The sequence below is a fragment of the Vanacampus margaritifer genome, chromosome 1, assembly GCF_051991255.1.
Source record: "Vanacampus margaritifer isolate UIUO_Vmar chromosome 1, RoL_Vmar_1.0, whole genome shotgun sequence".
Lineage (NCBI taxonomy): Eukaryota > Metazoa > Chordata > Actinopteri > Syngnathiformes > Syngnathidae > Vanacampus > Vanacampus margaritifer.
The window spans coordinates 22,429,740-22,679,546 of record NC_135432.1 but is presented as its reverse complement, the minus strand read 5'-3'; the positions used below and the strand labels follow the sequence as shown (position 1 = coordinate 22,679,546).

General features: G+C 40.1%; 24 protein-coding genes and 1 long non-coding RNA gene across 49 annotated transcripts in view; 11 read left to right on the top strand and 14 right to left on the bottom strand.

The window, feature by feature from the left end:
• The window catches only part of LOC144057960 (target of Nesh-SH3-like), an 11,613-nt gene extending 10,996 nt beyond the window's left edge, over positions 1 to 617 (top strand). The window contains exon 19 of the mRNA XM_077576007.1: positions 1 to 617. This exon is cut by the window's left edge and continues 147 nt beyond it. The gene's annotated coding sequence lies outside the window, so the exon portion shown is untranslated.
• Positions 618 to 9,416: 8,799 nt separating this feature from the next.
• Positions 9,417 to 32,196, top strand: LOC144062632 (uncharacterized). Of its 2 annotated transcripts, XM_077584212.1 has the most exons (13): positions 9,417 to 9,705; positions 13,560 to 13,739; positions 17,426 to 20,173; positions 21,380 to 21,551; positions 22,322 to 22,636; positions 22,734 to 22,829; positions 24,142 to 24,413; positions 26,395 to 26,532; positions 26,672 to 26,838; positions 27,163 to 27,308; positions 28,043 to 28,120; positions 30,077 to 30,254; positions 30,845 to 32,196. In XM_077584212.1, exons 1-13 carry the CDS (start codon positions 9,565 to 9,567, stop codon positions 31,785 to 31,787), a joined length of 5,574 nt encoding a protein of 1,857 aa, XP_077440338.1. In that variant the 5' UTR covers positions 9,417 to 9,564; the 3' UTR covers positions 31,788 to 32,196. The 2 variants fall into 2 exon arrangements, with proteins under 2 accessions (XP_077440338.1, XP_077440348.1); XM_077584222.1 differs by lacking the exon at positions 9,417 to 9,705 and having other exon boundaries at positions 12,393 to 13,739.
• On the top strand, positions 9,710 to 10,711 carry LOC144056526 (sulfotransferase 1 family member D1-like; the record flags this gene model as incomplete). The annotated part of the gene is made up of 1 exon (XM_077573439.1): positions 9,710 to 10,711. A coding segment is annotated over one exon (369 nt), but the record flags the coding sequence as incomplete, so codon positions are not given.
• Positions 32,197 to 34,319: 2,123 nt separating the features above from the next.
• Positions 34,320 to 46,629, top strand: cdk15 (cyclin-dependent kinase 15). Its single transcript, XM_077549432.1, has 14 exons — positions 34,320 to 34,337; positions 38,805 to 39,040; positions 39,677 to 39,805; positions 39,910 to 40,004; positions 41,097 to 41,176; positions 42,562 to 42,656; positions 42,755 to 42,817; positions 42,969 to 43,092; positions 43,166 to 43,286; positions 43,551 to 43,644; positions 43,795 to 43,858; positions 45,781 to 45,829; positions 46,067 to 46,209; positions 46,287 to 46,629. Exons 2-14 carry the CDS (start codon positions 38,855 to 38,857, stop codon positions 46,397 to 46,399), a joined length of 1,356 nt encoding a protein of 451 aa, XP_077405558.1. The 5' UTR covers positions 34,320 to 34,337; positions 38,805 to 38,854; the 3' UTR covers positions 46,400 to 46,629.
• LOC144037721 (uncharacterized) lies at positions 45,586 to 47,652 on the bottom strand. The gene is made up of 3 exons (XR_013289025.1): positions 47,485 to 47,652; positions 46,235 to 46,349; positions 45,586 to 45,816 (listed from the first exon to the last, which is right to left on the bottom strand). It is a non-coding gene; the product is annotated as an uncharacterized LOC144037721 (long non-coding RNA).
• A 3,053-nt stretch (positions 47,653 to 50,705) lies between these two features.
• LOC144063137 (frizzled-7-like) lies at positions 50,706 to 52,349 on the top strand. Its single transcript, XM_077585135.1, has one exon. It carries the CDS (start codon positions 50,706 to 50,708, stop codon positions 52,347 to 52,349), a length of 1,644 nt encoding a protein of 547 aa, XP_077441261.1.
• A 3,179-nt stretch (positions 52,350 to 55,528) lies between these two features.
• Positions 55,529 to 56,524, bottom strand: LOC144062627 (claudin-24-like). The gene has a single exon (XM_077584198.1). It carries the CDS (start codon positions 56,465 to 56,467, stop codon positions 55,814 to 55,816), a length of 654 nt encoding a protein of 217 aa, XP_077440324.1. The 5' UTR covers positions 56,468 to 56,524; the 3' UTR covers positions 55,529 to 55,813.
• A 637-nt stretch (positions 56,525 to 57,161) lies between these two features.
• dph3 (diphthamide biosynthesis 3) lies at positions 57,162 to 59,352 on the top strand. Its single transcript, XM_077578535.1, has 3 exons — positions 57,162 to 57,367; positions 58,737 to 58,811; positions 59,139 to 59,352. Exons 1-3 carry the CDS (start codon positions 57,260 to 57,262, stop codon positions 59,205 to 59,207), a joined length of 252 nt encoding a protein of 83 aa, XP_077434661.1. The 5' UTR covers positions 57,162 to 57,259; the 3' UTR covers positions 59,208 to 59,352.
• Positions 59,353 to 64,024: 4,672 nt separating this feature from the next.
• LOC144063103 (pinopsin-like) lies at positions 64,025 to 68,791 on the top strand. The gene is made up of 4 exons (XM_077585084.1): positions 64,025 to 64,561; positions 67,091 to 67,416; positions 67,477 to 67,704; positions 68,549 to 68,791. Exons 1-4 carry the CDS (start codon positions 64,177 to 64,179, stop codon positions 68,789 to 68,791), a joined length of 1,182 nt encoding a protein of 393 aa, XP_077441210.1. The 5' UTR covers positions 64,025 to 64,176.
• lrrfip1b (leucine rich repeat (in FLII) interacting protein 1b) lies at positions 64,916 to 87,667 on the bottom strand. Of its 10 annotated transcripts, XM_077584178.1 has the most exons (18): positions 87,158 to 87,667; positions 83,835 to 83,921; positions 82,755 to 82,802; positions 82,208 to 82,252; positions 82,004 to 82,054; positions 81,756 to 81,833; positions 81,578 to 81,613; positions 80,313 to 80,438; positions 78,862 to 79,032; positions 78,491 to 78,583; positions 78,185 to 78,277; positions 77,883 to 77,975; positions 77,583 to 77,718; positions 73,702 to 73,751; positions 73,460 to 73,577; positions 73,289 to 73,368; positions 72,189 to 72,293; positions 64,916 to 72,065 (listed from the first exon to the last, which is right to left on the bottom strand). In XM_077584178.1, the coding sequence occupies exons 1-18, from the start codon at positions 87,245 to 87,247 to the stop codon at positions 71,955 to 71,957; spliced, it is 1,611 nt and encodes a 536-aa protein (XP_077440304.1). In that variant the 5' UTR covers positions 87,248 to 87,667; the 3' UTR covers positions 64,916 to 71,954. The 10 variants fall into 10 exon arrangements, with proteins under 10 accessions (XP_077440304.1, XP_077440313.1, XP_077440260.1 ...); XM_077584187.1 differs by lacking the exons at positions 77,883 to 77,975; positions 78,185 to 78,277; XM_077584107.1 differs by lacking the exons at positions 64,916 to 72,065; positions 72,189 to 72,293; positions 73,289 to 73,368; positions 73,460 to 73,577; positions 73,702 to 73,751 and adding an exon at positions 73,864 to 75,491 and having other exon boundaries at positions 77,583 to 77,721.
• Positions 87,668 to 88,331: 664 nt separating this feature from the next.
• On the bottom strand, positions 88,332 to 100,411 carry mlpha (melanophilin a). 2 transcript variants are annotated; one of them, XM_077584010.1, is made up of 16 exons: positions 99,529 to 100,411; positions 99,002 to 99,122; positions 97,869 to 98,090; positions 97,684 to 97,796; positions 96,806 to 96,850; positions 95,352 to 95,410; positions 95,181 to 95,267; positions 93,801 to 93,900; positions 93,519 to 93,709; positions 92,637 to 92,717; positions 91,862 to 92,086; positions 90,892 to 91,062; positions 89,611 to 89,772; positions 89,453 to 89,509; positions 89,321 to 89,366; positions 88,332 to 89,042 (listed from the first exon to the last, which is right to left on the bottom strand). In XM_077584010.1, the coding sequence occupies exons 2-16, from the start codon at positions 99,109 to 99,111 to the stop codon at positions 88,999 to 89,001; spliced, it is 1,713 nt and encodes a 570-aa protein (XP_077440136.1). In that variant the 5' UTR covers positions 99,112 to 99,122; positions 99,529 to 100,411; the 3' UTR covers positions 88,332 to 88,998. The 2 variants fall into 2 exon arrangements, with proteins under 2 accessions (XP_077440136.1, XP_077440146.1); XM_077584020.1 differs by lacking the exon at positions 90,892 to 91,062 and having other exon boundaries at positions 99,002 to 100,411.
• A 253-nt stretch (positions 100,412 to 100,664) lies between these two features.
• On the bottom strand, positions 100,665 to 103,944 carry LOC144062567 (CD59 glycoprotein-like). The gene is made up of 5 exons (XM_077584072.1): positions 103,842 to 103,944; positions 103,672 to 103,750; positions 103,382 to 103,483; positions 101,817 to 101,890; positions 100,665 to 101,743 (listed from the first exon to the last, which is right to left on the bottom strand). Exons 2-5 carry the CDS (start codon positions 103,724 to 103,726, stop codon positions 101,621 to 101,623), a joined length of 354 nt encoding a protein of 117 aa, XP_077440198.1. The 5' UTR covers positions 103,727 to 103,750; positions 103,842 to 103,944; the 3' UTR covers positions 100,665 to 101,620.
• Positions 103,945 to 104,768: 824 nt separating this feature from the next.
• Positions 104,769 to 111,911, top strand: dytn (dystrotelin). Its single transcript, XM_077583998.1, has 14 exons — positions 104,769 to 104,921; positions 106,419 to 106,505; positions 106,594 to 106,798; positions 106,867 to 106,952; positions 107,032 to 107,111; positions 107,177 to 107,248; positions 107,588 to 107,751; positions 108,131 to 108,242; positions 108,355 to 108,485; positions 108,730 to 108,871; positions 109,197 to 109,249; positions 109,341 to 109,482; positions 109,817 to 110,237; positions 111,491 to 111,911. Exons 1-14 carry the CDS (start codon positions 104,903 to 104,905, stop codon positions 111,583 to 111,585), a joined length of 1,809 nt encoding a protein of 602 aa, XP_077440124.1. The 5' UTR covers positions 104,769 to 104,902; the 3' UTR covers positions 111,586 to 111,911.
• On the bottom strand, positions 111,706 to 119,681 carry zdbf2 (zinc finger, DBF-type containing 2). Of its 3 annotated transcripts, none has more exons than XM_077583988.1 (8): positions 119,523 to 119,681; positions 118,298 to 118,394; positions 117,179 to 117,336; positions 116,184 to 116,694; positions 114,487 to 114,609; positions 114,017 to 114,327; positions 113,625 to 113,757; positions 111,706 to 112,590 (listed from the first exon to the last, which is right to left on the bottom strand). In XM_077583988.1, exons 2-8 carry the CDS (start codon positions 118,391 to 118,393, stop codon positions 111,790 to 111,792), a joined length of 2,133 nt encoding a protein of 710 aa, XP_077440114.1. In that variant the 5' UTR covers position 118,394; positions 119,523 to 119,681; the 3' UTR covers positions 111,706 to 111,789. The 3 variants fall into 3 exon arrangements, with proteins under 3 accessions (XP_077440114.1, XP_077440107.1, XP_077440097.1); XM_077583981.1 differs by lacking the exon at positions 119,523 to 119,681 and adding an exon at positions 118,999 to 119,283 and having other exon boundaries at positions 111,707 to 112,590; positions 113,625 to 113,763; XM_077583971.1 differs by having other exon boundaries at positions 111,708 to 112,590; positions 113,625 to 113,763.
• A 236-nt stretch (positions 119,682 to 119,917) lies between these two features.
• Positions 119,918 to 123,592, bottom strand: eef1b2 (eukaryotic translation elongation factor 1 beta 2). Its single transcript, XM_077584045.1, has 7 exons — positions 123,425 to 123,592; positions 121,633 to 121,755; positions 121,414 to 121,555; positions 121,200 to 121,266; positions 120,859 to 120,984; positions 120,584 to 120,651; positions 119,918 to 120,036 (listed from the first exon to the last, which is right to left on the bottom strand). The coding sequence occupies exons 1-7, from the start codon at positions 123,502 to 123,504 to the stop codon at positions 119,950 to 119,952; spliced, it is 693 nt and encodes a 230-aa protein (XP_077440171.1). The 5' UTR covers positions 123,505 to 123,592; the 3' UTR covers positions 119,918 to 119,949.
• Positions 123,593 to 124,267: 675 nt separating this feature from the next.
• Positions 124,268 to 126,636, top strand: arl11 (ADP-ribosylation factor-like 11). The gene is made up of 5 exons (XM_077584059.1): positions 124,268 to 124,782; positions 125,361 to 125,426; positions 125,498 to 125,613; positions 125,681 to 125,858; positions 126,348 to 126,636. The coding sequence occupies exons 1-5, from the start codon at positions 124,750 to 124,752 to the stop codon at positions 126,474 to 126,476; spliced, it is 522 nt and encodes a 173-aa protein (XP_077440185.1). The 5' UTR covers positions 124,268 to 124,749; the 3' UTR covers positions 126,477 to 126,636.
• Positions 126,635 to 131,869, bottom strand: cavin2b (caveolae associated protein 2b). The gene is made up of 6 exons (XM_077584033.1): positions 131,491 to 131,869; positions 130,658 to 130,798; positions 130,467 to 130,568; positions 127,849 to 128,106; positions 127,547 to 127,699; positions 126,635 to 127,478 (listed from the first exon to the last, which is right to left on the bottom strand). Exons 1-6 carry the CDS (start codon positions 131,764 to 131,766, stop codon positions 127,188 to 127,190), a joined length of 1,221 nt encoding a protein of 406 aa, XP_077440159.1. The 5' UTR covers positions 131,767 to 131,869; the 3' UTR covers positions 126,635 to 127,187.
• Positions 131,870 to 134,168: 2,299 nt separating this feature from the next.
• Positions 134,169 to 144,650, top strand: vps16 (VPS16 core subunit of CORVET and HOPS complexes). Its single transcript, XM_077583956.1, has 24 exons — positions 134,169 to 134,374; positions 134,726 to 134,814; positions 134,877 to 134,968; positions 135,046 to 135,174; positions 136,408 to 136,552; positions 136,629 to 136,744; positions 136,828 to 136,950; positions 137,040 to 137,095; positions 138,297 to 138,386; positions 138,480 to 138,651; positions 138,747 to 138,878; positions 139,320 to 139,447; positions 140,841 to 140,876; positions 140,944 to 141,052; positions 141,146 to 141,280; positions 141,357 to 141,465; positions 142,623 to 142,720; positions 142,812 to 142,916; positions 142,999 to 143,076; positions 143,201 to 143,287; positions 143,369 to 143,451; positions 143,546 to 143,642; positions 143,714 to 143,817; positions 143,908 to 144,650. The coding sequence occupies exons 1-24, from the start codon at positions 134,325 to 134,327 to the stop codon at positions 144,047 to 144,049; spliced, it is 2,505 nt and encodes an 834-aa protein (XP_077440082.1). The 5' UTR covers positions 134,169 to 134,324; the 3' UTR covers positions 144,050 to 144,650.
• A 1,422-nt stretch (positions 144,651 to 146,072) lies between these two features.
• fmnl2b (formin-like 2b) lies at positions 146,073 to 159,513 on the bottom strand. Of its 2 annotated transcripts, none has more exons than XM_077583933.1 (28): positions 158,862 to 159,513; positions 158,594 to 158,677; positions 158,435 to 158,515; positions 157,717 to 157,793; positions 157,564 to 157,647; positions 157,294 to 157,434; positions 157,101 to 157,230; positions 156,935 to 157,011; positions 156,748 to 156,841; positions 156,598 to 156,672; positions 156,413 to 156,523; positions 156,128 to 156,277; positions 155,956 to 156,057; positions 155,607 to 155,827; positions 155,409 to 155,512; positions 154,114 to 154,302; positions 153,935 to 153,955; positions 153,571 to 153,695; positions 153,298 to 153,500; positions 151,591 to 151,825; positions 151,446 to 151,514; positions 151,298 to 151,378; positions 150,972 to 151,101; positions 149,720 to 149,880; positions 148,298 to 148,399; positions 148,142 to 148,237; positions 147,883 to 148,006; positions 146,073 to 147,259 (listed from the first exon to the last, which is right to left on the bottom strand). In XM_077583933.1, exons 1-28 carry the CDS (start codon positions 158,976 to 158,978, stop codon positions 147,171 to 147,173), a joined length of 3,273 nt encoding a protein of 1,090 aa, XP_077440059.1. In that variant the 5' UTR covers positions 158,979 to 159,513; the 3' UTR covers positions 146,073 to 147,170. The 2 variants fall into 2 exon arrangements, with proteins under 2 accessions (XP_077440059.1, XP_077440069.1); XM_077583943.1 differs by having other exon boundaries at positions 157,101 to 157,227.
• Positions 159,514 to 162,400: 2,887 nt separating this feature from the next.
• On the bottom strand, positions 162,401 to 188,170 carry LOC144034628 (ATP-binding cassette sub-family C member 4-like). Of its 5 annotated transcripts, none has more exons than XM_077543545.1 (31): positions 187,828 to 188,170; positions 185,433 to 185,543; positions 185,189 to 185,309; positions 183,153 to 183,377; positions 182,050 to 182,139; positions 181,436 to 181,599; positions 181,200 to 181,325; positions 178,255 to 178,504; positions 177,965 to 178,066; positions 174,753 to 174,842; positions 174,415 to 174,606; positions 173,664 to 173,758; positions 173,504 to 173,590; positions 172,670 to 172,766; positions 172,021 to 172,233; positions 170,940 to 171,077; positions 170,542 to 170,579; positions 170,343 to 170,455; positions 169,283 to 169,429; positions 169,017 to 169,096; positions 168,036 to 168,186; positions 167,841 to 167,960; positions 167,654 to 167,764; positions 166,626 to 166,726; positions 166,350 to 166,541; positions 166,116 to 166,271; positions 164,809 to 164,898; positions 164,548 to 164,720; positions 164,254 to 164,359; positions 163,338 to 163,472; positions 162,401 to 163,260 (listed from the first exon to the last, which is right to left on the bottom strand). In XM_077543545.1, the coding sequence occupies exons 1-31, from the start codon at positions 187,902 to 187,904 to the stop codon at positions 163,243 to 163,245; spliced, it is 3,909 nt and encodes a 1,302-aa protein (XP_077399671.1). In that variant the 5' UTR covers positions 187,905 to 188,170; the 3' UTR covers positions 162,401 to 163,242. The 5 variants fall into 5 exon arrangements, with proteins under 5 accessions (XP_077399671.1, XP_077399680.1, XP_077399662.1 ...); XM_077543554.1 differs by lacking the exon at positions 187,828 to 188,170 and adding an exon at positions 187,243 to 187,357 and having other exon boundaries at positions 184,777 to 185,309; XM_077543536.1 differs by lacking the exon at positions 187,828 to 188,170 and adding an exon at positions 187,243 to 187,357.
• Positions 188,171 to 190,500: 2,330 nt separating this feature from the next.
• timmdc1 (translocase of inner mitochondrial membrane domain containing 1) lies at positions 190,501 to 199,446 on the bottom strand. 3 transcript variants are annotated; one of them, XM_077583920.1, is made up of 9 exons: positions 199,284 to 199,446; positions 197,527 to 197,864; positions 197,052 to 197,217; positions 196,249 to 196,337; positions 195,902 to 195,969; positions 194,472 to 194,550; positions 192,848 to 192,958; positions 192,628 to 192,777; positions 190,501 to 190,965 (listed from the first exon to the last, which is right to left on the bottom strand). In XM_077583920.1, the coding sequence occupies exons 2-8, from the start codon at positions 197,841 to 197,843 to the stop codon at positions 192,630 to 192,632; spliced, it is 978 nt and encodes a 325-aa protein (XP_077440046.1). In that variant the 5' UTR covers positions 197,844 to 197,864; positions 199,284 to 199,446; the 3' UTR covers positions 190,501 to 190,965; positions 192,628 to 192,629. The 3 variants fall into 3 exon arrangements, with proteins under 3 accessions (XP_077440046.1, XP_077440036.1, XP_077440026.1); XM_077583910.1 differs by having other exon boundaries at positions 190,502 to 190,959; XM_077583900.1 differs by lacking the exon at positions 190,501 to 190,965 and having other exon boundaries at positions 191,015 to 192,777.
• A 1,063-nt stretch (positions 199,447 to 200,509) lies between these two features.
• Positions 200,510 to 204,941, bottom strand: poglut1 (protein O-glucosyltransferase 1). Its single transcript, XM_077574780.1, has 11 exons — positions 204,806 to 204,941; positions 203,806 to 203,890; positions 203,534 to 203,677; positions 203,301 to 203,436; positions 202,939 to 203,060; positions 202,802 to 202,861; positions 201,976 to 202,075; positions 201,807 to 201,865; positions 201,451 to 201,618; positions 201,097 to 201,153; positions 200,510 to 201,013 (listed from the first exon to the last, which is right to left on the bottom strand). The coding sequence occupies exons 1-11, from the start codon at positions 204,876 to 204,878 to the stop codon at positions 200,857 to 200,859; spliced, it is 1,161 nt and encodes a 386-aa protein (XP_077430906.1). The 5' UTR covers positions 204,879 to 204,941; the 3' UTR covers positions 200,510 to 200,856.
• A 442-nt stretch (positions 204,942 to 205,383) lies between these two features.
• Positions 205,384 to 208,481, top strand: LOC144062479 (calsequestrin-2-like). Its single transcript, XM_077583890.1, has 11 exons — positions 205,384 to 205,791; positions 206,013 to 206,097; positions 206,173 to 206,273; positions 206,352 to 206,460; positions 206,779 to 206,852; positions 206,927 to 207,057; positions 207,121 to 207,166; positions 207,249 to 207,303; positions 207,379 to 207,479; positions 207,780 to 207,854; positions 207,925 to 208,481. Exons 1-11 carry the CDS (start codon positions 205,543 to 205,545, stop codon positions 208,126 to 208,128), a joined length of 1,230 nt encoding a protein of 409 aa, XP_077440016.1. The 5' UTR covers positions 205,384 to 205,542; the 3' UTR covers positions 208,129 to 208,481.
• Positions 208,482 to 209,273: 792 nt separating this feature from the next.
• On the bottom strand, positions 209,274 to 236,849 carry LOC144035027 (vang-like protein 1). Of its 5 annotated transcripts, XM_077544329.1 has the most exons (10): positions 236,674 to 236,849; positions 227,641 to 227,831; positions 222,031 to 222,157; positions 214,320 to 214,751; positions 213,626 to 213,801; positions 212,218 to 212,378; positions 212,098 to 212,133; positions 211,077 to 211,224; positions 210,569 to 210,803; positions 209,274 to 210,501 (listed from the first exon to the last, which is right to left on the bottom strand). In XM_077544329.1, the coding sequence occupies exons 2-10, from the start codon at positions 227,709 to 227,711 to the stop codon at positions 210,241 to 210,243; spliced, it is 1,647 nt and encodes a 548-aa protein (XP_077400455.1). In that variant the 5' UTR covers positions 227,712 to 227,831; positions 236,674 to 236,849; the 3' UTR covers positions 209,274 to 210,240. The 5 variants fall into 5 exon arrangements, with proteins under 5 accessions (XP_077400455.1, XP_077400470.1, XP_077400489.1 ...); XM_077544344.1 differs by lacking the exon at positions 212,098 to 212,133 and having other exon boundaries at positions 236,674 to 236,847; XM_077544363.1 differs by lacking the exons at positions 222,031 to 222,157; positions 227,641 to 227,831; positions 236,674 to 236,849 and adding an exon at positions 221,527 to 221,787.
• An 8,837-nt stretch (positions 236,850 to 245,686) lies between these two features.
• nhlh2 (nescient helix loop helix 2) lies at positions 245,687 to 248,078 on the bottom strand. The gene is made up of 2 exons (XM_077578814.1): positions 247,635 to 248,078; positions 245,687 to 247,002 (listed from the first exon to the last, which is right to left on the bottom strand). The coding sequence occupies exon 2, from the start codon at positions 246,965 to 246,967 to the stop codon at positions 246,593 to 246,595; it is 375 nt and encodes a 124-aa protein (XP_077434940.1). The 5' UTR covers positions 246,968 to 247,002; positions 247,635 to 248,078; the 3' UTR covers positions 245,687 to 246,592.
• Between the last annotated feature and the right edge of the window lie 1,729 nt (positions 248,079 to 249,807).

The window sequence follows — 249,807 nt, the reverse complement described above, 5'->3', positions numbered from 1 at the left end:
ACAGGACATTATTTTGCCGTGGTGATCAGTGAAGCTTTCTATCAGTCTGCCGGGTAGTGGAACGCTATCAAAAATAACAAACCCGGTAGCACGTTACCTCATCAGTGTGGAAATGACCAGACTTCTATATTTGCAATTTGCACATCATTCCTGTAAATGTTCTTTGCTTAAAGCAGCAGTCAAACAAAACTGGTCTTTTCTGTTTTGCTGTTTTAACTCGCTGTCAACTACAAATAAACAACATGCATTTACATGTAAATATCTGAATGTTAAATGAACTCCATTGGGTCATCTTCTCTTGTGGGGAGTGGTTCAGGTTCATCGACATTACAGTTTAATGTACATTAACTGGTTTAAAACGTGTACATTAACATTGTGTAAATTTAAAAAGCGGAACAACAGGGTGTGTTTTTTCTGTATACAGGTATGTTTTGTCAAAGAAAATATGTTACTTTTAAGTGTTCAAAATGTACTTGTTGTACGTATTTAGCGCCAAAAGCTGTTAATGTTATTTTGTTGGCGTGACAACAGATAAAAGTTTTCCCCTGTTTTCTACAGTGTGAGAATATGGTTGTTTTTGTATTTGAACAAATAAAGATTTCAACTATTTTTTAAAACGCTGAGAATATTCTTGAGTCTTTTACTGCAACCATCAGTGAGCATTGAGAAAAAGTTTTATGCCCGTTGATTTGCTAAAACAGAAGCAATAACTCCTATCATCAATATTTGTATATTTGATATCTTAATAAACATACTGTAGAGAGTGCATAAAGCAGGACAGCTTTATTTCTATAGCACATTTCATACACAAGGCAACTCAATGTGCTTCACTCAAGCAAAGACAAAACACCTAAAAGCATTGACAGACAAGTGTAAATGTACATTGACAACATTTAAACACATTACCAGAAGACATACACATTTAACAGGAAATAAATAAAAGGTTTCTAAAATTACTAAGACTGAATAAAAAAAAAAGATTTAAAAAGACCTAAATGAAAGCTATAAGAAAAATCTAAGTTTCTAACCTGGCATAACAGCTAAATGCTGCTTCACCATGTTTGCTTTGAACTCTGGGCTCCACTGATTAACCCGAGTCTGCAGACCTCATAGCCCAACTGGGTTTACATTCAGTCGGCATTTCTTCAGGACCCAAACGATCCTGTGATTTGTAGCAGAATTTCAAAATCTATTCGACAGCTGACTGGGAGCCAGTGTAAAGCCTTTAAGCCTGGAGTAATATGTCCTGATCTCTTTGTCAGAACCCAAGCTGCAGCGTTCTAAACGAGCTCCACATACATTTGCCTGTATTGGGGACATTTGTTTGAAAGGAAAAATAATGACGGACATTTAGCACAATGGGGGAATTCAGGAGGGGAGGTAAAGAAAACACCAGCAGGAAATCATGTCAGATTGAAAACGTAGGCTTGAATCTGCCACTGTTACGCAACACTGGGCCAACATCCATTTCATCACCGCACAAAAACATGGAAACAGTCTGTTGACATGATCACAATTCATTTCATCAAGTGTGGCACGGCATTGGCGCCTTGTTAGAACTCCCGTCATTCTGCACCACTTCAGTCATCAAATGCAAAAAAACAAACAAAAAAAAGTGTGTGAAAGGTCTGGTTGTTGGAAAAAGGTGCATGGTTGCGACACCCACCAACTACTACAAGGGCCACGAATACAGTGTTTATTTTTATTTTTATAAAGCTGTTTTAAATATGCAAAGAAACTACAATTAAAACTGTGAGAAAATGTATCTAAAAACACCTTTGTGAATAAATATAATTCAGTTTTAAATGCAAAAAAAACAACGTTTTTCTAAACGTTCTTCTATGTGTCAAGGTCTAGTATGGTAACACATCAAATGAACCTGAAGTGATTGGAAGCGGTGTCCTCCTGAGCATCTCTTCCTTGTGGCGTACCTCAAAGGTCAATTCTTGGTCCTTTACGTTTTAATTGTATCTTTTCGGAGAAAACAGTTTAGACACCCCGACTTTACATGAGAATTTGCTGCACAAACAAGCAAAACAAGATTTCCCAATAGTCCCAAAGCTATTGAAGACAGTCTCTGCTTCTTGTTGGGTTATTGACTTCCTTGCATGGCGGTTTTGGACATGTGGTGAGTCTTGACTGCAACCGTACCTTGGGGCGCCATTTAAAGTACGTGCAGCCTTGAGCTGGCAAGCTGTTTCCCATCAAATCCAGTTATGTAATCTGCCATCTTCCCTCATGCTCGTCTAAGCTTGTTGGCCGCGGGTGCGGCAAGCAGCATTCCTGACGACCCTGCGGCAGAACAGACCAATCACAGTGCAGTGCAGATGCGTGTTCCAAAGGCGGTGGTGCATCATGGGCTTTACCTTTTCCGTGATTGGCAATGGCGACCTCTCAGCGAATGGCCAGTGCAGGCCACGGCAAACGTATTCGCACCCAGATACTTGCGTTGAAAAAGACTCATTTTTTAAGTACGTGTTTGATTCCTGTATTTATTAGCCTAAAAAAGTAAAATGTAAACATTTACCATAAATTAGATACAAAACACGTTTTGATAACTTAAAAAATATATATATATTATTTTTCCTAAATTAAGTGCTAGCTAGCATTAGCTCAACTTTTATCAAAATGTGTTACCATAGCTAATGTTGTGAGCTAGCTAGCAATAAATAAATAAATAAAATGTTAATTTAACCAGTAAGTGATCATCTCCACCGGTGTTGACTTGACCTTATTCTGTCTCTTGTTCTTACGTCATGTAGTCAGTCATTTATGGAGGTAAAAAAATAATAATAATTAAATTAAAAAATCAAGAGCCTTTTTTGACAAAGTAATGAGTAAAAAGTGTAGATATTTGTTTTCAAATTTAGGAATTAAAAGCAAAAAAAATGCAGTCATTACATTCATTCATTACAAAAAATAAACACTTGAATACATTGGTGCCTTGAGATACAAGTGTAAGTTTTCAAATTACGAGCCGCCATATAAGCATTGTATGGTGGCAGTGAACTTCAAAAAAAAAATTGTTAACACTCCTCTCAAAAAATAGGCTCCAAACTGTTTATGTAACTCCCAGTGGAAATTTATTTTCAAACTAAACAAAGCTTAGGATTTTTTTTTTAAATTAAAACTGACAAACTTTTCCTCAAGAAAGCCTTTGCGAACATATAATTAAAAAGTTTTTGATAGTCATAATATAACCTTTAACAAAAACGGATTCAATTGGAAAATTGGCTTTGATTTTTTTTTTAAATATACCAGTGCCTCAAATTGAACTGAATCAAAATGTTCCACTTTAAAATATATCAAGACATGTATCAAACTGTCTTTTATTGGACAGCTACGGCTTTGAAGGAAATGCCACATTTACAGTGCTGCCATTCATATGCATGTCAAATGACAACAAGAAACTTATTGCATCAAACTCTCGAACTGAGAGGTATAGAATCAAATTGCAATTCCACAGAATTGAACAGATTTGAATTATTGCACTTAAAAATTGAACCATCCTTGAAGCATCCTTGGAGCAAGACATGTAAACAGACAATATCATAATACTCACAGGCATACATTCTATTATCGCTGCGAAAATTACTTTTCTTCATTTGTCTGTATGACTTTTATGTCGCTACCCACCAGTGGCCAAGGCGGATACACCTTATAATGAATTAAAGCATTAAATCATGATTATGTTATTATGCTATATTTTTGTTTTTCTTACTAAACTAAATTACATGAATTTGCCTTTTTGGGGGAAAAAGCTTGAATGGGAAAAAGCTGTACCTAAGCACCCAAGTACACCAATGATCCACATTTTCCCACCACAGAATTTGTTCTCTGCTTTAACCCATTCTTGAGGAGCAGTGGAGGATGTAGCACCTGGTGATGATAACCAGATCTCGTGTCAGCACCTTGGTCAGGGGAACTGCCTGGAAATGAACCACACAGACATGTTTGGCTGACTCTCGTTTCCTTCTCAGTCGCCATGCGGGGTGCTGGTACTGCACGGCCAGACGCTGATGAGTGAAGCTGCTGGTTTGCTGACACCGGGTTGTTAACGTCTCAGGTCAGGCAGTCGTGGAACCGGACGACACGTTGATTCCACAAGCGAGTGGAGGACTTTTTACGGGCGCGAGAAACGGTCATTACAGTTCTGCACTTACGAGGCCTCACGTGTGTCACTGCGGTAACATTTATTGGCCGGTTAACTGGCTGCAGCTGTGCTTCGTTATGTAACACGAAAGCCTTGAATATCTCACGTGACAGGGGACAACACAAACAGGTTTCAGCTTAAAAAAACAAAACAATGTATTCTTATATAAAATGATATATTATTAGGTGGTTCTTTCACATACTGTTTGTGTACGTTTCAAGCAAAACCCAAATTACTGTGGCATAAACTGAGTTGAGTCCCCACTAAATTATCTTGTCACTTCATTTATTAGGCAAGTCAAATGTAAGTCAAGCTATTTAATCTTGTTCAGTCATGACATAAATTTGCACTTGAGCCACTTGCGCTATAGCTAGCTGTGCTAACTTTCATAATCGCAAAGCCAGTGTCTGTATTGCCTATTACTTACTCGCATTGTAATTCCTCCACAAATGGGTGAAGAGACACTTCAATCACTTTACTGAATGGTAACAAAATAAACATGTAACGGGCACATTCGTTGCGCAAGCCGCATGGGCAACAGTCAACAGACACCCAGAATTAGCACGCAGACTAGCTAACGGTTAGCCAGTTAACAGCTAGCCACTATCCTGAGCCAACAACAGCTAACTAAAGTACACATTCAGTGACTGACACATCCCTCAACAGACCAGGCCTAATAAAAGCACAAATTAACATCACAGATACTACAGTGTAAAATAGGAGATTGGTGACTGTAAGTGGGCAAAAATAATTCCGGCACTTCACATGTATTCTTCAAAAATGACTTAAGCTTGAAACTTTACGGAATATCAACTATTATGGGGGGTTCTGTAACGTGTCCCCTGCAATAATAGAGGGACTACTGTACTCAATAAATTAATTTCAGTAAGTCAGTCATAAAATGGGTGACTAAACTTTGACCGGAGTATGATTATTAGCTGAAATGAATCCTTTTGAAGTTCTGTGGCTTCTTTCTTGTAATTGTGGTGTGTAAACTGGGTGGCACGTACTGTATATTGCATGTGTGGTGTGTGTTGCTGTGTCCACAGAGCTAAAACGTCTTTCAGACGCCAATCGCCATTTTCTCATTAAACTTATTTCCTCTCTGCCTGAGTCTTTTGTGACAACAAGATGGAGATGGATTTTCCCGCGCTCTCGCAACAGAGGCTCCACCGCCATGATGGATGCCATCTGGTGACTGGTGGAGAGAAGGACTGACTGTTAATACTGTAAAGCAAAAAGCAGAAGCTTTTTTATTTTTTTTAAAATTGTTTTATTTTTTTGACGGCTCCTGGAAAAGCTGTCAAGAACTTTGTGGAGGCGCCGGAAGAATCTTTCATTTGTCTCGTGTGGTTTTGTGTGCAGGAGCAAGATCGTTTTGTTCAAGTCTGTAAAGGAACTTGCGACCGCTTTGTCGTCACAACTAGTCTGAGATTATTGTGGTCGAGTTGAAGAGGGGACATAGTGAAATAAGGGGGTCGAATTGTTTTTGTCATGTAACTCATGTTATGACATCTAATTGTTTACAAATTTTAAACCTTACATACTGTTGGGTTCAATTTGACAGCGATAAAAATAACCTAAACGGCATTCTTTCATCCTAAAATTTGGTGACACACAAAATGAAAATACAAGAATTTTAAATTGCTATTCCTTTTTTATATGTGCTAAAAAGTTCATGTACACTGAAGTCAATGTGAATCAAATGTAACCATTGTCTACTAGTGTAAACTGAAGCTATGAAACTGTACATGCCATAATTTGTATTTTTTATGGGACAGTGTTAACGGTGTCTGAGAACTGTCTGTGTTTCCACCACATTTGCACAGGTTTCCTCAGATGCATGCTACTGTTGATGCTTGAAGGGTCTGGGGGAATATTGAAACAGTAAAAGAGTCAACGTTATGATTCTGTATATTTTTATGGTACAGGGGGCCCTAGTGTTCTCTGGGGAGTTTGAAACAGTCTCAAGAACGGTTTCAACCACATTTTCATAGGTTCCCTCAGAAACAGCTGCTGGGCTTTGACAGGTCATGGGAGAATTTTTTAACAGTGAATAACAGCATAACAATGATCATACATATGAAACATAAGTAACAAAAGGTGCCTTGACACAGGCATGAAATCTGCACCTGTAAAAACAAGTACCTACAATGTTTTGTCTGAAATACTGATTAAGGACTAATCATCCGTTTAATACGTTTGGAAATAGCTGTGCCTTTTGCGGTTCATATTTTAAATATAGATAATTATTATGAGGATATTCTTGGCCCGAACATGGTATGTGAGAATGGAAAATGAACACTACCATTAGAAATTATGCAAGAACACAGACTAAGTGGCAGCCACCTTCAGATCCAGCCCTAAATTTGAATCAGCAACTTGTTCAATGGAATGGTTGATTGAACCTTTGGGTAACCATGTGCCACACTTGTACCTTACATCAAGATGATAAAACGTTCACATTAGCATTATTAATGTAATATAGAGGCTGTCGCAAAACAAAACAAAAATTCTCAATGTACGTCGATACCATCAGTAAGCATGAATTGTGTAACACTCTTCATTGTTGATTTGACTTTGAGCTTGGCCCAACATGCACTAGTTACTCTTTACAAAACCAGTTCATTTATTTTCACTCTCTTTTTAGTTTTTTTGTAGAAGCCTGTTGGAGGTACCTACATGTGATGTCACAGAAGCAACTATGTTATATTTACACACATGTACAGTACACACACCCACACACACATGCTCACACAATTAAGCAATTCAATAAAGTAAACGAGCAGAGGAGGAAAATCCCCCAAGTTGTCATGAAGTCATCAAACTCAACATCTGCTTTTAGTCAGCAAACTCCTTTCAGACCCTGGAGGAGGACACCGCCGCCTCAGAACCTGTACTCAAGACCCCACTGTACCTCCGCCCAGCCCGGCTGACCCCTATAGCTACTTCGCTTTGACGCATCAGTCAACACCCCCCTTGGACCTCCGTGCAGGCCAACTGACCACCTCAGCAGAAATAACAAATAATTCCAGCATTTATGGACCTTCCAAACAGATGAACACGTGTTGGTTCTCTCGTAACCGCGTGTTCATTTACAGCCTGTTTCAGCCAGTCACGTGACTCTCACATTGTGCAGTCAAAAGGTGGAATGCAGATTTACACCATCCGCCTCAGAAAGAGGAGGGAATGTTGGAGAGAGAAAAAACATCAGATGGTGGATGTGCTATGTATTGACTGTTCCCTTCTTTACTTACAATCAAATAAAATAAAGTGCCATTTCATTTAAATACTAATTTAATTTTATTATTACTCTAATTACAATAACTGAGGTAAAGTTGAATTCTAATATTCTATTCTTAGAATCTTTGGTCAAAAGTAAATGCTAGCTACATTAGCTGCTAAGCTACCTAGCTAAACTGGCTAACTAAACTTATCAATATCAATACAATGAAGACGGTTGTTTGAGTGACACGTCATTACAGTTAAAACGCATTTTAAAAAGCATATCGACCCATTAACAGCAAAAACTGGATTTATTTATATATTCATATATTTAGGCTACTATTAATTTGGTATGGAGGGAGAGAAGGGGGGGGGGGGGGAACTGTTACAGGGTTCTCAAAAGCTATTTGGTGTTTTAAATAACATTTAGGAAACATCTTTACTACAGCTACAGTTACATTTTGTCTCAGGACAATTATAATTTACAAAGAAAGTACAAGTTTGTATTTAGTGCATGGATTATTTGAAACTTCATGGCAAATTGGCACCAGTCCAGGTTGTCTTTCGCTTCTCGCCAATCAGCTAGGATATGATGCAGCTCACCAAAATGGAAATTTCACCAAAAATGTGTATTAAAAATAATGTGATCTAGACTTGGCAGCCAATAAGCATTGAGTGCAAAAGCAAGCAAAGGCATCATGCTAAAAAAAATATCTACTTCTTGATATGAATTTGTGACAAGTGCCGCTTGTAAATCTGCTTGACTCCATATGTAGGTACTGATGTCACGTATTGTATAGCTATCCTACCATATAGTACATGTGAAGGTAATTAGAAAAAAACAGACTCATTATTTTTGTATATTTTTTGTTTTTGTTTGTTTGTTTCCAACTAAAACAGACCATTATATGATTTGATTTGTCCTGGTCAATCATCAATGTTACACTTTTAATTGCATATTTAATTTGTCATCAAGCCCATATTGCAATGAGGGGCAAAAGCTAGCAAATGTTGATTTCTCGTCAGGGTTCGTTCAAGGTCGCAACGTTTGCTAAAAGTTTGCCGAGAGTATTATTTGCAACTTCTGCAGCAATGTCAGTAGTATGGGGAGAGATTTGCCTAAAAATTATTTACACCAAGAAATTTGGGATTTTCACATGTTTTTGAGATTCACAAACATTTTCTTGATTTTTATGTGTTTTTCAGATCCACAAATATCTCCGCGATTTTTACATCTTTTTTAATTTTGTGTGTGCATTTTCCATGACTTGTGGTTTGTGTGTTGTCAAAAGTGTGTTTGTAGATCTTTGGGTACGCGCATTTAGTTTTTTATACAAAATTGCGGATATTTGTGGATCTGACAAACACGTGAAAATTGCGAAAATGTTTGTGGATCTGAAAAACGTGAAAATCACGAATTTATTTGTGTGAATATTTTGGGGTAATTTTGTGAGCATTTTACCACCAGAAAGACTCAGCAACGCACCACGAGTCTGGTGAGCATAAAAAAGCTGTAACTATAAGCAAATGGCGAGCGTAATGAGTCGGCGGCCGACTGAGACCAGTTGCCGGTGGAGTAGACAGACTCCTTTTTGATGGGCATGAGGAAAAACTACAAACTATGGGAGATGAAATTTAGAAGGGCTCAAAGAAAATGAAGCAGATGATGACAGTGATGCGAGAGGCGGCAGATGATGGAGGAAAGGCAGTGCAAATATTGAGGAACTATTATGCGGGCGCCGCAATTAAGCCACGCATTATCAAGCATGCGCATGCGCGACGATCCAAACGTACTTTCTACTTTCGACAACTCGCAAGCAAAAGTCATGGAAAAAGGCACACACGAAATTTAAAAAGACGTGAAAATTGTGGATTTATTTGTGTGAATATTTTTGAGACAAATCTCTCCCCATAGTTTCAGGATCAACAAATTGGTAATATATTGCTCACAATATATTACCAATTTGACAGTGTGGGAGAAGTGTGAACTTTGATCCAAAGGAACAAAGAATTAAAAGAAAAACAGTTAGATAGCAAGTGTAGCAACTTAAATCTTTGAGAGCACATATCTTAACACACTGGTAGTTCAAAAGTAACATTTTTAATTGTTTTACTGTATAGTTGAGCTCCCATAAAAGCACCCTAAATTCCTGTGAACGTCTCAGCGAACTCTTCGTCGAAACACAATGTCTATAGACGGGTTTTATTTTACGCACCGTGGACTTGTGCTGACAAAGGAAACCCACTCTCAAGAAAGCGTGAGATTTTTTGTACAGGAATTTACTTTAAAGATGATGACACCATTGCCGTCACGTATCCAAAATCAGGTCAGTGTTGTTGATTCAGCATACCCTGCCCCAGTGTTGCCTGCGGTCTGGTGTGAAAAGATTTCAAACACTTGTGGATCAGTTGGCTTCTCCAAGAGCGCTGGTCACACATTTGCCTTACCAATTTATGCCACCGTCCTTCTTCTCCTCGAAAGACAAGGTTAGTCGTGTTGGAAAATGGAGTGCCGTGTCTCTCATTAGCAACTGCAATGACTCATTTGACCTCCTTGGTCAGGTGATCTATGTGATGAGAAACCCCAAGGATGTCATTGTGTCTTCCTATTACTTCTACCAGATGGCCAAGTTCCTTGAGGATCCTGGAACCTGGGATGAGTTTATTGACAAATTTTTGGAAGGCAGAGGTTTACTTTGAAAATATTTTTTTTAGGGGATTGACAAGTCAAATGCTTATGGTCTTGGTTTTTGTAAAACAAAATTCCCCTTAAAAAAAAACAACAACTCATTTTTTGACTGGTCTGGCTTGGAAAGAAGAAAAATAGCAAGAAAATGACCTAACCTGCAAAATATAGAGTTAAAACTACAATAGATTAAGTTATGATCACAAATGAACTGTGAAGTAGCGAGGGAACACTATGACTATTGAATAAAAAACCTGAATATTATCTTTATAAAGGCTTTTTATGCATTCAATGTTTTAGTCGCATCCATTGACCATATTGAACATACATAAGGTATATGCAAGTGAACACTGATTAAAAATGACATTTCATACTATTTTGACACAAAATGAAAGTGTTCTGTGCGGTGTGCTTACAGTGATGTTTGGCAAAATGGACCGATCATGTCAATTGCTGGATGCACACACAGCTGGGAGACAGAATTATGTATATCACATATGAGCAAATGATTCAGTTAAAAAAAAAATATATATTTTTAAGTCTTTTGAGTTTTTGGATAATATGCTTAGAGACTTCATTGAGAAACGCTCTTAACTTGCAGGACCTTCCTGCAGCTGTACGTCGTATTTCCGAATTCCTGGGCAAGAACCTGAGTGACGACGTCATAGAGAAAATAGCCAGCCATTGTTCTTTCAAGTCCTTTCAGCTCAACGTCATGTCCAACTTCAGTTTGGTCTCCGAGAAATACATGAATTGTAGTAAGTCTCAGTTCCTTAGGAAAGGTGAGACAGCGGTTATTTTTTCTCTGATTTCATCTACTCCTTTATTTTGTAAGCTACAGTACCTGCATTGGGCAGGATTTCTTCATGGAGACTTACTGTTTTGTGCCTGCATCAGGTGTTGCTGGAGACTGGATTTTTTTTTTTTTTAGCTCAAAGCAATTGACCCGCATCTTGTCGGTCATTTACAAGGAGCTGGAGGGGGGAGAGCGTCACTCTGCCATGGAGCCTGGATAGCACAGCAGATGTAACAAATGTGGATGCATAAATTGAAATGTCAAGCTGCATGTTCCGAATTAAGTTAGGCTCTCTAATCGTCAAATACTATGCACACAAGAGTAATAAATAAGTTTTTTTTAAACTCATTTTACACTTACTCTTGAGAGTATGTGAAAGAATAAAATATTTTTTTAGCTTTTTTGCTGATGGATTTATTGCTGGTAAATGTTTTATGGTCCCATCTCCAATGTTTTACATCTCTGTCATGGTTTAGAAAATATTGTTGAAATATTGTTTTAGTTTTTATTCAGCTCCACAATCATATCCGCTCAAGTGAAAGTATAAATCAACTTAAATTGAATGGATAAACAAGTCATTGTGGAAGTATTTAATGCAAGGCTTTTATGGATACTGTAACCCAAAGTAAGATGTTGCAATCCGGAGGATTGGTAAAAGGCGGGTTACAAATACATTCAAATTTCTGATGTTTTTTGGCGTCCTGCCTGCTAAATTAACCAGACACGCCAGGACAGGATTTCAAACTCGTCTCTTTTTATTGAACTCTACTCTTGAACAAGGCTCGCTCGGTTACACATCTCTCTCTTTAGCACTCATGACATGCGCAGTACAAAAACACTTAAGAATGTAAAACTGAAATACAAAACCAAACGTATATCACAAAACAAATATTAGTCAATTGCAAGTTTAAAAAAATACACATTGGCAAACAATGTGTTACAAATACTGTATGCATTCATCTGTTTACATCTAGCAGTCAAGGTCAGACATGCAGAAATAAACTTGGCATATCAGCATAAAAATAATATCTTTGTTTTTTGTTATGTGTTTTTTTTTTTTTTTGCTTGTAGAAAGATCCATTCAGCATTTGACCTTCGTTTGTTTGTTTTACTGGTGAAATTTAACGGAGGACCAAAACTGCCCAAATTAAAAAATGACAAAATAAATAAATGAACAAAAGTGAGAAAAAAAATACATAAAAAAATAAAATTATATATATATAATTTTTGAATTTTATTTTATATATATATATAATTTTTGAATTTTATTTTATATATTATATAAATTATTATATATATATATATATATATATATATATATATATATATATATATATATATATATATATATATATATATATATATATATATATATATATATATATATGTGTGTGTGTGTGTGTGTATATATATATATATATATATATATATATATATATATATATGAAATAAATGTGAGAGCAGAGCGTTTTTATTTAGTGATTGATATTTAATTCTTTTTCTTTTTATATATTTCTTTTTGTATTTATTTCGACATTTATTTAGATAAAATTGTTTTATTCTCATTTAATTTTGTATTTTTTTAATGTATATTTATATATATTTTTGTTGTTTTCATTTCCATTTCCATTTATTTTTTGTATTTAATTTTCAATTATATTTTTAATATTCGTTGTTATTTTCACTTTTATTTATGTATTTATTTACCGTAGTCATTTATTAATTAATTAATTTTGGTCCTCCATAAAAATGTGCTTCCACGGATAACCGATAGATGGCAGCAGATGAACAGGTTTTACTAGTTCTCAATCTAGTGTACACCAAATTTAATCTATAATGCTATGCACATATGACAATTTAAGCAATCACAATTTAATTCTGACAAGGTCCCCAATATTTTTTTATTTGCAGCAATGATGTGAAGGGGCCAAAAGTGAGTTCTTATTCTTTCTTTTTTTCCACGAAACGCCCTAAAACTCTGGCAGCGCTAGTTGAGTGATGACCAGTCCAAGAGTGTACCAATCATCTGGGATAATCTATATCTTCCATGGAAACATCCTGAACAGGAAAATGGTTGAAAACGAATCAATCATGAGTAATCCTCAATTTTTCATGCATTACCCCGATTTAAAGCTTCGTGGTCGAATACAACAATTGGCCGTAAAGAATGCAGAGCGATTCATTGTTCATGAAGTTGTGTAACAACTTGAACATCGCAATACAACTACAAATGAAAAGTTATGTATGTGGTTAAGTTATAATATGTTTGTGATTATGTTTAGTTAGTACCGCTTTACAGAGTCGTTCTGTACTTCTACTTTTATCAGTCATTTTGATAAACGTATGTATTGAAAAAATAGTTCTTGTTTTACCAAAGTGTTTTTTTTTCTGCGTACTTGTTCCAAAATACAGAGTACTTTTGCTATCTTTGCTTGCCATATCCTGTTTATTTTGAAAGAGGGGCCGGAAACATGGCGTAGAACGAATGATTTGACGCGAGAATCAAGCAAAGCGAGGGTGAAGTGAAGTGAGGGGGAAGAAGAGCTGACCGGCGAACGCGCACACACACGCGCACGCAGACATGACGTGACAGTCATTTCTTCGATAGTCTTCTTCGATAGTCTTTGCAAGATGTCCCATTTTATGTTTTAAACATTCCTTTCGTATTTATTCTTTAAAAAATATATATATATTTTCAGGTTGTAATATTTTTTTTTGCGGCGGAACACTCACACGATCGCGTTGGATTGGACGCTTCCTTTTTTGGACTCAAGAGCGCGTGCCCCTCTGCGTGTGCGCGAGCCACAGCGATGACGACAGACGTGTTTACTTTGGCACGTGAGGAGACAAATGCCACGACCCCGACAGAAGACAAAAAGGTGAGTTGAACATTTGACATTCAATGTGTCAAGTTAACGTTGAACTTTTCAGTGTCGTTGTTGGAAGAACTTCAGTTTGCTCGTCAAGTAGGGACGGATCTAAACCCGGTTGATGATGGGGGTGGGGGGGGGGGGTCAGGCTGGGTGACACGTTCAAATAGTAGGCACATAGCAAAGGAGTAAAAGTCTTGTTGAAGTGGCAGACAAAAAAAATCTAACTTTAAATGTGATATTCTTGCTGCAGGTGTTTTTACTCTAATAATCCTGACATCTTAAATTTCAACTTCAGTCAAGGTCGATTGTGATTGTTCATGTGGAAAAGTGGTATGATACGATGGTCGTCATTGATGACATCATGATTCTTGGTGGGGGTGGTGGTCGGGGGCTAGTTTGTCAGAGAGAAGAGACGATTTGTCTCAAACCTTCTTCCACTTCTTTTTCTTTCGGCTTTTCCCTTCAGGGGTTGCCAAAGCGAATCAGTTGCCTCCATCTAACCCTGTCCTCTGCATCCTCTGTTCTCATACCAACTACCTTCATGTCCCGTCTCAAACCAATATTGAGCTGATTAAGGCACTTTTTTTTCATTACTAAAATCTTGCGCCACACTGGCCAAAAAAAAGGCACAAAAAGTATTCAGTTTCACAAAAGTAAGCACATTTTATTATATGAACTAGTTTCATGGCACAACGCCAAACATGTCCATGTTTTGGGATCATTTCTCGATTAATAAAAGGAGCTAAAATGCAGTTTCCTACTACACAGTACAACTGACTAGTTAACACAACTGCACATCTAAACATTGCTTGGTAATTGAATATAGCGCAATGCCGCTGATTTGAATGAATTGTAATCCCTGCACAAGACAAGTGCCACTGCACTTTCAATCACAATAATGATAAAATGGTAACAAAAGACCTAGTAAATACCTTGTGAATGGCTTCAACTGACGCCGTTACTCAACATGGATTTTAGAGGTGTTTGGGGTTATCGTGTTGGAAATTAGCCTATTCATTCATCTCAGTCAAAAAATGGAATTGCTCTCACTTTTCCAAGACTTTTGAAAGTCAGTATATTTGAAATTCTGTTGAGTGTGAGGGGGAAAAAAAAGAAAATATTGATTTATGATCAGTGAGTTTAAACTACAGACTAGGCAACAAATATAGGTTGTGAATACGTTGACGGACCAGCTAGACGTTTTCGTTGGGTCTGCACTGTTCTCCGTTGTTCTGCGCTACTTAGTTGAGAAATGATAAATGTCCCAGCAGCCCGACTTCTGCTTCCCTTAATTATGTTTAATTGCCCGGTTGAGGATCATTAAATTGCTCGGAGGACAGAGTGTTAATTAGACAATTGAAATGAAAAGACAACAAGATTTTTCTCCACACACAGACTATAAAGCAGGTGAAAACCTTTTTGCGCTGATGGCTGCATACATAGAAATCAATGGATGAAGAGCGTACTTTGATATGTCTCAACTTTAGTTTGTTAAACATGTTAAAACCAATTAATCAGTATGGACAAAAATATGCAGAGAAATTTTATTTTATTTATACACACATTGTATATTAACATTTTCTTCTAAATACAGTGCTGAACGAATATTCAAAGTATTAGACCACCACCCAATGTAAAGGTTTACGTCATCACTAGTACTTCCTTTTTATTTATTTACTTATATATTTATGTAAATGGTTGCTACTTCAGTATGTAGAAGCAATATACTACTGAATTGTGACTTTCAGAAGTAAGGTTTACATTTCACGGCGATTGTTTTTTCTTGTGTGCTTTGTTTTCATTTTATTGTTGATGTTTCTGATAACTGATTCTGATGAGACCAATCTTTGAGTAGCACTCTGAAAAATACCTCATGGGAGAACATTGATATTCACATTCTTATTGGTGAAATCTGCATTTAGAGCTTCTTCCACACTTACTTTATACTTATTGGTACACCCCTACGCCACACACTGTGGTATTTTCGTTGTGGAGGAAGAAAATACGGTGAAAAGTACGCAACGGAAAAGGCAATTTGTTCAACTTACTGTAGGTGTGGCAACCAAGGTTATTTTAGTTAACTAAAACTAATGGGATTTTTTTTCTTCCAAAAACACTTTCGTTAACGAAATAAAATAAAAACGAAAATGCTTTTAAAAAAACAAAAACTAACTGACTAACTATAATTATAAATTGTCCTTCGTTTTAGTCTTTGGTAATCAATTTAATGCATGAGCCTTTGGGGATGATTTATTTTGATATTAACCGGAATAAGGACATTTGAAAGTGTGTCACACAAAAGTGACGTCATCTAGCAACAGCCAATAGAAAAGCACCAGCAGCAGTCATACACACTTAAAAAAAAAAAAAACTAAAACTAAGCGTTTATGAAATAACTAAAACTAATAAAAATTAACCGAACCACGCTGAAAATTAATTAAAACTAACTAGATTTAAAAAACTAAACTCAAAAAAAAATAAAAACTAACTAAAATGAAAAATTCCAAAACTATAATAACCCTGGTGGCAATGCAAGATGGCCGCCACCGGCTTCACTTCTCGCTACAGCATGAGCAGCCCAGGTTATTTTTACAGCCGTGCTGTATCATCCTGCGAATCCTCCTCAGAGTCTGACTGTGGTCTTTTTTTAGGCTTTGAGGCAGGACAGCATGGTAGCGTTTTCATTTCATTTTCTTAACTCAAGAGCTATGGTTGTACACGCGTTCGGGCGACTTGAATGACGTATGCGCGCTTCTCTCGCAAAGCACAGATCTATAGGCGTTCTGAATTAAGCGTGCACATGGTGATGTGATGAGCGCTAGGTATGTAACGATATCCAAACATCACGATACGATATTATCACGATATGAAGGTCACAATGTGATAATATCACAATATTGTGGGGAGGATGGCGATACCAAAAAAGTTCACAATATTGTAAAACAAATGAGCTCATACTAAAAAACACACACAACATTGCGCCCACTTGAGTTTCCACCTAAAACAGAAATTAAAAAAATAAGTTAGGTCTCAGTAGAGTCAGTAATTTTCACGGCCTTCAACAGTTTGGAGATAAGAGCTGTTATGGAACAATTAATGTGTCCTTTGTGTGTGAGTTGATGTATCTGTAGTCTGATCTGTCAAGTCAGTAATGAAATGCAAAATGAACCCACTTGCCTAATTCTTGTAAAAAGGCTTTGATCTGCGAGCGGGTTCTCTGCTGGACCTAAAAAAAAAAAATCCAAGATTTGAAAATCAAAATTATAGGCCTAATAATAATTTTAAACAGGATTGTGAGTGCCAAGAAGAACGCCATAAAATGTCCCCATTGCCTCAAAAGCCATGTCGGGGACTTACAAGTGAAGATGAGCATGCTATGGCCAGATCAGACCAAAACTGAAGTTTTGACTTGACTAAACTGTCGCTAAATTGCTTGTTCACGCTAAGAGATTGTGCTCTCTGTTGGTGGCTGTGTGATGCGCAATATACTAAGATTGCAGCAACAGTTGTAAAAGCAGTGAAGGCCAACATATTTAAAAGCGACTTTTGCATTTATGGTAGCTCTGATGGTATTCGTCATGGAAAATGTGGGAGAGCGCCATAAGCACAAAATGAAGTGGTGGGATTTTAAATAATGTGACCACGAAGGTCATGAATGCGTATTTTTTACTGGACTCTCATGCATGTTCCAGGTGGATGCTCACGCTGCTTTCTGGATGGACCCGCTTACCTCCCTCAGTATAGACTTCAAGTCTCTGATAGGAAAAAACCTCCTTAGCGAAAGTGTTCTCCCTTCAGGTATACATCCTGTCCCTGCAGACCAGGCCCGACCTGGCACATCACTTGCACCAGCTTCTGGATATTGCAAGAACCCCTCGCCAGAGCTGCAAAAAGTACTGGTTGTCCCTACAGCTAGAGGCAAAGTCACATCCAATGACAAGCCTCTGGATTCGGAACTGAATCGTCTCAGCAGCTTCCTGAATCTCCCTTGGATCAGTCCTTACACTGATGCAACCATGTACCCCTTTCTTGACATGGCGTACAAGGCCTCATTACTGGCCCAGTCATCTCCATTCATATACCAGCAGCTAGCATACCAGTCTCTGTGCCATATGGCAGAAAGCGGATCACCCGAAGACAGACTCTTTTACTTCCCCCAGTACATTCCGACACATGTTTCTTCCCAATCAGAGCCTGACTTCAGAATATATTCATCCACCCCAGCTGCCCTCTCATTCATGCGCACATTGCAGGGACCTCTGGCCGTCAACACCACTATCCACCAGGATACTCCATCTTCTGCTTTTCACTTTGATGAGTGCCATCTTAACAATGATCGTGCAAAGTCCTATTTCCCTGCTTCCACCAAGACTGGTTCTACAAGCAACAGTAGCTCTGCTTGTGCCCCAGTTAACAATTCAGTTCCTGCTTCTGCCTCAGTGTTGCCACCAGTATCAACAACTGTTGAGTCTTGGAGGAATCCAAAAAGGAGCACTGCATCGTCAACCGAACTTTCCGGGTTTTCTCCTTTCTACATTGACAAAAGCTCTGAACTAGACTCCTTGAACCAAACCAGCATCAGCCGACGAAACGTCTCTAGCCCAGATCACTGCAGAGCTGAGAGGTCCATGTCACCTGCAAGGGCATCAGTAGACAGAAAAGTGCATCAAATACCTTTAGACCTTTCTGCCAAGAAGATGAAAGGCTCGTCAAACGGGTTCCAGTCTAAATTAGACATCTTAACCCAGCTGAATTATGGACTACAGGCTGGTGACGAGCAACGCCTAAAAGAAGGCGTTTTTCCTCCTGCTCCTATGTTAGCAAAGAGCCCAGAATTTCCAAAAGCAATTAATTCTCTGCCCTCCACTTTGAATTTGGATAAGGATGCACATCTTTTACAAAATCAAAGCTTACCTGGCACAAGAACATTTCAGGTTGGCAGCCCGTCCTCACAAGGATTTCCTAAATCATTCCACTCCACAAAGTTGGGCCGGCAAACAGTGTGTGTGGCAAACAGTAAACAGGCACACACATTCTCTGGAAAACAAAAGCTTTCCAAGGTCGAAGGTCAAGACAACCGACTAAATTTCCCCAAGCAACAACAGACACGTGTGGAACTGGGATCCACTTCCAGACAAAGTCAAACTGACTCTTTTATTCCACTGGGTTTAGGTTACAGCAATGGCTACCTTCCGTACTCGATTACAGACAATGTGTCCTTGCAGCACATGTCCATACCAAGCAAAGGACTTGGCCACCGCCACCCCGTCCTCCTTAGCCACAGCAGTGGTCCAACTCACACGTCTACGAAACAGAATCTTCCACGCAGATTTGATTCACAGGGTGTTTTATCTCCTGTCTCAACTCACAGAGATCTCAAAGAACTCTCAAACAGGTCTCTGTCAAAAACCTACAATGTAGACCAAAACAGAAGCCAAGAAAGCCAGCAAAAGCCAAGCCAGACCAAGAAACCAGATTCCGAGCACAGCAATACTAGCAGCAAACAGGCTTCAAATCAAACCTTAAAATCTTTTTGCAAACAGTTCAACATGGTTAGCGACAACATAGTTTGTGTTGACGTGCCTTTTGAAGGAGTTGATGAGTTATCCTCCAATCACGACAAAGATTTCCTGGCCAGCCAGACCGCAGGGCAACAGGGCTTACAAGCCCCCACATCCCAGCCACATCCTCGTTTTCACACATATTCGTCACCTCCTCCATCTCCCAGTGAGGAGATCTCAATGCGAGATTCTCAAAGTCCATCTCAAGACCTCCCAGACGAGGAGACGATGCATTGTGCCCGAACGTGTCCTGAACAGTTTTCAAAAAAGAGGCAAATTGGAGCCCCATGTGGTTCTAACAGCTTTCCGGGAGTAGAACACGGTCCTGATGGACTTGATGAAAGTGATGACGAGGACCAAGTCAATCGGAACCCCTCAAGTATCTGTGCAAGTAAAGAATGTTCTCATGCCTTCTCCAGTACCACCCAATTCCTGGATAGTCCACTTGTTGGATGCAGCTCTCGTTCAGATGCTTCAGTTTGTACTAGTAAGACAACAACATGTGGGGATACCCCGCTGCAGGTCCCAGCTGATGGAGTCAACACCAAAACTGAGTCATGTGTCTCCATCAACCAAAGTGAACAAAACCCGGCAAATGACGACCAAATCATTGTTCTAAGGCCTCCTGCATGTGGACGCGATGTCAGTGACTGCTTGGGTCAAGATCTTTTGCTGGAAAATGATCACAGAATCAGCATCTTTAGCGAAGCTGTGAAGAACACCGAGGAGATCATGGATGTCCAGGTTGGTGAGGGGAAGGATATCGGCACCAGCATCTCCATAGAACCTGTTTCTAGCTCTTTGGACGGTCAACCAAAATGTGAGACCGAGGAACCTTGTGTTTCCCTGTCCAGCGCGCTTCATCAAGAGCAGTGTAAGGTATGATACATTTTAAAGTAAAGCTTTTGTCTTTGTCCACCCATTTACTTAACCATGGCCTTTTGCCAATAATTAATTTCGGTTTCAAGAGGCAGAGGTTGGAGTAAGACACGTGTGCGAGTCATAAGAAAGTCTCATGTCTTAAAAAGAACCCCGACTGTCATAACAAGTTTGCCCTATATAATTTTTTGAGTTTCATCTTTCAAAAATTATGAACGCTACGGCGGCTTATCTTGCTTTCTTTATGGCGTTTCACATTGCTCGGCAGAGAGCAAGCCGTCATTCTACGTCACTATGCACTGAATGCGTTGTGACGTAAATAACAATGGCGGCGTACGTCCAAATAAAGTTTCTACACAATGTATTAAACTGGAAATGATTTTTATGAAAAATAAATCTCATAGTTATGTCAGTAACAATCAAATAAATAATATAGAGCAAACTTGTCATGACAGTCGGGGTTCCTTTTAACCTTTCAGTCTCAACTCTCAAGCCCTAAAATTGGCAACTTAAGTCTGACTCCAGTCAAGTCATGTAACTGGAGTCTCCCACCTCTGTCAAAAGGGTCTTCTGAAGAGGCCACTGCTCTGGTTGCAACTTGTTAGCCTGAAAAACAGACTTATTGCTGTACCAGCAAATGAGCAACCAAGCACATTTCTGACGTAGGACAAACCTAACCAAACACAAAGTGGAAAGAACCAATCATCCAAGAGCGGATGTAGCGTTAGAAGCAATTCCTACAAATTTTGACAGTGTAGTTGCCGTAGCTGCCTAACCAATATGGCCGACCTCAGATCATGTAATCGCATTCTTACCCATGAAATGTGCATGTACCGCTTCTCCCAGTCTTATTAGTACCACTGTGTGCCATACAATTTGTCATTTTTGCCGTAGAGACAGTGGAGAAATCAATGTATTCAAGTGAAGCGGCCTTAGCGACTGGCAACGTAAGATGGCCGCTTGCGACGTGGAGTACTCACAACGTTACTCACCAAGAATATGTCACTGCAAATAGACAAATTTGATTGCATGGTTCGTTTTGAACCGGGCCGAACAGCGGTCAGTCAAGGAAGTGGGTGTGGCTTGCCAGGCGGGCAACTTGTCACCACTGTGAACCACATTTTTAGCAGAAAACCATGCATGAAAAGAGTGTTTCATTTGATTGTTTGGATATTCAGCAAGCTTAAGATGCTGCCTTCTTTTCAGCTGAAGGAAAACCAGGATGACGAGACGACGGTGGCAGCAGGGGAGGCTGAGCTGGCAGACGGCCAGTGTTGCGACGCGGGTGGGGGCGAAGGGGGATGGATGGAGCTCTGCCAGCAGAATGAGGGGAGGGGAGCAGCCCCCACTCCTTCAGCCCATGTTGAAGCACAGAAAGGTAACAGGAATTGCTGAGAGTTGTGCAGCAAAATGTTCATTCTCACGCACACTTTTCTCCTTGATCTCACTTGACATGGCGGTAAAAACGGACACACTTCAAGTGTCAAATCAAGAAAAAGGCTGCGATGGTTTTCACCAGAAAACCACAATCAGTGTTTGTTGTTTGAGAAAAGAAAGTATCAAACAATCATGTCGTAGAGAAATTGCTTTTGACACTCAACTGCTTATTTAACCCTTATAACGCGCATGTACTATGTTTTGCGTCAGTTTTGACCGGGCCAGTGCAGATCTCATATCTGTGTCAAGGCACCCTCTGACCTCTGTATGACTTATGCTCCCTATGTTTAGAATTCTTATGCTGTTTTACTCTTTACCTGTTTTGACTTATTCAAGACCATCAGGTGCATATTTCGTTAGGAACCTGTGAAAATGTGGTTGAAACAGTTTCAAGTTTCCCCTTCACCGCCATTCCAGTGTCCCATAAAAATACACATATGCACGATTTGAACTCTTTTACTGTTTCGAGATTCCCCCCAGAACCAGGGCAAATGTGGCGGAACCACAGACACTTTTAGGACTATATATCCACACATTTATGGTCTGTATATTTTCACAGTTTCCCACCATGACCACCATTTTGTTTGATTTATGTAATCCATTTAAATAGGTCAAAGTTTGTGTTTACCGAGACGCTTCTGGGTCAGATTTGACCCCAACAGTACTGCAAGTGTTAGTAAAGTGGCTTTATATTTATTTTTAATGATGCAGGTACACAACCATCAAACCTTCCTGTCACACCTGTGTACCACCATGCCAACAACTTTGTAGACAAGGATGGGTCCTCAACAGAGGACCAAAATGAAGAAAGTTGCAAAGAAGAAAGGCAAGGAGCTCTTTCCACAAACAATACTCGCAGGAACAAACCATCCTCTGTGATGGGCCTCAAAAGTTTGGATGTTAACATGGCGACAAATCGCAAGCACATGTTCAGCCTGGAGCCATTTCACCAGAGCAGTATCAGTGGTCGCTGGATGAAGCGAAGAAGAACGGAAGACATCGGGATAAAAAAGACCTTTAACAATGGTACTGTTTTTGTCATCCGCCATTTTGTTATTTTTAATATACAGTGGAAACTCAACATACTACTGTAGTACCAACTTAACACTGGTTTTCACAATAGATGCGACTCTTGAAGACATGAACGGGCAAAAAGGTTGCATGGAGCTGAATGGCCCCTCCTTCAAAAAGCCCCGCCTACCCAATGATGACGTTAAAGGTAATGAACTTTTTTCCATTTAATCTCCTTCAGCAAATGATGTCTCACCTCATCGTTTCGTAATACGATAATAGCATAAAAAAAAGTTTTGCAGGATTCATAAGTGTGTGAAATCTCATTCCATTTGACAAAATGTTGACATTCACAGGCAAATGCGTAGGAATATTTTGAGGAAACAAGTTAAACGTTAAAAAGGATTCACCCGTGAAAGCGCTAATGCCTGAGGGCAGGAAATGCATCCAACTGATAAATAATTCATCTGTGGGAACACAACCTCAGGCTGCATTTACACGTTTCTGGTTTCTTTTTCCTGCCGTGACCTGCTGACTTGGACAATCAAACTCAGCATTCGTGTGAAGTCACAGGTTTGTTAGCGAGGTAGCAAGTCATCGTGAATTTGAGATTAGAAAAGGTGCATTTGTAAATTATTGACTTGGATTTGAACCACCAAATGATGTCAGCAGAGTTGTTAAAATAGAAGGAACAATTGGATTTTTTTCCCCTCCCTTTGCTCTAGGGCTCCCCCTACAGTAGTGGAGGTTTATAGTATATAGTGGTACCTTGACTCAAGAGTATTCAAACTTATTGTAGTTCTTTAGGTTAGCAATGCTAGCTTGGAAATTGTGCACCATTGCTAAATTAAGGAGATTTACAGTCATCAATTAGCATTTAGCCCTTTATTGAACAGGACAGTCAAATCCAAAATGAAAGCAAGCACTCACAAGGAGCATGGAGTACATGCTAATACTGAACAGAGAGCATTGTGGGAAAGGGCCAACACGAGCCGGAGTCAAATCACCTGATGTCACTCACGAGGCCATGCCCGTTGAAGGCACACGTCCAATATTATAATTTAATTGTGTTTATAAAATGCGTAAAGTAAAAAGACTGCACACAAATCAAACAGTAATGTTAGCACTAATGCTATTGCTAATCAATACAGCTTTACCTGCTGATAGGGGGCTGCTTGCGAATGTCACATGACAAAACCTAGAAAACGGGTGAGCCGTGATAGGTCGTTACATGAGTCCTTATAGGCACTGTGGTGTCATTTTTAGTCAACAACAAGTGGCAAAATGGCCGCCTCCTGAGATGGACAAAAATGAGTGGATTTTGCTGCTTAATTCATGTTCCACATTTACTTGACTAGTTTTAAATGAAATAAATTTTTAGCTGTTGTTTTGGGGTAAAAATACCAAGAATTGTAATACTAAGTGGGGGAAATGTGTTCATTCGGCTTTCTATTGATTAAGGCATTTTTATCATGTCAATCTGATTGATGTAAACCTGCATGTATTTTTTTCTCCATCAGTCCCCATGGCCTCGTCTTTGGGGTTACCTCGTTCCCCAAGACAGATTGGCAGTCCTGGCCTCAGGCAGCCCTCCCACGTGACCTCCTCCCGCCTCCAGGAGAAGCATCAGAAGCTGAGGGCGAACCGCAGAGTCTCGTCACTCCCCCCGTTCTCATCAGATGACGACTCGAATAAGCCCACGGGGAAACATCCATGCAAGACCAAGCACACAAGTGAGGCAGTGGAGGAGGCAAATGAGGAAGGAGGTGATGTAGAGGACAGGATGGTGCAGGTGAGTAGTGAAAGTAAAGGTTCAAGTTCTTCAGAATTCATTGCAGGAAAATAATTGTAGAGAGCTCTTTTTATTTTTTATTAGCTCTATTTACATTGGCGCAAGTTGTTTTATGTGTGCGATCAGCTGGTGTTCAGATGTAAGTTGTTGACTCGCTCTGTGTGCTGGCCTAAGCTGCAATTTATAGTAATAGTTAGATATTATATTTATATCATAATTATATCTAATTATTATATAACAACATTTATTTTAAATATTAGCTGTTTAAAGGTTTATACTTGCAGCTGATATTTTTGCTAGTTTCGTTATCCTGTCTAACGCATTTGTGTGTTAGCATTAAGCTAGCGGACTTTTGTAAGATAATGTGGTCTGCTTCAAGGCACAACTTGTAATTCTCTTTTAAAGTTAAATTTTACGGTAAATTTCAACTGGCAGTGGCGATAAATAGCCTGAAGCAAGCACACTTGGTGTCTTTCTTTTTTTGGAAGAATTGTTCGCTATCTGCCAATAGTGCACATGGCACACTCAGGAGGGCAGTAAGGGCATCATGTGCAGCACTCAGCTTTCTTAGGTCTCGTGGTGAGAAAAAGGTCACCTGTAAATCAAATTTTTGCTCACAACACAAAGCAAAAAAAGACACAAATGAGCGTCAGCTCATAACTTGGAAAACTTGTAGGCTGCTTGTAAGTCAAGGTACCACCATACAAAAGATTGTACAAGCAATTTCGTCTTTTTTTTCTTGTTGTTTATCATTGTGTGTGTTTGTGTGTGTGTTCTGTCGTCGGCTTGTGCTTTTTGACAGCAGCCGCAGAAGACATTTCCTCTGGCAGAGTGAACACACACACGCACACACACTTTTCTGTCACTCCACTCTCCGTCGTTGCCGGGTAGCGCATACACATACACACGCACCCCCCCAGGGCAAAGCTTGTATCCTGTCTGCTGATGCGTGACGGCGAGCGGCGCCTGCACATGGCCGTCACGCACACACTCCGACACACACGCCGCTCGGCTGCTGAGCAGCACCGGCGGTTGCCGGTGTCAGCAGCTCTGCGATGAAGATTTTCATCAACAGACAGAACACGCACAGCGCATGTACGCATAAAAAGCGATGCACGTCCTCACAGCGCTCTGCGTGACGTCACATGTTCACAAGTTTTGCTTGTCTGTTTAACTTAATGCTAACAAGGAATGCAAAACGTCCTTGGTGAGCTAATGAATAGCTTCGTCTTGCGCTGTTTCAACCCTTAAAGCAATGGGTATTTGTTCACAAACGGGAACAACTCACGCAGACAGATACTATTACGGTACTCGCATGCATATATTGTTTAACTTTTGTGACAAATGTCTGTCCAAGATGTGCACACCAGAAGGAGCAGCGTAATTGCCATTGAGCTGAAGCCAAAAAAAAGAAGAAGAAAAAAGACCAAAACATGGAACCTTCTAAAAGAAAGATTCAAGTCGCTTCTTTCATCACCATTTTGTAGCAATAGGCATTAGAATATAGCTAAGGTTAATCATTATTCACAAATCTGTTTAAAACACTGGGGAAAAAGAGTTTTTTTGCAAAATGGCCCTGGTTGATATTTTATACTCTGCTGGCTGTTGTTTTATTTGTTTGTTTTTTATAACTACCATTGCTTTAAGCGTCCTCTTCAGATCAGAGGCTGCATCAAAGACTTCTGTATTCTGTAGCATAAAAAAACATCAAAACCATGTAAATACATTTTTGTGACCATGGCAATATTTGAAATAGAACGTTTTTATACGTTTTTGGGAGCAAATTAGGTTTTTTTTGTTTTTGTTTTTTTAATGAAAAAAAGCGCACCAATGAGCAGTGGACCTTGCCTTTACAATATCTAGTATGACTTATATCAACAAATCCATGTCGAATTTCACTATTTTTCTCATCTCTGCCAGCCTTTTTAGCAAAAATAATACATAAATGATTCTAATTATGTTTGTTTTTGGCTTCTTGCAGGTTTCATCCGACACAAGCTCGCCACCTCCGCAGCCAAACCTTGCAGTTGAACCTTTGCCCTCAGAATTGCGTCGTCTAATTGTGAATAAACAAGCAGGAGAAACGCCGCTGCAGCACGCTGCCCGACTAGGAGACGAGGTAATTGACACCGTGACACATTATTGATCGCTTATAAAAATCTGCGATGTAGCAGTTGCGAAAATTATGAATCATTTTTTGATTGAACAATGTTGACGATTCTTTCTTCTCGTTGGCTGCTGGTCTTTCCTGTGACCAGGAGGCGGTGCTCTCCTGTCTGCAGCTGAGGCTCTGCAACATCAACAACAGAGACAATGCTGGCTATTGCGCCTTGCACGAGGCCTGCACTCGAGGCTGGCTCGCGATTGTGCGCCACCTGGTGGAACATGGGGCAGACGTCAACTGCAGCGCTCAGGATGGAACCAGGTATGATTCTTCTGTCAATTGTGTAGCTTTAGCCCCGGCCTCAATCTCTATCTCACAGTTTCTAACGAGGGTGTGCTCGATTTGCTTACCCAACTTTCGAATGTGGAGCCGCAGATACCCACTAATTATTTTTTTCCTAATCCGTGGTCCAAAAAATGTTTACCCCGTGTCATGTCTGGAGCTCCATACACATTGAACATAGAAGCCATTGGAGATCAAATGGTTTCTTGTCGAGGAATATAAAATCGACACGGCCTAGCAGTTTCGGATCAAAATAAATATGTTTGTCCCACGACAAGCTGTGTCTCTTGTCTCTGTTGTCAGGCCGCTACATGACGCTATTGAGAACAACCACCTGGAGGTGGTACGTTTCCTGCTGGCCTGTGGCGCCGACCCTACCCTGACCTCTTTCTCCGGACGAGGACCAATAAACATGACCAAGAGTGTTGCCATGGAAACCTTCTTAGAAGGTAGGACGTTTGGGGTGTTAGGACGGGTTCGCATTAGTCAGGTTTGTTTCGGTTTTATTACTGAAATTGTGAACGTCAACATCAAATGAGGAGAAGCGGCAGTACAACAGGCCAAAATCCTGATTTCAGTGGGTGAGGCAGGGTGAAAAACTTGTTGCATTTGTTGCATTCTAGGCGTGGTTTAACCTCAAAGTGGCTAAATGTCCGAGAGTATTAATTGGTCAGAAATATATTGAATATTGAAACAAAGTTAAATCCACCATAATATATCAGGCGTGTGAGCTTAAAGTAATGCTAACTGCGTGAGAGAGATACAAAGACATGATGACCAGGTGAGTTAGTCAACTGTACACTTAAAATCCCTTATATTATAGACGACAACATACCAAACAAGCATCATTCGGACGTGCACGGGAGAACAAGAGAAAAGTGCTGCAGCGTGTGTGCGCCCGCCAGCCTGATTACAATTCACCGCTTGTGTTTGTTCTCTCCCTCCAGAGGGTTTTAATGAGGCTTGGCTGCTGAATCTCAGAGCAGCTTACCGCCGCGCAAACATACACGCACGCACACACACACGCACACACACACACCTGCCGGCATCCGTCTTCTAACAGCGATCAGCCGCCCCTGTCTGAGCTCGCACGTCTCTCGCTGTTGGCGCGGCTCCTTTTGTTGTCTTTCTGGCGCCGTCGTCTCGGGTCGCTAATGGCCCGTCTCTCTCGCTCTCTCCGCAGAATATCTCGCTGATCTCCAGGGAAGGCCGGAAGGTGATTCGGGAATCTGCTGGGATTTTTATGGCAGTTCCGTGTGCGGTTAGTTTCACACAATCACATAAACTTGCATAAAGGACTGCTGCAAGAACCAAAAAGGACTGAAAGTATCAGGCATACATGAGCTTTTGAGGCAAAGTTAGACTGAGAAATTTGTATCAACTTGAAGTTGTAGTCAACTCAAAAATTTTCTTTGCAAATACAGGCAGTCCTCGTGTTACGAACGAGTTCCGTTCCTACGCAGGCGACATAGCCCGGATTTCCGCGCAAGTCGGATTTCACCGTTAAAGTTGAAATTTACGTCAAAATTATTTGTGCAGTAATTTTAAAAAACATATTTGCTGCACGCGTAAGTTGCCGGAACCAATATTTCGTGTGTCCGCACGGACATTTATTGCTGACGGTTTGGTGCCTGTTAAAGCCACACAGTAGCTAACTTAGCATTAGCGTGCTGTCTGTGTGTCATCGCTAAGTGCTGAGCAATGACTATGAGTCTAAAATGGCGTGATTACTGTAGGAAATGTTAACGAAAAAAAAGGTGCTGGGGACGAGGCACGGGCGTCGTAAAGTTGAAACGTCGTAGGTCGCGTAACTCGAGGACTCCCTGTAATATGTTCTATGTGTCCCTGGGCACAAATTATGGTTACTTGAATTAGCCATTGAAAACAAACGCTGAATCAAAATTTTGGTTATAGCAAATTTTTGCCAGAAAGGAATATTTGGAACGCATGTGCCGTCTCCCGTCCATGTGGTGATAGCACATGCGTGGAAATTAGCTCACAGACACCCACAGTAGCTTTAGCTATAATCTCTAAATGCATCACATCAGCTGCAAGTTTGTAACTATGTTTGACTGCATTGTCCCTGTCAAATAAAGATTTGAATTTAATTCAATTGAATAAATAGTTGTGTGCGGGGGGGAATATTTGCCTGGCTAACGCCTTACTAGCAATGAGAATATTTAGCTGGTTAACGCCTCATTATTATTTATACGGCAAACGCCTCACGGTGAGCCTCTCACGCCATCCTAGCAACAAACAAAAAGGAGTTTGCAAACTTTGACGCTGGCTGGTCTGGACTTGAGAGACAAACTAGCTTAGCGCTAGCTAGGACGAGGCTAATACAACACAACGGGATGGATTTAAAATAGGATCAAAGAGGAAACAACATCCTGGTTTCTGCCGTTGGCCAGGGTTAAAGTGTGAGGTTAGGTTTGGTAGAGGTTTAAGTAAATTATTTTCAACTGTAAAGGAAAACCTTTCCGTGAGCTAATATGCTGCGTCAATGGGCCAGTGTAGGCGCCCACACTGCTATATATTTGAATGAGAAAAGTGAATACTTTTTGTAAGCATTTGATGATGATAAAGCGCTATATAAGCGCCATTGCCATTTATTATTTTCATGAAATTAGATTTTTCATTTGTTGGACTATGAAGTGTTTTTCGAGAAAAGTACAATAACGAACCGATTTTAGTTGATTCATTCGTTAACGTGAAGATGAATAGTGAATGCAGATTTTGGGTGCGCGTTCAAGTACAAAAAAACAGTAATCTGATTAATATTGTATTAAGAATGAAGCCGATTTTATCCATCAAAGGCTGCAGACATTCTACCACCCTCGGTGGTCTAGTAAGTGATGTCAGGAGCTGCACTCTGTCCGTTTACTGTTAGAGTCACCTCCATGTTTCTTCTGAGTGTTTTCATTTTGTATCGGTGTGTTTGACTGCTTGTTCTGTGCAATAAATGGCTGAAAATGAATGTCAGTCGCCTTTTCCACTTCTCTCAAGTGGTGGTGTAGCTGAAGCTCACTCTTAATTCATATTTCGGCTCACAACACAAAGCGAAAAAATCGACCAAGAAATGGCTTGTAACTTGGAAAAACTCAAATGTGCGAGACTGATTATATTATAGACTCGGTAAAGCCACTTATGAAAAATGTATACAGTCCATTCTGACAACATTTTTCTTCTTTGTTGGCGATTCTGATGGATTTGTTAGAACCATCCGATGAGGGTGGACTTTACAACATCCTGGCCGACCCGCCTGGACCTGAGGAGGAAGAGGAGGAGGAGGAAGGAGAGACAGCACAGCGGGTCAGAAGGGAGGAGTTTGAATTTGAGCTGTCAGACCGACCGCTGCTGCCGTGCTACACCCTGCAGGTGTCGCCGTCAATGGGGCAAGTGTGGCTGTGTCGCTGTCTGACGACCTTCAGCCGACGTCTGAGGTTCTGTTCGTGTGTCGCCTGCTTGCAAAGTGGAATAGTGATGAAGGGCAAAAGGAGGAATAACAGGGATCACATACTGACATTTTAGCAACCGCAATATAAAAACATGTTCCGTTCTTATTTGGGAGTCCCAAATCAAAACAACGTAAAATCTTTCAAATTGATTTTATTTTACTCATTATAATCCCTCAAGGGGAGATTCAACTCACACTGCTGCATATTGTGTGTGGCAGACCTCAAAGAGAACCAGATCGCACACTTGCAGGCTAGCAAGGAGGGACGTCTGAGTGAAAAGGGCGCGTGAACAGCGCCACACTTCTTGAGCTGGGGGGAGGGGCTTGCTCAAGGGCACCTCTACAGTAGCCAGGAAGCAAAGATTTATTTATTTTTTGAAAAAATGAAAGTTGGCCCACTCTCAAGACACAAGTCATTGCTCTTGCTTGTACCACCCACACACATATGCCATCAAATAAAAGCACCGTTTATAGTGTCAAATGCGTTAATTTTCCTCACTTGTGTTCTTCTTCATGTCCTCTTTCCAGTCCTCGGAACTGGCTCCTTCTTGCCGATGTCTTGGCTCGTCTTCGAATGACACCTCGCGCCTTCAACCACCTCTTCCCACATCTCGAAGTTTGCACCATCCCGGAGGCCGAGTTCTACTGCCAGACTTCCCTGTCGCAGCTTCGGACCCATCCTGCTCAACAGGCCTCTTTCAGACCAGATGCCAAGAACTTCCTTGAGTTGGTGGAGGCTACCCCCGAAATGGCCGCCGCGCTTGGCTCCTCCCTCGAATTTGTGGGCAACCGGCAGCGACCGGAAACGGTCCCATCTCCAAGCCTAGCCCCATCACCATCATCATCACCGACCGTCCCAGTTCTGCCAGAACATGCAACCATAGACGAAGCCTTGCAAGGCCAAAGCCAGCGATGTTCTTCAGTCGCTGCGGTGGAAATGAAGACAGATGCAAGCAAATGGGTCACACACAACCAAGTTGCCCCGAGTCACACTCATCCCAAAGAGGCCGTCAATATGTTGGAAGCTAAAAATAAAGATTGCGCAAGTCCAGTTTCAAAAACAGACTTTGGTGTTTGGGAAGTGCAGCACTTGCAAAATAGAGTTCCAGTGGGCATAAATTGTGGTAGCAAGGAGAAATTGCAATGTGGAGAAATCTCTGAGAACACGGAGAGGAATCACCATTCTCAAAATGAGGACAGTGAGGGGGTTCCCACAGTAGTTGGCGAAGGGTTTAAGAAAGTTAGTGCAACTGAACAGAAGTGTCCAACCTTGCGTGTCTGCAATGGTCTGACTGTGAAGATGGACGCCGCGTGGAGAAGGAACTTATCAAATGTCAGAGTTCACATCAGGGATTTGGGGATCAAATTTACAAAGGGCCTGACCCCAAGCAATGTGGTGGATTACAGGAAAGTTGTTGACGAGGTCACTGAGACCAAAGTGACTCAATTTAAAAATCAGACAGGCAGATGAAAAGGTACAAATGACCTGTGACCTTTTCACAACCAGGACAAGATTCTTTTTTTGGACCTTGGCATGAACCAAACATCATTAGGGTGATTTGGGCGAGAAGCAGCGCACAATTTTGACTGGTTTCCAGCCAATCACAGACTAACCATCCAACCCACCCGTATTATGTTATTACATTGTACATTATGTACAGTAAACAGTAAATATTTGAGTGTGTACACAAAAGATTTTTATTCTCTGTAAATTCTATTGGTTGTCAGATTGATGCGGTTTTAGTGGTAAATTTGTTCCCGTTCTGGAATGTTGTTTGCTATATTTATATATGGTTTTGTATTCTACTTCATGTGGACATTTTGTGCTATCATCCACCTTCATGCCTCATCAAATAAACACGAAGGAGTAGAAGAGGAAATTGATTGCATCTGACTTCAAGTCTCTACAAAAGATTTGTATGCCAATCATTTGTTATTAGTTATCACCTGTATACATATAGAAATTGTCTCTCTAATTCAGCACACCGAGCTACCTCATCTTTCATATTGTTTTACAGTGTACAGTGATAGATAGATAGATAGATAGATAGATAGATAGATAGATAGATAGATAGATAGATAGATAGATAGATAGATAGATAGATAGATAGATAGATAGATAGATAGATAGATAGATATTGATAAAGGCCATCATTTATTGATTGTGGTGGAAGGAAATCTGAATAGATGCGTGTGTGTGCATGGCATTTGACACATCCGTAGCTTAAAGTGTTGAAACAACTTCCACAGAAGCAATTTTTCTACAGTATATTATAGCAACTTCAAAGGTGGACACGGTGGGAACCAAACCTCCTTTATTGCGTTAATGGAAGGCATTTTCTTGCAGGTTTGTAAAATGCTTGGTTGGGTTGTCATTGCGTAATCTAGCAGAACTTAATGGCTAGCCTGTTAGCTCACGTCAGTTCTACAGTTGGCTGTCCATTTCAGTGTCACAGGAGCACCCCACTAAATGTTAGGCTAATTTTAAGGCTAAACTAATTAAAAGGCTAGAACTAATTTACAAATTATGCGAGTATGCTAGCTTGCAGGCTACATTTACAATGGTCAAGGTTGTTAAGGCTTTTCATTTTTATTGCTCTCTTCTTAATTAATTAGCCAACCCATCAAATTTGAATGTTAACCATATTTGAATTTTTACATCTATATTGAATCAATTTGCCTGTTGAAATGTAAATTACGACCACCGTTGGGTCTCCGTTTCAAGCAATTTACTTGCATCTGTCACATCTTGTTGAATCAGTTTACATTATTTAAAAAAACAGCTAAAATTTCATCCAAGGGATACTTTAATATATACTTAATACTTAATACTTACTTAATATATATATATATATATATATATATATATATAGATACTTAATCAATTAATTATGTGTTTTTTTTATTGTTGTTTTTCAATTAAAGTGAATACCATTGGCACTAAAAAGGCTAACCATTATGTTTCAAAAACCACCCAACCAAATATTTTATTCATACATTCATTAAATGCCTTTGACTATCTTCTGCACAACTTAATCAATTTTAATTGTTTTGAAGAACATTTTTAAAAACAAACAACAACAAACACGTTTACAAACATTATGAAATAGGTTTATCACATACCATGTCTTTGGACACCATAAAATAATAAAAAACTAAACAAGTTGACCTTGACCATGGCATTACCATCTCTGCGTTAACGAGAATGTCACAAGGCCGCTTGCTTCGGCTCTTAAAGGTCATCTTAGGTGTTAACACAACAAGAAGCCAGCAAAACAAGCACTGAGTGGAAAATTGTGAGGGAGAGCGAGGATGTTTTTAAATGAGAAAGAGAGAGAGCAACATGGAGGAGGGAAGCAAGACGGTTTCAAGGATCCCTTTCCCCCCCTTTTCGCTCACACACCCACATTCACACACTCTTACGCACGCATTGTCACACGCGTTCTACCAAGACAAGGTCACTCACGCGCACGCCGACATGCACACCCACGCACACACACATCCTCATGCTTCACTGGCAAAGCTTTTAACGCTACGTTCTCTCTCCCTCTCAGCCGGTTGCTCTATCGCTCACTCCTGCTCTTATCTGACCTGCTCGCTCTTTCATGAGGAAAATTAGGAAATCAATTAAACCCCCTCCCATCCTCCCCCCACTTCCTCCTCTTCCTCCTCACGTCTGTGGTGGGACGTGACGTGGAACAGACGTGACATTAAAGAAAAACTAGATAAATTCCTTAAGATCCTTATGGAGGATTGTTATCTAACAAGTGAATCCTTTCAAAGCTTTTGAAGTGATAAGAATCTAATATAATTTATCATTTTGACTGCTAATACTTAACGTCATGTCACGTTCTCAACTGTATCCGCCTCGACTGACACTGACAACGTTTAACGCAGTCAATACTCCGGTTTAGGTCAAAATTCCGGTTTCTGAAACAATCGGGATAACTCGTTTATATGCATGAGCGGGCTCAATTAGAATACGCCATTTGAAAGCGTGGTGCGCGGACGTCATCATAACGTAGGTAGATGTCATTTACAACTTTCTACGTTCAATACTGTAAAACACATTATTTTTATGTCTCTCATCACGCTGTTGGTTTCCAAAAATGTTGTTCTTTGCTGCGTCGTCAGGTTTGTCCACGTCTGCTGGAGTATTTCCCGGTTGCACCGTGCAACTTGAATGCCAGAAAGAAGCACGGATTTATATAGGCTACACAATGTAAACATATGTATGTGTGTATAGATCTTCCTAATAGTTACTTGTCAGAAAGAGCATCAGCCTTAGCTTTTGAATACAGTAATGAATTTTCTCTTAAAATTCCGGGTTATGTGAAAAACGAAATTGAAAAAAACTAAGAGAAAAAATTATGCTACAGGAACAGAAACAGAAACATACATTTGTGAAAATAACATCAATCAGCAACCAGCCTCCTTTCACATCCTCCACAACATGTACACAAAAAAACTGTCATGGCTGTTTGAACATTTTAGCTTAGCATTTAAATGAGGTATAACCAACAATGGCAAGCAAGAAACCCGGACACTCAATAGTCATCCTAGCTGCCTTGTTTGACTACAATAGTCATGCGCAATTTGTTCCGTAGCAGCCTAAAAACAAAGCGTCTTTGTCCCATTCTGTACTTGTTAGCGGTGTTTGTTTACCTCTGGTTTGCTTTCAGTGTGTCACGTTTTATGCTCTATGCAGGAACGCAGATTTCAAATGTGCTCACCTTTCTCCTCTTTCCTCACAGTAGAAATAGTTTGAGCTGAGAATAATTGTTTTAAATAATAAAAAAACGTTATTAAACTTTTTTTATGAAGCCTGTGGAGGGCCCGTGGAAATCTCTGTTTGCAAGTACACCCTTGCTTCCATGTGCTCTTATGGTGATTTTCAATCTGCCAAACAAAATTAAGAGAGGTCATTCTTCAGTATACAGGCAAACTCAAATCTATACTTACGTGTCAGGCCGGACTGTGTTCTAATGGGTGTAGATGACGTCCAAGTAAGAGGCAGAGAAGGTCCCCAACTAAACTGCAGTAATTCGCAAAGAGCAGAGAAAATATGCCTATACAAATAAGATATTTGAAAATACTGACCATCACTTGTCAAAATATGACTTTATTCTCATATCATAAATATTTTCTTTGGGGAACATTTTTAAGGCCTACTTAGTCTCGGAACATTTTTGCTTTACTCTATTCCTTTTCCATGTGGCCAGAATAGTGTTTCTTTGGTGGCACATGACGTGTGGTGTCACATTTACACGAGCAGTTTGACACAATTTTCAATTGGTGGAAAAGTGTCAGCACACACACGCCCACACGCTCTAATTGCTTGTGTGTGTGTGTGTGTGTGTGCGTGCGTGCGTGCGTGTGTGTGTGTGTGGGTGTGCGTGTGTGTGTGAGCGTGTGTGTGTGTTTGCACCACATTATTTAAATTGGCTGGAGGAGAAACGAGGCAGACAGAAATGTCCCTCGGCCTGTCCCTCCCTCACACCCCACCTCCCCCACCCGTCTACTCGCTCGATCACTCGCCGCCTTTGTCCGCCATCCTCTCGTCCGTCTTCCTCCTTCTGCCCCCACCACCTCCACCTCCTCTTCCTCCTCCACCGCCTCCCGTCGTCCAATTACGTCCCTGCCGCTGCCTCGTTTCTCATCCCGTTGCCAGGGGCTGTCACATTGAACCGTTGAGGACGCTAAACTATTTCCTACCTTGCGTCGCTCTCAGCAAAGCCATGTGCATTAATAAATGTCGACGGAAAATGCTGCGATGTACGGAAAGAAACATTACACAAACTCATAAGCTTTTGTCTCACAAGGAGACAATTCAAACAGGAAACATTTAAAGGGTAGGTAATGCATTATGGTCACATGGATGCAAATCACACTTTTGATTAAGCTGATTTTCATTTCCATTTGGACATTTGGCAATAGTACATAGGAACCAGGCCGGCAAAAAAAAATTGAAAAAAAATTTCCGAATAGGTAAGTCTGCAGCTTGCAGTGAGTTCTGAACTTCGAGTATGCGGGGGTCCGCACAATGTTTTGCTACCAAGCCTTTTCAGCTTTCACAAATAGCTCAATTGTAAATGACAGCCCCCTAAAAATGCCTGTAGACAGATACCACAAGATGGCAGAAAAGTATATGAAGCTCCTCAATTAATTTCAACATGTAGGCTAACTCAGCAAATCCTCTTTCCCCATTGAAATAAATGGAAATGCCATTAATCTGTTCCAACACCTAAAAAATGATGAAAAACAATGTACTGTAATGCTTTTTCTTAAAAAGACTTTGTGTACAGGGAGTCCTCGACTTACGTCGTACGCGACCTACGTCGTTTCAACTATATAACGCCCGTGCCTCGTCTGTAGCACCTTCTTTTTCATTATTTTCCCACGACATTTTAAAGTTATTTTAAGTTGTGTTGTTGTTACTTCCAGCAACGGGCGTCCATCGAGCAGGTCAGCTCGCCATCACATCTTTTGCCTTCATTTTATAACTATACAATTGAGCTACATCTACATGACCAACTGATTCAGTAATTGACTCACGTGATAAGAAGTGATCTCTACACAAGCAATGAGGAGGATCCCAAATCGTCTGTCTTCATGTTCACTCTTTTTATGGCTGCTGTGATCAAATTGGCTACGCATTGGTTCCTCGTTTGGTAGCCTGGAGAATGCTCGGTTCTTTTTGCCTCTTCTCGTCGTGGCAGCTGTCAAACATTGTTAAAGTGTGGCATTTGCTGTTTACTCAAAGTGGCAGACGTGTTTTCTATGCTGCCAAAATGGCTGCGTTAACGCCCATTTTGGGACGCGTGATGTCAACCTCCGGATCTCTATTGGAGTCCGACACTAGCTGCAAGCACTGCCTGAAACTAACTAGTTTTGCCAAATTCTTCTCCTTTCGGTAGCCGTAAGAAAGATGGCGGCAAAACATGACACAAGGCGTTTCGCAAGATATGTAATATAATTAGCGATGACTAGACGTACGATTATACAAAAAAACTGTATATTGATGTGATAGAACTTTTTTTTCTTACATTTTTTTTTAATTAATGGTCGGCTTTTAAGAATTAGTACTAGTTAGTGCTAAGTAATACACACTGTCCCTATAATGAAAAAAATATAGCACTCTATAATACTGTATGAAATAAATAAATAAATACATACATTAATGACATTTTAAAAAAAATGCAATTAAAAATAATCCATTTTTGTCACAATTTCCCAAACAAGGCTAAACTACAGTCTGTGATTGTTTTAAATACACAATGCGGACATAACTCTGTTTTATGTAATTTGGTACAATTTGGAGAAAAAAAATACTGAATGACGGTGTCTATCTTGTAAAAATCCAAAGTCGGGTCACCTGTATAAAGCACCACTGCATTATTATTAACAGCAGTTAACTAATTTCATATTTGTTTAACATTTAAACAAGTAAAATGTTATTTAAAAAGAACAGTTCATTACTGTTAATACAGTTTCAACATGGAACGGGTTAGTCCTCACTGTACTATCTTTGTGGGGACATCTCATTGACTTGATGCATTTCCTAGCCCTTTCTCCTAACCCCAACCATCAAAAATGATTGCCTCCCCCCAATCCTTACCCTAACCTCAACCAAATCTTAACTCTAAAACTAAGTCTTGACCCTCAAAAAGAGGTTTAAACTTGTGGGCCCCAGCAAAATGGCCGCTCAAGGACGGATGGGCCCCACAACTCTGTGAATTCCTGAAATATTGGCCCCACCATGTAACAAAAGGTACACGTACACGCACGCACATTCGTGATAGATTGGCTTTTTAATGCGTGTAGTCATACTGCCCCCTGCTGGACGTCATTAAACATCCACCGGTTGGACCACATAACCATCCATCCATCCATTTTCCTAGCCGCTTGTCCTCACAAGGGTCGCGGGGGTTGCTGGAGCCTATCCCAGCTGGCTTTAGGCAGTAGGCGGGGTACACCCTGAACTGGTTGCCAGCCAATCGCAGGGCACACAGAGTCGAACAACCATACTCACAATCACACCTATGGACAATTTGGCGTGTCCAATCAACCTTCCATGTCTTTGGATTGTGGGAAACCGGAGCACCTTCATTTAAAAAAACAACAACGCACAAACCAGTAATTCACTTGCATGTTAGTATATTGGAAGAGTCTAATTTGTAGATGTCAGTTTTCAAATATAGGGAATATAAAGTAAAAAGTTACCGATACCTTAAAAATGTATACTACTAACTAGTAAAGTACTTAGTAAAATTACTTAGTAAAATAGCTAATACTTCGTTACTGCCCACCACTGGACAAGCAGTATAGAAAATGGCTGCATGGCTGTAATTGACGCAAGTACTTGACTGTGTCCACTGGAGAGCAGCAATATCCCGCATGTTGAATAACACTGTTGTTCTCCTGCCTGGGGGGGATAGAAAGCGGGGAGTGCAGAAGTAGTCATGGGACCATGTTTGCTCTCCTCCAGACAGCACGCCGGTCATATGAGCAGCAGAAGAAGACGAAGACGAAACAGCGATGGACGGCTTGTCCCGCTGCATGAGGAGGTGCTACTGTGGCGAGGTCGAGGACGACGAGATGGCCGAAGGACCAGGGGAGGGGGAGGAAGAGGAGGAGGAGGAGGAGGAACAGGTGGAGGTGTTGAGAATGGATCAAAGTGGCGTCACGAAGAGCAAGAGTTCTTCATCGCTGCCGATTGATGAGGTGTCTGATGAAACTTTTATTGTACATTTTCTTTTAAAGCCAGTGGAACCACACTCTAAAAAAGATTTAAATAAAATGGCACTATGGGTCAAAAATGGACTGATCCTGGGTCAATTTGACCCAACTTTGAGTCAAGAAATGGGTATTTTAGTGTACAACAACTCATAAATATTGGTCAGATCCAAAAAATTGACTCATTTTGTATAAAAACAACCCAGAAAGTTGGGTCAAATCGACCCATAAAGTGGATCGGTCCATTTTTGATCCATAACTGGGTTACTTTTGACCCAACCGTTTTTAGTGCATTTTACGGTGCTCAGCCTGCTTCCAATAACCTTTGAACTATGCCTAATATTTACTAGATTTGTCTGTTAAATTTTTCACGATTGATGATAGAACTCTGTCCCTTTCCTCTGCAAATATTGGTTTGGACCATTTAAAAAAATCCTCCCATCTTAACTTTGCATGGAAATTTACCAGAAACTTTCCAACCCACTCAAAATTTTCCGCTCCTTTGCAACTCTAGCTTGGATCGATACAGAAAATTGATGGCTTTAAATATTGCATTCCTTTTCAGTATCACTTGATTTTTCGGATGTTTCATTTAAGATGTTTCTTTTTTCCTCCCTGGCCTAGCTGGATCCAGAGAGTGGCCCGCAGCCTCACTGGTTCCACACACTGCAAATGCGACGGCTTCGAGTGCAGCGGGGTCGCAGTAACAGTGACCCATGGAGCCAGAAGAACAACCAGAGCCCCCTCATTTTGGTCAGCTGACGCTCATCATCAATGTCAAACCTCAGGTGACGATTAGCGGCACCGCTGAAGTACAAGCCTGTCTTACAACAGTATTTGTGTGTGTGTGATATCAGAAACCAGGACTTCAGTTTGGAACAGCCAACTCATACGTAAGCCTGGAGAAACTTGGTGAAGGCTCATACGCGTCTGTTTATAAAGGCATCAGCAGGTGAGAAATCACATAGCTGGCTGGATGTCAAATTCGAAAGTGCTTGATGTAATTACTGCAGTGGTGGCAAAAGTATGTTTGGGTAGAAATACAGAAAAAAAGACTTGAGAAGTACTTATTCAGCTCTAGTGATTAAATGAAAAGTTGGGTCTCCAAAATTAGCAGAAATAGGAAAAAAAAATTTTTTACTGTCAACTCTACGATTAGTTAAACTATAACTCACGATGCCTTGTGTCGGCCATGTCAGTTCTTGTGACGCATTGGCGACTCACACCAGCACACTGAGAGATTTGATAGGTGGACACCCTGAATCCTGCCTGTATTGTTTTTTAGGCGCCACATATATATATATATATATCATCATATATACTTCCGTATATTGTACTTTACTTCGCAATTTACCGAACAATAAAAAGTAGAGTAAAAGAAGAAGGGTTGCTACAGATAGACGATGTGGGCTAAAATAAAAAGAAGGTGTATATGTCTTTAAATATTCTCATTGATCCAGGTCAGTTCATTCTCAGGGCATTGAATCTCTGAGGTTTTTGTAAGCATTAAGACAACTTTGGTTTTATTAAACAACCAGAAAAGTCCAGTTGCAATTTTCACTGCCATGAAACAGGGAGAGCTCTCATTTAATTTGCATGCAACTGGTGAAGTGCTTACTACTTTAACTCGCCCACGTTGGCTACATTTTGGTGACAATGACAGAAAGATTCACAATTTCACCCTAAGTACATTCTAAATTATGAATTGGTTGTATATGTTGTTGTGAAGCATAACATATACTTGCTCTATTTGTAATGTTTAGCTGTGTTTGACTCACTTAAACTCTGGAAACGTATTTTTATCGTGTTGTGTGAACTTTACTGTCATCATCCACAAAATGTGCCCTAAAACAGCACAATTCTGAATCATGTCAAAATTAAACCGCTCCTTTCAGTGTTCAATGTTAGACATAAAACAACACCCCAAAAAAAAGGATTTTGATGGCATGGGACCATTAAGTACACCTCTGAATAATTGTGGGGATTGGTGTGCAGGAAGCTGATGATGATGATGATGATGATGATGCTTCCTTGGTTTGTGTAGGATCAACGGGCAGCTCGTGGCCCTGAAGGTGATCCAAACAAAGACAGAGGAGGGCATGCCGTTCACTGCCATTAGAGAAGGTGAATAAACAATAGACACACATACACAAAATTGTGCTCACTCTTTGACTAGCCATTACTCATGTATTCCACATTAATTGAGGTAGTTATTAAGTGAAATCAATTAAATTAAAGAAGATAAATTAAGTTTTAAAGGATCTTTGTGCAGTTTGTCACTTTTTTACTCACGACTGCCACTTCTGGCCCAAAGCGTAATTGCAGCATCTGTGTCAGGCCCGTTCATGGTGCGCGTACGTGCACGATCTTAAAGCGACAACCACAGTTGACAAACGAAGACGTGACTTCAAAGAAACTGTGGAGTGTGCAGGGTCCGTACACTCTACTATAAAGGGAAGATAGAAGCGATAGGTGCAGTCTGAGTAACGGTCAGGGCTCTTTGTACTCATCTGTGCATTGGTGGACCATGCATGATGTAGAAAAAGCTTTAAGATTACATTTTTAAACGACACAATGCACCTTTAAGGTTATTTGATGGCATAAAAACACATGAAACTTCTCCACGTGGCCGAGTCAACTCATTTCCGCTTCAACCTTTAATTTGTGGAGACTGAACCCACACTCCCTGCACCAAAGTCAAATCAGTGACTGTCCTCAAAATCACTGAATTAATTTGTGATCATTCAATGACTTGATTTTTTTTACCACTCAAATTAAATAATTGTTAATTGATTAAATGCAAATTGAAAATAAATTTGGTAAAATTAACATTTTACATTTGTTATGGTTAATTCATTTTCCAACAATTAATTAGAAGTTATTAAATTAACTCATTCACTGCCATTGACAGCTATAGATGTCTAAAATTAATTTGAACTATTTCTATTAGTTTAACTTTTTTTTTTTTTACCACTTTTGTTAACAAGAGTATGAAAACTTAGGAAAAAAATATTGTACATTTAGAATAGATATAAAATTTGTGATTAATCGTGAGTTAACTAGTGAAGTCGTGCGATTGATTACGATTAAAAATTTTAATCTCCTGGTATTTTTAATGTACGGTTATTTTTAAAAAAAAATCTAATTTAAATGTGAAAAAATCCTATCAAGAAACAATAATTACTATATATTTATTTAAATACACCCCTACATACTTGACCTTTGAACTTTTCTTGTTGAAACCTCAATAGCGTCTGACCTGATTAAGCACAAGCGTTTTCCCACCCTACATAAAATGATGAATAAGCGATCATTTCTTTGTCTTTTGTTCTCAGAACCTGATGTTTTTAATCGACAGCAAAACTAAAAGAATCGGCCTCACTCATCCCCCCCCCACCTCCGGTCCCCTTTGGCTGATCCATTGTGTGCCAGTGTCAGTGTCCAATTTTGTGATTCATTGACAATGTGACAATAGAACACTTCTTCTATGTGTTTGTGCGTGCGCGTAGCCTCCCTGCTCAAAGGCCTGAAGCACGCCAACATCGTCCTCCTGCATGACATCATCCACGCCAGAGACTCGCTCACCTTCGTCTTCGAATACGTAGTAAGAAGCGCTCGTATGAAGCGGCGGTATGTGGCATGCGCGAGGTTGCGGGCCTCAAGCGCCACCAGACGTTCATTTGCTCATGCGTGTGATTGCAGCAGACGGACCTGGCCCAGTACATGAACCAGCATCCCGGAGGTCTGCACTCTCACAATGTGCGGGTATGAGTCCTCCTACATTCATCCATCAGGTTTTGTTATTTCTTGATAAACATCAGCCAGTTGAATTTCACATTATAATGAGTATGAAAAACATGTTCATCAGGCGGGGTACACCAGTCTAGATGGGATTAAATGGATCTTCTCCTCGTAGATCTTCATGTTCCAGCTGCTACGCGGTCTCACCTTCATCCACGAGCGCCGGATCCTCCACCGAGACCTGAAGCCTCAGAACCTGCTCATCAGCTACTTAGGGGAACTCAAACTGGCCGATTTTGGTTAATTCCTATTGGACTGCTGTACGTCAGGTTGCCGTGACGATACTGACCCACTTTTTGGTTCCATGCACAGGTCTGGCTCGTGCCAAATCGATCCCCTGTCAGAGTTTCTCCTCAGATGTGGTGACGTTGTGGTACCGCCCTCCCGATGTCCTGCTTGGGTCTACGGATTATTCCACAGCTCTGGATATCTGGTGAGTTTTGGCTTTGGGGCAATGCAACCAGATATGGTAGGGGCCCAAGTAATTCAGTACAATTGAGTACTACATAGTTCTCAGTCTTTGCACATGTTGTCAGCAATTATCTCCAAACATGTATAATATATTTGCAAACAAATGACTTATATAGTTTTCTTATCCAAGTAAGGATTTGACTCAATGAAATTTACTGTGGACTCAACTTGCATGATTTTTGACACTGACACTTATAAAGTGGAACTCACTCAAACCTGCGTCCAGGGGCGCCGGTTGCATCTTTGTGGAGATGCTGCAAGGGGCGCCGGCGTTCCCGGGAGTCACTGACGTCTTTGACCAGCTGCAGAAAATCTGGATGGTCGGTACAGCAAACATTTGAATTGAAAGTCTTTTTTTTCCAAAATAAAATTAAGAAATGAATTTTATTTGCATAGCCGCACACAAGCGCCACTGTCACAGATGTAGCTGAGATGGCCTTGACGAAGGCGGCCATTTTGTGTCCCTGCAGGTGCTTGGGATCCCATTAGAGGATAACTGGCCCGGAGTCACCCGGCTGCCCAATTATCAGTCAGGTCAGTCTTCTTTTCTCATTCCCAGTATTGTTTGGATCATAGAGTCAATGTGGTTGTTACTGCGATACAGCAACACGTCCACCATATTGGATGTGGCAGGTTTGCACCTTAACTAGTATAAGTCAATGGACTGACCTTCATAAAGTACCGGTATCAGGTACTGTATTACTTACTTAAAGATATTGTGCAGTACTGTGATTTGAGTTACGACCTTGGTCATAGAACAACTTCAACTCTTAAGTCAAGTACCGTGGTATTGTAGAATTTTTTTCTATGGTGCAGTTCTTCCACATGTATTGAATGTCGTCTCCACTAGAAGGTGCTATCTCACTGAGTGTGGCAGTAAACTGACAACTTGACACATTTTTCCAAGAACTCACTCAGAACCCATTAATACCGTAGGAATTTGAAAGTTGCCTTTTCTTCCTTTCTTTCTTTCTCTTTATTTTAGTCTTAATGTTATATTTTGTCAAAGTAAAAGTTTTAATCTCACGAGAATAAACCAGTCGTATTTACATAAAAGTAAAAGTTTAACAGGAATGAAAGTCATACACTAACAAATGATTTTCAAAAATACAACTTTATTTTTGTAATATTGTGTCTTTTATTCTTGAACAGAAAACTTGTTTTGATCTAAACTAGAACTACACTCTAAAAAATCTAGTAGGTTAAGATCCTATTGGCTTGATTAAACCAATAGATTGGTCAGACATTGACCCTTCTGGGTGGTTACGGGCATACCAATTTTATTGGTTAGCCAAACAAGCAATGAAATTGGTTACAATAGAAAGTAAGTCTAGATAGATCACTTGGAAATATATTTATTGTATCAATTTATTGTATTCTAAATGTATTTATTCATTATTATAAGTGATTACAATATATTATATGAAATATAGTTATTAAAAATGGAAATGTGTGTGTGTGTAAATAGATCACTATGGGTGACCAGCTCAGTGGCTTAGTAGTTGACTGTCTACGAATGGGAGGTTGAGGGTTCCACCCCGGGTCATACCAAAGACTCTATAAATGGGACCCATTTGCCTCCCTGCTTGACACTCAGCATTATGGATTGGAATTGAGGGGTTAGATCACCAAATGATTCCCGCACGTGGCCCCTGCTGCTGCTCACCGCTCCCTCAGGGGATGGGTCAAATGCGGAGAATGACTTTCGCCCCACTTAGATGGGCGTGACAATCAGTGGTACTTTTTTTCGAGCCTCTAACACAGATTAACCAATATCGTGGTCAGAATGACCAATTTGTATCGATTGGCCCAATCACCAATATATATTGGTTGATAACACCTACCATTCTAGAGTGGTTGTTTTAACCAAAGGATCTGTCGGACACATAACTACTACCAGCTAGATTGGTCAAATGTAACCTTTTTTTTTTGGGTCAATTTGACCAATTTGTTTTTAGAGTCTATATTCTAGAACAAATATGCCGTTAGTTTTAATAAAGAAGGATTTTATTCCTGCAGTAATATGCCTTTCATTATAAAAACAACTACTTTATTCCCTTCAAATGTTCAAATTTAATTTTGAAATGTCAATTAAATATATTAATGGAAATTCAACTCACACTCTACTGTGAGTTTTTGTTACACACCACATAGAAATAGTTGTTCTACAAGTGCACCCTACTCATTTTACCAGTCCGCCAGAAAAGTCATACTGTAAAGAAAAGCAGTAGTGAAAAAAGTGCCAGGAGCGAGAATTTTATTTTTATTTTTTTACTAGTGCGCCATTGTCCCGCGCAGAAATGTCACACAGTAAGACATGTCAATAGCAAGAAAAAAACGTCAGCAGTAAGACATAGTCCTTCTACTGGTGTGCTGAGTTGTGTTACTAGTGATGACAATGAGCACACGTGTACATGAACAATTTTTCAAGTCTTCAAGTGTTGTTGTTGTTCCAGACTGGTCCCTTCCCTCCAAGCTGAAGCCAATGCGATCTGTGTGGAAAAGGTAAGAAAGAAAAAGTCCATCCCAAAAAAATGCTTTTAACTTCGACCACAATTAATTGTTCTGCCTGTAATTCGTATCCTTGTTGTTGTGTTAAGGGACCGAAAAAGAAGTTAGAAATAGTCCGTTAATCAATCAGTTATTGGATTTTTTCCCCCTGCTAAATATCTAAATTTGCATCAGCCTAAAAAAAAAAAGCATTCCCGGGTTATCTAATCACATCTGGTTGATCTGGATCAGGTTGAGTCGACTTCCATACAAAACCGAAGACCTGGTTCAAAAGATGCTGATGCTGGCGCCCGCAGACCGGATCCCGGCACCTGATGCCCTGCAGCATGCCTATTTTAACATCTTACCGTCGCCCATCATGCACCTGAGGGACAGTAAGAGCCCGATCCCATCACACACCTGCTCGCCACAATCTTTTGGAATCTCATGTCGCTCTCTTGTCGTTTTCCAGCCGTGTCCATCTTCAAGGTGCCCGGTGTCTATCTGGAGACAGAATTCCGTGACACCTTCAATCCTAGTGGGAGAATTATACCTTCAATTTTGCCTGCCGCCAAGTTTTGGTGACATCTTCGGCCCAAAAAGTTGAGCAATGTGGCGTTTGAAAAAGTTTAACCCTTTCATGGTCAATTTTGATCAAGCCGAGAATATCCTCATAATAAAAATTCTGGATTGTTTTTCTAACCCACTAATTTTGAGTAGATTGGATACAAATCTTTAGATTGCGTCACAAAAGCATCCTGTGTAAAAACCGGGCCAAACACATATATGGAGCGGCATGGCTCACTGGTAGAGTGGTCGGCTCACAACTCAAAGGTTGAGGGTTCCATTTCAGAATGGAACCCTCAACCTTGTAACCATGTTGAAGTGCCTTCTAGCAAGATACTAGACTCTAAATTGTTACCCGTAAATTTGGCAGCACATATGTGATAGGTAGCTTGTCGTGGTTTGAGGTTACTTCCCGCTCCAAAAATTGCGTGGGAAGTCAGTGAGTAAACCGAATCTAATAAAAATTATGAAAAGGACTATATAATCTAATAAATATATTTTTTTAAACAATATAAACATATCCATACTCTTTTTAATACAACAGCTCCTCAACATACGCATCAACAGTAAGCATGTTTCTGGAGTAAACCAGCTCCTCACAGTTTACAATGAGAATTAACAAAAATAGACCTTGGACTTGTTTTGAAACACACAACATGTAAAATATGTTAACAGACATTAACTTAATACAGAATGATTGTTTTTTTATTATTATTATACTTGTCTGTACTATGTTATAAAAAACATACATTACATACACATCAAAAAAAGAAATGTGCTTGGATCTGCAAAATAATACAATGTACAAGTATGTGAATGGGTGAAGTACATACACATAAAAAAAATAAACAAAACAAATTGACTTTAGCACTGTTTGTGTCTGCCTTTTTTCATTTTGTCTTTATACAAACTTCAAAATGGAGCTTTTGTTTGCTGAAAAACGTTCTTATGTCCATGACCTACTCCATGAGGCTAGTTGTTTTTTTTCTGTGCACACACGCATACACCACACACACACGCCACACACGTTATATATAGTAAGCTAGCCACTAGCAGCACAATAGAGACATTATTAACACTTTCACTCAACTAGAGATACATACCCTGTAACTGGACTGAAGAGGACGACGCGCTCAAGCTCTCTGCTTGGAAACAGTGGAGGGGTCGAGGTGGATCAAACCATTTTCAATCCAATGGGGGGGTGTACTGTATTAAATACGGCCTAAATACGCGTCTGGTCACGGAACAAAAACAAACCAAAATCACATCTCAAGGCATCGCTGTGCTTGTTTTTGTCTTGCAGCTGCACATGCCTGTGTCACGGCACCCTGTCTTCTCCATGACTTGCGTTCCTTTGTTTAGTATGTACAAACGTTCTTATGCTGTTTTACCCTTTCACTGTTTCGAGGTTCCCCCAGGACCCTCAGGCAGAGGTGGGCATCGAGGGCCGCAGTCCTGCAGGTTTTGCGTGTTGCCCTTCTCCAACACAGCTGATATATGATCAGCTCATCAGCAAGCTCTGCATAAGCCTGATAACATCCTGTTGATTGGAATCAGCTTGTGTTGGAAGTGAGAAACCTACAAAACCTGCAGGACTCCGGCCCTCGAGGACCGAGATTGCCCACCTCTGCAGCGAAACAGGTACAGTACAAGTATCTGTCACTGTTATGATTCCTCTCATTATCATTCATTGATTTAATACACTGGTGGATCTAAAATCAAATGTTGTGTACGTGGGTCAAATTTAATCCGGAATGGCCTCAGTGTACACAAATATTATTGAATATTTCAAGTTGTGTGTGTTAGGTCACTTTAGTCAACAAATTATGCAATGAAAAAAAAAAAAGATATTTATGATGCTATCAAATATCAAAATTGACCCAAACAGTATGTAAAGGTTGAAGAAGAAATGACTGAGGAAGGTTTTTCAAAAATTTCCCGAACTTAAAGGGGAAAGTTCTGTTGGGTGTGAGAAGCTCCATAAAATAACAACTGCATATTTAATTTTACCACTTGCTCTCTTAGCGTCTGTTAGCATCTCTTAGCAGCTGCTCACTTCTGTCCCCAAGAGTCACTATGAATAATTAATCTCATTTGCGCGGAAAATAAACCCTTTTGAATATTGCCGTGTTTCTTACGACAAAATATGTCAGTAAATTCCAGAAAAACAATTTCAACAAACTGTCAGACAAACAAATGAAGCATTAGCCTGATGATGGCTGCAGTGTAATTCCGGTTTGGTCAAGAAGTAAAAACTTTGAAAAGCAAGCTCTTTTGAGTGTTTTCACAGAACAGAAAGAATACAATTAGGCCTATGTGAGTATTGTTGGATGTTTTATTTGCGTGTTATCAGGGTGTTTATGCTAAAGTAACAGCCCTTTGATAGTTTAAAATGACTGTGATAATGATGCTAATTTCCATCCGCCCTTCCTTGTTTTCTAGTGTACCGTATGTTAGCATGAAGCTACCCAATTTATGCTAAGCTAATCATAATAACAGAGATTGATGTGTTAAAACTACTTTGAATGAACATTAATGCCAATTAAACAATTTGCCTCTCATTTGAACCAGCTATCTGCTGAACTCAAAACTGAAAACAAAAACTGCCAATCTACTGTCGGAAATAAACAAATGGAAGCAGCCAAAAGTAACACAAAGGCAAAAATACAGCTTGTGCCGCAACAAAATACGGACAACAACATGGTATATGGTACTTGCACATCAACCAGTTATGCTAGTGACACATCTTTGTCACGCTACATACAACACACTTTTTCTCCATTTGTTTCTTTTGTTTGTCATCACGTGTAACTTGGCGGCGTTGTCAAACAAAAAGTTGTTTTCCTGGAACAAGTTGATTAATTAATTCATTACTATTTGTTTGATTCTTTTGATTGACATGAAGTAGCGCAAAGTTCGGAAAGATAAAAGAGGAAGAAGCTTTGTGTGAATATTTTACTGCTGTTTGTTTTTTTCGGCGAACCTCTGATCTTATCCGTCGGGCAAAAATTCATTCACGACACTCAAACAATGTCAGCATAAATAAACATTAGCCTTTGATTTCTGTCCTCTGAAGATTGTGACAATTGACAAGTTTGATTACAATAATTTTAATGTCTTATTTTTAGATTCTGTCGGATTTGTCTGCAGTGTTGTAAACAACTGCAATTAAAACTTATTTTTTGCTAGTTGTTTTGGGTTAAAATGTTTGTTTTCATATGTTAGAAAGTCCATTAAAAAGAAGTGCGAATATAATGCAGTGAAGAAGGTTTCGGTGAAAACGCTGTAAAAGATCATGCTCATTTGTTCATTTTAGAGAAAGGAACATCTCCTGTCACTGGGTTCGAAGTGCCTGTGAACGTGTTAGGAGGACTTTTTTCCCCCTTTGGCTTGTTTTCCATATCCGGACCCGACATCTTCCTGCACTGCAGGCTTAACGTCCAAAAGAGGCCCCTGGAACTTTTTCATTCTCCTTTTCACGCCTCTATCCGTCTTTGTCCTCATTCATTTTCTGTTGCCTTGCTTGTATCTCATTTATCTCATTTCACAGTCCTTCTTCTGACCTGTAGCCATAGCTCAATTGTCCCTGCTGTCCCAGAGTTCATTGGGGCCACTTTCCTGCGGCTTGTCATGTTAATGTCTTCAAATGGGATTGTAATAGGTTGGTGATGACTTAACAGAGCTTCAACTGTGCCACAGTGTCCTGTAGGCTTCTGGATGGAAGATGTTTACTGATGTAGTTCTCTGAAGTCTCAGTTTTTTGGTTGGGTTTCTGAGCAGAAATTTACATAAATCTCCTTTTCTCAAGTCTCTTCCCCAATTGTCTGTCTCCTCCATAGCTGTCCAGTTTCTTGTTGTGGTTCTTGGCCACCTTCTGTGTTGGTCTGGAGCGTCTTGGTGATCTTTGCATGGGTCCGACCTGTATTTTTAGAATTAAAAGTCTTTCGTCAGATCATTTCAAAGGTGGCAGCGCTTGTGTTCTGCCTATCACTGCTTGTAGCGCCGCCTCCTAAGCCAATCAGTGACAAGAAATGGGTGAACAAAGCATGCAATTGGTGCATAGCAGACTGAGTCTCAAGGCACCCCCCTCATGCGCCCATGTTGGAGCAGTGGGGGGTGCCTGGAAACAGACCACCAAGCTTGAGACTCATGGAGGATGTAAAAAAAAAAAAAAACAGTATAGAGAGCTTCACATTGAGCAACAAAGACAACTTTGCATCTGAAAGGTGTGTGCAGCGTGTCGGTGGGACTTAGCCAGGAAATGCAGCAGTGACGAGACGCTTAGTGGAACTACTTTTCGCTCCACTGGCGGGATTGGACCAACATGGCGACGTGGGGGACCTTGCTTTGGTGGCTGAGCTACATTTTACCCTCGCTCGTCCCACCAGGCTCAGCTCAAGAACAGAAGGGCTTTTCCATACCGGAACACGGATTTTGCCAGGCCATCTCGATCCCGCTGTGCACCGACATCGCCTACAACCAGACCATCATGCCCAACCTGCTCGGCCATGCCAACCAGGAAGACGCTGGGCTGGAGGTTCACCAGTTCTACCCGCTGGTCAAAGTCCAGTGCTCGCCGGACCTCAAGTTCTTCCTGTGCTCCATGTACGCACCGGTGTGCACAGTTCTGGAGCAGGCGATCCCCCCTTGCAGGACTTTATGTGAACGAGCCCGGCAGGGCTGTGAGGCGCTGATGAATAAATTTGGCTTTCAGTGGCCTGAGAGGCTGCGCTGTGAGAACTTCCCTGTCCACGGTGCAGGAGAGATCTGCGTGGGTCAGAACAATTCTGACAGCGACGGTCCTACGCCGGCCCCGACCCCGGAGCCGTTGAACTTTCCGTCCCACACCTCAAGAAACCCGTCCTTCTCCTGCCCACCACAACTCCAGGTGCCAGCCTACCTGGGCTACCGCTTCCTCGGCGCCAAGGACTGCGGCGCCCCATGCGAGGTCTCCACACCCAACGGGCTGATGTACTTCAGGGAGGAGGAGCTCAAGTTCGGGCGTCTCTTGGTCGCCGTCTGGGCTGTCATCTGCTGCATCAGCACACTCTTCACCGTCCTCACATATGCGGTGGACGCCCAGCGGTTTCGGTACCCGGAGAGGCCGGTCATCTTCCTCTCTGGTTGCTACTTCATGGTGGCGCTGGCGTACGTCAGCGGTTTCCTGCTTGAGGACAAAGTGGTGTGTGTGGACAAGTTCAAGACGGACGGTTACAAGATGGTGATTCAAGGCACCAAGAAAGAGGGCTGCACCATCCTCTTCATGGCCGCCTATTTCTTCGGCATGGCAAGCTCCATCTGGTGGGTCGTCCTGTCACTCACCTGGTTCTTATCAGCGGGGATGAAGTGGGGGCACGAGGCCATCGAGGCCAATTCGCGCTACTTCCATATGGCGGCGTGGACGCTGCCGGCGTTGAAAACCGTCACCATCCTGGCGATGGGACAGGTGGAGGGCGACCTTCTGACCGGCGTGTGCTACGTGGGCGTGTACGAGGTGGACGCCTTGCGGGGTTTCGTGCTGGCGCCGCTCTTTGTCTACCTCCTCGTCGGCACTTCCTTTCTACTGGCCGGCTTTGTGTCACTCTTTCGCATCCGCACCATAATGAAACTCGGCGGTACTGAGACGGACAAGCTGGAGAAGCTGATGGTGCGGATCGGCGTGTTCAGCGTGCTGTACACGCTACCCGCCACCGCCGTGGTGGCCTGCCACTTCTACGAGCAGGCCCTGCGTCCGCGATGGGAGCGCACGTGGCGCATGCAGACCTGCAAACGCTTCGCTGTGCCGTGCCCGTCGGGAAACTTTGAGCCGCTGACGCCGGACTTCACCGTGTTCATGATCAAGTACCTGATGACCATGATCGTTGGGATAACGTCAGGCTTCTGGATCTGGTCCGGAAAGACGCTCCAGTCCTGGCGCCGCTTCTATAAGAGACTGAGCGGCTCTGAACTGGGAGACGCCACACTTTAGCGATGATCAAGTTGAGATCCACTGTTGGCAATTTACTTTCAGTTATTTATTGGACTCTGGTACAAAGAGTGAAACACACAAATGGAAAATATGAACACCGCAAACTGTTACAGTACGCAAAAACTCACAACAGGACGCTGGCACAGAGACTAAGTGGCCATGTTCCTGATACTTCACTTCTACAACATTCCTAGTAAATTACAATATCCATTACTGGTGAGCTATTTTTTTAACAGGCCCTCGGCCACCAAATGTGTGACCCCTAGTATATAACCACTGAGTTTTAGTATTACTTTAAACCAAAGCACATGGTTTTTCAAAAATGTGAATGTGTGGCCCATGTTTGCCCTTATGTAGTTTTTTCAAATAAAAACATGGAAACATTTGTTGAAACTCCAGAGCTGATTTCTTTATGAATTTATGTGAATCTTCAACTACCTGTTAGGTAATGTGAAGATGAAACACTGAAGTCTAGTCATGTGGCGCTATCAGTTTAGGTTGGGGGTTTGAATTTCTGCTCTTGCCCTTCGGTGTGGTGTTTGCATGTTCTCTCTATGCTTGCGTGTTTTTTTTGTCTCGGCTTTCCCCCTCCTGAAATAAAAACAACAACAACAAAAACAGGCAAGTTAGGTAAATTGAAAACCAATCTAAGTTGCCTGTCAGTGTGATTGGGTGTTTGTTTACATGCTAGCTAAAATATATATTTTTAAACAATTACGAATCAAAAAGGGACTGACAACTACTTGGGTCAATTTGATCCAACTTTAAAAAAACAACAACAAAAACAAGCTAAAAATAAAAAACACTACAAAAACTTGATCAGTCCATCCCTTTTTGATCCAGAATTGGATTATTTTTGACCCAAGTCTATTAAGTCAAAAATAATCAAATCATGGGTCAAAAAGGAATTGACTCCTACTTTTTTATTCTTTCTTTCTTTTTTGGGGGGCACTAAACAACACAAAAGTGGAAAACAATCTTTGACCTATAATTGGGTTGTATTTTCAAAAACAACCTAATCAAATCAAAACAAAAATAACCAAATTATCGTTCAAAATAATTTTTGGGGTCAAAATTTAAAATTAAAAAACATCATTGTTTTATACTTCTTTCTTTTTTTTTGAAAATGTTTATTCTTTGGGTTTGAGTCAGTTTCTGCCTATTATTGTTTTAATTGTTCATGTACATTGCTCTATAAATAAAGTTGAGTTAAGTCCAATTTTTTTTATATTTTTTACCAATAATTGTTTTGTTTGTTTTTTTTTTACTGATCTTTAAAACAGTTGGGTCAAAAATATCCCAATTATATGCCAATTTGATTTAGCAAATTTTGGGGGATGTTTTGTCCAGCTTCTCCATCTCACCTTCATGATGGTGTCGATGCGAATCAGCGACACAATAGGCTGGCAGCCAGTCCGGGGTGTACCCCTCCGCTTGCACTGTCACCTAGCTTGGAACAAGCGTGGCCTCCATCCAACTTGAGAGCGCTGGGACCCGGGCACTGCATCCGATGCAATGTTGGCTAATGATGGCTACAAAGTGTTGCTGTTTGGCTGCTGATGAGAGCCAATGAGGTGAACAATGTGAGGTGGATACTTTCCTTCTTGTTTCTAAACTCCATTGTCCCATACAGGAAAAGAGCAATTAAAGCGACGCTTTTATGTTGAGGTGTCGCACTGGGGTGGTCGCTTTGAGCCATCACGATTGACCTGCGACCTCACTGTTCATACATAACGTGACTGCAGGTGGATGGAAAGATAGAGTATAGTTCTGTAGGATCAGAACAATGAGGTCAATTCCTTTATTGGTTGACATCAAAAGGCCAAAATACGCAATGTATTTTTCATCTTGTATGTTTAGATGTTTACATCTGGATTGGATACACAACTGAGAAGATAACATTATTATTTGTAGCGGAATGCCACATTCTTTGGTGAGCAAACATTTTCATAAAACTCAGTTCCAGAATTGTTATTTGCCTCTTGTCATTCTGGAAAATCCCAGCCTGGCCTTCCTGTTCTTTTTGCAAATGATTTGCACAAATATTGTACACTTATTTCATGGTTGTTCAGCTTCCCATCAGATAGCAGCAAAGTAAATGACACTTGACCACCAGAAAGGAGAGTCATGTGTACAGCATATGGCTTAAACACAGAGACACAGCCAGGGATTTGGGGCCTTGTAAACAAACAAAGCAACAGAAGATGTGTTGCTTTCAAAACTTTATTTTACACATAGTTGAGTCCAAAAAAAAAGCCCAAATTCGGTCAAGAAGGACTAATCCACTAATTCTTTCTTTTTTTTTTTACCCAACTGTTTTCAGAGTGTATACAAATCATTCATATTAAATTTATTTTGAGTTTTTTATTTTTTTTTTGTTTTTCAATGTAAAATTGTGTTGATGTAATGCAGTGGTGTCCAAACTATGGCTCAGAGGCTATTTGTGGGCTGCCAACCATTTTTAAGCGGCCTACGGCAAGTACTAAACGACATCTGATACTAATAAATTTGTTGTATATATTGAGAGTATTTCTAAACATGCAAAGTTGCAAACTAACTGTTTACAATTAAGAAATTAACCATATTTGCCTTCAACATTGTGGTGAATGAAGTTTAAAAACAACAAACATAGCAAATCAAGCAACGCTGTTCTTTGTAAAAGATCCAAATTGTGAAAATATCACATGAATGATTCCCAATAACTGCTTTAAAAATTTCATCTTACTACAGATTGCTCCTGTTTTGATACTGAATGTCAACATGGGATTTGGCTGCTGTTCAATGCAGGGGTCCCCTGCATTATGCCAGGTAAGGGGCTGATATTTTCTAGTAGAATTCAGGGTCTTCACCACCCAAAAATCATGTAAAAACTTAAACTATTTGCCTTATAGAAAGCTGTTGGTAACAGGAGGGAAAAAAATAAAACCGTTTTTGACACACGTTCTGCTTTTCCCCCCTTATCTAAAAATGTAAATAAACTATAGAGAATTGTGTCCTGCAACACATTCTAGAATAATACTTCCAAACTCCAATTTCTATTTTATAAATTTCACTTTCATGATTTTTTTTTATTGACTACAATTGTGCGCGTGTGTGTGACTTCCAGCTTAATTACACTCTATAAAACCAGTTTATTTCTTTACATTTTCTTTTATTTTCTGTGTTCATATTTACAATACAGATGTGGTCATTTTCTAAAAACGTGCAACAAAACAAGTAGGTGAAAATAGGCCAGGAGTAATTTAGGTTACGACCTTGACGGAACAAATACCCCTAAATCAGATACAACTTCTCTAAAATGGCCTAATTTCACACGAAGTAAATGAGCAAATTGACGATATAGTGTTGCCTAAACTTGGTGAAACATCTTCGTTGGTTGGTGTGCCGTGAGATTTTCCGACTACAAAATATGTGCCTTTTAATCGTCTCACTAAATGTGGCGACGCACAGTTCAAGTGTTCATTTCAGACGTACTCCGTTCTCGGTCTCTGCTGCATCCGATCCAGTGGTCCGGGTGCGTGACGGTCCTGCAGAGACGCACAGGAGGCAAGCAGCGCTGCGGAGGCCATCAGGTGCAACACGCCCGCCGTCCACCCGCAGTAGAGCGCGTCCCCGAACTCCCATCGCGGTGCCACGTCCGGCACGGACTCGTCGAAGAAGCGCAGCGCCGCGAGGTGGGCGACGTTCGACACCGGGACCAGCACCAGCACCGCGCACGCGATGCTGAGCGCCCCGCCGCACATTTTCATCACTTTCTTGCCTCGCCCGTCCACGCGCACGTTGACCGCATGCAAGCCGGGGATGGCGAGCGCGAGCACGAGCAGCCCCGCGCACAGCGCGGCGCACACGAGCACGCGCGCCAGCTTGATGTCACGCGGCAAGGCCAGCGGGCTGTCGTGGCGTTGACACAGGAGAGCGCCTTGCACGTCCTGCACCACGCACGTCTCCCACAGGCCCAGCTCGTAACTCTCCGTGGGCAGAAGCTCTGTGGACAAAGTGAGCCACGCCGACCTGAGCGTGGCAGCGAGTGTGAATATCCACGCGCACGCAGACAGCGCCACCCCGAGCAGCTCCAGGGCGCGGGTCCGGGGGTCCATGAGCGACCCGATTCTCGCCATGCCCCTTTCTGTTTCTAACTTTGTCACCCGACTGAGAGTCGACAATCTTCCCTCTTGTCTCCCCCTAAACAAAACAAAACGTAACACACGCCCCAGCCACCGAACAAACCCACGTCCCCTTGGTTAACCCTTAAGAAAGTCGGAAACAACAGCAAAACGTATTGAACCTGTTTTGAAATTTCACAGCAACTAAAATGTCATTCTTTCAACCTTAAATTTGACCCAAAACACAGTATCTCCGTCTATTTCTTGACATAGTGTCTAACAGTCCTGAGAACTGTCTTGGTTTCCACTGAAAATGCAAATGTTGCTTTTTGAAAGCTAACGTGGGAAATCTCGAAACAGTGAAAATAAAACAGTTTAAAGAGTAGACAATCAAATATTCAACATAAGGAACAGAAGTCATACAGAGAGGTGGTTTCTTCTGAAATATTGATTAATAATTAATCATCATTCATTGACGGACATGCTATTAATATATTTTTCAAATGTTCATAATGTGATATAGTGTGTGTTTTAACGTGTGTGTTTTAGCGTGACTGACAGGCCACTTGAAGCAGTGTTATCAATTTAGACTTTGTCTCCCTCTAGCGACATTAGCACTGACACATTCGACATGGCGGAAGCATATACGTATGAGAACAACAGATCAGTCGCTCAAGGAGTGGTCTGTGATTCCTCCGTCATATGTCAGGGACAACTACTGTGACGTCACTAAGTGGCGCCCGAGTGGATTTCGTAAAATGTGTTCCTGCTGTTTCAATCTTCATTTCTGTGTGGATTTCCTCGAAAATGTCTGTTTTTCATGACGAAGTTGAGATCGAAGACTTCGAATACGACGAAGACACCGAAACATATTACTTTCCGTGTCCCTGTGGTGATAAATTCGCCATAAGCAAAGTGAGTCACTGTGAGCGAACTCATAACTTTTTGCACATTTGGTTCAACGGTTAAAACCTTCTGAAATTATTTTAAAGTTGTTTCTGCTGTTGATTTATATGATGAACGTCGTGTAGCTGAAAACTTTGTAGATTCGCAGATTTTTGCCGTGACCATGCGACGAGCTGTTTTGTTTCACGTGTATATTGACTAGGCATGAATTTTTCACGTTTAAAGAAGTAGACCCGATTGCTGCATTTGCAAAGACGCAAAATGTGTCCTTCTGCCCGATAAACCTGCTCTGAGGATTATGTTTATGGTTGGGGGGTTTGACCGTTAATGCCGATAACAGCCGACGGGTTATGGTTAGAGTAGGCTTTTAATGCCCATAGATAACAGCCTACTTTTAGTTGAAAACAAAATGAAAACATCGTGAAAAGACACGGAAGGAGATGAAGCCAGGCATGAACCACACACGGTGCATGACTCACGGCAAAATAACAGATTATCAGCAGCCTACACATTACAAATAACCCATTCACGGCCCACCTACTGTTATTACGGTAAAATAGCCGTTCAAGCCTAGCCAATAATATATCGCTCCGGTGATTGACCAGTCATAGCCGGTCACGGCAAAATAACGCTTGCAGGAGAGTAAGTTGAATGTTTGTGTTATGTTACATTTAATGATTCAATTAATCAGTTATTTCATGTAAGAACAATAACATTAAGGTTGAGTTCAATATTACTCTTTCCCCAGACCCAACCCATTCCAAAATGCCAACAAAGTACATAATATCATTGGCGTGAACAGATAAATAAATAGTTAACCAAACATTTGGAATGATCTTCAAAATATTTTGCAATTGAGTAACATCTTGCAGGAGGCAAAAGGAAGAAGAAAGGAAGTCACTAGCATCCTGATAGTCTCGTAAGATTGTAAAGGAATTTGCGTTAGCTACATCTTATTTGGCATCTAATTTAACAGAAAGGCTGTGTGAAAATATTTGTATGTTATATTTTCAATATATATATGAGTACTGTACATTAAATTAGTTTAATGTATTGCCCCATAAGATCATCAAGACTCCTTTCACAAAATTTACAGCCCAAGTGTTTTTCCAGGATTCTAGAAATCGTATGTGCAAGTGGAGGGCATGTTCTCAGTACCGCAATAAGAAATGGGATTTAGGAATAGCATAGATAGTCAACTGTACTTGTGTGATTGCCGCTTTAGTCAGGATTATCTTATATTTTCCTTAACTGTATTCAAATTCCCTATTAAGTTACAACCTTCAAGTATGTAAATTCCTGGTTTCCCGCCTCTGAAAATTCCCGCAACATTTGTATTTATTGGTATTCATTCCTGAATGCTTGTGTGTGTTGACAGGAGGAGCTGGAAGACGGCGAGGACGTGGCCACGTGTCCAAGCTGCTCGCTCATTGTCAAAGTCATTTATGACAAGGTGATTGATTGACAGCTGGTGGGCACCGTTGCTAGGAGGCACTTCCCAGATGTTCCCGTTAGCGACCAAAAGTCGGAAAACAGTTTACATACGTATCTCCTAGAATTTTAATAAATATTTAGGGGATTTGGGAATTCGTGAATAGCAAACTCACTTGAGATCTACTCTATCACTTCCACAATACTTCCTTGACACCAATTACTATGTACACATTCCAAATATCCAGGGCTTTGGTACCAGGTGAATTTTCAAATAGGCGGAGGTTCACTGAAAATGTTGTGGTTATTTTTAGCGGCACTCAATGATCTAGATGTTTTTGTCTTTCAGGAATCTTTCATGTCGGGGGAAATCATCGAGGCCCCATCAGAAAGCAAAGTGGCACTCGTTCCCATCTGACCCAGACTGAGCTTTAAGATTGCTAATTTAATATAATAATAATTATTATTATTATCTGTACATGTTTTACATGTACAGTGTATATATATGCAATATGGTATTGCTTGCATTTTATTTTTTAAAGAAATAAAGTGTGTTCATGGCATCATCGGGCTCATTTGTTGGAATACTTTGTTTGTGACCAATTGGTCAAGGTTTAAGCAGTGTACTAACATACAGACTTTTAACAACCCAGTTTTAAAATGTAAGAGATAATGGGGAAAACACCAGAAATTTAAATCAATGCCACGATGCAGTGCAGCAACACAGAAAATGTGTTTTGTTTGCACAGTGTTGTTTGATTTTGCCAAACAAGACAAATTCAGGAGTTGTGGCACGGAAATGTATTCTGTACTTGAAAAGCAACACATCTCATCATGACATTATTATATACAACATAATTGTGTAAAATACAAATTTATCTTAATATGATATATTTCAGTAAATACAAATGGTTAACTAGCTGACGTTGATCCTGTGCATTGTGAAATAATGGCACGTAAAGTTTTTCATATACAATGTAACATTATAGCAACGATAATCAAAAGTTTCCTCCCCCGAAGCGGATGGTTGGTGTAGTACCAAACCTCAGTTGTGAGAGGTAGTTTCTAACCACAGGGCATTCCGGCTGAGAAAATATGAAAAGAAGTGGAAGAAATAGAGGCTTACTGTAATTAATACCCTACTGATAACTTGGAGAGAAAAAAATGACTTGCAATTCAAGGTTTAAAAAAGATTTTTATTCACACAGGTTTATAGGTGTAAATAAATTATAACAAATGAATAACAAAATGTTAAATACAAGTGAAGTTTAAAAAATAAAACATGAAAAAGGCATTCTCACATTTCACAAGATTGAACACAAAAAAAAACATTCTACAATGAACATAAAAGAGGAGCAATATTGGACTAAAAATGCCTCTTAAGCGCCGTTGGGCTAAGTGAAGCCACTGGCGGCCATCTTACGTTGCCATTCACTAAGGCTGCGTTCACATTACAGCTCAATTCCGATTTTTTTCCCCCTAGTATCTGATTTTTTCATGCAGTGTGAACAGTACAATTCCGATTTTTTTTCCACACCAGACCTTGGCCTCTTTCGTATGTGGCTATAAATCGGATGTATGCGATGCGTCTGCATTGTGAATGCTCATCCGGTTCATACGTCATCAAAAGCCAAATATGCGCTCTGCGCGCAGGCGGCAGAGAGTGCTAAGCTGTTTCGAGTAACCGTGTTAACTTTTTATTTGCCTTTAATTTAATCACACTTGAAACATGAAGCATAAAGTTGACATTTGTGGCGACAGTAGAAACTCAGCCCATGCAGACGGTTCATCACGCACGTCAATGACGCGACGTCATCTTCATTTAAATTAAGATATCGAGGAGTCTCCCCTAATTCCTCCAAAATATTTCTACCTCATCCAACCTCGCTTCTCTGGCGTTATGAGATGAAAAAAATGAGTTGGACGGGTTTCTGCTCTGATTGTAAACACTGCCGCTCGAGGAAGACGACAGCCAAACATGAGGGAGCGTGAAAACAGTCCACCAATCGGGAGTTGGCGTTCGCACAGCTTACTTTGCATAATTTATGCAAGCAAGACACATGAAACCAACTCAAAACAAGGAGTCCACCAGCCAATCAGTAGCGCTAAATTTGCATATGGCACTGAATCAGTGCCACTGATAAAGGTCTCTTGCCTCAGCGGCGTTGCGTTGAGTCGGAGCCATTTTTATTTCCGTAAACTCTGCAACGTGACATCATTTGTTTTGGGAGCACAACTGTTTGATCAGGTTGTCCACTTCATGTTTTCAATATTTCACATTAGAAGTCAAATGAAAGACGACGGCCTGACAGATGCCTGCGGATGTTCACACCTTAAAAAAAGCTGTTTACACGTTCGCCCCGATGCTGCTGCTGCCAATGACGATAATGATGAAGAGGCTGACGAGTACTCAGCTGGCGACCAACCATATCAGCTGAGGCCTGGGGGTTCCCAGGTTGACCTTCACGTTGACATTTTTATTGTGAAAAATATTGGCGTAAACAGATAACGCCTGAGGACAAAGTGGAGTAGCTTCACAAGACCCACTGTTGATGAGCGTCATGCTATACATACATGTATTTAGAGATTCAATTGTATATTTCCTAAGATTCTGGTAAAAGTATTGATTCAACTCCTTTAATTAAGTAAAAAGAAAAGCAGGATTAAAGAGGATTTTACATACAACAATCTTCAGCTAAAACGTGTCTGGGTTTAAAAGTCTGCTGCCATCTAGTGGCACACACTGTAACTAGACCCAAAATAAACAGGAGGTAGAACAACAAAAAAACTATACAAAAAAAGAAAAGCCATGAAATAGCCGGCGCTCATTCTGATTCGCTAATTTAAGGAGGCTTACTGTATATGAAATACTCGCTTGGTGGTGGTGATAAGCCTAAATGGGAATGTTATGTGTTGTTTATGTGTATATTATGTTGCATAGCATTCTTTCTTTGTTTTAAGCGCTAGCTATAGCGTTGGCTCAGGGATTTATTCCATCAAAACAACTGCTTCCCAAAGCTTAAGCTAATGTTGAGCTAATGCTAACAAAAGGTTTTTTTTGTAAAATTAGCGAATGATTACAGAAAAAAAATACTGATCACTTGTATTTTTTTTATTTTTAGATTTAGACTATTTTGACAGGAGTAGAAAGTACCAAAATCAATTTTCAAAAGTAAAAAAAACCCAAACAAAAGTCTTCATGTTGCTGCTGTTTTATCTGATAAGTTACCAAGCTCAACAATCAATCAAGACCTCAACCGCAGCTGACGTTAGCGCTCTCAATTTGCGTTGTTTTCACGTTATGTTGTCATCCTCTCAGGTTGAAAAAGAGTAACAATTCTATTTTTTATAAAGCAAGGAGTACAAAGTACAGAAATCAGTTTTTTATATACAGGGAATAAAAGTCATAAAAAAAAATACTCACGTAAAGTAAAAGGAGTACCTGAAATACTTTGTATAACACAACTGCACATTTGTTGAATTGCGTCAGAAAAATCTGACCTGATCTGCAGGTAATAGATTCTATTTTCTTCTGGGTTAAATAATGCATAGTTACTCAACACTTGCGCTTACCTGACATGCATGTCTCAATGGCGTTATGTCAACAGTCTTTGAGACACCTGCAGGGTCCAGGCCAACGTTCCGCATGACCACAGTCTCACACGCTTTTCACCATGTGAACATGTGCTTTTAATGCTAGATTGGCCACTCACCGAATGTGTATCAATCCATCCACTATTTAAAGCGCTCATCTGTACCTTTAAGTCACGAGCTGGAGCCGATCCCTGGACTGGCTGCCGGCCAATCACAGGGCACATATAGACAATCACTTTTCACACAGGAGCGTCTGGATTCAAACCCCCAACCTCAAAACTGTGCTAAGCACTCAAATTTAGAACTGAAGAAGCCTTTTGAATTCAAGACGAAACGTTTTCAACAAACAAGAACAAGCCAGTTGCCTTGATTCAACTTTGGCGGAAAATCATGAATGGTCACTAATATTGATTCATGGACATTTAAGCATTCTGAGGACTGAATGTGACTTTGTATCTTGACCCTTGCTGTCTCACTGCAGGTGTGAAGCAAAAATAATCAGGTGTGACAAAAGGGGCAATAAAGATGTTGATTTTTGTTTTAACAAGTTGAGCACTGCACTTAGATTATTCATACTGTGTAAAAAATAAAAAACAAAAGAACACAAAACCCCCCACAGCATTTCGTTCCTAAAATGTCTTTGATGTCTCCCATTTGTCATTTCCGTGCCGTCCGGTTTTATTTAATTTCCATTGAATGTGCCGGGGTGACCCTGCAGTCATTTGACAACCTCTGAAACAATGAAGCCATTAAAATTACATTATCTGCCAAACGTCACATTTGTTCCTCAATTTCTTTTATAGGGGAAGTCAACCCCCCGAAAAAATTCTTGACAATATTTTCTATGCAGCCCCACTAGTCTAAATATGGTATTCTGGTTAATATTGCGTTAGTGGAATATGAGTTAGGCAGCAAAACCAAGCAGTTTTTATCCATATCAGAAGGCGGCCATTTTGCCACTTGCTGTTGAGTGAAAATGACACCACAGTTGCTCAGGTCTCAAGTAACAACCAATCACAACTCAGCTTCAGAAAACAGATGCACTGTGATTGGTCATTGCCTGAGCAACTGTGATGTCATCTTCAGTTGACAGCAAGTGGCAAAATGGCCGCCCCCTGAGATGGATAAAAATGGCTGGATTTTGCTTCATAATTCATATTCCACAAATGTAATATTAATCAGAATGTCATGTTTAGACTAGTGAGGTCACATATGACATATTATTGTCAAGAAATGTTTATGGTTGAATTCCACTTTAATTGAATGTGTATCAGCGTTTTTTGTAGCCTTTTTTTGTTTAGTGTCCCCCCTAATCCCCACCCCATTGCATTTCAATGAGCGTCAATTATATGCAGATTTTCAGTTTTGATTTCCCACTTCACTTGGTCATTATTGCCCACTGTACTGCCTTCCACTACTGGACAACTGAGTATAGGCTAGTAGGCTACTATAGGGATCCCAAATAGTTTGGAATCAGACGACAAGGGAAAAGGTTCGTCAACTATTATTCACCTCATATTAAAGAACAAAAATGCTCATGAGATCTCAATTTAAATGTGAATTCAATTTGCAATTTCGGCCAGATTCTAGCAAGAAACGTGAAGTCAATGTAGATGATTTTCCTTGGTCCACCACATTTCTGGCCCCCAGGCCGAGAGTTCGACAAATTAGTGTCTTCCAGTTCCAGCCTTGACAGCATTTAAGGTCGACGTTGGCTCGCGCAGAGACAGTCGAAGCTGTCAGAGGGGGATGTCAAGACAGTCACACCTGCATGCGCTCTGCTCCTCGAGCACATGGCGCACACTCGAGCCGACATCCCCGGCATGTTTTCGGATGGGACGGCCATGAACCGGACCTCCGGCGTGGGCCCCTCCGGGCACGAATGGTGGAGCGACGCGCCACGGGAGCAGTTGACGCGCGGCGGTCACCGCGTGGTGTCGCTCTTCCTGGGCTCCATCATGGTGTTCGGCTTCCTCAACAACCTGCTGGTACTGGTTCTCTTCTGCAGGTTCAAGACGCTGCGGACGCCCGTCAACATGCTACTGCTCAACATCAGCGTCAGCGACATGCTGGTGTGCGCGTGCGGGACCACGCTCAGCTTCGCGTCCAGTCTGCGCTCCCGGTGGTTGTTCGGCCGGCTGGGCTGCTTGTGGTACGGATTCATCAACTCTTGCTTCGGTGAGTGCAGGCGGTGTCAGACGTGGAAAAAGTACGCCACTCAAAGTTATTAGTCAGTAGGCTACTTGAGAAGAATACAGTCGATACTTTAAGCAAAAGTCATTTAGTAGAAAAGGGCAGAAAAGTAAAAAATAAATACAATAAAAATAAATGCCAATACTAGCCATTTTGACAAAAAAAAAAAAGTGAAAGTAAAAAAAAAAAAGATGAAAAGAAAGAAGCAAAAGTAAAATTGCATGGGCTGGAATTTACTCAACTTGGATAATAATAATAATAATAATAATAATAATAATAATAATAATAATAATATATTTAAAATACCTAAAAGATTATTTTTTCAGAAAACACAAAAAATAAAACAAATACTTATTTTATTTATGAATGATTTCATTGCAGGGGGAGCATTGATTTGTTTAAGTTATAGGATGTGGCCGATTTGAACAGAGGCATGAAGAGATGTTTGAGGGGAAAACAATATCAGTTTGTTTTGTTGCTAAAAAATTAATATTATCAGTATTTTAGGAAGCTGACAATATATAATCTGGGAAAACCCTAGCCGTCTCTAACCCTTTTCTTGAGCCTCTAATTTAATTTACAAAAAAACAACACACCCAAGGTAAAACAACCAATCAGGGACATAAGGTATGAATGAAGATGTCAATCATTTGTCACACACACTCGCAGGCACAATCATAATGCAAACGAAAAACAAAACAAAAAAAACAGTGCAAAGGCAAGTTAGAAACATGCCTTTGCACCGTTGTGGGAGTGAACATACCCGACTTGCTTCCCAGCCAATGGAAGTGGCGCCGCTCATTCCCATTAAATCCAGCATAGGAGAGGTGCACGGAAGCAGAAACAGACCGACTGGAGTCCATGCAGGAGATATTTAAAAGGAAATGCAAGAAGATCATCTCCACTTGCGGATAATTTAAAGACCGCCGATACCAGTGAGCGATGCTAATGGCGCCCTTTTGTGGCCGTTCTACTATTTGGCAGGAATGTAAATAGAATGCATGGCTGACAGAATGTTTTTCTCAGTGAACGGCATCCATGTCAATTCTCTCAAATGCCCATTAAGAAGTATTTTATTAGGGTGTTGTCCATATTTTTATTATTTTAAACAGGTAAAAAAAACACTTTTATTAATATCGGCTGATGAAATACTTATTGTGATAAAATTTGTTCAACCATATTTCTCAGCCCTATTTTCCAACTTCATTGTGTTGTTCTCCTTGATGTAATATCTGCTCTTACAAAAATAAATACCTCCAAAAGTACAACCTTTTTAAACAAGATTGAGATAGAGATGAGCATATTGATGGCATGGGTCAAAATTGACTGTTTAAAAAAAAATAATAATAATTACATAATCATAGCAAGTTATAATTTTTGAATGTCAGACGTTGGTCATTTTCGGCTGCCACAAATCACCACACAATTGCATCAGGTGATTCTCGGAGCCGGCAACATCAACAATTCCCTTAAATAAGGCCACAGATTAGGAATAAAAGATTGATTCTCTGAATTTGTTACCATGGCTAATGCTAGCCGGTTCACATTCTTCATTAAGCTGCAGTCCCTGTGTTTTTCCAGACTGCAAGAGCTCAAGGATTCAATCAATCAAAAACGGTGGTTGACTTTCTCTTTCTCTAGTTACATCACTTTTACATCGTGTCATCTTTCATGGAGATTGAGAAAAGTAATGAGCCTATTTTGACAATATAAGGGGGGAAGTGTCTTTCCCCCCAAAAAATAAAAAAAAATCAACGAAAGTACCATACACATGCATGAAAAAAAAATCTACTTAAGGGCAGTAACAAAGTATTTGTGTGGAAATAAAAAATACTAATTTTACTTTTGCACATTGGAAAAAGTGCAAACTAGATCACTGGTAAAGCAATAGCCTCACGTATTTCCATTATACATACTTTTTTTTTATTCATTCATGCCATTGACGGCTATAAATGTCAAAAAATTCATTTTAACTATTTCTATTAGTTAAATTTTTTCCCACTTTTGTTAATTGTATGAAACCTAGATTTTTTTAATTGTACATTTAGAACAGATATTAAATTTGTGATTAATCACGAGTTAACTAGTGAAGTATGCGATTAATTACGATTAAAAACTTTAATCGCCTGACACCCTGAATTTTTAATAATCTTTTTTCTTTTTTTATTCATTCACTGTTATTGACGGCTATAAACGTTAAAAAAATTAATTTGAACTATTTCTATTAGTTTAACATTTTGCTCCCACTTTTGTTAACAAGAGTATGAAAACCTAGATTTTTTTTATTGTACATTTGTGATTTATCGTGAGTTAATTAGTGAAGTCATGCGATTAATTACAATTAAAAATTGTAATCGCCTCTTGCCTTTAATTTTTAATAATCTTTTTTTTTTAAATGAATTTATGGTAGTAAATGAGTTAAATACAGTAGTCATATATCATATATGATACATTTGGAGTTATAGGCTTTTTCCCCACTTCACTCTGAACAATAAGCGATTTTTATGTGCCCAGGTATTGTGTCCCTGGTGTCTCTGGCCTTGCTGTCCTACGAGCGATACAGCACCCTGCTGGTGCACAACAAGCAGGCCCTGGACTACCGGAAGCCTCTGCTGGCAGTGTGCGGGGCTTGGCTCTACTCACTGGCGTGGACCTTGCCCCCCTTGCTGGGATGGAGCAGTTACGGACTGGAGGGCGCGGGAACCAGCTGCTCCGTGACGTGGACCGAGCGAACGTCTCGCTCTCATTCCTACATCATCTGTCTGTTCGTCTTCTGCCTCGGTCTGCCCGTCTTTACCATGACGTACTGTTATGGCCGACTTCTGCACGCCGTTAAGCAGGTGGGTCGCTAGACGTTTACATTCCATGTACTTCAACTTCAGCATGACTTGTGCGGTCAGGTGGGTGGAATTCGACGGACAAGGCGGCGTGAGTTCCACATCCTGTTCATGGTTGTCATCACGGTGGTTTGCTTCCTCCTCTGCTGGATGCCTTACGGCGTCGTCGCCATGATGGCCACGTTTGGTCAGCCGGGCCTCGTCAGCCCCGTGGCTAGCGTGGTGCCGTCCATCCTGGCCAAGAGTAGCACCGTGTTCAACCCTGTCATCTACATCATGATGAACAAGCAGGTGAGGCGGGGTAGCATTTTCAAGGGAATTGCACAATCTTCTATCCATTCATTCTCTATAGATGGTATGAACTGTAAATGGCCCAATATGTGCTCCAATCTTTGCGGTTTCACTTATTGAAGGTGTTTTCTGGAACATAACCCCAGCGATAAATAAGGAATAATTGACACCCATTGAAATCTTTTGGGAAAAGACAATTTTTTCCCCCCTCCATTTTTCATGTATTAAAAACTTAATGTTTTGGGGATATTTTTTCCCCATTGAAATCTATTGGGAAAAAATAATTAAACCACTGATAAATATTCAGAAAACACAAATCCCCCAAAAAGAAAATAATATTTTCCCCCAATGGATTTCAAATAATTGTCAATTACAGTGTTTCCTCATTTATTGCTGGGGTTATGTTGCAAAAATGACCTGCAGTAAGTGAAATCCACAAAGTAGTCAGCTTTATTTATTTTTACATTTATTATAAATGTTTTAAGGCCGTAAAACCCTTTACCATACACTTTTCTCATAGACACATTTACATTTTGTCACATTTCTCTCTTCTACGCTTAATGTTCCACATAAAAATAAATAAATAAATAAATAAATAGGTACACTACTGCAATAAATAAATGATTTAAAAAATGCATGCAAAACTGGAGGGTGGTCGACTGTGCAGTAAAGAAACAAATTGTTTAAATAAATTGGTCTATCTTTTGATCTTATCGGTGGTTGATTATCATTTTCTTGTTTTTTAAACTCGCTGATTGTGTCAAATCTTAAATTTAGCACCTTTTTCTGCCAATGCAATACAAATACTGGCATTTGTTTGACTCCGCCTTCCTCCTCCCAACAGTTCCACCGCTGCTTCCTGATCCTCTTCCACTGTCGGCACCAACTGACAGAGAACAGTCAGTCGGTCCCAACCAGAATCACCATGGTCCATCTTAACCGCTTGACGCGGGGCGTCGGCCCCGATGCCCTTGGCCATGCTACGGAGGCAGCCGCCAAAGCCTGCGACGCAGAGGGCACCAGCGCCACCCTCTCGGAAAAAATGGAAGCGCCTGCGCTGTCGCTGTCTTGCGGGACTCAAAATTGACAGGAACCTTCGAGAAATGTCACTTGGCACCCGAAGCCTCAGAGACAGGCAACAACTGTAGCAGCTTCAAGTGGCCGAGGAGGACTTGCAACTGTTGATTCTGAACAAATGTGAATATTTTTCCTTGTGAAGTCAACCTGATGTGGTTGTTAAAAGTGGAATAAAGCAAAGTCAAGACAAGTGAATATTTTTGTTGCATCCCATGTATTTACAAACAAATAAATCAAGATGCCTCAGAGCTTCTCCAAGAGCGAATGGTGCCTACCTATGACAATCCGTCAGCGTATTTATTTGATAGCCATCTTAAGGTTGATATGCGTAATAGTACGCTTTTTCCTCGTTCCTAGAACAATTCATCGCACTAGTAAAAATGTCTTACTAGTAATGTTTTCCCACTACTGTACTGGACTGTATTGCATTTCTGCCTGAGGTGCATTTGTTGAACTACTTTATGAGCAACTAGTGAAGTGCTGGGTAGAAATCATTCTAAAGGTGCGCCATTGTCATTCTAGTAGTGCAAAGGAATGTCAAGCACTAAGTCAGTGGTTCTTCTGAACCCCACCGGTTTTCTAAGCACATTCACAGAACCCTTTTTTATTGGGAAAATAAAATAAGATTTTTTTTTTTTCAAATTCAAGACGTAGGCATAGGGTTTACAGGTGAACAAAATGAACAGGGAGAGAAGCCTTTTCATCAAATCTGTCTCTCACTATTACTCAACTCAACTATAGATCACTTTAAAACCCACCACTACTTTCCTAAGTTGGATCCCAGGGGAAGCAGATACAATGAAAACAGCAGAGGCCCCAGAATTAAACCCTGTGGAACACCATACGTTCCATTAAACATGGAACTCATATTGCACATATTTGTCTGACCATTTTCTTTTTTTGCTCGACCTAAGAGATTAAAATGATAAAGATATCACATGATGTACCATCACAACAGCCACAATTCAACTAATGAGCGCACCAAATTTCCTGCAGCACAGATAAGCCAAGTAATGTAGCGTGATCACCTGCAGCCAAAGATGGCTGAGCATCATCATGAATCACATGAGTCGGTCGGGTATGATTTTTAAATCAAATCAAACCCCTAGGGTTCGATTGAACCCAGGTTAAGAACCACTGCAATAGAGGGGAAAAAATGTCAATAGTGAGCAGGGTTGGAAGGGTTACTTTTAAAATGTATTCCGTTATAGTTACAAGTTACCTGCTAAAAAAAAATAGTTAGTAATGTAATCCAAGTACCATAATATTAATGTAATATAACTTGATTACTTTGGATTACTTTTGGATTACTCCAATACCGAGTATGCTCATGAAGACAGGATAAAAATAAATATAATCACAATTTATATTCTATACAATGTGCCATTGCTATTTGCGGGGATGATAGGGACCCAGGCAGCCTACTAATAGCAAAAATCTTTGTGTAGTTAAAAAGCATGTAGGCTTGATTGATAGATTGATTGATTTATGTCCATATGCTGTTTTCGAACTGTCACTGAAAGCATAGATAGATAGATAGATAGATATATAGATAGATAGATAGATAGATAGTGAAGATGACGATGTGTGACATCAACTGCAAAATAAACTTTTATCCCAGTCACAAGTTTAGCCGTGTATATATTGTCTATGATGTTTAAATAGTGAATTGGTGGGAGGAAGATTTGTTTGGAAGGTGTAACTCACATTATGGTTGTAGGCTAGCGGGCTAGCTAGCAAGACGCTAAAGCGCGTAGCATGCCGCTGGATCCTTAGCTCAAACTTTCGCTCCGAGTAAATTCCAGCGAATACCGGTCGCCATTTCCTCCTCCCGTCCGTGAAGCTTTTTCAAACTGCCCGCGTGTGGAGGACACGACTAGTCAGTTCGTTCATTCCCACCTCCCCGACATGTAGCAACGGTCCCAATTGTGCGGGAGTGCACGCGCTCTCTCTCTCGCTCTGTCGCTCTCTCTCGCTCTGTCGCTCTCTCTCTCTTGCTCTGTCTCTCTCATCGTAGAAATTGTAATCCTCGAAGTAATCCCCATTTTTAATAAATGTACCTGTAATCTGATTACATGTTTTTTCCTGTAACTATAAGGGCAATTTTTTGGGTAATCTGATTACGTAACGGCGGTTCATGTATTCTGTTACTCTGTTGATAGTGAGACAGTCGTTCTACTCGTGTACCCTAATCATCCGATTAGTGTACCAAAATGTCATATGAAGGAAGAAGCGGAAAAAACACTTATAAGATAAAGTTGCTCTAAAGACCAGCCACTAGAAACACATAGTTGTTCAATTAGTGCACATAAATGTGCAGTGACAGAAAAAAGGTCAATAGTCATTCTACCAGTGAGCAAAAATGTTATCCAGTAGTGAAAAAAACACCACTAAGAGGTCTACTAGGACACCCTACTCATGCTACTAGTGTGCTGAGCTGTCCATATGCTAATACGCTTCTCATCCTCACTTGTGCTCCAGTAAAACAACTATGGGCACGAGTAGAATGACTAGGACACACTAGTAGAAAGATATGTGACTAATGAGGCAAAACTGTACATTAGTTGACATGGGCATGCTACTAGTACTGCCAGTGAAGTACTAGATGTTGTCTAGTATTTCATAACATCACTGGTAATACTAGTAGCACGCAGTTGTCAACTATTGTACAGTTTATGAGTGTGCACTAATGTCAAGAAGAGTGGAAGGCAGTAGCAGAAAACCAGTAAGACATTCATTTCACTAGTGCGCTAAATTGTGCTAAATTTGTGAGGTCAATGAGGTCAAAGCGCACCCTCAATCGAGGACCTTAAACTGATATTGATGAAATCCTCAAACAACTTTTCATACCTGCCAGTGTTGGAGGAGAAGGTTGATGATGCAGCAGTTTTCGTTTTCCCTTTCAGCACCTGTCAGAGCAAGTGGGCGGAGTCTCAGGACAGCATGAGACGTTCCAGAGAGTCCCATAAGACCTGGTCACACAAAGCCCGCCCATAAGCCGCCCACAATAGAGCATCCGTCACCCATCAGAACCAATTGTCAGTCCAGTTGCAGGCGAGAAGATTCCACAAGCTTGCAAACCCAGCGAGTCTTTCAGGAGTCCCGCCTCGGGAAGGTGCGAGTGCATTCAGGGACGAGGATGGACGGGAGTCTCCTCTTGGGGACGTTGGGGGTCACTGCTGGGCCAGCAGGATGCTACGGTTGGCCTTCATCTTCTCCAGACGTTTGGCGAGGAGGCTGTTGGACGCTTCCAGCTCCTGGATCTGATCCAGAGCAGAACGCAACTGCAGACAACAAACACAACAGAATAGATTTCCTCAGATTTGGATAAACAATAAATAAATACATAAATAATAACAACAATTAAATAAAATACTTAAGATTTTGCAATTGTTTGAGGAAAGTACTTCTCTTTGTAGTTTTCTCTTCTCGACCTTCAGCTCATCCTCGACTATCTCTGCGCTCTCCGACGCCGTCCTGTAACGAGTCACCTGACCTTCCAGTCGGATGACCTGGACAATGTGAGACGCACCAGCATAGAAAATGGATTTTAGAAGAGTTGACTAATATTCTCAAACAGCGACAGTATATTGTACTGTATATGGGAAGAAGAAGAAAAGCTTGGCTGCATGATGAGAACTTTGTTTAACTGTTATATACTGTTTGGGTCAAATTTGACCCGTTTTGACATTTGACATGAATACATTAAAAATGTTCTGTCCTCTGATTGGTTCAGCTATGTTTTAGCCCTGTGATTGGATGATCTTAAAACATTGTTTTACAAGGGATGACAAAATCGGACATGATGAAAATTTCATATTCAAGAAAAACTGGACTTAAACCTGGGGTGTTTACAAGTCTAAACTCATAGATGAATATGTAATTTTTTTGGTTATTGCTCCCTCTCAATATATTATGTTTTTATCATTGTAAAAATGAGTGCCACTAATGTTACAAAAACATGCCTAAGGGAGTATTTAAATAGGTTATTTCTTGATAGTGGATTTGACTTATTGCAGGGGTGGTCTGGAACGTAAAGTAACATAATGGTATTCATCCTCAAATATGCAAAATGCCTCTGTCTCTTTTTTAATGTCACACATAGTTGTAGAGGGTTTCTGTACATGATTTTGCAACGTCACCGTGAGCCATTCGCTAATGGCCAGTCCGTCACTACTTAAATAGGACATCACATTGTCTGATGTTTGTTAAGGTTTTTTTTTAATCCAAAAATGAGTGGTGTTATAAAAAAATAAATATTTTATCTTTCATATTTATTCATCCATTTATAATATCAGATGGACAATTACTACATTTTGAAAAGATTTGTAGTTTATAATTTCATATCGACAATTCTAATGAGGAAACTATTGGCTTAAGTCAAAATTGACATGAAACATACTAATTGCGCATATAGAATCTAATTTAATGGAAAAAATATTGCTGAAAATGTTTATGTGAATTGAAAAGAAACTCAACAAGAAGAAGGAAAAGCTGAACGACGTACGTTCTGTTCCAGGGTGGCCACTTCCTGTTCAGACTTCACTAGTTTGAACTTCAGGTCACTGATTTGTCTGTTTGCATCTCCTGAGAAGAAAAATGTGCAATGGCAAAGTCATTTAAAAAGAAGAATAGGAACCTTTCTATGAACCAGAGTGAGAAAAAGAGGAAGGCTCACTCTGAAGATCCACCACATGCGTGTCTGTGCCATTTTTCAGATCGTTTTCGTCAGGATTTTGGCTCCCATCAGGTCCAATTCTTTGCCTCAGAAATAGTTGAGTCTTGAGCATTCTCACCTATAACAGACATACGTCTTCAAAACAGATGACAATTCTGCAGGATGATTGTTTGTCGCCCTCTTGTGGGAAATGTTGATGATCATTGTTGTGAGTTGATGATTAAATGTTGATAAGATCGCACCTGATCCTGGAAACGTTCTCTTTCTTCAAGTAACTTCTTCAGATGCAACTCTGGAATGAGAGGAGGGAACGCATAGTTACTAATAGCCTCTCTACCAATTAATTTGGTAACTCACTACATGATTCATGAAATTTGAATTCAAATCATTTGAATTATACCTTGAAATTATTAGAGGGATTATATCGCGATCATTTCATATTAAATGATTGGTGGTTTGATGCAGAAGATCAATAAGATAAATCTGTAATTGCTAGATTCCAATTAGACATTTTCTCTTCGCTTTTACAATTTCTTACCCCTGCGTGATGCTGTGACATCACTGTTGAGAAAGCCATAAAGTAGAATAGAGGGGGGAAAAAATACTTAGAGCTCCACTCAACAAAAATTTTATTCACATAAAAAAAAACAAAACATGAAATACAATACAAACATTAGTGGCAGGTAATTACGTCCACCTTAGCTTAATAATTTATATCTCTAAACATGACAGTTGAATGATGTCAGTCTATAGAGTAAATAATGATCAGTCACTTGTCCTCATTAGGATGGCGGGTAAACTGGAGCCTATCCCAGCCAACTTTGGAAAAGATCAGAGAATTAGAAAAATTGAAAGGAACATAGGCCACTTTCTAATTCTGCGACTTTAATTTATTAAATACAGTATATTGATCAAGGTATTCCATATTGTTTATACATCATAGATATCAAATAAACTGTTGCATCATAGCATTCTGTTGAAGGTGATGATAAGGTAAATAGTTTAGAATGTTGTGGTGGTCTACAGCATCGTGTACACTACAATAGATCCGCTCCTGCACTGAGCCGACCTCCTCAATGGTCTTATGTTCCTCTTAGCTGATTGCTGCCGTTCACAGCTGCTTACTGCTCCATCTCCTCATGTGCTTCCTCACAACTGTCCATGTCTGCCACAGAAGGCTTGTTTGCAGCCTCCATATTTGTCTCCAGTATCTGACTGGAGCGTTGCTCCTCAAAGAGTTTTCCTTCGGGGACTTTCAGCAGCACCCATTCAGGAGCCGCCATGACCTTGATTTCCTCAACAAAATTTCTGAACTTACAACTCTGACCGACGGCAGCAGAGGTCGGCGAAGATCTTGGCCACACTGCGGGGAGGTCTTCAGGAGAAGTGGCGTCCTCAGCAAAGGAAGAATCCACCAAAACAAAGTCTGCTTCTTCGTGTGGCGTTTCGCATTTCTCAGTGGTATTTTCAATGACTTTTTGCTCATATATTGTAGGAAAATCCTCACAGTTTTTACATATGAGACTTGTTGAGCAAGATGGCTCCACTGTGACATTGTCTCTCATCGCAGTGGGAGACGAGAAAGATTGAGCGAGCTGTTTGTTCATTGTCTGGCCTGTCGAGCGGTTCAAGTCGGAAACAGGCTGACCGGATTTGTGGACTTTCCCAATGGAAGTCCTATAAACATGTGAGATGGATTTTTTACATTTTGCTTGACTTTTGCGCAGTTTTGTGGACAGTCTGGCATCATTCGTTGACTTGATTTTCGGTGTAAAAGTCAACTCACGGTCAGAGTTTGCACTCTGCTTCACCGCTTGTTTTGCTCTGTTCACGGGCACACAATTTGGTTTGAGTCTGGAGGGAAATGTCATCATCTGATCTTTTCTTCTTCCCTTCTGATTCATTTGTTGTCTTGCACAGGCCTCTCGGCACGTGCCCGTAGCTCGCATGTGCTTGTCGGCCGAGCTGAAGCTGAGCGACTGCGGGGGTTTATTTATCTGACAATGGCGGGATGTCATGTCTCCAGTGTTGCCTGAAAGACCACGAAGGACACGTTGGAGCACGAAGCACAGACAAGTAGTCAACGGCGGAGAGCGGAGAATTAACCCAGACACTTGTGGAAAAAGCCAATGAGGGTTTGCCAAAGAACATGAACATCCATTAGGTTGAAAAAATAAAAAATAAATAAACGAGAACATATTCAAATCAACAAGAACTGATCATGCTTTTGGGCAGGGATGTCCAAACATTTTCCTCCACAGGTTTCATACAAACAAAATTGTAAAATTTGAAGTAGAGGTGGCCTGTAGCCTTGCATCCTACACTCTGAAAACAGTTGGGTCAAAAGTAACCCAATTATCGGTCAAAAATGGACCAATCCAGTTCATGGGTCAATTTGACCCAACTTTCTGGGTTGTTTCATAGAAAAAGACCCAATTTTTTGACCCAAGTGAAGGATCTGACCAATATTTATGAGTTGTTTTGCATTCAAAGACCCATTTCTTGACTCGAAGTTGGGTCAACTTGACCCAAGTAGAGGATCGGTCCATTTTTGACCCATAGTTGGGTTATTTTTGACCCAACTGTTTTTTTTTAGAGTGTACTAGAATATAACCACCCCTGCACTGCACTGAGCGCACACAGAACATTCAGAACCAAAACAACAGCAATGTGAGGTTGAGGCTCATTAATGTGATATGTTCATAAATCAGACAGTGACACACAAAAAAAGTGGAACAAACCATTCGAAAACTGTTAAAAAAGAGAAATGTTCCTATTTTAGTTGGGGGGGGGCATCTATCTCGCTACAACAGCTAGCTTAATTGTTTTCTACTTTCTTTAATTTTTCGCGGTGAGTAGGCTATTTTTTCAGGGCTAGAGTCAGGGGTCACCAAATGGCGGACCGCGGTCCAGATCCGGACCCCAAGATCCTTTCATCCGGACCGCCAAGAATATGAAATGGGGGGGAAATATATTCCGTTTTACCCATAGACGATTTTTGAATTGGCGCATGAGAGGGCAGCTATACTTGAGCCGGGGTACTTTGACAGAGCCGGGGTCTGGTAAGCTCACAAAGTTATGGGTTTTTTTTCGGGATAAACACATTCTCACGACAAATGTGATGAAGTATGGCGTCAAAAGTCAGAAAAGTAGACACTGAAAAGTATGCTTTAATTTTACCGTCATCGAGCACTACGATCCCCGTTTATCTGCTTACGAGAGCGGATTTTGGACGCAACACAAAAATCCTTTTACTGACTCCGGAATGGTCGAGGAATGTTTGGAAGCAATGGCAGACATGCTATTTGAAGAGAGCAACTTAAGGTCCATGCACTCGGAGGATAGGATGAGGAATCAATCAACTGATGTAAGTGACAATGCTCAGCTTTTGGTGCATGTCCGATTCTATCACGAGGAGACTAAAACATTTATAGAGGACATTTTGGGTATTACAGCTTTGAAAAGACATACGAGAGGAGAGGACATATATTTGGACATAAAGGAAATGCTGAAAAAGAAAGGAAATAATGTGAAAATTGTTTTCATAACTAGTGAGTTTTAAATATTAAACAATTGAATATTTGAACAAAAAAGAAATTAATGAAAGAAATATTTGAACAATAGACTAAAAATATTTGAGTTATTTAAGAAATTTAAGTTTTTGTCAATTAATTGACATGTTTACAATTGTATAAAAAAGCAGAAAATGAAATTATTGCGGTCGGGTGTTTTTCATCTCCGGATCCCAGTCAATTGGGCTGATCGGGTTAGTGGACCTCTTGCCAATCTAGTTGGGGACCCCTGTAATAGAGGGTTTTAAATAATACAAAAAAAAAAGTATATATATAAATAAAAATTAGGAGCAATTTAGTAACGCATGTGCCATAGGCTTAAACATTAAAACTGACAGCAAGATTCACGCAAGCGTGGCCGCTTTAGAGCGCCTCGTTGTCAAGGTGTGGAAAAGCCTCGGGACAGTCTGCTGGGAATTATTCCAGTTATCACAGGTGAGTGGATATATTTTCACGGCTCAAACGTAGTTATGCGCAGGCTGTAGTTTGGACACCCCTGCTTTAGTGTCATTGAATAAAAAAAGACAGATGATATTCTGTGTTAGCCTTACCCAGCAAGCTCTCTCTGCTCCCAGGAGCTTCCTTCGCCAACCGGGATTCAAAACTGCTGCTGACTTCATCCTCAGCCTCGTCCAATCTAGGCCCCCCATTGGTTGCGACCTCAGGAGAAATGACCTCTCCGTGTTGCTGCTTGGGAGATGATCAATAATCAGTGACCGATCAGTGACTTGTACTCTTTTTCTGATTGGCTGACCTTCCTTAAAAAAAAAAAGGCTGAACCAGGCCAAATTGTTACAAGACGTCGAGTCATGTGACATGGCGACACTATCATGTGACTTCTTTTTCTGTACCTTGAGAACTTCTCGGAGGCTGAGCACCTCAATTCTCAGCTGGTCGCGCTCGATTTGAATGACGTCAGAGATTTCCCTCTGACGCTCTAATGCCTGAGAGGGCCAAGGACGATGAAATGGTGTATGAGAGGTAAGTGGTAAGGCAGGAGAGAGAAGAGAAAGCAGGTTAAGTAAGGTTAATGGATTAATTATATAAGTATGATAATTAGTGGAATTCAAATCCGTTTGGTGTTATTTTGTCTGGATTTACTTTGACCAACATTTTAGCGTTTGTAATGTTAGGACACTTCATCACGTCATACCGCAATCTTCTTTTCCTTCCATTGCAGAGCCTCCTGCAAGTCAGACACCTCCTGAGAGTACGCACGTGTTTGTTCTTGTAACTGTGAGACTTCCTGGGGGTGTGGAAGGAAGCAAGGAAGGAAGGAAAAGGAAAAAGAAGTGTGTTTGTTGTTAAAAGCTCATTAAAAGGTGGTCAGTTTGCCCAAAGAAGATGTCAATCTTGCAACATCACGAGTGGATCTTGCTGAGGTCACACAGAAGAAGAATGTGATGACTCAGCTTTGCACATTTTGTGTGTGTTGGGACTGTTTTGGTGTTGAACTGACCATCAGAAGTTCTTCACTTCGTCTCATAGTCTCTTTCATCTCTTTAAACTGGAACTGAAGGATAATGTGACAGTCACGCTCACGTTCATATGCCTGCAAACACACATGGCATGCCGACATTACAAATCAATGGTGGGGAGTGATAAAGTACTTTGTTACTGTAATAGTTGATTTCTTATGTGCCTGTCCTTGTTTAGTTATTTGTACTTTATTGTATGTATGTATATATATATATATATCTAAGAGTAGGAGATGCTTTTCAGAGATGTTTTAAGTTAATTGTAAATTTAAAAAAAACAACAACTAAATCTTCAAACCGCCGATAACATTCAGGGCTCTATTTTCATCTGACATCCCATCGACCTACTTACTTTTGTGCGCTCGTCAGCGTGCCGTCGCGCCTCCCAAAGCAGCTCCTCCATGTCGCTCAGTTCCTCCCGCAAAGTTTCCACCTGATACATCAAAGTCGACTTGTCGTTGTGCAGCTGAGCGTTTGAAACCATCGCTCGGCGATACTTCTCCTCTGCTTCTGCCACAGAGTCCTGAGACAATGTATCCATCAATCAAGAGTCAGACATTCACTTATACCACGATTCGACAGATAGGAATGAACATCTGAAAGTCTAACTAGCCATTTTCTTTTGGCCAGTTAAATGGCTTGTTAACGATTTCTTTATTTTAATACATCTTAGAACATATGACACATGTGACCATTTTCTAAAACAGTGGTTCTCAACCCCGGTCCTCGAGTACCCCTATCCAGCCTGTTTTCCATGTTTCCTTCAGCCAACACATCTGAGAATCGTTATCAGGCTTAATGCAGAGCTTGCTGATTAGCTGATCATTTGAAACACCTGTGATGGCTATTGGAGACATAGATAGTGGTAGAGATGGGACGTTTGACACTGAGACTCCGGAGCATGTGTCAGCCGAGTGAGACAGACTGCTCGAAACAATGTATCAAAAGCCCCGATGAAACCTCCGTGATCACGTGCTGATGACGTATGCGGCTTTATGCGCGCTAATGAGATACCGGAAATTACGTAACTGATTCAAACCTTTTGGCGCGTTAGTTAGTTATTTGGTATGTTTCCAACAAAAGTACTCCCACAATAATGCATTTAAAGTTTCCAATTATGCATTATTTTTAAATCGTGTGTAGAAGATACAGGCTTGACCCAAGTATTTTCCACCGAGTTGCTATAAGCGCTTCTCCAAGACCCTCAGTCACATCTCCCAAATACTGATGTTGAAATACTTGTCATCTGGCTTCACGGCGCACTTGTATCATATCCAAATCATGTTTATAAAAATCGAATGAGTAGCAGGACATCACATTGAACCATAGTACTGGTACAGTGTCAAAATATTGCAACACTTCCACGTGTACCTGATGATCATTAGACAGACACAAATGTAAGACTGAATGTACTGGTGTTATGTTGGAATAGAAATCAATCAGGCGAATCACTTTGAAGATTATAGCTGCTATGACTCCAGCTGACCACCAGATGTCACCGGTATGATCTATCTTATGGGGCTTTGAAACTTCGACTCTTTTTCCAAATCAATCAGCCGAAAGCCTCAAAAGCTTCACAAGGCTTCATTGTCCCATCTCTAGATAGTGGTACTTGAGGAACGGGGTTGAGAACCGCTGTTCTAAAAGACCACTTGTATCTGACAGTTACATAGCATGACCCAAGAGAAATGGCAGCTTTTGCATAATTTTTTTATCATAATAATAATAATAATATCAATCCATCACTGAATTCATATTGATCAAAATAACAATAAAATTGTCAATCAGTTAGAGTGATGATACCTTCATCTCCCTGATTGACGCCTCCATCTCCACGGAGATTGACGTGTCACAGCTTCCTCTGCGAGATGATGCTCCACCCAGTGACGAGAGAGTCGCAGCAGAAAGGGTCAGCGCTGTCCTGGAGCCCTGAGGAGGAGGACATGTCAATACAATGTAATGGCGGAAGCATCATAAAATAAACTTTCCACGGCTGAGCAATACAGCCAAGAAAGTTACAGTAGTTCTCCATCCCTGCTTCAACTGCCACATCAGATCAGGTTTTCAGTAGGGAAGTAACGATAACGGCAATATTGCGATGTTGCCATATAAAATTGCCATGATAACATTGTAGTCATGTCAAGATATTAAAACATCTGTTAAAATGGTGAGGCTGTATTCCATTTGTGCAATTTTAGTACCCTTTGGTGGTTAGTACAATTTAATTTTGATTAGGAATATTTTGACCACTGCTGTGGTTTTCACTCCCATAAATCAGTCATTCAGCTTAACACAGCATTCTATCGTCAACCTCTCCACAATACCGTGATAATTTGCGTATCATGAGGTTCATATGGTGATATTTATCATATCATGATGTTTGGATATCATCACATACCTAAATTTTCTGTGGAGTGACATTGGAACATGTAACAGGCCATGCCTAAAGCCTGATGTTCATTGTTTAATATGATATAATTATTTTCCTTACCAAAAATATATATGCAACTTTGTTCATATTTTCAGGGGCAAAGTTAATGTGGTAAGGAAGCAGCATCTCTTTTTTTTTTGCATTTTACATTCAGTGACAATTTTTGTTGCTACTAGGGATGCAACAATATCTCTACTTACATTTAAATACCAATAATGCCAAGCACTGATACTCGATAATGCCATTACAGCTTGCAATTGTGGTTATTTTACCAAATACTGTTCAAAAATCAAAACCATAAGATGTCAACATTTTAACCAAATATAACTCTTTTTAGAGCAACAACTTGTCATTTATTGCAATTTTTTAACATCCAGTTGCATGTTTTCTAACAATCTTAAACAGATTTAAATATAGCCTGTAATAATAATAATAACAATAATAATAATAATGTAGTGTATGGTGGATATAAACAAGTCTGACGCCATGTTACCAATATGAGGCAACTTATCAGGTATTGGCATCAGTGAATTCCCAGTTGTTAGATAAAAATTTGTGTTCATTTCTTGCTTGAAATTGCTGACTGGTCATATTGCCCAGCCAGATCAAATGAGCCAAAGACAGAAACTTGACTTACTCTATCCAGGAAGTCTCTGTCTAGTCTCTCCTCCACCTAAGCACACAAACAGTCAAACCATGGAGATGCTATGTTGATGAACAAATTTTGATCCACCGCACCCTGAAATAAAACTGTTTCTATCACTGACTCCCAAGTCAGCTACAACGTCAGGTTAAACAGACCGAGCAAAACTTACCACAGGGCTCGCCCGAGCTGAACTAGCTCTGGAGGATGCCCGGGAGCCAGAACCGAGAAATGAGCTGTAGTCTGAAGGCTGGGAAGGTAGAAAGGAATAGAAAAAGATGGAAGGAGACCATCGGTGGGAAGACGAGGATGTATGCAAGGAAGGAGAAGTGAGAGGATATAAAGTATACCAGACATGAAACCAAAAGAAGAAATAGAAGGGCTATAAAATCCAAAGACAAACTGATGAAGTTACGTCACCTTCAGACTACCTCGACTCCCCACAGACATCCGCTCTTCATCATCTGACAGCTGAAAGCACAAACATGAACACACGTTAACTTCATAGTATGTCAACAACTTACACTGACGATGCGGCCACATTTCCCGAGGTAACCGCATCTCTTTCACTCGTGAAAACTTCTCACAAAGGAAAGACAAGGAAAAGTCAGAGACGATACAGACCGAAGCGATTCTCCGCGAGTGGCGAGAATAACGCTCGCCATCCTCCTGAAGGCCGCGAAGAAGAAGAGAAAAGGAGAAGAGACGGTTATGATAAAGCCAAGAGTCACATCTTTGCTTACACCGAAAAAATGAGATGTGTATGCGTGACACCATGCTTGGCATGCAATAGAAAATAAAACAGCATACAACGGTTACGTAACAAAAGTTGAAATGAAAAACTGGAAAGCGGCAGTAGTGATGCATTATCTCGGAATGCTACATGAACACAACAAAAACAAGCAGCTCACATGCAGCGTAGCCGACCCGTAAAAACCTTCCAACTCCACCCAGGTGACTAAATCTAACATTTTACTTTGGTGACATCCATCTGAAAACGCAAACATGACTACTTTGTTATGTTATTGGGCATGACTTTTTTTTTTCCTTTCAGATTTTACAGTCTCTGCCAGCCAGGTCAATACAATTAGTGCGATGCTCTTTTATTCGTTTTTGACGAGATTAGGTGGTAGGAGGTTTTCATGGGCCAGCGGCAGATGCGTGGTCGTACCATCCACTGCTCAATGTGACCCCATTTATAATCCAGACCATAATACTTCTGTAGAGGAAAAGGAGCACAAATTAGAAACACTCCTCCATTTTGATTGTCCTAAAGTAGAAAGTGGGTGTTGCTTTTCTACCTCATGGTTTACACTACAAGGTTTTGAAACAAAATTGTTTGTTTGATGTCTACATGCTGTGTGCACACCCAAGTTAGAGTGAAAAATTAATTAGACGCTATTGTGAAAACAGTTTAAATAAAGAGGAGACAAAGAGTTAAGGTTGGAGAACGAGAGATGTGACTCACCGCAGGATGAATGTTTCTAATGACTGATGATTGAACAACAGTCACACTGTTACCTCTCCTGCTGTCTGACCTCTGACCACAGGGTGTGTCACATGTTTGCTTATTGTCACTCAATGCAAGTTAGTTGATTAGTGTTGATGAGTGGCAATCTTTTTTTCTTACACAGTTTGGGGCGGAAACGTTTTAGTCAATGTCACTATAAGATTGAGACTTTACAGTTTCCCCCAAAAAGTTGAGATTTTTCTACTGAGCTTTAAGTACATGTTAAGATGTTGGGGATGCATATTGGTGAAGCACCCATGATGTCTGAGTGATTCTGATGATTTGTATTTATATTTCAAACTGTAGTCGCAGTAGTAATAGTAGATGAAGAAATGAAGGAAGCTAAGATAACTGCTAGCTAAGCTTGTTGGTAACTAGAGTGAGGCTAAAATCTTTCAACTTGCCATTTTTTCTGTAGGTGGTCCTGATTGTTTTGAAAGCAGATCAGGAATTTAAAAAATAAATCTTTCCACAACCTCCACAGGATAATAAGTCACGATATATGTAGAGACATCCGATAATTAGATTGAAACAGAGGAAAGATTTTTGATCCGATGATTGGTATGTGTTTGACTCATTTCTATTTATGACCCTAATCAACAATAATGCAGCGGGTATACTGTACATGCTCTACAATGCTGGCCACTTTGTGGTCATTTATAAAAATTCAATTTCACACCATGTGCGCTCATTTGGGACAATCAGACTGGCTGGTGAGGTCGGTAAGTGACAGCATCTCACCTCTTTGTGTTGCTTCTCCAGTTCCTTCATCCGAATCTCTCTGGCTTCCGCCCTTGCAGTTCGTCTCGCCGCCAACCGCGCTTCTGCCTGTCACAGACGTTAACCTTGTCAAAATCTACTCTTCATCAAGAGTTCATTTTTTTTTTTTTTTTTTTTTTACACCTCTACAAACACCATCATAATGGCCAACATTAAACTACAGTAGAGTAGTAAGTCTCAGTGCTCATTGTAAACGAGACGAGTTTTATTCCTAAAAGTATATTGAACATCCAGTGTAACATTATGCACATTAGTTTGAACTTTAACACTACATTAACTTGTACGGTACGTAAATATATTTTCAAAAGCAAACCGTTCCTGAAGATAGAATGCAAATGCATTGAACTTCGAAGTTAAATACAACTTACTTGGCTGTACTTAGCCAGTGACTCTGTATGATACTGCTGTTGGTATCATACTTTGAGAACCACTAAAATGAATAATAAACATCAACAACACAAACAAAATCAATGGTGCGGTTCACTAATGGACAGTTTTATTGATATTTTAAATAGGGAGTATTGGTCTTTATTTGATACATCATAGATAGGGTTCATAATTAATAATTATATTCATAATGAATGATTATTGATACAGACATGGCAACCTGCAAAGTAGGTAAGCATTTTTACATAGCAAGGCTTTGGAGCCTTTATACAATATCCTATAGTGCGCTGACTTGGTCATGTACTAGTATGCTCTCTGTCCACACTAGTACAATTTGGCACACCTATAGTATGATTAGGGGAGACTAGTAGAACGGTCCCTGGACATTTCAGTGCAGTACTAGAACAACAGGTAAACCAAGGGCAATAGTAGAACAACTACTTGTTACTAGTACTACTACTAGTGACAAAATAGATGCTAACTAGCAGAATATTACAATGTCACTACTCACTAGTAGTACTTGTAGCACGAAGTTGTCAAGTAGTGCACTGTTTTGCCTCACTACATGCTTGTAGTTGTACTCTTGCGCTGTAGTTATTGTACTAGTGTGCTGAATTGTCTAGTGAGGACAAAGAACATACAGTACTAGTACAGTACATGCACAAACCAGTGTGCACTAATTAGTTATTAGGTCTGAACAATTGTCTTACAAGCTACAATTTGGAAAGAAAAAACGGCCCAATTTCGGTCTGCCGGTATGCTTTAGTTTTTATACAGTATATGTACAGTACTGTACTTATATTTTTAGTGTCATTTATAGGTTCAGTGTTAAGAACGGCAGTCCACATATTTACATATCATTATTGCATTAAACGTGAAATGTTGAAGTGATAAAGCCACAGATTTGTTGGCATTATTTTTGTAATCTGATTTATGACTTACTTATTTTTACACCACACTTGTTTAGTATATATTTTTTTTTAATTGTTGTAGTGAATGCTTAAAAAACTGCAGGGAAAAATATTTAGAAAGTTAATAAGTGAAGCAGATCAATAAACTGTCTTTCATATTAAATCACGGTTCATTTGCTTTTTGTTAGCAAAAGCCTAAGCTACAAGACCAAAAACATTTATGTACCATAAATCTGGTACTGTATTTTTTATCATAATACAGAGGAATTCATTGTCTAATCACATATCACAATCACAACATTGAGAGAAAAAAATCACAATTCATTATTTTTGTAAATAGTTCACCCCTATTGAATATAAAAAAAAATGTTCAAACGGCTTGCCATAATTTTATCTAAAAAGTTAAAACAATTTGTCACGCAACTAGTGGCAGTTTCTGGTATGCGCGATATGTGTGGCCGCACAGTGCAACATTCCAATGGGGCTGGAAGAATGCTGAAGCAAAAGTTTGTCAACGTCAAAGAAGTATGTTCGTTGTTTGAAGATCTCTGTATATAGGGGAAGAACTAAACATAGTTCGTAGTTGGTAGAACGTGATTGAAAGTGTCATTGCCATATGGAAGAGCCAAAGGAGGAGCTGCAAAGGGTGCCATTTTAAGCTAGGCCCCACTGTTCACAACAATAACAATAATTTTAATAGTCTATTATGTAGCACTAAAGTAAAACAAGCTTGGGGTGACAGAGTGGATCCCTGTGAAAACAAAGAATTTGACCTAATCATGGCATGGAATTTTACTCCCACTTGTCCTAGAAGTTGACTGAATGAATGAGCGAGCATGACTGCACATCTATGTACACGGAACTTGTTGTTCTTCCCCCTGACCCATAACCACAATGGGAGGCTGGTTTGGATGATTTGTTCAACTTTTTTCTAAAGACTGCACATGGAATGCAAACATTTCTAATTATGAATAGTTTTACACCATGAAGTTGTTGAAGATCTATATATCCATTTTATATGACGCTTTTAGAGTTTAAGGGAGCTGGAGTTCATTTGAGCTGACTTCAGGAAAAAGGCAGACTACACCCTGAGCTGGTCGCAAGTCAATCCCAGCATTAATTTACAATAGGACAGACAACTAGTCTAGAACTTAAATTCATCCACACAGCCTGCATAGCAGTCGCTTGTGAACCACCAGTGCACCAATTATAATCACTCCAATGTCTCACACCTGTTCATGTTATATGCCAAGTTATTTGTCCATATTATTTTCAGACGTGTGTCTGCTAACAGATGGGTGGATCAAAATCAGATTTTTCAAAACTAGCATAACCTCTAATATTACGGAGGTGAGAGTGAGTGTGCATCCCTCATACTCTTTGGGCTGGCAACCTGACCATTGGGAAGCTACCCATCCCCACCCCGCAACGGGTGAGAAATGAGCCTAAAGCTGCCATTTGTTTTCTACACTGACCTAGTGTGTGTGCGTGTGTGTGTTGCGCCCGCGACCCCCATTCTTTAAGCTTCTAAACATTAATCTGCATCTCAACAGTCACATGACTCGTCTGACACACATGTTTTGTCTACAGCACATATTTGTAAGACATTTTATTCTGTATATATATATATACTTTTATTAGTAAAATTACATGAATCGTCTGAGCCTAATAAGTATGATAGTAATTTTTATTTTTACTATTATCATTACTACTTCTAGTTGCAGCAGTAGTATAGTAGTATAATTTGTATTGTTTACATTATCATACTCAGAATATATATTTGATGTGTGATACTGATATTTGTATTTTGTTTACATTCTAAGCGGTTTGGAAAATGGATGGATGGCTATTATACAGAGCATATAAGTACGCTGGATAGTGGCTGTATGATAATATAAATAATAATAATAATCGTACATTTTATTATTATTCTTGATTTTCATTTTATTGATCGAAAGAAATTCTTTGGACTTGAGGAAAACTCACCTCCCGGGCGATCTGTTTGAGTGCATCGTCCTCTGCGGTCAGCTTCTCCTGGTTGGGCAGCCTCTTTCTGCCGGGTCCTTGAGTCCCCATCGCCCAGAATTATCCAGCAAAGCAGAGCAATGTACCGTACCGTACCGAACCGAACCTTGGTCCCCGGATTGGCCGGAACACACCAGCCTTGCGTTCACAAGCTTCCCGAATACCAGAGAGCCGCGTTGACCATCAAAGTGACGCTCATTAGAGGCGTGGGCTTCAGCTTCAAGTCCGAACTCTCATTGAATGTTCGGTGTCGTTCGCGGCTAAGCTAACGCTAGCCGCGCTTCAGAACCACAAAACGCTGGAAACCGGCTCCGTCACAATTGTCGTGACTCCTCCGCCCCGAAAACTCGTTAATCCACCTACGTTGCTTCCGGGACGCAAAGAAGCAAAACACACCTCATGGCGGCGACAGGTGACGTGCGGATAAGGACGCCACTGGACCTGAAAGCACCTTACCTTGCGCAGTGTGATGAGGAGGAGGAGGAAGGAGGGGTGGGGATGTATTGGCTGGGTAAAGTAACGACGTACCAATTATTCGTTATCGTTACTGTACTAGAGTAAATTCAGTGACACTTTTGGAAAAGCAAGACATTTCCATCCATTTGATTAAGAGAATTTCTTGGAATTGATCAATGATGTTTGTCTTGTGCCTCCAGCTTGTTTATACAGTATATATATATATATATATGTGTGTGTGTGTGTGTGTGTGTGTGCGTGGGTGTTTTTTGTTGTTGTTTTTTTACACAGAAGATAAAGATATATGCCTGTGAGTATTGTGATTTTGAAACCACTGTGTCAGATGAAAAACAACAGATCAGTGACCTACGGCGTGACCAACCATTCAATCATTTGCTATGCACTCGCAGGACATTAATAGCGTGGCTTTAACATATTGTGCGCACTCTGCACAGCCTCGTGCTGACCTGAGCTTCAAGAGCTTTACCGAAACTATGGCAGAATGTCCACCTATAAATTAAAACACAATGTTTGTAATTAGTTTTATGTTGACCATAATGTTTATTCCAAATGTGATTAATGTGCAAAATGCAGAGAAGAGAGAGGGAAGGCTGTATAATGTATAATCTGAATGAAATTTCGACATGTTTTTTCTACAGTATGAATTTAAAATCACCGATAACACTTTAAGTCAATTTTATTTTTCTAGACCCAATTTACAACTGAAGTTATCTCAAAGCACTTTACACATTGCTTGCATGCCGCACATCTTGTACATGATACAGTATGTATAAGAAAACAAACTGAACTTTACAAAGGCAAGCATTTGGGGAACGGAGGCAAAGAAAAATTCCCTTGAAGGGAAGAAACCTCAAACAGACGATAGAACGATGGGCACAACAACAGCTACATTAACAGCAGTAATAGAATAGACCCTAACCATGTGGACAAGGTCCAGTCCGACCCGCGAGTAGCAAAGACGCCCATTATAACAGCATTGGAGGGAAAAAAAGAAGTGTTTTCCACATTTGTCCCCCCCCCCCCCAAAAAAAATGTTGAAAAACATTTAAATAAAAATCTGCAAATAGGTGAGTTTGGGTACCAAATTGCGAGTATGCAATAAATCACTACAAGTGTTAATATTTTCAAATGACCTTTGATTCTGGAACATATTTTGATATGAACATCCATACAACTTAAAGATTCTAAATGTTGCAAACACTGGATATGCCAAGTATTACATTTGTATCACTTCGTTTCAGTTATTTTCTTGAAAAGACTTTAAGGAGAGAGAAAAAAAGGTTTAAAACCTTTGAGACCTAACTGAGCAGGAGAAACTTTCTGGTTCAAGAGATGTTGGATTTCCGTGCAGCGCCATTTCTTTCAGATTCTGTGGAGAGGGAAAAAACATATTTTGTTAAAATGATATACTGTATATCACTTTCATCGAGCCACACCTCCTATGTCACATTTTTTTCACAACCCACACAAACTGTTGACCAATCTCAAGTGTTGAAAATGTATTTGACAAGGCAATGTTAATGATTGAAAAAACATTTTGTTTTGAGGGGGGAAAGTGATGATTTTGGAGGTTTGTGGATTCCACCCGACACCAGCAAGGACTATACTGTGCACATTAATGAAATTGCAAGAACAATGTAGTCTTACTGGCAACTTGCTCTTGACTAGACTTCTTCCTCTGTGATCCAGAGACCTAAAAAAACCCAATTTTTTTTTTAAACTAAAAACAATAAGATTCTGTGACAATGCAGCAAAACAATTACTTAATTTGTTCATTACCTTCTTCTTCGATCCTACAGCTCGCAGTGCAGCAAGCTTACTTTCAATATCGGATACCTGCAGAGAAAATATAGTGTCATCGTCATGATTTACTTATCATGATAACTACAAAAAACACTGTGATTGCTTGGTTGGTTGACGCATGTGGCCCCGCCTACCTCACTTTCAGCACTCTGCACCCTGGCGGCTGTCAGCGCCACCACGTCCTCCAGCTCGGAAAGCTCAGAATCAGTTGTGCCACCAAAGCGATTTTTGGCACTTTGTTCGAGTCGTTGCAGCTTGGTTTCCAGTTCGTACGACTGCCCGGTGGCAATGTACACCTGTGACACACGCGTGATGTATGAGGTGGGTGCCGCACAGGCCTAAAATTAAATTTTCCTCTCACGCTTAGGCCTATCAAGAAAAACCTCTCACAGGGTCTAAAAAAACCTCTCTCACATGAATATATTTTACACCATTAACCCTCTCATGAAAAAACAAACACACACACGGAGGGGAAAAAAGTAATCTTTTTCCCCCCCTGTGTGATGATTATGTGAGAGAGTCAAAAATGTGAGTGTGCATGGAAGCACAAAATTGATAACAGAAGCATCTAGAATAAACTTGAGGTTTGTTTTTTTTAGTACATGTGCGAGGTTTTTCTGGTGAGTGTGACTTTTTTTGTGTATGTGTGAGAATTTTGAGAGAATGTGAGATTTTTTTGTGCGTATTCAGAATTGTGATAGTTCATTTGTTATGTGTGAGAGTTTTGTTGTGTCTGAGATTTTTGTTTTTTTGGGGAGATTTTCATGTTTATGACGTTTTGGTATGTGAGTTTATTTGGTGAATGTAAGAGTTACTTTGTTACATGTGAGAGGTTTTGTTGTGTGCAAGATTTTGTTGGTGTGTATAATAATTTTTTTGCACAGTTGTATTTAAAACAGCAGTTTATATGCCCCAAATGTGCATTCTCCCCCAGTCGGGAATGTTTGTCACCTTGCAAGAAAGTCGTTATGAAATTAAATCTGTCATTTTTCTTTAAAAGTGCTTATCCTTTCTCATTGCCTATTAAAGGGTAAACATTTTTTTATTGACAGCCTCATGTTAGTTTGAACACCACCAAATTTGAAACATGGACATTCAGTGCTACTTATTGTTTGAATAATCAATGTTATTAACACGCCTGTGTTAGAAAATATACATGTCAGTCACATGTTCCCATACTTCTGCTCACATGAAAAATGCATTTGAAATATATTATTATTATTAAATTGAAAATTCCATTTATTTTTGTTGCTTTTTTCCCCGCATTTAATGGAAGACAGAACATTACATTGACGGAGAGCAAGTAACCACTGAAGTAATATTAAAAACAAAGAAAGCTAGCTGGACCTTCACACACAAAGAGGTTAAGAAGGCGGGGTAGAGGCAAGAAGGCGTGCATTTTGCTGGAGGCTTACATTTTCCTCAAGTTGCCTGAACGCATCATCGGCTTGTTTAGCATCAGTCCCTAACATGTGGGTTCTGTCGACCGGCTCTGACAGGCCAAACTCAACCATCGCATTTTCTGTGGCATTAAGGGTTCTCAGGGCCTCAGTGGTGAGGTCACAGAGGGCGGCGGCGGTCGATCTCTGAAAGTCATGTAGAGGGACAGATGTTAGCAGGACAACACCAAACCTGCCCAGCGCGACCAGCCTGAACGCACCACTAACCCTCCTCCCTTTTATCTGATAAGGATGCCTGCGGAAAACTGGAACTAGATTTAAAGCAGTTTCGGGGCTAATTGAAGCTCCTCAACTCATGTCACCACTTTCTCATTATACAAATCTCATGACCAACGCTTAGAAGTGTTCATTAAACTGAGCTTCACCTTCCAGTAGAGCGACTGCTTCACTACAACATCCGCCTTCTCAGCTCTCATCAAGACCACCAGAAACATGAACTTGACTCAAAAGTAGGGATTTGTGTGCGTGTTTTTTTTTAAGATGTTTTAAAATGTATGTATTTTTACGATATGAAGCATATTGCGAGTTGGACTATTTTTATTTGCATGTGAGGAAACGATCAAAAAGCCATTTAGCCTATTTAAAATGCGTAAGGTATATTTTTTATCGAATGATCATGAACAATCATTTCTTGATTTAATGAACAAAAAGGTGAAAAGCAAAGCTCATGTTCAAAAGCAAACAGAAAGTAATTTAATTGCCATTGATTTAAGAAAACATTGTATTAGGATATAGAGACACTTTGATTCTGTTATGGGAACAAGCAAAAGCAGAATAGAAATGAGCTGACACACAGAAAGCTTGATGTTTGACAAACATGTCCAAATTTCGCCGATTCAATCTCTTCCTTTGACCTTAAAAGCAGCTTCCTATTTCCTGTCTCCTCCCACTTTGCCTTGCGATTGAGGCAGCGTGGTCATCTTACCTTCTGTGCTTCACTTGGCACGTCGTCGCTGGATGAGCTCAGGTTCTTCATAGAGTCCAGAGCGGCCGCCGCTCTGCCACTACCGATGCCTTTTCCTCCCGGAAAGGCCTTCTTGTCCGCCTCGTCATCCGATGACAGGCGTTTGTTGCCTAGGTTCCCTGCCAACTCGCTCAACTTCTTCATCAGCTTCTCTTCCTCGTTCTGTCCTGATGATAATCCGGACGCCTGCCAGACATTGTTCATGAAATTCAGTAAATGAAAATAACTGATGGAGAATTACAAGGGCTGGCAGAGATGCATGCTAGACTGTTATAGAACATGTACAGTATGGGAACAGGACAGTGTTGAAGTTTCAAGGTGGACGTGGGACTGCATCAAGGATCAATGCTGAGCCCCTTCTGGTTTTCAAAATTGATGGACAAATTGATGGGTGAGATCAGACAGCAATCTTCGTGGAATATGATGTTTGGATAGGATCAGGAATGAGCTCATCAGAGGGACAGGACAGACTGGAAGATTTAGCATTCAAGCTAGAAAAGTTTAGATAGAGATGACTTGGACATGTGCAGAGGAGGGACAAAATGTTGGTATAAAGATGGTGGAAATGGAGCTTTTGGATAGGAGGCAAAAAGGAAGACCAAAGAGGAGCTTTATGGATGTGGTGAGGGAGAACTAAACATAAGCTAAACATAAAGTAGAAGATGAAGACTAGGATGTAAATGAAAATAACTTTTACAGACGAGCAACTACTTTGAAGAAAGACTTCCTGTGTCACCTTGTCAGCAGGTGACATCTTTTCCTCCAAACGATTCAGCAGACCCTCAATGGCAGACATGCGCTTGCTCAACTCGTTTATCTGCAGCAGTGCAGACAAACAGGTGACATCAACACGCAGTTGCATCATGGGAAACACAAGGTTTTGGAAACAGATTTCGATCTTTAGGTAATTTGAATGAAACATCAAACAAAGACTGATCTCCAGGGCAATACAGTAGGGTGACCAACACACAGGTGTGTTGTATATCAACTCATACTTTATTTAGGGCTCTATTTTCATAGACAGCTTAAAAAGAAACATTTCTCTCCATACATTGCGGGATTTGCACATCTGACAGCATTATTTGTTATTTTACTATTATGCTGCTAACATAGCAATTGCTACACAGTGTCTTTAGCTAATTAATGTTGCGTAAAAGGCTCTGAACGTGCACTTCTCAGTTGCTATTGACTTAGAATTAAAGGTACACAGCTGAAATAACTAATAATCCTTTTTTAGTTATTATTATTATTATTAACTAGTGCAACTGAGATGTTTGTCTCTGCGCGAGTGAACACTTTGCAAGCTGCACTAAGAACTTTAATGTATGGTTTTATTGGTAGACTGGAAAAGTCTTAAAATGAAATTTTGCTGTCACTCACAAATATTGGATGTAGTGCAATTCGCTACCAGTCAAACATATGAAAACACGGGTATGGCTGTCTTCTTAATGTGTAACTTTATTTTTTTTAATCTTTGTATGTTTTTTTGGTTTGGTTTTGCTTGTTTTGTGTGTTTTTTAGAGTGGACCCTGAATCTGGAATAAACTAAATTTAATTGAATTATTATTATTATTGTTATTATTATTTTCATTTATGAATAGCATGATGATTGTCTTACTGGAGGGTTTTGGCCAAGGTTCTCCTGAGATGAGGCCCGGCTGTTGCGACGGCGGTGGTGGGGTGGCTGGTACATGGGCGGAAATCGCTGACACTCCTCCTCATCAGACGTGTCGATGTACTGCTGACGAGCCATCGAGCTGATCTTGGACAAAGATCGGGTCCGAACCATCCGATTCTCACCATAATCATCTGGAGCAGATAAAAAAAAAAGTCCTATGTGAGTTTAAATAAGTAAATCCTTACATTATGCAAATGTGTTGGTGGAGTTTGTATGCATTGCCTCTCATTGCGAAACGATCCAAACTTCTCCTGCGATTCATTCGCTGTTGGTTCAAGTCGTATTCTGCATCATTCCTGTATGCTCGCTCCTCTTGAATTTGCTGAGATGTACACAGAAACACTTGTTGTGTAAATTATAGTTGCCCTGAACCAAAATATAACTGTAGCTGTAACAAAAGTGATTCCTAAATACAATTGAAAATACCAAAATAGCTCTTGAGCACCCCTAAAATGGTTTATTTTCTCTTATCCTACTATCTTAACTTTAGTCTTTTTAAAAATCTATTTTAACTGTTATTTTGCTGCTAAATCTTCCTTTTAAACAGTAGTAGGCTGATTATGCTACAGGAAAAAAGTAAGCATGACTCAGCAGAAATTACATCAATCATTCAAGCTAGCAAGCTAATTGCTATGACCATAGGTAGACTTAAGGTAAGTGCTCTCTTCAATTGTTGTTGTTTGAAAAAAACAAACATATTTACAATGTTTTCACCAGTGTTGGAGTGTGTCACTCAAACCAACACAACCCAGTTAAACAAATTATCAGTAAAAGACATATTAAAGTAAACAGATTTTTGACCAGTTAGTTGCATTAAAAGCTAACAGCTAAGTATGTACTGCAAAAACGCTTATATCAGCATTGAACCTTGATTGAACCTTACTGTAATTAGAGTAATACTAGTATTCAAATAAAATATTTTATTTCATTGAAAATGATTTATTCAGCAATATTTATATTTCAGCAATATTTATATTTTTAACTGCCTGAGTTTCTGTGATGGCTGTACACACTACACAACATGTGATAAATAAAATTTCTCATTAAAAAAAATGTCTCTTAATGATTGAACTGAACCCAGTGGTGTGCAGGCAAGGCCCACAAAGCCTTCTCTGCTAGCAGAAGCATTAACGACTTAACTTGAATTGTGTTAATTCCCTCCACCCCCAACTGTCCATTATCATCATTTTCTCGTCCATTTCTTTGGCTGCCCAGCTTCCAGTAGTGTGTATTTTGTATTTTTATTTATTTTTTGTCCAATCAGATTTAATTGTTTATGTGTTGCCATGTCAGTGTAGTCTGCCGAGGGCCTTCAATGCCTTAAGTGCCAGCCCTTGACACATACATAACACACTATTAGCAATGGCTGCTTGTTTGAACCAGATTTCAGATTCACCAAACAAGACCTGCTCACTGGCTTACAGTGAAATTGGCATTTTAGCGTCCTCTGATTGGTTGAGCTAATTAGCCATATGATGAGTGCAATGGGTTCCAGGGAGGGACATCATCTGAGTGTGTTTTTTTGTGTGTTACTTGTTGTAACTCTGTCTTTTGTGTGTGTGTGAGTGTGTTTTTGTCAAAGGTACTGAATTTTTGTGTTACCTGCACTGATGAGCGCCTTGAGGGGAAGTAGTCTTCTGAGTCAAAGTCAAACGGATGAACTGACAACAGGCGTTTATTTTTACGCATCTAAAAGACAATTTGTGTTAAAAACAATATAATTTTATTGCTATTGTTTAAAAAAAAAAGAAGTATTGTACTGTTTTGTTTTACCGATTTGTATCGTTGCGCCTCCGTTTCTCCTTGATCATCGTCAATAGCAGCGTAGTGGTCTGCAACACAAAATGATTTACATGTTACTTAGGTTAAGGTTGTGCCAGATTTGTATTAGACAGTTAATGAAATCTAGCCTGGCAAGCCACACCCACTTTCTTGAACAAAAGAAAGTTGGTCTGGTCTCTCGGCCGGTGAAAGCGATTTCAGCCAGGCTAAAAAGTGCAATCCAATTTGTTTATGTACTGTGACGTATTCTTCGTGAGTAACGTCACTCTTCGGCACCGGAAGTCTATCATCACACGAATCCTCACGTTTTTACCGCAACAACGACATAAATCATTCACTACTGTCTCTTCTGTCAGCCATGTTGAATTTACTCCGTATCCACCCACTCCACTGCTACTGTTTACTCACAGACTTAGCCTATATGATATTTTTCATATGTACGTCTGTGTGTTTACTACTCTTCCATACATGGACTCCTCCTGCAGACTGACGTAGCAATAAGTGTGAGCCTGGAGGAAAGTCTGGTAAAACACTGAATGTCCAAAGCATGGGATAATTCCACACTTAGTAAGAGGAGATAATGTGCAATTTGCCCCCTGGAAAGGGTAAGTGAATTAAGTTGCACAACTGCACGCCTACAGTAAAGTAAACAAAGTTAGCTAATTTAATATAGCCTACGACTGCTAGTAGAATGATTTATAAAAATCCGGTGGATAGGATAAGCGGGGGTGGACATAGCCGCTGGTGTTGTCTCAATCGCTTTATTGAACTAACAACAATAAAATATAGTCATCACAAGCACATTCTTTGAGCTGACCTAACGAATGCCTCAGCTGACACCATCGCTCTACACACACAGCGGTTAATGCTTTAGCTAGTTAAGTACCAGTCACCTGGACATTCTTATTCATTCAATTCCATATCACTCAACATACCAGTCACAACTTTTATAGGCATGAAATATTAATAAATAGTCGCTACTTCGCGGATTTAATCTATTTCGTGGATGCTCGGAAAATAACTACCGCGGCAACTGAATTACTGTACTTAATTAACATACTACTTATCAGGGCTGGACTGGCACAAAAAAATCGGCCTTGACATTTTGACTTAGGTCTGCCGGCCCAGCCCAGCTCTTGCCTAATGTAATTCTGCCACTGATGGTTATTGATGATGTTTCAGTTTGCTATCTATGTTGGAAATAGATGAATGGACTGGCTCCTCTAAATTGTGGGCCAGTCTCTTAGGGTAAAACGTAGGAAAATAATAATTTAAAAGCACTGCATCTGCCCCAAAAGAGACCGGCCTACTGGGCATCTGCCCTGTATGCCAGATGGCCAGTCCAGCCCAGCTTCTCGTACTGAAAAAAGGGAAGCCTTTGTGTGTTAGCAACATGGGTATTGAACATATTGTCCGTTCGAATTGTAAGTATTTTAAGGACTCACTGCTGCGGACATCGGGCATGCTCTGAGTGTCATCATCTCGTCCACCTGTAACAAAGAAGCACTTTATTAGCTGTTAGCATACGGTGGTCGATCGCATTCACATTAAGAATGACATTGGAGTATATTGTGCTCTTTTTAAAATGGAAATAACAAAACATTGTCAGCATGATGATTTGATGGTCACTTGTGGGAGGACACATGAGATTCTGCCAATTCAATTAGCCGTATTTGTATGCATGTAAAAGGAAACGACACCAATCCATTTTGTATTCCACTTATTTTCATCAGGGATGTGGGTGAGCCTATCCCAGCTCACTTAGGGACATTTTCAGCATGAACTCATTCACTGCCATTGACGCCTTATAAACGTACAAAATTCATTTGAACTATTTCTATTAGTTTAATATTTTTTTTCACTTTTGTTAACGAGAGTATGAAAACCTAGACATGTTTTTAATAATCTTTTCTTTTTTCTTTTTTTAAGAAAAGAAAATATTGTTGAAAATTAGGGGCGGCAGGCGATTCAAATTTTTTATTGTAATTAATCGCATGACTTTAATAGTTAACTCACAATTAATCGCATGACTTTAATAGTTAACTCACAATTAATCACAAATTTTATATCAGTTGTAAATGTACAATAAACTTTTTTTTCTAGGTTTTCATACTGTTGTTAACAAAAGTGGGGAAAAAAATGTTAAATTAATAGAAATTGTTCAAATAAATTTTTGACGTCTATAGCCGTCAATGGCAGTGAATGAATTAATGTACTACTCCAGAGGGGGTCACACTTACACATAAAGAAAATGTATAGTCATCAATGGACTTAACATGAATGTTGTTGGAATGCATGAGTTAGACAGAGTAGAGCCACTCACCGTCTCCATTCAGTCTCTTGTACAGTGACCTCATCACCTTGGCACTGCCGAAGCGCTTAAAACGGTTACGGATGTTGTCATGGTACCACCCCAGGGTGCCGATCTTCAGAACCCTGCAGGAGTGAACACACCATTGAGTACGGTAGAACTGGGCTGTACTGGAAATACACACACACGTGGCTCACCTGGTCATGCGGCAGTTGTCGCACACCCAACCGTGCTCCTTCTTGTTGTAGCGGCTGCATGACTTGCAGGTGAACATGCGGCAGTCCAGGCACTGCCGCTTGCTGTTCACCAGGAACTTAAAAGGTTGCAGGCAGCGGATGCAAAGCGAGTCGGCCACGTTGTTCTGCCCGCCCAGCAGCTCCCGCTTGGTGTCCTCCTTCTCGATGGAGACCTTCAATTTGCTGTGAAACAATAGGAGCTTATTAGTTCGGTGCAGTGGCGTGCAAAGGTGGGGGGGGGGGGGGCAGACGGGGCGCTGGCATCCGCCCGAGAGGTGGAATTCACAGCTCCACCATCTCGTTTTTTAACATGAACTGATGAAGCCCACTCAGAGATGAAAAATGTCTTCTAGGACAACCAGAGCAGTCCGGTTGCAATCTATACAATGTTCTGAGAAGTTTGTGATAAATTAGAAAACAAATAGCAAAATAATGAGTCACGTTTTAAATTTTTTTTTTAAATTTAATTGCCAATTGATAATGGAAATAACCAATGGTACACGCATTGTTTGTTCTTCACATGACTGAAAAACAACTCAGAATCTGACATACAGTATATCATTCATGAAAAAGCGGATTGTGTTTGTGATAATCGAATTGTGCCCCTTGAAATCCAGATATGCTTGTGATGACAGCAATTGTGAATGTGATAATGAAATTGTAGATGCTATCATCAGAACTAGGATTTTTACATGTCGGTTCACCTACATTTTCTTCCATGGAAATGTTATAATTGTGTTACAATTGAATAATCCTGTGTTTGTGTGTGTGTGTATGCGCCCCAGGTCTGATGAGATTTTAAGTCTGCTGTGGAGACACAAGAGTGTCTTTGTGGCCTCTCCGTGTGACTGTCATGATGTACTGCAGCTTTCACGCTCACATTCCTCGATTGTTTGCATGAAAACATGTCGCATGACTGCAACCCAAAGATCAGCAAGGTTCATTAAAACTCAAAATTGATCATGTCACATTTTTAAACTCAAACTCACCACTACGTAAGTTTATATTTGTGATATAACCCAATTTGGTTGCAAGTGCACCATACAATGACAAAATGAATGTATGTTTCCGTCACTATGAACAATTAGACCCACCCTAGTCGATCTTCCTCGTTTTTCCGCAGGTTGAAGTCACGTTGAATCACCTCCCAGACGTGTTTCGCTTCTTCATCGGACAGGCGAGACAAATCCAGTTTACGCTCCATAATGAGGTCACCTCCCCGATGAAGTAAGAAACAAGTTCAGTCATCTTTTTTTATTATTATTATTAAACATTTAATCATTGCATTGCAGCAACAATACATTTTCCATCAACTCTATTTTTAAAACACTGCTTGGGAAAACACTGAAATCTTAATAGCTACAGAAATTATATGTCCAAGAAGGCAATAACAACAGATAAAATAAAAAATGTAGAAATAACTCATTTAAATTTTTTAAAATAGAAGTCCCTCCAAAACACTTTCAAAAAAGTTTAATGAAATACCAGCAAAAGGCGTCAAAATCCTCCAACTTAAAAACCTGACTAAAATAAAAGGCAATAGAACCAACAAAGTCACAAAGAAGTGAATTTCATGCATTTTGATTTAAAAGAAAAAGAGAAAAGAGAAGAGCAAACTCACCTCCGTGCTGCTGCTGAATCACCCAGCGTTTAACTGAGAAGGTCAGCTGATCACATGCTCACATCCTCCTGACATCATCAGGATCAGGCTCACAATAAATACTTTGTTTGCTCAACGGGACACTGAGGAGTTCAGGTATCTACTAGGGTCCATTAAGAAAAGTATTTTTCTGACAGTATTTATTTGTAATTGACAGTAAAAAATAAATTCCTATTACTGTACTTTTGCACCAGGGCGCATTTAAGAGACAGTGCTTGTACTTTTACTTGAGTAAACTAATCAAATCAGTACTTCTACTGAAGTGTCTGTCTACCAGAGGCTTTTTACAGTAAGGGTAGAATGTGGGTACTTTTACCACCTTTATCTATTGGTATTACTTTTGATTCAAGCAATATCGGTTATAAAGCCACCTACTGACACACAAGACTGAGCGTGACAACCAGACCTTGCCTTGTGGCTGCCTGCTGTTGCCTAACAAATGTTCATGCCACATTTCTTGTATTTGTCGGTTGTGACGAGTTGAATGGCCTCTTGCAGGCAACACCAGCAGCATTAGGAGGGGGCACCGGCAGTACTTTTGTGCTTTCAAACTGATCAATTTGTTTGTTTAAAATGTACCATTTTTGTGTCCAAAGGTGACAGTGCTTGGCCCAATACATTTCTTGGTCCAATTTGAATTGATATTTACACAGCCCTCATTTGCAGGAAGTGGCAACTAAGCTTAGAATGTCATAGTGTCATCACAGATAGACCGAAAGGCAAAAGAGTGTATATCCTTGTAATAATAACTGACACATAATAATAATTTGTAAACAAATCTATTGTGAATTTTGCTGTTCCGGACAGCAAGTTGTACAAGTAGAAGTACTGAAGAATTGAGCATTTAAGGTTCAGCCTGACATTTGTCAAAGCGTGGTAGCATTGACACTATATAATTCATCATTTTCCCCACTAGGTGGTTCAAATACACCGGTGTGGTTGTAGCCAGTTGCATGATGGAATCAATGGGGAAAAAATGCAGATGCCTGTTTGGACACATTGCTATCATCTGCAATAACCAGGGATTTTTTATTTTTTTAAGATAATGGTTCAAATAATATTTTTATCTAAGACTAGAACCCAAGTATAGTGATAAATTATTTACATCTACCATTTATTTTGTTTACAGTAGTTACAAGCAAAATTACAACATTTCAACGTTACATAAACATTTAAGTACAGGTGTCAAACTCAAGGCCCGCAAAAGCTTGCCACAATTTTCAAAACTCACCTTAAAATTATAACCAAATGCAGGGGCAATTATGGAATATGATCAAGCAATTATTCCCACACTGAACATGTTAGGTGAGGGATAAGAAGTAGACACATGACAAGTCCGCAAACAAACACAGTGCAGCTCAGCTTCTGGCTAGCAGACAACATCATGGCTAGCCATAGGTTTTTGTGTGCGTGTGTTTTTTTAAGTAAAGCACAGTGCAAACACAACTTCCAGTGGCATTTAAACAGCCTAATAAGCCAGCATAATTATTCTGACTGTTATTGTACTTGTTTGTGTCATTTCCCAAAATGAAGACCAGCTATTGATATTGCACTTTCCTAAAAAGAAAAGATTCAGGCTGCTGATGTTTTATTTTAAATAGCATTAAATCTGTCTGTTTACACAAGAGATTAGCAGTTTGTTTTGCATTTTGTTCCCTTGCTGCATTGAATGTGAAAAAAAACAATGACCTTCAAACCAAGGTACAGACCAAAATGTGATTTTTGGTGTACAGTCATACTCTCTTACATATTTATGCAGTTTTACCATTACAACCGGTCCCCTGCAATAAGGTGACTTTATGAAATCAACTAGTGAACTATGTTACTATTCTTTGTTCTCATCCTCATGAGACAAGTCTTGAAGTGCTTGTTTTTTTTTGCTCAGTGTTCAACATTAATGAAATTGAGACCAAATTAAAACTCTGCAAACATCAGTGAATTTTTATAAAATAATAATAATAAAAAAAAAAGACACCTGTCCAACCAATAATCAGCTCCCCATGGACATTGATGGCGTGACAGTAAGCTGGGATCAGTCGACAAACTGGTGGCATTAGTGGGTCACCCACCATGTGGCGGCTACGGATGCCAGCAAACCAATCAGAGAACTGGCTTTGATAGAATGGGCGGAGTTACACAGATCCGAGTTGCAGCACTTGAATGTAAAACTGGACACCTAAGAACCAAAAGACAGGGATCAACATTTTCTAAACACTGTGCTTCTTCACGGGATAATTTTGGTTTTCTACCTGTGGGAACATCTGTCCTAGTCGGCTGTACTCGCAGTCTGAATACTTGAGGCACTGGCGGAAGGTCATCCCACCTGGAACACGTGCACAAAAGAACCAGTAGAACCTCTCGTCATCATACATAACGGAACACAGTTTGGATATGCCTAGCATTGAAGAACACCCAAGAACTTCCTATTTGAGAAGCATTGCTTTAGTATACATTGTACGTTATTTTATTTTTTTTTTCAAGGTGACACCTTGTCTCTTTTCACCTTTGTCTCTTATATTGTTAAAAATACATCTGTGATTAGCTGGCAACCAGTTCGGTTGTGTGGGTTAGGCTCCAACTAACCCACAAGCCAAGTAAGGATAAGCAGCACAGAAAATGAATGCAGCCAGCAGAGAGAACTTCGACTTCTTCATCCATCCATTTTCCAAACCGCTTATTCCTCACAATGAATTGAGTTTTAATCAATCCGCTCCAGCCACAAAACAATGTGATAGTTCCCTTCTTTTGATCGTTCTATGATTAAAAGTAAATTCTGTAAAATGTAGAAATACAGTAGGTGAAAACACAATTTATGACGACACACACAAACAAAAAAAGTAGGTTCGCTAGCAAAACCACTTTTCCATTTAAGGTAAAAAACAAAACAAAGGTACTTGAAGTACGCCGCCAATATGATGTTTATACGGCACGAGAAAAAGCAGAAAGTTCTGAGCCTTTGGCAGCCATGTCAAGACTTAGTAAACAAAATAAAAGTGAGTACCTTGTAGAAATGTTTCTTTTAAATTTAAAACCGAAACTAAAAAGTGTTGATTCTCGATAAAGCCCATTTTACCCAAATATATTTTTTAGATTGCAATTTGCTGGACTTTAGAGCCAAAAGGTACAATTTGATGTAAACCGTAATATATTGATATATTTAAACAGCTGAAGTTGGAAACTACAACATCTGAAAATAATACCCATTCTTGGGAAGCTTCATTTGTATCAACACAGCTAAAATGTTTCAGAAAAAGGAAGTGGTGGACACAAATGTCCCGCATGCAACTTGAGAATACAAATTACAACTGCATGCATGTGCAACAATGTGTAAAAGTGAGCATCACAATGGCACAAAATACAACCACAAAGTTCTACTTATATCTTGATACTGTCCTGGGATACAAATGAAATATTTCGTGGCAAGTCTGAATTTTCTGTAGTATATCGCTATCACTAACCTACAATAACACCGTAGTAAAAATATAATTTCAGCAAAATGTATGTTAAACACATACACTTGCAAATACTGTAAAAGGGTAAATTAGGCACTAACTGAACATACCTTATTATGCCACGTGACCACGCATTCTTTTACTGCCCAGCAATTTAGTTTAGTGCGCCCTTTTACCTTAGTAACGCTACATGAATGTGAGTGCCAACATGCACCAGAAAGTCACAGATGCATTTAATCATGCGACAACGGGCATAAACAGTTAGGTATGGTGTAATAGTAATACCCGTAGCAATGGTGATAATGAGCAAAGTAAGAAGTTGGAGCATAATAATAATTGTAAAAAATGAAATTTTTCAGCACCTCTCTCTGTCAGTGTCAGACAGGCATCGTCATAACTGCAGTCTCGTTGTTTGGAGCAACTGGCTGTGTAATCTTTACAACTGTAGCAGCGAATTGCTGAGCCTGAAACACAATTGTCACACATTTCACATCACTTGCTGTTCTTTATGTAGGTTTCACAAAAAGAACATGCAGATTTAGAACAATAGCTTGTGTTTGATTGACAAGGTAGTCGTTGTTTATCAACGACTTACTTGTTATTTAACAGTACAGAGCAACACAATAGGAAAAACCTAAAGAATGAAACATACCAAGTCCCATCAGAGTGAAGCAGGTCAGCAGAAAGATGCTAACTGAGAACTTCATGTTCACCTCAGCCCAGCTCGAATTCTGAGAGGACAAATATATCACGTTGTTCAGTAAGTATAAACTGCAAAATGGTCACATTGACTTTTCATAGTGTGTAGTGGAGAGTCCTCACCCAAATGCAGAACTTGAGTGATGCCAAATCATTCGCCAACTGACCGAAACCGTAAGGGGCTGAAAAATTAGGCTCTGAGACCACACCCCCTGGGAGGAGCCTGTAAGAGCATGTTGGATTGGTTGAAAGAGACAAATGTCAACATAGATATTCTTCGGTGAATGTTAAATAGTTTGGTCATTTCAAATCGACATAAGGTTTTGTTTGAAATTATTATTTTTTTTTTTTTATCACAGTGCTTGATCATGGTGTTGAATGGACCAACACATCTAATAAATATCTTAGTTCAATTAGAATGAGTATTTAAATAGTCCTTGTTGACATCATGAGCCGAAGACCCCACCTAACAATCGCCAGTCAGCTACAGTTCATATGCACTTTTTCCCCACACACTAACATCATGCCACTAGCTGCCATGTCACCGAGTTAGAGAACATGAAGCTGGAGTCTGGATCAGAGTGGCACCACGCTGACCTCGTCCACAAGCTCATTGATCTCAGGAGAAGAAATGTTCGAGTGTGTCATGGTGCCATGGGACAAAGAAAGCATAGAAGACACAAATGGCCAGTGTGAGCCGAGACAACGGTCGCAGCGCCAACACAAACAAACAAAGATGCTACAGAGTGACACAGATTGTTGGCTTCAGCTACAAACCTGACTTTGATCCCCCACTGATGATGTCATCAGTAGTTCTGGCTACTGATTGGTCCGCCACCGACAGGTGAGCAGCAGCTGTGATGACAGATGAAACCAGAATGGCATTAAAGATTTAACACCTTCAGCTCGACTCGGTGCTAGGAAGGCTGCAGGTGAGTTTCTGCTAAACTCAATGTATTACAAAGTCCAAAAAAGGACAATATTATCAGAAAACTTGTTTCTGGACTGTTTCTTGATCATGTTTATTAACTGTCATTATTTATTGTTTCATTTATGGGCTAATATTTCAAAACACAAACCTAATCGATGTCATATTTGTAATTTGATACTGACTGCAACCTTTGCTTTTCTGAGTAATAGAAACATTATTGCGACATTATTTCATTTTCAGACTGTAATCCATCATGGAGGTCAACAGTCTCAGTAAGTTCTTTTTTCTCTCCACATTTTTATTTGTATTTTGCAGAAGAGTAGTTGGTGCTTTAAGATGCGAGTTTAAATAATTCCCCTCAACCCTCATAACTCCAAACAGTCCAACCTCAAAAAAAATTTCTACACTGAAATGTATGGAAGTGTCATTAAGCATGTGGAAATCGACCGAAAACTTGTCTTTTCAATAATATGTTTTATCTGCCTTTACTAGTCTAAACATGGCTTTCTGATTAGTATCGTGTTTGTATAATATGAGTTAAGAAGTAAAGAAATGGTTAAGAAGTCTGTTCTTAACCATTCCAGGTGGCGGTCATTTTGCCACTTGCTGGCGACTGAATATGACATCACAGTTGCTCAGAGCGCAGGCAATCAGTCAATCACGGCTCACCTATTTTTTGAGTTTGGTCATGTGATGTACACAAGCTGAGCCGTGATTGGTCATTTCCTGAGCCCTGAGCAACTGTGATGTCATTATCAGTCCACAGCAAGTGGCAAAATGGCCGTCCCCTGAGATGGATAAAATGCAATATTAACTCATTCACTGCCATAAATTCATAAAAAAAAATAAAAAAAAAGATTATTAAAAATTAGGGAATTAAATTTTTTAATTGTAATTAATCACATGATTTCACTAGTTAACTCATAAATTAATCACACATTTTATATCTGTTCTAAATGTGGAATAAAAAAACTTGTTTTTCATACTCTGAGAAAAATGTGAACCTAATAGAAATAGTTCAAATGAATTTTTGACATTTATAACCGTCAATGAGGGTGAAAAAATATTGTATTTAGGCTAGTTTGTGTTTAATAGTACTGCAAATCAATGTAAAGAAACAATAAACAGGTTTTGCCACATTTTTTTGCATCAGTTCAATGGATATTGTGCTGCTCCTGCTGGTGTGCGGCCTTTGGCCCCCTGTGGGCAGTATCATACAGATAAACAGATATGTCCATGAGACTGTTCTCAGTAAGGCGCTGTTAATAGTAATCGTTGTCAGAGAAAATAAAGAATATATGAATGTGAGTATTTTTATATTGTCTGCTTATGTTGCTGTGACATTTGAGTTCAACATTGTGCCACTGATGCTATTTAGTAGCGCTTGTATGGTCTTTTGCATTGTTTGTTAGCATTAAGCTAAACTTACTGTATGCTTGAAGCTCTTCTTTTTTTTATATAAATAATTTGTCACTAACAGCTGTTTTGTTGTGAAGTGAGTCAAGTTGACGGCTCGTATCTCAAATATATCTCAAGGCACGCTTCACAGTCCAAGCTAAAATTCGCCTGGGTTGCTACATGCTAGTGGAATGATGGACAATTTTCACCACGTCATTCTTTCTCAATCAAATGATCATTAGGACATTTATTTTCACGGGTAATGCAAGTTGAGTTTGAAAGGATTCATGTGTTTTGGGATCATAATTTGCTGTATATTTATGGTTTAAACAAGAAATGTAATGCCTTCCATTACAGTGTTTGTTTTCAAGTTTCAGGGCTAGAGGACTTCAACAAAATCCGCCCCCCTGCTTACAGAGTTGCAATGAAACTTGAAAGTCTACAGAACATCTGTCACAGTCAGTGTGTTTACCGTGGTACTGGCCACTAACTGCTTTTTGACTTGACTTGTTGAGTTGAAAAATGCATTCTTAATTGCACTTTCAGTGGATGTTGTTTTGGTTCGCCACATCGAGGCCGCTCTTGACCTTGGGGGCAGAGCCAAGCGGCAGCGGGAGTCGGTCCTAAGCAAGCATGAAGTAACCCAGCGCCTGGATAGGATGTTCAGGAGTGCGTCACCGGAATTCGCAGATGATTCCACTATGGAGCCGTCCGAGAAATTATGCAGTCTTATATTCAAGATGTTCGATAGGTGAAATCTCATTGACATATTGATAACAGGTTTACAGGATAACATTGTTGCCTTGTGCACTGTTTCAGGAATCAGCTGGGTCAAATAAGGGCTACTTCTCTCCACATTGCTCTCATCTGTTTATCGGCGGAAACTCTCCTGCTGAAATATGGAGGTGAAAAATGTGTTCCTCCGAAAATATTGATGTTCCTTTTGATGAAAAGTGTTTGCTAACACGGGTGACTGTGTCTCAGCCCTGGTGTGTGCAGCGGCAAGTTCTTCTGGGTCCGTCACTAGGTCTTCTCTGAGATCTGTATTGGAGGATGTCAACCAGGTAAACCATAGTAACTACATTTCCAACCCTGCCCTCTTCATCTGACTCCTGTAACGCATGTTCAGATTCCTGCACTCGTCCAGGAGGAAGGGCTTTTCGGTGATGCCCAAGAGGCAGTGAAGTCGTGTTTTCATGGGGTGAGATAACATTTTGTTCAGTTATCTATTTGTGTATTTTTTTTTATTAACATTGCCACTTCAACCACCTTCACATGTTTAACCGTAAGTGTAAATCATGCTGTGGCTCTTAACTGTTCATCTTCCTATTGGTGCAAAGTCACATCCCATTTTATAGGAGTTAAGAACAATAAAGCACTTTTTTTTTTAACAGCCTTTGAAAATACATGTACAGTATGCCAGCTTTGTCTCGTAGAAGGGTCATGCGCTTTAAAGCTTGAAAAACTACTATACTTCTGAAACTTACTTCTGGAAGTTGTGACTGGTCGTCATGATGAGAGTTGCACCAAATGTTCACAGGTGCTGACCTCCACCGTAAGCAGAGAACACGTGTCATCATGGCTGCAGAGTGAGCCTCATCTGTTGCTATGGCTTCCCGTACTATTTCGTCTGTTCATAAGTCAGAAGGTCGTTCACACTGTCCGCTGTCACATCTGCAAGATATTTCCCATCATTGGACTTAGGTGAGTACAGCCATCTTTTGGAGAATTATCCTGCGCTATTCGCTGATAAACTCTGGTTATGTGCTTTATGTAAGGCTCTAAAATGCCACCGAATAACGCCAAAGAAATGTCTAAATAGGAATTGGAGCTAGTTTGGATTGTTGGTGGAAACTATGAAAGCCTTGTGCATGTGCTATTCTAGTTTGTATCTATGGGATCATAATTTGTGGTATGTTTTCAGTTTAAATCAATTTGGGCAACGCTAAACCTTTTGGGGGGCATCATGTACTTTCAGTTTTTCACTATTTTACAGTGTATCCTGCAAAAAGCTTGAGCATCCTCCAATCAGAAGCAGTCGAGATGTTTATAATTTGAGGGCTGTGTGTGTGTGTGTATTCAGGTACCGTTGTGTGAAGTGTTTGAAGGTCCACGTGTGTCAGAGTTGCTTCCTCTCAGAGCAACAGACACGGAAACACAAGAGTCACCACCCAGTGATTGAGTTCTGTACACAGGTGCGTAACAAGTTCAAAGGCAGCGGACATGAAGTGCACTGAGAAAATGTTGAAAGATGTTACAGGAAGTCGGTTGACTGAAGCAACATTTTACAATCCCTCCGTCCGTCAGCCCACCTGGCGTGAGTCTCTCTCTTCAATCGTGCACAGTGCCCGTCATTCCCTGTTGCCGCGACGATATACTCAAAGAGGTGAAAGGACGAAGGGTCTAACGAGGGAAGAGGCAAAGGACAGCCATAAGACGTGAGACAGGTTTCACGACTATCCATCCATTTTCTACACTGATTGTCCTGATCGGTGTCACAGTTGAGTTGGAATCTATCTCAACTGACTTACTACATTCTGGACCTGCCGTCTACCAATTGCAGGGAATGTGCTGTAGAGTGTAGACTACTCTTCACACCTATGGACAATTTGGAGTTTAGAAAATAGATGGATTAAAAGTACAGTGTAAAATGCACCAAACAAATACACATTTGTTCCCCAGTGGTCCACGTCTCCATTCGGCTTCGACTGCTGAAGAATGTGGGAGCACCTCCTCTGCTGTACGCGTTTCCCATGATTCCTCAGCGCAACCACAATCCTCTACAACTAAATCACTACAGACTGATGAGACACTGTTAGAACAGGTGACCTCGCATGACCTCCCACTCGAAAGCCTGTCTACACTATGACGTCACATATTCGTCTGGGTGGCAATAGCTCGGCTGGCATCACGAGTAAACAAACTCTCCTTTGTCACTTGGCCAGCAGAGCAATTGAGAAAATAGAGTAAATGGCTTGAATGATGATTTTAGCCTTATCCTCTACCATTGTTGTATAAATGTGTAAAGTAGCAGTCAAAAAGCAGATGCTGTGTCAGCTAAACTGCTACCAAGTATACCCCGCCACCTATTGTTTAAAAACATTCCAAAAATGTTTACCGTATATGATGGTCGTGTTTTATGTTTTAAGTTGGAGGTGTCTTCTCTGCTCACTGAAGTCAGGGACCTGCACAAAGACAAACGGTAAACAAAAAATATCCCACTTTAAACAGCAAATCAGGACGCAGGATGTGTATTCACCATCAGGTTCTTATTGTTTGTTTCTTTGTTGAAGGCTATTGGAAGAGCAGATGCAGGTGTGGCGCCTTGCTGTCCAATCCGAACAGAGTATGCTGAAGGAACGGTGTGCAGAGATGGAGGTTACCATGGAAACAGTTAGAGACCACAACGTCCGTCTGCAGGCGACGCTCAACCAGGTAAACACACCGACACGGCCTTCTCTCAATTAGAGTCCTACTATTGGATGGTTGTGTTTAAGTACATGAAGTACCTTTTCAATGCAATAGATAGGGCCAAGTCAAGTCAACTCAAGTCTAAGTCAAGTCAGGTCAGGTCAGGTCAGGTCAGGTCAGGTCAGGTCAGGTGAAGCACATGAATACCCAGACAAACAAGTTGAGACCCAAGCGTAAAAATGGGTAATTATGTCTGATTTGAGGCAAGTCACGTGTGCCCCACCTGTGGAGGTCAACTCTCTGTAGTAGTCAATCCTTTCAGTGTTCACCTTTACCTGTGAATATTTCCATTCTTCAGACACTAAACGATCTGGAACTACAACAACATGCCAATGATATGCCACAACATCAGAATGAGATGGAGAACGAAAACACGTCACCAACCTCTGATGTGGAGTCATGCATGGATGGAGATATGAACGCTGGAGAATTGATGTTGAAGACAGACGATGAGTGGAGTGAGAATGAGGAAACGCCACCCCCAACAATAAACCAGGATATTGCTTGGTCACATGACATCCACTACGAGGAAGTGAATTGTGTCGGTAACAGCCTTCTTTGCCAATTGAGTAAACAAGGAGATGTCCTAAAGGAGGAGGACATGGGTATGGCTGATGAACAGGGTCGTGGAACTTGTTGTCCAGAAGAGTTGCTACAGCAGACTGTGGATCGATTAATAAGTGCCTTAGGGACTGACAGGAGAAAAGAGAAACAAGAAGGTAAGACAGACGTTTATTTACCTGGTAAGTTAGCTTAAAGCTATACTTGAGTAAAAGTACAAATAACAGAAAATAACTTTATTTACTTAAAAACAAATTGTATCAAAATATTTGACATTAAATAAACAAACAAATAATTAAATAAATAGCCCTTAATTGTGCAACTTCATTTGAGCAGCTATAACTTTAGCATCCAACATATTACAGTAGGCTCATAGCTGGGAATAAGACAATAAGGACTCGCTAGCTCAGGAAATAGGAGAATTGTATCAAATTCAGACTTTTTAATTGATGAGAAACATTAATAATGAAAATCGTTGGGGGTAAATATTAGTAGGCTAACTTAATCTGTCAGATAATTGTAACTGATTTTAAAACAAGACAAAGTAGCCGAAAATACATCACTCACCTTGTATCAAAATTAAACTTAAGTACAGGGATGTGGGGTCTGTGGTTTTGCTGAGCTTTGGCCCCAAATGACTAGCTATGGACTTGCACCATCCACTTATTTTGAGCCTTGTAACTTTATCTCAAGGCATGAAATAAGTGGATTTGAATCACAGTTTGCGAGTCAGAATTCACATTTTGTGCATCAATGAAACCAATTGAAACTAGAGCTGTGAACGGGCTTTTATGTGGTGACATAAGAGTTGCCAAAGGTTACAGAAATTACCTGAATTGACCGCCGCTATAAGGGCAGACGCCAACGATATAAATCAATACTCACAGACAAATATTTATCCTCTTCAAAGAATGACAAATTTTACTGCTGCTTACTGAGTGACCATTTCCATTCCACGTTCAGTATGTTTGTATTATAGTGCCCCCATGTGGCCAATCCACACCCACACACACACCCACACCCACACCCACACGCACACGCACACAAACCAGAAGGAGCAGCACAATGTATTTTGAACTGAAGCAAAATGTGGCAAAATTGTTAAATTTGTTCTAATTACATCATTGCTGTATGTTTTTTATAAAGCACAATATTAGAGTGACATTTTTCTTTTGGTTTGTGCTCCAGGTATTATAGATATTAGATTTCTTCTGCTTTTATTAATTTTAACGAGTAATGAAGATTTCACCTATAAATAGTGAATTCACAGTGTAAGTTGCCAGAAACAGAGTATGGACATGTGGAAATTGTACTTTACTACAGTAACAATTTAGCATTTTTACTCTAACTTTATAAGAAGACTGTAAATTAGCCTCATGTTAACTTTTTTTTTTTCATTTTCTTTGACCAGGTGATAACAAGGGGTTGGTAATTATTGAGGCTGCAGACCAGGTTGGAGACTCTTTACTCTATCTGGTGGACACTGTGAGACAAATCCCGTTCTAGACGGAGAAGGAAAGGTTTATGCAACCACGTCAACGGCCCTTGTCTCCAGAAGCAATGTCAAGTGGGATTTTCTATCTTTCCATCCATGAACGAGATCTACTCTGTTCTGTTTTGTCATGTAAATGAGCAACCAAAAAGACACTTTTTTTTAAAAATCCTTTATTATTTTTTAAATGGTCCCTAAGTGTTGACGTAACAAATGTGCTACTTTGGAGTCTTTTCACAGACCCTTGCCCTCAATGACCTCCCTCGCCGGAGGGTTGGCACTGTAGTGGACAGGGGTGCAGAGTCCTTTTGTCGGAGTCGACGTCTCACGGGTGGTGGAGGTGTGGTCTGAACTCTCCCTCTCTTCTTGGGGGGTCTTGGCCTTTCATCACCCCCTGTTCGTGCCTCCTCTGACCTACTTTGATGCACCGCAAGAGAGGTGTCGCGTTTATGAGTCTGCACAGAGTCTGTGCTGGGAGTGCTCGACAGCCTCTGACTTTTGACCCTGGTAGAATCCGAACCACCTTCCCCGGAACACCTCTCCGTGTTCAGGTCTGGGCTCAGACTTCGGAATAGCTGACGTACACACGACGGCAAATGGTTGGAGGGGGTGGAGTTTTTACTCGCCTTGAAACCTTTGGGTGGGTTCTTGATGATGCGATTGCTGCGGTGGTCATAAAAGCGCAGGGGAAATTGTTTGTATTTTACCTTCAACCTGTGAAGGTCAGGTGGGCGCTGCTTTTTCCTGCTGCGTTTGGGGGTGGGGCTTGCGGCGGGTGCGTAGGTGGTGGCGGGAAAAGTAGGGGAGCAGAGAAGGTAGACCAGAGACGTGCTTGACTGCAGCGGTGTGACGATGGGCGAGTACGAGGCCGGGAGGCGAGACCATTGCGCCTCCGAAGTCTTTTCCGCTCCATGTCGATTGCCTGTATTGACATTAGTGGGCGTGGTCTCTAGGGCTGGTTGACAGACAGTCGGGATGACCAAGCGGACAGTCTGAGTGGCGTGACTCACTTTGACAACCTGGGGGTGGGGGGACATTTCAGTATGCAAAACTATTTGCTGTAGTGGGAAGTAGGGTTGCAAAATTCCAGGAATTTGTTCAAGTTGGAAACTTGTCAGTATGAGAATTCACAGGAATTCATGTGAATTAAGAGGAATAAACCAGAAAAATAGCACTCCATAATATATTTTTTGAAAACAGAGTGACCAGTATGACAAAATTAAAAAGAATGAAATATTTTTCAAATACATTTAAAAAAGCTAAAAACGAATACTAAAACTAACAAAAACTAAAATGAAACATTTGACTGCATTTAAAAGACAAAAGTCAAAACAAATCTGAAGTACCAACTATAATGGAAAATCCAAAATTATTATAAGCCTCACACGCACTGCACAGTCCTCATCACATCTTGACTATTTTGAAAAAAAGGAGCTCTTTTAATTTTATATTTTGAATGGGACTTTGTTGGTATTTTTGGGTGGATTTCTGTTCATTTTTGAGTGGGTTGGGCTGGAGGAATGAGTAATAGTTAACTCAACATTCATGGTTTTGTTCTTCGATGAAAGAAAGAAGCGATTGTTCAGTAAAATATTTAAAACTTAATCAGGTTCTACTTATAAATGTGTTGAAATGTCATGCTGTTTCACCATATTATTTTGCATGGGTGTCTACTTATGACAAAACAAAATGTTTACAGTATATTTAAGCTTATTAATTCCACAATTCTACAGTTTAACTTCTATCCAATGACATGTAAATTTACCACACATTTTCCACCCGTTTGTACAAATATTGTTACAAATACTTGTTTTAGATTTTTCAGGTTTCAGTACTTGAGCAATTATTTCTTCTTTCTTCCAACAATAACGTGTATATATATATATATGACAGTAAAAAATATTTTTTACTTTTGTGTTTAGTTTGTACTTTCTTGCTTTTATTTAAGGACTTTACTTGTGTGTGTGTTTTACACATGTAATTATACTTCTACAAGGAAGAGGGGTTTCTTTTTCCCCCTGTAACTATTTGCAGATGTTTCTATCTTCCTCACCTGGCACCTGGACGCCATCCTGAAGTCCCTCCTTCTTGGCACTTCTTCCTCATCGTGGTCCAGTAAAGGAAAGACGCCAATGTCTGAATCTGCCACTGTCTGACCTGGTCCGTTCACATTTTTGCTCCTGGTACTGCACCTTGTAGGGAAAAGATGCCATGATATTGAGTAAACCATGCATGCTTAAGGTTACTACAGTAAACATCTATCTAGCCACATACAGAGACAGACAACAATTCACACTCACCCCAATGGTCAATTTTAGAGTCTACAATTAACCTAACATGCATATTTGAAAATATACAGTCGGAAGAAGCTGGAGTCCTCAGCCAAGTTAAATGAACAAATACATTTACTTTAAAATTTGAAAATGAATGCAGAAGTTATTTGACCTGGCGAGGGATTCGCTGTTGAAGTAACAGACAAAGCGACCTTGTCTGAACTGTCGGACCAGGTCATCAACCTTCTTCTCATCTTCCTCTTCGATCTGGGACCATGTCTTCCCCGTGAAGCACTCTGGCAAATGCTTTGGCACTTCTCTCGGCGCAGTCCTCAATACTCTGCGTTTGCCTGCACACTTCTTACTATGGAGGGCGGATTCGAGCTTGTGGGAGTACACCTGGTCCTTCAAGTCCACCTGAACATCAGTCAGATGGCTAAAGTCCCTCACCTGCGTCTGGACCAGCGGGACACATGTGTCCACCTGGGAACACATTCTTTAATATTAGTGGAGAATATGTTGTTTTTTTTCTCCATAATTTAAAAAGTTCTAAGCTGTCTTAATAAAAGGTGTGTGTCAGAATACACAAAGGTTAACATAGAAGGCTGACTGGCACCCCCAAAGCCTCCTTTCTCCGCTCACCTGGCCAGGTGAGTCCCAGTCACTCTGTGTTTGAAGAGAATGAGGCAGACTGATGTGAAAGCTGTCCGTCTCCTCAAGCGGGAAAGATGCCAAACTGTCACCATGACAACATGTTTGGATAACCTGGGTACACGGAAACAAAGGCTGCGTTCAGACTGCCAGTCCAAATCCGATTTTTGGCCCATCCAGATTGAAAGTGGATGGCTCTTTCGTAGTCTAAACAAAGCACATTAAATCCGATTTTTGCGGGATGGGTTGAAACAACATGCGGGAGGTAGTTTCATATCCGATTTGGACAGGATGCGTCTCAGTCTGATCAGCTTGAAACTGTCCGCGACGTCACTTTACGCGTGCAAAAAAACAAATGCGCCCCGCGCTGTCAATATCCAATCGGTCCGCTGCTCGGCAGTCGAATGCCTTGACGGCGCCACTGCCTCATCGGCTAAGCCTATGTTCAACCGGAAATACAGTGACAGTTTACACCACTTGCACTGAAGCCGGTCTCGCTGCCCAATCAGTTCTTCACATGCGCGACCAGAAATAGTGAATTGCCCGGCAGTAGCCATATACGTGTGGTCCTTTAAAAAGAAAAATGTAAAAAAGACGCGCTTTAACACGCTTGCGAGGAATGGGCAGTACGGAGCGGTAAACAGTGTCACATGACGTCCAACACATGACGTTCGTCGTCGTTGCTCCAGCAACCTGTCAGATGGGTCAATAATGTGGCTCAGTCTGAAGCGGACCAGATCGGATTTGCACACATTTGTTGAAAACAGTCTGGAAAGTCAACCGTAAAAATTGGATTTGAGGAGGAATCCGATTGGAGTCAGATATACCTGCAGTTTGAACGCAGCCAAAGCGTTCATACCAATAAGAGATTTGGTAGAAGAGGAAAAACGCGGCAGCTCTAAGAGATAAATGATATAAACTCCATTTCAAGCTGTCAAGAAGGAAGCCCTTTCCACCTGTCTGTCTCTTTTGTTGTAGTTGTAAATTCCATGAAAATTAACGGGAATATTTGGGAATGAATGTGAATAAACAAGGAATTTTTTAAAGAAAAATTTAAAGTTAACACTTAATTGGAGACATACAATTTATATTATAGTTTATATTTTAGCATAATCCTAGTTAGAACAACCAGATTTGTATGCAAATATATTTGTACCTTGACTTAGTACTTGACAAGTTTTTTGAGTTACGAGTCATTGCTAGGTGGATTTTTTTGCTTTGTGTTGTGTGCTAAAATTCATGGTATGGTTGAGCTTCAGATACGATGCTGATGGGAGTGAAGAGAAAAATGGAGCAGTTAAGTAGTGCCCGATACAATATTATAATATTTGAGTAGAATTCCGATAACCAATTGATCAGCCGATTAATACAAAATATATAATGAATAAAATCACTTTTTTAACGCTTGTAACAATAAAAATGATGTGAATTATAGGCAGAACATTTAACTGTTTTACAGTACTTTTGTCCTTTAGTCTTTGTTTAACTTTACAACAGAGTAAAATCATCCATTTTGAGGGGCAAGTATTCGAACGTTTGAATGTCATTATATTTGTCTTATCTTGTTAATATGTAAGACAAAAAATACTGTATTACCTTAATTCCCTATCTTAACATCTGAAAAAATTCTCGAAAAATGTAACATTTTTTGCAACCCTACTACTCAAAGGCAAAACATTTTGACCAACCTCCTCAATAGTTTGGTCCACAAGGTCACCGTGTGGCGCTGAGAAGATCTCCTCTTTGAATGCTGCCCGCCGTTCCTTCTGCCAGCTGTTCCAAGGCTGTGGCACAGAGAGAGGCAAGGAACAAGTCCCTGGATGCGGACCCTCGGGTGAAAGGTCAGAGGTCAGGGACTTTCTGGTTTTCCTCCTATCGGTCTTCCTGTGTGCCTTCCTGTGCATGGTCACAGGGACCTGATGTTTCGGGAGATTTTTATGCCCCGAGTAGATGGTCCTTGCCTCCTCTTGCTCTTTTACATGTGAAGTAGGCCTCTCCTGATCTGCCCCCACTGATAGTCTCTTCTCTAATTGACAAGGGCCACCATCTTCTTCTTGATTAGTCGATACGTTGTTAGAACTAGGCAGGTGTTCACGTGTACCCAATGACAAGTCGTCGTCGCCAGAAAAACAGACTTCATCAAGCTCCTCTCTCGGCAAAAGAGGAGTAGAGACAGATGGGAGGTCTGCGTGAGACGGTCTAGTGACACAAACATACAGAACAATCCATCATCTAAACACGCTGGATGCTTTGGCGGCAGTGGTGAATCAACCCCTAGTACAGAAGATGGACACTTCCTCATTCCTTTTTTGTTTAAGACAGGTGGAGGCACTTAACATTTGACAGATTAGGCTTTTCAGATGTGTAAGCATATTATTCCCTACCCATGCCTCACCAAATGAAAAGGTACTGGTGAAAAGGACAAAGGTAACATACAGTATACAGGTTGAACAAAAGGACTCCATTTCGATCAGATTCAAAACTTCCAATGGTCACAAAATAACTACTCGCCTCCAAGTCGGACCTGAACCATTTTAAGACCGTTTCATTTAATCCCACCAGGGTTAGTAGTTTATAATCAGATGTATGAAACATGTATGGACATGTATCAAATTCATTATAAAGATTTTTAAACAACCTGAAGAATGATGTTTTGCGATACCCCGTATTTAGGATTTGTTACCTGGTGTCATTGTAGCAATGTGGGTGGTGTAACAGAACATCTTGCAGGAATCGCTCCAATAGAGTTCCTTTGGCATGGCTGCTGTCAGCAGAGGAACAACTGGTGGAGGACCTGGAGAACGCTTGAACGCAATCCAAGTGTCTGAGACTGGACAGGTGCTGAGAACAATAATCAGATCATCTTTTCAAATACAGATATACAAATACAAAAAAATGGATAATATTGAGTGATAAATGTAAGTTCGCACATCCCTGGTTTGAATAGAGATGATAACCACTTATTTTTGGATGAACTTAACTCAACTTGCCTACAAATGTATTTCTATTAAAGGTTTCACTTTTTTGTTAGCTTTACTATGAATTTCTCACATGGTTGTTTTTAACCATGATTGAATTTATAAGTCATTTATTTTTTTACCTTTCACTAGAGCTTTATTTTTGAAAACCTTAAGAAAATAAATTCACACATGAGTGTAAATGAGTATACACTGAGCTCCCATAACCTGCTGTGTAGACAGACTCAAGCAAAGCCATTTGGTAACTATTTTAGATTAGCAGCAGGTACAGTGTGTGTAGTGTTACTGTTTACAACATGCTTGCTGTTGATACATCGAGTCGGTTAATGTTAGCTGCTTATTTTGCATTTGAGTGAACGAGGCTCTCAGTCGCCATAAAAAAAATTAAACTAAACTGCGAACGATTCCAGGATAATCAGAATGTTAGTCCCGATTCCAATCGATTATCAACACCACCACCAACAAGATATAAAATAGGGTTGCTACTTTGTCAGTTTGAGGGCCCCCTAGTGGCCAAGGGCCCTAAGCAGCTGCTTAGTCTGTTTATAGGCTGGGCCGGCCCTGCTCGCACATAGCAAATATTGCTTTTTTAGCCCGATTTGCTCAATGTTGCAAATTTTTTTTGAACATGTTCAAAATATCTCTGCGTCAAGAAAAACTGTTTGAGAGCATAAAGAGGGTTTGAGAGAGCGTGTTTTGCAACATTGAACAAAACCGGCCGAAAAAGCGACACTCGCAAGCCTGCGCCACTCAGTGAGATACGGACTTTAAGGGTATTGTAAGTGGTCGTCACGACACGGGCAATAAGAAAAAGATCACGTCACCTGATCTAGGTCGTTGTAGAGGACTCGGCAGTAGGTGCAGTAACCTGGTCTGCATGGAGTGCTTCTGGATGGCCCTGGCTGAGACTCCGCCCACATCCTGCAAAGTACGTTGCATGTATGTTGTCATTATTTGTCACAATTTGCTATTGTCTGCTTTACTTTGTAATATAGTTTCACTGTGACAGACAGCGCACAGCAACATCTCATTGAGAAAGAAAGTTAAAATGTGTGTGACATTTTGTGGTCCAGTTCCGCAATTCTTTAGTACAAAAATGCTCTCAGAAAGTCCTTGGGATACTCGTTCCATTTATTACAAAGTAACATTGAAATTGGAAAAATAAATCCCTTTCAGGGATGGCTAGCCATGAAAACAAAGAAATTGAACTGATTTAATTGCGAGTGGCACTTCCCCCTTTTATTGTTCCATTTACAAAGGGTTTGATGAAGGCAGGTATTAAAAAACTAGAGGGGTTGAGTACCTCCCAACAAGGTTAAGACTCACAGGTATAAAGGAAAGCAAGTAGGCTATCATAAAAACAACGACAAACTTATTGCTTTACTTTCCCTTAAGTTGTTTTTTTTAAATTGTATGTTTCTTTATCCCGACGCCTTTCACACATTCTAAAGAGATTAGGTCCGCGAAAATGGGTTTTTCATTGGTGTGTGACACAAAGTATAAACAGTCGGTTCTTGGATCCTACCCTAAACAAGGGTCCGCAAATTTGTATACTTTTGATTAGCCTTTGTCAAATGACATGCAGTTTTTGGTTACTAAGAAGGCTTTAACTTTTGCCATAGAAAACTGCTGCTTATTTATGTTGAAATGACCAAAGGATTATTCCGACATTTAGGTTGCACATGGCAGGTGGGCTTAATTGGCAGATTTGACACTAGGATTTTGAGGGCGGAGTGTCCTCCTAATGTCCTGCAATAAGGTCCCTTGGACGGAAAAAGTTTGACAAGCCCTGGACAACACAATGACAGTTGTACGGCTGTTGACAGCTCGACATTCAGTAAGGTACAACACTCAGTATCCCTGCCTTTGAGTCTTTCTGTTAACTCTTTTCAAAGGCTTCGGACCCGCGTTAGCCTGGGATAATCACGTGACGCGTTTTCATAGACGTTACGCCTTTTAAAACGGCCCTTTGCCTCGGGGGTACTGTAATAGGCAGTATTCATAAAGGCTTTGGATCGTAACGGATATCATTAAAAGCATTTTATTTACCTGCTTTACTTTCAGACAGAACGAAATCATTTTCCGTCGCGCGCTTTTGGCTTGCGTGTCAGTTTCCGCTGCTGCTTCTTCTTCTGCGGCTTGCCAATCGATTGCGCTCGTCTTTGATGCCACCATAAGGCCGAATAGAGAAATACACCTCTTCGTTCTCAAAACGAAATCAGAACGCCCACATTTTGAATCTGAGGTCAAACTATAGGTAGAGATTTTATCTTGGTGCCATCCCATGAAAGCCACATTTGCCTTGTTGGTCTTTCATTTGGATTCAACTTTTTTAATAGGTGATAAAATCCCACTATGAACCATTCTGACCAGTGTGATTTATCCCAAAACATAAAGCAGCTGGGTCAAGTTGTGCGAACTCCAATAAATAAATAAAAATCAGAGAGTTTTATCCAAGTGCTTTATTTTTTTCTTTTCAGATTTTGTTAAACGCAGCAACGTCCATTGACTGGACAAAATCCTCAAATGCTGAGATATGCTCCTCCAGAATGTCGGTGCCCACCTAAAGCCCAAAAATAAAAATCAGAAATCAGATACATGAATCAAGATTTTGTCACACACAAAATAAATCTTTATAAAGGTATGTGTGCACAACAGCAACAAAAATTGGTTGGATCTACCGGATTAATCTGAAGCTGGTGTCAGCAAAAATGTGATACACTTTAATATAGACATGCATCTGTCCTACCTAACAAGTATGGGGAAAAACTCACTAAATTAAACTACAGTAAAAAAATCTAGAAACAGCAGGTCTCAGTGAAGTATTTCTCAGTTGTATTTAACCCCCCATATAAAAGAAGCACAGTATTCATGTTGAAACAGTGTACATTATTGGCAACAAATAAATGCCTCTACCTCTTTATTTCATTTTTTTAAGTTAAGACAGGTCTATTCCGCTACTGCATTTTAATTAGGGTGGTATTTGGAGAGTCAATTTTTTTTTGAAGGGGCATTTGATACAATAAATTAGGGGACCACTAGCCCATATTAGGGAGGAAACATTTAATATTTTTGTTATTTACTTAAGGTCATCACAGCCTAATACTCACCTTATCATCTTCGACCACACAGTTGATCTGCAGCTTTTTGATACCATATCCCACTGGTACAAGTTTTGCTGTGGGAGAACACCAACGGATTAAAATTACCGTTTCATTTAAAATTTACAGACCAAGTAAATAAACTCCACCAACTGTTTCAGATAATTTAAGTGTCATCACAACTTCAGGCGAAAGATGGTGAGATAATATCATCATCAAGTGGAGAACTGAAATCCAGATCTGCTGCTGCTACATATCACTTCCATCGCCAATCTTACACTTACATTGTCCCCAGACGAGTCCCTCCATCTGAATACTGCGGACGCACTCCTCCAACTTCGCCATGTCGGTCTCGTCGTCCCAAGGTTTGACATCCAAAAGAATAGACGATTTGGCAATGAGGGTAGGTTCTGAGAAGGAGGGGAGGGAAGTTAACGCTACACAAACAACTTAAAAGTTGTACTCGACCATGCTTTGGACTCTGTCAGGTACGTATAGTGTACATCACATGTCAGCCGAAAGATGGTGATAGGTAATCATCATGTAGAATCCAAATTTTATATCATCAGATTCAGCGCTACTGGGCCAGCCTGATGACGTAACAAAAAAACAAGTTATCACTTACTGTTTGCTTTCTTGGCGGCGTACGCTGCTACACGCGCCTCCTTTAGCCTTGCGGCCTCTGCATCCTCCTACAACATTAACAATGGCAGGTGAGCATCAACGCCACCCTGGGAATAGAGTGGTTACCTTGACTGCTTGGCTGAATTTGTCTTTACTTTCGAGCAACACTGTATACTTATCCCCTTTTTATATTTGCATCATATTTGTGTTCTCACCTCTTCATCAGAGCCAAACAGATCAACATCATCGTCGTCGTCATCAGCAGCAGCAGCAGCAGCCTTTTGGGTGACTGCTGCGGTGGAGTCGCCCACAGCTGCTGGGCCGTACTGCCCTAAAGGTTTCTTCACACCTGGAAGACTGACAAAATAGGTGGCTGGTTTCAGTCCGAGAGAGCGAGCGCTTGTGCCTTTGTCACCACAGCAACAGTACTCAACCTGTTCTTCTGGCTCTGATAGGACTTGATATGGTTGAACCAACGGAGGGCATGGCAAAGGTTGGTTGGGGGTGGGGCTGTGATTGCCTCAAAAACAGCAACATCTGCCTGGGAAGGCACATGCCTAAGAATAAAGATGAGGTTAGTCCTGTCAGCAGACCGTAAAAAGCCTGGAAAGCAAAGTATTTATTCCAAATACATTTTCCACAGTAAACATGTAAATTAGTTTCAATTAAGTTTTTGCACAGAGCTTCTTTTTAACACCAATGAGAAAGCACATGTTGTGGAAGCACTTATACATGGTGTTCCTGAAGCCTAGACACAAAGAAATATTAACTACTGGTATATTTTTTCACCTCAAGCGATAACCCCCCCTGGGCTCTATGCTGGTCATTTGCGTCCACAAAATATATCAATTATGGACCGTTTAACTCAAATTGTACCTTCCGGTATTATTGTAGCCACTTACGGCCAGTTGAACCTCATGAAAACAAATGTTATTAATTTTTGGGCAATTTAATGTAATATTCAGATTTTCCATAAGATACATTTGATGGCTTAGCGAACGCCAATGGAGCAAATTGTTTTTTTGTTTTTTTTAAGTGGAGAAACCTTTTGTTGGCTGTACCAGCACTTTAACATACTGAGAAAACATTTAAATTGTAAATATTTTGGGGGTTAACCTTTGTACTGCGCAAGCAAATTTAAATTGGTGAAAATATGCAGTAACAAAAAAAAAAGTGGGGGGTGGGGGGGTTACAAAAAGAGGCATTAAAAAAAAACTACAAACAAGCTTAAAGGATGAAATAAAATGGGCCCGGGGGTTAAATATGTAATAGAAATACTTTACATAAGGTTGTCTCTTTGTTCATAAAACCTTAAACTCCATGACTTATTTTATTGAGGATATGCTATTGATCCGTGATCCTCAAAGTGTAGTACTAGTAACCACTCGTGGTCGGCGGGCTCCCTTTACTTGGCAAAAGGATAAAAAGTGTAGTTTGGTTTTATTTGACTTTAAGTTTCTTTGTAAACATTTGCTTAAGTATGATTTTTATTTAACTTGTTCTGCAATTAACTAGTTATTAAAGTACAGTTTCGTATTATTCTACATTAAAGCACCACATTACAGTTCAAACTGTAGAATGTTACAGTGGCTTACAATAATATTTTTTATTGTAGGAATAATGCTGCTGTCTTGTTTGTAATAAATGCTTACTAGACTAAGATTTAACACTGGTCATGTTGGGCCAATCATCTTGGAGGTGGGGTATTTGTGTTTAAAATAAAGACTAATTTGTATTGTAAAATGCGTGTGTTCAATGACAATCTGAAAAATAACATTGACCTAGCTCATAAAGAATGAATATTCAGCAACAGGGAATTATTCAATCGAATTCACGTGATTATAATTCAAGTCGTTATCAGTCAATATTTCATACTTCAGTTCACACTGGAGTGACACGCTTTACAAATGGCATTCATCACTAGCCGTTAGCCAGCATGTGAGCCATGGCACTAGCGTCGCCATTTTTCCCCAAAGCGCAACGTGTCTTAACTCAACGCACCAGTCGTAACGGTTTATACGATACGTCCGCACATCTAACCAATTACATTAGACTTTCCCGTTAGATTATTAGTCGCACCGGTCCGCATTGAAATGCTAGTTGTTAGCCACGCGTAGTCAAAATGGCGCCGCCGGTAACGAGGAACAACACTGGAATTCTTGTGCCATTCAACCTAGTTCTTAACCGGATTTGTACATATGTATATAATATCGCAGCTGCACTGACCCTTCTATGTAGCTGCGGTCCGAAAGGAAATCATTCAGCACTTTGAGACCAGAGGGTGCTTTTAGGTCACCGAAACCCATGATGACAACGGGCAGCTACTTAGGGAGGAAGAAGGGCCAACGTGGAGGCAAGCCGCCATTTTATAGCCGGGGACTGACTCCGCCTCATCCAACTCCAGCCCCTCCTGCTCCGAGGTTGGAAGCCTGCGCGCCAGCAGTGTAAAATTATTTTCAAATTCTGAGAAAATGTATGCTAAAATCCAACCAAATTTAAAATATTCTACAATTCACCAGTGGTCAGCAGTGGTAAGGAGGTGCAAATACTACTCTGCTTTAGCAGATTGTTTAGGTATCTGAATTTAAGTATGGTAATCTCTCATCCATCGCGTTATGTTATAAAAGCAATGGATAATGTGAAAAAGTTATATAGAAGCAGTCTTAAGCAGAGTAACAACTGAAGCCTAGCACACCACACACATACACACACACGCACACACACACGCACACAAAATCTGCGATATAGCGGGACCGTGACAACATACTCTTCGTCTTACTCCCAATATTTGAAAACGTGTATGTTGTACTCCTTAGTCTTTATTCGGTCAAAATAGGACTAACCTCCATGAATGACAGCACAACATAAAATAATAATAATAATAATTAAAAAAAGATAAATAGACAAAGTCAGGTCTTGAGATCTCAGGAAAGGCAGGAAAAAAACAGGTATACAGCAGCAGGAGCAATGTGAACCAAGGAGCGTTGGATGTTAGAAGTTAAAAGCAAGATATTCACTCCTGTCCAGCCTGAAAAACATCAGCTTCAAACATTTAAAAATAGTCTCTGAAATATAAAGATTTTATTTTTTTGCTTTTTCAGTTTCTGTTTTTTTTTTCCTTAGGAAATTTCCTTTGTTATCGGCGTTTATGTGGAGGAAAGATTCAAATAAAATAAAAAAATGTTCAGGAAAGGTGCCTCAATGCAGCCTTTATCAGCGTATAGTTTTTTCCCGACCAACCTTTTTGAATTGATTTTATGTTACCCCATAACCCTTTACAGCATTAATATTTAGGTACTGTACTGTACTGTAGTGTGAATACTTTTGAAGCCCGGTTTTAATTTTGCTATGATAAATCATCAGGGGTTTTGAGGGTCAGGCACAGGTTGCAGTAAAAATACCATGTTTGTTTTTGTGCTACTTGCTTGCATAAAAATCATGCAGTCAAACCAGTTTGTGATGTCATGTGCTCCTTCCTTGGTTGAGACATTTATTTAGCAAGAAACCGTCTGGATTGTGAAGTTTAAGGGACAAAGATTAGAAGAGGCGTTATGGGTCTAACTCAGTCATCTAAACATCCACAGGTAACACAATTTGATTTGACATGTTGACTTACAGGCTTAACATGTTAAACCAACACCTGGATCCACCCTGAAACAGGTTAAAAATAAATAAATAGGCGCCACTTTCTCGCCGTTTAAATGCATGAATGGAACAAACTTAAACAAAAATGTTAAGTGCTTCGATCTAAAGATTCAAGTCATTCATGCATTGTTAGCTTTTGTAAATGTGTTGTTTATGTTGGAATGTTTAGATTAAATTCAGAGTTTTAAGAAGGCTCGGGTGTCATGTGATGTCAAACTTTAGAGTAAGATTCCATTTTGCCATAGAAAAAAAGTACCTGTAGTCATATATGATTGCATCTGTAGATCTCGTAAACAATAAGCGGCAGGGTACATCTGAGTGGCAGAAAAGTGATTGACCACCACCACCTGATATACCGTACCTCAAATTAATTCAGAGGAACCTGTTGGTAAGGAGGAACAATCCAGTGGCTGTCGTAAATAGCAGTAAGGATTTGTTTACTGCGTGCCATCAGCGGTCACTCTGTCTTTTGTCACAGAGTGATAAGAGATTAAATGCTAAGGTAATATTGGTTTAGGTGATCCTGATGGGTTTGGACTCTGCGGGAAAGACAACTTTGCTGACCCGACTGCTGACTGGACAGGTGAGGCTCTGGCCAACAGGACGTTGTGGTTTGTCTGTGTGCGCGACTTTGATCTGATTGTGACGTGACAGGTGATGGACACATCACCAACCATTGGGTTCAATGTAGGATCGTTCGATGTGGACAAGCGGACGTCATTGACAATTTGGGATGTCGGAGGACAAAAAAGCATGAGGCCTAACTGGAGGTAATCTTGTCCTTTGGTTTTGTTCGCCGCTTTCTCTTCCTGTTCCTTTTTTGACACTTTTTTTCAGGTTCTACCTGGATGAATGCAAGGCACTGGTTTTCATGGTTGACAGCAGCGATCCCAGTCGGATGCCGGAGGCCCAGAAGGCATTGAAGAAGGTTCTGAGTGAAGGAAAGTTACGAGGTATTCCGTTGATGGTTCTCGCCAACAAGGTGGACCAGCCTGGCGCCATGACTGTACAAGAGGTAAAACACACACACAAAAATTCTAGACGTACAGTGGAAACTCTGACCTTGAACGCACAACGTTGGATGTGTTCAAATTTAAGTTTTCTCATGTTAGTATTGCGTGAAGTTGTTTACTGTAAATCATAAAACCTTTATTAAGTGTGAAACGCTGCGGAATTAGAATGAGTAAAAAACAAAAACAAGTATATAAAATAAGTGCTTCAAACTTGTGAAACGCTGATATTCCCACGATTGTGGCCATGTCTGTTGAATACGCTGAACTGATACTGGCTTCTGTCTGTACTGGTAATCAAACTTAATTGTATAGTTGCACTGTATTCTATTTAGCCAAACCAGTTACTTTACATGTACAATGAAGCATGCACAAAAATGATTCTAGAGAGCAACGAAAGCCAGATAGGATGTAGCTGTGTCATTCCTCCTTCTCATCTTTTTTTCTCCATCCTGTCCGCACCTGTTCTTTCATTGACACCCACTCGAAATCAGATCTCGCAGCAGCTGGGACTGTCCAACTACCCACAGCTGCGATGGCAGATTCAAGCATGCAGCGCGCTGAAAGGAATCGGTCTGCGTCAGGCCTTCACGTCCGTCGCCAAACTCATCAAGAAGAACTAACATAAGGGTGTGAAAAGGAAGGGGTGGAGAATACATGCAGAATGTGAAGATGTGTGATAGTAGAAGTAGACAGGTCAAATGTCGGGTTTTTGAATGTATATAAGAAATAAATACAAATCCCAAATCGTTTTAGTTCCTTCATTAAACCTGACACAGGAAACCTTGTGACACACTTTTATTTATCTATATCTGTTAAATACAATTAACAGAGATTATTCTTTGGTTGGAAAAGTTCTTTTTACATCAAAGAAAACAGTGCTATATTGCATTAGTGAAAGCAATTCGAAACAGTTTTCTACTTTTTCAAACTGGTTGATTATAGTGAGCTTAGTTTTGTGTGAGCAGCTAAATAATGTAAGCCATTGAAAGGTTAGCATGATGTGAAGCTATAAAAAAAAAACACTTACATTTGTTGATAAATGATTTCTTGATAGATAAATACGGAATGTGCTCATATTAAGTTGGGGTAAACGTGTGTGTGTGTGTGTGGTGTGTGTGTGTGTGTGTGTGTGTGGGGGGGGTCCTCTCAAATTCTGGGTGAACCTATTTCAGTCAACAGCACATGAATACTTTCAAACAAGGTCCCCTCCAGTGTTTTTTGTACTCAATTCTCCTCTGTTACCCAACTCAAACAGATAGTGTGATTGTGTTTGTGCTTTTCAGTGTAAGAAATGCACAGATAATAAATCATCTCTAAACATGGTCAATCTCTTATTCCTGGAGTGACATTGAAGACTCCTCCTTGTTTTCCTGGTCCTGAGGCAGCGTGGCGGACAGAGCGTAGTCCTCACTAAGCCCTTCAGATATTGCGCTGACCTCCGCACACGATTGCTCTTTCTCCTGCTGCTCCGGCGGGGCCAGCTCGTTGTGGATCTCCGTGAAGGTGACCTCCTGCTCGTCACTGCCCAGCGGGGAGGGCTGGACGTGCTCCTCCGAGACAGGCTGCTCGTCGATCTGGGCAGGGTGTTCTTCAGGAGGCTGCGAGGCCGAGTTGCTGCGATGCTGTAAACGCACACAGGTTAGAGGTCACACAGACGCAAGATAAGTTCTAGATCGCTTAGAGGTCATACCTTCTTAATGCCAAAGGTTACAGGGGGAACCTTGAGGCTGGATGTTTTCTGTTTGATTTTCTCTCGTTGTTCAGCGGAAACTATTTTTGTTCCGATCTTAGTCATCTTTTTCTCAATGTTTTGGCGTGAGAATGCCTTCTTCAGGCTGTCAACCTGCAGAGAGAGATAGAATCAGAATTATCTTTATTGGCTAAGTATGAGTTACCATGGCAATATTTTTTAATACTGATAAAGAACAAATTGTTAGGCTAAAAGCATAATTGCCTAAATGATTTTTTAAACATCTTATTTGTGTGGCTTACCTTCTTCAGACTGGAGAGTTTTAGCTTCTCAGCTTTGGACTTCTCCATGTTCTCAAGGTCTTGAAGCCACATCTCCTCATCCAGATCAGCCTCCAGGCCCACGTCTTCATCAGATGACAGCTCGATGGTGTGAAGTCCACCCTCGGTAGGCTGATTGCCATCGACAGGACCAGATTCATCCCCTTCTTCCAGAATTTCATCCCGAGGGAACGGCGGAGGGTCCTTCACATAGACACTGGAAGGGATCTCATTCTCCTCCTTCGAGGGACAACAGAAACCGCCAGTAAGTCACAAACTGCCCTAAACTGAACATCATGGCATTCCGATCCTACACAGCAAATCGGTCATTGTTAAATTTCGAGTGTTCGATCAAATATGCAGCAAGCAGTGTTATTTTAACACCGTTAAGATAAAAAGTTACACTGTCAGAGTACATTCCTTGAGTGTTGGGGTAGATGTTGGGTGTAACCTGAAGAGCACTACCTTGAGTGTTAAATTGACCGCACCCTCATTTCCAGTAAAGGATAAACTTCGACATCTCAATATATATCTTATTATCATCTTATCTTATATATCTTATTATTATAGAATATCTTATTGCTGCACTTCTTATTTAACTTATTATTATTATTTAATTTTAATTTGATCTCTTTCTATTCTGTTGTTTTTTTCTTTACTGTAAACTGCAGCTGGACGGAGTCCAGGAAAAAGTTCCCCACGGGGAAAATAAAAGTATATCGTATCGTATCGTAATAGCGATACAATAGTGGTTAGAGCGTTAGTCTCGCAACCCTAAGAGTGTGGGTTCGATCCCAGGCCAGTGTGTGACTATGTCAAAGTGTCCTTGAGCAAGATACTGAAGCCCCAGTTGCTCTTTATGCTGTATCTTCAGTAGTCAAAATTTAAAGCGCTTTGAGGGCCTCGTAATGAGGAGTAAAGTGTAGTTTGAGTTTAACATTGACGCTAGTGCAATATACTCATAAGTGTTTAAACAACAGAGTTCAGTTTAGTTTGGCAGAATTTCATGTTTAACACTGACACTAGTGTAGAGTACTTTCAACACTACTCAGTGTTGTTTACCAGTGTAGAGTTTTAACACAATACAGTGTTGGAGTAACACTGGTTAATTGTGAAAAAAGTAACACTTTGAAACCCCCCCACATATAAACACTTTTCTAGTGTTAGATTTAACACTCCTAATTTTGCTGTGTCAGACTAATCAGAGCCAAATTCCTTGAGATAGTGACCTGACTTAAAAGTTTATTGAAATACGATTCATTGTTTAGCTTAGGCAGTTTGACAACTAGTGAATTATTCTTCAAAAAAAAAAGAAGAGGCTTCTAGCTGTTTAATGCCACTGCTAATGTAATACTACAAACTAAACATAAATCAGACAATTACATACACATTGTGTATTTATAACACCAAACAACTTTGGACTTCCCCTAGTCAGCTTTGCCAGCTTGGTGACTTTCTCACTAAATTTGGCAACTTTTTTAAAATTTGGGTCAAAAGCAACTAGCAACAAATCTAGTGACTTTTCTGGTGTTCTTCAGGGTGTGTTTTTTTTAAACTAAATTTTTGCCTCTCCCATGACATTTTTCCTCTCTATTACATGCAAATAGCAAATTATGCAAATTAGGCAATTATGTCATTTAGCGCCTTCTTGCAACTTTTTTGGACAGCCAATAGCTACTTTCCTTGGGGAGTTGGCAACACTGCCCTTAGTAGCTTAATGCAAACACATAATGTAAAACGCCATAGACAGGCTAACAATTAGCATAAATGGTCGCCATGTTATAGTCCTTTAAGCAATGGATATTTACAGTAGAGGAAATTGAAAAACATGTTGACAGACAATATCACAATACTCACGGCAAATATTCTTTATGCACTCAGAAAAACAACTAACACTAGAAAATGCAATTTCTGGAGAAATTGCATGTGAATGCTGAATGATAAACTTTGGAATAATGTGGAATGCAATGAAATGGCAATGAATGTAATGGAATCACGTGTAATGATACTGAATGATGTGGAAAGATGTGGACTCATACTGGGGGGAAAAAAAGTGCAATGTAATGGTGAAACATTTAGAATGATTTCGAATGAAATGAAATGATGTTAAAAGATATGTAATGATGTGGAATGAAATACATGATTTTGAAATATGTGGAATGATATTAAATGCTCTAGAATGATAGTGAATAATATTAAATGAGATGGACAGAAGTGGAATTATATTGAAAAAAAAATAATGCATTATAATAGTGGAAAATGTGGATTGATATCGAAAGCTATGGAATGATGTTGAATGGTATTGAATGATGTGGAATGATATTGAATGATGATAGGAAAGATGATTTGAGATAGAGACGTGTTTTGTGTTGCAAGTATATTCACAAAACTAATGAAATCTGTATCTCAAGGCACCACTGTACTTGATTAACAGCTGACACATGGCCTTAAGGAATTTGGGCAATGTTGTGTATTGGTGAGAGAAGCCAGAGCCATGGTTACCGGTGATCTTATGATCCGCAAAAGGAGATTAGCACAGTTCACATGACCTCTTGTTCCACCAAAGTGTTGCGAGACTAAAATAACTCCAACTCACAGACCTGAAAGATGAGCACTTTAAAGTTGTTTCTGTCGATCAGATGAGCATGGTTCGCCTCCAGTTTCTTAACCTGCGAGCCCTGACGCTCCATCCTTTCTCGTACCTGAAACACAACCCCATTTTTTTCCTCCAAAAACATCCATCCAGATGATCCTGGCATTTGACGTGTCGATGTAATTGATTTTTAGTTACCTCCTTCATGGTGACAGAAAGCTTGCGACTTTTGTCCAGCAGTTTGCTGACGGTGTTGGAGGTGTGACTGTGACTCTTGGAGAGTTTGATCATATCGGCCTGGATCCCCCTGACCACGCCCTCCATCTCCACCTGGTGCCCCTAAAAACCAAAGGATCTTTCAGTTACGACATTCCTGTGACCACGCCCTTCTCAGATTTAGCCAAATGTTTGTCGAAAATAAATTACGCCAGATGGCTGAGGTTTGTTGAAAAGTGGGTGGTAGAGGCTCGGTTGTCTTTAGGGCGGAGGGAGAGACGTTTAAAATCTTGACTACTTTTGAGATGATTTTGAGCACTAGCATCTCCATGCTCAACTTTTGGGTAAAACCCCTTAAGTGAAATTCCATTTCCTTTCATGGATAAAAATTAGCAAAATAAATAAAGATTAAAAAAAATCTGTTTCGAATATTGAAAGCAATTGAAGATAATAAAAAAAAGGAGACACAAGCTGGTCATGTGAAATTTATATTGGTTTGAATTGGAAAGAAGTAGCTGGAGTTGGACTGGCTCTGGAGTCTTGATAATTACCATTGGAGAGAGTGTAGTCTAATAAAGTAACAAATATGTAAGACCCGCTTCATCAAGTTGAGTCAAGTTGTTTGGAATGAACTCTCTCTTAACTTGGTTAGGAAAAATAAGTTTTCTTAGCTGAGTGTGTGTATGTATATAATATATAATCGAACTAGTTTTAAAGTTGACTAAGTTCTGGACCTTGAAAGTCCTTACACATTTGGTTTAGCAAGTCTGACATAAACTGTCACAGAGTTGAGCGCGGCCCCACCCTTCTCTCACCTCCATCTTGTGCTGGTTTTCCTGCACAGCGTCCAACATGTTGACCAGTTTGTCCAGCAAAGTAAGGACCGTGATGGCGTTAACGGGGCCTTGGCCCATTTTCTCTGGGTCTAATCCAAGCAGGCCTGCTAAAGGGGTTTCCTGGTTCTCTGAGTTCTCCTGTTCTTTGAGCTGGTCCTCCGACTCTTGGACTTGGGGAGGGACCAGCAGGTCCTGGTTCTGGTGGGTATCAGTGGTCACCATGTTCTTGCTGGCCTGAACACCGTCCTCACTCATCAGAGGCAGCAGTTGGTCAGAAAGTTCTGCAGGCTGAAAAACAGTGGAAAATGTGTGTGCGTGTGTGTGTTGCGTGTGTGTGTTGCGTGTGTGTTGTGTGTGTGCTGAGCTCTGATTGGTTGGCACTTGGAAAAACATTCCGCCTAACTTCCCTGTAGGGAAGTGCACACCCTTAACTCTTCCCGTGCCAGAACAGGCAAATACTTGTGCTTGTTCTGCAGCTTGACACAAGTTCCACAAACAAGACAAGGGTGAAACAAGCTGGAGCCACGAGCCAATTAAATTGTCCAATGGGACAGGAAGTGCAGCAAAAAACTGCAGAAACAAAGACTACAGTATTCAGTCACCCAATTGTGGACCATTTAATTCATATGCGATATTCAAGGATGTCTTTTTTGTATTAATAAAATACAGTACATAGAAAACATTACACAAGACCTAAACTTCAAACTTACAAAGGAATGAAACCACACACCTTTATGTTACAAAATAAATACATAAATAAATAAATAATAGTCTATACTCGTTTCAAATGGAAGCATTATATAAAACCATAAACACAGTTAAACACAACAAAAGTACTCAAACACTCATCTAGTGAGGAAAATAAGTGTAAAACAGAGGTAGTACCATCAACTAGGGTAGGGAAGGAGTTAAATAAAAACGTACTGCCTGTTGTCATGACAACAGAGTGTAAGGGGGTGATCTCTCTCACTGTCATGCCTTCCAGATGAAGTCATCTGGAAAGAAAGTCTCCCTCTCACTTGCAAGCTCTGAATTAAAGTTGTGGTTTACATACACACATCATGCAATGAATGTCATGTTCATTTTGGCCTTTGAATGATATCGGAATCTACAGATGTTTCGAAATAGCTTCAAAAGACTAAAGGCTAGTTTAAAGCTACAATTTAAAATCTACATTTCTCCTTCTTCCTGAGTTCCTTGCACTTTCCTATCATTCTGATACTACATGTTGGATTTTTGACTCCCACTTGATAGGTGAACAATTTTGTGTGTTAAGGGTCAGGTCATCTCAAACAGTTTGTCTGTCAATATCTATCTATCAATATAATCTTCACTCAGCCTAGCTTTCAAGTCATGGGTGAGAAACTTATATAAAGCAACCACACTGTGACATCACAACGGAACTGTAATTTAGAATGGCTTTGTCTCAAGTGTTACATTTTCAGCAAAAGGCATAGAACAAACGACTGACTTGTTTGCACATATGTTAAACGCTTCAAACAAGAACCAAGGAAGACACAAAGGAAGTTGCATTATTTAGAAACACAATAGAACAGGGGGCGATTTCCCCACAGTCCTACTCATGCACTTTGTGTTAGTTTTCTTTCTGTCTTCTTGTTTTTGTGTGAAAGTTGGATCTCTCAGCTCAAGCAGAGGCAAAGAGGACGATAGGAGTTAGAGGAAGTTCTGTTGTGCTTGCCAATGTTTTATTAGAGAATAAATGAAACATTATTGAATTAATGAAGTCCACAAGGTTTTTGGTACACAGAATTACAGGAAGCGCAAGACCAAATACATTGACAAAGAGGCAGTAAAACACAATCTGTTTTCATGTGACATATCAAAGTTGGAGGGAAATGCATTGTGTGGAAGCAATTAATTAATCTGAGGCAGCTGAAACGAAATACATTTACTACACATTCTGTACACAATGAAATAGAAATGGTGGTGCAAAGTGAATAATTTACACAATACACTATTAAGTGTGTGAAGATTAAAGAGCATTCATACTTCTGTTAGTGTGTTGTAGAATACTTTATTTTATTATTCAGGCCATTTTTTTGTTCTCCACATTTTTCCCTGACTCAAATCATTGAAATGTCCAAACATTCACAAAATTCAGGATTTTCGTCTTGCATTTTGTTCCCCAAAATTCTCAGTTTTCACACAATCCCATTTTTTACACATAAAAAAATCAGGTGAGTTCAACATCATTTTTATTTTTTTATTTAAATGAAGCGGTAAGATATACAGGCTTGGCAACAATCCGCAATCAATTTTCCATACAAATCAACAATAACTTCCAAGGGAACAGTAGGTCACAGGGGAAGAAAAACGGGGAAAACCCTCCAAGGATCAATTACACCATGTTCACACACAATTGTAAATTACATACATAAAAAAATAAAAATAAAACCAGGACATATTCAACTCAACACAAGAGGGAATTTATTCAGCATAATATATATTATTTGCACATTAAGTCTTTTAACCAATCTTAGAGACTTAATATATGTACCAAATTCGTTTACAAAACGGGGTTCGATTTTTGAAACTTTTTCTTGTGAATTAAAAATGTTGTCATACATAAGTGAGTTCAACATCAGCTGTTGTGATAAGTTGCCCAACAGATGGCGGTACTGTGACTATTGTGAAGCAGCTGATCCCTTTAAAAAACAAAGAAGGAGACTTGTCTGCAATCAGGTGACCAACTTCAAGCTAACAACAGCGGAAAACAAAAATAAATGCGTACTGTGTATGCGGTTCGATTGCCAGCTTGATACGTTTAGGTCTCATCTAGAGGACTATACACAATGGCTCTAATAACAGCCAACTGGAATCCGATGGGAGAGGCTTTTTACCGGTAAGTTTTAGCATCACGGGGCGGCTAATTGACAGGAGATGCTCCTGTAAACATGCAACTGCAAACTGTACTCATATAATTAACATGTTCTTTATCCACGTTCAAGACTGTTTTCTTGGCGTTGCTGCAATTTTCATCTTTTGTGACTCGGACTCTGTCGTAGTTGTGATGTTTATGACATTCATCCAAGGGCTCATGGCTGCAAAAAGCATGCATCAACTACCACAGAAATAATAGATATTTGGATATTTTTTCCCCTCCAGAAATTAAAATAACAATAATATATATATTTTCAAAATATATACACATCCTTAAGAATGTAAAGTGTATGTGCTTGTTGTGTTTTGGCAGTAAAACAGAGCTGTACGAGATGAGTTGGAACCTGAGAGATGGATTGAAAGACTGCTTGGTGGCAGCGGCACCTTACGGCGGACCTATAGGTACACACGTGTCCGACTTCAATCGACATAATGGCCCAACTGAGTGTTTTTGTTTGTCGCAGCTCTCCTCAGAGAACCTCTGAGACGTTCTCCAAGTTGTCGACCTCAGTTAGAAATTTATTCTGCTTCTGGAGTTGCCATTGCTAGTTTTGCGGTAAGTACCAGTGGCACTCCCCTTACCGACCACCTCTCCTTTACTGTGAGCTGACAGTCGGTGTGTATGTGTGTTAGTGGAAAAGCGGTCCTGTGATTCAGCTGGGTTGGACAGTCTCAGATGAGTTGTTGTGTATTCAAGAAGATGGTTCGGTTCTAATTTATGACCTGTTTGGAACCTTCAAGAGGCACTTCAGCATGGGACAGGTATGATGCCGCCAGTTTGTGTGGTAGTGGATCTCAACTCAATCAATTAATAATAAACACAAAGATTCCAAATAGCGGGTGATTCGTTGAGTGCTTACTCTCATGCTAGCAGATTGTGCACGGTGATGGCAATAGTTTTAAGTGATTGAACTGTATGTAAGAGAAACAAATATATTACTGATTAACAGACAAGAAATCCGTCCCGCTGAAAAATGTGGGGTGCACGCTTAGGACCGCCACCTCATTTGAATAACATTTCATGACGCATTTCATGCTGACGTCTGCAGCATGAAAAAAAAAAATAAACATGCGAGCACAGCTTTTTTTATGTATTGATTGTTATTTAAATCTATTTATATATTTGTTTTTGTATTTATGTCCACATTTATTTTAATTTTTTCAGTCTTGTTTTTATTTTTGTGTTTTTGTTTTTACTTTTATTTATTTATGTATATATTTTGTTGTTTTTATTCCCATTTATGGATTTTTTTAATATTAAATTTTTGAATTATATTTTTACATCCGTTTTTATTTTCACTTTTATTTATTTATTTTATTTTTATTTTGGCATTTTTGGTCCTCTATAATAACTGCGGCCAAATCAGCCATACCAATTTGTCTCATGTTTGATCAATCATGTGCTAAATTCATCTAACCTCGCCAGCCAGATTGATGATCGTGATTCACTCGATGGAGTTCTTCACATTATCAATCTGGTACTTCACAAGGCAGACCCGTTCGGGAAAGGCGGGGCTTGCTGTACAATACTTTGAGCTGACTGGACGATGCAGCATCTTTGCACATTTTGTTTTGGCCAATCAAGGCGTCGGATAAAAATCTCGTCTTCCGTCTCGTCTTTGGAAGGGGGGGGCATGACTATCTTTACCAGATAAAAATGCACGAAACTCCTCTCGCGGTTCAAATTCATCAAGGAAATGGTGAGTAATTCTGCGAGAACATAATTAATTGCAGCATCCATTTGTCTGTTAGGTTTGTTTGTTTCCCCCCCCCCCCCCCCCCCCCCCGCCATCGGCGCTAATTGGTTTCGTCCTGCCTAAACAACACCTGATTGGTCCAATTAAAAAAAGATCGGCTGCAAACGTACATGATGTAGTCCCTGAAGTTTGTAAATTCCCAAATACTGCGAGAATTTATCTTGCTGGCAAGGTTAAAATTCATCTGTTTACATATACAATTATTTGAATGTGCAAAATGAACTTTGCTTTGTTGCAGGAAGTGGTGCAGTCTCAGGTCTTAGAAGCCAAGGTGTTCCATTCTCCCTACGGGACAGGTGTTTCCATAGTAACGGGATCCTTTCGCTTCATCTTGGCTACCAACATCAGTGATTTAAAGCTTAGGAGGTTACCCGTCGTCCCAGGTAACACCTGTCCTGTGCGACAACCTCCCCGCACCTTCGATCATTTTCGAACATCATCTGTGTTTGTGTGCGTCAGGCCTGCAGGCGGCGCCGTCCTGTTGGGTTGTCCTCACACAAGACCGCCAGACCAAAATCTTGTTGGCCACTGGAACTGAACTCTATATCCTTGACAATACTTCCTGCACTTCTGTGGTGAGACAATAACACTGCTGGCTGGTGTTTATATACACACATGTGCACAAATAGTGACACGCGTTATGTTCCGCCCATGTCAGTGTGCTCCAGGCCTCAGTCCTCAGTCGGGCAACATCGTCCATATGTCGGCATCATTCAGTTACAAATACCTTGCTCTCTTCACTGACACTGGACACCTGTGGACAGGTTTAGCCCAGCTTCAGGTGAACCTCATTGTTGTCTTATCATATTTGAACCACCTTTATAAAGGGGTGCTGTTTTGTGGGAGATTGATGTGTGAATGTGTCTCCAGAGCAAGCTGAGTGAGGTCGATACCAAAGTGAGGACACCACCCAAACAGATGGTCTGGTATGTACTTGTCTCTCCGTTTACTGGTTTTGTGATCGGTCATACCCTCTCAAAACACACCTAAATAATGGATTCAATGAAAAACTGTTGAAAGTTTTGAATCCTACAATCAAAGTCGACCAAGTCAGATAAATTGACTTTAAAAATCGGTTGACTGAAAATGTTCTGCCTCAAAGCTTTGCCGGAAACATGTTTTGGTTGACCATGTTTTATACACTGACTTTTTTTTTTTGCAGATGCATGCAGCGTTTGAATGATTGCTGCAATTTGATCTTTATTTCTTCTGTTAGTGCACCATCTAGTGGCCAAATGGTGGATGTTATTTGTTTGCTTAAACGCTCACTTTGTTCTTAGTGGGTTTTTATTAAAGTCAATACAGCACATAAGCTTCCCCAAAACATAGCAATACACATGCCGACCCTATTCTGCCAGAAATGAAAATAGAAGTACAAATGTGATCCCGCCTCCTCCGTGGCATATAACCCATTAAGCCACTATATAGTGAATTGCTATGTAGTGAATGAGGGGTTAGGGGACAAGGGTGGACATTCGGACACAGCCAATGAACTCATTTAGCTAACAGCTATTTTTACCCTTGTTTACTCACGGAATAATGTTGAAACATCAGCTGTAAGTGACTTTTAAGACACTATTGCATGTGTAATGTAGATATAATGATGTATATGTGAAGTTCTGTGAACTAAATGGTAGTGTTTGTTTACCTTTGGTAAAGTGGTAATTGCTAGCGCGCTAATGCTAATTGCGATTGCTAACCATTTAGCAGAAGCAAATTTTTGTATATTTGTGTGTGTGTGTGTATATATATATATATATATATATATATATATATATATATATATATATATATATATATATATATATACTGTATGTTTAATAATGCATATGTATAGAAGATAATAAAATTATGTATATTCACTCAATTGAATTTATGTCTAACCTTAGTGGATTAACAAAAAAAATATAAATAAATTTCACGCGATTATTTGATGTAATAATCGATAGGGTAATCCCTATTACAAAGATTCAATATTGACAGCACTAAATCTAGTGTTTATACATGTGAAACCAGTTAGTAGCAGGTTATTTTTGAAAGGTTATTCCTGTGTTCATATAAAAGTGCACATTTGCCTTCCTCATTGGTCAATGTGTTTTGTAATTGTGTGCCTGTTTGTATGTGCAGGTGCTGCAGACCAAAATCCCAACAATCGTCAGTGGTGCTGCTGTGGGACCACCTCCTCCTGGTGGCCGGAGTGTGCAACGACATCATCCAGTATCCTCAATAGCTGAGACTGAGCACTATAAACAAAATTCCACTCTTCTTTATCCGTGTTCTCAGAGGGTTTTATCCTTGACTGCACTGCACATTCCCACTAGAAAGTCGTTGCGTTTGTGTTGGTGAGCTGGATGGCGTTCGAGTCATCGGTTCAACCAATCAGGAGCTGCTGCAGGAAGTTCCTCTCGTCTGTCAGGACATCTTCAAAATCGCTTCCATGGCACCCGGAGCGTTGCTGCTGGAGGCCCACCGCGAGTATGAGGTAGGGTTGTATGTTTCCCTCACCGCTGGCTTATTAATCCAAAAGAAACATACTTGTATGTGTTGTGTTGTGTGCGTGTGTGTGCGTGAGTCTAGAAGTCCAGTCAAAAGGCTGATGAGTACCTGCGGGAAATCAAGGAGCAAGGCATGCTGGGAGAGGCGGTTAGACAGTGCGTGGAGGCTGCAGGACATGAATATGACTCCAACACACAAAAGTCTCTACTCCGGGTGACAACTCATACTATATATATAGGCTTTTTCACCATGACGTCATACATGTAGTACATTTGATTAATCGGCTGATATTACCTCTTTTAAAGCTGGCAAAAAAAATCAGCTTATTTTTTTTTCCAAACATGAGACAAAAAAATCTGCCAAAAATGGCTGTTTTTTTTTCTCATAGTTGTAAAGTTAAACAAACGCTAAATGTAGAAGTATTGTAAACTGTCAAATGTTCTGCCTGTTATTTATGTTATTAATGTTGTGTTAAGTGACCAAAAAAAAGAAGTTGCTTTATTCATTATATATATTTTTAGATTTCTCTGTTATCATTTCTGTATTTTATTCTGCCAAACAACCAAATCAACTTTGGCGTAAAAAAAAAACCCTCCATATTCGGTCGGGCCTGTTTTCGTTCTAATGTGTTTTTTGTGTCCGTGCACTCTCCAGGCGGCATCCTTCGGTAAGTGTTTCCTGACAGACTTCAGTCCAGAGCACTTTGTGTCCACCTGTCGAGAGCTACGCGTCTTGAATGCCGTCAGAGAGTGCAGTGTGGGTCTGCCGCTCACGCACACGCAGTATCCTTACGCTCACATGCACGAGCGCTCACAGTGGCGGTCTTAGTTTGCAGGGAACCCTGTGCGAGACCCCCCTTTTTGGAGGCTCATAAACTTTTGTCTTTGTTTCCCAACATGCTGGCTTTCTTTTATGTCAATTAAGGATTTGATTGTTTTGTATCTCTTTTAGAGAGGGTGAGTCCACAAGGGAAATCAAATTCCCCATACAAATGCCAATGAGTGACGTACAGGAGTGTGGAACTGCCACTGTGGACTAAACATTTTTGATTGGCAAATGCATTCAAACATATTTGTGTAAAAAATAAATAAAGGAAACATATTTAAATAGCTTTGAACATTTTTGCGAACATGTTTAAATGTATTTTACATAATAATAAATCATCAAAATTATGAATAAAAATGTTTACTTACTTAATTTTCCATCATATTGGTATAATGTAGGCCAAGTGCTAATTTAAAAATAATAATAATCGTTTTTAGCATTATTGGAAAAACTAGCATTTAGCCTTCATGTACATTTGAATGTACTTTCAAATAAGTTGAAACGTTTTTTTTTCTTTAGCATTTAGCGTACAAGTATATTTCAACGTATTTGCTAATAAGTTGGAACTTATGTATTTTTAAATAAATTTAAACGTATTTGCAAGTATGTTCGAATGGACTTGTAGGCTAAATGCTAAAAACTTAGCATTTTTTTCCATAATGCTAAAAATGTTTGAAGAATGCAATTTTTTTTAGCATTTGGCCTACATTATACCAATAAGTTTGAAAATTAAGTAAGTAAACATTGTTTGTTCATAATATCGATGATTGTTATTATGTAGTGCATGATTTCTGTTTGGCATTTTTTCCCCATAATGCCACGGGCTATTCACTTGCGCAAGCTAATACCCACAGGAACCATGCACTACCGACATAATAACAAATCATCAAAATTACAAATAAACAATTTTTGCAATTTATTTAATTTTTTTGGTGTAGCGTAAGCCAAATTCTAAAAAAAGATGCTCCCCCCACCCCCACCCCACACACTTTACAGGTTGTTGTTTTTAACTTACGTATGCGCATGTCAACACCCCGTGGCATTACAAGTTTTTAGCATTTAGCCTGCAAGCTTCTAATGTACAAAAAAAAAAAGTTTCCAATGTACTTGTACGTAATTGCAAGTCAAAAATGTTTACTCCAAACTGGCAATTCCACGCTTCTGTAAGTGTTGTGTTTACACACAATAGGAAGCTTCCATAATTGTGTTATTACCAGTACATGTTAGGAAACTAGCAATTTTTTTCATTTTAGGGCTGCACATTTATGTGCTTGCCAGAAACCGCCACTGCACACTCGGCAACACACACACGCATATATTCTTCATGATTTCCTTGACATTTGATAAAAGATTCAAACAGATGACCCTGCAGGTGCTGATTGACAGGTAAAAGTCAACTTGACTTCCATCTTGGCATTTTCGTCAGCATGACTACAATTTTGTGTACGTGTAGGTTGGTGTACCGTCAATTGTATCAGTTGGCCATAGAAATCTGCCGTTACCTGAAGATTCCAGATTATCAGGGAGTCAGCAAGGTTCTCAAACATTGGGCTGCATGTAAAGTAAGTTGACTCCTCACTTCTTTGCATCATACAGTGCTATCTTTTAACCAATGGAACTGTCTTGTATGTTTGTCTCGATGTGGGCGTGTCCAGGTCCAGCAGAAGGAACTGTCGGATGAGGCCATAGCCAGAGCTGTGTGCCTGAAGGTGGGAGATTCACTGGGTGTGTCGTACTCGCACATCGCTGCTAAAGCTTATGAGTGTGGACGAACAGAGCTCGCCATTAAGGTAGAAATACTCATCTCCGTTTTTGCTCTTATTCTTGTACATAGTTAGGTGTCTGATTTGTTTTCGTGTGTCGCAGCTGTTGGACTCGGAGGCCCGGTCGGCGGAGCAAGTTCCTCTTCTACTGAAGATGAAGAGGAGTCAGCTGGCTCTCAGTAAAGCCGTAGAGAGCGGAGACACGGACTTGGGTATGTCGAACAGCCGTGTCCACCTGCCAAATACGGAACAGTTGAGATGGCGGACCTTACAACTATGTAGTTATGTGGTCGTAATTGTTCACTCTAAAAACAGTTGGGTCAGAAATAACCCAAATTGGGTCAAAAATGGGCTGACCCAACTTTTTGAGTTATTAAACAAATTCAATGAATACAATAATTAAAAAAATGAATCCACAAAACAACTTTTTTTTGCTTGTTTTGCGGGTTATTCATTTTACCAAATTTTTTGGGTTAATTGAATATCCCAACTGAATTTGGTCAAAAATAAACACCCAACTTTTTGAGTTATTTAATCCAAAACTTTGGGTCAAATTTAATAACCCACAAAGCAACCCAATTTGGGGTTTTTTTTCTGGGTAATTAACATTTTATTTGACCCAACTTTTTGGATAAATTGAATAACCCAAATGAATTGTGTGAAAAATGAACCGACCCAACTCTGATTTATTTAGCCCAAAAAGTTGGGTAAAATTAAATTAATAACCTACAAAGCAACCCAATTTGTTGTTGTTGTTTTCTGGGTTGATATTTTATTTGACCCAACTTTTTGGGTAAATTGAATAACCCAAATGAATTGTGTGAAAAATTAACCGACCCAACTCTTTGATTTATTTAGCCCAAAAAGTTGGGTAAAATTAAATTAATAACCCAAAAAGCAACCGAATTTGTTGTTGTTGTTGTTTTCTGGGTTGATATTTTATTTGACCCAACTTTTTGGGTAAATTGAATAACCCAAATGAATTGTGGGAAAAATGAACCGACCCAGCTCTTTGATTTATTTAGCCCAAAAAGTTGGGTAAAATTAAATTAATAACCCAAAAAGCAACCCAATTTTTGGGTTATTTTGTGGGTTAATCATTTGACCCATTGTTTTATTTTGGGTTAATCGAAAAACCCAAAAGTTGAGTTGGTCCCTTTTTGACCCAAATTAGGTTATTTTTGACCCAACTGTTTTTTGAGTGTTATGTTTAGTTTGACGGTAAGCTTCAGTTGGGAGTGGAAATTAACATCTTGAAGTCTCTTGCGATTGGCAGACCACAAGTTCAAAAATAAATGTAAACCTTTTGTGGGAGGCATCAATTTCTTCCAAACTGATGACTGAAATTTTGCGTGTACATGTGTGTCAGTTTACATGGTTGTTACTCACCTGAAGAATGAGATGAATAGAGGAGATTTCTTCATGACACTAAGAAACCAGCCTGTCGCTCTCAGTCTCTACAGACAAGTGAGAACTTTTCCTCGTCATCTTCATTCCTGGGATTTTCCTCTGGTCATGCGACTACGGGGTCGTTCAACTTGTACGTCTCGTGTTTTAGTTTTGTAAACTGCAGGAACAAGAAACTCTGCGGGATCTTTATAACCAGGATGATGACCATCAGGAGCTAGCCAACTATTATGTTGCCAGCAGTTACAGGGAGAAGGTCTGACCTGCAGACATATGTTTTTATTATAAATATTTATTGTATTGTCACTAAACTGCCATTTTTATTTTTTTGTGCGTAGAGGTTAGACAGCCGTCTGTCTCACCTGCAAAGTGCCGTGGACGAATATAACAAAGCTAAAAATGAGTTTGCTTCTAAGGTAAGAACAAGCTGACGGAACGATGACGATACCAAATCACCGTTGACGATGAACGACGATTACTATCGCAGCAACACATCATCAGTAGGGTAAAAGTAACCTGTCTCGCGCCGTTTTTTTGCAGGCCACCGAAGATGAGATGCGTCTCCTCCGTTTCCAAAAGAAACTGGATGATGAGAAGGGGGCGGGGCTTCTGGGTTTGTCACTGCAGGTATATCAAAGTTTGGGGCGACTCAGGCCGTCTGCGTGGAAATGAATTGATATTATTCCTGTGATGTCACTTCCTGTGCAGGCAACCATGGAGACGTTGCTTATGTTGGGACTTTATAAGCAGACGGATCAACTTTACAGAGACTTCAAAGTACCTGACAAGAGGTATGTGGAGGAAGTGATTTTGTTGTGCTGTTTATTTAACAGAGGGGTACCAAACAATTCAATGAATTCAAATTCTGCCTGTTTGCCCGTCCAGGTATTGGTGGTTGAAACTGAAATCTTTAGCAGAGAAAGAGGAATGGGAAGAGTTGGAGAAGTTCTCAAAGAGTAAAAAGTCCCCCATAGGTTATCTGGTAGGTGGAAGTGGACCCCAATCATCCTTGTAACTTTTTAAAAATGAACTTTTGTTTGGTGTCCTCCTCAGGCCTTTGTAGATGTCTGCATCAAGAAAAATAACAAGTATGAGGCCAAGAAGTACGTTTCCAGAGTGACGCCTGAGCAAAAGGTGAAAGCTCACCTGTGCGTCGGGTAAGAAGTCGCCGCAAGTCCCTTCCCTATGACCACAGGTGTTGTTAATTGTTTGCTCAAAAAGGGAAACTCTTCTCTTCTTCTTCTCAGAGACCTTGAAGGGGCCGCAGATGTCGCGATTGAACGCCGGAACGAAGCGGAAATTTCAGCGGTCCTCGCAAGATGCTCCACCTCGGATCGCTTGTTGACCGAAAAGTTAAATCGAGCCAAATTGTCCACTGCCAAAAAGTGATCTTACAGTCAGTTCATATGCAGTTTTAATTATATTGTTATAATTGGTCCAAATAACCCCATTAATGCATTGCCACGCAAAGGTTAGATTTGCGGCCTTGAAAGTTCTGAAATATCACGGATGCAGAATCCCGAGTGTCAAACTCAAGGCTCGGGCGGCTGGTCAGATTTGTTCTTTTCAGTTTGGCAGAAAATTTGTACCGAAATTGCAATTTGCCTGACTGTGGTGACGTAGTACAAACAAATTGTTTCCTCATCAAATCTCTTCTTAACATCAATTGAACAGTACTGCCTACCTATTTGCTTGCCATAATTATATCTCATGTCTTCTGATTTCAAATTTGTTTTAAACATACACATTAATCTGATATACAATTGTGCATGAAATACTGTATGTAACTATATGACAGATGGTTTTTAGTCATAACGGAAAGAAATGATAATAATGTAGTAGTTGACTTTCTATTTGCATAATTTGTTCGAGCAAGTTGTAAAGTCGGATGCGCTTCAGGATGTAACCCGCACATTTAGCCAGGCTTGAGACTGACACTGGAGAACTCATCATGATAATAAAGCATATAACTGGCTGTCACAATGTCAAATTAGTTCATGTTTAATGCCTGTAATGCTCAAGTCCTCTGTGAATAATGTATATGAAAAGAAAAGTGTTTGTTTGATCATGCGGGTTGTCATTATTGCATTAATGAGGTCAGATTTAGTGAATGCTCCTTGATGCGCTTTTAAGACAATTAAGATCCTACCTGCTCAACTTGGCGAGGAGGGTTACCTTACCAATAATTTCAATCAGCTATGACAAGAGCACAAATTATGGCAGCGTATTTTAACGTAGTGACTGATTTCCAACAACTGTGTCGTAAGAAATTATCCTATTTCCCTTAATTAGTCTATAAATGATTTTATATCTATTACACAAATGTATCATTATTCGTTATGCCAGACAATGAAACAAAATCATTATTTCTGTGTATGCATGTTTCCAGAATTAGCACACAATTTGTGTCCCACCATCCCTTTGAAATCTAAATGAACCCATCTGCAAAATATAGAACCGTTAACTTGTGTAAATGATTTTCCTAAGACAAAATAGCTGTAGTAAGTAATCCATAACTATTATTTGAAATACCAAATAGCTCTTGATCACCCCCTAAAATGGCTTATTTTACTCTTGTCTCTTCATCTTGATGACCAATTGACATGGATAGTGAAATAGATACGAATATTTGACCACCCCGGCACATATGGCACTATTACAACATTTTGTTTTATCGCTGATATTTTAATTGCAGTAATATTAATGTGTCTCAACATACATGCCTGTTACTAAATTATTTATACTATCCATCTATAAGCAGGGATGGGAAACGAGGGGGTACTTGGAGGGATAAAAAAATAATAATTACAACCCCCCCCAAAGAAAAAATCTGGAAAAATAAAAGTTTTTTTTTATTTTTTAATTTTTAAATATTTGGCCGTAAACGTGGAGGAAAAAATCCAGGGACAACTGAAAAAAAAAGATTAAAGACCAAAATATATATATATGTATATATTGAGGGGGGAAAAAAATTAAAAAGTCATGAATATGCAAATTTTTGGGTGCCGAATTATGAAGTTGTAATATCACTTCACCACTAGATAGCAGACATGCATTTACACTGGGTCTTATACTGCCCTGTACCACAACGTAGGCCTAATAAAAAAAAAAAAAATGCACATTAACAAAGTAAGTACCTCAGTAATGTTGAAATTAATTTTTGTGAAAAGATGTTCAAAATTTATTTTTGCACTTAATATTGGTTTGCTGTTCAGCAGTTTTGTGGCATCCTTTAATTGTAATTTTTATGCGAGAGACCTTTGCACTGGGGGGGGGGGGGGGGGTGTCCCAGTATGTGGTTATTTTGTTGTTTGCTTCAAACCCTTGTTGGTTTAGGATCATCTATTATACGCACATTGAGAAATGTATTATGAAAAATGAAATGCATATATGAATCAAATAATGGAGGATATTTTAATCAACGTGTTTTATTTATTTACACCAAATATAGACTCAACAACAGTAACAACAACAAAAACTGGAGAACCTACAAAATGTAGAAAACGTTGTGCTCTTTTGTGTTCATGTTCATGTTTTGAATGGAAAGATGAAAAAGGGCAACATTGGGGTCTCTGATGGTTAAGAAACAAGCAGGCGGGAATCGGGTTGGTCTGAATGGGGGTTGTTGGAGGCTGCGGGGTGGCCTCCTTGGCCAAACCAAGAACCCGTTTGCATGTTTTGTGCCAGGTGAGTCAGAAAAGTTCCCGCCACAAGTCTTGCCTTTTCTCAGCCAAGAACGAAGCATTCGTCGCGGGATGTCTTTGTAGACGAGTCGGTTGATCATCTGGCCTACATTGGAGCGGAAAACTGGTCGTTTGGATTTGAAATGAACTTTTCTGACCCACATCGTAAGTGCAAGCTAGCAGAGCAGCCAGCTAGTAAGACTTGAGGTGACGAAACAGAGGATTGTTCATGATTCAATTACAATAAATTACAGATCTTTTTTTTCTTTCTTTTTTTACGTTTGTTAACTGGATTTCATTTCATGAAACCTGAAGTGAAATTTGGTCGTTAATAGTTTAAATACAGTACAAACCAATAATAGAACCCTGTACGTGATCCACTTAACAAACCTCCTGAGTCCAACCAAAACTTTTACTACCACACTCATATATACTTGTCCAAAATTTGCTGGGACACATTTGGGGACCGCTAGCATGTGCTTTTCGCTGCGCCACTCCATCAAAAATAATTGCGCAACAGCTTGTCTTCAGTTTGTGAACATCCGTCAGAGGCAAAAATCCGGTGCTTTGTTGATTGAGCAGCGTACACGAGTGGATGAAGTCCCCGCAATGTAATTTGTACAAGGAATCGGCTCCTCAGAAAGTCCGGGGTTCAAAAAGAGTTTCAAGACTAGAGCGCAACATCTCGCTGACTGAACAATTGGATAGCATAGATAGCAAAGATAGCATGACGTCGTCGTGTTCCTCCATTAGAAATGTTCAAAGTGCTTGTTGTTGCCATGAATTCAAGGTGGGCAAAGGCAACGTAGAGGATCATCTTTGCCGCTTCAGAAGTGTTCTTCGGGGTGGGCGGGGTCGCAGAAGAATCGAGAGCTACGTTTGGCCGACCGGGCTGTGAAGGGGCCCGTTTTCAGAGCTGAGGGGGTAGGAAAAAATGGCCGTTAAAATAGCAAACAAGACTGGATGGTTGGATGGATGGCCTTGTTCTATGGTATTTATCTTTTTTTCTTTCTTTGCTGCATAACGTTTTTGACTCAGCATTTCGTCTCATTTTTATTTACAGGTTGTAAATAAGCCTCAAAAGTCAAATTTTCATATATTTTCATTATCTAATATTGTTACTGTAGTACAGTCTTTCTAAAGTCAGCAGAGAGTTTCAACTTCTTAAATTTAAAAGTAATTCTTCTCCATGGTCAAAATTGGAATTCAGTAAGCCGGTAAACACAAAGATTACTCCCTTGTCCAACAACCCACAAGTATGTATTCTAGTAAAATCAATAAATAAATAAAATTACGAAAATTTTCAAGTTTTGTCTAAAGTGTTACCCAATTTAACCCAAATTTTGGGGTTGGTTTCCAAGAGCAAAACATGGCAAAAACAATAGAGCCAAACTGTAGAATTTAGTCTGAATTTACATTATTGTTGTCGTTTAAGAGCTAGTTTAGTAAATTACATACGCAGACAAAAATGTCCAGCGTAAAGCCCTGAGGGTTAAAGGCGCACTCGAGTCGCATGTCATGAGGTCAGAGGTCATTTACCTGTGATGATGTCCTCAATGGCGCCGTCCTTGCCCTCGTAAACATGGCGGCTGTCCTTTCCTTGTCGTCGTCTCAGCTCCGTCAGAAGCTCCTGCTGCTGCCGTTTGCCCTTGTGAGATGGCGACTGCGGGGGAAAGGCAAGACGATGAAACGCGTTCCAAAACGGACCGACTATCACAAGGTCAAATTCAAATACCCCCACCGCGCCCCCCATCGTGGCGACATGTCTTGTCCGCCTATCAGAGATCTTGGTCCTAACCTTGGTCTCTTCATCCTGCTGCTGCTCCTCCTGTTCCAGCTTCTCCAGCATCATCTGCTCCTGACGCCGTCGCTGTTCGTTCTCCTCCTCGGCCAGCTGAACACACGCGAGTTTAGCACGACTCACAAAGACTACGCCACTTGTCGGGTCACTCACCCGGTAAGCTTTGATGAAACGAACAAAGATGGGGAAGAAGACGGACGGCGGCATGGTCTTGGAGCTCTCCCCAAAAAATTTCACCACATCTTCAAAGGCGTCCTTCGGAGAGTTCAAACCAACACAATGACCATCAAGGTTTTGCATGATGTGATTGGAAGACAGCCAAGGCACATCATTTTAGGAAAAATCCCACAGATGGCCCAAAAAGTATATACAGCCACGCCTTGAAATATGAGACCCGAGTCATGAGTTGTTTCACATACGGCAGTTTTTGTGTTGACTTGAATATTCTTTCACTGATTCACTGATACTGTTAAGAAGAGTATGAAAACCTAGAAAAAAAATGTCTTGTACATTAAGAACAGATATAAAATTTGTGATTAACTAGTGACGTTATGTGATTAATTACAATTAAAAAATGTAATCGTCTGATGCCTCTAATTAAAAAAGAAAGGAAATATTATTAGAAAATTAGGGGTGTCAGACGATAATTTTTTTCATTGTAATTAATCGCATGACTTCAATAGTTAACTCACGATTAATCACAAATTGTATCTGTTCTAAATGTACAATAAATAATAATAATAATAAATAATTGTTTTTCTAGGTTTTCATACTCTTGTTAACAAAAGTGAAAAACTAATAAAAATAGTTCAAATGAATTTTTGACGTCTATAGCCGTCAGTGGCAGTGAATGAGTTAAGGGTTCCAAATTAGGGTTACAGTTTTAAATTAGGGTTTCCAACAGGTTATGGTTTCCACTTAGAGTTTCGAACTAGCACAAGTAACGCTTAAGACTTAGGGTTTCAAATCAGGGTTTCCAATTAGGATTCAGTTTCATAATAGGGTTGCAAACTAGATTAGGAAAGAAAACATCAAATTATGTCCAATGCACTGTAACACTTAAAAATTTGGGTTTTACATTTTTCAAAATAAAAGGGTTGGGTTTTAAAGTAAACGTAAAAACAAATTGAGATTCTGTGTGAAAAAGTAACACTGACACAAATTAACATCCAAATGTTAACTTAAGATAGGTCTTCGTTTCAAACTAGAATTAGGGATTCAAAGTAGGGTTTAAAACTAGGGTTAAGGGTTCCAAAGAGCAGCAAGCATTTGAAAATGGGGTTTCAAAGCAGGATAAAGGTTTCAAATTTCAGTTTCAAACTGGAGTTGAGGTTCCAAATTTCAAACTAGGGTTACGGTTACAAATTAGGGTTTCAAAGTAGGGTTAGTGTTTCAAAGTAAGGTTTCAAAGCAGGGTAAGGGTTTTAAATCACAATTTCGAACGGTTGGAATTTCAAAATATGGTTTCAAAGCAGGATTTTAAATTATGGGTTAAATTAGGGTTTGGGTTTCAAAGAAGGGTTTCAACCCAGGTTTTAGGGTTTCAAACTAGGGTTAGGGTATGTGTGTGTTTACCTGAGCAATGCGTGCATCCTCTTGAAGTTTGTTGAGTCGCGATTCATGCCGGCTGATGAAATCTTTCAAGGTGGCGTTGTGCTGCACGCTGAATTCACGCCAGGTGAGTTCCATCCCTCGCTGCAGATCCTTTACGTCGCACAACACATTCTCCAGACTCACTGGAACACACACACACACACACAAGCAGGGTTGGGAGGGTTACTTTTAAAATGTAATCCATTACAGTTACAAGTTACCTGCTAAAAAATGTAATTAGTAATATAATCCAAACACCATAATAAAGTAATGTAACTGGATTACTTTTGGATTACTCCAATATTGAGTATGCTCATGAAGACAAAATAAAAATAAATATCACCCCAATATATATTCTATACAATGTGCCCCTGCTATTTGCGGGTGATAGGGACCCGGGCAGCCTACAAATAGCAAAAATCCACGTGTAATTAAAAAGCATGTAGGCTATTGATTGATTGATTGATTGATTGATTGAAGGCCATATGCTGTTTTCCAACTGTCACTGAAAGCAACCGCACCTCACAGATGATAAATAGATAGATAGATAGATAGATAGATAGATAGATAGATAGATAGATAGATAGATAGATAGATAGATAGATAGATAGATAGATAGATAGATAGATAGATAGATAGATAGATAGATAGATAGATAGATAGATAATGAAGATGACGATGTGTGACATCAACTGCAAAATAAACTTTGATCCCAGTCACAAGTTTAGCCGTGTATATGTTGTGTATGATGTTTAAATAGTGAATTGGTGGGAGGAAGATTAGTTTGGAAGGTGTAACTCACATTATGGTTGTAGGCTAGCGGGCTAGCTAGCAAGAAGCTATAGCGCGTAGCATGCTGCTGGACTCTCAGCTCAAACTTTCGCTCCGAGTAAACTCCAGTGAATACCGGCCCCCTACCCCACGTGTGGGGGACACGACGAGTCAGTTCGTTCGTTCAAACCTCCCCGACATGTATTAACTCGCGCGGGCGTGCACGCGCTCTCTCTAGCTCTGTCCTCTGTCTCTCTCTCATGGTAGAAATTGTAATCCCTTGAAGTAATCCCCATTTTTAATAAATGTACCTGTAATCTGATTACACTAATGGAATACAGTTCATTTTTTTTGCAATCTGATTACGTAACAGCGGTACATGTATTCCATTACTCCCCAAGCCTGCACACACGTATGTTTTTGGTCGCATATGATGCAATGCCGGCAAGAGTCCACCTCTAACCTGCAGCCGCCTTGTCCACGTAGTGAAGTTCGTTGTAGAAGAGCGCCGCTGTGGGATATTTCTCTCTGACCACGTTGCTGATGTAGTGCAGCAACGTTTGTGTTCTGTCAGTTGACTTGGTCTCCAGGAGCTGAAAGCACGGCAACCGGCAACAGTCACATCAGGTCGGGCTACGTCAGCAGTTTTACGACTTCACTTGACTTTGGACTTGAACTACATGACTTGACGAGTTTGTCTGTTTAAAAATCTGCGTCTTTAAGGTAGTGTGCCTGTTGTTTTGTGTATCAAAGTTAGTCAGCCGCCCCATGCGAGTGTGTGTGTGTTACCAGGTCTAAGCTCTGTAGTTTGAAGCCGTACACAGCACCTCTCTTACTGCTGTTCATGTAATTCCCAAGGGCTAAGATGATCTGTAAAAACAAAAGGACAATGGATGAAAATGACAAGGACAGTGGTGAGCGCACAAAATAAACTGACCTCGAGTATCTTTTTCAGTTTTTGAGATGATTTTATGGAAACGGATGCCGCAATCATGGCATGGAGTTGCTGCAAGGAAACGTGAGCTCGTTAGAAAAGATGTCACATCAGGCGCTTCTACGTTTTCCACGCACGTGCGACCTACCGGTGTTAACAGCTGTACGTTGTCGCTGAAGTTTCCCATGAAGGTCATGATGGACATGCGCTGGTTGAGTCTTTCAATGCGACTGAACTGGATCATGAAGCTGTCTTCGTCACTCAGCGCCTCCAAAGGTTTTCGGTCTCTCTCGTACTGACGGAGAAGCTTGACCTCAGCTTCGGTCGGCAGGAAACGCATCAGACACTCCACAAAGTCCACTCGAATCGTTCGCAGGTCAAACCTAAGCAAGCACAATCAGCAGTGGCACTGCACTTAAAGGGATACTTTTCTGCAGTAAAAAGTTAGTATTTTGTCCAAAATAAATTGGATAATATCATTATTTTGCAAATACAATTAATACCTTTAAAAAAAAATTCCACTTGCTGTCGACTGAAGATGACATCACCAATCATGGCTCACCTGTTTTCTGGGTTTGGTCAGCAAACTGAGCCATGATTGGTCGTTACCTATTTCCTCAGCACAGGTGATGTTATCTTCAGTCGACAAACAGTGAAAAAAATTGTTTTTAAATGTATGTTTAATGTTATCACATTAATTATAAACAAAATATTATCTTCTTACTGTAGAAAATAGCTCAATGAGTCAACTATCCCTTTAAAAACACATTTTGCCACTTGCTGTCAACTGAAGATGACATCATGCGTGCTGATGAGGGAACAGGTAGCGACCAATCATGGCTCAACTTGCTAATGTCACATGACCAAACCTAGAAAAGAGATGAGCCGTGATTGGTTACCTGTTTCCTAAGCACCTGTGATGTCATTTTCAGTTGACAGCATGCAGCAAAATGTGTTTTCACAGGTGTTAATCGTACATGAAAAATAATGTTAGCAAATTAATTATAGACAAAATATGAACTTTTTACGGCTAAAAATGGTTCAATTCAAGTACATTCCTTTAAGAAGATTTTTCAGGTTCTTTACCCAAATGTTGAGTAAAAGTTTTTTCTTTTACTCTACATTTCAAAAGAGGCTTATTACTCCCACCACACCCCCCACCCCGCCCCCCATCATCCATGTTTTAAACCTCAACTTAAAAACCTTGTCAAGGGAATTCATTGATTTGCTTTTAAAAATATTATACATGTTTGAAGAAATTTTTTTTCGTAATCAAATAAAGTGTAATTGCACATTCACTACAGTAGGTGGAAGTGGCCCACTCATTGTCAGACAGTGTGCAAGGTGTATAAAAATAAAAATATTTAAAAAATCGATAAGCACTCAGTTAACTCAATAGTTATGCCTACACCCTTAAAATGCCTCTACCCTTCAGATTATCCATTGGCTTCTTTAGAGTGCCTCGTTGTCAGTGGTGAGCACACACGTCACACAGAGAAAAGTGCAATAGTGAGGGGAATTTTGACTACTTTAGAGTGCCTCGCTGTCCCGGCATGGAAAAAGCCCTGTAACGAACTGGAGGAATATATTTCAGCCACTGGAGTTGTAGTTATGTGGATGCATATGAAAGATGCTAGATGAAGTAGTATCCATTTTCTAGGTGCTGTTTGATTGACAGTTGAGTGGGTTCGTAATTTCCGCACATTCACGTTTGAGGATTACGGCTTGATCTTTCAAAATTTTAAAACCTCATTTTATATACTTGGTGATTTTTTTAATCATTCAATTTTGACAGGTATGTACAGGGACTTAAACTACTGAGTAGTTTTGCCTCCTACATGTGGATGCCTCTTACATGTGGATGGCACGGCAGATGACCTCTGGACCCTGACCCGCTTTTCTCAATGTAATGGCCAAGTTCTTGGCTCGGTTGGCATCTAGCAAAGAGACTCTGGATGGAGCTTTCTGGGGAAGTTTCTGTCTGGACAGCGTTAAGTCCATTGCTGGACCCTGAGCTTTAGTTTTGAAGAGTTCCTCAAAGCCCTCCACATCCAGATCCTGGACACAAACAAACTGGTAACGGCTGGATCCGCGTTTACTGACAAGACAGCTTTGGTATAACGGCTACCTGCAGGATGGCTTCATCGTCGATGTCATTAAAGACCGTGCCGTTGATTTGACTCGGCTTCAGGGCGACCCAATTCAAAACTGGCATCCGGAACTTGGTCTGGATGGGTTTCTTGATCTTCACCGCTGCGCAAGTGAGCAAACGGATCGGTCAGGGTAATTAATGCACATTGTACGTCGTGATTCTTTGTAAACAAGGTTTGGTGGTTCACGGACAATGTGTTGATTAGCTATCGTAAGATGGACGGGTGATTGGTGGAGGTGGATGACAGATGAAAGGTTCACACATGGACGATGGAGAGATGATTGACAGGTGACTGACAAGTGACGATTGCTTTAAATATGTGCGTAGCCATTAAACATACAGAATAACTTGAGTGGTCCCTCTGACAGCAGAATAAAAGAAAACAAACTTGTTAGTGACAATCAGTGAAGTAAGTACCACCTAAAACCATTCAAAGCTCTCCAATTACCACCATCGTGAACAACATTACGATGCAATTTTAAAAACTATACCTAAAGGAATGACTCCATTTAAATTCACCTGCTAGCCCAGAGTTGAAGATGACAGTGGGCGCACATCCTGAACCCGGAAGCGGGGGGGCCACTGGCGGAGGAGGAGGCGGCATCGGGAGGGTAGAGGAGAGCTCGCTGGTCCGACACGGAGGGGGAGGAGGCGGGGGAGGTGGCGGAGGAGCAGGCGGCGGAGGGGCGGGGTACAATCCGTTGGACACTTGAAAGAAGGAGAAGAAGACAATCGAGTGTTTGTGCATGTTGGACAGGAAGCTCTTGGAGGTTAGGTAAAAACATTTTTTTTTTTTACTCCAATTAGCAGAGGAGTGACACGACTTGAAGTTGTCAATTTTGAAACTTGAGACTTGCTTGCATGACTGCACAAATCTTGCCTGTTTACGTGTGGAAATCAGCATTATTTAGGTAGATATTTTTGAAAGCAACATTTATTTTTTTTAATTGTTAAAAACAAAATAGTGCATTGAAATCCCACGTCCCCACGTTTGCAGTTCGGGTATTATATAACTGTATTAACATTAATATGCTACATTATTTTTTTTCTTCACTGTTGTTTTTGTGCTTGGGCCAAAGCCATGTCTAACATGAAAGTATTCCTTTGGTGTCATCTGGTGGCATCTTGGGGAGTAACTTCATTTAGTCAGGTCATGAGTTCTAAAGTCCACAAAATCATTTTGTCTGGCAATTTACCGAAAAATGCATCCAAACTAATCAGGAGAAGCTTCAAAATAAAACAAGATAATGGCCCAAAACACACCGCCAACACAACAAAGGACTTCACCAAGGGAAAAAATGCAAGGTCTTAGATTCAAATGGTCAATCACCTGACCTTAACCCAATAGAGCATACATCTTACCTCCTGAAGAAGAGACTGAAGGGAGAAACCTCCAGAATTAAATAAGAATCGAAAGAGGCTACAGTAAAGGCCTGGAAAAGTATTTCAAGTCTAGTGAAGTCAATGCGTCATTGCATTACAAGTAAGGGTTATGCCACCAAATATTCAATGTTATTCACTTTAAGTTAATTAAATAATCAATGTAAATATTCATCTTTTTATCTGAAACCCAAACATCGTCAGCATACAACAACAAAAAAAGGACGTGGCCTTGCTGTTCCAATGACTGAATGTTGTGACGGACTTAGAGTTGACTTGCTTGAAATTTATTAGGGACTACACTTTTTTTTTGTCACACTAAACTGGGACTTGTTTGAAACTTGACGGCTAAGACATGAGACTTATTTCTGACTTGCACATATGTGACTTATTCCCACCTCTGGTAATTAGTTTTTATTGGCGCTCACAATTACCTGAGCCTGGCATTGGTGGCGGGGGAGGCGGCGGGGGTGGGGGTGGCATATCTGAAGCGCCGTCCATTCCTGGTCCCATGTTATGATAGGCCACTGTCTCTGGGCTGGATCATTGAAATAACAATAATAATAATAATAATTGTCTTTAATGTTTTTGTGTTACATGTAAACATGAACAGGAAGTTTTGAATACACTACCTGGGCGAGAGAGTGGAGCAGGGAGGAGGCGAGGGGGAGGCAGAATTGGCCACACCCCCATCACCTTCTCCTCTTTGGGGCTGAGGAGCTCCGGGACCTCCTGCCTGTTGGGCCTCCTGGGCCTGTCGCTCCAGACGACTCTGACGGCGAATGGTCTGGTCCTTCTCCCGAACAATCCGCCTCAGTGTGTGCACTTGCGTGTTGGCACTGGCGTACACGTCCTGCGCAACACAAAAACAGTGCTAGCGTAAAATGCTAGTTTGGCTAGTTTTAGTTGCACGTGTTCAAAAAGGGAAACAAAGAAGCTTTTTTTTGGGGAGGGGGGGGGGTATTAATGAACATTACTGACCCGGAGTTGGTCCAACTCTTTGTTTGTTTGCATGAGCTGTTTTTCCAGTTCCACAATCTTCAGCATTGCTTCATTTTCTACGTCCAACAGACGCTCCGACATCTGCGCAGAGAGTCACGTGTGTAGGAAATAGTCGTCGTGTTAGCCATTATGTCCGGTCAGCCTTTCTTACGGTACTCAGGTTCTCTTCCAGCTCTTCCACTCGTTCCAGAGCTGCGGTTTTAGTCTCTGCATCTTCCAGCAGCGTCCCCACGTCAAACACATTGTCCAGGTATGCCTGGATTTGCACCTGCAGCCTGTCACTCTCCGTGTGCTTCAGCCTCTGGCAGACGGCAGAGAGACACGAGGATAATGATTGTGATTTGCGAGGTCACCTCCGGGTGGACGGAGATTACGTCACAGATGCCGCCGACAGTGAGATTTCCTCAGGTGAGGCACACGTTTTGCGAAATGTTACCTCCAGGTGGTCATCCAGGTTGAGTTTGGTGAAGTCATACTGCAGATGGACTCGGAAGTTCATGTCTTCCACCGAGTGGACCACAATGTTGATGAACTGCATGCACGCCACCTGACCGACAATAACAAGAAGCAGAGATGAGCAAAATAGCCAAGACGGAGGCTCGCCACAGTCGTTGATCTTACCAAGAAGTCGATATTGTCGTCTTCATTTTTGAAATGTTCCATCAACTTTTCAAAGCGCATGGACTCTGAGCACACCTGGAAAAGATCAACCGACCAATCAACTCGAGAAGTAACGAAGGATCTAAAGTCATTTTGACGTCATGTGTTTACAGTTTTAAAGTTGTCAAAAGCCGACAAGATGATCTCATGTCCTCCTCGGACCAAACACACGGCCGCCAACAACTCCAACACCAGAGCTTTCGTCCTGAACGGGAAACATATGTTTCAAGTTCCTCTTTTATGATGTTTATCATGTTTATAGTGAATGATTTGAGATTTTCTGATGCGTGCTAGCAACCTTGCGTTCCTGTTGTTGAGGCTCAGCGCAATTTCGTTGACTCCATGCGGATGAGACATGACCATGTTGAAACCGTACTGAGTAGGAGGTCAGAACGATACACGTATGATTTCCATGCTTGCCACAACTCATCATCATTATTTGAAAGCGCATATTTTCGTCCCACCTGGTAGTTCATGATAGCTCGTAGACACATGATGCACACGTGGACGTCGTCTTTCTTGCAGACCAGTCGGGAATTTTTCAGAGTGCGGCTACTGGGCAGCGTGTTGGAACGCGTTACCAAGGTGGAACTACTAACGAAAGAAAACCCGATCAGACATCCGACCTGCAAAGTGTTCTCTTTTGCTATTTGTTACCTGATGGAGTGTCGCGCTGCTCTTGGTGCAGACGACGGGGACGGGAGACTGCAGTCGCCATGGAGATCCTCTATGGACCGACTCCACGGAGAGTCGATTGAAGCCGCGTCTCCTCCAGATTCTGACTGCTCGCCATCAAACCTGCACAGGGAAAGTTGTGAACGGATACATCTGTCACTTCCCCCCCTCCCTGTCTGAGTAACAACCCTAATGAGGTAAGGGAAAAAAACGGTAGGATGCAATTCGTAAATGACAAATCTCCAGACTTACGTGACAGCATACTGAGCGAAGGACAAATACTCAACCAGGACATCCAGACCTCGGTTCTCCTCGTTTAGAAACTCTCGAACCCACCTGCACACAAATGGAGGCATCAGATATACAGTACAGACAGTCGGGAGATATAAAGCAACGGTCAGGTACCCGATGTGGTTTGTGCGAAGAGAAATCTCAAGTTCTCGGAGTGTCTGAGTCGACTCCTGGACCCTCCTCCTGAACTTCTGTACGCACAAAGACAAAAACAAAACAAAGGTAAGATTCACAATGTTCTTAGCTTGCTCTTATATCCGATGACTGCTCTGCTGTCTAATACCAAAAAACGCTTCCTTCGGACTTGACGAATGTCATAGCAGCAAGTGAAGAGGTGTTCGGACTCGACACGTTTTTGTTGTCTTGGACTTCTTGGCATTTGACGGACTTGTCTTGGACTCACAAAATATTTGTATTGCCAGGTCCACTGCAAACAAATCTTGGTTCAGGGTCACCGACTCACCAGTGTGATGATCGAACCCACAATCTCACGGATGGGAGACGACCATTCTACCAGTAAGCCATGCTGATGGGAGTGACACCATTTTCCTAATTTTGTGGTGGTGAAAATAGTATTTGTCTGTATTCAAGTTTACTCTTGATCTCTTCCGGGCTTGGACTCGGACCTTGTGGACTCGGACTTGACTTGGTCTCAGACCTTTTGACTCTGATTAGGTGGACTTATGAACAAGAGAAGCGGCATCGAAAATGGATTGATAGATGTCTATCAATGTGTTCAGTTCAACTGATTTATTTTCATTTCCACCAATCAATCATATAACAGCAAGCATTTGTTCCGCTATTGAGATTTGACATCTTTTTCCCATCTTACCTTGCGTGTGACAGCCGGATCGAGGAATCCGCGCAGCTTTTGGATGTACGTGTGCGGCGGGTTTTTCACCTGGAACCTCTCCTACATCCCCCCAACATGATCATTTATGTGAAATGGCAAAGAAATGTCTTCAAAGTCAACTTTATGAAGATCTCCTACCTGATCACAGATGAGCTCCCATTTCTTCTCGTTGTCATAGGAACGCAACAAACGCACCTTGTCTGGAGGCAGGTTCATGGAATTCTGAAAGAGAATTTGAACTTTGCATTTGCAAACGTTTGGTGACATCATCTTCCGTGGTTGTTTCCTTTCCAGGTCTGAGAGCTTGACTCGGCACCTGTCTCGCACCCCCCCCTCAACGCCAGTAGCCTACATCAAGCTCCGCCTCCAACATGTGTGTGATTTCCTTCCATATTTGTGTATTTACCAGTGCGATGGAGAACCTCTCCTCGAGCTCGGCGGCGTCGGGCATCGGGAGTCGGACCGGTGCGGCTCTGGACCGGATGACGGCCAGCTGGCTCTCCATGCTCTCCGCGTTCCCCATCACAGACACACTTTGCACACGCTTCTAGCCAAACACACCCACCACACACACACACACACACAGCGCTCAGCACACGCACAGCAGCAGGAACATGTGGTCGGCCATAGCACACGAACGCGACTGGAGGTGATGAAGGCCGTGGGTCTGTCCCTCCTCCCGTCTGTCCCTCTTCCGTCCTTCTGTCTCCCTTCCCGTCCGCCAGTCAGTCTCCTCCGATGTGCCTGTCTCTCTTCCCGTCTGTCTGTCTCTCGTCAGATGGTGATATGGTCCCAGTTGAGCACCTCACCGCTGTCTCACTCTTTGTCTCCCGCCTGCCACCGATGGTGATGCTGTGGATCCCGGTGATGCTGAGCAGTATTTGGTTTGCCGATATAATGAGTGTGTGTGTGTGTGTGTGTGTGTGTGTGAGAGCGCGTGTTGCAGATCAGCCGGTTAATCCTCCCCCCTCTCCTCCCCCACATGAAGAACGAGAGTAGTCGCCGCCTCCTCTTTGTCTATGTCTCTCCACCGCTCGCCGTCTTTGTGTAGCTGCTGGCTCAACCCTCCCTCCCTCCCTCCCTCGCTCCTCCGCATCCTCAGACAATGAGGCCTCTGCTGCAATAAGCACCGCCCCCTAGCATGCTGACGCGCACACATCCCGTTCATTTTTAAAGCTTTTATTGGCTGTGTCTCGGCAACACAAAGTAGAAAGTAGATGTGGATGTGTTTGTATGAAGACATATATTCCTCTATTCCTACCTCAAAATATTCAACTCATTCATCTCCAGAACTATTCCCGAATTTTAAACGTAAATTATATTTCACACGTTTGTCCATCGATTGACTTCTTACACTCAACATTACAAGTCATCGCATATCATTTCAGTTCGGCTTTTTCAGCATTCACACAGCATTCATTAGTTTTAGCATGTTTTATTGACAGTCTCTTGGCCATAAAAATCAAGAAGAACAAGATTGCAATAAAAAAAAGAAGAAGCCTAGAAATGTAATCCTATGAATGTTTTAAACCTGAGTAAATTCAAAATATGTTTTTAATTAAGACACATTTTACATGATTCCCTTCTTCTTCCAAATATTTTGGACCAATTCAAATCATTCAAACTTTGAAATATTCAAGACATTCAGGACATTTAGGGAACTACTCACATTCCTCATAATTTCAAAATAAGATTCCCATATTGAGAGCTATTTTAGACATTTACCTACTCCTTCCACATTCCTCCATTGATTCCACATCATCAGCTTTTTCAACATTTACAATTTTTACAACATTTTTGTAGTTTTAACATGTTCTTTTCTGACTTAGCCATAAAAATTAAAAAAAAGAACAAGATTTTTTTTTTAAAGCCTAGAAATTTGTAATCTATGAATGTATGAATAAACTCAAACTCTTATTTTAAATGATTCCCTTCTCCCACCACATTTTTGGACCAATTCAAACCAATCTAAGCCTGACATCCTATTTATCGATATTTTAAATCATTTCCACAACTTTCAGTTTAAATTCTGGTTTAAAGCAGTCACACAGTTTCTACAGATATTGAATTCTCTAGTTTAAAATATTTGATGGGCTATTTTTTATTGAGTAAGTGGAACCAAAAGTGGAACTATTGTTCAAAGTTATGTTGAAAATGTTGTCATTCAGATATAACAAATCTGAATTTAAAAAACCCATAAAATATTTCATGTAAAACAATTCAGAAATTGCCTACAATTTGATCACAAAAGTTTATTTGTATAGCACCATTCATACACAAGGCAAGTCCAAAGTGCTTTACAGAGCCAAAGACAAGGCAAGTGGAAATCTTAAAATCAAGATAAAATCCTACCACAAGTAGGATGAATGAAAACAGTAAATTGACAAAACATGTAGCTTATAAAATTTAAATCACAAAATAAAATCAAGACGTGAAAACAAGAAATGTTTGATTCATTAAAAAGAAAAAAGACACAACAAATTTAAAAAGACAACAAAAAAAAGTGTACAACGGAGATAGCAATTAACCCAATATATTCCTCTGAGATATTCACAGCATTCTTAGAAATAGGACTATTTGATGTTTTATTTTTATATCAGTATTAATTTTTTAACATGCATAAAGTGGATACAGTATGCATGGTGTTGGATTTTTGTCAGAAGTTTGGGGTGATGGAATGTCTCCAATTTCCTGGTGTGGTTGTCAACTATGGTTAGTGTATCTGCTTTAAAGTCTATAGGTCCTGGGTTCGAATTTCGGTTCAGGATCTCCAGTGTGGATTTTCTCTCCTCTGCTGAAAAAAATATCATGCTTCTGATTGAAGACTCCAAATTGCCAAAAGTCAACGCTTTTCTGTCAAGCTATTAATACAACTAGGGGCCACTACATGGAGGAATGCTACCAGGGATTTGGGGCCCCTTGGAAGAAAAAAAAAAAAAATCACAATAGACCCCCCGCTCCCCCTTAAAAGAAATTGAACAATTTTCTACCCCTGTTAGTTACGGGCCCTTAGCATTGTCATCACATCCCTTTCGGGGGGGGGGGGGTGATTACAGGCAACAGTCAGTCAGCCATAGTAATGTTAAACATTGATAAGTGCATTGATTTGGCATGAAAAACTGGCAAGCCAGACGATGACGCAATCGGTCAGCTTTGGACAGAGGTTTGGAACAAATTCATCAAACCGTTTGATACCCCCCCAAAAAAAGAGGAAAACATTCTCAAGGTAATAGGAAGTGAGTTTTCCCAATAGGCCTTTTCAGAAGGTTTGTAAATTAGGTGCTAGGGTACTTAAAGTGTGAGTCAAACATCCATCATCGGATTTGTGCAAGACCTTTCCTCACAGGTGTGTATAAAATATTTGGTTTGAATGTCTTTGAGTAACCAGCTCCACATTCCACAGTAAAAAGATCACGTCTGTGTCAATAGTTCCAACAGAAAAGTTCCTTAACATCTACCGTTTGATTTTTTTTTTGGTTGCTTGCGATTAGGTCTTCTTTTTGTAGCCATGTGATTGTTATCACAAGATGGTTAAATCGTGCTTGTCGCTCTGATCTGCTTGACCTCTTCCTTAAGAGCGTCAATGGTCAAGTTTGTTCTCGGTTTTCTAGAGGACTTGCCAGTGGACATATGAATCGTTGTGTCTGCATCTCAGATTGAAGCCAGTGTGATTCCTGTCTGCGAGTACCCGTGACATCTTCTCTAAATCCCACACCTTCATGTTGGTGTCCTTCCCAAGGTTTAAGGCGATATTTCCGTGTAGATTCGTATTAACTCATTCACTGCCATTGACGGCTATAGACATCAAAAATTCATTTGAACTATTTCTATTAGTTTCACCCCCCCCCCCCCCCACACACACACACTTTTGTTAACAAGAGTATGAAAACCTAAATTTTTTTATTGTACATTTACAACAGATGTAAAAATTGTGATTAATCGTGACTTAACTATGTCATGCGATTAATTACAATTTAAAAATGTAATCGTCTGACGCGACTTAAAAAAAAAAGATTATTAAAAATTAAACACTTTTTTTTTTAAAGAAAAGATTATTAAAAATTAGGGGCATCAGGCGATTGAAATTTGTAATCGTAATTAATCGCATGACTTCACTAGTTAATTAATCACAAATTTTATATCTGTTCTAAATGTACAATAAAAAAAGATTGTACGTTTTCATACTCTTGTTAACAAAAGTGTAAACAAAATGTTAAACTAATAGAAATAGTTCAAATGAATTTTTGACGTCTATAGCCGTCAATGGCAGTGAATGAGTTAATAAGGACGGCTCTAAAGCGTCTTACACGTTTGAGATTGTTTAAGAAAATGCAGACATTGACAGCAAAGTTTCATTTTCAGTATGATTGCAAGCTAAACCAGTGAGTAGTCTGTCCTTCCAAAGTTTGACCCACTTCGGATGCAATCGGTCAATCAACAGTGATCAAACTCTACAGAACTGTTTAAGAGCTAATGATTATTATTTGGTATCGTTGCAATTGTTCTTGGAACATCTGCTCCACTTATTTACAAATAGTTCTTTTCTCTTTCACATTCAACCGGCATCTTAGGTAAGTCTCAATGACACAATCCTTCAAACCTCGGAGCAATCTCAGTGATAACATGAAGATTGACCCCAAAGTGACACTTTCAAACCTTTTCGCTTGTGGATTTTAAAGCTCACCTCTTGAATGTCCTCAAACCCTGACAAACCTCACTCAGTGTTTCTGCTGTCTCTGCTTACGTCCGCGATTCCGAGTGATTGCTGTTCCACCAGCTTCGCCCAATCAGGTGGCCTTCGCTGCCTGCATGTGATCCGCGCACAGACTTGAGGAAGGTGGGCCTAATCGGCGCTACAGATGACTGCGTGAGTGCAACTCACCTGTTTAGCTGCCTCCAACAAAGCTTCAGCCTCAGCCGGGCCCAACTGCTGGACCAACCTGTACAGAGCACCATCTTTGTTCTGAAGGAGGTTAAAAGGGCGATCCAACTCTTGTATTCTACCCTCATCCAGCACCTGCAAGCAGGAAACATGGGTACGGGAAGCATCGTTTGCTGTATAGTGCTTTCATTCCGATTCTCTACTTGGGTCGATTTGACCCAATTTTGAGTCAAGAAATTGGCATTTCAGCATAAAACAACTCGTAAATATTGGTCAGATCCCTTATTTGGGTAAAAAAAATGGGGTCATTTTGTATCAAACAAGCCACAAAGTTGGGTTAAATTGACCCATACAGTGAATGGGTCAAATTTTTAACCATAAGTGGGTTACTTTTGACCCAACTGTTTTTAGAGTGTTAACTCATTCACTGCCATTGACGGTTATAGACGTCAATTATTCATTTAAACTATTTCTATTACTTTAAAAATTTTTTTACTCTTTTGTTAACAAGAGTATGAAAACCTAATTTTTTTTTATTGTTCTTTTAGAACAGGTAGAAAATTTGTCATTAATCGTGAGTTGACTCGCAATTAATTCCGATTAAAAAATGTAATCGCCTGACGCTCCTCCGAATTTTTAATAATCTTTTTTTTTATCGCATTAGGCGATAATTTTTTTTAAATTGTAATTAATCGCATGACTTCAATAGTTAACTCCCGATTAATCATAAATTTGATATCTGTTCTAGATGTCCCAAAAAATTTTCTTCTAAATTTCCATACTCTTGTTAACAAAAGTGGGAAAAATGTTAAACTAATAGAAATAGTTCAAATCAATTTTTGGCCTCAATAGCCGTCAACGGCAGTGAATGAGTTAAGAGGTGTGTCTCAATTCAATTGTTTAGCCAAATGCTCACCAAGATGCGATCGCTGTCTATGATGGTGTTGAGCCTGTGAGCAATGGTGAACACGGTGCAATCTCTGAACTCCCGTCGGATGGTTAGTTGGATCAGCTCGTCTGTCCTGCAGCAGTGACCATATGACTGCAATTACACATCAGTACACAGTAGGGCTGAACAATTTGGGGAAATTGTCTATTATTTGTCTTCTTCCCCATCAATATTACATTTTAATAGGCAATTATTTTTTTAAAGTCTGTTCAAAAAAAAAAAAACAGTTCCTAATGCGATTTGGTTAACCACGACCGGCACCTTGGGTCCACATTGGCTGTGGCCTCGTCGATGACGAGAATGCGGTTCTTCCTCAGGATGGCTCTGGCCAGGCACACCAATTGCCTCTGACCAACGCTGAAGTTGGAGCCACACTCCGCTAGAACCGTCTCCAACTTTGAGGGAAGCTCCGTCACCATGCCCTTGAGCTGGACCTGTCGGTGGCGCCGGAACATGGTCAGGACAAGGTGTGTGTGCCAAAGAAAGAGTCCGCGTCTACAGAGGACAAGACGGGTATTTTGCCTGCTCCAGAGCCTTCCATATGTCAGCATCTGTATGCTGGTTGAAGGGGTCCAGGTTCTTCCTCACAGTATCAGTAAACAAGACTGGATCCTGGTTTACAGGGCAAGACAAAAACAAAATGACTAACCATTTTTTTAACACTCCCTCCTGGCCTCTCAATTTCATGATGCATTTTTTGTTTACTTGTTCACTTCCTTTTGTTTACTGATTATTGCGAATCGCAAGGTAATGTTTATACTCGTCTCGTGTGTTATTTAATTTAGCAATCAGGCTTGAGCTGACTGTATCAAAAGCACAACAGCGACCCCATTTCACTACAGCTTATTAAAATCGATTCCTATATGCAAAAATGAGTAAGGTAGAACGATTAATTGACAACTAATTAATGATCAAATTAAACCATAAATATTTTTGATTTATCGTGTTGAGACCTTGTTTAATTAAAAATTGAAAAAATTCTCGGAATTTCAAATATACAAAAATATTCTTCAATTTCTGTAGTCCTCCATGAAAGAAGACTTTGTATTGAATGAAGATAAAACATTTGAAAACATCTACTTTTATTTTGGAAATCAATGATCAACATTTTTGCCTATTTTATAACTTCATCAAAGCAGTAACTAAATCATAATAAATTTGCACTGTCAATTTGAAATAATGTCCTGTTTTTAAAAAATTGTGTGAATAATTAAAACATGTTTTTTAATCTGATTCATTGATTAATCACCAAAATCATAATCGACAGATTATTATTAGATCCAAAAATGACGTTTGAGGTGATGCCCTCCATTCGTTTGCATTTTAGTATAAAAGGAAGGAATAATAGTTCATGACAATTTATGTTTAGGTAATATGTTTCACTTTTATCATTATCATAACTGCTGCTTGTTTTGAAGTGAGTTGGGTTTAACTCATTCACTGCCATTGACGGCTAAAGACGTCAAAAATTCATTTGAGCTATTTCCATTAGTTTAACATTTTTTTCCACTTTTGTTGACAAGAGTATGAAAACCTAGATTTTTTTAATGGTACATTTAGGACAGATATAAAATGTGTGATTAATCGTGAGTTAACTATTGAACTCATGCGATTAATTACAATAAAAAAATTGAATCGCCTGACGTGGCTTAAAGATAATAAAAAATTGGGGGCGTCAGGCGATTAAAAATTTTCATCATAATTAATCGCATGACTTCACTAGTTAACTCACAATTAATCACAAATTTCATATCTGTTCTAAATGTACAATAAAAAAATACTCTTGTTAACAAAAGTGACTTCCCTTGGAGTGGGTGCCGGTCAGCTACCTGAGGTATGATGGACATCTTCTGTCGCAAGTCGTGCAGGCCCAACTCCGATGTCAGCACACCATCAATGTAGATGTTCCCTTGTGGCTCCGCCAGGCGGAAGAGAACCGCCACCAAAGAGCTTTTGCCAGCTCCCGTCCGACCCACAATGCCCACCTGACCAATGCAACACTAACCGTGTAACTTTTTCTCTTGAGATCTTATTGGAGTTGACACTTTTGGGAAATGTCTCACCTTCTCATTAGGGCAGAAGATGGCGTTGATGTCCTTGAGGATAAGAGGGCTGTCGACGCTGTACGACAAATGTACCCGGTCAAATGTAACCTGGCCTCCACTGGGCCAATCGAGAGGAGGCCGCTTCGGGGTTACCCAGGGTGCTTCACTTTTTAACTCTGTGTACTCCACCACCCTCTCTACGGATGTCATCTAAGGACATGGCAAGTGATGTTAGTTAAGCATCGACTGACAAAAAACCCCAATGTTAATGTATGTGTACGGGACAGCACATACCATGTTCTCTAACTCTGCACTTTGCCTCACAGTCCACTGGAAGTTTCCAATAAGCGTTACAGCATACGTCAGCACAAGGCCCACCTCGCCGGCCTCCAGGCCTGACACAAAAAGAAATAAACACAATTTGGGTTAAAACAACTTGAACCATTTCTTCGTCACCACATCATAGATCGGGGACTACTACAGTCGCATCACATGACTTGACTCACCAATTTTTGGACTTTGACGAGGGATTTTAAGACTTGAACTATATGACTTGTCAAGTGGTGCCATCTTAAAATCTGCGTTTTTTTAAGGTAACTTGACATTATTAACTCATTCACTGCCATTGACGGCTATAGACGTCAAAAATTCATTTGAACTATTTCTATTAGTTTAAAATTGTACAAAATTGTGTAAAATAGAACAGATACATAATTTGTGATTAATCGTGAGTTAACTAGTGAAGTCATGCGATTAATTACAATTAAAAAATGGTTTCTTTTTAAAAAATAAATAAATAATTGTAATTATTTTTTTGTTATTTTTTAATAATCTTTTTTAAAGAAAATATTATTAAAAACTAGGAGTGCCAGGCGATTACAATTTTTAATCGTAATTAATCACATGACTTCACTCATGATTAATCACAAATTGTATATCTGTTCTAAATGTACAATAAAAAAATCTAGGTTTTCATACCCTTGTTAACAAAAGTGGGCAAAAAATGTCAAACTAATAAAAATAGTTAAAATGAATTTTTGATGTTTATAGCCGTCAATGGCAGTGAATGAGTTAAAAACCTTTAAATACGTCTTTGGGACACTTAAAACATTTAAAATAGAATGTATTTTTACGTTTTTGGCAGCAAAAGAGTTAAACACACTGAAGCCGCTTTTTTGAATAATATTTGCATAGTGCACTGCCACTTAACTCAAAGCAAAAAAGTCAGAACGACAACTTGTATCTTTAAATTACTGTAAGCCAGGTGACTCATAGGCACAACTGTTCACTGACCAGAGAAGACAGTCTTTTAACACCCTCACCATCTCGGAGTAAAATGCACCCAAATGTTGCTACGGTGATAAAGACGGAGCAAATGCTGTCCAGACGGAGGGCAAACCAGCGGGAGGTCATCAGGAAGAGAAACCACGCTTCTGTGATCAACGACATCATTTGATCAAAAACACATTCTGCGTATCGTGCATGAGAAGACGCACGCGAGAGACCAACCTGAGTGTCGGTCCTGATGTGAGTCAAAAGCTTTTGTTAGCCTCTCCTCTCCTCTGAAAGCTCGGATGCTGCACAGACCCTGGAGGGACGAGGAAAGATGCGAGAAGACCGGGCTGCGTGCTGCAAGGGAAGACGGAGCGTGTCACCGATCGCCGTGTGAACCGGCTCAGTTTTACAAAAAAGGCATTGACGTACTGGTGGACTCCAGACGTTTGATGTCTCGTGACGTCGAGAGGTAGTACCGCCGCAGGTACAGGAAGAGGAAGAGCAGGGGAGCGATGGAGACCAAGAGGAGAGGGATGATGGAGGCTGCCACGGCCAGAACGCCCACGTTCTGTAAAAAAAGCTACAAAAGCCAAGTTTTTTTTCATCAAACCACTACAACAAAATATTAGTGACCTCAGCCTAATCCAGTGATTCCCAACCATTGTGCCTTTCAGTTTATCTGGTGTGTTTTATTTCACTTAGTTGATCGAAAAATTATAATATTTTACTATAAAATGTGATTACACCCCTTTTATAACAGCGCAAATTTATTGTTCCCTCAAAATACAGCTAGCTAAACTAGGGGTGTGCCCAAAAATCGATTCTAATAAGAATCGCGATTCTCATTTAGTACGATTCAGAATCGATTTTAAATGTATCAAAATCGATTTTATTTAAATTATTTTATACTGTCTTCCCTTTGTTTGTGTGTGCCTTTATTGGGAGCGCTTTTCATGTTGTACCCGATTTGGCCACTTAGGGGCAGTGTGTTTCCACGCGGTCTGATACAAGTTGGAGCCACATTAGCGAGTAAAAGGAAAAAGTCACAATCAAGTTATTTCAATAAAAGTTGTTTTTTTTGCAGCGTGGAGCCGGTCTTAGAGTAGCACGCTAATTAGCATTAGCGAGTCAGACTGCAGTAGAGCATTACGAGTTCTTGAACATCTATAAATTGAAGCAAAAGTCATTGTCAATCAATTAATTTTGAATCAAAAATCATTCCCAAGCGAAAATCGATTCTGAATCGAATCGCACACCCAAAAATCGGAATCGAATCGAATGGTGAGACATGGAAACAAAAGTGAGTACATCCTAAGTGAAAATGTCCAAATTGAGCTTCCTTGAATGTAAAATATATGCCTTGGCTCAATAAGGATCGGGAAACACTGTTCGAACCCGATGGCTCCTCACTTGATAGAAGTCCACAAATATGAGTGGTAACATGGAGTCCATCTGGCTGATATCCTTGGAAAAGCGGTTGAGGATTCTTCCTAACATACATGGAAACAAACAAACTTTGGGATCAGCGCAGAGCGTTAGAACTGAAACAACAGCATAATCAATGTGAGTGACCCCTCCTGCCGTACATGACATGAGCTGTCAACAGGCTACGTGTGATTTGCTTCACCTTGAAAGATTACATTTCCAACAATTAAGACGAGGCGTCGATGTTTCACCTATGGGGTTGACGTCAAAGAAGCGGACCGGGGTGCGGAGGACGGCGTTGAACATGCGGTTGTGCAGCGTCTGAGTGGATCGCACTAACCCATGGAAGATGACTAAGCTCCTGGCGTAGCCCAGGATGACGGCGGCGGCAGTCAAACCTGCAACACACAGAAAGCAGGGACAGCAATGGATATGAATTTTGCCATTCTCATTTCATTATCCATACTGCGTACCAATCAAGGGAAATCATACTAAGGACAGATAAGAGTATTGACGTAATTATCATTGTATATATGATATGATAATACAAAAAGATTTCTGCATAGTTCTGTTCTGTGCGAAATGGACGAACTGTTATACAGAGAACCCCTGACATATGGAATAGTGAAGTGAACATCAAATAATTGACGTGAACATCAGATAATTGACCGCCATTAATATTGCGTAAAAAAAAATGAATGAATAAATGAAAAAACAAAAACAATACACCGGGAAATACTGCCAATCAGTGTTTTCCATGATAACCCAGGTTCGCCCACCATAAATATTTCATTTTTTAAATATGTATCTATTCTAAATCTGAAAATAGGTGAATCTGTGCGTAACAAACCACAAATACGCAAACATCTGTTGCAATCCTTTTGAAAATATATACCGTATCCATATAAAAGTATTTTCTTAAAATTACATAAAATAAATGGCTTATTTTCTTTTATCTTTTCACCATGTTTTAAAATACATTTTATAAGGAAAAAGAATTTAATGTATAAAAAAAATTGTAGCAGTTAGATTAAGTGTGGATTGAGAGGTCCTGCCTGCGGTGCGAGAGAGTGAATGCTTCTGTCTTGACACCATGTTGGAAAAGTTTAGAACCAAAACACACTTCTTGCACGTGTAACAGCATCACTCGTTTGCACCATAAGAAGAATCAATAAGCGGAATCATCAAGCAAGAAAAATGATCATTCTAAGAATCTAAATGACTGGAAACAAAGTCAAATGTCCTTAATTTTTTTGCGACTAGTATATAGAGATTCTTCCAAACAAAAAGAGTAAGAATTTTTGGACTGACCAGAGTAAATGCCCAGATAAAATGGTAGACTGTTGCCTTGATGTAAGCCAGTCTCATTGGTGCTTTTCTGAACACTCACAATCGTGCTGGTGTTGTTGCGCTCATCTTTGGCCCTGTCGACGACAAAATCAACACAATGTAACTTGATCAGATTCCGTTTGTATTTGTGTGCAGAATAGATACCAGTCCATTGACTCACCAGAACACCAGCCACCAGTCCTGAAGAATATATGCAGCCTAGGAAGTACAACAAAAGATACATTAGCTATGCAAGTATGTCACAATCAGTCTGGGTATTCAACTGCTACTACAACGGCCTAGTTTTTATTTTATTTTTGATCTATTAGTTTGAGACGTTAAAATACCTTTACCTAATTTCTATTGTAATTTCTTTTTTTTTTAAACATAATAACAGATCAGTACCAGTAAAATAGCTATATGAGCTTTGTAAAAAATAAATAAAATGAAGTGTGACATCATGATCATGGCAGCGGGTGTTTTAGGGGTGTTCAGACTGAACTGTTCAGTGGAGACCATTTCATGTAATTCTATTTACTGCATCTTTCTTACAACCTCCAACAAAAGGTTCTGACTCACCTCAGCGACGACACTGAGCAGCAGAATAGCCAGTAAGATCAGAGGATGACAGTGAGCAGTAAAATACTTGGCATAAATGTCCCTGCTGACATTTCCTTCAGCACGAGACTCCTCCTCTAAAGCGTGTGCAGTCTCAACCTGTAAAACAAATCAAGAATAAATTTTAAAAAACTAGAACTGCTCATCATTGTTATCTTACTGTAAAAACAAAACAAACAAAAAAACTATGCAATCTGGACTGGACCTCTTCTGCTATAAATGACTTCTTGTTATAAGAGATTTTCTTACAGTCACACAAAAGTTGTATACATAATTTATTATAACATATATTAATACTTTAATTTGAAGAAGAAGAAAATATACAGCGAACCCCCCGGTTTTCATGGGAGCTAATAGCAAAAGTCTGTGAGCAATTGACGACTCCTCTATAAGGGGTTTGTAATTGCCTCTTGAGGCCAAAAGATGGCGGTAGAACTTGTAAAACGGAGACTTATTTGGATTGATTTAGTTAGTGTAGCACGTGACACACAAAGACAAAGAATAATCATCAAAACATCAACATCATGCATATTATTGTACACAATCATGTGACGGATACACGACTGGATTCAGTAGTTATTCAACACAAACAAATCGGCTTCACGTGAGGCTAATCAGCAGGTTTAGCTAGCATACTCGCTTATAGCACGCTAGCACAAAGTTAAATGTCACATATAGGCAAACACACACAAGCACTTTCACAATTGTAAAAGTCATTCAAATTAAATCTTGACATTTACGCAACAATAAATGTTAGTGAAAAAAGGTCAGTTTTAACAACAAAGAAGATGGGCTACTAGTAGCTGCATCAGGAAAGAAGCAAAAATGTGACCTTTCCATAGCATAAAGTGAATTCAAGAATGGCCATAAAACAGATTTAAATAAATAAATAATAAATAAATAAAATCTAACATCACCAAGATGCCACAAGATGGGACCAAAGTGGAGGTTAGTAAGTAGATTCCCCCCACAAAAAAATATGCAAATGCATGAATTTGTGAAATATGCATATGCGTGTAAAATGTGTAATTCTGTTGCTTACAGGGAGAAGGTCAGGGCTACTGCCCTCTGGTGGCAGGAGGGGGCTGTAGAGTGAACTATTTGAACAATTTGTCCTCTTGCTCGATGTTGACTCCTTGTCACAGTTGGCTGACATGTATGGATGTTCTTGCTCCTGCTGGTTTTTTACGAGGAAGCCAACATCAAGGCCGGAGTTCTGCAACTCGCTGTAGGTACCCTGGGCCATGATACGACCCTTAAAGTAAGCAAGAAATAAGCAAAAACAGTCAGTAGCAATCAGAAACTCTCAGCAGCCTGATGTGTATCAAAATCGCATGGAAATGTGTGCAAATGTTCCACTCTACAAAGACATGTTTTACAGTGCTAACTACAGTACTTACTATTTAAATACAGTTTTTTTGTTTTTATTTGCCTTCATTTAAGTGCAGTGTTAACATTCAAACAGTCTCGCTTAAACTTTTGTTTTTAGCCATTGCAGTATTTTTAGCAAATAGGCATTTTCCAAATACTGTATAGTTGAATTGGGTTCCAACCCCACCGGCCAACCATCTAATATATAGAGCCCATAATGTTTTTATTTTTGCTAGACTATGATACCTTTCCAAAATCATACCGAAAATGTTTCACCTCTACACAACCCTACTGATGACAGTCAAAGTTGCAACACCAACCTCCTTGACCACCACTATCTGATCAACTGTCCACAGATTCTGAAGTTGGTGAGTAACCAGGATGCGACATTTGTTCTTCAGCAGGCCACAGATGCACCTAATGAATTGACAAAAACACTCGACTCTTCAAGAGGACTGACAAAGGTCATCGAAAGACACATAAATGATTTTATCAGTCATGATCAGACATTAATAATACATCTGAGGAGATAGTATGCTTCCATCTTGGTGAGATTGATTAAAGTTAACAACAATTAATTGTTTAACACATTTAGTTGTAAATACCATGAAATAAAAGATAAAATTCTGAAATTTAGTCTCATAATTATCTGTCCATTTAAAACCCGAATGTCTTCAGTATACAACAAAAACGAAACAATTGACCTTGTTGTTCCAATACTTTTGGAGGGAAGCCCAGGACTGTACAGTATGTGAAAGTACATCTATGCTAATACAACCATGTTACTTTCATTACAATAATATTCAAATGAAGTTAGTATTCAAATCAAAATGCAACTTTCTTTAAGTCATTGTGTTTCAAGGATTTATTCATCAAAATTGTTCAAATAGTCTTTCTGGTGCCTGAGTATCTCTAACAGGGTTTTGCCAAACAGCAAAATATATGATAATATAAATAAGGTATTTTATAAAAAGTTAGTGTGTTAGTGGAGGAATCCAATTACATGATTTTAACATCTTTTTTTTCTTGAAAACATAACACAAAAAAATGCACAGAATAGTCCATTTTTCAAAAATGCTGTTGCCTGTATCATTCTCAAATTCAGGAGTGACCCACAATGTACGACGTAAACTGAGGGATCGATTAACACTCACGTTTCAAAGAGAAATTTCCCAACTTCGGCATCCACGGCACTCAGAGGATCATCTAAGAGGTAGATATCTGCTTCCTCATACACTGCTCTGAGGACACACACACACAATTATTCTCACTGAGCATGTTTCAGACTGCATATACAACAGAACATAGTCACACCTGGCCAGGTTGATGCGAGCTTTTTGCCCCCCGCTGAGGGTGCCTCCCTTGTCCCCGATGAGGGTCAGGTCGCCATCCGGGAGGAGCTCCAGGTCCTGCACTCCAATACATTGCACACAACACAATCTGCAGTGCAAAGCAATGTGGTGATAGAGAAATAAATAGAAAATGTACTGAATTATTTTTAGTTCAAGTTAAATCCATTAAAAAAAAAGAAAATATTATTAAAAATGAAGGGTGACAGGCGATTTTTTTTTTTTATTGTAATTAATCGCATGACTTCACTAGTTAACTCACGATTAATCAAAAAATTTATATCTGTTCTAAATAAACAATAAAAAAAAAATCTAGGTTTTCATACTCTTATTAACAAAAGTGAGAAAAAAATGTTGAACTAAGAAATAGTTCAAATGAATTTTTGACGTTTATAGCCGTCAATGGCAGTGAATTAATTAAAAAAAGAAGAAGAAAAGATTATTAAAAATTCGGAACTTCAGGCGATTACATTTTTTTAATTTTAGCCGTCAATGGCAGTGAATGAGTTAAAATAAAAACAAAATTAAGCCTTATTGAATTGAATTAAAAACAATTTTTTAATTGTATTTCTTATTTATTTTACACTCCTTATCCTGCTTTTAAAATGAAAGGATCATGTTTTGTCATATTTGTTGAAACTGTCAGACTGACCCAACATCAGTAAAATGATCTGTGAAAAAAATATCAGTCCTGTCCATTTGCAATAGCAACTCACCTTCTTGAGAGCGCAGGCCTTCAGTACGCGCGCATACTTGTGGGGATCCAGCACTCTCCCGAACAGGATGTTACTGCGGATGGTCCCCGGGAACACCCACGGCTGCTGGGCTGCGTAATTGAGTTGACCTCTGACCGCCATCGTTCCGCTGTCCTGAGACAGCTCGCCCAGGATGGCGCTCAGGAGGGACGACTAGTAGAAGGGGGCGGAGTATAGGTGATGAATGAAGTCCACATGGACCTTTTGTCAATGACCAGTGTATTGATCATCAGTGTATCCAAACCTGAAAAATTATGCACACCACACTTTGAGAATCACTAACAACGTTTTAATCTCACCTTCCCGGAGCCCACTGGTCCGATGACAGCCAGCAGCTGATGTGGCTTCACTGTGAGAGAGATGTTCTGCAGAGACGGCGAATCCAGAAACTGAAAAGAAGAGATACAGTTGTCATCAAAAATGTATGTACGCTACATTGATAATGGCTGGAATGAGCTTTTGAAAAAAAACAAGAATTAAAAGCGCAGGTTTGAAGGTTTCTTCTTTTTGTAATCCACACGTGCAGGCTAAAATGACCACAGTGGTTGGCTAAATTGTGAGGAAAGGGTTGAAGAAAATAAAGGTAGAAAAACTTGTTTTGGGGATGAGGCGTCACGTAGGCTCAGAGAGACAAACTAAATGAATTGAAAATTCTGCTATGGATACTGAAGAGGGTCTTCTGCCCAGATTTAGTCATAACTGTTTTAATTTCCTTATTTCCTCAGTAGAGCTTTGTTCTGCGGCTGTATCTTTGTGAGTGTTATCGCAATTTCTGCCAGGTGCAGTCATGACTGAAAAACCTCCTCTATTCCTCAAATTGGCTTTTGTTTTATCATGTTATCTCATGTCCGGTCAACTCCGGTTGAACTGTTTACTGGAAACTCTGTGGTACCGCCCTTCAAGATAGTATAAGAATATTGTAAGTCCTCTGTAATCATCGCATTTGTGAGAAGCTACAGCCATTGCCTGTATCTCACTTGTGCCCGGAATATTCTGTAGAAATAAAAGCTTCGAAGGAACTGTTCATCGATCTCCAGCCTGTATCCAGATAACCAACATTCTCAGATCTCCTCCACAACAATACCCATGACAGGTGGGGAGCAACATATTTGCTGGCCTAAACAGTGACTTGATATTTGAAGTATTTCAGCTATATATATTGTCAAATTAAGCAGTGAAAGTTCAGTTTATCTATGTTAGAAAATGTTTTTTACTCTCTTCAAATCTTGCTTTATTTTTTTATTTTACATTTCCTGTTAACCCATTCAAGGAAATTTCTTGAAATTAGGTGAGTAATATTTAACCTAAATGAAAGTGACCTCTCTGGTGTTACAGGTCAAATAAGATAAGATATAGTGTGAATAATTTACATGTTGTCTATCAATTGTAGCATTATTTGTTCCATCCCACACAACAGTCGGTCACTTGTTAGGCTGTGTAAAATACAACGGGTTTATTTTCTAAATTTATGTCAATGTTCAAATTCTTATTTTCTAAACTTTCGGCGGAAGTTTATTTTGAAGGTATGCGGAAGAGTAGAGGGACGTCGAGACGACAAATTGATTGAGAGCGTTTGAAGAGGTAGACAGGTTTGTTTATGAGACAAAGGAAAGGAAAATTAAAATGAAACTTCAGACCACCAGTAAAGCGTCATTATTTCAACGATGGTCTGTTTGAAATTCCACAACAACAATTGGGTGAGCAAGTTTGAATTGAATTTGGGATTCTCTGTACTCCACAAACGATATGATTCACATGAGATGTTGTAGAATCATTAGCTTGTCCATGTGCGGAAATAAATGAAGAAATAAAAGCATCACTTGTCGACCAAACTAAATAGTTAACAGAGTGTACTACAAAAGAGTATCTCTTATCATCGACAACACAAAAGTCCCCTTCTATACCACACTCTATAGTCCCTTCCCTTATCAAGCTACTGAGAAGAGCAAAACAGATTTTTTTTTTTTCACTTGATGAATCCAACCCAAGTGAGCATGTTGCTATCTCGACACGAGTGGTTGCATTTGTTAAGGTTTCACTGCATGTAAGATAATAGGCTAGTCTGTTGAAATGGGTTGTTGCAGTTTTCAAACTTGGATTATGACCTCACCTGCTCCCCCTGCATGATGACCAAGTTGCAAAAATATATAATTGTTTTAGTAAAAAAAAAAAAAATCAATTTACCACAGGCTCAAATATATGCATATACGCCACCAATAACATCAGCATCACGTCACTTTCACTTTTTATAGCAACTGTCTAATCTTGCCTTCATTTGACCAATTTTCTTGGCAGAATTGGTTGACTCCATTTTTGTTTTGTTTCCCGGCACAGAGCCTTTTAAGTTTAGCACACAAATATTCTATCTTCCTTTTTAGATCTCGACTGAATTCCACGCACTTGCACACAGTCATCCCTCCCTACACGCAGATCACACACTGTGAGTAGGGCCCCATCCTCCACGGTGGGCTCCATTTTGTGCAAGGGGTCGCATTGCATCATGCATCATTTGACCACTGTGAGGGAATGCTGTACTTGACATGTCGTACAGCAAAATTCCACCCCACCCGTCGATAAAAAAGAAAGAAAAGGGAGGGCATAAACTATGGCTGTTAAGGCCACAATTTGGTCAAGGGAGTTGCTGCTTACTCATTGTTGTGAATATGGTAGAATTAATCAGCGCTGTTATTAAGGCTTGATCTTGAAAAAATATATATTCTAGAACATTCAGCAACACTTACTAAGATTCGTGTGAAAGTACTGGGTAGTCATGGTTTCAGACTAATTTCTTGACTTGGTCGGAACACAGTGGCCTCTAACTTAAAATAAGCAAAACATTTACGTGACTAAGCTGCAAACTAAAAGTCACAAGCCGTGACAGACGGTTGCATGTGATGGAGCAAAAAGTGTGACAGTTGATACACAGAACACCCACAACATGTGAATGATTCTCACCTACAGTATAGTGTCTTCTTTGAACCCCGTAACACCAGAGAAACCACTTTACTTGAACGCGGGTTAAAGATGTGCATTTCAATTCAAATTCCATTGGTGGAAAATGTAACAAAATGCAAGATTTTAAGAAAAAACAAAACATTATTTAAAATTAAGCGGGATTAATTGACGATTAAAATAATGATCGATTCATTTGATAATTGATTAGTCGCCGATCACCAGATTGCTCAGCTGCACTCGTCAGATGGAGCAGCACAATGTCCATTGAATTGAAACAAAAAATGTGGAAAAGCATTTTAATTTCTGTACATTTTATTCCATACTGTATACAGTACTTTTAGAAAGTTCTTCTTTGCCATCACTTGTACCCTTTTGTGTTGGCATCACACAAAAAATCCTTTAATCCTTTAATGCTCACTGAGCTGGAGTCTTATGATAAAATGACGTCACGCATGGTGGTGGTTCAACTTCTAGATTTTTCTACGCTGGAGTATTTGTCCCAAATATTTTGTTTGAATTTTAAATTGTACAACTACCTTGGAGGTCGAATGCTCACCTTATCCCAGTAGCATGTCAGCCTCGTCATCTCAATCATGTTGGGGTTCTTTTCCTCCAGTGTCAACTTCCTTCTATTCATTTCATCCAGCAGGAGGAAATTCTAGGTGGGTTTATAAACAAGAATGATCAGAAAAAAACTGCTCAAAAGAGTAAATAAAACAATATAGTTCTTAAAAGTTCAATAAAACTGAAGTTTACTTGAAAAGTCTACTCTCTCCACCAAAACGGTGTGACATAAAAATGAATGTTTTTCAAGGAGAGGTCAAAGGTGTGAGGCGAGAGCATCACCTTGATCCTGCGAATGCTGACGATGGTCTCGGACAGTTTTTCGATGGCCAGCGGGAAGAAGAGCGTGACGGTGAGCTTGATGGCTCCGTACAGCGACACGGTGACGAAGACTCGGCTGGCGCTGATGCTGTTGCCCAGCGCCACGTACACGGCGAAGGTGACAAACACCACAATCTTACTGCTGGCGAAGAACGACGCCATGTTGAGCCCTCGCAGGTAGGAGCTCTTCATGATCTGGTTTATTTCCTTTCTGAAGACAGAAATTTGTTTTCCCAATATTTCACAAGTGGAGTGTTTGAACTGAGAAAAAAAATACTGCTTTGATCATGAATCTGCTGACGGGTGGTGTTTCTTGTACAAAATGTGGCAAAACAATAAATGTTTGGATATGAATGCATTCAATCAATATACAGTACAATTTGTACTCAAACGCTAGCCTGACAATGTTGTCTTTCAGTGCAGTCACGCCGAAAGAGACATATGCCAAATATGTCTCGTGACACACTTTATCTCAAAGGGTTTAAGTCCGAGGTGCAATCCACAATTACTGGAAAGAAATCACTTTTGCAACTGGAACTCACATCAATCATTTATCGAGGGCAGGAATTTAGAACTAACTTTCCTAATCCCCTTTCAAGTCTGAACGTTGCTTTACAGGCCACCACAACAAAAGAAGGAGGTTTTCGTGGAACAAAGCACACAGCAAGAAGATTATTAATAGACAACACTCGCTGGCTACCACATTAGGCACACATGTATGATCGGATTGGATATGCAGTTTTGATTTAGACAGTCAGCTACATATTCATTTCGTTGTAAAATGTGCAGTATGTATACTGAATGTAATACATGGAGAAGACTGTTGCAACTAAGCTGTACACTGTAAACCAAAAACAAAAAAACAACTTGTATCTTTTGGTTTAAGTTAGAAGCACTTTAAAATATAAATTACTAACATTTATGGCAACAATGTTAGTTAACACAACAAAACAAGCAAGTTGTTTGCTTAAAAGCAAACAACTTGCTTGCTTTGTTTTATCAAAGTTTGTTGCCTTGAAATTTTTAGTTTACCCAATTTTTGTTTTGTTTTTAACACTGCAGTAATGTCATTTTATGCACTGTATGTCTCTCTGTGTGTTTATGTACTGTTTGTGTTCAAATATTAGTTGTTTAAATGTCTAATGTATAACCAATGTGATAAGGACAGTTCCGTCAGACTATGTTTTTTGGGTGGGGCACCATGTGTTAGCTAGCATTAAGCTAGCATACTTCCCGTAAGACAAAAAAAAAAGTATGTGGTTTGGTTAAATACACAAACGTGTAATTCTGTTGCTTTTATGTTTCATTTTATCTGTGAGTGGCAATAAATGGCTTGAAGCAAGCACATGTCAAGTCAAGTTAAACAAGTCTCAAATTCTCAAAACCAGTTTTGCGGCACACAGAACCAATGTTTAGCCACTTTTCTTTTTTTAACCTAAGTAATGGATGGAATAATTGATAGGAGAATCCATTCTAAAAAGATTTTTTAGTGACAAAATGAATGTTTAAATGAACAGTTTGAATATCTGCCATTATTTACTTTAAAGGCTAAATTTCAGATCAAGCTCTTTCACCGGATTTGACAAGATTGTACTGGTGTACTCCATCCAGGGCCGGACTGGCCATCTGACATACAGGGCAGATGCCCGGTGGGCCGGTGCCTTTTAGGGCCAATGTGGTGCCAATCAATGATTCTATAGCTCCAGTTTACCCAGAGAGACCGGCCCACAATTTAGAGGGAGCAGCAGCCCATTGATCCCTTTACGATATAGGTAGCAAACATCAGTGGTAGAGCTACGTAGTAGCCAAGGGTGGTCAGGAATTGGGCTGGCGGGCCTAAGTCAAAATGCCAGGGTCAATTATTTGTGCCAGTCCAGCCCTGACTCCATCCAGCATATGTCCATTGGGTGTGCTGCGTGAGTTTCAGTCATTTGTACCCTGATACAATCAACAATGTTCTGCTTAAAATGCGATGTGTGCCAGTGAAAAAAACGGGTTCACCGCTACAAATAATCACATGTAACACAAGTCTATGGTACGAGTGCCACTCACTGGGATGGCATCAACAGGCCTCGCTGATCACGTCACAATATCCACCTCTACACTACTATGAAACCTTGACAGGGTAGGAAGTGCACGGCAGCTGATAAGAGGAATTCAAGGTCTGTCTTGTCAACTTGGCCAGGGATCGAACCACTCACCGTCCTCCTGATAAAGATTTTGTACTTGTTCACCCCACAATATTCTTCTACATCAACAGACACAGACATGCCAAGTCTAATGTGGCATGGTAATTAACCCATAACAAAAAGCAAATTCCGAAGCCTGCACCTGAGGCCTTAGGGGACTAACAGCGTTTTTTTTTTTTTTTTTTTAGAAATTAAAAAAGAAAAGAAAGGCATACGCCCACATTTTTGACTTCATTATTTTAAGCCCAATACACTAAGGTAAAGCTTGTGGATAGATGCATAATAAGGACTCAGGAATAAAAAAACAAAAACTTGTTATGGATCTTTCTCACTATGATGTCACAATGATGTGTTTTTGGGTGCATGAGAAAAATCCATTTCGGATGGTACCACTAGTAAACGAGCCTTTCTTGTCATTGTGTCACACATTGACACATGCTTGCGTACAAGGGGAGCTGCTTCGATTGGCCGGGAATCAAGTCGGCTGTGTGCACCCGCACAAAATTACCAAAAAGAAAGAAAACTCCACCCAATTTGCAGACTTCATTGAACTGCACTTTGCGCTAGACTTGCACTGTGCCTGCAGCACTAGGCCATCAAAACAGTCTTGCAATCTTCACTGGAACTATTTTTGACAACCACCTGATTATTCCTTTACACCTCATTTAAATTCATTTAGACTTTTAAAAAAGTAAATTCAAATGAATAATACCTTACCTTCTGGACTCTGTGACTAGAGCTGAGAAGGGGATTTCCCAAGCGTACATCTTGATGATTCGGATGCCAGACACCACTTCGTTCATGATGCGGATGCGACTGTCAGTTAGGACCGCTGTTTTGCTCCTGCGCACACGTAAAAAAATAAAAAACATTCTTTGGAGAACACATTTTGCAACATGTAGTGTGCTATTTTTTTCTATTCCCAAAACCCACATTTTTGTTAGCCTATTCACCTGAAGATTCCAAACAGCTTTCCAAACCACGTCTGCACGGGCAACATCAAAACGAGGACAGCCACGCCTGCGAGACATGAGGGCCCAATCTCGTACCAGAGGAAAACTATGATCACAACGGCCTGTAGCGGACCCACCCACAGGTAGTGCAGATTGAGCGTAACCTGCACAATGAAATAATAGTTGCTTCAAGGGTTAAGCTAGGTTCAAGCATGCACGCTAATAGCATATGATGCGTACTAGTCCAGTGGAACAGGATCTCATCGCAGACACAAAATAAGCAAAAGGGCCACATTTGTTAATGCATTAAGGGTGAACAAATGAAGAACATTTTTAAAAGTAAATCATTTGAAGACATGTGTGCCTTGAGATGTGAGTTGAATTCATTCCATGACCACATTTGTTACTCAAAACACTCGCATCTCAAATCATCTTTTCCCATTGAAATGAATGAAAATGCCCAAAAAATGTCATTGTCATCTGATTTTGGTTTTGTTTGAACCATACACATTTCAAATGTGTCCTCCAGTGATATTTTTAGAAACAAGGCACACTTCAAAATACGGCAAATCATGATGGGAAAATGGTACTTGAAATGTTGCAGCACACCTGACCTCATCGAAACGGTTGATGTCATTTGAAAGCAGGTTTACAATTTGGCCTGTTGTGGTTTGCCCCATCGCTTGGCTGCTGAGACGAAGAGCCTGCAGAAAGCCAAAAAGACATTTGATCAGCGGTGGGAAGTCAGGAAGTGAAAATACTTTGCTACTATACAAGTACATTTTTCAGGTATCTATAATTTACTTCAGTATTTATTTTTCTGGTGCGTTTTTAATTTTAATCCCAACATTTGAAAGCACACATCTATACTTTCTGCTCTATGTTTTGGAAAAATAGGCTTGTACTTTTTTTTCCAACTCAGAGGTTGACAAAATGAAGATGTAAATTGAGTTAATTGAGTTAAAATATTAAGTAAGATTTTGGGGACTTATCAGAAAGGAAAAAAAAAAGCACAATAGTGATATGGAGGATAACGAACCAGGGAGCGCTCTAAAAAAAACACATACAGGCGAGCTAAGGAACACATTGCCCAAGCAAGCTAGTTTTAAAGATTTTTTATTTTCTTATATACAACTAGGTCCCAAACAATTAATCGGCCGGCCGATATTAGCTTTTAAAATCTTTTAAAATGTTTGTTTTATTTCCATCAAACATAAGACAAAGATAATGACAAACAATAAAAAGAAGCAGATTTTTGCTGATTTTTCATTTTGTTATAAAGTTAAACAAACTTTAGGACTACTATATGATACTAGTATACTATAACAGGACAAAGTAGTGTAAAACAGTCAAATGTTTTGTACATAATTTTTTATCTTTATTTTTGTAAGAATTTTTGGACCAAAACAAATTCTTCAGAAGTTATTTTATTCATTAAATATGTTTTAAATTAATCAACCAATTAATTGATAATCTGTTAAATCAAAATTAATTTTAAAAAATGTATGCTGAGACATTTTTTTTCATTGGGCTAAATGAGTATTGCATATAATTGACATTAAATTTAAAAACAAATATTTTTACTTTAATTTACTCACATTTCAGTCTGTACTTTTTACTTGTATTTAAGTCCAAGAGACGTATTTACTTCTACTTAAATTTAGTGCATGCTTTTGGATACAGTCATTGAAAAAACATCTGCACCATCATCACTGACCTTGCAATATATTACGTGACACACGGCCACTCTCATCCTCATGCCCGTTCTTTGTCCAAAATAATAGTGAAGATGTTGGAGGATGGTCAATCCAAATGTGGAGACGCACATGGCAGCAGCACAGCCGTATGCCATGCAAAGACTGCTCTTGTCATCTGCATCGGAATTCTCAAAGAACATTAGTATTCTTCTCAGAAGAAGCGGCTGGATGACTTTGACAGCCTCCTGTAAAAGAAAACAATAATTGTCGCTCAACAGTCAAAGGAAGTAAATCATTTTTGGTAGAGCACTTGAGTAACAAGCACAGAGCTTCCAAAAAAGTGACATCAGCAGGATGCCATTATGTCATGCACCTCACTGCTCACTGGACTGGAAGCAGCAAAAATGCGGCTGGTGTGCCAATTTAAATTGCTGCTCACCGCTCCCTCAGGGGACGGGTCAAATGCGGAGAAAGAATTTCGCCCCACTTTGGTTGGTGTGACAATCAGCGGTACTTTAACCTTAAATTTGCAGAGATGATCAGACGGCCTTTCTAGTGCAGACGCCTGCTGGTATCTTGGACGGCCAGCAATTCAAAATGGCAATGAGGGACTTTCTAGTTTTTTGTCTTTCGGCTTGTCCGTCGCCACAGCAAGTCGCCCGCATGATTTGTTTAGCACACTTTTTATGCAACCCACTCGTTTTTTGTCCACATTTGGGACTGGCAGGGGTTTGTGGTACTAGTGATAATAAAGTCGAGAACTCTACCAAAAGCGACAGAATAATCACTTAAGTTGCCAAAATCCAAAACAACAATTTGTCTTTCATTACCAGATCATTATGTTATTATTCGGAATGAGAACGTAGGGATAATAAGGAAGGAAGCTATGTTTCATTGCTACACAAATATGCGTTAAATTTGAGTTCAGGTCCTAATTTAAGTGTGGATCCAATGCTATCCAAACTCAACTTTAATTAGAACGTGAAAGAACACCAATTACAAAACATAAAAATAACAAATTCAAGCTTGGCCTCAAGGGGCAGTGTGGTGCTGTGCATGCATAAAGTACACACTAAGATTATGATAAAACAGTAGAAGAACGTTGAGGTTGAGGTTTATTAACTCATTCACTGCCATTGACAGCTATAGACGTCAAAAATTCATTTGAATTTTCTTTTAGTTTATTTTCCCTTTTTTGTTGACAAAAGTATGAAACCCTAGAAAATATTTTTTTATTGTACATTTAGAACATATATAAAATTTGTGATTAATCATGAGTTAACTAGTGAAGTCAAGCGATTAATTATAGCTAAAAAAATGTAATCACCTGACGCCCCTAATTTTTAATAATCTTTTCTTAAAAAAAGAAAAAAAAAGAAAAGATTATTAAAAATTAGGGGCGTAATTTTTTTCTTAATTAATCGCATGATTTAACTAGTTAACTCACAATTAATCACAAATTTGATATATCTGTTCTAAATACACAATATTTTTTTCTAGGTTTTCATACTCTCATTAACAAAAGTGGGAAACAATGCTAAACCAATAGAAACAGTTCAAATTAATTTTTTACATCTAAAGCCGTCAATGGCAGTGAATGAGTTAATATAACAAATTTTTAGTGGCTAAGACTTCTGTATATACCTTTGCTTATTACTTGTCTGGATGAAGGTGTTTCTAGACCGTTTGTGTATAAGTGCCGGACCAAGTCCAATTGGGGTGTCATTAAACAGCATAAAGCACACATAGCATAAGGAGGGAAAAATAACATTTGTCACATGCTTGGGTCATAAGCAACGCGGTGCATTCAGGGTGCTTTCACAACGTAGGAACTTACAAACACAATGCACCATTCGGCACATTTCAAATGTTTTCAACATCAACAAAAAAGACCAGTTGCCTTGATGCAATCTTAGAAGACATGCTATTCTTTTTTTTTCTTTTCTTTTTTTTCTTCCAAAGACACCATACAATGTTAATGTATAAAACTGATGAATTAGGATTTCTCATTGATTTTGGGTCACCTTAAATCTGCATAAAGCCAATTAGTGCATACCAAGAAAAAGGCAAAGATTCCTGCTACAGCGTAAGACTTCCCATAACACTTAACAAGGACTTTGGACAGTTTGGGCTTCCGAAGTTGTTTTGTAGCTTTTTTAACTTCAAGATCCCAGCACCTGCAAGACATGTGAACGCATATTGTGTTTGCACAGGCAGGCACAAATGGGAACATCCAACTTATACTTTTGTTGTGCAGGTGCTGTAAAAAATGAAAAGGCGCAATGAAGAAATGAAGGCACCTCTGTAGGTCTTGTCCCAATACTTCCGATTCATCTTCAGGAAGAATTGTGTAGAGGTCCCGTTCCTCTAGTCTTTTCTTGTGTCCGAGGTGTAGCAAGGGACTCAGCCAGCTGAAGCACAAACGTTAACATCAGAAGAGTTTGACTTTTCATTTTTTATATCCATAACAAACTTTGCATTTCTCGGAAGAGAAGAGTGGTTCAACAAAAGGCTCCTGGCACATTTCCAATGACGAGTTGAATTCATCTGAAAAACCGCCACAGCTGATCAGGGTGGATGTCAACGCGGGCATACCAATTTGGAACCGAAGCTTTTAATGTTTGAGTGTGGGATTTAACGCTTCTTTGCTTCGGGTGCTACCATGCTGAGAATTGCTAACCACGGGATAGACTGTAGGCCAAAAATGAGCAAACAATTATTTGCCATCTCAGTCAGTAACTTCCTTCTCTACAACCATGAACCAGCATTCCCAAAAATATACGAAATTACTGCCATTCTATCCATATTTGAAACAAAAACGTTCTTGTTGTTACTATGAAACTAAGCAGCTTGTTTTCATAAGTTCTTACTTACTAGATTATGAAATTGTTACATAAAGCATACAAAAACAAGCTTATAAAAACGCAATATGTGGTCATTCATCAACACTAGGTGGGTTTCCATCCACCTATTTGTATTCGAATTTTCAAGAATTGCGAGAAAGAAACTGAATGGAAACGCCAGGAATTTGAAAAAAGGCCCAAAATTTGCCCCCCAAAAAGTTTTTACGCTTGGAGGGGGTGGTTTTTGTAGCGTATCGGGGAAAAAAAGGAAAACGCGCATTTTGGCGATGGAACCAGGTTTTGGGAATAAGCGACTACAAGACCGGATATACGTCGCACGTTTCTACTAATACTACGTCACACGCATGTTTCTAGTCACAATAAATGGTGGATGATAAAATAAGATATGTTTGGGGAGACGAAGAGACACGATTATTTTTATAATGAATTAAAGACAAAAAACATGAATGCAATTTTAGATGGCTTTATTAACATCAGCTCTCAATGTAACGACACACTTCACTTACATGCGGGAGGGAAGACAACAATCGGGCATAAATCGCATGTCCATTTCGCGCATTTTCACAAAATTTGCATACAAATTTCAAAACATTTGGATGGAAACCTGACTACTGACATCAACAGTTGTCACCACTCTTTAAACGGGTAACCACTTTCCCTGTTTAGAACCCCCTGATGAATATAGAAGTTTGCTTAATGCTGAAGGCGATTGATACTTCTTTCCGATCAGGTAGTGTTGTAGTCTGCAGTCCAAGAAGACAAAGCACAGCCATCGGGTTAGAACTGAGGAGCACTTTAAAAACAATTCCAACCCCCAACGCATGGCACAAGCCATCTAGGCCTAATTATAAAGCCATCAACACTCACCCCCAAATCAGCGGAATCTCCTTAACCAGCTTTGACAAGGACAATGAGGAAGTGGCCCCCAGCCCGTCACACTCTCTCCCACTTTGCTGCACTGAGCAGGATTAATGCCCACAAGACAGCTTGCCCCGACGGCATCTCGGACGCGTGCTCCGGACCTGTGCTGCGGGCCGTTTTGACTGTCATCGTTAATCTGTCGCTGGCCCACACTGCTGTTTCCATGTGCTTCCACACCACCTCCATCATGCCGTGCCAATAACTTCTGTCCTGTTGCACTCAGCCCCACCATCATCAAGTACTACGCCAACTGCCAAACTAGGAGCACGGAGGATGGCGGCCTTTTGTCATGTGGACAATTACACCTACTGTGCTCTACACTAACCTTTCACATTTCTCAGTCTGATAGTTCGCTGGTGTGAATGCTTCTGAGCGCCTCATTGTCCGCCATGAGTGCCCACACATTGCCAGGTGAAAAAGATTCTTTTAGCATGTAAATGAATTGTGGCTGAGTATAAACGGATCTAATAGTAGAGCATCGACAGACAAGTCACAGGTACCAAAAGCTTCCCTTTGATGAGGAGGTGACCAGATAGTGACAAGGGGTTGCCGTGGCCACCACGTAGCTCCGCCCCTCTACTTAAATAGTAGAGTACTACAAGTACTTGCCACCTATGCCAACCAGTTCATTGCGCATCGTTCGTAACTTTGAAACAACGTATGATGGGTCTGTCTAACAGGACCCCATGCTCACAGTTTTATATAAACCTATCCCCATGTGCTGTTGATATTTTTGGGGTGATGAAAGAATGAAAAATACACAGCTAATCAAAGTATTGCATGAAGAACGGGTGACTTTACCTTCCACTATTAACTCGTTGATAATGACAGACACAGTACAATGAATGCACTGAATGCAGTATTGCCCTAAACGCATGTTGGCATATTTCCTATCACGACGCTCACTTACCACAAAAAAAGCTGTGAAAAAAATCCCGCATTTGCCAGAGGATTGGGTTTGTCATTTTTGTTGTTCTCCGGGAACATTTTCCAATGCAGTCAAACTCTTGAGTGGCCGCGGCGTGCTACAACACCAGATACGCCACAGCAGTGTGTAGTTTGAAGACATCGAGTAAAACGGAGATTTTCTCAGCTTTTCGCTGGTTCTTTTTCTTTCTTTCTTTTTCCATCTTGAGTCGTTTTCTTTAGCTGTACACTTTCAAGTTAACTAAAATGAAAAACACTACAAAGCTATTGTGTGTGATTTTCTATTGTGAAATGACCGTAAGCAAAAGCTATCATCGCTATCCGCAGTCGTGGTTTTCACGTCAACGGGTGCCGGGAAGGAGCACATGAAGGCAGCACGTTAACACACTTGTCCCCGCAACTCAGTAATACTTTGGTGTATTTTGCAGCTGCTCAGTGAATAAGCAAAGAAGTACAGTACATCTTAAAGTTTTTAATGAGATTTATGCAACTAAAGAATTTAAAAACAGCTGTTTTTTTGTGATGAGGAAGTTGAAAACCTCGACTTTTTTTTCTTTGTGATTCAGTACGGTTTTTTTTTTAGTTGGAGATGCAGAGCTGGTTTAGTTCCAAACTAATTGTAATTGCCATCTTTGAAAACGAAGACTTGGAACAACAACTGTTGGTTGCACCACATAGGTATTCAATTTGCTGTGCTGTCAATGAAAGAGATACAATTTGGAATGAAAATTAACAAAAGGAAAATTTACTTTGGTGTCAATGTCCTTCTTGTAATGGGTAAGCAGTTTATTCACAAATCTTGTTATTTTAAAACGAATCCTGATATGGCTCACTGGAAGAATGAGATCTGTCTGGATCAGAAAAATACCCATGCTTAAGATTTGTTTTTTTGGAATGACTTTGATTTAATTAAAACATATTTGTGGGCTCCTTTTCTTTTTGACAATTTGTAACAGTCCCTTGTTCTGTTTGTTTGCTTCTTTTTTTGTCTTTGTATGTATTTATATATATCTTGATGTTTTATGTAATTGACTTGATTGTAACATGCGATGCTTCAATTGTTTGTATTGTATTTGAGGTGTGTTGAATTTAAAAAAAAAAGTTTTCAGAATTCCTTATGTGGGCCACATGACATGTCATGTGACCAGGTCACAAAATGTTCATTTTGATATGCTACCGCCACACCGTGGATGCAGAGGACAACAACAACATAAACAATATAATAATAATAATAATAATAATTATTATTAATATTATATCTTGACAAATAACCTCTGTTTTTATTACTGAAAAGAAAAAAGTTGCAGGGTCGTCGAGGGTGCATGGGAGTTCGCCCAACCAGTCGACATGTGTTTTGTAGATTTGGATAAGGCGTTCGACCGTGTCCCTCGGGGAGTCCTGTGGGGGGTTCTTTGGTTGTACGGGGTACCAAGCCCCCTGATACGGGCTGTTCGATCGCTGTACGACCGGTGTCAGAGTTTGGTCCGCATTGCCGGTCAGTAAGTCGAATTCGTTTCCAGTGAGGGTTGGACTCCGCCAGGGCTTCCCTTTATCACCGATTCTGTTCATAACTTTTATGGACGGAATTTCTAGGCTTAGCTGAAGCGTTGAGGGTTTCCAGTTTGGTGGCCTTAGCATTGCATCTCTGCTTTTTGCAGATGGTGTGGTGCTGTTGGCTTCATCAGGCTGTGATCTCCAACTCTCAGTGAAACGGTTCGCAGCCGAGTGTGAAGCGGACTCTGTATCAGTCCGTTGTGGTGAAGAAGGAGCTGAGTCGAAAGGCGAAGCTCTCGATTTACCGGTTGATCTACATTCCCACCCTCACATTTGGGCCGTGATTGAAAGAACAAGATCCTGGATACAAGCAACCGAAATGAGTTGCCTCCACAGGGTGTCTGGGCTCTCCCTTAGAGATCGAGTGAGAAGCTCGGTCATCCGGGAGGGACTCAGAGTAGAGCCGCAATTTCTTCATGTTGACAGGAGCCAGCTGAGGTGGCTCGGGCATCTGGTTCGGATGCCTCCCTGGACCATTCCAACATCAAATTATTCAGCTCATTAAAGTATCTATAACATTTCCAAATTTACAAAACAAAATTTCCCACATTTTCAACTTATTAAAAAAAAAGGAAAAAAAGTATTTTCAAATTTTAATTTAACACCAAATACCTATAATAACCGCACTATTCCTTAATGCCTTGGTCATTGATTGACTGAAAATGGTGGTGGGGTCATGATTCTCCTTCTGTACTTTTCTTTTTGCCGCACGTGCCTGTCAGATGAACTGATGGGGTTAATAACTAGTCCGTCACGGTCTACGACAATCATTTACGGTTCTAACAAAAAGTCGGGAACCTTAAGTCTTGTTTCCAAGAATTTTCTGCTCTGGAGGGAACTCATAACCTAGACAAATATAACTCGTGGCGAGAACAAAACAGGAGGTGGGACGTCAAGATCAAAATATATTTTTCTTCTTATTACACTGCAAGTTGACCAGTTGGCGTAGCAGCTAACAGAGTTAGCATGTAACACCACCAAAATCCCAACCATGTTACAAGATTATTATTTTTTTAGATTCAAAATTAACAATTTCTGAAAATTTATTGTTGTGCTTTAACGCATCTGTAGCAAATTAGAAAGGTTGCATGATAGTCAAAATATCTCATAAAAAGTCTAGTTGAGCTGGACAAATCACCTTAAATAATAATTTGTTACAGTATTTGTTTTTCTTGGAAAAGTAAAGAATAAAGTAAAATAGATTGTCAGTCTTTCAAATATGTTGGTTACTAAATTGTCCTCCAGTTCAGGTATGACCCAGTTGAACCATTAGAGAGGAAAAAACAAAACAAAAAAAAACATGTGTGTACAGTCCACAAATATTGATACATTTTACTGGTCAGACCCCAAGTCACAAACACATGCAGTTCAATATAAATGGTTTCCAAAACTTCGATGTTGACATTATAGTTCACTCGTCTGGCTTGCGAGTGTGATGGTTCTTGTTTGCCCTATGATGTGACTGACTGGCAGCCAGTCCAAGGTGTAGTCTGCTGTGATTGGTGTAGTGCTTCCTCCTGTCTCCATCACATTGTAGTGGTCAACGTCCTCCCTCCTTTGCCTAGTTCTCAAAACCCAAGAGGTGAAAAACATCAGTAATCAATATTTTGAAGGAATTGGATTTAAGGATTTTGTTTAACTTTATTCACATGTAGGCAGAGCAAATATTGCAACACACAGAAGTAAAATAAATAAATAAAAATCCACTGAATTCTGAAGGTTTGAAAAAGAAAGAAAGAAGAGATTTATCTATTTTCTTCTGCCACTGGTGATAATAGCTTCTTAGTTTTTTTTTTTTTAAACTTGCGGGAATGGGCCTCAGTACTGTGAGCACCTGCTCACTTTTTTGTTACTTTTGATCATATTCAATCCACAGGTATAAAACCTCTTTTCATAAAAAAGGCACTATCGCTGCTATTGTGCCATCCATTTTCAGAACCGCTTACGCGGGGGTACTGCAGCCTATCCCAGCGGTCTTCGGGCAGTAGGCGGGGTGGTGCACCTTCAACTGGTTGCCAGCCAGCTATTGTGCCTTCTCATGTTATTTATACAGTGGTGCCTTGACCTGACGTAGGAGTTTTTCAAGATCAAGGCATCACCCGACCAATTTTTGCTTTGATTCGCTAGGGCAAACTTGCGGTAAGAGCGTTGCATGGTGGCAGTAAACAAGTTAACTCACTTCACAATTAGCAGTATTTATTTAGTTGATTTTTTTTCTTATTTTTTTAAATTAAGCAGTAGTTTGTCAAGTAGTGTAATAATAGTTTGCCAAACTATTTGGCTTTTCGAACAACCCACTAGCTTAACGCTAACATAATGGAAAATGTAATTTCAATGCTAACAGTTAGCATCGATATTTACTGTTTTAAAGCTCTTTAACCAGTGGATATTTGAATACAGTGGAGCCACACATTAACAACATGACAGCAAATACAACAATACTCACAGGCATACTGCTACAAAAAAAACCCCGACTAATATTACAGCATCTTACTAAGTCGCTTATAATGGGGGTAGAAATGCATGCTAGTCCATGTCTGCACGACTGGTCTTATTTCTTGGGGGGCTGGAATGGACGTAATTTCCACATTCATTCTGCTACAAAAAAAAACCCGACTAATATTACAGCATCTTACTAAGTCGCTTATAATGGGGGTAGAAATGCATGCTAGTCCATGTCTGCACGACTGGTCTTATTTCTTGGGGGGCTGGAATGGACGTAATTTCCACATTCATTCTGCTACAAAAAAAAACCCGACTAATATTACAGCATCTTACTAAGTCGCTTATAATGGGGGTAGAAATGCATGCTAGTCCATGTCTGCACGACTGGTCTTATTTCTTGGGGGGCTGGAATGGACGTAATTTCCACATTCATTCTGCTCCAAAAAAAAACCCGACTAATATTACAGCATCTTACTAAGTCGCTTATAATGGGGGTAGAAATGCATGCTAGTCCATGTCTGCACGACTGGTCTTATTTCTTGGGGGGCTGGAATGGACGTAATTTCCACATTCATTTCAATGGGGAAAGATGATTTGAGCTACAAGTGTTTTGAGTTACGAGCATGTACACAGCATGAATCAAACTTATCTCAAGGCACCACTGTAAAGTGTTCAGCTTTCCAATTTCTAGATGAGGGATCAAGTCCAAGTAAAAAAAACGAATTTCTCCTCAGTGTTCTGTGAGATCACACTTTAAGTGTCTGTCATTTATCAGGTTTAGCACCGTCATCGGCTGCTCGAGTCCTGCACCGAATCATTCTGCGGTAAACTGAGGAGCTCCTGGATCCTCTTCAAGTCCCGCTCCGTCTCCTCTGCCTGTGAGCTCACATTCAGGTCGCCGATCAACTCATCTGTCAGTTCCAGTCGTGCCGTCCTGGTGATCGCCAAATGCAAGTCAAAAATCAAGGCAATGTACAGCCATCTTTGTGACAGATTTCACTCACCACTCTGCAAGTTTCATCTCATAAATCTCCCTTCGCTCTCGCCGCCTTCTTTCTCGGACATTTTCTCCTGTCAGCGACTGCATGCTGATGATCAAAGCACCCGTAGGAATCCTAAAATGTATTTATACTTGGATCAGCTACACACTCGTTCTTGCAAAATCGCTCATCCCTACAAAGAACACCCAAGTCATCACAGTTCTTATCAATTGTCCATACTGTTTATAAATTGGACCCAATTCAACTTTCCTGTCCATTCAATGTCAACTACAGCACGTTTTGACAAACGGGACAAATGTGACACGGTATCTAGAGCGTGATGTATAGCTTAACCTCCTTTCACTTCTGCTCTGCCTGCACCTGCCACAGGCCTTTGCACGTCAAGATCTCCAGGTGGCTGGTCACTCGGGCACACAATGAGGGAGGAGGGGGCAGCCATGTCAGTGTGGTGCCAGTTGAACAGACAAGGAAGTACTGTACATCCTAAATCTGACCAACAGTTTTGTTATTCAATATTATCCCCCCCAAAAGATGGGTAGAATCGCACCTTGACTTAAAAGTGCACCAAATTTTGAGTTTTTCTAGTTAGGAGCCAACACCTCATCTTTTTTTGCATTGTGTTGCAAGCAAAAACTGGACTTATAATAAAATGCCAGACAATCTGCCACTAGATGGTGGCAGTGGACTTCACAACATTTCGCCAGCATCATTTCATGCGATTACCTTGCAATGTAAGTACAGTGGACAGGACCCCGCTATTTGCAACGATGGGGAACAGGCCAGCCTACAAATATCAAAAATCTGTGTATAATTGAGGCCCATTATAAATCCCCCAAAAATCTAGACAAAAAATGTAAATTCTCACAAACAAAAGGGTGCCCCCCCGCCCCCCTAATATATATATTAATACTCAAAAACGTGAGCTATTTTTAATGCAAATAAATTACACAATTTGGTAAACTTGATATTTTTTTGGTTAGTCCAACTCCAAATATGTGGGTGTTATTTTGACATTTGCCAATCTAAAGTGTTGGAAATGGCTTCCGCTCTTTGACAATGTAACGTTAATGGGGTCTCCCGATATATTCTTTGCGTTTTGACCCTTTGTCTAAAACTGCTGTTTCCATGTTAAAACCCTACCCACTCCCTCCCTCGAATGGGGAGTAAAAAACAAAAACACACACGTACGAGTGGACATCAAATTGTTGACAATACAATGACAATCCTACTTGTGCGTGCCAAGCTACAGGGAAAGATGAGGCAAATGAGCGCAAGTGAAGCATTAGTCCACATCAGGCCACGTTTGACGGAGAGGAGAGGCTGGAACAGCAAAGACGGCAGAAAGAAGAGGGGCAGCTGCTGCTTTGGCCGGCCTCTCCGCTCTATTAGCCAAGCCACAGCACTACTCCATGCACATGAGCGCCTCTGGCAGCCAGCACAGGGTTGGGGACATGGATTGGGGAGGGGGGGGGTAACTCAGCTGGGGCACAGAGGGTTGCTGGAAGGGCCGCAGCTGGCTGCCAGAGTGCTCATTGCTCTCAAGCTCTGTGGACATGCACAGCAAACATGAGAGTATAAACAACGCGCAAGCCGCGATCGGATACGAAAAGGACGAAGGGCCGCTTACCCGAGCACTGCTCCGATGATGGTGCCTGCCACCAGGCCTCGCAGGCCCAGGTTCATTCGGAAAAGACCTCCAGTCACAGCTAGACACGGCATGCACGCCGCACACAAACACACACACGCACATTTACTTTTGAGAGTTTTTCAATCACACAAATGCAAAAAGGACGTTTTTGAAAAATAAAATGCGCAAAGTGACAACATTATGGCCACCCGCACACTACAATGACCACGGCAAGGGCTGTGTGGATGTGCATCACTCCAATAAAAGTCAATTCAATACGTATCTTGATACAAGGACGGTTTGATTTTAAAGTGGAACAATTTGAATCAGTGCAATTACGATTCGATTCATTATGGCTCCGTTTGAGAGTGTATGATGCAATGAGATTCTTGTCATTTTACATACAGTATGAATGAACTCATCAGAACTGCAAATGTGGCATATATCTCTATTCGCTACAATAAAAGACGATTCGATACATATCTACGTTTATATTTTAAAGGTAGAAAGATTTGATGGGCTGCCGCACATTGAGCAATGCGGAAGAGTTCTGCCACAAGATTTCACGAGTAACTGAGTCTTGGCCACTCGTTTTGCAGTGATTCAAAATTTGAATGGCAGTTACACAATGTGGCGACGTTGCAAATGACAGCCAATCAAAATGCAAGGAAGCTTTCACACAGTCAAAAAATCTATTTCTGGGTTACAAGCCAGAGACACAGCTGACCACCTCCAATGTCAAGTGACAGGAATACAATAGTATGTAAGTACACAACTACACATTTTGTGTTATTTAACAATACTTAACCAAAGTCATAACTTCGCATGTACCTGTGAATGAAATAGCGAGGCTTGTGGTAAAAATCCATACGATCAGTCAACATACATTCAAAAGAATGGGCGTAAGCACCAACTTTCAAAATGTAATATCCCCATTTTTTTGTCTTTATTCTCTCCTATGTTCTCTTTATGTAGCAATGTAGGTCTTCCTTGACTGACACTCCATGTTCTTATGGATTTAAAGGGGACGTCAACCTTAAACAATTCTTTACAATAATATGTTACATATGACCTTTCTAGTCCAAACATGACATTGTGATTAATATCACATTTGTTGAACATAAGTTATGCAGCAAAATCTAGCCGTTTTTATCCATCTCAGGGGGCGGCCATTTTGCCACTTGCTGTCGACTGAAGATGACATCACAGTTGCTCAGGGCTCAGGCAACGACCAATCACAGCTCACCTGTTTTCTGAAGCTGAGCTGTGATTGGTTGTTATTTGAGATTATAATGGGTTTATTGCATTTAAGGTAAGTGGTTCCAGCAAACTAGTGTTAGGACGGGCATTACTAAATTGTTTAACCAAAAGGATTTAACTCCACTAACAATATGAACAACCATTAGGTAACATTGAATGCACAAACTCACCTCCAGTTGCAGCAAAATTGCTGAGGGTGTTCTTGTCACGGTAAACGGAAAGGCCTGTGCTGACAGAACTGAAGGCAGGACAGAGAAACATATTAAGACAACAATAGCATCAAGTGCATATGTTGCAATCCTCTCCGAAGTTGCTGTGATGATGTTGCCAAGATGGATTGATGAAATGGAGAATGGGTGAATGCTCAGACAAGAGTGTAACTATACAGAATTGAGGACAATGTGTTTTGAGTCACATCATTTTGAATGATACATTTGAAAACATCTGTCAACTACTGACGAGGTATTGAGTAATGAGTTTGTCTTCAACACAGACATGAACATATTTTTGTTCTTACTTGAATAAAGAAACAAATACAGCAACTCTCCAGCTCCACCGAAGTCCATATCTCACGAAACCTCGGATAGCTGCGTTTTGGGCCAAACGCTGATTTGACAAAACACACAGAAAATAAATAAATGAATAACCCAACAATCACCTGTCTTGCAATGGTCACATGATGAAATACATAAGTGAAGAACTTTTTCACTACGTGCTGGTTCAAGCTTTGTGTATTCCCTTCTCAATTGCAGCTTGCGCAAAGTATTCAATAGATTTTGCAGTACTTTACAAATTGATGTCATCCTCATCATACAGCACAGCTGATTTAGTTCTGTTTCGAAGCCAACCATCAACATGATTTTGAACGGGGATTTTGGGTGGGAGTCCAAGCTCTACTGCTCTTGGTTTTTGTAAAATAAATTTCCCATAAAAATGCAACTTATTGTCCCAAAAATATGGTACTACTTAAAAAAAAAAAAGATTCTTTGCGTTTGTCCCAGAATGTGTGTGAAGGTAATTTTGGGCTTCAAATATTATTAAAAAATAAATAAATAAAAAATACAATTTAGGAGTGGCGCAGATTGAAATACTTTTCATCATACAACTACATCTTAGGTTTAAAAATAATCGTCTTAATAATAGTCTTAATTCTAAAACTAAAAAACTGAAACAAAGCATTTAATTTTTATAAATTTTTTAAAATCTATTTTCAAAAATAAACTGCCCAAAAACTCATTCAAAAGAACTAAATTTAGAACACTATAATGAAAATCTCCAACTATTATAACCCGGATACAGATCTTTGCAGCACTAACTTACCACTGCTTCCAAACGACTGTTGTAGATTTCTGCCTGGCTCATCTGGATGAACCGCTGCTTAGCGTGGCGACCTGCTGGTAGGCCTCCATAGATGAAACCTGCTATCGAGGCAACAATCCCACTTTTCACCACGCTGGTCACCTCCTCTGGGTAACTCTGGCTCGCACTAAAGGACGGCATACAACAGCATACATGTTTGATAACTCTCTCATTTGTTGACGGCAAGAGAGTGAAACAGGTGCTAAGGAACAATTTGTGCATTTCAATATGTGGAAATGTTTTTGCAGCGTGTAAGAGTGGTAACATTTTTAACCTTTTTTTTTTTTTAAGTTCTCTCTGTATCACAGTTTTTCACCTACAACAGTTGAATGCATCCACAATAAACAGGAGTTCACTAACTTTTTCTCTATTGTTTCATTGCATTAAATGAGACAGGAAAACTGCAAAATAAGAAAGCACAGACAAAAGCACTAACTCTTTCTGAAAGAGATCCTTAATGCGGTCCCAACCCGTGTCTGGGAATTCCGGCTTGCCTATGTTTTTTGGCAAGGCGCTGGCAGTGATGGGGTGCGGGGGAGCCGCACAGGTGGAGGAGGGAGACGAGGGCATCTGTGCAGGCTGGGCAGAAGCCACGTCAGCTGCATGGACCCTAGGGAGCAGGAGACAGAAGCGAGGAGGTCTGTCGCTCTGGCTCAGGCCCTGCACTGGCCCGGTGCTCAACGTGCCCCGAGGGGCCGAATATGCCAGTCGTCTCCGAAGGGTGAAGCCTGCTGTGGGCTGCTCTGGATGCATCACGCTTCAGCTGGCGTCAGGCTGCGGCGCAGAGGCACAGACACATGGCTTAACAGTTAACAGTTGCCGCTGCAGCTTCAACCGCACCCCCCTCCTCAAAACCAACAGCCCTAAGGCAGAAGAATCCCTGGCACAGGCTAGAGAGGCTGTCCAAATAAGCAGATGTCAAGTGGTGCAAGGTCTTTAAAAACATGCATACTATCGCTACACTATCACTCTATAGTAGCTACATGAGCTTCCATTTGAGAGGGTAATATACTATATGCCTTTGGCCTGCACAGCACTACAATATACCACTTAAATATGGCATGATGCATACATCCTTTTCTATACTGACCGCTTAATCAACAGAGAAGTTATTGCTGGCACAACAAAGAAAAATGTGTATTTGCTTAAAATAGGGAGTGTGTGGGTTCAATCCCTGGCCGGTCATACCCAAGACTATAAAAATGGGGCCCATTTGCTACATTTGATACTCATCACTAAAGGTTGGAATTGGGTGGGGGGTGGGGCTAGATGAGTGCTGCTGCTCACCACTCTCTCAGGAGACTGGTCAAATGTGGAGAACAAATTTCACCCCACGTAGGCAAGTGTCACAATCAATGGTACTTTAACTGTAATTACCAATAGATGCCACCAGATGGCGCCAAAGCACAATTTAACGTGAGACATGGCTTTGGGCTGAAGAGCACATTGGCAAGTTTTTGCATGGGAGATAACAGAGGAGATGTTTATTGTTATTATTGCAACCTTTCCAATAATAGCAGTCATTTACCAATAATAGCAGTCATTTGAAAAACATGAGAAAGATTAGCAAATATTTATAAGACTACAAAAAGGATCACAACTAAAATCTCGACCCGCATTGTAGAAAATCGTTGCATTTCCACTCAGACAGCCTCAATTTAGTTGTCTGTGATTCGATAAAAACATGCCAACTTGCCACAGAACAGTCTGCAATTGGATGATTGTTCGCCCTGACCGGGATTTCAACCCAGATGGTATCCACATCCCAACTGCATAACTAAACACTGTAAACAGTACTGTATTAAGTGACTATGTAGCACCCTTCGCTACTGTACGGCAGGCGAAAAAAACCCGAGTAACTAGAAGAAATGTACGCTAAAATATACATATGGGATGATTTACAGAATATAAAGAAATGCTGTGGCGCAAATATATTGCTAATGTAGGCAGTTGTGCACATACTGTGCAATGCACTTAAGTCAAACAAACTTATCGTTTGAAAGTGATTTTTTTTTTTTTGCGACAATGTCTTAACAGCTAAAACCGCGGTCGTTTACTTCCACTGTGTTTACCTCCCATTTTTTATTGAAGGTGTATTATAGCCCTTACTGTCCTGACTACCAGTGGCTTGTCATTGGATAGCGGTAGCCACTTGGAGTTAACGTCTTGGCAAGCTTCGAAAAAGGAACTTACCTCGCATATGTTAAGACTCCAGTCTCTTGTGAGAAAATCAAAATGTCAGTTAAAAATAAAAGTTGGTGTTACTGCCAATATCTCTTCGCGAACTTGTTTCGTTAGCATCGTCCTTGCTGCTTCATGACCTCTCAACTTTGCTTTCTTCTTCTGTTCACTGGCGCTCGACGAACCTCCTTCATAGTGCATTAGCGCCACCAATTGGATGAATGTAGACAGCAAATGTGCGAATGAGCAAAGGGAAAAACAGGGAGAGAAAAAACTTCAATACAAGTACTGTATTGTACTGCAATTACATCCATGGAAAAAACTTTAATACTGTGCTGTAATTACACCCATCTAGAGGTGACAAAAGTACCTGCACTCTGTACAAGACAAGTACAGATACTTGTGTAAAAACACTCTGGCAAAAGTTTTTCTGATTCAACTCAAATAAAAGAAAATAATAATAATAAAGAAAATAGTACATGACTGAGCTGCACTCAAGTAAGAGTATCCTCCCCCACCCCCGATAATTATACGCAAAACCCATTTTGAAAATAATCACAATCATTAACTTACATAGTTGTTGTATTAAGATATATATATGTATGTATATATATATATATGTGTGTTTGTGTATATATATATATATATATATATATACATACATACATACATATATATATATATATATATATATATACATACATACATACATATATATATATATATATATATATATATATATATATATATACACACACACCAAATATATATACACGCATATACTTTACATATATATACACACACACAGATACAGTATCATGTTGTTAAGACCTAGCTAATATTTAACCTTAATTTATCCAAGTAGCGCAAATAAAGACCGATTCTCATTTGCAATGCCAACTTGACTGCAGACAGTAGAGTAAAATATAAGTTTTGGCTCAATTTTTATGCTATCAAAACATGTTCCCATAACTTTGCAAAAGCTGTAAACTGACAAAAAAAAAGAAAAGAAAAGAAAGAAGCTAATTTAGTTAAGAACTACGATTAACTTGTTTTGTGTGCTTCTCCTTATACTAGAATCTCCATATTGGTCAACATACTCTGCCCTCCCTGCCCCTCTTTCCATTAGTACTTTAATGGGAAAAACCGCATGAGTATTTATATTAAAAATAAATAAATAAGACATTCAATTTACATACCATCCAAGTAAAATATAGAAATAGCAACAGGATGGCAGGTCAAGTATGTATTAACTAAATTTTATTGTCAAGAAACAAACTTTAAAAAAAATAAAAAATAAAAAAGCTTGGATGTCCTTTACTTGGACTCGACACGTCATCACAGCTTTTTGGTCGAGTAAACATACTGTAGGATCATTAACACATTTGTAAACCAAATCCAAACAGTGCACACTATAATGTGAATACTACAACATATTCAGTTGAATGTTTCCCTGTAATGTGGGCTATAGCTCCCCATGGGAATAAGAAAATTGCTTCTAGGAAACATTGCTTGAGCAATTGTACCACTAACAACCATTGGTTTCCATTCACTACAGTTATCCAGGTTCTACACAGTGTCTTTATCATAGCTCAGTCTTGCGGGGCTTGTGCATTATCTGACTGTAGTTGTGCCTTCTTTTGGGTTGGTAGGTGAGAAGCTGACTAAACTCTGTGAGGAGTCGCTCCCAGTAGCAAGAAACATCTTGCATTTGCAGGTGCTCCAAGATGAACTCCATGCCTCTGTGCAGAGAAATTGAGAAATAATGCCACCGGTTAGTCGTAAATAATGTATTTGGAGAATCTTAAGTGCTTTTATAAATTACCTTATGGCAATTTCTTGTGCGATGGAATCATTATCTTTGACAAACTGCAGTAATTCTCTGTGAACATAACACATTTTCATCATGTCGAACTGATTACATATGCGTGTGGCTTGTGTGCATATTCATTTACTAAAATCATTTGTAATCGAGTTGAATCAAAGGCAAATGGTATCTCTAAAAGCCTTAATGTTTATCAGTCCACGGTAAAACCGATTGTCTGTTGTGTCAATTCTGTAAAGATGATTGCAAAAGCAAATTGTAGAACCCTCAACAAGCTGAAGAAGAATCCTAGAGTGTGCTTTTTAAAATGTTTGACTTCTTTTTGACATTGGTCTTAAGAAAGAAGGACAGTACCTGACATCAGAGAGATCCTGCTTCACCGGGATGTAGTGCACCCAGGGCTTGAGCTGCGGGTAGAAAAACTCTTGCCATTCGTCCCCCACGTGAAACACCAGCGAGCCGCAAAGAAAGAGATGTTTGAAACGAAAGCTGGCCGCCACTCCTCGGAAGTTGAATAAAAACCTGACGGAGGAAAAGACAAAACACACGCCATACTTTCAGGTAGCAAAAGCTCATGCATTCTCATAGGAAACAAACCATTCTAGGTCAACTAATGCAAGCACGCGGGAGAAAATGCTCATTCTCATCAACCCATACCTGTTGTCATGTTTTTCTGTAAAAAGAAAAATCAGGCAGGAAATACGACTTACTTATATTTGCAATGGTCAACCAGTGGGATTTCTTTGGCTGGTGGTCTACCCAGAGTGTCCTAAAATAAATAGCCCAACATTTCAAACATAAACCAGCCTTGCATTTAAATGTAGGTGTGTGTGTGTGTGGGGGGGGATGGTGGGGTATGAAGGATGATGAGACTCTGACCTTGTCAGACTTCCAGGCCTGGTTTTTTGTGTATTCTGCATCCACTAACTCTGGCATCTCTCGAGAAAGCAGGATCAGAGGATCACGCTCTGGACTTGTTCTACCAGAGGAGAAAAAAAGAGGGAAGATGAGTTCATTGCACGTTAAGACTGATTATTAACTCATTCACTGCCATTGACGGCTATAGAGGTCAAAAATTCATTTAAACTATTTCTAGTAGTTTATTTTTTCCACTTTCGTTAACAAGAGTATGAAAACCTAGAATCTTTTTTATTGTACATTTCAAAATTGAAGTCATGCAATTAATTACAATAAAAAAATTAACTGCCTGATGCGATAAAAAAAATAGTATTAAAAATTAGGGGCGTCAGGTGATTAAAATTTTTTAATCGTAATGAATTGCATTACTTCACTAGTTAACTCACAAATTTTATTACTGTTCTAAATGTACAATACATTTTTTTTATAGGTTTTCTTACTCGTTAACAAAAGTGGGAAAAAATGTTAAACTAATAGAAATAGATCAAATTAATTTTTGACGTTTATAGCCGTCAATGGTAGTGAATGAGTTAAAAACTAATAATAACCAGGTTCTCAAATTTAACATTTATTATGGATTTTCTCAAACCTACACAGGGTCAAACATATACATTCATACAGGCTCAGATATACTAGTCTATAACCATCAAATAGAGGCCCCAAAATATTTCCATCTGACTCAAACCTGACAACTGCTGACAGTAGGTTGCACACATGACAAATAACAATAACTATTATTACCCCCCCCCCCAAAAAAAAAAGAAAAAGAAAAGAAAGAATGACTAACCTAGACCCTCTGAAGAATCCTTTGGACTCTTTCTTCTGCCATGGCCACTGAGCCGCAGACCTAAAACATCATTCCACCATTAGAACCTTGCTTCAAATGGTCAGCAAATGTACACAAGAGACGAACCAGAGTCTTACATTTTAAGATCGTGCCTCATTAGATCCCATCTTCCGAGTCCAGTGGGATATATGGGCCACACAGCAGGGCCCCCCTCCCAAAACGTCCATGCTGGATACATGATGTCCTGGTAGTCTGAAGTCTACTCGTGCCACACACACATATTCAGTACACAAGGTTAAAAGACTCAGTTAATTTTCAAAAGTGGAAACTTGACATGAAAATACATGAGATGGGAAAAAGATGACTTTGTTTTGCTTGTGATGTTTTTTTTTCCACTACTCGTGCCACTTTTGACTTACTGCATCATGTTTCTTTTTAAAGCTTGGCTGACTGTCACCACCCCAATCACTTTGCAAGCTTAGTTCATGCTAACACGAACCTTACTGAAGGAGAAAACGGGTACGGTTGGCTGCACCCAGTTGGGCACTTGAGGATAATCCCTGACATTAACCACCATCTCCAAATCAGGTAACTTGTCAATCAGCTCCAATATGAAATGCTCAACCCCACTGCACCTGGAAAAAAAAAATAGGAAACTAAAGTTTAAAAACCAACAACACAATTGCGGCTCTGTCAGCTTTGATTGGGTGTTAGTTGCTAGACAGAACTGACCTGGCTGGAAACATGCAGTTATGTTCCCTGTATAATTTATGTCCAATGATCTGGTAGTGGGTGCCAACCCCTCTTTGGATTGTTGAAGCCATGACATTCCCCGAAATTCCTCCATGAAAGGGAGCCAAGTCTTCCTGCAAGACCCTGAAATCGGAAAAATATTTAGTCCATGCTTTGAGAATTAAATCATATTAAATTTGTGAACGTAACATAAAAAAAAAAACATACAGGCTATGCAGATCATTGTTTAAATGGTCGGTTATCACACTCACTTTAGATGGCAACTACAGTTGGCAGAGTTACACCGAGTATATACTTTAACAGCTTCGGATATTGTGTCCTTTATTGCGTGTTTGCCTGGAGTAAGAGCAAAAGAGCAGCAAAAGAAATGCATGAAATTATACAACTATACCATAACATTAGCATTACTATATATCAGTGATTCCCAACCATGACATATCATCTAATTTCTCTTGTATGGGCTTGAAAAAAATAATTATTTATTACAAATGATGTATTTTTGTTCATTTATCTATGCCAGTGATGTATAGTGACAGGAAGAACAATTAATAAATGCATGCCCACTAGATTGCACAATTAACCTGTGTATCCATCAGCTGCTTTTAAATAATAATAATAATACAGTTATTATAAAATGTCTACACACCCCTATTCGAATGCCTTTTTTTGGTCATATAAAACACATAGGATCAAGATACTCTAAATCACTTAAAAACTTTTCCCACCACGCTTACTGAAAAAAATCTACAAGTCGATCACATAAAAAATAAAATAATAATCCAGAGGAGGTAAAACTCTACAACTGAAATAATGTGATTGCAAAATTGTGCACACCGTCTTCTAACTGTGATGTGGTTAATTCAAACTCATATGACACATTGGCCACCGGTGCCTCTAATTAACCCCTAATAAAGTTCAAAATGTTCTAAAGGGCTTTAGAGAAGAAGTTTAACCTTGATTTTGTCGGACCTTGAACACATTTTCCACCTGTGGCATTGAGATTGATTTCCATTCTACAAGTTGTGTAATTGGCTAAACATTTTAAGCAGAACTCGCGTGTAAACAATGTCGCCACAATCAATTAAACATTAGAACAACATTATTTTCTACAATTTGAAAAAGGCAAAAAAGCGAGCGAGCTAGCTAGCTAGCGAGCGAGCGAATGAATAATAGGCACAAACAGTTATCAAATTAGCAAAAACGAACCCTAATAGCTTTAAATAAACAAAATAAGAAGTCACAATAGAGTACCTGCTTCACAAAGCGAGGATAAAATGCACACTTGCAGCACAAACACAATGACCCATAGATAGCAGCGCTCCATCTTTCCTCAATCTTCAAGTTTTGTCTAAGATTAGAGACGTGTGTTCATCTATCTGGAATCGACTACTTTTCTCTGAGAGCAGGAATTACGGTAATGTACAGCACAAAACCTACCGTCTACCGTAAAGTTAGATCAATGAGCTCAAGCGGGTTTCATAGGAAATGTGACCACTTGGTTTCAATGTAGTATTTTTTAATAAGTAGATAAATGAATAAATAAATAAAGGAAGAAAGAGAGAAATAATCTTCTTTCCAGAGCACGAAATATATATATATATATATATATATATATATATATATATATATATATATATATATATATATATATATATATATATATATATATATATATATATATATATATATATATATATATAGATAGATAGATAGATAGATAGATAGACAGATAGATAGATAGATAGATAGATAGATAGATAGACAGACAGACAGACGGACTCATGAATGTCTGTCTTGTATGATGTGGGTGAGTAGGAGGAGGAAGAACAAAATGCCTCCTGTGAGATTTGACTCTGTGATGAAGAGAGAATGAGAGCAAGACCAGGTGGATAGAGAAAGTACAGAGCAAGTACAGAGAGAGGAGCACAAAGTGGAGCCATTGTGATACAATTTTTAAAAAATTATAAATATTATTGCCAATTACAACAATGACAATGCTGGAAATGCGCCTGTCTCTGCTTTGCACCCTCTGCCTTCATTTCATTGTGCTATGTGCTGCAGAAGAAGGTCTGGAATTTCCCAACTTTGACGGCAGGGACAGAGTGTTGGATATCAACGAGCGCAGCTACAAGAAGGCTCTGAGGAGGTTTGACCTGCTCTGTCTGTTTTACCATGAGCCGATGCCTGCCAACAAAGGCCTGCAGAAGCGCTTCCAGATGACAGAGCTGGTCCTGGAGGTGAGAAACATCCGAAACTAAATTGTGTCATCTTGTGATGGAATTGGAATTGCTTAACTTTTGCCACACTAACTTGGAACTTGGTAAACATTTGAAGGTTAAGACTCAAGATTTACAGTACTTATGACTTAACGCATATGTGACCTACTCTGACTTTTACAAATAGCCTATAGTTAACAGATTTAAGGAATAAAGACTCTCATGATGTGAACACCACTCAGCTGACAGCTCAGGTGCTGGAAAACAAAGACATTGGATTTGGGATGGTGGATGCTCAGAAAGATGCCAAAATAGCCAAGAAGCTAGGTAACCTTATTTCACACGTACAGTATCTCTCGTGCACAGTGAATATTCTCCTCTTATTAAAACATTCTTGTTCAGGCCTAGAAGAAGTAGGCAGCCTGTACATCTTCAAGGACGATCGCATCATTGAATTTGATGGAGAACTCTCAGCGGACACTCTTGTGGAATTCCTCCTGGATGTGCGTCTAACAGACTATAAAGTAGATGTTTGCATTCCTTGCCAGCTTGTTAGTGTTGCCCCCCCCCCTTTTCTGCAGGTGCTGGAGGACCCAGTAGAAATAATCAACAACGCGATGGAGCTCCGAGCCTTCGAAAGGATAGAGGAAGACATTCGCCTCATTGGTTACTTCAAAGGAGAGGATTTATGTTAGTTTGTCATCATTTGCGGTAAAACAGGCAAAAATGGTGTCCTCTAATAGCTCCATGCTGTGTCCCAGTAGAGCTTTTATGGGATCTCAATCTCTCTGTCTCTGCTCTCATGAGAGGCTTTAAATAGCATCTAGTTCACTAACTAATAGGTCAAACTGCAATTATGACAAGATGTGATCTGCTACATTAGTATAGTCTTGTGCAGTGATTCTCAAATTGGCATCCAAGAGTCACTATCAGTCTCTCGTGAAGAAGGAGTTTAAGCAAGTTGATGTTCTCGTTTGGTGTTCTTAACTGTCTCTTCCTGCCTCTCAGACTACAAAGCTTTCCAGGAGGCCTCAGAGCGTTTTCAACCTTACATCAAGTTCTTTGCCACGTTTGATAAATCTGTAAGTGCAGTGCAAGTTGTCACATGTAACACATGTGACGTGTGAGTTCTCAGAAGTATTGTGATGCATTTCAGGTGGCCAAACATCTCTCTCTTAAGATGAACGAGGTGAATTTTTACGAGCCCTTCATGGAGGAGCCCGTCGTCCTGCCCGGCAGGCCGCTGTCTGAGATGGACATTGTGGACTTTGTCAATCAACACAGGAGGTACTTTTTACATATATTGTTCTAAGGTGGGGCTGGATTTCAAATGTGGAGTGTTGTTTGCAGGGCCACTCTGAGGAAGCTTCGGGCAGAGAACATGTTTGAAACATGGGTAAATAGAATTTAGGAACTTGTGCTGTGATGAATGCAGAAATGGTGTTGAAAATCATGTTCCACCCTCCACTCACTTCCAGGAGGATGACATGGACGGAATCCATATTGTTGCATTTGCAGAAGAGGAGGATCCAGGTCTGTCAATATTTTCTTCTCCCAAAAGGTGTTGACCTGTAAATGATCTCCCATCCGCCTCCTTTCACCACCCAGATGGCTATGAATTCTTGGAGATCTTAAAGGACGTGGCCAGAGACAACACCAACAACCCAGATCTCAGCATTGTCTGGATTGACCCTGATGACTTCCCTCTGGTTGGTCTTAATCATTTGATTGATATAGGCCGGGTACACACTTAAAGGACGATGTGGGGGTCAAAAACACACTTTTTAAGATTTGAAAAATCCTTGCTTGTGTGCCAGGTCTTAGACATACTTCACATGGCTTTAGGAGGAATAAAGTACCAAGACTAACTTAAGTCTGACTTGAGATAAGTCTAACTTGAAATTTAAGACTTAAGACTTGCACGTACTGTATGTGACTTTCTTCCTTCTGCGGTAAACGCAATTGAGTATCTGTCTAATGTCAGCAGCATCTTGTCTCATATTTTCTAGCTCACCACTTACTGGGAAAAGACTTTCAAGCTGGACTTGTTCAGGCCTCAGATCGGCGTGGTCAACGTCACAGATGTAAGCCAAACTCTTCTCAGGTACATAAACTCTATCGAGACCTTAAAGAGATGTCTGTTGCGCATGCCAGGCGGACAGCGTGTGGCTGGACATGTCCAACGATGAGGATCTGCCTACAGCAGAGGAGTTAGAGGACTGGATCGAGGATGTCCTGTCCGGCAGAGTTAATACGGAGGACGATGATGATGACTTTGAAGACGACCATGAGGAATTTGACGAGGATTTAACAGAAGATGACATGAATCGCGACCAAGATGATGACCTAGATGATTGAGCATGTTAGCATCTTTATCATGTCTTTACTTCTCTGTTACATGTCCACTTAGAGACTGCATGTACTAAGAAAACCCCAGATGCAGGTAAGCTAGGTTAGCTTCCCAGTTTTGCTCACTGATAGCTAGTCAAAAATGAACTTAATGTATACGTTGATTATGTGATTAATTGAGAAGAAAGTATGCAGAGGCTGCTTTTTTTTTTTTTTACCATGATAAACATGATTTGAATGTATTAGTAGAGCTAGCTAACAGAAGTACAGATACTGAATGCAAAGCAGCTAATGTGTGAATATTGTATAATGTGATTAAGAGATGACTTGCTTAAAACAGAGTAATTAATGACTTGCTTGATTTTTGCTACAATAACTCTAAGGTAAAGACCTGACACCACATATTGCTGGACTAATAACTACCCCCCCCCCCCCCCAAAAAAAAACCAAACAAACAAAAAAACAAGAAAAGTAAATTCAACAAACAAGAGTCTGGTTAGCAGGGCTAAACAAATAACTTTTAAAGTAGAAGGTCAAAGGAAGTTTTCCTCTTTCACTTACTCAAATACAGCTCATTAAAACAAAAAAGAGAACCATTCTTTTAGACTTCCAATGCAGACTGCATGTCGCATTTGATTTTTCTCACCCAGTGGCAATGAGACTAAATGGACTACCTGGCCCGAGTTGTTTTGACCATATAGTTTAGCCCGTGTGTCCATCAGCCAGGACACAACATTTGCTTGAAGATGAAGCCAACAGAGGAGACGACGCATCCATCTGCACATAACCACGTCATTACCAAACAAATAGGAGGAGGAAAAGCATTCCATTTAGATGCAAATGTTCCATTTTCTTCTTGACCTATTCCCATCCTGCAAGGAAAAGACGGGTATGTATGGAAGAAGGGGAGGCGGGGATTAAGCCAACGACAGATGAGTTGCGACAGGCGGACCCAGACGCTGTATTTGCACAGGGACGATGCTATTCATTTCTAGCACCAGACATGAATATTCAGGCTTGACACACCAATTACGGAAAACTAGATGTATGATCTTTGTGCTGTAATATAACATTTTAGGAACAGTAACACATTTTGTATAAAAGCATAGGGGTTAATCTCAACATTCAACAACAAACATTTTAAGACACAGCAGTTGTACAAACAGTCATAAAAATGATTTAATTTTGTTCCTCAATACAAAGGCCCGTGTCATGAGTTATTGTAAAGCCGTTTGACAGAGGCATGGCAACATCGTGACAAATGTAAAAAAGGAGACCTATGAGTGACATATCGTCACCTTCTTAAAATTATGCTCCAAGTCCTATTTTGACATTTTCTTGCCTTAAACATCTCCTCATGATGCAGGCCACCACTGCTAAAATTGGCTACATCCTTAGTTAAAACAGATTATTCAATTCTACCCCTGAAATGAAATTATTAATAATCAGTATTTGGTTCAGTTTTTCATGAGAAAAATGACTTAGGCCATTATTTTAGGATGGTGGTGATATGAGTAAACATATAGTACATACATACAATTTGTGTCTACATAATTAGATACAGTGTATTGGCCTCCACAAAGCGTTGACCGCTCAGTAGTTATGTTCATTGCTCACCAGGTGGCAGTAGTGTACAACCCTGATCTGGAGCCATGAACACGTTTCCAGTGAATACAAATCAATTATTATTATTATTTTTTTAGCTCATTAACTAAAACGATCCAACTTTGATCTCAGGTGTGGTGGACAGGCGTGCAGGTATGTCTTTGTCCATAGTCCTGAAGATTAGGTTCTTGATTGAGACTCCAAAACGAGTCTTCTTTTATTTTGTTGTTGTTTGAGGGAAGTTAGAAAATTCGAATCCAGTCCATCCAATGGACACAGACTTTTGCAACCATAAACAATCCCAACGTTGCCATCTAGTCTGATTCAGGCTTATCACAAGCAGAGCATACGCTGAAATAATTTTTGCTCCACACGTACAGGTCAGCATTCATATTTTTGTCCAAAGGCAAAAATAAAATAAAAAATTCCTAAAACGTAAAAATAAAATAAAATATGTGTGCGATATACAGTTCCATAAAAACAACAAGTAAAAATACAAATAAGCTCCAAAAAGCCCTACACTGAGGTCTCTGATTGTAACCGCAGGACAAACTTGTGGGATTTTGGGTCAATGTACTCCTCTGACATGCGGATGTAGGGGATCTTCTTGACGGTCACCACCAGGCCGAAGTCCGCACATTTGAGGACAAAGACGGTACCGTCTCTAAGGCCGCTGGTGACTGACGCCTCGCTGACCAGCGCCCACTGACGCGCCAACCAGTGGTCCCGGCTGTACTGCAGAGTAGGGCCTGGCTTCAGGTAACTCTCCAGGAAGGCCTGGGGGGGGAAACATATTGGATGAATGTGCGGGGGGCAAAATCAAATATTGAGGTGGAGGTCTGACCTTGGGTGACATGTTGTTGCTGATGCAGAAGGCCAGATGTTGTTGTATGCTCTCCATGCTGTGGCAGTGCTGCTGTTTGGTTGTCCTCAAGTACTTCTGCAGGGCCCGTGCCATAGACGGGAAGATGGCTTGTGCTGCCTCTCGCGGGTCCATCACATCTCCTGGAACTTTCTTCTGCTCCTCTTCCTTCATCTGCTTTACATGAGTGAAGGCCTCTTCTACGGCAACCACCAGCCTGGCAGCAAAATGGAGTGCAAGGGGGACATCATGGGTTCAGTGATATGACATGCCATATCTGGATATTACAGTTGTGTAGTATTCCAGGAAGATGCAGCAAAAACGAAGAAGCTGGAAGCGTTTTTTAGCTAATTCAGTTCAAGTCCGGGGAACTTTGACTCCTAAACGAGTCGACTACAATTGTGGCTGGATTTAAGAGATTCTGAGAATCTTGGTACAGATGAAGCCAAATAAATAAGATGTGCAAGTTTTGCTGATGTCCGCCACCCACCGGGCTCTACGTTTGCGCACGCGTCTCTCGTGCTCAGCCTCCTCGTAGTAGAGTTCGTTGTGGCTGGAATCCCGGCAATGGGCGGCGGCTGCGATCATGGCTCTGGACTGGGAGTGTGCTAGTCCGGCGGCTGTGCTGTTCCCCGGACCTGTCACAGCACACGGAAATAAGGGATGAAGGATGGAAAGAATGACTCTGCCGATACATGAGCTGGGATGCCATTCAAAGACGGTACGTTTTAAAGTGGAACCGTTTGGATCTGTTCTTCTTTTAAATCAAATGCGATTTTCCGATTCAAATCCATTTTCATTACACCCCTAGTAGGGATACCTTTATATCAACTTGCATAAACCTTGGACTTTTCTTTTTTTCATCCAGAAATATCTTGTAAAATTCAGAATGGTTGCAACGTCCTTCCAAGCTACTGTTGTGTGGTCCTAAAAGTGGATTCTCTTGCCTGATCCTGACTGGTAAAAACGCAGGTTAAAAGATGGCAGCGCTAGTAAATTATTCATGTGGGCCAGAGGAGGCGCATGAATGGAATAATTCATGAAGGCAGCAGCGGGGAGTTTTTCGGCCCATCCTGCTTAAGAATGACACTGCTTAGTTGTGATGTATGGATTATTACCTTCCAAACTGTTTACACATTTGCAACTCCTAGCAAACAATACAAGCAAGCAATAGCTTGTCAGGCATCATCAAACTTCCTGACTTAAATGGGACGAGCAATTGAACTAGAGTGTGAAATAATAGCGCAGGCTTGAGAGGGGATGGTGAGTGAAAACAACGGAAGTGGTGCAAGGGGGAGAAACAATGTTGTCAGCCCTTTTCTTCTAACATGGAGACAAATGCAGGGGGGGAAAGTGAGCCAGGTTGGTGCACTTGAGGACAGGCGATAATTTAACAACGGCTGAGTGTTACATTTGACAGTTAACTGCATATTTGACATTGACCCGTGGCATGCCTTAAGTGCGTGTGTGTGGAGGGGATGGTAATAAGCATCGGCATGGAGTTGACTTACTGTTCAATAGATAGGCTCGGAGTTTAGCTTTAAAGACTTCAAGAGACCACATCAGGAGAGGAGACCGTCAACGACACACAATTGAGTGAGGCAGGAGGACAAAAACGTGACAACACGCACCTTCAGCAGGGGCCGCCGGGAAGTCCCCGTCCACGTTGTAGACCTTGAGGCCAGCCAGGTGCTTGGCGGCGCGTGACTTGGAGGCGGAGAGCAAAGCCGGGTTATGGATGGCGAAGTCGCAATAGTAGTGCTCCAATATGGCCAGCGCTGCCCGCTGTATACTGCGCACACACATTCGTACTTTGTCATTTTCACACATTTCAGCACATTACGGTTGACCAATCAGATTCAAATTGACAGCGAAATGTAGGAGAATGCAATTTTAATCTTAATTTTGGTCGATTGGTTGTCTTTATACTTTATATAAATGCGTGTCTAGATAAGATCAGTGCTTAAGAAGTGCAGTCCACATGTATCAGTTTCATGAAAAGTTGAAGTGATATAGCCACAGATTGTTTGCATTATTGTTGTAATCTGACTTGATTGCACAACTTTTCTTACACCACACTTGTTTGGTATAATAATTTTGCTGTCATAGTGAAGTCAAAATGTTTAGTAGTTAACATCTCTAATTGAAGTAGATAGTAAATAAACCAACTTTCATACAGTATTAATTCATTGTTAATTTGCCTTTATTTTACCAAAGTATAATACTAGTAGACTAAAACCAGACTAAAAATCAATGTATAGTAGCAATTCTTATATCATTTATTGTAATACAGAATAATTTATTGCTTGAGTTTGTTATAAAAATATAATCACATGAAGAAAAAAGGATCACAATTAATTTTCAAAATTGTTAAACCCTAACATAAACTCAGCAATCACAACACTTGCCCTTTGCAGCACCAATTTGGAGTAATTATCGCTTAAAAACACAGAAAATTCACAAAACAAGACATTGTTGAGCAGCTGACCAACCCCCTTCTCACCCCCACCACATTTAGTCAATTATTAAGCATAGCAAGCAGGGAATGTGTACAGAGCCGGCAGTCTGACAGGATGCTGTCTGTAACTCTTCCAGGCTGGGAGGAACGCATTCCTATTCAATTTGGAAGTTCTGACACAAGGAACACCCAAAAAAGGCATTTTGGTGGGGAAAACAGACACAAAGAAATGTGCTGGCAGATGGATGCCAGACACACACATACACTCCAGACAATTTCAATAAGAAGAAATTGAAAGCTGTGCGACTGTCTGTCGTTTTCCTTCTCACGCTGCTTCAACAAGTACTAATACTTTTGTTGTGTTTATCATTTGTTGAACCCCCCCATACTTGTTGAAATTAAGCAATACAGTCAATACACAACACATAAACATAGACAGACACAAACTAATATAAACATGGAAAAGTAAGTATAATGGCGAGTTTGGAATAATTGAAAAATTCAATTGCGGCCCTTTAAGATTTGCATATTGGTTTCGAGAGTATTCTCCAACCCTGTCCATCGCTTACTGTTTCTCTCACCTAAGTTGTCCCAAATTGTAGTGCCTGGTCTCTCCGTCCGTGGAACGTGTGACACACACAGAGTAGTAGGGCTGAAGCTGCCTTAACTCCAGCAACACGATGCCCAGGTAGTGAATGAAGAGGAGCGCGTCCACCAGTGACACCGCGTATTGCACGATCCCCTGGTAGTCCTCGTCCTAGAGGGCACAAACGTGAGGAGAAAGAAAGCCACTGTTCGTCACAAGGTCTACAAAGACAAGCAACAAGCAGACACATGTAGGACAGGATGTACAACACATGAATATTCAAATATATTTCAAAGGACTGCCAGATGTGTGTATTTCCTCACATTTTAAAATACCACGCACCACACTAGGGAAATCAAAGATGTCAGTCGTACCCTGATCTTGTTTTAGCCCAAATTTAAAACACTGGAATATATCATATTGGGCAAAAGTCTGTTTTCAGAGACTTTATAGAACATTTCTTGATTATAATTTCATAGGAAAAATGTGAGGAATGCCCTCAAATGTGCATCTGGATGAATGGATTGGATAAAAATGGCCATACATTGCGATCCTTGTTAAAAGTTGCTACAGTCTAAAAGGAGAGCGTACGTCCTATGTTATAACATTTCTAGTTCAGGCCACATATCCCAATACTTTTGTCCTTAGTGCAAATTGAACATGCATTCAGCAGCACATCCTGATCTCACCTGCGAATCTAGTATCCTGACGCCATAGAACAACCAATAGGAGAGCACAAAGAGCAGCACCAGAACAGCCAGCAGTGCCCGGAAAACAAAGATTCGGGGGAGGCTGGCTCGCGCCGGCCGGAAGAAGAGGGCCCAGACGGCAAGCAGCAGGATGAGCAACTTGAAGGCCACAGAGATGAAGAGGCCCTCGCAGGCCGTGCCGCAGCTCTGCAGCTTCTCTGGCCAGAGCAGGTGGGGGAGGACCATGAAGGCCAGCGGTGAGAGGAAGACCAGGAGGCCCAGGATCACGGCGAGGGTGAGCGTAAAATAGCGGCGGCAGTCCAGCCCCACGCTGTCCTCCAGGTCCTTCGTGATGCGCACGATGTCTTCCTGGGAGAGACTGTGTTCAGACGTGCCAGTAACGGCCGTGGTGGTCTCACCCCAGTTGTCATCCTGTTTCAAGAAACATGAATGTTTTTTTTTTTAATATATAATTGTTGACGAACAAAATACAAGCAAATAAAACAAAACATACACAATACAAATTAACACTCAATGAGCAAGTCACCCTTCTATTAAAACCCCACAGAACTACACTATAATGCCAAATCAAAACCTTTACCCAAAATTTCAAAAGCGGCAACCCTTCAAAAGAGTCTTCTATATTTCATTCAATTTGATTTCATTATACAGAATGACAGTAAATGAATGCATCACATAACTGGATTGACTTTGTTCTACTGCATGAATGAAAGAGGAGGTTGTCTAATCATGTGAGAAAGGAAGGGATCAAAATGGAAAGCTGAGAAAGAAAACCGTGTGTGATGCCAACTGGGCTTGACTGACGTACGGGTGAGACTGTATCCGCAGATAATGAAGGTCAGCCATGTTGGAGCGCAGCCCTTATAACAACAACGATAAGGACTCTTTGCACTGCAGTCACAACAAGGCGCCGGCAGTGGAGGAAACACCAGCCGCGGGGGGTTGGGGAGAGGGGTGGGTGGTCGGGGTGGGGGGGTGGGGGGTGCTTTGGGAATGAAACAAGCCTCTGGCCTTTGGATGAGAAGAGCACGATGAAGTATAACAATGGATGGTTTGAACTGGAAGTGTGTACCTTGACATATTACTCACTGAATACACTGCCCTAAAACACACCAAGTGATCGCAAAAAAACAAAAAACAAAAAAACCCAGGGAGAGGCGGGGTTTTACTGAACCGGGCGTTTTACTTCCGCATTAGAAAACTAACCAGTAAAACACCTAATATTTCATTAAAAATGACATCACCATGGTGTCAAAGGTAAGATTTAATCATTATATTCCTATAGTTAACTGAGGAAGGGTTTAAAATACTGTGGTGTAATCCCATTAAAACGGTCTCAGGAATTATATTACAAGTAGCAAAGCATACAATGATGGTATGTCTGTCTACAACAACAACAATCGACAAGAGCTCTACATCTTTCCATAGAAGTAAATCAAAGCTCATTTTGCGCGTTAAAACCTGAGCAAAATGGTCATCAAACCATTTAAGACTTCACACAGTGGGTTAATACGTCTGTAGTCTGTTCTGGACTGCCAGACTAAAAATAGACAGCAGTGACCTACATTTCTCCACAGGATAAACCAATTAAAGACAACAGGTTCTGAGTTTCCTTCATCACATCAAAGTAGGTGAAAGAGAGGAAGTGGCAAGGAGCAGAACTTACAGAGCCACAGAACAGTTCAAGAACAAGACAACTATTAAAATTGAGGACAGGGAATGGGCCACAGTGAGGACTTTGCCTGACATGATTACATTAAATTACTACTTATTATTTGTGTAAATTGTCAGGATAAGAAAGGCCACTCAAACACAGTGAAAGGTTTTCCTAAAGTGCAGCAATGCTTCCACCTCACACCACCTCACAACCTACAGTTGAACTACTGTGCAACAACCTCTCAATTATCCAACACCGTTAAGCGTGCAAAAGTTAAAACTACACTGAATGATGATGTAGACTGTTATGTTAGCTTGCTGCTAGCTACCTAGCTAAAATATTATGTGTTATGCTTTAATACCATATATTACTTGATGATTTCACTTTACACCTTAGTGAATTTGTTTGTCTTGTCACACATTTCACTTAAATGTATGTAGCCTGTAACACAAGCCATTTCAGTTCCAAAACAAAACTGAACGACCATCTATTTTGCAGAGCATGATTTTCAATTATCTTTTGTGTCATCATCCGTGTTTACCTTAAAATATCTTCACTCACCTCACATGGCTCCTACCTGGAAGGTATGTCAGGCAGGTTAAATGGTATCGCCGTCATAGTATCGGAGCATTTTTATCAGCATGAGTATGAGCACAGATGTATAGTATTGGCATGAGTGCATCTCTACTTTCATGTGAAAACAAACAACTATCCTGATAGAGTGGCGTGATCAAACATTGCAGCTAGACAACAAACCATCTGCAAAGCAAAAACTGAGATAATTGCCCACATGTACACATGAACACTATACACACACATACACGCAATAATAATAAGCACGTCAAAATGACACGTTTGTATGTATGACTAAGCTTGCCCTGCAGATAACGAGTTGTCCTACCATAAATAGCGCACATTTTCCAAAAGAGTCTGTTTGAATTGATTAGCCCTACCTGGCCTGATTTGTTCTCAGCTCCAGTGCTGACCAATGGAGGAAGATCAGAGCCATCTCCTATGGTTGTGACAATAACCTCCCCTTTCTCAACGACAGGTTCAGAGACCTCCAGAACCTGCAGAACTTCATCACCCGTCTCTATCACACTAGACGCCAGCTTCCCAAAATCAAAATCGTCCGCCATCATACTTTGTCCTCCACTGGTCCATCACAGTCGTCAAACAAGTTCGTGCAAGACCGATTTACCACACAATGTGGTTTCGAAGCCTAGTAATGCATTAGACCACTTTATATATACAATTTTCCCATCATGCCTGGGGAGGAATGCCACGTCACTTGCCTCTTCATGTGTGTTTGTGTGTGCCAGAGTGGAGGGGGCGAGAGAGCGAAGGAAACGGGGAGAAAGTGATGAGACAATGTCATACGAGAAAAGATGGAGGTGGGTAGATAAAAAGAAACAGGGGGGGGGGGGGGAAGTAGTACACTAAACAAACATTGCTGCACACCATCCCGGCGGGCTAAGAATAAACAAAATAGCGATTAGAAGATGCACTTCTCCCATCATCTTCTTCTTCACTCTTCACCAATCCTTTTTGCTGTTACTCCCTCGAGGCGTCCTCTCCCATTCTTTTCCTGTCGTTTGCCTCAGCACCACTCTCCGCCTATTGCTTCTGACCCAGTGAACACTGGTGAGAGTGTGCGCGCGCGCGTGCGTGTACTAAAAGGTAAAACAATATAAAAAAGGAAAATGTTGAAAACGAGTGCAATTGTTAGCAGCAGCAACATCTTGCAGAATTATGAAAAAAAAATCCAAACTGATTTCCTCGAAACTTTGTAAAGGTTTGGCGTTTGGGCCAAACCGAACATGTTAAGCTGAGTTTTTTTTTTTTTTGTAGTCGGATATAACGTGATGAAAGTGGAGTTGAAGTTTTTTTGCACTACGGAGCGGTTTTACGGAAAATACATCAACCAACAGGCATAAAAACAAAGAATTAAAATACAACTCATAATTACGAGTCATATGCATGTTCCTCTTCAACAGACCTACTTTTTGGTAGGGGTGGGAATCTTTGAATGTCTCACGATTCGATTCAATTCCGATTTTTAGGTGTGCGATTCGATTCAGAATCGATTTTCGATTCGAAATGATTTGATTGACAATGATTTTTGTTTCAATTTATAGATGTTCAAAGAATCGTAATGATCTACTCCAGTCTGACTCGCTAATGCTAATTAGTGCTCTACTCGCGGAACTTTTGTCACTCAAAAAAACGGCTCCACGCTGAAAAAAACAAACTTTTATTGGAATGATTTGATCATGACTTTTCCCTTCTACTCGCTAATGTGGCTACAACTTAACAGTGTATCAGACCGCGTGGAACCACACTGCCCCTAAGTGGCCAAATCGGGTACCCAATAAAGGCACACACAAACAAAGGGAAGACAGTATAAAATAATTTAAATGAAATTGATTTGGGGACTTTTAACTCTTTGACTGCCAGACGTTTTCAGAAAAGGGATGCCATGGGTGCCAGCCGATTTAAGCATTTTTGACTGATCTTTCAAGGTCCACAGAAAATTATGTGTTTGGACTATGGAAACACACATACTACCAAATGAAAGATTGGACTCTCATCTTTCCTCAGAAAAAAAAGTTTGTTTCTACCTTATTCCGTTTTTCAGTAATCAACAATAGAAAATGGTTAGTTTCACCTCTGTTTTGAAAAAAAAAAACGTCTTTCAACGTCTTAGGCACTCCTCCATAGGATTTTACTAAACGTTATTTAACGTTTTTGGCAGTCAAAGAGTTAAAATCGATTCTGATTCGTACTAAATGAGAATCGATTTTTTGTCACGGCCCTACTTTTTGGTAAAAGATTTCCACACACTCACTCCTTACAGACCTGCGTAGACATAGATACAGCACTGCGTCACATTGTTGGCCGGACATTTGGCTGCACCACAGAGCGCTAGCATCTGGCTACAGCAGCACAACGGCAAGTCAAAAGTCCTTTGTAAATTGGCAGGTTGGAAGATGAAAATCCAAAAGCGTGCTTAATGAATGATGAGTCGATTTCACCAGTAAGACGACTCGTCGACTAAACGGTTCAATGCCTTCTGCGGTTAAAGAAATATATTTTCAGTTTTTCCGTCACTATGGCATCTGACCCCCAAGAATCATAAAAGGCATTGCTCGTCTGTTCGTCATCCTCCATGAACCACAAAGTATCCACCAGATGTGCAGACAAACATAAATCACTTTTGTTAAGAGCTTGGCATTGGCGGATGTCTGCGCTCTCCTTAACAGACATTCTATTTAATTATGGTCATCTTGGTACGCTAAAACATCTCGCATAATGGTTGCTTAAGTCTTGCAGGATGTTTGAGACTTTTGGCCTTTCTGGCTGGAGGTGCATGTTCACATTAAAAGGCTGACGTAGGGCAAGAGACGGCGTACGCCCGGCACCCAATACCTCTGAGAGGAGTGGAGGACCTTTATAGTAAAAGCATTGTGTTGGCAACCTCCACAAGCACTTCAGTGTTTTATTTAACACTTACTGCCTGCACGAGTACGATTATACTTTTCTAAGTAGACATTCGTTACATTTTTTTGTGTGAAAATAATCCTACTTTACTGTTCTTGTATGTAAAAGTTGCCACTGACATTCTTGACTTCTCTTGATGCTGAGAATTTTTTAGGCGTGTTAGAAAAAATCGTTTCGGCAATATATCGCGATATTACAGTGCGCAATTCTCGAATCGATTCAATATGCGGCTGAATAGATTTTTAAACAATTTTTTTTATGGGAATATTCAACAAAACATCTTACTTAGGGTTAGGATTCACACATTAAGCATGGAAGAATGTTATATTAATGGAACATTAAGCCTTAATATTTGATTTCAGTGCTGTTCAAACATGAAACAGACTGCAACCTGTTTGTTAAATGCAGTGGCCTGAATTTTCAGATAAATAAATACATTTTCATACAAATCTTACAGTGTACATGTACAAGTTTACTGATTAGTATAAATTTGAGTTTAAAATAAAAAAATCGCAATAATCAATTTATAGATTCGTATCGGGATTAATCGGTATGGAATCGAATCGTGACCTATAAATCGTGATACAAATTGAAGCACAAGGTACTAGGCAATTCACACCCCTAGTATGCATATATAGTTTGCTCTGTTTCTGATCATTTACACCACCCTGTTGCCTTCTCATACTGTACACAAAGAAAATGTTAAAGCAAAGCGGTGTCTATACTGTTGTTTTCTTTGTAGTGCAAACCTACATTTTTCTAGAGCCAAGTGAGTCATTATGGGTGTGGCTAATGTGAGTCCAACAGGGGATCTTTGTTTAGAGTCTTTCCCTATCTTTCATAGGTTTCAGTTAAGAGGGTCTCCCCCTCTCGCTCAATGCTGCCTGCCATTTTTACACAGTTTACAAAGAACGGTCAATGAGAATGAATTCTTTGCAATAATACATTTTTTCCCCCCTAAAACAAGGACATTCATTTTTATGTTAAGGAGAACACCAAATCCACTTTTCCCCTTTTTTCTCACTTTTCCGTCATTCAGGCCTGTGGCATATTGAGCGAGCCAGGTGCTGGTGAGGAGGCAATTGCTAGTTGGCTTTGCTTCAACAAAAATGAAGGAACACTGAAATCACAAATCTAGCACAAGAATCCACGCAGAAGTTCATTTTTCTGCCAGTTCCTCTGAAATCAAGCAAATTGTCTCTTGTTTGACCCAACGATCAAATTGCTTCAGCCAACATCACCTGAATATCCACGTGCACGCCACAATAGCAATGGGACATCAAAGCTCTTACTCTTCTTTGCATATGTGTCTCCAGAAGCGATGCCCCCTGCAGGCCACATCGTCGAGTACAAACCCAAAGGAAGGCAGCAACTCCGTTAAAATTAGACACAAGCATAAACAAACACAGGCAACGTTAACGAAGTGTTCCACAAGGGAAAAGTCTACGGCAAGTAGGTCAGTAAAATTACAGCAGCGTTTGATTTAGTTCTGTCTTCCTGCATGGCTGCGCCAGGCCGCGGTGTGAGACGCTTGTTTGGCAACATCAAGCGTTTGATGTGTGACGATGGACGAGGCGACCAGACCGGGTCGCCCAACTCCATATGACCTTAAGGTAACGAGCTGTCATCAACTCACTAGCTCATACTCGGAGCTCAAATTCATGACCGGGGTCGAAAGAAGCCTTTGATGCAACGTTGATAAGAAAGATGGCAGATAGAAAGCAGACAAATACAGAAGATTAAATCAATTCGATATTTGAGGGACTCTACTTCATTTAATGAGTTTTTTTGTGTGTGTTAATATAGCCTTCATTATATTATCCAATGTATGTTAAAGCAGGTGCTTTACACGGATACTATAAAATAAAAATTCTTGATCTCATTATCCAAGTAATCCGGAGCAATTTAGAGCGGATGATGACGGGCATCCTATAATATCTACACTGTAAATGTAAGCAAAATAATGCTCGTCATCATGTAAATGCAATCCAGTGAATGCCAAAGAAGATCTGTTGAATCATTTCTTACCTTATACTTGTCATTTATCAAACAAGCCATCATATAATGCATCATGGGTTCATCTTCTCTTGACGTGCATGATGACCGGCCATACAGTTGAAGTTGTGTCAACTAAGCAGCTTGGGCTGGTCCATTCGTGATGGGGGCCAAAAGCAGCCTTTTCTACAAAATGACCGACTGCTCCCAAGGATTAACATGTGTTTCTCTACCAAAATGACAAACCATCCATCTAGAGAGCAACTAGGCCGCCTGCTCCAATCTGCATATTTGTGCCAACATTTATCGCCCCAAATGCAGCTGCGAGTGGACCGGTCCCCTCTCGTAAATAGCAGATGGCCCGCCGGAACGCCGATAAGCACAAATACCTCGTTTTAACTTGCGCTAAGTCTCTTGAGCGCCAAACCTTTTTTCAAAATGAGATCATGTTACCGCCACTGTTTGGACATGGATGAACGGGAGTCTTGTTCATTTCAGTATGATGTGGTGGAATTAGTGATGGTCTGATTGGCCTACCTGGACCTGCTCGCCACGAACAGCGGTGTCACCCAGCAGCGGCTCTGCAGGGGCGGGGTTGATAGTGACGGATTTTTCCGAGCGGCTGTCTTTGCTGCGAGACTTGTGGCGATCCCGGCTTCTCTCCCTGAAAAAAAGAAGAAAAAAATAATAATTTGCTGATTTGTCCGTTTTCTCTGTCGGGACAGCAAAAAATGATGAGTGCCTAAATGCTGTGCTGGGAAGTGTGCACTGGTAAACAGAGACAATCAATATTCATTTTCAAACACTGCTCGGTTTGTTACGAAATCTAATTCCCGATGACCCAAATACAACCCGAACATGCGCTCCAACATATGAGCGCCATTGACCCCATGCACTTACAACGCTAATCCTGTGCCAAATGTAACCAGCAGGAATCGGCATCCTGGGTCCAGCAGTACTGCGGCTACATGGCACTGTGCCCAATGTGGATCCGTTACTACTGAGAAGCTGCAAGGCCTCAGTTAAGCCCTCGTCTGTCTTCTTCACATTTTGTCTGCGGCCATCTTGTATACGGAAAACACCAAATGACAATTCTTGAATTAAACTACGTATACTGAGGTTATGTGGCACGAACTAGCAGTTTTAAATAGACATATGTACTGTATTGAGAGCATTTACTCAATCGATTTATCAATCAAGCGTTGGGCTGAAGTCTTTCCAGGAGAGAGAAATCTGAGAAACTACCCTATATTTTCACTTTCTGTAAAAAAAAAAATTCACACTACAAGTATTACTTATTATTCTGACATCCACTTATAACATACTGGGTGCATTCAAATGCCATGTTTTTGTGATATTAAAAAAAAGTGATACCAAAATAAATCAATTCAAAACTTTCCACACTGCACTAAAAAATGGTGCGCTCAAACTTCCAAGTGGCCCCCACACAATATAACAATCCCCAACACTAAGCTACAGGACATCCTGGTGCTGGGAGAAAAGGCGGAAACAGCCAATGAGTGACAGTGCTGGGTTTGCTACAGGCTAGTGGTGGAGCAGTGTTTTGATTCGAGGGTGTGAACCGCACTGCTTTCCGCTTCTATTCTTGTGTTTCCTTTTCAATGTGAACACTGACACATGCAAGTGAAAACATGACCTCCTTCGCATAGGTAATCACACGAGGAGAATAGGAGATTGCTGCATGGTCATTGACATGACCATGACTTGACTTCAAATTAGGGATGGACCGATTATCGGCCAGACCGATTATCTGCGCCGATATTTAGCATTTTGACGAATGTCGGCATCGGGCATTTTGAAGAATCATATGGCCGATAAGACAGTAGGTTCATTTTTTTTTTTAAGTGTTACTTTAAGGAAACTAATTACATTTTTTAAATTTATTTTTCATTTGTTTCATTTTCAGAGATGCTGCTGACCCTGGGAGCTCTGCACCTTCTGTTCGTATTTGATATTAAAACTAAGATAAGTAAAAAATTTATACTTCAGATATTTTGAAATACTTTAGTGTAGAAAACTATTTTTATTTTTTTTAATATAACTTTTGAAAACATGCTACTGCTAACTTTTTGTTAGATTTTTAAAACAAAGGTGTCTATTGACTAAGATTTTTTTTTAACTCCAATATTTTACAAACCCTAAAAGTTGCTCAGTAAAAATATGCTTTAAAATAAAATAAAATGAAAAGTTTGTATTTTTTCAAAATTTTGATGCCAATATTTTTACTTTTAGTGAAAATGAATATCGGCTCCAAATATCAGTTATCAGCATCCTTAGCCGCGTTTCCACCGCAGGAACTTCGGGTAAATTTACGGTGCCGGGCCTGTATGTGCGCGTCTCCACTGCAGGAGTCTTCCCAACCGGGCCGCATTTACAGGAATTTACGGGGACGAGCGGAGGTCCTACTCAAGGGTAGTTACTCCGCCGGCCCGATAAACTCCCAATCGAGCTTTCGTGCTGATTGGCTAAAAATGATTTAGTATAAAAAATGATCTTACTTTTATGCGCGACGATGATGCATTCTCGGCTAAAGTCTCTTCCACCAAAACAATTCTCTTAATAATCCTTTGCCTATTTTGGTTCCACTCATCTAGACGCCGTCTCCTCTCACTCAAACCATCCATCCACGCCAAGTACATTTAAAAAAACGCCACAACTTTTTCTCTTTTCTCCTTGTTCTGATTTTTGCGGCGCTGTGCTTGGGTGACGTCACAGAAACCGTCGCAAGGCGATTACGCGTCGATCGGAACTCGCGACGTCGCGAAACGGGTCGTACTCCGCGAGTGGAGACACCGCCACAAGCGGGCCGGCTGAGAGGACGGTTCCTGTGAAAGTCCCTACCCCCCCTCCACATACCCGAACGTCCTGCGGTGGAAACGCGGCTTTTGACTACTAATAATCGGTAAAAACCATATCGGTGTATCTCTACTTCAAATCATATTATGTCATGGCTGCTCTTGTAGCAGTCATTATAGTCCGGGATCATTAATAAGGGGAGATGGCAGAGGACAGGATGCTGCAAGGGGATTTGTGTACAGTATTCCCGATCATAGGGAGGATAAGCAGCTGCTCTGATTTGACGGCAGCATTATGGAGAAGAAAATGAAAGTGAGCATTATACATCTAGTGTGCTGTTGGTTTGGCATCCTGGTGGTTTTCCTCATTTTATTTGGGTGAAAGCTAATAGTAAGAGAAAACGGTAATGTGCTTCACCTATCTGCACATGATTTGATTTGTTATTGTGACAATACGCGATAGTCAGAAACATCAGGCGAGAGAACACGTGGCCTCTTAGACTTCAAGTGTGCTAGAAAGAGGCACAAAGGAGCCGACATATTTTAGAATGTACCATTGTGGAATTATGCAGGAGTGTTTTTTTGAATACACACCAACTTCTCCCTCTCCCAACACAAACCTTCTCAATTACCTTCCCATAACTTGATTCTGCTTCATTAGCATGCATCAACCTCATTGCTATTCCAAACCTGCACTATCCTATCATACTATGGTCTGATTAATGCAATTTGGTCTGCTGCATGGATCTCTCAAGTGGCTTTCTGCCTGTGATGGAGCCCACTGGAACCTTTGGCCATAGAAGAACACTTTCTCTTGACCTTGTACGATTGTGTGGGATAATTGTTATCCTCACTTACACATGGATGAGGCAAAAAACAAACAAACGTGCATACGTGCAGACTAACACATTTTGTTCAACTGACCAGTAGGGTTGGGTCTCATTTGAATTTGGATGATTCCGGTTCTGATTCCATTCGGTAATGATTATCAATTACAATTCTTTGAAATGAAAATAAATAAATACATTTAAAAAAAAAATTAAAAAAAGTTGCACAATTCCAATTAGGACACTAACCATTTTTTGTTGTTGCTACATTTATGCTGTTTTTTTCATGAACTTTTTACCGTTGATCAACTTTACTATAAATTTCAGGTACTTAAAGTATGGTACTTGAACACCCATTGATGGGCTAAACGTCAATGCTTCAGTGCGTGAACATTTGCGCATGACAAACTCAAAAGCCGCAGACTGGTTGGTGACCCCTGGTCTACAATGTGTTTAAATAACGTGGGAGGGTAATTAAGTTCAGATTAAAACAGAGGGGTGGCTCCAGTAAGATTTGCACTTTTCATTGCAGTTTTTGGAACATTACCCCCTGAAAGGATGGGAATTACAGTAGATAATCAAAACCATACATCAATACAGTGATACCTCGGCAGACGAACGCTTCAGCTCACGAACTTTTCGCCTCACGAACATTAAATTCGCGAGCATATAGTCTCAGCTGACGAACTAGTTTTCGGCGGACGAACCAAATCACGCGACACGAGAAATCACGAGAAGCTGACGCACGCTCACGGCGTCCCAGTTCATCACCCCCTTTCTTTGAGTGCGGACGTGGTTTGTGTTTGGTAGGCATTTTGGACCATTTTGGAGTGTACTTTTGCTATCATGGGACTGAAAAAGACCCAACCACAGGCTAGTGTTAAGCCTAAGAAGACCTTAAAGAAAATTACGGTCGAGCAGAAGAAGGAGATCATCGAAAAACACGAACGAGGTGTGCGTTTGTGTGACTTAGTTAATTACAATACAATAGCACATTTATTATACATAAAATAAGGTATATTTTGTGTAGTTTTAAGGCTTATTTAGTAGAAAATGATGTTTTATGGGGACCTGGGAACGGATTATTCTCATTTTAATGGTTTCCTATGGGAAATAAATGTTTGGAACTTTTCGCCTCACACACACTTTCTGGGAACCAATTAAGTTCGTGAGCTGAGGTATCACTGTATTAAAAAACAACAACAACAGCCTACTCAGCGTGTGTTACGTAGGTTATTTATACCACTAGCAAAAGATGGATGATGAAATGTTCAGTGCAGTACAGTTACTTCGGTACACTTTGCAAAGAGAGAAATAAAACTAAGTAAAAATAAAACACTGAAACAACTGAAGAGAGTGAACTCTGCCGAAAAATGCAAATATCCGTTTGGAATTCTTTGTTTACAAACAGAAACGGTCAAAACGGGGGGTCGTGGGGGAGCGGAGGGTGTGGACCGGTGGGGTGCCTGGCGGGCCTGCAGTGCCCCGTCCTGCTGCGTTGGGTTGGGGGCGCGGGCCGTGTTGGGGTGGGGAGCGCGCCTGCTCCTGGGTTTGCTCTCCGGCCGGCGGCCCCTGCGGGTCCCGGGGGTCGTCCCTTGGCGCTGCCGTGGCCTGGGGGGCCATGAGGTGTTGCGCTTGCTCTGACCTGGCGGGGGTCGACGGCTCCCCTCTTTGGTGGAGATTTTCATGCATGCCAGATCCACCACACCAGCATCTATCGAAATTCAAACACAATCTGCTTCTTCCTCTGGTCGTTGAATCGGTGGAAGCTGATGTCTGTGGATCTCACTCTGCTTCGTCTGTCCGTCCTTCCTTTCCTCAGTCTCTCCTTTGGTCTCTTGAGGTCTCCCTGATTTGTTTGAATTTAGATGTTTCTGGGGTTGGGGAAAGACTCGGTGGGTAGCAGGTAATGTCTGGTCGGTGCTGGATTTCACTTTCCTTTCTTTGGTCCTTCCTCTGGTCTCCTGACGGCCTCACGGCTCTGGCTGGGTTCTGAAGTGTTCGGTTTAGGTGAACGGTATGGCATTTTTAATAGGTTTTAGGTGAACTAACGAGTACACACTCACACGCACGCATACAAAATAAAAATTAATTTAAAAAAAATATATATATATATAAAAAAAAGAGAGAGCAATGATGATGACATGTCAAATCGGTAAAATTACCGAATTAACAAAACTGAGCTCTCCAGAAAAAAAACGGAAAAAAAAAAAACGGTCAAAGCGTTGGACTCTACTTTAAAATGTTAAAAATACATTTGTGAAACCTCTCAAAATAAAGCTAAAAGTGCTGACTTCATGTAAGATTTATAGATGACAAGAAAGGGGTTCTCGCTCATCTCAGACTCGCATCGTATCTGCAGAGCCATCAGAAATTAGGCCTCATCAGGCCCGTCAAGCAGAGCAGTGACACACTAATGAGTAGCAAGAGAAAGATGAGCAAGATAACCCCGTAGCAGCTCCAATCATGGCTCAACATTAAAGAGGAGGGGGATTCAATCTTACCCATGCCGATGGGAACCCCGTGAGCGCCCGGAATGGTAGGAATAGCCAGAGTAGGTCGATTCTGTGTCCATGGCAACAACGTGCTGCGATTCAACTGGACTTTGTCTGTCCTGTTCACAGAAAGGCAAAGGGTAGCTGTCTTGCTCAGGCGGTCGGCTTGGAAATGAACCCCCGGGCAGGGAAACACCAACCTGGGTGGGGTGAACGTAAAAAAAGATGTGCATTTAGAATGTGACCAAATCAAGAAAGAGAATTTCAGCAGCTATTTGGCAAGCTGTGTGTCAAAACTAAATGGCCAATTCGTCAGCTGCACTGACATCATCGATCACAATCTGAAAAAATATATATCTTGTAACGAGAATAGAGCAAGAGCAGAGACCTGTGAATAAAATGAATATCAAAAGGTACTGTGATTGTTTATCTTGAACAAGGCAGTCAATTATTGCGTTTAGTGGTGAGGGTTTCTGCAGGCCTCACCAAATCTTAATGTAAGACGTTTAACACCAATGTCATGACATGATAAAACCAAATCATGCAGAAAAGAAAATTCATCTAAAGTGAATGCCATATTTAAGTCTGCTACGTAAATCTTGAACCACTAAAATATATATATATATATATATTTTTTAAATGCATATACTGCAGTGTACATGGATTCTTACAGCATATACTGTAGGCAAGTCGCGTTGCACAACTTCAGTAAAGTACAACGACAACATATGACTGTGAGCATTGATGTATGCTCACAGTCTTACAGCTCTCGGTTTGTCATAAGTATCAGTAGGTTTATAAATACAGCAAGACCTATGCTAATTTCTGAGCTAGAAAGATAGCAAACCATTTTATACATTTTAAAATTGTCATAATTTGTAAATAAACTCAACTAAACTAAATAAATAAATAAATACATAACAGACCAATGTGGAGACTGGGGAGTCTCGGGACTGAGCAATAGTATAGATTTGAGAAAAAATATGAAATTGACCAAATATGGACAAAGTTACCGCCCATGAGTAACGGTAAATATACTGTATATCATATAAAGAAGTGAAGAAGCAATTATTGTAGCCCTTATTGAGACACAGTGCAAGCATGACAAGTCTGACAATTCCACAAACACTGAGTGGGGAAATTCAACAGTGTGAAAACAGAACCAGCAGTGCCAGTGCAAGATTTTTCCAATGTAGCACACATTTATTGGATGAGTCATGGATGAGGCATAACAAGAAATGCCATCAGTTCAAACAAAAAAATACATATTTGCTTCAGTGTAGTATCTTTAAAACCACAAAGTGGTAAAGTCAGAAGCCCGCACGCAGTCCATGTGCAGGAACACGGCAAATTGCTAACTTCTGTCGGCATGTGGCTGGTTCGTTATCTTCTCATGGCCATTAACTCTTTGACTGCCAGACGTTTTCAGAAAAGGGATGCCGTGGGTGCCAGCCGATTTTAAGCATTTTGACTGATCTTTCATGGTCCATAGAAAATTATGTGTTTGGACTATGGAAACACACATACTACCAACTGAAAGATTGGACTCTCATCTTTCATCAGAAAAAAAAAATTGTTTCTACCTTATTCCGTTTTTCAGTAATCAACAATAGAAAATGGTTAGTTTCACCTCTGTTTTGAAAGAAACGTCTTTTAACGTCTTTGGCACTCCTCCATAGGATTTTACTAAACGTTATTTAACGTTTTTGGCAGTCAAAAAGTTAAGTCACGACCCACTATCAAACAAAAGCACATTTATTTTTTCAAATGTACTCTTTCAAAACACATGCATGCAATCTTGCTAAACCAATTTTCTGTCTGTTTCAGTGTTTGTCAAACTTATGTGCAACATGACAAAGTAGGCTACTGTATAAAAGTGTCAAATATCAAAATAGTGCGAATTTTTTAAAAGTCCCACATTGTGCACATCAAATACTGGGCTTCATTCTCAAGGTAAAAAAAGACTACATTTTAAAAACTGCCCTTTTCAAGGTCCACCATCTTTACTACGAACATTAGCATCACCCTGTAGTACAACTAATGTTTCAACATTTTCACATTGTCTTGCCTTTCAAAATAAAATTGTGTTGAATAATTAAAATAAAAGGCCAACATCTCTGGTTTTCCTTTGTGAAGTTTGCATGTTCTCTCTATATTTGAATGGGCTTTCTCCAGTAGGTCTGCACAAAATATCGAAAAAATATCGATATCGCGATATTGGCCCATACAATAAGCATATGGCGAAGACATGCAATAAGTTTCTAATGGAATTTCATGCTTTTATCCGAATCTGACCAGTCAGACGTTAAATAAAATGTGCACCGCCATCCAATAGTTGATTATCGAGAGGTAATTACAATGAATTAACTAAGAATTGAGTTTGTTTATTTTGCCACATGAAAAAAACGTCATTGTTTCAGTAGATAATAACTGCCATTTCTTTAGGTACATGTTAAATATCACAATAATATTGATATTGCTATTTTCAGCAACTATATCGCATGTTTTCTTAATATCGTGCAGCCCTGTTCTGCAGGTACTGCGACTTCCATCCCCATTCATAAAACTACCAACCTGACAAGTGGGCACCATCTTTATGGAATTTAATAATACTTGGAATATCCGCCCATACGAGCTTATCGGTGGATATTTTTACCTGAAACTTGTCAGTCAATAGGAGAAGGGGTTCCCCGAGAAGCAGACAAAACAAAATGGATGAAGAGAAATGTTGAGTTCCACTGACTAACTCTAATTTGGAGGTATTTTTGGACAGGATTTTCTACAGGTGACATCACGCAGAAACAGTCCCCCAAAAAGGATTTTCTCCAAAACCCATGATCCAATTTTCCAAATTCTTGGTGCGTTGTACTTAAGTTCAAGTGGCCCTTCCAAGCACTGGTATACAGTAAAACCACAACAAACAGATATGAAGAGTCACAAGATAGTCAACTGTATTAAAAGGGAATGACCAATTGAAAAAAAAAGTCACACTTATAAACATTTATCACACTTGAGCAGTAGACCTGCACACGTACGACTCTTGAACTGCTCGAGGCAAGAATAAACATGTCAAAAGTCACATACACAAGCAGGCAAAAATGCTACACTAAATGAATTTTTGAGCGAAAACAAAATTCACATTCCAGCGCATGTACACGCTCACCTTGAACCTCTCCACCTCCTCTTGATAGAAAACAGCTAAATACTAAGATGATGAAACAAACAATATCTGATTACTAAAAGAAAGACAAGAATCAAGATTGGAATGAGTGTTTTTCTCACCGAGTCCCGACAAACTGCACTACTTTGCTGCCACTGGAAACTTCCACTGAAACTTACTGGCCATGCTTCCAGCAGTATGCAAAGATTTATGGTGTATTTTGGCGGTGGCGGGGGTTGCCCTCAAGGTGCTTAGAAAGTGGGTGAGCATTTTCTCCCTACTTGCATTCACAATTTGACTTTGCAATCACTCCGTACAAAAATACGTCAAGTTCACAATGAGCCATTTCTAAGAAGCGTGGCATCAGGACAGCTGCGAGTGACTTCGCGGGCGGTCTGTGGGTATGCCTGCTTGCATGACACTCATACAATGATGAGGGGCGAGCACAGCTCTTACTGGTTTGGTCAACTCATTTTCAAAACGTCTGACTCACTGACTGGCAGTCCTTCAACTTGTTGTTCAATCTCAACTTGAATCAAAGGCTCCTAAAATTCTACGATTCCCCTTCCGCCATAAAGGCGTGTTCAGGTCAGTTCACAGCCAACAAGTCCAATTGCCGTCTTGTTACTTCAACCTGGATGACTGACAATCTGCAGACATTGCTCAGATGAAGTGTAGATTCCAGGGATTTTTTTTTTGTAGATTCAAGTGTTCTGCCGCTCAAAAACAGCATTTACTTAGCTGATCTTAAAAAAACAACAACAAAAAGACAAAAAGAATTGTGGACATCAGTTTATTGAATTCCTGCCAGTGATTGCTGCCAGATGAATCAAACGTGTAATGGACTCTTGCACATAATTTCCCATGTCGCCAAAACACGGTTCAGTCTTTTTCCAGTTTTGAAAAATTGCCAGCTAACCATCACAGACCTACATGGTCATTGTAAAGTGTGAATTGCCAAGTACCTGGCGATTCGATTCGTATCACGATTCATAGGTCACGATTCGATTCGATACCGATTAATCCCGATACGAATCTATAAATTGATTATTGCGATTTTTTTAACTCAAATTTAGAAAATACATATCAGTAAACTTGTACATGTACACTGTAAGATTTGAATGAAAATGTATTTATTTATCTGAAAATTCTGCCTTATAACTGAGCCACTGCCTTTAACAAACAGGATGCAGTCTTTTTCATGTTTGAACAGCACTGAAATAAAATAACAAGGCTGAATGTTTCATTAATAGAACATTCTTCCATGCTTAATGTGTGAATCCTAACCCTAAGTAAGATGTTTTTTTGAATATTCCCCCCAAAAATTGATGTTTAAAAATCGATTCGGCCGCATATTGAATCGATTCGAGAATTGCGTGCTGTAATATCGCGATATATTGCCAAATAGATTTTTTCTAACACCCTTGTTGTAAAGTCTTTCTCCAAAACAGCAAGCAGCAAAAATGATAGAAAGGCTTAAATGTATGCTTCTTCTACACAAATATGACGGTATTTTTTTCTAGAGACACAGGTTATCAATATTCATATGAAAAAAAAAACGGGTTAGTGATATAATATGCACGTAGTAATGTTAGTAGGAACATTTCCAGTTATATTAGCAGAAAATATCCAACATTGTATTTCGTTTCAGACACAGACAGGAAAAGTGTCTGGGCCTTTTGCCTCTGATCCATGAAGAAGCACAAAAAACCCTGCAAATGTTGGGTTGCTTAACGTTATGTGTATCTTACCTTCAAGGTTATACTTTCTATAGAATCCAAAGTCATCATGGAGCCAGCAAATCTTTGTGATTCAAATGTAAATGATTTTTTAGTTCCTGGGTGTCTTTTTTATACGGGTCTATTTTTCTTTTTAATTTCATGCTTTCATGCATTGCGGTGCCCAGGAAAGTCGATTCCGGGACAGAGCAATACACGCAATCCTGAGTGAGCTCAACATCGCTGGGAAAGTCATGGTAGAATAAAACGCCGTTGATTTTGGATGGCAATGTGCACATTAGAACACAACATCCATGGTATTGTTTGTGCTGTTTCTGGGAAAAGAAAGATCTTTTTTTTTTTAAGACTCATACTCGGCTGTTTATGCCAGACTATAAATACATGACTGTTATATTGCGCAAAACCAGAAATCCGCAAGGCAAGGCAAAACTAAACACTATAATGTTTATTACGTTTATTTACTTCCATATACACACTGACATTGTCTATGGGTCATTAGAGGGAAGATGTAAATAGAAAATAATTTTGCGCCTGGGGCTGTTGGGAAAAGCCGCTGCTTCACAGGCCGCTGGGCCGACGTACATCGTTGCTTACTGACCCGAAACCGCTGGATACGGACAGTGACAACACGAACTGACGGTCGTAGATTTAGGTTTAGAGATGTTGCACTGAGCTGTTGCTATAGATCAGAGGTCCCCAACCCTGGTCCTCAGGGACCGGCATCCAGCCTGTTTTCCATGCCTCCCACAGCCAACACAGGTGATTCACATCATCAGCTGATCAGCAATCTCTGGAGAAGGCTGATAACGATCTCCACCTGTGTTGGCTGTGGGAGACATGGAAAACAGGCTGGATACCGGTCCCTGAGGATCAGGGTTGAGGACCACTGCTATAGATGACACTGGTTTTGATGTTGTGTTTAGTTCTAGATTGCTAAAACTATCATGAGAAGCAGACATACGCGCCGCCTAGAGGACAAAATGTTAGATCCTGATATTGGTCATTTCCAATTCCTATCCCGATAACGATTAATTTTGTAATAATTAGAGCTGTCAAACAATTACATTTTTTAATCAGATTAATCACATCTTAGAATTTTGATTAATCATGATTCATCGCTTCATTAAAAAAAATTTCCCTCTCCACGGAACATTTGCAGGGGAAGAAAAAGAAAGGAGCAGCCAGCTTCTCGAATTTCAGTGGGCGTGACAAACCTTTACCAGAGGCGGTGCCACTAACCCGGGGGGGCTGGGTCGAGTGCACTTTTTGACGTCACTAAGTCACGGAAGTTGAATCTGTCCGTTTGAAGCACACATTTTAGAAAGGAGGACAAAGCTAACCTGGTTGGATTGTAGACAGGCCGGGGACAGAGCATAGTATTGATAGAAAACCCCACTAAAGTGCATTTTCATAACATGGGACCTTTAAAACTGTCACTATTGCCGATCACGATGGCATACGATTTATGTAACTGACCTCTAAAGCCCTTAAACTTGACATGAAATACAGTATTGTGTTAAATGCTGGTCGCTGGATCTCATTTTAGTGACCAGCTTATAAGCTTTCAAAGACATGCTTACTGAATAGCACAAATATAGCAAATGTGGAGCATCTCTTGAACAACAAAGGATGGTCTGTTGTGTGTCAAATTTGGAACTGGCTTTCAAGAAGGCCATTCATCTGTTTTTCATTTAGTGGAATAAGTACATAAAGTCTTTTTCCAGCATTACGTACAAGCAAACTTTAACCGTTGATTTGCAATGGCAACCTGCAGCTGCTTCTAACATCACACAAAAAGTGTCTCTAGTGCAGAATAGTGACTTCCCTCCAGCAAACATCAAAGCTCCGTTGCAGATGGAGTCACGAGACAAGCAGCAGCACGAGGAGAATGAGCGTATCGCGTCACATGTTTGCTGTGTTGATGTTCATGGCAGAGCAAATGAGGGTTATTACCGCTGTGGAATTCGATTGGCATCCCAGAATGTTACTGAATTCAACAAACAGTTGGGCAGAGTCAGACCACACGTCAGGCACATCTGGCTGCGATATTGGCAATATATGAGAGGTGCAACAAGCAGTCGGTTGACATATCAAATTCATTGACAACTGTTTTGATGTTTTGTTTTTAGAGACATTGTTGAAATTAAAAGTGTCCAAATCCTTGGAATTTCATCCTGTCAACACTAAATATTTTCCAATTTCATCAACACTAAATATTTTTCAATTTCAGTAGTCCTCTAAGAAAGCAGACTGATTATCTTTGCGTTTAATTAAAATACAAAATCGGACGCTTTTACTTCGCAAAACATGGGTCTACACTTTTGCCCGTTTCCTGACAAGTGACAATTTATGAACCAAACCGGCTACTGAATCATAATCAATTCATGTTTGTGCATTTTCTCCAATGTCAAGCTGAAATAATGTCCTGTTTTTTAATTAAGCGAAATGTTGTTATCAGATTAACTGATTAGGGAACTAAATCGACAGATTAATCAAATATTAAAAGAATCATTAGTTTCACCTTACTATATACTACAGCTGCCCCTTTCGGATCTAGTGATGTAATTTTCAACTATTTAGTGTTGGTGAACGAGATAGTAAAATTTGTATTAATTATTAAAGCCACAATGCAACCAAAATAATCCCCAGGGAAAAATATTTGAACAACAATAGTTTTTTTTTTTTAGACGAGGCCGTCTTCCTCAGAAGCAGAAACTAGTAAAAAAAAAAAAAAAAGGTAAACCTTGTCTTTAAAAAGAAAAAGTGAATGACCGTTTTAACTAGAAGACAAGATGAATATTTTTGATGACATAACGGATTCCCCCATAGAGATGAAACAATATGAAGTCTAATATCACAATATTCACGATTAGAAAGTGTAAATGGAAGGAAGTTAAACTAATTTTGAAGAATGCAAATTGGACTTGACTTGATTTACGACTTGCTTAACACAAGTGCTGACTTGACTCGACTTGCTTGAATTTTAGTGGGTACTTGACTTACTTGATTTTGACCACAGTAACTTGGGAAACTTGAAAGTCAACACTTAAGACTTGCACCTACAGTATGTGACTTAAAGTTTAAAGTTAAAGTACCATTGACTGTCACTACTGCCACCTATGCCCCACTGTTATCTCACAGTCTAGTGGTCCAGAGAAGCAACCCAAAAATCTGATTCCCACAACAGTATATTTGTAGCTTGTCCTCACTAGAATCAGAAACTATACACATTTGCTCATTTAACGTGATTATTTAAGCGTTACTTTTTTACATTACAGTACTCAGTGAACTTCAGTCAGCTTGTGGGAGCACTGGAACAATTAATGATATCATGAGAGAAAGACACACATTTACAATATATGTAACCTGCATTCTTGGACATTCTGAGGCTTCCACTTGACTGAATAATGAATGAATTGATATTATTTCAACTAGTCTGTACTCTTAACATTTATTTAAGGCACTCCTCACTCAAGTTTGCTGTTTCCATGGTGAGTCATGACATGTCTCGAACCGAAAAATATATTGTTATGCTACACTGGACTGTCAAACTTTCTTTCATTTTGACTCTGCTTGTTATTCATAATTCCTGATAATTGTATATTTTTATTTTTATTCGCATTGCACTGCTGCATAAAAAGTCTGCGGCAGGACTACTAGGTTAGAGAACATCCAGCAGATCACTCCGCTGGTCGCATTTCAGCACTAATAACTACTGCCGTGTATCCCTGCGCTGCTTACACTTAAACAGCTGAGACCCAAAGCCTGGAAATAAGATCACGTTCACCGTACAACATTACTACAAGCAAAGCCACTTTAGGAAAATACACACATTAAACAATGTGACATGTCAACACTGTGGAATAATAATAAGTACGCTGGACTCAGCTTTGGTTAGTGCGCATGTCTCGTAAAAATCATACAGGTAGATGTCAAAGGCGTGTCTTTTCCTTTAAACAAACAAGTAACTTTCTATATTTACGCGAGTTCTTGAGCTAACACACACACATATACATGTCGTCTACAGCAATGGTAGACAGTACATTAGACTCTAACACAGACCTTCACACACCACTGAGCTAACTTGCTAATTAATTAGCCCATCACATACGTGCATCACAGCGGTATTGAAGTGAAGCTCACCTGTTGTTGGGAACAATATCATTCCTGTGGTTGACTTGCCATCCAGAGGTTGTAAAACAGTTGGGCTACAGCAGGGAAGCAGCCCTTGCTAACAGTAGGGGGGTCACACCACCAGTTTGGAATGTTCAGCGGCAGAGGCTTGCAGCACTGGGGTGCAGTGAGGCGTTCGGCCGCGAGGAGGCGGTCGGTAGCTCAAATGAATCAAGAGGCGCATACTCTTGTCAGATTTCTCTTCCCAGGGTGTCCAAACTTTTTACTTTCTTAAAAAAAAAAAGAAGTTCGCCAAAATGTGAGTTTAATCCTTGCCTAAGGAATATCTTTAACAAGACGTAAAAGACAGAAAATGGCAAATGTTAAAATTAAACATTCATTTAATTAGATTATACAGTACAGTCTAAAGACGCTAAATATGAAATAATAATTGACATATAATACACATAGAGGTACAAAAAACAAACACACGCGCACAACGAAGCAACAGATGCCCGGAGCAATAAGGTGGCTGTGTATAAATCAATATTTTGTCTTCCTTTCAACCCAACACACACATACTCATTCACACACATACACAGCCTTAGAACTCAAGCCCTCCAGAACACAATAGAGGTCATGACTTTTGCATGACCTCTCTCCATCCCCTTGGAGACAATAAAGCCAATACTCTGTCAAGGATGGGGGTGTTGTATAATTGTAACACGTTCTTTTGCTCATTAAAAACTCATATTTACAAGATTTTAAAATAGTTTTGTACTCACATTGATACATACGCCACATTAAAATAATCCCCAATCGAATGTATGTCATTCAAAAACATTTAGGATGATCGGCTTTGTCAAGAATGAGAAAACGATGTCGTCTCCCTTTTGTGTAAGATTAGTGCGCCATCATGTGGTTTAGTTTGACTATTACAACGTTGGGGATTTTACATGTCGCAATTTTTATAGTTGCACTGACGTGTATGATTACACGTTTTCAAGGAGCCCTTCTGGTTTGTGCTCAGAAAGTTTCACTGGGTTCATATGTATAATCAAAAATTGGCATATTTTCCTTCATGACCTTTCTTTCTTCCGAGTTGCTTTTTTATTCTTGCACTCCCATGCTTGCATCTTTCTTTTGCTAAAAAGTAGTTTTTCCTTCATGGTTACCTTCCCTCCATGACTTTCTGACCTTCCCTTCGTTCTTCTTCTTGCCTTCTTTCATTCAGATCTACTTGCAAACTTGCATACGTCCTTACTTAATTTAAAACATACTTTCTGCCTTCTTACCTTTATCCGACCCTTCCTTATTTGTGCGTCCTTACTTCCTTGCTTCTATCACTACTCTTCTTCATTCCTTTTCTCCTTCCTTCGACCTCAGTCATCATTTTTCTTCTTTCCTTCCTGATATTCTTCCTTCTCTCTGGCCTTTCTTCACTTAGAGCCGCTTAAAAAAAAGCATCATGTTTTGCTTAAGTTAAACCTGCTTTTTTGCTTTCCTTCTTTCCTTCCATCCACCTTATAGCCTACATGATTTTTTTCCCCTCTTTCCCTCCTAAACTTAAATTTCTTCTGTATTTCTTTCCGCCTTCCTTAATTGCCATCCTTTCTTGCTTTAACCTGTTTGTCTGCCTTTCTTGTTTACCTCATCCTCCACATTATAGACATGATTTTTCCTCCTTCTTTCCTTCCTTTCATTTCACGTCTTCTAATTTTCTTCCTTCCTTCCTTCCTTCTTTCCCTATTTTTTATTTTTTGCTAATTTATTAAATTTTTTCTTCCTTTCTTCCTTCCATCGGTGCCTGTCAAATACTTTATTAAATTACTTTAAAAAAAAATCCATTATCCAGTACCTTTAGAAATGCTATATTTTTAAGTCTATACATACTTTTGCCTATGTATTGTAAATATGTGCATTTAATTCCAATGTGTGAGTGTTGATCTGAAGCACGTGCTGCCACTTTTCGTGTTTATTCAAAGTGGGAAACGCGTGCAGATGGGCCAAGCCCCTCAACCCCCACCACACTCCCAGATGAATTGAATTTGGTGTCCGGAAGATGGATGGATCCCTCCCCAAAGACACACAGTTTATGAGTTTGGGCTTTTTGGTAAATAGGAAGAGAAAATGAAAGCTTGTAAAAAAGGAAGATAAAGTGGGAAGAGAAGGCTTTATAAGACCACACACACGTGATGAAGGTGCTTGTTCATGGCTAAAAGTTGCAGTCTTAAATGTTATCTTATATTTATTATCAACTTTGCAATGATATGAGTGAAGAATGACAATACATGGAATGGATGGGATGCTCTTGATAATGGATTACCAGCACGACTTTGGCAACAAAACACAACACGTATTCATATTAATACTCTTTACAGAACAGCAGTTTAAAAAAAAAAATGAACAAGTTGCAAATGCGTTGGCACATCGATGTAAATGAATATGCTGTTTCCTACATTATCAATTGATTTTGTCATGTTCATCAAAATGTGTTTTATGACCCTCTTGAATTGTCTCACACCCCACATTTTGGCATTAGTTCATCATATAAGTATTTACATGCAAAAAATAGTTGAACAATTTGTTACAACACGCCGAGCATTTTTTAAATTACATTTCCATCAGACTTTTTCTCCCCCAGGTGTTTTTGGACTTTTTCTAAGAAAGGGAAATGTGTGAAACATGAGAAACCAATGATCAACCAGTTTTTCTGAAATAGCTCATAGCAATAGAAGATGTTCTTTGTAATGTATATGACAATTTGTGGCCCAAAAGCCAGGATCGTCAGGTGTAGCAGGGTGCACGCTAATTGCTACATCACTGAATGTACAGTTTTCCCTAATAAGACTATACTATGTTTACATTCCAATTTAAATTCCTTTGTGCAATGCAATGCTGTCGTTTCCTATCTGCATTGCATGAGATTGTTCAGCACAAACAGTAAAAGCCTTGTGAATCTTGTGCACTCTTTTGCAATCAATATTCCACATGCAATGAGGCGTAACTTACAATTTAGAATAATGGTCATCATAACTTCAGCCACAGTTTACATTGGAAAAACACATTATATTGACAACATGACTCAGCAATTTATTTTGACTGTCTTATCCGTATACAATTACACAAGTATTTGTCATTCTAATATTCTGATTTGTTCATTGACACCGATATTACTTTTGAGAGATGGGTTAGTTATAATAATAATAATAATAATAATAATAATAATAATAATAATAATAATAATAATAATAATAATAATAATAATAATAATAATAATAATAATAATAATGATAATATTTAGCTATTTGTGCAAATTGTTTTGAAAAATGCACTTGCTGTTTTGCAAATTTTGAAGACGATTGAACCATGAAGTGCTTAATTCTTTATATTTCATGTAAAAAAAATTATGACATTATTTTTGAAACACATTAATTCATGTCAATGGGTAAAATTGATTTGAGGTACTACAAATTTGCCAACGTCTACAACTTTATACAATAATAGAATATACTATGCACAGTTGTCAAACTTGCATAATGACACATCACAATCAAATTAGAGCTTTTAATTGGCTATAGGGAGGAATAATTGGTTTATTATGTTTGTTTTTTTGGCACGCTGGTGCCTATCTGTAGATAATGGTCCAAAAAGTGGGGCAACAATGTGCTGAATAAAGTCACCCTAAAACAATTGGATTTCAAAGCTCTTAAGCAAATGGAAATGTCATGATTGTAAGTGTCCAGATTGGGCTATGCGGTTCCGAGGCCTCTAATGTATGCACACACAACTTATGACAAGCCCCAGTACAGATGGTCTGAGCGTGAGTCTGAATGAGAAGGGAACCATCCGCGGCTGCTGACGCATTGTGTGTGTGTATATGTTGGGAGGGGTCTTCAATACAGCACTTAATGAGAACAGACTGGCCCTTTCTCAACCCCCTTCCCGTCCCTCGCCCCGACACCCCTCCAACCCCCCAGCCACCCAACACACACAGTACACACACACTCTCGCTGTCTGATTCTCCATTTCTCCTCTTTCCCCATTCCCATCTGTTTGGAGACAAAGGGCCACGAGCCAGATCGGGCCTCGGGACCCGGCTGGTGAAGTAGGCCCGGATAATACGGCCCATCCCGTGGGCTGCATTTCAACACATGGACAAGGCTTTGTACTTTCTGTACCGATGCTGCTCAAGCCCTTTTCATCGGGGAAGTGGGGCGGGGGTTTGCGTCCTCCAAAACACACACCTCCATCAGGTGTTTGCGTGTGCGCTTTGAACATGAACGCACATCCGTGGGGTGCGCAGCATAAAAGCCAGCGAGGAAAAATGACAGCTCTCCAATGTTGTGAACATATGGCTGTTTGTTGTCACACTGTCCCTGTCCAATTTGCACAAAGCGTGCCACTTCTCCGAATTAAACGGGTGTGAGTGGAACGCCACGTGCATGCTGGCAAGGAGCGACCCGAGCACGCCCAAGTGATGAAGAGGATGATGATGATGATGATGATGGTGGCGGCTCTACCGTCGATTGCAGTCTGCACACTTCCTGACATATGGTCACGCCTCATCTTCTACCATTACATAAGCCTGCTGTGCTGTGTGTGTGAGTGTGTGAGTGAAATGTGACTCGCGTTCTCTCTCTCTCTCTCTCTCTCTCTCTCTCTCTCTCTCTCTCTCTCTCTCTCTCTCTCTCCCAAACACACACACACACACACACATACACACAGCAACAGCAGCCACACTGTCAGCCAGGCTGTTCAGCGCCCTCAGCAGTTTGGGGGATGGAGGGAAGGGGCGTGTTCAGGGGGTAAGTGGTGGTGGGTATGGGGTAAGGAATAAATTGAAGGAAGCTGATGCTAGCACAGCTTTAGAGATGAGGATGGGAAAAAAACAAATGGCCTTGTGGCACCTTAATGGAAGTGTACAGATGGACACAGCCTTTCAGTGGACTCAAGCACAAGTCCAAGCTATGCCACAAGTTCACAGCTTGTTTTAGTTTTGGATAGAAGACCACAATCTGTCAATGTTTTATTTCTTTTTATTTTAGGTAAGCTATTGCAATGAGCCCTTTTTGAGTCATGTTACAGTGGAACTAAGGAGGTGGAACTAAATCCATTCCAGAACACTAGTTGACCTCTGGTGCATGTGGTGGCAATGAATTAAAATTAACTCACTTTACAACATGGAGCAGGTTCGCAAGATTGTCTTCAATTCTTTAAAAATGAGGCTGAAAGGTTACTGCAAAATAAACATAAATCAAAGAGAATTACACAGAGACACAAACAAATGGCACCAACGTTGCCATGTTGTAAGCATTTAAGCAACACGCTGACCACAAACATATGCAGACAATACAACGATTCAGTCATACGGCATATTATTTATTATCTGTGAAAAATGACTATCATTCCCTATGAAACTCTTCTTTGTGTGTATTTGCAAGTCAGTGTTATTGACCAAGTTGCAATCGAGAAGAAAGTTGGATTGGAACAGATTAATGACAATTCCAATAATTTTAATGGGGAAAAAATATTTAAGAGTTGAGTTGAGAATTGTGAGTGCTTTGAGTTACAAGCATTGCCACAGAGCTAATTCATTACCTACAGTATTGTACAAAAATGCTGTTATACAAAATGCAAGACACCTGCTCCTTGCACCTGAGACGTTGTAACATGAGTCACATGACATTGGGGAGGGAAAAGGACTAACTAACTGTGCTCACTTTGGACATTTTCACAGCTATTAATGGCTGTATTTTGAGTTATTTTGAGGGAACAATAAATCTAGACTGTTTATATGTTGTACATTGACTACTTTCCATTGTGCCTAAGTGTTGTGTTGTCCCATGATATAACTACATTTCTGCAGAAATGTGAGGAGTGTACTCACTTTTGCGAGATACTGTAAATCAAGGCACCATTAATGTACAGCAAATATTTTAAGTAACATTGGAGCAGGGACTTGTGCAAACTCTATGCCAATGATGGTTATTTCACCCCATTTTCTATTATTGTGCAATTACCGAGACAAACATTCACTCTAATCATGCCAACAGTAACAATCTAAGGTGAACTATCATCTTTCTTTAAATGAAAAATCATGGACAGAAAAGGATTTGTGTACTTGCATCTGGAAAATCATCCCACTTATGAAGCATCCAATCAGATCACTCTGATTCCATTCTGAAAGCCATGAGTGGGCAAATTTGCATATATCTGATGATTAGATATTAAACAGGGTTCAATTAGTGGTAGTGCCAGTGGCTCAAACTCGCCTGCTTTTATCCCCGTTGAGGTGAAACTGGATGGGAATTGGCACTACTATTATTATTATTTATTTTTTTTAAAGCAACTTGAAACATTTCACTGATGAGCTACTTTCAGAACAGGCCTGCGGGCTACTTATCTGATCCTTGGGGGCTACCTGGCACTTGTAGACACCATTTTGGTTACCACTGGTAACCTGTTCATCATGACATCATGCAAACTTCCGGGATGGGTTGTTAACAAAAAACAGACCAAAACTTATGTGGAACAGAGAAATGGCTTGAATGACTTTAACCCTTTTCTCTACTGCCTTAAACTGAATGTGTGACATGTCAGTTGAAAACAAAATGTTGAGGTAAATTGCTTCCAAAGAACTCGGAGCAGGATTTTTATTTCAACAGGTAGTTAAAATAAAAAATAAAAATAGACCATCACCTCCTTAATGATCATTAAGGAAGTGTTTAACCAATGTCTAATTAATTGACTTTTCTGTTGCTCGCATCAAAGGCACAGACCCAGGATTTCTCTTTGCTTGGGATGGAAGACATGACCAATACATAGGGGAGCTGAGAAAGGAATTTAGAAATATATTTTATTTAGAAAAATCTAATTATATGCTGGAGGGGCAAAACTGGGGTGACACAGATTTCTGACAAGGCTCCAGCCACCCCATAGCGCCGGTGTAGCGCCATGCTTGTACAGATGTTCTCTTTTGCCTGTGAAATGGATAGCATGTTGCAACGCTAGTGTTAGCTATCAGGCATTTTGCTAGCCAAATACCAGCATAATGTTAGCTAGCTAGCTAACATTTTATATCGCTTATCCTAGCTAGCTAGTAGCTAGCATTATGTTTGGCTAAACTATTGAAATACAACCAATCATTGATCTGTAAGAGAGTCTTCCACAAACATGATAAATGTTTAGCGTCTGTCCCTTTACAAGTGAATACTACGTCTTATGATCATCTCCGTACACCTATTTACAACATCCACTACATTTACATCTTCCTCTCCCACGAGTTTGCTGGATTGAGTATGTTTTCTTTTAAAGGAAATTGAAAAAATTAAACCTTTCTGGGTATTGACAAGTCTGAGCATTGGCTACTTCACAAGTCTAAATGACGGTCAACTCGATGAAAGGAAGCGCTTCGCTCATTGGAAAGCAGGATTTTGGATTATTGTAATTTTATATGAGAGGATTCTTTTGATTTAGAAATATGATGTTGTTTGTTGACTATGAGTCTATGACAATCAGCTTGGTTTGTTTGCTAGTCTCAAGCAAAAGCAATAAAATACGACGCTTGTTTTCACCGTATAAAGGAAGCGTTTGCATTACGTTGGACATATCAGAAATGCCCAGATATTTAGAATTCTGGCGACACATCCCCAAACTCAACAATTACGTCGTTGAAGTTAGTGGTAGGCAATCATATAAATGGACGGACTGACGGACGGACAGATAGATAGATAGATAGATAGATAGATAGATAGATAGATAGATAGATAGATAGATAGATAGATAGATAGATAGATAGATAGATAGATAGATAGATAGATAGATAGATAGATAGATAGATAGATAGATAGATAGATGGGCTTCTATCACAAATGAATATCAATATTTGTGTATTTTTTTGCTCAAAACATTTGGCCATATTATACATCTCGGCGGTGAGCTGGCTCATAAATTTCCATGTCTCCCATCCCATCCCTCCCTCCCGGCTTTCCCACGGGAGGTGCCAGACGGCCAGTAATTTGGTTGTCTTGGCTCGTCTGGAGTAACACCTGCCCCTTCTCTGGGGAGGGAGCGAGCCTTTCAGCCAGGAGCGCACACGAAGGAGCCTACCACTACTGCCTTTAGCTGCTGACCACTGACACTGTGTGTGTGTGTGTGCGCGCATGTGTTTTCGTGAGTGCAGCAAGCTCACTACGTTCACATTTGTCGCTTTCCACGCATCCACGTGCACGAGAGTGAAGCAGAAGTCATCCTCTGTACCAGTGGTTCTCAAAATGTGGTATGAGTACAATTAGTATAGTACACAGCCTCCCTCTAGTGGTCCACAAAAGAATCACTGAATCAAATGTTCAAACTGTATGTGCGTAATATTACAGTCGCTTTAAAAAAAATTGTTGTATGTAGTAGTGCACTTGTTGAGTAGAGTTATATTTAACTTTTAAGTGCTGTATAATGCCATTTACTGTAATACTGAATTTTACTTTGTCAATCATTTATTTGGTACAATTTTTATGTGCTGTACATTATATTTGAATCATTATTTAAATACTGGTTATTAATTTTCCTATAGCCTATGCAAGTTTAATGTGCAAACATAATGTTAGAGGGGCTTACCGTAATGTTAAATATGCTATTTATGACAATATTAAACATTTACAGACATTAACATCCACGTATTTTGAAATGTAAATGTAGTGTTGTAATGTAAGATAAAAATACAAACAACATTTCTTTTCAAATCTCTCCGTTTTTAATTGAAAATAACAGCGGAAAATATGAAAAGTTTGTCTTTTAGAAACCAGCAGTCACACAATATCTCTACTACAAAATATGTGCATATAAGCAACAAGTAGTCTACACAACCCTGAAGAGACAAAAAAATCTTTGGATAGAGGATATGTTTTTTTTTCTCTTCACTAGAAAAAGCACATCATTAATTTCAAAATACAAAGCAGAGACAATTAAACAAATACCCCACCCCTCCCCACCTCAATAACATCAAAGTATTAAACATAATAAAGTCAGAGTACTTTTTGTAAATTATTTGTTTTTTTGGTCACAGCAAAAAAAAAAAGAGGTTGAATTTAATCAATCCCTTGGTGGTGGAAGCCGTTTGCCATAATCGTTTTTGAAATGAAAGTTCGGAGCGGTCCATTTCCAACCTCTTAACTATAAGGAAATAAATATTTTATACAGAGCCATGTGCTCCATCTTGAAGTGCTTAACGTTAATTGATAGGCAATTAATAGACATCAAATGATGACAATAAGAATAATAAAAACATATCAGACTCACACGAAATAAATAACAGAAAGTGCAATTTTAAAGAAGACCACCACTTTCCAAGTTGAACTCCACAGTCTAAAATATCGAAGCGAAACCAATACACACACGCCCGAGGTAAACATAAATAAGTGTCTTAAATAGCAACACAATTAAATAAATAATTTGCACTTAGAAAAATAACAATTTAAGGTCGCCGTTTTATACATCATAAGTGGCACTTACGCATTTTCTCATTCTTCCCAAGTGGAAAATAAACTAGCATCTCCAGTTTCCGCTTGGTTACTATCGTCCACTGGGCCGCCTATCGCATTTGGGTCTTTTATTGTGGACAGATCAATTCAATTAAAACGTGACTTAGCTATTCTCAAATTCCCGACTCGCTTTGGGATCCTCATTACGTGACGTCACAGCGTGGCCCTAATGCCCCTGGGCCACGTGCCGGCCCCAGTCGCCACGCATCTGAAATAATGAGGCAGCAAATGCATCCGAGCCTGTTGCGTTATGTGAAGGGGACAAACATGTTTTGAAATCATTGTTCACCCGCTTAACACTATATAAGCAAAGGGGAAGCTTTGAAAATAAAAGATAAAACACTGTTCAAGAAAATCTCAAAGGCCAAATATGTGGTCTTTTTTTTTCTTTTCTCTTTTCCTTTTCTTTTTTAAACGTCCAGGACGTGGTTGAGATAGGAGATGTAGCAGATAGCAAGTCTGAGTATCTCAATTTTGGACAGTTTCTTGTCCGGTGGCAAAGTAGGCAGCAGTTTGCGGAGCTCGGCAAAGGCCACGTTGAACGCCTCCACCCGGATCCGCTCCCTGGTGGCGTGGGCCGAGCGATACTTGGCAGTGGCTCGCCGTCGTCGCCGCTTCTCCTCGCGGCTCAGAGGCTGATCCGCCCGGCACTTGTTGGCCCGCTCGTCACTCTCCGCCAGCTCCTCGGACGAGCAGCCCGCCGACTTGAGGCCGCTCAGCAGCGTCTCCGGGTCGGATTGAGTCCACGAGAGGTCCGCCTCGGCCTGGTCCGGACTGAGCATCATCTTTAATGTCCTTCGTTTGCACTGAAGTTCCAACACTAAAAGGAGGTGGTGTAAGACAACAACATTATTTAGCACTATCTTCTGTTCTGTTCTTGTAATTTATTCATGTGGGGGGGGAAAAGTTGAATGTATGAACTTGACATAATTTCCGAGAAAAGAGGAAAATTACATAAATTGACTAAATTTTAATAAACTGCTGGCAAGCGACATGTTCAAATTGAGACAATACAACGATTTTTAAAAGGGACATTTCTCAGTTGGAAATCAAACTAAATATACACTATTTTTTAACACATTCAGGATGACATTTAAACTCTATGAATTAAGAATATCATCGATAGATCTTTAAAAAAAGCAAGAGACTATCGAACAGCATTCCACTTTTTTTTATTGAATAGTAGGATTTTATTTTTAAATGCCATGCAAATCTATTTATGAGCGAATTAACACAATAAGACTCGGCCATCTGTCATAGTGATAACACAACTGTTTGGCTGAATGTTACCAAAATATTATTGCTTTAAAAATATATATATTTAATACAAAAATAAAGCTTTTATCAATCAGAAATTCAACTTATTGATTTATCTACTTACATGTTACTATTTCTCTGATGGAAAAGATTTAAAGCAGATTATTCATATTTCGATCCAGATTTGAGACTCACCTTCTTGATACAATTGTCAGTTTTCTCTCTCTCTCAAATATCATCAAAAGATGCTCAACTTGAAGTCATAATCCAGCTTGGTGTTGCACATGCAACTTCAATGCCAACTTTTTCTTTTCCAACTTGCACACATGGGAGTGCGCGCTGTTGAAATATTTGGAGAGGAATTAGAAAAGACAGGTGATGTTGGCCGCCACCTTTTTGGGGTCGTCAGAAGGTTCGCTCCTCCACATGTGATGATGGAGAGACAATAGAAGCGGACCGCGCTGGCTACTCCTCCATCCGTGTGCAGGAAGGTAATGCTGATGCTGATGATGGAGATAAAGAGTCTTCAGGATGGGAAGTCACTTGACTTGATGTGCATATTAACACTTCCTTTCGCTCTCCCGCTATCGCGTGTGAGATAAGATCCAAACGACCCCCGTCTAATAAAGGCTCACTTCACGGACGGAGGGGCTCGAATATATTTGAGGAGAGGTATTGTCTAACGCCCCCCCCCTCTCTCTCTTTCTCTCTCTCTCTCTCTGCCACCCCTTGAGCGGTTCTTCCATCCCAATGGAGGGGGGTGGGGTGGTGGTGGAGGGGGGGGGGGGTGTAGATGCGCGTGTGTGATAATAAAGAAAGGGAAAAACATGACACATGCTGGTGCACGTATGTGGTTTTGTGAATGACAGAAAATAAATACAATAAACTCATGATGGATGCTCTTAATTTATTCGAATATATTGTTTCTATTATGGGGGGGGGGGGCTTATTTATTTATTTGTTTGTGGGCAGGTGTGCAATGTTTAATATGCATCTCTTTTTATTTCTTGATGGATTGGAATTCTTGGATGCTAACAATTTTTGTAAGGATCCAATCATATAATGAGTCATCCCAAAAATTATGTATGATTTATTTGTTCATTTTTTTTATTTGATAGCAGCAATTTAAATTGAAGTTTAGCCTTGTCAGAGTTTGTAGACGAATCGACAATTCCGAGTTTACGTCACAAGTAAAAATGGCGGCCAACTCTCCGGTCATTGAAAAGTATTGGACTTTGGATTGTTGTATATTGATTTATGATGATTATTTTATTTCAAAATGTGATTAAATGTCGCTTGACTACTATACAATCTGCCTGGTTATGCTATAGTCACGTGCAGGCAAAAGCAGTACAATAGTCTACTTTGTTTGTTTACAGCGTGTAAAGGAAATATTTGCATTTTGTTGCATTGCGGCAATATCAGCGATAGGCTACCCGGATGTTTGGAATGGCCAATTAGTCATTTTCTGCGATTTAACGTCTTTAAGAAGTGTTATTAATGTTTAGTTTAATCTGGATGCAAGGCAACAAAGTGAAACATAACAGGCGCATAACAGATTTTTTAATGTAGTTGTTTAAATATCTCTTTAATTGATTTCCCTTTGGTGTTCCCTGAGTCGACGTACTTTTTCATGGAGGCATCGACTTGAAAAACAGCCAGAAAGCAGTAGCAGTGATGCCTTGCGATGAGAATTTAATTTGTTCTGTGACCACACTTTAAGTTAACTTAACCCTAAAAAGCCTGAACCATGAAATTTATGAGAGAAAAGTCGAATTATTTGTAAATAGAGAGATTATTGGTCCCTTTGAACAAACTTTTTTTTTCTCTCACATATAACTTTTGATGTGTGTCATATTTGATACATTTGGTCACAAAGCTTTAAATTCGTACATTTATAACAGTCAAAAATATAATAATAAACAGACATATCAAACATCTTAGTATTTTCAAAAATAAGAAAGAACTTTTGCCACTTTGAATAAGTATAGGTATCGCTCCTTGCTCAATTGGGCGATTTTGCCAGGTTGCTGGAAAAGCCATCAGCTGGGTGATACTGCCCTCTAATGGATTATCCGTGCAAAGCATGTGTCTGATCATATACTTCGGGGTTTTAACTCTTTCACTGCCAGACGTTTTCAGAAACGGGTTGTTCCCAGTGCCAACCGATTTAAGCATTTTGACTGATCTTTCAAGGTCCACAGAAAATGTTGTGTTTGGACTATGGAAACACACATACTACCAAATGAAAGATTGGACTCTCATCTTTCATCAGAAAAAAAGTTTGTTTCTACCTTATTCCGTTCTTCAGTAATCAACAATAGAAAATGGTTACTTTCACCGAAATTCTCTGTTTTGAAACAAAAAA

Bases quoted from the DNA above. Each gene is read 5' to 3' on its own strand.
- LOC144062632 (XM_077584212.1), top strand. From the start codon at position 9,565: ATGTCTATAGACGGGTTTTATTTTACGCACCGTGGACTTGTGCTGACA. The intron at 20,174-21,379 runs GTATGATACATT...CCTTCTTTTCAG, and splicing joins TTCATCAAGAGCAGTGTAAG to CTGAAGGAAAACCAGGATGA. The intron at 26,839-27,162 runs GTATGATTCTTC...CTCTGTTGTCAG, and splicing joins AGCGCTCAGGATGGAACCAG to GCCGCTACATGACGCTATTG.
- cdk15 (XM_077549432.1), top strand. From the start codon at position 38,855: ATGGACGGCTTGTCCCGCTGCATGAGGAGGTGCTACTGTGGCGAGGTC. The intron at 39,806-39,909 runs GTCAGCTGACGC...GTGTGATATCAG, and splicing joins ACCAGAGCCCCCTCATTTTG to AAACCAGGACTTCAGTTTGG. The intron at 45,830-46,066 runs GTAAGAAAGAAA...GATCTGGATCAG, and splicing joins ATGCGATCTGTGTGGAAAAG to GTTGAGTCGACTTCCATACA.
- LOC144063137 (XM_077585135.1), top strand. From the start codon at position 50,706: ATGGCGACGTGGGGGACCTTGCTTTGGTGGCTGAGCTACATTTTACCC.
- LOC144062627 (XM_077584198.1), bottom strand. From the start codon at position 56,467: ATGGCGAGAATCGGGTCGCTCATGGACCCCCGGACCCGCGCCCTGGAG.
- dph3 (XM_077578535.1), top strand. From the start codon at position 57,260: ATGTCTGTTTTTCATGACGAAGTTGAGATCGAAGACTTCGAATACGAC. The intron at 57,368-58,736 runs GTGAGTCACTGT...GTGTGTTGACAG, and splicing joins ATAAATTCGCCATAAGCAAA to GAGGAGCTGGAAGACGGCGA. The intron at 58,812-59,138 runs GTGATTGATTGA...TTTGTCTTTCAG, and splicing joins TCAAAGTCATTTATGACAAG to GAATCTTTCATGTCGGGGGA.
- LOC144063103 (XM_077585084.1), top strand. From the start codon at position 64,177: ATGGCGCACACTCGAGCCGACATCCCCGGCATGTTTTCGGATGGGACG. The intron at 67,417-67,476 runs GTGGGTCGCTAG...TTGTGCGGTCAG, and splicing joins TTCTGCACGCCGTTAAGCAG to GTGGGTGGAATTCGACGGAC. The intron at 67,705-68,548 runs GTGAGGCGGGGT...TCCTCCCAACAG, and splicing joins ACATCATGATGAACAAGCAG to TTCCACCGCTGCTTCCTGAT.
- lrrfip1b (XM_077584107.1), bottom strand. From the start codon at position 87,247: ATGGGGACTCAAGGACCCGGCAGAAAGAGGCTGCCCAACCAGGAGAAG. The intron at 81,834-82,003 runs GTGACGTAACTT...CTACCTTCCCAG, and splicing joins GGAGTCGAGGTAGTCTGAAG to CCTTCAGACTACAGCTCATT. The intron at 77,976-78,184 runs GTATGACGTGAT...TGGCCCTCTCAG, and splicing joins GGAAGGAAAAGAAGATTGCG to GCATTAGAGCGTCAGAGGGA.
- mlpha (XM_077584010.1), bottom strand. From the start codon at position 99,111: ATGGAGCGTAAACTGGATTTGTCTCGCCTGTCCGATGAAGAAGCGAAA. The intron at 95,268-95,351 runs GTAAAACAAAAC...ATTGTCTTTTAG, and splicing joins AGGCGCAACGATACAAATCG to ATGCGTAAAAATAAACGCCT. The intron at 91,063-91,861 runs GTAAGATGACCA...CATGACTTTCAG, and splicing joins TGCCAAGTGAAGCACAGAAG to AGATCGACCGCCGCCGCCCT.
- LOC144062567 (XM_077584072.1), bottom strand. From the start codon at position 103,726: ATGAAGTTCTCAGTTAGCATCTTTCTGCTGACCTGCTTCACTCTGATG. The intron at 101,891-103,381 runs GTGCTGAAAAAT...CACGTGTTCCAG, and splicing joins TCTGACACTGACAGAGAGAG to GTGGGATGACCTTCCGCCAG. The intron at 101,744-101,816 runs GTAGAAAACCAA...TTTGGTTCTTAG, and splicing joins TAGGACAGATGTTCCCACAG to GTGTCCAGTTTTACATTCAA.
- dytn (XM_077583998.1), top strand. The intron at 106,799-106,866 runs GTGAAATCTCAT...GCACTGTTTCAG, and splicing joins ATATTCAAGATGTTCGATAG to GAATCAGCTGGGTCAAATAA. The intron at 106,953-107,031 runs GTGAAAAATGTG...ACTGTGTCTCAG, and splicing joins TCTCCTGCTGAAATATGGAG to CCCTGGTGTGTGCAGCGGCA.
- zdbf2 (XM_077583971.1), bottom strand. From the start codon at position 118,393: ATGTGGGCGGAGTCTCAGCCAGGGCCATCCAGAAGCACTCCATGCAGA. The intron at 116,695-117,178 runs GTAACAAATCCT...TTGTGTCACTAG, and splicing joins CATTGCTACAATGACACCAG to ACCGTCTCACGCAGACCTCC. The intron at 113,764-114,016 runs GTCAAATAACTT...TTTCCCTACAAG, and splicing joins AACAGCGAATCCCTCGCCAG to GTGCAGTACCAGGAGCAAAA.
- eef1b2 (XM_077584045.1), bottom strand. From the start codon at position 123,504: ATGGGTTTCGGTGACCTAAAAGCACCCTCTGGTCTCAAAGTGCTGAAT. The intron at 121,756-123,424 runs GTCAGTGCAGCT...CTTTATTCTTAG, and splicing joins GACCGCAGCTACATAGAAGG to GCATGTGCCTTCCCAGGCAG. The intron at 120,985-121,199 runs GTAAGTGATAAC...CCTCCTTCTCAG, and splicing joins CGCCGCCAAGAAAGCAAACA to AACCTACCCTCATTGCCAAA.
- arl11 (XM_077584059.1), top strand. From the start codon at position 124,750: ATGGGTCTAACTCAGTCATCTAAACATCCACAG. The intron at 125,614-125,680 runs GTAATCTTGTCC...ACTTTTTTTCAG, and splicing joins AGCATGAGGCCTAACTGGAG to GTTCTACCTGGATGAATGCA. The intron at 125,859-126,347 runs GTAAAACACACA...ACTCGAAATCAG, and splicing joins GCGCCATGACTGTACAAGAG to ATCTCGCAGCAGCTGGGACT.
- cavin2b (XM_077584033.1), bottom strand. From the start codon at position 131,766: ATGAGTGAGGACGGTGTTCAGGCCAGCAAGAACATGGTGACCACTGAT. The intron at 128,107-130,466 runs GTCTGTGAGTTG...TGTCCCTCGAAG, and splicing joins TTAAAGTGCTCATCTTTCAG to GAGGAGAATGAGATCCCTTC. The intron at 127,479-127,546 runs GTATGACCTCTA...GTGCGTTTACAG, and splicing joins TAACCTTTGGCATTAAGAAG to CATCGCAGCAACTCGGCCTC.
- vps16 (XM_077583956.1), top strand. From the start codon at position 134,325: ATGGCTCTAATAACAGCCAACTGGAATCCGATGGGAGAGGCTTTTTAC. The intron at 138,879-139,319 runs GTGACAACTCAT...TGCACTCTCCAG, and splicing joins CACAAAAGTCTCTACTCCGG to GCGGCATCCTTCGGTAAGTG. The intron at 139,448-140,840 runs GTATCCTTACGC...ATTTGATAAAAG, and splicing joins CTGCCGCTCACGCACACGCA to ATTCAAACAGATGACCCTGC.
- fmnl2b (XM_077583933.1), bottom strand. From the start codon at position 158,978: ATGGGGAACGCGGAGAGCATGGAGAGCCAGCTGGCCGTCATCCGGTCC. The intron at 156,842-156,934 runs GTTGCTAGCACG...TTTCCCGTTCAG, and splicing joins CTCAACAACAGGAACGCAAG to GACGAAAGCTCTGGTGTTGG. The intron at 155,828-155,955 runs GTCAGTAATGTT...TGTGTTGCGCAG, and splicing joins AAGAGTTGGACCAACTCCGG to GACGTGTACGCCAGTGCCAA.
- LOC144034628 (XM_077543536.1), bottom strand. From the start codon at position 187,322: ATGTGTGGGCACTCATGGCGGACAATGAGGCGCTCAGAAGCATTCACA. The intron at 178,505-181,199 runs GTAAGGTATTAT...TTCTGTCTTCAG, and splicing joins CTAGTCACAGAGTCCAGAAG to AAAGGAAATAAACCAGATCA. The intron at 167,765-167,840 runs GTTGGTCTCTCG...CGTTGATCACAG, and splicing joins ACATCAGGACCGACACTCAG to AAGCGTGGTTTCTCTTCCTG.
- timmdc1 (XM_077583920.1), bottom strand. From the start codon at position 197,843: ATGCATCCAGAGCAGCCCACAGCAGGCTTCACCCTTCGGAGACGACTG. The intron at 196,338-197,051 runs GTAAGTTAGTGC...TTGTCAAATCAG, and splicing joins ACAGTCGTTTGGAAGCAGTG to CGTTTGGCCCAAAACGCAGC. The intron at 192,778-192,847 runs GTGAGTGAAATC...GGCGATCACCAG, and splicing joins GAGATGAAACTTGCAGAGTG to GACGGCACGACTGGAACTGA.
- poglut1 (XM_077574780.1), bottom strand. From the start codon at position 204,878: ATGGAGCGCTGCTATCTATGGGTCATTGTGTTTGTGCTGCAAGTGTGC. The intron at 203,061-203,300 runs GTTCGTGTTAGC...TGGCACGAGTAG, and splicing joins CCGTTTTCTCCTTCAGTAAG to ACTTCAGACTACCAGGACAT. The intron at 201,014-201,096 runs GTAATTTATAAA...TTCTCTGCACAG, and splicing joins GCACAAGAAATTGCCATAAG to AGGCATGGAGTTCATCTTGG.
- LOC144062479 (XM_077583890.1), top strand. From the start codon at position 205,543: ATGACAATGCTGGAAATGCGCCTGTCTCTGCTTTGCACCCTCTGCCTT. The intron at 206,461-206,778 runs GTTAGTTTGTCA...CCTGCCTCTCAG, and splicing joins CTTCAAAGGAGAGGATTTAT to ACTACAAAGCTTTCCAGGAG. The intron at 207,855-207,924 runs GTAAGCCAAACT...TGCGCATGCCAG, and splicing joins GCGTGGTCAACGTCACAGAT to GCGGACAGCGTGTGGCTGGA.
- LOC144035027 (XM_077544329.1), bottom strand. From the start codon at position 227,711: ATGGACACAGAATCGACCTACTCTGGCTATTCCTACCATTCCGGGCGC. The intron at 222,158-227,640 runs GTAAGATTGAAT...TCTTTTTTTCAG, and splicing joins CGGGGTTCCCATCGGCATGG to GGAGAGAAGCCGGGATCGCC. The intron at 211,225-212,097 runs GTAAGTCAACTC...GTGCTGTGACAG, and splicing joins CCGAGCCTATCTATTGAACA to GTCCGGGGAACAGCACAGCC.
- nhlh2 (XM_077578814.1), bottom strand. From the start codon at position 246,967: ATGATGCTCAGTCCGGACCAGGCCGAGGCGGACCTCTCGTGGACTCAA.